This window comes from Drosophila tropicalis, unplaced genomic scaffold (genome assembly GCF_018151085.1).
Source record: "Drosophila tropicalis isolate 14030-0801.00 unplaced genomic scaffold, ASM1815108v1 contig_527, whole genome shotgun sequence".
Lineage (NCBI taxonomy): Eukaryota > Metazoa > Arthropoda > Insecta > Diptera > Drosophilidae > Drosophila > Drosophila tropicalis.
Window position 1 is genome coordinate 3180951 of NW_027172999.1, and position 246679 is coordinate 3427629.

The following is a 246679-nucleotide window of genomic DNA, read 5'->3' on the forward strand; positions in this document are numbered from 1 at the left end:
TCGAAAAATGGAAAACACTATTGCGTTTGTTGTACCAAAGGCAGTAAGATGGCGCGTTGTTAAAAGTTGCCATGATGATGTCGGACACTTTGGTCTTGATAAAACCATGGAGAGAATTCAAAAACGATTTTGGTTTCCAAAGATGAGGAAGTACGTGAAGGTCTATATCTCTACATGCATCCAATGCTGCTACCATAAGTCTAAAGGAGGAAAGCCTGAAGGTCGCATGCATTACAACGATGTTGAACCGGTCCCTTTTCGTCGACTTCACGTGGATCATTTGGGTCCTTTTGTTCGAAGCAAACGAGGAAATAGTCATATACTTGTTTTTCATTCTTTCGTGAAGCTAATTTATAATATTCAATTTAAATTCATTGCCTTACTAATTCTTAATAAATCGCTATACTCATCGCGAAGTTTGCGTTAAATTTACAAACACTTATATAAATTTATAATCAAAACTTTAACAAACGCAAATATAATTTTGTTGTTGCGCTGCTTAGTTTTTGATTTCGTTCTATCTTTTGCTCCCACCCGCGCTCTCAATTTACAGTTCATAGTTTGCTTTTGTTTGTGTGGTGTTTGTGCTCTCTATTCTTTTGTTTTCTCTTTTGATCGCGCTCGCGGCCGTTAACTTCGCGCTTGTGACAAGTTTTTGTTGTTGTGTGTTTTAATACAGATAAGTACAAATGTTCTCTCTTTTTGTTTTCTCTTTCTAATTTGCATATTGCAGTTAGCTTTTGCCTTGGTTTGTATACGTCTCTCTTTACATACATACATATACAGTTTTCTTTTTATTTACATATTGATTTATAATTTGTTTTTGTATAAATCAATTATTGCATAATGTCTGTCTGTTGCAAATATAATTGCAATAATCCCAGCAAGACCAGTGAAGACTTTCTTTACTGTTGGCTGTGTGACAATGTAATGCACTTTAAATGTGCTGGACACACAGTCAAGGTGCGGGACAGTATTGCACAGGGTGGCGGCCTTAAATGGGGCTGTGATTCGTGTCGTGGTTTTATGAAACGGACTGGGGAAGCGTTTAAAACCCTGTCGGCTGGCGTTCATAAGCTCCAAGAGGAGCTTTTGGCGATGGAGGTTCAATTCAGAAGTTCTAAACTTTTGATTGAATTTCCGACGCGCAAGAGGACCAGGTTTCAGTGCGCGTCCCTCAGTCCGTCGGCACTTTCGTCTCTACCAGTTCCGGCTTTCGACATTGACCCTATGTCACCAAATGTACAGCAGCTGATGTCGTTTAGGAGTCCGGCTTTGGCAGGTGTGGAGTCTCTTCCCATTTCCCCTGGAGACAGTATCCCACCTACTAACACGATATCGGTTGTAGTTTCCGAACCGTCCGGGCAAACATCCGTTTCCAGGAATATTGCCAATAAAGTAGTTACAAGAGGAGCTAGTAAAGTGCTGGCTGCTTCAGCTGCTGCCGCGTCTGCTGTAGCCGCTACAGCTGTGCCTAGTATTCCTAGTTCCCTTGTTGTAGTTCCACCCAAAAAGCAAATTTTTATTTCGAGGCTTGATCCCAATACTACTTCTGAAGAAGTCATAGCCTACATCCAGGGCAAAGTTCAAGCACCAAACATTGCGGTGGAAAATTTCCGTTTCTCATATACTCGGGACATTTCGTCCTTTAAAATAGGTGTCTCCCCAGATCTTTTTGGCCAAATATGTCATAAAGATTTTTGGCCGGAACACCTTGTTGTAAAAGAGTATACAATAAAAAAGAAGAATCGGCCTCCGATTAGTTTGCTACCTGCCTCTGTGAATAACGTTCCTTCCGGCTCGTCTGCACCTGTTGGCGAGTCAAAAAACTAATTTCGTCCCTAACTCTGGCCTATCAGAACGTACGGGGACTAAAGTCTAAACTGTCTAGACTCTATGTAGATAGTATAGCCTTTGACTTTCATATTCTTGCCTTTACTGAGACTTGGCTGAAGCCTGATATTGCTGATGCTTCAATTTTCCCCTCAAAATATTTAATATATAGACATTATCGGACTATCCGTTATGATGGTGACGTTTTGATCGCTGTTGACTCGGCGTTCTCGTCTCAAATTGTCCAGTCCTACAATCAGGAGATTGAATTTGTTTGTTTTAAAATTTCGTTTAATTCTTTTTCTGTCTATATTACTTGTTCGTATATTCCACCACAGTCCGACTTGGCAGTATACACTCACCATTTGGAAGCTATTCAACTTATATCCTCATATCTCTCTGACAAAGACTTGCTCGTTGTTCTGGGAGATTTTAATTTACCTGAGATTGCCTGGACCCTCTCATTTGATTCTTTATTACTGTTGCCCTCCTTGTCACATTGTTTCATAGATGGTCTGCTTGAGTTGTCCCTAACCCTTAGTTATCCCCGAAGACAACTTTCATCCAACTCTGGATATAACCATTGACCTTTCTTTTGGTGTTATGTCTCGACATAATAACTCGATGCCTCCAACCCGATGTTTTCGAAAAACAAACTTTACTAAACTTAAAAAACTTTTGTTAACTAATGATTGGACATATCTGTATACTTGCACGGATATGGACTCGGCCATTTCTACCTCTATAAAACTCTTGAGTCGTTCTTTGATGTTTGTGTCCCGCGTGTGACTCTAGGATGGTCTGATAGACCTGCTTGGTTCTCACGTGAGTTATGTAACCTGAAGAACGTAAAATCGAGATGTTATAAAAGATTTAAAAAATCCGGTAAAGCATCGGATTTTTCCCTATATGTAGTTGCTCGATCAAATTTTATGGTGCTGAATTCACAGTGCTATAAGGATTATCTTCAGCGATGTAAACTCAGGTTTTCTCGCGATCCTAAGCAATTTTATAAATTTGTAAATGTTAAACATAAGAAATCGGTGCACCCGTCTTACTTGTCTTTCGAAAACAATAAAGCTGACAATGATCAGGCAATTGCCGACATGTTTGCTGATTTTTTCAAAACAACTTATTGCTCTTCGATTTATCAAGCAAATCCTCCTTATCCTCATCACTTGCAATCGTCTAATTGCATTTTAGACCCTGTGTTTGATGAAAGTTCGGTTCTTAGCGTGCTCAGTTCCGTCAAACCAATATATGCACCTGGCCCTGATGGAATACCAGGCTGCGTATTAAGGTTTTGCGCGGAGGCCCTATGTAAGCCAATACTTAAGTCGTTTACACTGTCCGTCACATCTTCCGCCTTCCCGCCTATCTGGAAGAAATCATATATTATTCCTCTTCATAAAAAGGGGAAGAAGTCCGAAGCCTCCAATTATAAATTGTCTGCCATACCCAAAGCATTTGAGAAAATAATAACATCTCAATTGCAGCATTTCTGTAGTTCAATCATTTCGTCATCCCAACATGGGTTTAAAAAACGTAGATCGACAACTACTAACCTATTAGAATTTACATCTCACTCAATCAAAGGGTTTAAGACTGCCGTGCAAACTGACATCATTTATACTGACTTCAGCAAGGCCTTTGACTCCGTTAATCATACTCTGCTTCTATATAAATTAAACGCACTTGGCATCCCCAGCCTTTTGCTAGATTGGATTCTTCAATATCTTTCTAAGCGTACACAAAAGGTCCTTTTTAAGGCTTCATTTTCTAAGACCATCCAAGTGACCTCTGGAGTACCTCAGGGTAGTCATTTGGGTCCATTGCTATTCACTCTTTTTATAAATGTACGCGGATGATGTCAAGCTTTACCTCAGTTTTAAAGACATATCATCTTCTAGCCTACTTCAATCGGATCTTAATGATCTTCAGAGTTGGTGTGAAACCAACCTATTAAACCTTAACGGCTCTAAATGTAAAGTTATGTCTTTTTATAGATGCACTCCATACTTAGCAACTTATTATCTTAACGACACTGCCTTAGAGCGGTTAGATATTATCAATGACTTAGGTGTTCTTATGGACCATAAATTAACTTTTAATCCTCATATTTCTGCTACAGTTAGTAAAGCTATGAATGTTCTTGGGTTTGTGAAACGATGGTCAAAAGAGTTTGACGATCCGTACACAACCAAAATTCTGTATACTTCTTTAATCCGTCCTATTTTAGAGTACGGATCTTGCATATGGTCACCTCAATATGAGACGCACCAAAGTAAAATTGAATCTGTTCAAAAGCAATTTCTGCTTTTTGTTCTTCGCGGTCTAAATTGAAATCGCAATGTCAATTTGCCATCATACTCCAGTAGGCTTCTTTTAATCAATCTTCCTTCTTTAATTAATCGTAGAGTAATGCTTGGTGCTATCTTTATTCATAAACTTTTAATAGGTGAAATAGACTCTCCTGAGCTATTGAACCAGTTAAACCTATCTGTACCCCGTAGACCTACTAGAAATTTTATTCCTCTATCCTTAAAACACTGTAGCTCTAACTATTCTTTGCATGAACCTTTTCGAGTCCTATGTTCTGATTACAATCTTCTGTATCCCGTAATTAGATCAGAAGCCTCTCTTTCCCTTGTGAAAACTTCTATTTTAGCACATTTAGCTCGTAATTAGCTGTAGTTAATCATATTTTTAATTGTTTGTCCGTTTTATTTGTATTTGTCCACGCGATCGTGCCGTCCGATATGCGGCTGCGCCCCACGGTCGGTCGGGCGGGAGGTGGACAGCGCTCTGCTTGGGCTCGCGCGAAACAGGATATGTCCTGATGTCCTGGTGGTGTACGCGTCAACGTCCAGACAATATATAAAAAAAAAAAAGCCGTTAAAAGTTAAACGAAATTTCTAGTTACTTCGGCTTGCCAAATTTTATTATAACAGACCGTAGAACATCGTTTACGTCAAAAATATTTGAGGATTACTGTAAGCAAAGCCATATCCAACACGTTAAGAACGCTGTACGAACACCCCGTGCAAATGGTCAAGTGGAACGCGCTAATCAAATAATTCTGAATTATATACAAACGATGAACGAAAATCCAAAGGATTGGGATCTGACTCTTCATATGGACTGTCAACTCGCAGAAAAACAGCACCACTGGATTCAGTCCAATTGATCTTGTATTTAATTGCAACGCTATTGATGTCGTGTAAAACAACCTTACTGCAGCGATACACGCAGACCAGCATAAACCGTGTTCCAACGAAACCGTCACCGAAAATCGAAATCAAGACGCAGCCAATATCGCATCAGAAAGAGCTAAATGGAAGAAACTTTTTGATGCCAAACACGCTAACCCTTTTGTTTATTCCACAGGTAATCTTGTAGTAGTCGAGAACGAACCAGCTGCGACATGCGAATCACGTAAACTGGAACCACGATACCGAGGTCCTTATGAAGTCGTCAAAGTCCTTGGAAACGATCGTTATGTAATCAAAGATATCCCCGGCATACAGATTACAGGACGTAAATACTGTTCTGTATACTCCTCGGATAAGATGAAACCCTGGTGTTCAAACATTCCTGAATTGGATGTATCTGACGACGAAGATACTCGAATCGAGGGCAATCCGAATGCAGGATCGGCCGAGCTGTCACCAGACAGTTTATGAATATAATGATTCAGCCCTGGTGTTATCGATAAATGAAGAAGAAGAAGTTGGCGAAAAAAGCGTTGAGAAGAAAATGTGCGAACGAATAAGCTCCTACGATTGGTGGTAACGAACGGACATCACGAAAGAATCCAACGACATCGCTTTACAAACGTCTCTATATTGTTAAGTCTCAATTAGTTAATAAATTTATATTAGTTATCTACCTAATCGTACGAGTCTTGCATTTCTATTGGTCCCGAAAGTCGCTCCCCCGACTAAGCCTTCCTGATAGCTTCTCCATCTACAATCTTCTACTGGATAATGAGATTTACAATCGACCTTCTCTGAAGTGGGTTTTAGATGTGACACTATGTAACCTGCACACTTAATTTGTATAAGACAACTAACTATTAAAATCAAAAACCAAAACGTCACATTTGGCTGCCCTTTGGCAGAATGTTTAAGAATAAACATCGTGTTCATATGAAATGGCTTCACCAAACCAGATAGACCAAAGAAATATTCCAAACATAAAACAATGAAGCAAGTAAGTCGACTCGTCGACTTGGGTATACCATACACCAGGTGAAACAAATATTTCAAATTTCGAAAACCAAAACATTAAATTCTTTTTACATGCTTCATACTATGTGCTATCTCGCTCACTCTACAAACACACGAGCCCTCTAGCGCCGCCACTAGCCAACGGCCAATTCTGGCCTTGTGCACCGCTTAATAAAATACGTAAACTCCGGTGGCGGAAGGGGGCGTGGCAAAAAGTTTAAACAATTAATTTCTGCGCGCTAACTAAACGAGTATATTAACCAAATTTGATGTCTCTATCTACACTTTTTAAGAAAAACAGTTTAATGTGATTCCTGGGGCGTAAGGGGGCGTGTCAAAAAGTTTGAACAACGTATTTCTGCGCGCCAACTAAACGGAAAAATAGTTTTATGTGATTCCCGGGGGCGTAAGGGGGCGTGGCCAAAATTCCAATTAAATATATACATTTGCATACTACACGAGTATACATACCAAATTTGGTGGCTCTAGCTCTTATAGTCTCCGAGATCTGCGTGTTCATACAGACGGACGGACAGACGGACATGGCTAGATAGACTCGGCTGTTGATCCTGATCAAGAATATATATACTTTATAGGGTCGGAGAAGCTTCCTTCTGCCTGTTACATACATTTTGGCGACTTTAATATACCATTTCACCCTATGGGTGTATGGTATAAAAATAGCTGATACAGATTAGGCTCGAAAACCAAACAAAACATGCGTCCACATTCTGTGGAAAAGCACTTAAGGTTTTAACAACGGCGCAATATCAAGTCGCCAACGCTAAACATTAGAATAAGCATTTTTAAGAACAATTGTCGCCCCTTAGAGTCTAAGATTTTATTTATATACACAAGACGTTTGTTAATGGAATCAGTTCATATTTTGAATTCAACAGATGAAGATGGTGTTTTAGTTTGCAGTGCTGAAATCCTCTTCAAAATAAGTAGAATAAATCGACTGAAAGAATTTAGCAAACAAATCTGCAATATCTGAATCATTATTAGCAGTCTGGTCGTTAAGTCTGTAGGTGGAAGGTAGTAAATTAGAGCGTCTTTTGGAATTTACAAAGTTGTAAAATCTTTTGGGGTTCTTATAAAATTGAACCTTACAGTGAACGATATAATTATTGTAGCATTAAAGATTTAAAAGACAAAATTGAGATTTGGCTATACAATAATTTGCATAATCAAGTCGCGAACCAGTTTTTTTAAATCTTTTAAAATATCTCGATTTAATGTTACGAAGATTAGAGAGCCTACGTGTGAAGCAGACTGGCGAGCTGGAGACGGTAGAGACATTCACATAAGGAACGCATTTATCAATTAGAGAACTAAGAGCAGAGTAAAAAAACTTCACTGCACAATCTATATTGCAGCACTCAAATAGAAATGACCAATCAAAAGAGAAAATAAGGCTGTTAAGCAGATTGAAATTTGTTCTACGAAAACATCTACGACGAGAATTTGAGATGTTATTAAATGAATTAGTAACGGGATTGTAAGAAATAGTATCTTCAATGGTAGGGTGATAAGGATCTTCAGGCTTCACTAGGGGCTGTGTTTGTGATACAGCATTAACAGTGGGATCCGATACAAAAACAAGATTAAGGATTCTTTTAGAAGAGTTAAGAAAAGAATTCTACTGATATAGCGGACATTCAAGTAGGCTGTCAAGAAAAACATGTTGAGTTAAAGGAAGTAAGAAAAAAAGATTATCATCAACAAGCCAAGAAATACTAGGTAAGTTAAAATCACCTAAAACTATAAGAAAATCACGATCTTTAAAAAAAGTTCGCAAAGCATCAGCATGGTTCATGTAGATCATGATATCAGAAGCTGGAGGAATATATGATCCAAAGATACATATATGTATAAGCTAAAGTTAGAACATGTAACTTCGACGCAAATAAACTCAACACCTAAGGGGAGATCAATCGGCATAACACTTGAACACTGATTCGAGTTGACAGCAATGAGTACTCCACCGACACGACGACCAACACGATCAAGCCTATAAGAAATAAAGTTTTTTCGTATGTACGTACATATACATATGTACAAATACAATTTAATTTCACGCACACAAAATTAATTCCAGCCACTTCGATTGGCTTTCCGCATTTTAATATTTTGAAACCTACATAATTAAAGCAGGAAATCATGATATTCGTTAAACAATTTAAAAATGTATTAAATTCACAAAACATAAACCTCGGCAGAACAGCTGACTTCCGATCAGTGCTGACACTCAAGTCTCATCAGTGCTGACACTCAAGTCTCATCAGTGCTGACACTCAAGTCTCATCAGTGCTGACACTCAAGTCTCATCAGTGCTGACACTTGAGACAAGTCGTGACTCAGTCACGACTTTCCATTTCCATCATGATTTTCGTATTGTGCCCAAAAAATATTTCAATCAGTCAGTAAATTCGCAAAATATTTTCTAAAGAAAAATACAAATATTTTCATTTATACACTATTTTGTCTTGTCTCGGTGCATTTTAATTTTTGCCTCTCTGATCCATGAAATTGACCAAGTCCGTTTAATAAAAATTAATTCAGAGTTTTTTTTTCTTCTTCATTGAAAAGTTATCGGCACTCCCAATCCTACTGATCTCAATTTTTCCATATTTTTTAAAACTCTTATAAATTTCAACATATATTCACATTGTGTAAATTTTAATATCCAAATAATTACATATCCTTATAATTATTCATACAACTGCAAGGAAAATTATAAATTCTTCTATTTTCATTTATGCTATCTATGCTTATTCATTGTGTTCATTAAAAAGAGGACACACTTTTCCTTCTAACTCCGCTATCCTTAAATTATACAATTCACTTAATTCGTTTCGATCTCCCCTCTTGAGAGCTCTAATTCCACGAAGTTATTTGTTCCCATTCGATTCGTAATAGCTCAGTGAACCCTCTACGAAGTCTCTTTCCGATTTTGTTGCCGTGTGCGAGGCATTAACAGCGTTCGAGGCTCGCGAGGCCCAGGCTTTAGCTGACGATGTGTTACTCGTCTCCATTAAAATAGACTTGGACCAGCTTAAGTCACTTTGGGCAAAAGTCGAGGCAGAGTTTTCACGATGACATGAGGCCTTAACGGCTCAAAAGAACGAAGATAGTCCGAAGCACATAGCTACAATTAAAGCTAAAAATGAATATTGTTATATGGTATATGTGCGAGGCGGGACTTTGTTTGAAGAGCTAATCGGGCAGTTGTCCGCGAAAATGGCTCCCCCGCCAGTCTGGCTCTCCGTCGATTCCATCTATCAAAGCCACACAGTCCCCCCGTGCGAAGTCGAAATCTTCAACGGAGACAGTCTGGCTTGGCCTACATTCCGTGATTTGTTTACCGCGATTTTTATTCATAATCCAAGCCTAACACAAGTGGAGAAACTTTACCATTTAAGAAGCAAAACTCGCGGTAAAGCCAGAAACATTGTTTCTAGGTCACGCTTGATAATTGATTATGAGGCAAGCCAAGCAGCTTCTAAAGATCCTAGCTGTATCCCAAGAGTCTGGCAAAGCGTTGAGAGAACTGCAGACGTTAATTCAAGGTTGCTTAACCGGTCTTGAGCATTCCGGGGCTCGTACAGACAATTGGGATATCCTTCTCATAGCAATCAGTACGAGCAAAATGCCCAAATCCACGCTTCTGTTGTGGGAACAGTCCGTTCCAAATAGGACCGCCGCAGCTTCAAGTCCGCGCTTTGATTGATATGGGATCCGAAGCGTCCTTTATTTCCCCAAGAAGTTTGAATTGATGAATCCTCCAAGCTGCAAGGTAACAACTAGCATTCGCGGCATTGGGCAATGCGATGCTGGTAGCGGGGACAAAGTATGCCGCTTACAGATTTCTCCTTCTGACGAACCGCTGCGATAGTTCCAAGCAGTCGCCGTTGTGCTGCCTAGTGTAGCTGAAGCCCTCCCGTCCCGCGCCGTCCCGAATAAGGTGAAGCAGGTCCGCAATTTCAGCAAAGCGCTCCTGTGGGGATCGAGACGATATTCGGATGGGTTCTCTGTGGATCCGTTACTGGAAAATTCAGAAGGTCTCGGTCCACCTTTCCAGCAGTCCGAAGATGTCTCCAAGGACAGTGGGAGATTGTTCTCCAAATAAAAATCATAGTTTTAAACGAAGTTCCCGCGCGTTTTTAATTATCTACCAGCTCTCCAGACCAGAAGACTTTGGAACCCGCCAACTATTTGTATTATTATACGGATCCTTCCGCCCCTTCACGAACAGAACCAAACCCATTATCAGACCATTATTCAGGTCAAGTATGAAGATGCCAGAAAAATTAAGTAATCTTTGATCTGTAATTAAGTACTAATTTTATGTTAGCTACCTCCGTGTTTTATCTTCAGTAATTTAATATAATATTGGTATTGAAGTACCCCTGAAACTACGCCCCAAGCGAAATTGTAAAGTTTGTTTTTTTCCCAAAGAGATATGGTGTATGAATTAAATTAGGAAATGAATCCTGCCTTGGTCACTAGTTTGGAAGTTAATAAACTGTTCTTTTAAATAAACTCTCTTTAAAGGTCAAAGGCCATCTTCTTTATTTTTACACAGTGTTGTCACAGAATCCATTATCAAAAAAAAATACATCAACGCTCTCGTGGAAGACGGACGTGTTTTTTTTAAGCTCCCGCTTTTTAACTGATTTTATAATTTTTTTATTTTGTTTTATCGGCATCGCGATCGAAAATTATAATTATAATATTAAATCTAACGTGCACCATATCTCTCGTTTGCGTTTTTGTGTGTTTGTGTTAATAGTTTTTAACAACCTTAATTCTGTTAAAACCTTTGTTGGTTTTTTTTCTTTTCTTTCTCTCTTTCCCACCTATTTTTTTCTTTCTTGTAAATCACAAGCAACGCTCATTTGTTGTTGTCTTGCAATTTCTGTGAGTTCTTGTTGCAGGGTTTTTTGGTTTTTTTGATTTCTAGCTCCCGCGCTCGCGTTCTTTAACTTTTTTCGTTTTCGTTTCACTCGTCGCCGTTATTTGCGCTCTTACTGCAGTCTGTTGTGTGTCTGTAATTTAGACTCTATAGTGCTCTCTTTATCTTTTAACCCTTGTGCACTCTCAATATCTCGCTTTCTTATTATTTCTGGACCTCAGAGTGAGTTATATATTTTAATACCAATACATATCTCAATTTTATTTGTTTGGTTACTAATTCATCCAATTAACTCATAATGCCTGTCTGTTCGGTTAAAAATTGTTTGCAGCCCGCCTCACCCCTGAATAGTAGAGTGCGCCGGCTTTACATGCAGGGTAAAGGATCTTTTAGATCTAAAAAAAGGTCTCAAATGGGGATGTGAGTCATGCCGTATCGTGGAAGATGAAATGGAACTTTTCATGCGGCAAACAAAGGTTAACCTGATGAGTCTGTCCGCCAGTTTTTTTAAACTCTCGCAAGAGTTTAAAGCTGTCGAGTCACAGTTTAGTAGTTTAACGCTACTGACTGAGTCTCGAAACAGAACAGACTTCTGATTTGTCCTTGTGTTTGCCGGTCTCCACATCTATATCGGTTCCGACCCCCTCTCAACCAATGCCAACTCTAATTCCGCAGACGATGTCTGTAGTGTTCGAGAATCTACACCGATGGATTTTGCCGATAGGGATTCTAGTAATAGTAGTGCCGGAGTGCCACTTGTTGCAACTGATGCTACAATTAATGCGGTAGCTGATGCAATACCTGCAATGCCGAAACCATTGGTGGGAGTGCCACCTAAAAAACACATTTTTGTTTCGAGACTTCTCCCTGATGCTACATCGGATGATGTCATGGCCCACATTCGGGCTAAACAGAATGTCTCTAATATATCAATAGAAAAGTTCAAATTTTCATATTCTAGAGAAATTTCATCTTTTAAAATCAGTGTTCCTATTGAGTTCTTTGACTGTATCTGCAGTTCTAGCTTCTGGCCGAAAAGCTCAATTGTGAAGGAGTTTACATCCAGAAAAAGGAAGACACGGGGCCAAACAAGGATTCCATCACCATCTATTCCTCTTTCTTCCTCATCTATTCCCCCTCCTTCCTTATCTTTTCCTTCCTTATCTATTCCTTCTTCTACTCTATCAAAAAACAAACAACTTCCTTCTCTGTCGGCTATCAGAATGTCAGAGGCCTTAATATTAAACTTACTAAACTCTTTGTAGATAGTCTGGCTTATGATTTTGACCTAATTGCCTTTACTGAGACTTGGTTAAAACCTGACGTTTTTGACGCCACAGTTCTACCCTCTAAATTAAATATTTTTAGACGTGATCGTACTGATCGTAGGGGTGGTGGAGTTCTTATTGCTGTAGATTCCGCCCTATCATCGGGTCTGATAACAATACCTGTCTCAAGTACTATCGAATTTAAATGCCTTAAGGTATCTTTTACTCGTTTTTCCATTTTTGTTACCAGTTCTTACATTCCGCCCCAATCGGAATGGCCAACATATTTACTACACTTAGATTCTATTAAATTTATACTTGAACTACTTTCTGATTGTCCTTGGGGACTTTAACATGCCCACTATGACTTGGTCAACAGTTAATGGAAGCAAAACGTTGCTGCCCTCTGGGTGTCACGATTTTATTGATGGTCTGCTTGAGCTTTCGTTGGCCCAGCTGAATTCGATTTCTAATACGTCTGGCAGATTTTTGGATCTGATTTTTACTTCTGATCCTAGCTTTTGTAAAGTATCTAGAACTAGTCCAATGGTGTTACCAGAGGATAGTTATCATCCAACTTTAGAGTTATCTATTGAGTTTCCCAGCCGCGAGCCCATCTCCGAGTGTGATCCTATGGTACGCACCCGTGTTTTCGGAAGACTGACTTTGTCGCACTAAACAATGCCTTTCTTAATACCGATTGGACTAATTTATACACTTGTACGGATATAAATTCCGCCATTTCTTTATTTTATACCACTGTTGACTCGATCTTTAATGACTGTGTACCCTTAGTGTCTCTTGTGGTGACGCAAAAATTACCATGGTTTACGCGGGGGCTGTCAAAACTGAAGAATCTTAAGTCTAGGTATTACAAAAAATATAAAGTCACGGGTCTATCATCGGATCTGTCTCATTACTTGGTTGCTAAATCGAATTTTATTGTTTCTAATTCTAAATGCTATAATAATTACTTACAACGTTGCAAGTTGCAATTCTCCGAAAATCCTAAAGAGTTCTATAGTTTCGTGAAATCAAAGCGAAATTCTATCTTGTTCGTACTGAGCGTTGTACGACTACGTCTATTGAAAAAAAGAAAAAAAAAAAAAACACATAAGAAATAGAAATGTATTTTGGCCGTTTCAAAATCGCCCCACTTTTCCTCCAAGATTTGGATATATTCTATCGAAAGGTGAATGGAATAAAGTAATGTTGAAGTCAGAGTTTATTAGTTTTGTATCGAATTGCATCTTACAAAGGATAATCAAGGTATAGAATGGGCAATTTTTCTAGACACGGCCTAATTCTTTCTAAAGATCCCATAAAATAGCGTGGGTAGTGAGACAACATACGCGCATAAAGCTATTGGTTAATATTTTGCTCAATTAAAATTTTCAAATTTGCTGGCTTAAATTTTGTTAGTCTTTGAGAAAATTAGTATCCAAATAGGTGAGAAATGGGAGTATAAAAACTTTAAAACAAATCAAATCTGGATGGGTACCAATTTACAGGTTTACAGATTTTTGCAGACTTTTGAGTCTCCCATGCTTTCATTCGTTGCCGCTGCAGGACGGACGTGTTTTCTTCTGTTGTGGGAACAGTCCGTTCCAAATAGGACCGCCGCAGCTTCAAGTCCGCGCTTTGATTGATATGGGATCCGAAGCGTCCTTTATTTCCCCAAGTTTGAATTGATGAATCCTCCAAGCTGCAAGGTAACAACTAGCATTCGCGGCATTGGGCAATGCGATGCTGGTAGCGGGGACAAAGTATGCCGCTTACAGATTTCTCCTTCTGACGAACCGCTGCGATAGTTCCAAGCAGTCGCCGTTGTGCTGCCTAGTGTAGCTGAAGCCCTCCCGTCCCGCGCCGTCCCGAATAAGGTGAAGCAGGTCCGCAATTTCAGCAAAGCGCTCCTGTGGGGATCGATTCGATATTCGAATGGAACCGATGGAACAGAGAACCTGTGGATCCGTTACTGGAAAATTCAGAATGTCTCGGTCCACCTTTCCAGCAGTCCGAAGATGTTCTCCAAATAAAAATCATAGTTTTAAACGAAGTTCCCGCGCGTTTTTAATTATCTACCAGCTCTCCAGACCAGAAGACTTTGGAACCCGCCAACTATTTGTATTATTATACGGATCCTTCCGCCCCTTCACGAACAGAACCAAACCCATTATCAGACCATTATTCAGGTCAAATATTAAGATGAGCTTTTATAGCCAGAAAAATTAAGTAATCTTTGACCTGTAATTAAGTACTAATTTTATGTTAGCTACCTCCGTGTTTTATCTTCAGTAATTTAATATAATATTGGTAATGAAGTACCCCTGAAACTACGCCCCAAGCGAAATTGTAAAGTTTGTTTTTTTCCCAAAGAGATATGGTGTATGAATTAAATTAGGAAATGAATCCTGCCTTGGTCACTAGTTTGGAAGTTAATAAACTGTTCTTTTAAATAAACTCTCTTTAAAGGTCAAAGGCCATCTTCTTTATTTTTACACAGTGTTGTCACAGAATCCATTATCAAAAACAAAAATACATCAACGCTCTCGTGGAAGACGGACGTGTTTTTTTTAAGCTCCCGCTTTTTAACTGATTTTATAATTTTTTTATTTTATAATTATAATATTAAATCTAACTTGCACCATATCACTCGTTTGCGTTTTTGTGTGTTTGTGTTAATAGTTTTTAACAACCTTAATTCTGTTAAAACCTTTGTTGGTTTTTTTTCTTTTCTTTCTCTCTTTCCCACCTTTTTTTCTTTCTTGTAAATCACAAGCAACGCTCATTTGTTGTTGTCTTGCAATTTCTGTGAGTTCTTGTTGCAGGGTTTTTTGGTTTTTTTGATTTCTAGCTCCCGCACTCGCGTTCTTTAACTTTTTTCGTTTTCGTTTCACTCGTCGCCGTTATTTGCGCTCTTACTGCAGTCTGTTGTGTGTTTGTAATTTAGACTTTATAGTGCTCTCTTTATCTTTTAACCCTTGTGCACTTTCAATATCTCGCTTTCTTATTATTTCTGGACCTCAGAACGAGTTATATATTTTAATACTAATACATATCTCATTTTTATTTGTTTGGTTACTAATTCATCCAATTAACTCATAATGCCTCTCTGTTCGGTTAAAAATTGTTTGCAGCCCGCCTCACCCCTGAATAGTTAAGTGCGCCGGCTTTACATGCAGGGTAAAGGATCTTTTAGATCTAAAAAAGGGTCTCAAATGGGGATGTGATTCATGCCGTATCGTGGAAGATGAAATGGAACTTTTCATGCGGCAAACAAAGGATAACCTGATGAGTCTGTCCGCCAGTTTTTTTAAACTCTCGCAAGAGTTTAAAGCTGTCGAGTCACAGTTTAGTAGTTTAACGCTACTGACTGAGTCTCGACACAGAAAAGACTTCTGATTTGTCGTTGTGTTTGCCGGTCTCCACATCTATATCGGTTCCGACCCCCTCTCAACCAATGCCAACTCTAATTCCGCAGACGATGTCTGTAGTGTCCGTTTTGTCTGGGCAAGAATCTACACCGATGGATTTTGCCGATAGAGATTCTAGTGATAGTAGTGCCGGAGTGCCACTTGTTGCAACTGATGCTACAATTAATGCGGTAGCTGATGCAATACCTGCAATGCCGAAACCATTGGTGGGGTGCCACCTAAAAAACACATTTTTGTTTCGAGACTTCTCCCTGATGCTACATCGGATGATGTCATGGCCCACATTCGGGCTAAACAGAATGTCTCCAATATATCAATAGAAAAGTTCAAATTTTCATATTCTAGAGAAATTTTATCTTTTAAAATCATATTGAGTTCTTTGACTGTATCTGCAGTTCTAGCTTCTGGCCAAAAAGCTTAATTGTGAAGGAGTTTACATCCACAAAAAGGAAGACACGGGGCCAAACAAGGATTCCTTCATCATCTATTCCTCTTTCTTCCTCATCTATTCCCCCTCCTTCCTTATCTATTCCTTCCTTATCTATTCCTTCTTCTACTCTATCAAAAAACAAACAACTTCCTTCTCTGTCGGCTATCAGAATGTCAGAGGCCTTAATACTAAACTTACTAAACTCTTTGTAGATAGTCTGGCTTATGATTTTGACCTAATTGCCTTTACTGAGACTTGGTTAAAACCTGACGTTTTTGACGCCACAGTTCTACCCTCTAAATTAAATATTTTTAGACGTGATCGTAGGGGTGGTGGAGTTCTTATTGCTGTAGATTCCGCCCTATCTTCGGGTCTGATAACAATACCTGTCTCAAGTACTATCGAATTTATATGCCTTAAGGTATCTTTTACTCGTTTTTCCATTTTTGTTACCAGTTCTTACATTCCGCCCCAATCGGAATGGCCAACATATTTACTACACTTAGATTCTATTAAATTTATACTTGAACTACTTTCTGATTGTCCTTGGGGAGTTTAACATGCCCACTATGACTTGGTCAACAGTTAATGGAAGCAAAACGTTGCTGCCCTCTGGGTGTCACGATTTTATTGATGGTCTGCTTGAGCTTTCGTTGGCCCAGCTGAATTCGATTTCTAATACGTCTGGCAGATTTTTGGATCTGATTTTTACTTGTGATCCTAGCTTTTGTGAAGTATCTAGAACTAGTCCAATGGTGTTACCAGAGGATAGTTATCACCCAACTTTAAAGTTATCTATTGAGTTTCCCAGCCGCGAGCCCATCTCCGAGTGTGATCCTATGGTACGCACCCGTGTTTTCGGAAGACTGACTTTGTCGCACTAAACAATGCCTTTCTTAATACCGATTGGACTAATTTATACACTTGTACGGATATAAATTCCGCCATTTCTTTATTTTATACCTGTGTTGACTCGATCTTTAATGACTGTGTACCCTTAGTGTCTCCTGTGGTGACGCAAAAATTACCATGGTTTACGCGGGGGCTGTCAAAACTGAAGAATCTTAAGTCTAGGTATTACAAAAAATATAAAGTCACGGGTCTATCATCGGATCTGTCTCGTTACTTGGTTGCTAAATCGAATTTTATTGTTTCTAATTCTAAATGCTATGTAAGTAATTACTTACAACGTTGCAAGTTGCAATTCTCCGAAAATCCTAAAGAGTTCTATAGTTTCGTGAAATCAAAACGAAGTTCTATCTCCCTTCCATCGTTTGCAGTTTTTAATAATGATTCGGCCTCTCCTGATCAATCTATTTCTAATTTATTTGCTAACTTCTTCTCGACTACGTACATATCTACTAAGTACAACTCTAGTCAGATATATCCATATCCTATAACGAAATCCAACTGTATTCTTAATCCTATTATAACGCAAAGTTCGGTAGCTAAGGAACTAATGACGATAAAGCCGGTATAATCACCGGGCCCAGACGGTATTCCCGCTTGTGTCCTGAGCTTCTGTGCGGAGTCACTGTGCTCGCCTTTACTTAAGCTTTTTAAGTTGTCCGTTACACTGTCCGAGTTTCCAACTATATGGAAGGATTCGTTAATTTTACCTCTTCACAAATGTGGCAATAATTCCGACGTCGCTAATTACAGAGGAATTTCTAAATTGTCAGCGATACCCAAACTGTTTGAGAAAATTATGACGTCTCAAATACAGCATTTATGTAAATCTATTTTTTAGCCATACAAGCATGGGTTTGTCAAGAATAGGTCTACCACAACTAACCTTTTACAGTTTACATCTTTTGTAATCCAAGGTTTTGAGAAACAAAAGCAAACTGATGTTATATATACGGATTTCAGTAAGGCTTTCGATTCGGTAAACCATGCCTTACTATTACATAAGCTGAATTTAGTTGGCTTTCCGGATGCTCTGCTTGCTTGGATTTCACAATATCTAAGCAATAGGAGGCAGAGGGTTCTTTTTTAGGTCCTCTCTTTCTAAGATCATTTGTGTTGAATCAGGAGTCCCACAGGGCAGTCACCTTGGCCCATTATTATTTACCATTTTTATTAATGATCTCCCCACCGTTCTTTTAAATTCCAGAGTTCTTATGTATGCCGATGATGTAAAAATCGCTAATCGCATCGTAGACTCTCTCTCATGTCATACCTTGCAAGCTGACCTGAATGGTTTTCAGGGGTGGTGTAGGACTAACTTGTTATCTCTAAACTGTTCTAAGTGCAAAGTTGTGTCTTTTTATCGAGGTTCTCCCCAATTAACGAGTTACTTTATTAATAATTTCCCGTTAGAAAAAATTAATAATACTTCCTTGGTTGTAAAAGATTTAGGGGATCTTAATAGACCACAAACTCAGTTTTAATCAGTATATATCGACTACTGTTAGTAGGACTAAGAGTGTTCTTGGCTTTGTAAAGCGCTGGTCGAAGGAGTTTAAGGATCCATATACTACCAAAATACTTTAAACTTCATTAGTCCGCCCCATATTGGAGTATGGATCTTGTGTTTGGTCTCCTCAATATGAGTTTTATCAAAACAAATTAGAACCTGTACAAAAACAGTTTTTACTCTTTGCCTTTCGTGATTTGCGCTGGGATACAACTGTACAACTTCCATTTCATTCTAGTCGACTTCAGTTAATTAACCTTCCTTCTTTAACTAATCGTAGAACAATGCTTGGTGTAACTTTTCTTTACAAAGCCAAATTAACATTTCTGTTCCATCTAGAAGGACCCGCAATTTCACACCGCTTATACTTCCCACTTGTACAACTAACTTTTCTCTGCATGAACCTTTTCGTATACTATGTAGTGACTACAACAGACTTTGGCACGTTATCGGTTCCGAAACATCGCTTCCGGGTATAAAAATTGCGATCTTGTCCTTCCTCGCTCGTAATTAGTTGTAATCATCTTTATTTTAACCTATCCTGTTTTCTTTTTATATGTAACCTATTATCTCATTACATTTAATATTTTCTATTTCTTTAGTTTAATTTATGTTTATATATGTAATACGCCTATGCCCTTAGGTCGGAGTGGGTAGAAGTTGTAACATTAACTTTACTTAGGGTCATTCGTAACAGGCCCGGGTCTGGTGTCAAATGGGCCACTTGTTCGTACTGAGCGTGTACGACTACGTCTATTGAAAAGAACAAAAAACACATAAGAAATTGAAATGTATTTTGGCCGTTTCAAAATCGCCCAACTTTTCCTCCAAGATTTGGATATATTCTATCGAAAGGTGAATGGAATAAAGTAATGTTGAAGTCAGAGTTTATTAGTTTTGTATCGAATTGCATCTTACAAAGGATAATCAAGGTATAGAATGGGCAATTTTTCTAGACACGGCCTAATTCTTTCTAAAGATCCCATAAAATAGCGTGGGTAGTGAGACAACATACGCGCATGAAGCTATTGGTTAATATTTTGCTCAATTAAAATTTTCAAATTTGCTGGCTTAAATTTTGTTAGTCTTTGAGAAAATTAGTATCCAAATAGGTGAGAAATGGGAGTATAAAAACTTTAAAACAAATCAAATCTGGATGGGTACCAATTTACAGGTTTACAGATTTTTGCAGACTTTTGAGTCTCCCATGCTTTCATTCGTTGCCGCTGCAGGACGGACGTGTTTTCTTTCTGTTGTGGGAACAGTCCGTTCCAAATAGGACCGCCGCAGCTTCAAGTCCGCGCTTTGATTGATATGGGATCCGAAGCGTCCTTTATTTCCCCAAGAAGTTTGAATTGATGAATCCTCCAAGCTGCAAGGTAACAACTAGCATTCGCGGCATTGGGCAATGCGATGCTGGTAGCGGGGACAAAGTATGCCGCTTACAGATTTCTCCTTCTGACGAACCGCTGCGATAGTTCCAAGCAGTCGCCGTTGTGCTGCCTAGTGTAGCTGAAGCCCTCCCGTCCCGCGCCGTCCCGAATAAGGTGAAGCAGGTCCGCAATTTCAGCAAAGCGCTCCTGTGGGGATCGATTCGATATTCGAATGGAACCGATGGAACAGAGAACCTGTGGATCCGTTACTGGAAAATTCAGAATGTCTCGGTCCACCTTTCCAGCAGTCCGAAGATGTTCTCCAAATAAAAATCATAGTTTTAAACGAAGTTCCCGCGCGTTTTTAATTATCTACCAGCTCTCCAGACCAGAAGACTTTGGAACCCGCCAACTATTTGTATTATTATACGGATCCTTCCGCCCCTTCACGAACAGAACCAAACCCATTATCAGACCATTATTCAGGTCAAATATTAAGATGAGCTTTTATAGCCAGAAAAATTAAGTAATCTTTGACCTGTAATTAAGTACTAATTTTATGTTAGCTACCTCCGTGTTTTATCTTCAGTAATTTAATATAATATTGGTAATGAAGTACCCCTGAAACTACGCCCCAAGCGAAATTGTAAAGTTTGTTTTTTTTCCCAAAGAGATATGGTGTATGAATTAAATTAGGAAATGAATCCTGCCTTGGTCACTAGTTTGGAAGTTAATAAACTGTTCTTTTAAATAAACTCTCTTTAAAGGTCAAAGGCCATCTTCTTTATTTTTACACAGTGTTGTCACAGAATCCATTATCAAAAACAAAAATACATCAACGCTCTCGTGGAAGACGGACGTGTTTTTTTTAAGCTCCCGCTTTTTAACTGATTTTATAATTTTTTTATTTTGTTTTATCGGCATCGCGATCGAAAATTATAATTATAATATTAAATCTAACTTGCACCATATCACTCGTTTGCGTTTTTGTGTGTTTGTGTTAATAGTTTTTAACAACCTTAATTCTGTTAAAACCTTTGTTGGTTTTTTTTCTTTTCTTTCTCTCTTTCCCACCTTTTTTTTCTTTCTTGTAAATCACAAGCAACGCTCATTTGTTGTTGTCTTGCAATTTCTGTGAGTTCTTGTTGCAGGGTTTTTTGGTTTTTTTGATTTCTAGCTCCCGCGCTCGCGTTCTTTAACTTTTTTCGTTTTCGTTTCACTCGTCGCCGTTATTTGCGCTCTTACTGCAGTCTGTTGTGTGTCTGTAATTTAGACTCTATAGTGCTCTCTTTATCTTTTAACCCTTGTGCACTCTCAATATCTCGCTTTCTTATTATTTCTGGACCTCAGAGTGAGTTATATATTTTAATACCAATACATATCTCAATTTTATTTGTTTGGTTACTAATTCATCCAATTAACTCATAATGCCTGTCTGTTCGGTTAAAAATTGTTTGCAGCCCGCCTCACCCCTGAATAGTAGAGTGCGCCGGCTTTACATGCAGGGTAAAGGATCTTTTAGATCTAAAAAAAGGTCTCAAATGGGGATGTGAGTCATGCCGTATCGTGGAAGATGAAATGGAACTTTTCATGCGGCAAACAAAGGTTAACCTGATGAGTCTGTCCGCCAGTTTTTTTAAACTCTCGCAAGAGTTTAAAGCTGTCGAGTCACAGTTTAGTAGTTTAACGCTACTGACTGAGTCTCGAAAGCGTAAGAAGGCAGAAGAACAGACTTCTGATTTGTCCTTGTGTTTGCCGGTCTCCACATCTATATCGGTTCCGACCCCCTCTCAACCAATGCCAACTCTAATTCCGCAGACGATGTCTGTAGTGTTCGAGAATCTACACCGATGGATTTTGCCGATAGGGATTCTAGTAATAGTAGTGCCGGAGTGCCACTTGTTGCAACTGATGCTACAATTAATGCGGTAGCTGATGCAATACCTGCAATGCCGAAACCATTGGTGGGAGTGCCACCTAAAAAACACATTTTTGTTTCGAGACTTCTCCCTGATGCTACATCGGATGATGTCATGGCCCACATTCGGGCTAAACAGAATGTCTCTAATATATCAATAGAAAAGTTCAAATTTTCATATTCTAGAGAAATTTCATCTTTTAAAATCGGTGTTCCTATTGAGTTCTTTGACTGTATCTGCAGTTCTAGCTTCTGGCCGAAAAGCTCAATTGTGAAGGAGTTTACATCCAGAAAAAGGAAGACACGGGGCCAAACAAGGATTCCATCACCATCTATTCCTCTTTCTTCCTCATCTATTCCCCCTCCTTCCTTATCTTTTCCTTCCTTATCTATTCCTTCTTCTACTCTATCAAAAAACAAACAACTTCCTTCTCTGTCGGCTATCAGAATGTCAGAGGCCTTAATATTAAACTTACTAAACTCTTTGTAGATAGTCTGGCTTATGATTTTGACCTAATTGCCTTTACTGAGACTTGGTTAAAACCTGACGTTTTTGACGCCACAGTTCTACCCTCTAAATTAAATATTTTTAGACGTGATCGTACTGATCGTAGGGGTGGTGGAGTTCTTATTGCTGTAGATTCCGCCCTATCATCGGGTCTGATAACAATACCTGTCTCAAGTACTATCGAATTTAAATGCCTTAAGGTATCTTTTACTCGTTTTTCCATTTTTGTTACCAGTTCTTACATTCCGCCCCAATCGGAATGGCCAACATATTTACTACACTTAGATTCTATTAAATTTATACTTGAACTACTTTCTGATTGTCCTTGGGGACTTTAACATGCCCACTATGACTTGGTCAACAGTTAATGGAAGCAAAACGTTGCTGCCCTCTGGGTGTCACGATTTTATTGATGGTCTGCTTGAGCTTTCGTTGGCCCAGCTGAATTCGATTTCTAATACGTCTGGCAGATTTTTGGATCTGATTTTTACTTCTGATCCTAGCTTTTGTAAAGTATCTAGAACTAGTCCAATGGTGTTACCAGAGGATAGTTATCATCCAACTTTAGAGTTATCTATTGAGTTTCCCAGCCGCGAGCCCATCTCCGAGTGTGATCCTATGGTACGCACCCGTGTTTTCGGAAGACTGACTTTGTCGCACTAAACAATGCCTTTCTTAATACCGATTGGACTAATTTATACACTTGTACGGATATAAATTCCGCCATTTCTTTATTTTATACCACTGTTGACTCGATCTTTAATGACTGTGTACCCTTAGTGTCTCTTGTGGTGACGCAAAAATTACCATGGTTTACGCGGGGGCTGTCAAAACTGAAGAATCTTAAGTCTAGGTATTACAAAAAATATAAAGTCACGGGTCTATCATCGGATCTGTCTCATTACTTGGTTGCTAAATCGAATTTTATTGTTTCTAATTCTAAATGCTATAATAATTACTTACAACGTTGCAAGTTGCAATTCTCCGAAAATCCTAATGAGTTCTATAGTTTCGTGAAATCAAAGCGAAATTCTATCTTGTTCGTACTGAGCGTTGTACGACTACGTCTATTGAAAAAAAAAAAAAAAAAAAAAACACATAAGAAATAGAAATGTATTTTGGCCGTTTCAAAATCGCCCCACTTTTCCTCCAAGATTTGGATATATTCTATCGAAAGGTGAATGGAATAAAGTAATGTTGAAGTCAGAGTTTATTAGTTTTGTATCGAATTGCATCTTACAAAGGATAATCAAGGTATAGAATGGGCAATTTTTCTAGACACGGCCTAATTCTTTCTAAAGATCCCATAAAATAGCGTGGGTAGTGAGACAACATACGCGCATAAAGCTATTGGTTAATATTTTGCTCAATTAAAATTTTCAAATTTGCTGGCTTAAATTTTGTTAGTCTTTGAGAAAATTAGTATCCAAATAGGTGAGAAATGGGAGTATAAAAACTTTAAAACAAATCAAATCTGGATGGGTACCAATTTACAGGTTTACAGATTTTTGCAGACTTTTGAGTCTCCCATGCTTTCATTCGTTGCCGCTGCAGGACGGACGTGTTTTCTTCTGTTGTGGGAACAGTCCGTTCCAAATAGGACCGCCGCAGCTTCAAGTCCGCGCTTTGATTGATATGGGATCCGAAGCGTCCTTTATTTCCCCAAGAAGTTTGAATTGATGAATCCTCCAAGCTGCAAGGTAACAACTAGCATTCGCGGCATTGGGCAATGCGATGCTGGTAGCGGGGACAAAGTATGCCGCTTACAGATTTCTCCTTCTGACGAACCGCTGCGATAGTTCCAAGCAGTCGCCGTTGTGCTGCCTAGTGTAGCTGAAGCCCTCCCGTCCCGCGCCGTCCCGAATAAGGTGAAGCAGGTCCGCAATTTCAGCAAAGCGCTCCTGTGGGGATCGATTCGATATTCGAATGGAACCGATGGAACAGAGAACCTGTGGATCCGTTACTGGAAAATTCAGAATGTCTCGGTCCACCTTTCCAGCAGTCCGAAGATGTTCTCCAAATAAAAATCATAGTTTTAAACGAAGTTCCCGCGCGTTTTTAATTATCTACCAGCTCTCCAGACCAGAAGACTTTGGAACCCGCCAACTATTTGTATTATTATACGGATCCTTCCGCCCCTTCACGAACAGAACCAAACCCATTATCAGACCATTATTCAGGTCAAATATTAAGATGAGCTTTTATAGCCAGAAAAATTAAGTAATCTTTGACCTGTAATTAAGTACTAATTTTATGTTAGCTACCTCCGTGTTTTATCTTCAGTAATTTAATATAATATTGGTAATGAAGTACCCCTGAAACTACGCCCCAAGCGAAATTGTAAAGTTTGTTTTTTTCCCAAAGAGATATGGTGTATGAATTAAATTAGGAAATGAATCCTGCCTTGGTCACTAGTTTGGAAGTTAATAAACTGTTCTTTTAAATAAACTCTCTTTAAAGGTCAAAGGCCATCTTCTTTATTTTTACACAGTGTTGTCACAGAATCCATTATCAAAAACAAAAATACATCAACGCTCTCGTGGAAGACGGACGTGTTTTTTTTAAGCTCCCGCTTTTTAACTGATTTTATAATTTTTTTATTTTGTTTTATCGGCATCGCGATCGAAAATTATAATTATAATATTAAATCTAACTTGCACCATATCACTCGTTTGCGTTTTTGTGTGTTTGTGTTAATAGTTTTTAACAACCTTAATTCTGTTAAAACCTTTGTTGGTTTTTTTTCTTTTCTTTCTCTCTTTCCCACCTTTTTTTTCTTTCTTGTAAATCACAAGCAACGCTCATTTGTTGTTGTCTTGCAATTTCTGTGAGTTCTTGTTGCAGGGTTTTTTGGTTTTTTTGATTTCTAGCTCCCGCACTCGCGTTCTTTAACTTTTTTCGTTTTCGTTTCACTCGTCGCCGTTATTTGCGCTCTTACTGCAGTCTGTTGTGTGTTTGTAATTTAGACTTTATAGTGCTCTCTTTATCTTTTAACCCTTGTGCACTTTCAATATCTCGCTTTCTTATTATTTCTGGACCTCAGAACGAGTTATATATTTTAATACTAATACATATCTCATTTTTATTTGTTTGGTTACTAATTCATCCAATTAACTCATAATGCCTCTCTGTTCGGTTAAAAATTGTTTGCAGCCCGCCTCACCCCTGAATAGTTAAGTGCGCCGGCTTTACATGCAGGGTAAAGGATCTTTTAGATCTAAAAAAGGGTCTCAAATGGGGATGTGATTCATGCCGTATCGTGGAAGATGAAATGGAACTTTTCATGCGGCAAACAAAGGATAACCTGATGAGTCTGTCCGCCAGTTTTTTTAAACTCTCGCAAGAGTTTAAAGCTGTCGAGTCACAGTTTAGTAGTTTAACGCTACTGACTGAGTCTCGACACAGAAAAGACTTCTGATTTGTCGTTGTGTTTGCCGGTCTCCACATCTATATCGGTTCCGACCCCCTCTCAACCAATGCCAACTCTAATTCCGCAGACGATGTCTGTAGTGTCCGTTTTGTCTGGGCAAGAATCTACACCGATGGATTTTGCCGATAGAGATTCTAGTGATAGTAGTGCCGGAGTGCCACTTGTTGCAACTGATGCTACAATTAATGCGGTAGCTGATGCAATACCTGCAATGCCGAAACCATTGGTGGGGTGCCACCTAAAAAACACATTTTTGTTTCGAGACTTCTCCCTGATGCTACATCGGATGATGTCATGGCCCACATTCGGGCTAAACAGAATGTCTCCAATATATCAATAGAAAAGTTCAAATTTTCATATTCTAGAGAAATTTTATCTTTTAAAATCATATTGAGTTCTTTGACTGTATCTGCAGTTCTAGCTTCTGGCCAAAAAGCTTAATTGTGAAGGAGTTTACATCCACAAAAAGGAAGACACGGGGCCAAACAAGGATTCCTTCATCATCTATTCCTCTTTCTTCCTCATCTATTCCCCCTCCTTCCTTATCTATTCCTTCCTTATCTATTCCTTCTTCTACTCTATCAAAAAACAAACAACTTCCTTCTCTGTCGGCTATCAGAATGTCAGAGGCCTTAATACTAAACTTACTAAACTCTTTGTAGATAGTCTGGCTTATGATTTTGACCTAATTGCCTTTACTGAGACTTGGTTAAAACCTGACGTTTTTGACGCCACAGTTCTACCCTCTAAATTAAATATTTTTAGACGTGATCGTACTGATCGTAGGGGTGGTGGAGTTCTTATTGCTGTAGATTCCGCCCTATCTTCGGGTCTGATAACAATACCTGTCTCAAGTACTATCGAATTTATATGCCTTAAGGTATCTTTTACTCGTTTTTCCATTTTTGTTACCAGTTCTTACATTCCGCCCCAATCGGAATGGCCAACATATTTACTACACTTAGATTCTATTAAATTTATACTTGAACTACTTTCTGATTGTCCTTGGGGAGTTTAACATGCCCACTATGACTTGGTCAACAGTTAATGGAAGCAAAACGTTGCTGCCCTCTGGGTGTCACGATTTTATTGATGGTCTGCTTGAGCTTTCGTTGGCCCAGCTGAATTCGATTTGTAATACGTCTGGCAGATTTTTGGATCTGATTTTTACTTGTGATCCTAGCTTTTGTGAAGTATCTAGAACTAGTCCAATGGTGTTACCAGAGGATAGTTATCACCCAACTTTAAAGTTATCTATTGAGTTTCCCAGCCGCGAGCCCATCTCCGAGTGTGATCCTATGGTACGCACCCGTGTTTTCGGAAGACTGACTTTGTCGCACTAAACAATGCCTTTCTTAATACCGATTGGACTAATTTATACACTTGTACGGATATAAATTCCGCCATTTCTTTATTTTATACCTGTGTTGACTCGATCTTTAATGACTGTGTACCCTTAGTGTCTCCTGTGGTGACGCAAAAATTACCATGGTTTACGCGGGGGCTGTCAAAACTGAAGAATCTTAAGTCTAGGTATTACAAAAAATATAAAGTCACGGGTCTATCATCGGATCTGTCTCGTTACTTGGTTGCTAAATCGAATTTTATTGTTTCTAATTCTAAATGCTATGTAAGTAATTACTTACAACGTTGCAAGTTGCAATTCTCCGAAAATCCTAAAGAGTTCTATAGTTTCGTGAAATCAAAACGAAGTTCTATCTCCCTTCCATCGTTTGCAGTTTTTAATAATGATTCGGCCTCTCCTGATCAATCTATTTCTAATTTATTTGCTAACTTCTTCTCGACTACGTACATATCTACTAAGTACAACTCTAGTCAGATATATCCATATCCTATAACGAAATCCAACTGTATTCTTAATCCTATTATAACGCAAAGTTCGGTAGCTAAGGAACTAATGACGATAAAGCCGGTATAATCACCGGGCCCAGACGGTATTCCCGCTTGTGTCCTGAGCTTCTGTGCGGAGTCACTGTGCTCGCCTTTACTTAAGCTTTTTAAGTTGTCCGTTACACTGTCCGAGTTTCCAACTATATGGAAGGATTCGTTAATTTTACCTCTTCACAAATGTGGCAATAATTCCGACGTCGCTAATTACAGAGGAATTTCTAAATTGTCAGCGATACCCAAACTGTTTGAGAAAATTATGACGTCTCAAATACAGCATTTATGTAAATCTATTTTTTAGCCATACAAGCATGGGTTTGTCAAGAATAGGTCTACCACAACTAACCTTTTACAGTTTACATCTTTTGTAATCCAAGGTTTTGAGAAACAAAAGCAAACTGATGTTATATATACGGATTTCAGTAAGGCTTTCGATTCGGTAAACCATGCCTTACTATTACATAAGCTGAATTTAGTTGGCTTTCCGGATGCTCTGCTTGCTTGGATTTCACAATATCTAAGCAATAGGAGGCAGAGGGTTCTTTTTAGGTCCTCTCTTTCTAAGATCATTTGTGTTGAATCAGGAGTCCCACAGGGCAGTCACCTTGGCCCATTATTATTTACCATTTTTATTAATGATCTCCCCACCGTTCTTTTAAATTCCAGAGTTCTTATGTATGCCGATGATGTAAAAATCGCTAATCGCATCGTAGACTCTCTCTCATGTCATACCTTGCAAGCTGACCTGAATGGTTTTCAGGGGTGGTGTAGGACTAACTTGTTATCTCTAAACTGTTCTAAGTGCAAAGTTGTGTCTTTTTATCGAGGTTCTCCCCAATTAACGAGTTACTTTATTAATAATTTCCCGTTAGAAAAAATTAATAATACTTCCTTGGTTGTAAAAGATTTAGGGGATCTTAATAGACCACAAACTCAGTTTTAATCAGTATATATCGACTACTGTTAGTAGGACTAAGAGTGTTCTTGGCTTTGTAAAGCGCTGGTCGAAGGAGTTTAAGGATCCATATACTACCAAAATACTTTAAACTTCATTAGTCCGCCCCATATTGGAGTATGGATCTTGTGTTTGGTCTCCTCAATATGAGTTTTATCAAAACAAATTAGAACCTGTACAAAAACAGTTTTTACTCTTTGCCTTTCGTGATTTGCGCTGGGATACAACTGTACAACTTCCATTTCATTCTAGTCGACTTCAGTTAATTAACCTTCCTTCTTTAACTAATCGTAGAACAATGCTTGGTGTAACTTTTCTTTACAAAGCCAAATTAACATTTCTGTTCCATCTAGAAGGACCCGCAATTTCACACCGCTTATACTTCCCACTTGTACAACTAACTTTTCTCTGCATGAACCTTTTCGTATACTATGTAGTGACTACAACAGACTTTGGCACGTTATCGGTTCCGAAACATCGCTTCCGGGTATAAAAATTGCGATCTTGTCCTTCCTCGCTCGTAATTAGTTGTAATCATCTTTATTTTAACCTATCCTGTTTTCTTTTTATATGTAACCTATTATCTCATTACATTTAATATTTTCTATTTCTTTAGTTTAATTTATGTTTATATATGTAATACGCCTATGCCCTTAGGTCGGAGTGGGTAGAAGTTGTAACATTAACTTTACTTAGGGTCATTCGTAACAGGCCCGGGTCTGGTGTCAAATGGGCCACTTGTTCGTACTGAGCGTGTACGACTACGTCTATTGAAAAGAACAAAAAACACATAAGAAATTGAAATGTATTTTGGCCGTTTCAAAATCGCCCAACTTTTCCTCCAAGATTTGGATATATTCTATCGAAAGGTGAATGGAATAAAGTAATGTTGAAGTCAGAGTTTATTAGTTTTGTATCGAATTGCATCTTACAAAGGATAATCAAGGTATAGAATGGGCAATTTTTCTAGACACGGCCTAATTCTTTCTAAAGATCCCATAAAATAGCGTGGGTAGTGAGACAACATACGCGCATGAAGCTATTGGTTAATATTTTGCTCAATTAAAATTTTCAAATTTGCTGGCGTAAATTTGGTTAGTCTTTGAGAAAATTAGTATCCAAATAGGTGAGAAATGGGAGTATAAAAACTTTAAAACAAATCAAATCTGGATGGGTACCAATTTACAGGTTTACAGATTTTTGCAGACTTTTGAGTCTCCCATGCTTTCATTCGTTGCCGCTGCAGGACGGACGTGTTTTTTTGCGATCATCAAATTTGATTGTTTTTTTCGCGGTTAAAAACTTTTCTGTCACTTCTAAACTCTTTATAGGTTTTGTTAAGTCTTTTTGTGTCCGAATTGGATTTTAGCGCTTACGTACACTTGTTTTGTAAATAAGTAAAATAAAATCTTAAAAAAATGTAACATAAATTAAAACAACAGCGGTGTTTTTGTTTTGTTTATTTCTTTTGCCATTGTGTTCTTTACATCTTACATCTTACTTACTTATTTCTGTCTGATTGAGCTCTTTTGTCTACCCGCGACTGAATGATAACTGTTATTGTTTTTGTGTTTTTATTATTCTTGATCAGCACGACGAGACGAGTTCAAATAGCCATGTCCGTCCGTCCGTCCGTCTGGATCAACGCAAACTCCTCCTAGACCTTAAGAGCTAAAGAACTTTTTGAATTTTTGCACGTAGGCTTGTATATACAGCAGGGGTTGTATATCTCGGACTCAGCCGGATCGGACCACTATATCATATAGCTCCCATACAAACCCCAAATTCACGAACAGTGACTTTTCTCAATATCTTCAACGTTATTTTCTGTGCTATTGTCGTGAAACTTAATATTATATTATTTAATTCGCCTATAAACTACTGTGCCAAAGTTGATCAAGATCGGGTGACTATATCATATAGCTCCCATAGGAACGATCGGTGGAAAACAGTGACTTTTGTAAATAACTTCATTACTTTTAACGCGATTGCTTTGAAATCAAACATTTGTTAGTTTAATATATCTGTTAATGACTGTGCCAAATTTGATCAAGATCGGGCGACTATATCATATAGCTCCTAAAGGAACGATCGGTGGAAAACAGAGACGTTGATCAATATCTTCGTTATTTCCTATGATTGTAGGCCATTCTTTCGCAAACATAAGCCTTTTTAGATAAAACGTTCTTCCACATTGATGGGTAATAGGTAAGGAAAGAGTTACCAAAAAAGTTGCAAGGGTATACAAACTTTGACGCGGTCGCGGTTAGCTTCGTCCCTCTGGTTTAAATTAGATATAATTTTTTATAAAATGAATGGCTGCTCTAAAAATGATGGCATAGTCTCCACTTATGAGGTTGACTCCCATCCCATTGTCTCTTCTTCTTTAATAGTTGTGTGGCAATGCAGTTCACGTTAAGTGTGCAGGTTACATAGTGTCACATCTAAAACCCACTTCTGAGAAGGTCGATTTTAAATCTCATTACCCAGTAGAAGATTGTAGATGGAGAAGCTGTCAGGAAGGCTTAGTCGGGGGAGTGCGAATTTCGGGACCAATGGAAATGCGAGACTCGTACGTTTAGGTAGATAACTAATATAAATTTATTAACTAATTGAGACTTAACAATATAGAGACGTTTGTAAAGCGATGTCGTTGGATTCTTTCGTGATGTCCGTTTGTTACCACCGATCGTAGGAGCTTATTCGTTCGCACATTTTCTTCTCAACGTTTTTTTCGCCATTTTCTTCTTCTTCATTTATCGATAACACCAGGGCTGAATCATTATATTCATAAACTGTCTGGTGACAGCTCGGCCAATCCTGCATTCGGATTGCCCTCGATTCGAGTATCTTCGTCGTCAGATACATCCACTTCTGGAATGTTTGAACACCAGGGTTTCATCTTATCCGAGGAGTATACAGAACAGTATTTACGTCCTGTAATCTGTATGCCGGGGATATCTTTGATTACATAACGATCGTTTCCAAGGACTTTGACGACTTCATAAGGACCTCGGTATCGTGGTTATTCCGTGAATAATTTTCAATAAATTTTCTAAAGAAACCTGTGAGACCAAGGAATCTTCTTACTTCTCTTACGTTTTTTGGTATTTTAAAGTTTTTAATTGCGCTTACTTTACATTCGCCAGATTTGATTCCTTCTTTATTGACTTTGTGACCCAAGAACGTAATTTGGGATTGCAGAAACTTGCATTTGTCCTACCGTAGGGTTAAGCTACTGTTTTGTAAGATCGATAAGATAAGATTAGATCGAGTCGTTTCTATTTGGCGTATGTTTCCGATAAAACATTTGTTTCCGTGAATAATTAGTTTATTGCCATCCCGACAAAGAATATTCTTACCCAATAAAACGTTTTCAGATATTAAGTCATTTTTCACTACAAGGATTTCGACTTCGTGACCTGTCTTGTCAACAACGATCTTCGCATTTAGTTTTTGGTTACAGAAGAATTTTCCTCCTTCAAATCCATTCAGTGTTATTACACATCGTTGCAAAAGGCCTACGTTTTCGGCGAATGATTTTCAAATCAGAGTACGTGTACTACCTGGATCGACGAATGCGTTTGTCTCGTTTCCGTTAACTGAAATAGTTAATTTATTTCAGTTAACGGTTGATGTTTGAGTCAATTTTATTTACTTTCGAAACTTTTTTAAATTTTTCCGGACAGTTGTTAGAGTCCTGATTAGTACGATTACAATGAGTACATCGAGGCTTATGCTGTGGATCAGGACAATTTGACGAATAATGTCCCAATTTTTGACAATTAAAGCATTTGATTGACGGCTCTATCTTTTCTTTGAGTGTTCGTTTTATTACGGATTGACTTGACTTCTGCGTATTACCGTTAAACTCACGTTTATTTTGAAAACTATGTGGATTATATTTGATTTCGTTATGAGCCGAATAGGCTCGTATATCTCATAAAAGTTCGTTACATGACGTGTAGTGGTTTGATATCTTGCGCTTAAGATCGTAATCGTGATCGTGAGTTACAATTGCTGAATCAGATAACTCACCCTTTTTACCAATGGCTAGCGTTTTATAAAAATAATCTTGTGTTGATTCCATTGTTTCCCGTTTGGTTTTCAGCATTTTTAAATGAACATCAGCTGCGTTGCTGATACATGAGAAGTCGTACAGAAATTTCAAAACAAATTCTGGCCATGTTTGAAATATTTCATCCGTTGCATCCACCCAGTAACGAGCTGCACCCTGCATTTTTTTTTTTTTTTTTGAACTGCAAAAATGACCCCTTTGTCGTCCCAGTTCTATGCGTTTTTCAGAGTTTCCACACGTTTAACAAACTAATGCGGATTCAATGATTTTACGGACGATGGATTATAATTTCGTTCATGCTCCGAAATGAATGCCCAAAATTATTATATTTTTCCTCGCAGTTGACGTTGTGTTGTTGTTGTCGTTGGGTTGCGAAATTCTGAGAGTTTTCCAAATACTGACCTACACTTGTGTTTGTTATCTTGCTGTGATGTAACAACGGTATTGCACTGCTGGATCGTAGCAATGTTACCATTTTGATGAGGCGGAGCGAAAGGTACGTGTTGGTGAGGCGTAACCATATAGCCGTGTTGCGATGTAACAATGTAATTGGGTTGGTGAGACTTAGCAAAGTAAGCGTGCTGCTGAGACGTAGCTGCATAACCGAGTTGTTGCGAAGTATTTACATGATCGTACTGCTGAGACGTAGCAGTGCTACCGAGTTGCCGAAACGCAGCAACATTGTCGTACTGCTGAGACGTAGTAGTGTTACCGAGTTGCCGAAACGTAGTAACATTGTCGTACTGCTGAGACGTAGCAGTGTTACCAAGTTGCCGAAACGTAGCAACATTGTCGTACTGTTGAGACGTAGCAGTGTTACCGAGTTGCCAAAACGTAGCAACATTGTCGTATTGCTGACAAGGGGAACTTCAGGTTATGCGAATCACCGAATTGGATGAATTTTGGATATGTTGTAGAATACCACGTCATTTGAAGCTGTTTGAAATATTTCGACGCACTATTCTATATTTTCCTGAAAAATCGCGTTTAAAGTTAAAGTACCCTTAGTGTCTCCTGTGGTGACGCAAAAATTACCATGGTTTACGCGGGGGCTGTCAAAACTGAAGAATCTTAAGTCTAGGTATTACAAAAAATATAAAGTCACGGGTCTATCATCGGATCTGTCTCGTTACTTGGTTGCTAAATCGAATTTTATTGTTACTAATTCTAAATGCTATAACAATTACTTACAACGTTGCAAGTTGCAATTCTCCAAAAATCCTAAAGAGTTCTATAGTTTCGTGAAATCAAAGCGAAATTCTATCTCCCTTCCATCGTTTGCAGTTTTTAATAATGATTCGGCCTCTTCTGATCAATCTATTTCTAATTTATTTGCTAACTTCTTCTCGACTACGTACATATCTACTAAGTACAACTCTAGTCAGATATATCCATATCCTATAACGAAATCCAACTGTATTCTTAATCCTATTATAACGCAAAGTTCGGTAGCTAAGGAACTAATGACGATTAAGCCGGTATAATCACCGGGCCCAGACGGTATTCCCGCTTGTGTCCTGAGCTTCTGTGCGGAGTCACTGTGCTCGCCTTTACTTAAGCTTTTTAAGTTGTCCGTTACACTGTCCGAGTTTCCAACTATATGGAAGGATTCGTTAATTTTACCTCTTCACAAATGTGGCAATAAATCCGACGTCGCTAATTACAGAGGAATTTCTAAATTGTCAGCGATACCCAAACTGTTTGAGAAAATTATGACGTCTCAAATACAGCATTTATGTAAATCTATTTTTTCGCCATACAAGCATGGGTTTGTCAAGAATAGGTCTACCACAACTAACCTTTTACAGTTTACATCTTTTGTAATCCAAGGTTTTAAGAAACAAAAGCAAACTGATGTTATATATACGGATTTCAGTAAGGCTTTCGATTCGGTAAACCATGCCTTACTATTACATAAGCTGAATTTAGTTGGCTTTCCGGATGCTCTGCTTGCTTGGATTTCACAATATCTAAGCAATAGGAGGCAGAGGGTTCTTTTTAGGTCCTCTCTTTCTAAGATCATTTGTGTTGAATCAGGAGTCCCACAGGGCAGTCACCTTGGCCCATTATTATTTACCATTTTTATTAATGATCTCCCCACCGTTCTTTTAAATTCCAGAGTTCTTATGTATGCCGATGATGTAAAAATCGCTAATCGCATCGTAGACTCTCTCTCATGTCATACCTTGCAAGCTGACCTGAATGGTTTTCAGGGGTGGTGTAGGACTAACTTGTTATCTCTAAACTGTTCTAAGTGCAAAGTTGTGTCTTTTTATCGAGGTTCTCCCCAATTACCGAGTTACTTTTTTAATAATTTCCCGTTAGAAAAAATTAATAATACTTCCTTGGTTGTAAAAGATTTAGGGGATCTTAATAGACCACAAACTCAGTTTTAATCAGTATATATCGACTACTGTTAGTAGGGCTAAGGGTGTTCTTGGCTTTGTAAAGCGCTGGTCGAAGGAGTTTAAGGATCCATATACTACCAAAATACTTTATACTTCATTAGTCCGCCCCATATTGGAGTATGGATCTTGTGTTTGGTCTCCTCAATATGAGTTTTATCAAAACAAATTAGAACCTGTACAAAAACAGTTTTTACTCTTTGCCTTTCGTGATTTGCGCTGGGATACAACTGTACAACTTCCATTTTATTCTAGTCGACTTCAGTTAATTAACCTTCCTTCTTTAACTAATCGTAGAACAATGCTTGGTGTAACTTTTCTTTACAAAGCCAAATTAACATTTCTGTTCCATCTAGAAGGACCCGCAATTTCACACCGCTTATACTTCCCACTTGTACAACTAACTTTTCCCTGCATGAACCTTTTCGTATACTATGTAGTGACTACAACAGACTTTGGCACGTTATCGGTTCCGAAACATCGCTTCCGGGTATAAAAATTGCGATCTTGTCCTTCCTCGCTCGTAATTAGTTGTAATCATCTTTATTTTAACCTATCCTGTTTTCTTTTTATATGTAACCTATTATCTCATTACATTTAATATTTTCTATTTCTTTAGTTTAATTTATGTTTATATATGTAATACGCCTATGCCCTTAGGTCGGAGTGGGTAGGGGTTGTAACATTAACTTTACTTAGGGTCATTCGTAACAGGCCCGGGCCTGGTGTCATATGGGCCACTTGTTCGTACTGATTGTTGTACGACTACGTCTCATGAAAAAAAACAAAAAACACATAAGAAATAGAAATGTATTTTTTCAAAATCGACACATTTTTTCTCCAAGATTTGAATAATACTTAGCTTCTATCGAAAGGTGAATGGAATAAAGTAATGTTGAAGTCAGAGTTTATTAGTTTTGTATCGAATTGCATCTTACAAAGGATAATCAAGGTATAGAATGGGCAATTTTTCTAGACACGGCCTAATTCTTTCTAAAGATCCCATAAAATAGCGTGGGTAGTGAGACAACATACGCGCATAAAGCTATTGGTTAATATTTTGCTCAATTAAAATTTTCAAATTTGCTGGCGTAAATTTTGTTAGTCTTTGAGAAAATTAGTATTCAAATAGGTGAGAAATGGGAGTATAAAAACTTTAAAACAAATGAAATCTGGATGGATTTGCCTATAAACTACTGTGCCAAAGTTAATCAAGATCGGGTGACTATATCATATAGCTCCCATAGGAACGATCGGTGGAAAACAGTGACTTTTGTAAATAACTTCGTTACTTTTAACGCGATTGCTTTGAAATCAAACATTTGTTAGTTTAATATATCTGTTAATGACTGTGCCAAATTTGATCAAGATCGGGCGACTATATCATATAGCTCCTAAAGGAACGATCGGTGGAAAACAGAGACGTTGATCAATATCTTCGTTATTTCCTATGATTGTAGGCCATTCTTTCGCAAATATAAGCCTTTTTAGATAAAACGTTCTTCCACATTGATGGCTAATAGGTAAGGAATGAGTTACCAAAAAAGTTGCAAGGGTATACAAACTTTGACGCGGTCGCGGTTAGCCCCGTCCCTCTGGTTTAAATTAGATATAATTTTTTATAAAATGAATGGCTGCTCTAAAAATGATGGCATAGTCTCCACTTATGAGGTTGACTCCCATCCCATTGTCTCTTCTTCTTTAATAGTTGTGTGGCAATGCAGTCCACGTTAATAGTGTCATTAGTAAGATAACTGTTGTTAAAGAAGCATGACGACCTACATGAGAGAAGTTTATCCTAACAAATGAATGTGATCCTTCTTATAGCCGACTTCCTATTCTGTTGTATAGTTAACCAAATTGGTTTACTAATATCGCCGATGCTTAATGTGTATTACTGTGTTGACTTCTTGCCTTTTTATATGGTGGAGACTTTGAAGACCAACTACTTCTATCTCTCGTCTTAAGCCAATGATGCTTTTGCTGGTATCTGAATTTTGAGTGGTTATTCGGTTTAAATGTTGTCGCTTTGTAAAGATTTTGCAATATCTGCCTTTTTTGTACTATAGACTCGGCCAATTTGTTACCGGAATCTATTTTGACACTATTTTTTAGATGATCATTATTTAATTTAACGTTTGCCATCCGAATATTTTCATTTTGTACTGGCTCTGTGATATATATATATTTCTTCCAAACATTTTACTTTACCTCCAAAGTGAGGTCCTGCCGGCGAGCATAAACTTATTTCTTTTTTACTTTCAAAAATTATTTCTTTTACCTCAGCTTTTATATTACCTCTAAGGTGAGGTCCTGCCGGGGGAGTCAAATGCTGACTTGCTTCTTGAGTTTTGTGGTTGAGTTTGTTTTGAATTGTCTTGTATTTATTCTCACTTTTACCTTTCTTCTTCATTCCCAACGCTTTTTTAAACCTGTGACATCTATTGTGGTTGCCACTACAGATTTATTACTTTTTGATTTGTTGCATCCCTAGGCGATCCAATCAAATTGAGTATTTTGACCAAGTAAGCCACCAATCTTTGTAACTCCTTCTTTTATGATTTGGGTATATCCGTTTACCCCCATTATTATATCAACCTTACCAGGTTTATTAAAGGTAGGATCAGCAAGTACGTAGGATTGTCATTTTGACATATCCACGCTTACCCTTTTCAATGGAAGAGCTTTCATTAGCTTTGACAACACAATTGCCTCAACCTTAAGAAATTCTTTCCATGGATTTCGCGTCTTTACATCTATTTTTACCTTATATTTTGATTTTTTGGCTTTTATTGACGGCACGCCACTTATTTCTGTATATTGTTTAATTTTAGGTAAATTTAGTATTTGAGCCGCCTCTTCAGACAAAATGGTACTCTGTGAACCACTATCAATAAGGGTTCTTATTGCTTATACCCTCCATCTACATTTTTTACTTGTATTAGAGCTGTAGCCAACAGTGTTGATTGTGCCGTTACACAAGTATTAACTCTCTCCTGTTTTTCTTTAAAATGGAGTAAGGTATGGTGTCCTTTACTACACAATGAACAAATGATTTCATTTGTGCATACTTTATTGCTTGAATGGTTCAAGCATCTTGTGCAAATCTGTACTTTTTTGGCCATTCCATAGGTGTCAAACCTTTAAATTTGTAGCACTTATGCGCCTTATGCCCTGCAACTTTGCAAGTCGGACAGTTATCTTCGAATACCGAACCCGAAGTTTTTTGTAACGGTTTTTTCTCTACTTCGCCCATGGCTGTTAGCGAACAATATCTTTGCTCCAAGTATTCCATGACATCAGATGGCAATTGTATCTGCCTTGTTTTTCCAATTTGACTCTCATATAATTGTAGAGTATCTCTGTCAAATTTCCTTAGTAGTATTTGTGCAAATATTATGTCCACTTTATCGGATAAATTTGTTTTAATTATAATTAAGTCCTTTAATGCGGATTTTAAATATTTAAACTTAAGAGCAAGACTTAAATCTTCTCTTTTTGAATTAATTCCGTAAATAATTCTACAAACAGGTCCCATTCTCTAGGTTCTTTAGAAAATGTGGGTACCTGTATTTTTGGAAACACCGGTAGTTCGCCTCTCACGGTAACATTCTCAACTTTAAAATTTTTCTGATCGTTTATCTTTTCTTCTAGCGCTACCAAGGTATTTTAAAGGTCGAACTCTTCTATGACCTCTTTAAACGTATCATTACCTATAAACTCAACTGTATAAGCTCGACACATCTGTACCTTCCTGAACAAGAATTTAATTTTTTTAATATACATTTCGCCTGTTCTATTGTCTAACGTACGTAAATCTCACCATGTCCAAATATTCCTGCAGCTGACGAACCTTTTCTTGCAATTTCTCCTGGCTAACATTAGCGTTCTCATTACTGAAGGTTGCGTTTCCTCGCGACTCCCCGTTGCTGTCCTCAGAATTGTCTAACATTGTTGCATCTGCTTCAATGTTTTCCGAATCAACAGTGCCCTGCCTGATTGCCTCTCCTTTGACTATTAATATGTCTATCATATCTAACCCTTCTTCATATTTTCCGTCTGTAAAATAGAGATGTTCGGTTACTCCCCGCTGTAGCATTTGGGTATTGTAACTAATCCATTTATTCTGTATGTCCCTTACTTCATTAAGAATTTTGCTAGTGAACTTACTAGCATCTATCTCTTCTATCTTCTTCAACCTTTTATGCAACTCGTACTGCTTCGCTAACAATTTTTCAGTTTTGGTAGGGAACATTTTATATGGTGTAAGTATGTACATATGTGACAATCAATTGATTTTTTTTTTTTTTGAATATGTATGTATTTACTTATACGGAAAATTTTTAATTTTTTGTATATTTTTATTTGTTGTTCTTGACCCTTCAACAGGCAACTTTCTTAAAAATATTGTTATATTTTTTTTTATTATTTCCCTAATCAATTTTGGTTATTTTTTTTCAATTCGATTTATTTTTCCTTTTTTTTTTAACTTTCCCTACTCGATCATCGCAGTGATCTTCCTACCTTATGTTTTGCATAGCTTTACAGGCTATGCTGCTATCGGGCAGATAAGGTTCCGCTCAATTTTACAATATTTGTATCTTAGAATATTTGTATGTATGTATATTTCTTATTTATAATCTGCAACTGCTTTTTTTTCCCCCGCATCAGCTGGTCGTCGCCGTTTGGCTCGCTGATGCTCCCTCGAAGGCGTAAAAGACGGCCTGCCTTTCACGCTCGTTGTCAGCTGCTGATGTCCTGGGCCTATGGGCTCAGGCGGTTCCGGTGCCGGTCATCGCAACAGATTGCCTTCTACACGTGTATGTTCTCCAGTCGCCTCTTCCTTGCAACTACTTGTTGCCTTGCAACTGCGTCGTTGATATGCTTCTTGTTGCCGACTTGCAACTGCCTCGTTGATCTGTTTCTTGTTGCCGACTCGCAACTGCCGCGTTGATCTGCTTCTTGTTGACTTGCAACTGCCTCGTTGATCTGCTTCTTGTTGACTTGCAACTGCCTCGTTGATCTGCTTCTTGTTGCCGACTTGCAAACGCCTATAGTGTATATATAGGCGAGGATAAATTTTTTTTTTTATACTTTCGATATTAGGGCTTCGAATACGCCATACACAAAAAACACTCCGCCGCCGAAATTAGTACAGTTGCTCCGCTAGCCAAACTGCCTTTAAATTCGAACGCACGCACTTTTTATTTATTAAGCAATAATATTTTGCTTTTATTTTATACTCTGTCTCTTACCACTGGTGGGGGAAAACAAGAGTTAATTTATTTTGGAACCTTTAGCTGATCTTAGCATTTATATTTGCATAAGACTTCAGACTTTAAGGAGCTGATTCACTCTCTGAGTCTCTTTCCACTGGTGGGGGAAAACTACAGAGTTCCTTTTTCTCGAAGGACCAAAATGAAGAGGATTTCAGCACGGCATACTAAAACACCATCTTCATCTGTTGAATTCAAACTATGAACTGATTCCATTAACAAACGTCTTGTGTATATAAATGAATTCTTAGACTCTAAGGGGCGACAATTGTTCTTAAAAATGCTTATTCTAATGTTTAGCGTTGGCGACTTGATATTGCGCCGTTGTTAAAACCGTAAGTGCTTTTCCGCTTTTCGAGCCTACTTGAAATATGAATCTGTATTAGCTATTTTTGTTTTATGTTTTGTATATTTCTTTGCTCCATCTGGTTTGGTGAAGCCATTTCAGATGAACACGATGTTTATTTTTAAACAGTACTACTGTTTCGGATCCCACACCCTATCCCTTTTCAATCCCACATTTAAATTGTGTGTTTTTTCCCAGTATTACTGAAGACTGCATTATCTCTAGCTTGTTATCTATGACGTCTTCCTTCGTACCCGGGACTGATAATATACCTAAGTGCATCCTTAAAATGTGTTCGATTTCCCTATCTAGGCCTTTATCTTTGTTATTCTTTATATCAAGTGAGACTTGTAGCTTTCCTGATATTTGGAAGGAGCCTTTTATTATTCTGCTTTTTAAAACGGGTAGCAAATCGGATGTTTCTAACTACCGTGGCTTTGCCAAACTTTCGGCAATACCTAAGCTGTTTGAGAAAATGATCCAGATCCACTATTTCTCCTTGTCAGCATGGCTTCATGAAAGGTTGTTCATCGCTTACCAACCTTTTAGAATTGACTACCCTTGTACACCAAGGCTTCCGTAAAAAGCGTCAAACTGATGTTATTTATACTGACTTCAGTAAGGCTTTCGATACGGTTGATCATTCTATGCCTTTCACGAAACTTAACATCATGGGTTTTTCCCCGAAACTATTGGGTTGGTTAAAGTCGTATCTTATTGGCAAAACCCAAAAGGTGTCTTTTCGTTCCTCGATGTCTAAAACTGTTCGAGTTACGTCAGGTGTACCCCAAGGCAGTCATCTGGGCCCACTGTTATTTACATTGTTTATAAATGATTTGCCTTTGGCCTTGGCTCATTCACGCGTGCTCATGTTTGCGGATGACGTCAAGATTTGTTATTCCTATAATGATCCTTCTTTCCAACAGTACTTGCAATCAGATCTCGATGCGTTCTGTGATTGGTGCCACGTTAATAAATTACACCTTAATGCCTCTAAGTGTTCTTTTATGACGTTCAGTCGTTTGTCTCCGCTCCTAGCTCATTACTCTATTAAGTCTGTTCTGTTAGATTGTGTTCCATCATTCAAAGACTTAGGCGTTATGTTTGACCCTAAACTTTCATTTAATGTTCATATTTCTTCAATTGTCAACAGAGCAAGCAGCCTTCCCGGCTTCATTAAACGTTGGGCCAAAGAATTTGATGATCCCTATGTAACAAAGGTGTTATACACTTCGTTAGTTCGCCCTACTCTAGAATATTGCTCGCCAGTGTGGAACCCGCAATATGATGTTCACCAGTGAGTATTGAATCGGTACAGAAGCAATTCCTTAAGTTTGCGCTACGCGGTCTAAATTGGGACCCGGATCTTCGCCTACCTTCTAATTCTGACAGACTTCTTCTTATTAATCTTCCTTCACTTTATAAGCGTAGGCTTGTTTTTGGCATTCTCTTTCTCCATAAACTAGTCAACATTGAAGTCAATTTTACTAATTTACTAGATACGCTATATTTTTGTGTTCCCTCACGTCGGACCAGAAACTTTTTTCCTATTCACCTTAGTAGATGTCTGACTAACTACTCTCTTCACGAACCTCTTCGTGTTCTTTGCCAATCTTTTAACAACCTTTCTCACCTTATCTGTCCTCATCTTTCTGTCACTTCTCTTCGCGCTATACTTTTTAATCATCCACAGCGAAACCAATGAAAATATTCTGGACTTGGATTGGCTGCAACTCATCCCTGGCCACATTGGCTGTGAATCGGGGCATAGCTGGCACCTTGTGCAAATAAAACACCTCCACCGGGTCGGGGATGTTTAGTTGTGTATAAAGCTAAGCTACCTTTTTCAATTTAATTATTATCTGTATTTTAGCTTAAGCTTTTTCGTCGACTGCTATGTTAGTTGACATATATAAATTAATAATAAATAAATAAATAAAATGAGTGTGCTTGCCGCGGCAAAAATTATTACATATGTATGTATGGATGTACAAATTATTTGGCATAAATAATTTATGCCGATGGACTAATGATCAGCCCGTGGAGTGTGCTTTACACTTTGTGTAAAGGTAAGTGGTACTTTATAAATTCGAGATTAGTAAACACTTTTACTTGCAGATTAGAAAACAGTTGTTTTTACATGTATGTATTCATGTGTTTTTTTTTTTTTTTTATAAATAGGGGGGAAAGCATTGAAAGCCGAAGTGTGGGACTTGGTATCGACCGTGGTTAGTGGTCACCGCACCGCACTAAAACCTACCCTATGCTCCGTATCCCTCTCGCGGAACCAACGCTGAAGTACTACTTCACGAGGGGGAGATGGCACGTATGCCTCGTCTAGAGTTTACCTAGAACTGAAGTTTTTGTTACGTCAGCGCAACGCAAGGATTGCATGATGACTGCTGCCATGTGGCTAACAGCTAGCCAATTGTTTTGCGAGCTAAGTAGGATATCCATAAAGTCGTTGACTATAAATGGCCTCCCAATGACTAGGCTTAGCTCTTCCCGTTCAGCAGAATATCTAGGACAGACAAACAGGACGTGTTCTGCGTCTTCTAGGGATCTGTCTCATGTTTAAACCTATGCAAGTAGGATTTAAAGCATCCATGTCCCGTCAGTTACTGTGTCAGATAGAAGTCAGTCTGGCCATGTTTGCGATTAAGCCATGGCCGAATGTCGGGGAGAAGGCGCCTTGTCCAGCTCCCATGGTTTGAGTCACGGCATCTGCGTTGCCAGTTAGTCAAAGTCGTCTCTCTTCTAACTGGCGGCGGATCTCTATTTTTAGCCTCGTTAGCCAAGAGGTCTAGTGGGGCCATATCAGACAGCACCAAGGCGGCATCTTCGGAGACTGTCCTAAACGCGCATATGGTCCTGAGTGCGCATGTTCGGTACGACGATCTGCAGTCCCGGCTGTAGGTGGGGGATGACATCGCTGGGGCCCATATGGCGGCGGCAAATAGGATGATGGACCTTACCACCGTCGAGATAAGCCATCTGCTCCGTTGCTTGGGGCCGCCGACGTTAGCCATAAGCCGAGTTATAGCTGACGTGGCCTTCGCAGTTTTATCTGCGGTATACTGCAGGTGGGCTTTGAATGTTAGCCTATGGTCCAAGGTATTTAATGGCAGGCTTTGATGTTATAGAGCATCCGGCGATTTCGATCCTGGCTGTTTCCACTTTTTTCCTGCTGCTTATGAGCACGACCTCGGTTTTGTGTGCGGCTATGGATAGTGAGTTTGCCTCCATCCATTCCAGAATCCTGAACACTGCTGCATTGGTGTTTTCTTCCGCTTGCTGGATATCCTTGGCCACAGTGACGATGGCGATGTCGTCCGCGAATCCCACTATGCGGGTGTCAGTTGGCATGTCCAATCGCAGGACAGTGTCATACATGACATTCCACAATGTTGTACTCCGCCTGTGATGGTGTGTTTCCGTGGACCAGCTGCTGTGTCGTAGAGTAGCACCCGATCCCGGAAATAGCTGCATATCAGGTTAATGATATACTCAGATATGTTTAATCGCTCTAGGGACGCGATAATGGAGTCCCAGCTGGCCGAATTAAAAGCATTCCGTACATCCAACGTTGATATAAGGCAGTATTTTTTGTTGCCGCCTTTCCAGCGTTGCCCTTCGATGGCTTTAGCGGCTATCTCTACCACCGAACTGATGGCGTTGATATTGCTGCGTTTCCTCCTGAATCCGAACTGCCAGTCCGATAGTCCATGACGTTGCTCCAGTTCCTCCTCCAGTCTGTTGCAAATGATGCGCTCAAAAAGTTTCCCAATCACATCAAGCATACACAGGGGTCTGTATGCTGATGGGTCATCTATATTATCACCTTTGGGAAGCAGGACCAACCTTTGTAGCTTCCACCTCGTAGGGAACTCCCGTTGCAGCATGCACGTGTTGAAAAGTTCAACAAACGTCGACGCGTGTTTGCAAACTAGCAGTTTGATTACAAGAGCCGGGACCCCGTCCGGGCCCGGGGCTTTATGTACGTTTATCCCCTTCCCTGCTTCCACGACTTCACTAACAACTGTGAATATCGGTGCACATGGTGTTCCGCTCGCTGCTAAGTTCCTCGTCGGCCTTGAAGGGAATAGCGTTGCTACAATGTGACCCAACTTGGTTGGATCCGTTGGCATTATGCGCCTGCCGAGTTTGCCCATAACCAATTTATAGGCAGTCCCATGTGGTTGCGCATCTGCACCTGAGCACAGCTTCTTCCAGCAGTCCGCTTTACTTCTCTTGATCTCCATATTTAGGTTGGCTCTTTACCGATTGTAGTCTGCCAGCAGCTCCGGAAATCCTTCCTGTTACTGCCAGCCACTACAAATAACGGGCAAGCTCTGCTGAGGGTGTTGTGCGCCGTATTGATCCGCTTATTTCGCTTGCAAAGTATGCACGCTGCCTTCTGGTCACATTGCTTTGAAGCGTGATCCTTGCTACCGCAGTTGAAGCATTGCTTGGATGCGTCGTGCTTGCTTCTGCACCGAGCTGCTGTGTGCCCAAAGTCCAGACACTTGTAGCACCGTCTCGGCTTAGTCTTCAGGCGTACTCGGCATATGCACATGCCTACTCGTATTTTGCCCGCCTGCAGCAGCTTGTTCGCCAGGTTCGGGTTTACCATCATTGTTGCGGTCTGTGTACCACTGTACGCTTTCCGCATCTTTGAGTAACATTCTGCCATCAAATCCTCGTCGATCAGTTCCAGGACGGCGAGCAGAAGATCGTCTGCAGTGTGGAATTCTGCGAGATCCTTTATTTCGGCCAGGGTCTTATCGCTGATCGCCTTGACATCAGCAGTGTCTCCAAGTGCCTGTTTCACTGCCTGCTGCAGTTTGACAGTTGCTTCGTCCGCTGGCTTGGTCAACTGTAGGAGTAGTTCCCCGGCTGCTGTGCTTGTACTGCTGGATTCCGGCGTCTGTGTGGACTGACTTCAGTACCATCGCGTAATTGGCTGGGTCTTTACACTTCACCATGATGACGTCCGGGCTCTTCTTTTTAATGGGTCTCTGCTTGCTTTTCTCCTTGTGCCATTTCCCTCAAGCGATGTTCGTTGCGTGTGTTGGTTCAGCTACTACTGGTCCTAGTGACACTGCTGTTGCTGCGGGGCTTCGGGTGCTTGGAATCCGCTCCTGGATTGGCGACTTCTTTTTCCTCCTCCTGTCATTCTTATTGGATGTCGGTGGCTCTTCCGTCCTGGTATCCTTCTTTTTCGTAACCTCTTTGGTGGTTTTGGCGACAGAATTGCGCGTTGCGCATGCAAGGCATGGTCCAGCCTTCACCGGATATTCCTGCATCTGTTAATTTACCTGTAGGTGAATGGATTTCATCTTAAGATGTGCCTCCTTCATACATTGGGTTGTGTTACGCGTCGGGGGAGCCTTTTTATTAACCGAGCCATCTATGATCTCGTCTAAGATATTGCCCAGTTCGGTCATTTTCCAAGGGTTGGCGTCTAAAGTTTTCACCTTGTGTGGCTTCTATTTTAAAGATGGCGTCCAACGTTATTAACATGGCGGCAGTAGAGTGGACCCCGCGCCTTGTATGGCTTTTATGTTAAAGATGGTGCCCAGCTTAATCAAAATGCCGGCTGTAGAGTGGACCCTGCTGTAGCATGTTCTGAAATATCATATTAATAATATTACAAACATATTGTGGCACTTTGTTACAATATTTATGTGCGCAACATTCAAGTGTATTGCCTCTTAAGTAACATGACCACCCATGAGTGCATGGTGCTGGACAATTTTTTTTTTTGTTTGTCGGCAATATATAACACGCGCGGCCGCTTTGGCCCAATATGCCAAATGATACATTCTCACTCTCCCGCTGCGGCAGCATATACTCTTATGTAAATATTTATACATTTATACATACATATGTTTGTACATATGTAAGCATACCGCTCCTCTGACGGCGTTACTGGCAGCGCAGCTACGCAGTCTTAGTTATAGTTAATAATTGTTATAGAATTAAGAATCATTGAATAAACTGAGCTCAAACGAAAAACACCAATTTGTGTCATGAATATTTTGAACCTTGGAAGATTTTAACACATGGCGACCGTGACAGAGGTCACGATATATTAAAAGTGACCTGAGGACAAACAAATAATCACATGGCAAACAAATAAAAACCTGGAGCTAGAGGCAAATCAACAAAAAAAGTGGGGACCCAAAAAAAATCTGCGTTGGAGGAGCGAAGGATGTTCTGAAAAAAAAAAAAACAACACCCAATGAGTAGTGAGTAGAGTGTGAGATGGCAAAAAGGAGTGGAGTGCAAAATAAAATAAAGAAAAGAATAGCACACGTTAAGTGGCTGATATATTCTTCAATCTCACAATCTCAAACTCACTCAATACAACATATACTCCTCCAAAGCAAAAGCCAATCCCCAAGGCAACCAGAAAGTGTCTCCTGGACTGTCCTGGACCACTGTATTCGCCGTATTGTGAATAGAGTTGTATTTATTATCAAACCTGGTGCGATGACCGGTACCGCCTGAGCCCATAGGCCCCGGACAACAGCAGCTGAACTTGAACCTGAACTTGACTACAAGTGTGAAAGGCAGGCCGCTTTTTACGCCATCGATGGAGCATAAGCGTGCCAACCGGCGACGACCAGCTGATGCTAGAGGCTAGTTGCAGAAAATAAATTAAGATCGAAAAATTAAAAAAAATAAAAATAAATAAAATTAAAAAAACAAATTTTTTTATATATAAGAGAACAAAATGTTAATTTAATATACATATATAATGAATGAAATGTAAACTCAAAATTGTAAAATTGAGCAGATAGGGTTCCATCTGCCCGATAGAAGTATGGCCTGTAAAGCTATACGAAAAATTAGGTAGGGTCAGGTAAAAGAAAATTTTTTTTCTTTTAATAAACAAATTTATTATTATTATTATTATTAAGAGATTTACGTGAAATTGTAAATTTCACGTAATTTGAGAAATTAAGCTATAGGGCAATGTTGGGCAATTATTTTGTTTAGCTTGTTGAAAGCTATAGCGAAGAGTATGACTGACAATGGTGAGCCCTGTGGACTCCCGTTTTCTAAAGGAAGTGTATTGGAGTACGTTTTGTTATTGAGGACAGTTATTTTTCTGTTGCATAAGAAGTTGCAAATGTACTTAGTGATTTTGGGACCAGTTTTCCATTCAACTAGTTCGTCTAAGATGGAGTGGACCCACTCTGTCGAAGGCCTTAGTGAAGTCTAATGAGATGATCGAGATGTGGTTACATTTTGATAAATAGGAAGTGATCTGGTAATCTAGCAGAGCTAGGGAATCAGACACTGATTTCCCCTTTCTAAAACCCATTTGACGACTGTCTAGTAGCTTGCAGTTGACCGCTAGCCACCACAGTCGTTTCGACACAATCTTATCGAGTAATTTGGATTGAGCGAGATGGGGCGGTAAGAATTGGTGGAGGTTTTTTCTGTGTTTGGCTTGAGGATAGGTATGACGGTACTGACTTTAAATTGATGGGGGATATGGGTATTAAGGATGCTGTTATAGAAGTTTAGAATTCTTTGCAGTAACATAGGGGGTAGGTTCTTAAGCATTTGGTAACTTATTCGATCTCTGCCTGGAGTTTTTCCTTTCACCTGATTAAGTGCCGCTAGCAGTTCAATCATGGTGATCTGTTTCTACGCTTTGGGCTATGGGAGATGAATCATATTAGTGTTAACGTTTGCCTTGTGTTGATTGAAAGTTGTGTGAAAATTGAAATTACGTGCTGAATTTGACCAAACGGAATGTATTGGCAATTTCGCTATTGTCTGTTATGTTTTGAGTGGAGTCGCTGGGGTTGGTGAGACAGTGAATTTCATGTCTGGTTTTTGCAACCACAGAATCGGTTTATATTTGGCCATATTTTGGAGGTGGAAGAGTTTGGATTTATTTCGGATGTGAAGTTTGATACTGACACTCGCTTTGCGATCTTTATTTCGGGTTTAAGTACGGCATTAGTTTTTTCGTAGGTAAGAATGTTTGTCGTATTAATGTTTCTTTTTAAGGTATTCCATGATGTGAGTTTTTGGTCTTTTAAGTTGCTGGAGTTTTCTGTCCCACCAAGGTACAGTTTTTCTCCTATGGTTTCTATGCGATTGGGGGATAGATTGGTTAGCCGCGTGAATAATTATTTTGATTAAGTTGGCTGTTTCTTTGTTTGGGGTTTGGGTGGAAAATCTCTCTGTAAGGGTTAGGAAAAGTGCCCAGTTGGCTTTATCCAGTTTAAATATGGGTTTAGCTATAGCATTATTGATATTGTAACGGTCGAAAAAGTTTATATGGATTGGATATTGGTCGCTGCCCGATAAGGAGTTGCATGTATACCAGTGAGTGATAGGATTGGTGAAGCGATAGTGAGGTCTATGTGTGTGAATGTGTGGTGAGTAGTAAAATGGGTTGGTGAGCCGTTATTTAGTAAGATTAGTGAGGTTTGATTAATAAATTTGAAAATAGTATTGCCTCTACTATTGTTGGTTCGGGACCCCCAGCTTCTATGCCAGCTATTAAAGTCCCCAGTTATTAATAAGGGTGTTTGTGTAGTGCCGTACAGATCTCTCAAATTTTGAATTTTGAATGTTTTAGTGGGAGGTATATATGATGAGACAATAGTAAACTTGATATTGGAATGAATTGTCACTGCGATGGAGTCAAAACCGGATGTGTTAAGGTTTGCGTTATGTTGTATGGAGTTATGAACCAGGAGATCTACGCCTCTATGTCCGTTTATAGCAGTGTTTCTGTGATATAGGGTATAGTAAATGGGAATGGGAATGTTAAGGGTAGAGTTTTTTTTTTTTTTTTACGTTTAATATGTATATTTGTTGAATCTACTCTTAAATTAGAGCCTAACAACAAGTTTGAGATATTTTTCTTAATCTAGTACTTAAGATAAATCCTGGGGATATTGCAGGCGGCCCGAATCACTTGTTATTGGGTTGGTCTGTCATTTCTTTTAAGACGAGTTCTATTATTAGTTCGCGTAAGGGAATTGGCAAGAACATTTGGGTGTGCATCCAGTTTCGCAGAATACTTTAGTTGTTGACTACCTATTTCAGATTTTACGCTTGGTATATTTAGATCATTTTGAATGTTGTCGTTCCGTATATACCACGGGGCCCCCGTGATTGATCTTAAAATCTTCGACTGCGCTCTTTGTAAAATATCGACATTGCTGGTACTTGCATTTCCCCATAGTACGGCTCCGTAAGTCCAGATGGGTTTCAGTACGGAGTTGTATAGAAGGACTTTATACTCCAGACGTAGAGGGGACCGAGCATTGATGATCCAATGTAGGCTACTCGCTTTCAGTTTAAGCTGTGACTTTTTTGCTTCGATGTGCTTGCGCCAAGTTAGTCTTCTGTCTAGGTGGATGCCAAGGTAAGTGACATCCACGGGTTGAGGAACTGGTACGTTGTTTAGCATTAGAGCTGGACAGTTTCTTTTGTTAAGCGTAAATGTAACATGTTTGCATTTCTGATCGTTGACCCGGATACGCCAGGTTGCTAGCCATTCCTCTACCACCTTGAGGTGTTCCTCTAAATTTGCAGAGGCTTGTATTGGGCATTTGGATCTGCTGAGGATTGCCGTGTCATCGGCAAAAGTGGACGTTGTAAGTCCTAAACTCGTTGGTAAGTCTGCAGTGTACAGTAGGTAGAGCAATGGGCCGAGTACACTGCCTTGCGGTACCGCAGCTTTGATTTCAAAATCAGCCGAGACGGAGCTATTACATCTTACAGCGAATTGCCTATTGTAAAGGTAAGATTCCATGAGTTTGTGGGTGTACTGTGGCAGTTTTTGCCGGATTTTGAACATCAGACCCTCCAGCCAAACTCTATCGAAAGCCTGGGCAACGTCGAGAAAGACAGCCGCACAGTATTCTTTTAGATCGAATGCTGTTCGTATTTCGGATGTTATGCGATTGACTTGTTCAATTGTACCATGCTTTTCGCGGAAGCCGAACTGATGTGAAGGGATTGTGTTCTTTGATGCCAGAAATGAGTTTAGTCGGATCTGCAGGACCTTTTCAAAAAGCTTCGAAAGACATGGCAGCAAACTAATTGGCCTATAGGATGATGGCTGGGTTTTGTCCTTTCCCACTTTAGGAATCATGATGATAGTGGACCTTTTCCATGTTCTTGGGAAGTAGCCAATTCTTATTACAGCGTTGAACAGTTTGCAGATGTATTGTATGGCAATGATAGGGAGTTCCATGATCATTTTCGGTGTGATTAGGTCATGGGCAGGGGCTTTTTTTGGCTTTATGTGGTTTTTAATAACTGCAGAGATCTCGTCCGATTGGAGTTCCGAGTACTCACTATCCGTTAGTGTGCTCGGAGGGGGAAGTACAGATGAGTTTGATGTTGGATTTGGCTGGAAAACCTTTTTAAGATGTGTGGCAAATACGGATGCCCTCTCTTCGTCACTGCGGGCCCATCCACCGGTTGGACTCCTTATCGGTGAAATTTTCTCTGTAGGAGCGCTTAAAGTTGGGTGGGCTTTCCACAGAGGATGTTTAGTGCTGGTTGGGCTGAGCTTTTCTATGTATTTTCTTTGAGCCCAGCTTTCCTCTTGTCTTAACGCCTTGGAGAGGTTGCGATTAGCATGCCTTAGGCGAAGTTTTGCTGCTGGTGAGCGAGTAATCTGCCATTCTCTTTTTAGACGTCGTTTTTCCGTTACCAATTGTTCTATCCGCCGGTTCGAAGGCCTGTCAACAGGTTTAGTGTAAGAAGAGGCAGGTGAAGTAGATACTCTTGCTGCAGCTGCCATCATAGACTCAAGTGAGAGACGCACATATCAATGTCCTCTGCAGCATCCAGTTTTGGCGAACAGTCAATGTGGGCACTCATGTACATTTTAAATTTTAGCCAATTTGTTTTGTTGTTTGTAAGCCTATATGGGCGATCAAGTACTTGAAGTCTTGTTAACAGTGTGAATAGCACTGGAGAGTGATCGGAAGTTAAATCTAGCAGTGTATCCGCGGTGATCCGATTACGTGGAATCCTCTTGGTTACTGCGAAATCAATCAAGTCAGGCACTTTCTGTGGATCTGTGGGCCAATAAGTAGGCCTACCCGGTAAGACGCAATCCATCTTATTGAGAGGGTTGACTATTGTGTTGTACAACTGCTTGCCTTTAGGATTTACCAGGAGAGATCCCCAGTGCGTATGTTTGGCGTTATAGTCCCCTGCTGCAATGAAGCGATCTCCGAGTGTGTTAAAGAAATCGGTAAATTCCTTTTCAGAGATTGAGAAGCGTGGTGGGCAGTACAGGGCAACCAATGTAGTGTTGCCGCAGCTGGTTTGGACGGTTATAGCAGTTGCTTGTAGGTGATGTGTTTCAAATCTGTTGAGGAACGAGTGTTTTATACGGTTTTTGATTAGGATACCAGTCCCGCCATGAGCTTTTCCGTCTGGATGGTTTGTTGCATAGAAGGTATATTTCGGTATTTGAAAATTATTTTTTGATGTTAAATGTGTTTCCGAAATCAGCAAAACGTCGATTTCACTTGAGTCTAGGAATAGTTGCAGTTCATTTTTGTGCTTGGAAATGCCGTTAGCATTCCAAAGACATAGAAGTAGGGAAGCCATTATTTATTCTCGATAAGCTTCTGGATAAGCAGGTTTTGATTCCGCATCAGTTCGTGGATACAGTTTTGCATGAACGTCATAAAAGTGATCATGTTTTGATTGAGTGAGATCAATAGGGCCTCTAAACCACTTGGAGTTTGCTGGCCAAGCTCTGGTTGCGGATTCTGTAGATGATGGAGTGACGGGGTCTCTTCCGTCTGTCCAGTTCGGAGCACACTAGCGAAGGATACACTAGGACTGTATGTAGCAGGCATGTTAGATGATCTAACAGCCTTGGCGAAGAATACCTCCGGTGTAGTTTTAAAGGCGTTGACGGTGATTTTTGTTCCAGCTGGGGGTTTGCGCCCGTTTAGGTGAGATTTAAGATCCTTGAAGACAGGACATCCTCTGTAGTTGGCCGTGTGGTTCCCTCCACAGTTACTGCATAGTCTAAGTACGACAACTGTTTCTACTAGCTTCGAAATCAGGGCGCTGCAGTTAGCTCCACGGATGTATAAAGGGGGTGGTCTAGCCGATTAAACTTTATCTACAGCGCCGGCTTGATCATCTCGCTGATCGGCAAGAATTTTAAAACGATTCCCGCTAAGGGGTGCTACTCGTTCATTTGGTTTGGTTATTTTTGGCGTGTTGCCACTTTTTTTCTTTTGCGGGCTTAGCTTCCGCTTAGTTATTTTAATATATCTATCCATTCCAGTTTGGACAGAAGTCGTTGGGTTTACTATTATGGCTGACTCAGGGCGACTTGTCGTTGACGGTTTGAGGCAGGTCAATACTTCGACAGACGTTGCAGTAGTTGCTGTCAACGAGCTGACGGTGCTGGTCGGTGCAATCGGTGACCCAGTTATCGTTATTGATGGAGAAGCACACTGCTCTCTCCACGGTAAGTTGCTTTTGATTGCTGAGTGGCTGGCACTTTCGGTGTTATTGCTTACGTTAACATTCAGTGGGGTCGGCGACACCACCGAAAAGTACGCGTTGTTGCGTTGGACCGAGAGTCGACGCACACGTTGTTGTTGTACAATTAGTTCTTGTAGCTGTTGCTGTTGGGGATCGAGAGAGCTTGGGCCCGAATTGCTGGACATGGCTTTTGTAAAAATTACGCACTTTGTTGTTGCAACTTAGTATTTATTGCTATTAGAGCAATCTTATTAGATTGCAATATGATTGTAAGTAGGCGTCTCTGGGGCGACTGAGAGCCCTACACAAATTTTTGCAAACGCGGTCTTTTTTTTTTACACTCAATTTTTGCGGAGTGCATTAAAAAACACGTCTGTACACGGCGGCAGTTGAAAGTTATAAAGAAAGTTATATAGAAAATAAAAAGCCATTACTATTGGAAGAATATGACACGAGATTTATCTCAATATATAAAAAAATTTAATAAGAGTCAAAAATTAAAAATAGACAAGCATACAAAAACTCCATTGACTAGAAAAAACAGACAAACAAATAATACTATAGCTATTTATTAACTGAATGTGATAGGATAGAGGTTTTAAGTAGGTATATTAAAAGAAAACTCTGAGCCGATTACCGGGAATAGAAGGTTGTAATCAGAGCAGAGGGCCCTAAAAGGTTCATGCATGGCATAATTAGAAGAACAACGACTAAGGGATAAAGGTATCAAAGGATGTCTACTCCGTCTACATGGTACCGACAGATTTACTTGAGCTAATAACTCAGGCGAGTCGATATCACCAATTAGGATCTTGTGCATAAAAATAACACTAATCATAACTCTACGGTTAGTTAGGGAAAGAAGGTTAATCAAAAGAAGTCTACTAGAATATGAAGGCAAATCGACATTGCGACACATATAAACTACACAATAAATATGTAACAAAAAGAGCCTTAAGCCATGCTAATGATCTTGCTAAGATCTAATGCATGCATCAATTATTGTAAAAGTGCGTTTCAAGAATTATCAAAACAAAAATTATTCACGATTTCCCAAATAAATATATACGTCAACTGATTAAAATGAGTAAATTAGATGATTATTTTAGGAAGATAGTAAATAGGAATCCCAGAATAGTTTCGCATTTAATTGAGGTTTTTAGAAGCGAGCAGAGCAATTCACCTCAACGCTCGATATGTTTAATACACATAAGGTTAGCTTACCTAAATATAACGGGAGAAGAGTTCCCATTTTGAGGTTGCACTAGGGTACAGATGAGTTTCATCCTCACAGTACCATATGCTGTTATTCATATGCAAAAACCCAACAACAACAATAAAAAAAAAAAAAAATTTTATCCAAGTTGCCAAATGCACATTAAGAAATATGAGCAAGATAGAAAGAAAACACCTTCAAAAGTACATTCCTTTCCTTAATTTCCTGATCACTCAGACGAAACAAATTACAAATACAAGGAAATTAGGTACTGGATAGCCAACAATTGTGAGTTTAACAAATATTTTGTATATCTGATGGAACAGTCCATAAAAGTAGCATATAGTAGACTATTGTCAAGAAAACGTAAACAAAAGGATGTGCCAGAACGGGTACATAATATCTTTGAAGCAGGAATAGAAACTATTGATATAGGAGATTCAGATGAAGAGGTAGATAGACAAAAATTAAAAAAACAATTGTTTAAGCATGGAATGGGAGGAATTACTTCTCCATATCCAAAATATAAAAGAAAATTTCAAAAAATCCTATAAATGCGTAATACAAAATTGAAATATCCAAAAAGAAACAATAAACAAGCACCCAAAAATTCTTGTTGATTCTTTCATAGAGAACATAGGTAAAACAAATTGATCAAAAATTTCCAATCTATTAATCAAGTTACGTGCAAACCTAACCTCTATAAAAACAAAATACAATCTCGGTATATTTGTACCTACAGTACTTAATTCCCCTCTGAGCATAGACACTTGTAAATAAGAAGCAGAGCAAGAAGGTGAAGAATCTGAAACAAGCGGGGAAGAAAAAGAAGAAAAAGATCTAAACGATCTAACAATTCCTGCGCTATTGAGACTATTTGATATAGAAGCATTGTCTGAACAAGACAACGACTCAGATTTAGAAATTAATACAAGTGTCATAAACACAACCGACTGAATGGCAGAATTAACTGCCCAAAGGGCATATATGAAGGACATTAACATGGCCGTTCCTGAATTCAACGGAACGAAAATGCAACCCCAAAGATTTATAACAGCTTTGAGGTTGGTAGATATGATGACAGGCGACTACGAAAGTATAGCAGTTGAGGTAATAAAATCAAAAATTATTCAAGCTGCGTGTTTAAGAATAAATCAGTTCATATTTTGAATTCAACGAATGAAGATTGGTTTATTCTTCTCCTCTGGAATCCCTATTCATTTTGGTCCTTCGAGCCGGATGGATCACTGCGTATATCGATGAAGGTGTGCCAGCGGTACCTGCTCTTAAGAAAAGCACAGACGATGCTATAGAAGCAATGATTGAAAATTGCGAGCAAAATAGAATTAAAACTATACTTGACTCGGCAATTTAAAAACCATAGACGAAGCTATAGGAAAGTTCTTAAAAAAAAGTAGAAGAAACAGTGGTAATTATAATAACAAATATAATTATCGTGGTAGAGGCAATGGTCGTGGTTATTACAAAAGTTAGTACTCTTAATAGACACAGGAGCGGAAATGACTATCGTAAAAGAAAATTCCGACAATTTTCATAGTATCCAAACCAATAAAATCATCAATATACAAGGAATTAGTCAAGAAGTAACTTAATCCATAGGGTTTACTTCTGTTGAAATACAATCTTCAAAATATATAATCCCACACGACTTTCACATCGTTAATTCCCAATTCGCTATTCGTTGTGATGGAATACTAGGAATCGATTTCATCAGAAAATACAACTGTCGATTAGATTTCAATCCGTCCGAAGACTGGTTAATAATTAGACCAAACAACCTTAAATATCCGATATATGTGCCAATATCGTACAGTTCTGGTAACAATTCAATAGTTTTGCCAGCAAGATCCCAAGTTGTCCAAAAAATTTAAATAAGCTCACAAGAAGACAGTGTATTGATTCCAAATCAAGAAATTCAACAAGGTATTTATTTAGCAAATACCATAACCAACTCCCAAAACGCAGTCATAAGATTGCTAAATACTAAAAATATAGATCAAATAGTAAACATATCAAATTTAAAATATAAACCGGTTTCCCGCTACGAAATAATCGAAGCAAATAAAGGACAGAGTGAAAACGCAAAACTAACTACGCTATCAAAAAAATTTTCCGCCACAGCCAACTTACAAAGTTATGCAAGAAATATAGTGATGTATTCGGACTAGAAACCGAATCAATAACAACGAATAACTTTTATAAACAAAAAGTAAGACTGATGGATGATAAACCAACTTACATTAAAAATTATAGAAATCCTCACTGTCAGAAAGACGAAATACAGAGACAAGTCCAAAACCTTATAAACGACGAAATAGTCGAGCCCTCCGTATCTCCATACAATAGCCCACTTTTATTAGTACCGAAAAAATCGTAACCAAATTCCGAAAATAAAAAATGGAGATTAGTAATTGACTATCGTCAAATTAATAAACAATTGTTTTCCGATAAATTTCCACTACCTAGAATTGATGGCATTTTAGATCAACTAGGTTGAGCAAAGTATTTTTGCCTTGACCTAATGTCACGCTTTCATCAAATTGAACTCGAAGAAGAGTCACAAGACATAACATCCTTTTCAACATGTAATGGCTCATATCGCTTCACGCGATTACCATTCGGTTTAAAAATAGCGCCAAACTCGTTCCAGAGAATGATGACTTTAGCGTTCACTGGCCTTGAACCTTCGCAAGCATTCCTTTACATGGATGACTTAATAGTCATAGGTTGTTTCGAAAAACATATACTCAATAATCTAACAGATTTTTTTGAGAAGTGTAGGCAACATAACCTAAAGTTACATCCTGAAAAATGCTCATTTTTTATGCATGAAGTCACCGTTTTGGGACATAAATGCACAGATAAAGGAATCTTGCCTGATGACACAAAGTATGATGTTATTCAAAATTATCCAGTCCCTCATGATGCGCACAGCGCTAGAAGATTCATTGCATTTTGCAATTATTACCGAAGATTCGAAATTCGAATGGACAAGAGATTGCCAAAACGCGTTCGAGTATTTAAAATCAGCATTAATGAATCCAACTCTATTGCAGTACCCAGATTTTAGAAAAGAATTTTGCATAATCACAGACGCAAGTAAATATGCATGTGGAGCAGTCCTAAAGCAAAATAAAAATGTAGACGTTCATTACGGACATGGGAACAGAATATAGAAACTCAATAATTGAAGATTAATGCAAAAACTTGCAAATTAAAAATATAACTTCAACTGCACATCATCACCAGACTGTAGGCACTGTGAAGCCAAGCCACCGAATACTAAATTAATTTTTACAAAACTGACTGAGACGTATGGATACGATACTTCGAATATTGTTTCAATACAATACCCTCTATGGCACATGATTATTGTCCATATGAGTTTATATTTGGTAAAACTTCAATTTACAAAACATTTTAACAATATAGATAAGATAAAACCACTTTATAACATAGAAGATTATGCTAAGGAATAAAAATTTAGATTAGAACAGGCCTATAAAAGAGCCAGAATTATGTTAGAACATGTTGTTTGTGTAGTGCCGTACAGGTTTCTCAAATTTTGAATTTTGAATGTTTTAGTGGGAGGTATATATGATGAGACAATAGTAAACTTGATATTGGAATGAATTGTCACTGCGATGGAGTCAAAACCGGATGTGTTAAGGTTTGCGTTATGTTGTATGGAGTTATGAACCAGGAGATCTACGCCTCTATGTCCGTTTATAGCAGTGTTTCTGTGATATAGGGTATAGTTAATGGGAATGGGAATGTTAAGGGTAGAGTTTTTTTTTTTTTTACGTTTAATATGTATATTTGTTGAATCTACTCTTAAATTAGAGCCTAACAACAAGTTTGAGATATTTTCTTAATCTAGTACTTAAGATAAATCCTGGGGATATTGCAGGCGGCCCGAATCACTTGTTATTGGGTTGGTCTGTCATTTCTTTTAAGACGAGTTCTATTATTAGTTCGCGTAAGGGAATTGGCAAGAACATTTGGGTGTGCATCCAGTTTCGCAGAATACTTTAGTTGTTGACTACCTATTTCAGATTTTACGCTTGGTATATTTAGATCATTTTGAATGTTGTCGTTCCGTATATACCACGGGGCCCCCGTGATTGATCTTAAAATCTTCGACTGCGCTCTTTGTAAAATATCGACATTGCTGGTACTTGCATTTCCCCATAGTACGGCTCCGTAAGTCCAGATGGGTTTCAGTACGGAGTTGTATAGAAGGACTTTATACTCCAGACGTAGAGGGGACCGAGCATTGATGATCCAATGTAGGCTACTCGCTTTCAGTTTAAGCTGTGACTTTTTTGCTTCGATGTGCTTGCGCCAAGTTAGTATTCTGTCTAGGTGGATGCCAAGGTAAGTGACATCCACGGGTTGAGGAACTGGTACGTTGTTTAGCATTAGAGCTGGACAGTTTGTTTTGTTAAGCGTAAATGTAACATGTTTGCATTTCTGATCGTTGACCTGGATACGCCAGGTTGCTAGCCATTCCTCTACCACCTTGAGGTGTTCCTCTAAATTTGCAGAGGCTTGTATTGGGCATTTGGATCTGCTGAGGATTGCCGTGTCATCGGCAAAAGTGGACGTTGTAAGTCCTAAACTCGTTGGTAAGTCTGCAGTGTACAGTAGGTAGAGCAATGGGCCGAGTACACTGCCTTGCGGTACCGCAGCTTTGATTTCAAAATCAGCCGAGACGGAGCTATTACATCTTACAGCGAATTGCCTATTGTAAAGGTAAGATTCCATGAGTTTGTGGGTGTACTGTGGCAGTTTTTGCCGGATTTTGAACATCAGACCCTCCAGCCGCACAGTATTCTTTTAGATCGAATGCTGTTCGTATTTCGGATGTTATGCGATTGACTTGTTCAATTGTACCATGCTTTTCGCGGAAGCCGAACTGATGTGAAGGGATTGTGTTCTTTGATGCCAGAAATGAGTTTAGTCGGATCTGCAGGACCTTTTCAAAAAGCTTCGAAAGACATGGCAGCAAACTAATTGGCCTATAGGATGATGGCTGGGTTTTGTCCTTTCCCACTTTAGGAATCATGATGATAGTGGACCTTTTCCATGTTCTTGGGAAGTAGCCAATTCTTATTACAGCGTTGAACAGTTTGCAGATGTATTGTATGGCAATGATAGGGAGTTCCATGATCATTTTCGGTGTGATTAGGTCATGGGCAGGGGCTTTTTTGGCTTTATGTGGTTTTTAATAACTGCAGAGATCTCGTCCGATTGGAGTTCCGAGTACTCACTATCCGTTAGTGTGCTCGGAGGGGGAAGTACAGATGAGTTTGATGTTGGATTTGGCTGGAAAACCTTTTTAAGATGTGTGGCAAATACGGATGCCCTCTCTTCGTCACTGCGGGCCCATCCACCGGTTGGACTCCTTATCGGTGAAATTTTCTCTGTAGGAGCGCTTAAAGTTGGGTGGGCTTTCCACAGAGAATGTTTAGTGGTGGTTGGGCTGAGCTTTTCTATGTATTTTCTTTGAGCCCAGCTTTCCTCTTGTCTTAACGCCTTGGAGAGGTTGCGATTAGCATGCCTTAGTCGAAGTTTTGCTGCTGGTGAGCGAGTAATCTGCCATTCTCTTTTTAGACGTCGTTTTTCCGTTACCAATTGTTCTATCCGCCGGTTCGTAGGCCTGTCAACAGGTTTAGTGTAAGAAGAGGCAGGTGAAGTAGATACTCTTGCTGCAGCTGCCATCATAGACTCAAGTGAGAGACGCACATATCAATGTCCTCTGCAGCATCCAGTTTTGGCGAACAGTCAATGTGGGCACTCATGTACATTTTAAATTTTAGCCAATTTGTTTTGTTGTTTGTAAGCCTATATGGGCGATCAAGTACTTGAAGTCTTGTTAACAGTGTGAATAGCACTGGAGAGTGATCGGAAGTTAAATCTAGCAGTGTATCCGCGGTGATCCGATTACGTGGAATCCTCTTGGTTACTGCGAAATCAATCAAGTCAGGCACTTTCTGTGGATCTGTGGGCCAATAAGTAGGCCTACCCGGTAAGACGCAATCCATCTTATTGAGAGGGTTGACTATTGTGTTGTACAACTGCTTGCCTTTAGGATTTACCAGGAGAGATCCCCAGTGCGTATGTTTGGCGTTATAGTCCCCTGCTGCAATGAAGCGATCTCCGAGTGTGTTAAAGAAATCGGTAAATTCCTTTTCAGAGATTGAGAAGCGTGGTGGGCAGTACAGGGCAACCAATGTAGTGTTGCCGCAGCTGGTTTGGACGGTTATAGCAGTTGCTTGTAGGTGATGTGTTTCAAATCTGTTGAGGAACGAGTGTTTTATACGGTTTTTGATTAGGATACCAGTCCCGCCATGAGCTTTTCCGTCTGGATGGTTTGTTGCATAGAAGGTATATTTCGGTATTTGAAAATTATTTTTTGATGTTAAATGTGTTTCCGAAATCAGCAAAACGTCGATTTCACTTGAGTCTAGGAATAGTTGCAGTTCATTTTTGTGCTTGGAAATGCCGTTAGCATTCCAAAGACATAGAAGTAGGGAAGCCATTATTTATTCTCGATAAGCTTCTGGATAAGCAGGTTTTGATTCCGCATCAGTTCGTGGATACAGTTTTGCATGAACGTCATAAAAGTGATCATGTTTTGATTGAGTGAGATCAATAGGGCCTCTAAACCACTTGGAGTTTGCTGGCCAAGCTCTGGTTGCGGATTCTGTAGATGATGGAGTGACGGGGTCTCTTCCGTCTGTCCAGTTCGGAGCACACTAGCGAAGGATACACTAGGACTGTATGTAGCAGGCATGTTAGATGATCTAACAGCCTTGGCGAAGAATACCTCCGGTGTAGTTTTAAAGGCGTTGACGGTGATTTTTGTTCCAGCTGGGGGTTTGCGCCCGTTTAGGTGAGATTTAAGATCCTTGAAGACAGGACATCCTCTGTAGTTGGCCGTGTGGTTCCCTCCACAGTTACTGCATAGTCTAAGTACGACAACTGTTTCTACTAGCTTCGAAATCAGGGCGCTGCAGTTAGCTCCACGGATGTATAAAGGGGGTGGTCTAGCCGATTAAACTTTATCTACAGCGCCGGCTTGATCATCTCGCTGATCGGCAAGAATTTTAAAACGATTCCCGCTAAGGGGTGCTACTCGTTCATTTGGTTTGGTTATTTTTGGCGTGTTGCCACTTTTTTTCTTTTGCGGGCTTAGCTTCCGCTTAGTTATTTTAATATATCTATCCATTCCAGTTTGGACAGAAGTCGTTGGGTTTACTATTATGGCTGACTCAGGGCGACTTGTCGTTGACGGTTTGAGGCAGGTCAATACTTCGACAGACGTTGCAGTAGTTGCTGTCAACGAGCTGACGGTGCTGGTCGGTGCAATCGGTGACCCAGTTATCGTTATTGATGGAGAAGCACACTGCTCTCTCCACGGTAAGTTGCTTTTGATTGCTGAGTGGCTGGCACTTTCGGTGTTATTGCTTACGTTAACATTCAGTGGGGTCGGCGACACCACCGAAAAGTACGCGTTGTTGCGTTGGACCGAGAGTCGACGCACACGTTGTTGTTGTACAATTAGTTCTTGTAGCTGTTGCTGTTGGGGATCGAGAGAGCTTGGGCCCGAATTGCTGGACATGGCTTTTGTAAAAATTACGCACTTTGTTGTTGCAACTTAGTATTTATTGCTATTAGAGCAATCTTATTAGATTGCAATATGATTGTAAGTAGGCGTCTCTGGGGCGACTGAGAGCCCTACACAAATTTTTGCAAACGCGGTCTTTTTTTTTTTACACTCAATTTTTGCGGAGTGCATTAAAAAACACGTCTGTACACGGCGGCAGTTGAAAGTTATAAAGAAAGTTATATAGAAAATAAAAAGCCATTACTATTGGAAGAATATGACACGAGATTTATCTCAATATATAAAAAAATTTAATAAGAGTCAAAAATTAAAAATAGACAAGCATACAAAGACTCCATTGACTAGAAAAAACAGACAAACAAATAATACTATAGCTATTTATTAACTGAATGTGATAGGATAGAGGTTTTAAGTAGGTATATTAAAAGAAAACTCTGAGCCGATTACCGGGAATAGAAGGTTGTAATCAGAGCAGAGGGCCCTAAAAGGTTCATGCATGGCATAATTAGAAGAACAACGACTAAGGGATAAAGGTATCAAAGGATGTCTACTCCGTCTACATGGTACCGACAGATTTACTTGAGCTAATAACTCAGGCGAGTCGATATCACCAATTAGGATCTTGTGCATAAAAATAACACTAATCATAATTCTACGGTTAGTTAGGGAAAGAAGGTTAATCAAAAGAAGTCTACTAGAATATGAAGGCAAATCGACATTGCGACACATATAAACTACACAATAAATATGTAACAAAAAGAGCCTTAAGCCATGCTAATGATCTTGCTAAGATCTAATGCATGCATCAATTATTGTAAAAGTGCGTTTCAAGAATTATCAAAACAAAAATTATTCACGATTTCCCAAATAAATATATACGTCAACTGATTAAAATGAGTAAATTAGATGATTATTTTAGGAAGATAGTAAATAGGAATCCCAGAATAGTTTCGCATTTAATTGAGGTTTTTAGAAGCGAGCAGAGCAATTCACCTCAACGCTCGATATGTTTAATACACATAAGATTAGCTTACCTAAATATAACGGGAGAAGAGTTCCCAGTTTGAGGTTGCACTAGGGTACAGATGAGTTTCATCCTCACAGTACCATATGCTGTTATTCATATGCAAAAACCCAACAACAACAATAAAAAAAAAAAAATTTTTATCCAAGTTGCCAAATGCACATTAAGAAATATGAGCAAGATAGAAAGAAAACACCTTCAAAAGTACATTCCTTTCCTTAATTTCCTGATCACTCAGACGAAACAAATTACAAATACAAGGAAATTAGGTACTGGATAGCCAACAATTGTGAGTTTAACAAATATTTTGTATATCTGATGGAACAGTCCATAAAAGTAGCATATAGTAGACAATTGTCAAGAAAACGTAAACAAAAGGATGTGCCAGAACGGGTACATAATATCTTTGAAGCAGGAATAGAAACTATTGATATAGGAGATTCAGATGAAGAGGTAGATAGACAAAAATTAAAAAAACAATTGTTTAAGCATGGAATGGGAGGAATTACTTCTCCATATCCAAAATATAAAAGAAAATTTCAAAAAATCCTATAAATGCGTAATACAAAATTGAAATATCCAAAAAGAAACAATAAACAAGCACCCAAAAATTCTTGTTGATTCTTTCATAGAGAACATAGGTAAAACAAATTGATCAAAAATTTCCAATCTATTAATCAAGTTACGTGCAAACCTAACCTCTATAAAAACAAAATACAATCTCGGTATATTTGTACCTACAGTACTTAATTCCCCTCTGAGCATAGACACTTGTAAAAAAGAAGCAGAGCAAGAAGGTGAAGAATCTGAAACAAGCGGGGAAGAAAAAGAAGAAAAAGATCTAAACGATCTAACAATTCCTGCGCTATTGAGACTATTTGATATAGAAGCATTGTCTGAACAAGACAACGACTCAGATTTAGAAATTAATACAAGTGTCATAAACACAACCGACTGAATGGCAGAATTAACTGCCCAAAGGGCATATATGAAGGACATTAACATGGCCGTTCCTGAATTCAACGGAACGAAAATGCAACCCCAAAGATTTATAACAGCTTTGAGGTTGGTAGATATGATGACAGGCGACTACGAAAGTATAGCAGTTGAGGTAATAAAATCAAAAATTATTCAAGCTGCGTGTTTAAGAATAAATCAGTTCATATTTTGAATTCAACGAATGAAGATTGGGTTATTCTTCTCCTCTGGAATCCCTATTCATTTTGGTCCTTCGAGCCGGATGGATCACTGCGTATATCGATGAAGGTGTGCCAGCGGTACCTGCTCTTAAGAAAAGCACAGACGATGCTATAGAAGCAATGATTGAAAATTGCGAGCAAAATAGAATTAAAACTATACTTGACTCGGCAATTTAAAAACCATGGACGAAGCTATAGGAAAGTTCTTAAAAAAAGTAGAAGAAACAGTGGTAATTATAATAACAAATATAATTATCGTGGTAGAGGCAATGGTCGTGGTTATTACAAAAGTTAGTACTCTTAATAGACACAGGAGCGGAAATGACTATCGTAAAAGAAAATTCCGACAATTTTCATAGTATCCAAACCAATAAAATCATCAATATACAAGGAATTAGTCAAGAAGTAACTTAATCCATAGGGTTTACTTCTGTTGAAATACAATCTTCAAAATATATAATCCCACACGACTTTCACATCGTTAATTCCCAATTCGCTATTCGTTGTGATGGAATACTAGGAATCGATTTCATCAGAAAATACAACTGTCGATTAGATTTCAATCCGTCCGAAGACTGGTTAATAATTAGACCAAACAACCTTAAATATCCGATATATGTGCCAATATCGTACAGTTCTGGTAACAATTCAATAGTTTTGCCAGCAAGATCCCAAGTTGTCCAAAAAATTTAAATAAGCTCACAAGAAGACAGTGTATTGATTCCAAATCAAGAAATTCAACAAGGTATTTATTTAGCAAATACCATAACCAACTCCCAAAACGCAGTCATAAGATTGCTAAATACTAAAAATATAGATCAAATAGTAAACATATCAAATTTAAAATATAAACCGGTTTCCCGCTACGAAATAATCGAAGCAAATAAAGGACAGAGTGAAAACGCAAAACTAACTACGCTATCAAAAAATTTTCCGCCACAGCCAACTTACAAAGTTATGCAAGAAATATAGTGATGTATTCGGACTAGAAACCGAATCAATAACAACGAATAACTTTTATAAACAAAAAGTAAGACTGATGGATGATAAACCAACTTACATTAAAAATTATAGAAATCCTCACTGTCAGAAAGACGAAATACAGAGACAAGTCCAAAACCTTATAAACGACGAAATAGTCGAGCACTCCGTATCTCCATACAATAGCCCACTTTTATTAGTACCGAAAAAATCGTAACCAAATTCCGAAAAAAAAAAATGGAGATTAGTAATTGACTATCGTCAAATTAATAAACAATTGTTTTCCGATAAATTTCCACTACCTAGAATTGATGGCATTTTAGATCAACTAGGTTGAGCAAAGTATTTTTGCCTTGACCTAATGTCACGCTTTCATCAAATTGAACTCGAAGAAGAGTCACAAGACATAACATCCTTTTCAACATGTAATGGCTCATATCGCTTCACGCGATTACCATTCGGTTTAAAAATAGCGCCAAATTCGTTCCAGAGAATGATGACTATAGCGTTCACTGGCCTTGAACCTTCGCAAGCATTCCTTTACATGGATGACTTAATAGTCATAGGTTGTTCCGAAAAACATATACTCAATAATCTAACAGATTTTTTTGAGAAGTGTAGGCAACATAACCTAAAGTTACATCCTGAAAAATGCTCATTTTTTATGCATGAAGTCACCGTTTTGGGACATAAATGCACAGATAAAGGAATCTTGCCTGATGACACAAAGTATGATGTTATTCAAAATTATCCAGTCCCTCATGATGCGCACAGCGCTAGAAGATTCATTGCATTTTGCAATTATTACCGAAGATTCGAAATTCGAATGGACAAGAGATTGCCAAAACGCGTTCGAGTATTTAAAATCAGCATTAATGAATCCAACTCTATTGCAGTACCCAGATTTTAGCAAAGAATTTTGCATAATCACAGACGCAAGTAAATATGCATGTGGAGCAGTCCTAAAGCAAAATAAAAATGTAGACGTTTATTACGGACATGGGAACAGAATATAGAAACTCAATAATTGAAGATTAATGCAAAAACTTGCAAATTAAAAATATAACTTCAACTGCACATCATCACCAGACTGTAGGCACTGTGAAGCGAAGCCACCGAATACTAAATTAATTTTTACAAAACTGACTGAGACGTATGGATACGATACTTCGAATATTGTTTCAATACAATACATGGCACATGATTATTGTCCATATGAGTTTATATTTGGTAAAACTTCAATTTACAAAACATTTTAACAATATAGATAAGATAAAACCACTTTATAACATAGAAGATTATGCTAAGGAATAAAAATTTAGATTAGAACAGGCCTATAAAAGAGCCAGAATTATGTTAGAACATGTTGTTTGTGTAGTGCCGTACAGGTTTCTCAAATTTTGAATTTTGAATGTTTTAGTGGGAGGTATATATGATGAGACAATAGTAAACTTGATATTGGAATGAATTGTCACTGCGATGGAGTCAAAACCGGATGTGTTAAGGTTTGCGTTATGTTGTATGGAGTTATGAACCAGGAGATCTACGCCTCTATGTCCGTTTATAGCAGTGTTTCTGTGATATAGGGTATAGTAAATGGGAATGGGAATGTTAAGGGTAGAGTTTTTTTTTTTTTTACGTTTAATATGTATATTTGTTGAATCTACTCTTAAATTAGAGCCTAACAACAAGTTTGAGATATTTTTCTTAATCTAGTACTTAAGATAAATCCTGGGGATATTGCAGGCGGCCCGAATCACTTGTTATTGGGTTGGTCTGTCATTTCTTTTAAGACGAGTTCTATTATTAGTTCGCGTAAGGGAATTGGCAAGAACATTTGGGTGTGCATCCAGTTTCGCAGAATACTTTAGTTGTTGACTACCTATTTCAGATTTTACGCATGGTATATTTAGATCATTTTGAATGTTGTCGTTCCGTATATACCACGGGGCCCCCGTGATTGATCTTAAAATCTTCGACTGCGCTCTTTGTAAAATATCGACATTGCTGGTACTTGCATTTCCCCATAGTACGGCTCCGTAAGTCCAGATGGGTTTCAGTACGGAGTTGTATAGAAGGACTTTATACTCCAGACGTAGAGGGGACCGAGCATTGATGATCCAATGTAGGCTACTCGCTTTCAGTTTAAGCTGTGACTTTTTTGCTTCGATGTGCTTGCGCCAAGTTAGTCTTCTGTCTAGGTGGATGCCAAGGTAAGTGACATCCACGGGTTGAGGAACTGGTACGTTGTTTAGCATTAGAGCTGGACAGTTTCTTTTGTTAAGCGTAAATGTAACATGTTTGCATTTCTGATCGTTGACCCGGATACGCCAGGTTGCTAGCCATTCCTCTACCACCTTGAGGTGTTCCTCTAAATTTGCAGAGGCTTGTATTGGGCATTTGGATCTGCTGAGGATTGCCGTGTCATCGGCAAAAGTGGACGTTGTAAGTCCTAAACTCGTTGGTAAGTCTGCAGTGTACAGTAGGTAGAGCAATGGGCCGAGTACACTGCCTTGCGGTACCGCAGCTTTGATTTCAAAATCAGCCGAGACGGAGCTATTACATCTTACAGCGAATTGCCTATTGTAAAGGTAAGATTCCATGAGTTTGTGGGTGTACTGTGGCAGTTTTTGCCGGATTTTGAACATCAGACCCTCCAGCCAAACTCTATCGAAAGCCTGGGCAACGTCGAGAAAGACAGCCGCACAGTATTCTTTTAGATCGAATGCTGTTCGTATTTCGGATGTTATGCGATTGACTTGTTCAATTGTACCATGCTTTTCGCGGAAGCCGAACTGATGTGAAGGGATTGTGTTCTTTGATGCCAGAAATGAGTTTAGTCGGATCTGCAGGACCTTTTCAAAAAGCTTCGAAAGACATGGCAGCAAACTAATTGGCCTATAGGATGATGGCTGGGTTTTGTCCTTTCCCACTTTAGGAATCATGATGATAGTGGACCTTTTCCATGTTCTTGGGAAGTAGCCAATTCTTATTACAGCGTTGAACAGTTTGCAGATGTATTGTATGGCAATGATAGGGAGTTCCATGATCATTTTCGGTGTGATTAGGTCATGGGCAGGGGCTTTTTTTGGCTTTATGTGGTTTTTAATAACTGCAGAGATCTCGTCCGATTGGAGTTCCGAGTACTCACTATCCGTTAGTGTGCTCGGAGGGGGAAGTACAGATGAGTTTGATGTTGGATTTGGCTGGAAAACCTTTTTAAGATGTGTGGCAAATACGGATGCCCTCTCTTCGTCACTGCGGGCCCATCCACCGGTTGGACTCCTTATCGGTGAAATTTTCTCTGTAGGAGCGCTTAAAGTTGGGTGGGCTTTCCACAGAGGATGTTTAGTGCTGGTTGGGCTGAGCTTTTCTATGTATTTTCTTTGAGCCCAGCTTTCCTCTTGTCTTAACGCCTTGGAGAGGTTGCGATTAGCATGCCTTAGGCGAAGTTTTGCTGCTGGTGAGCGAGTAATCTGCCATTCTCTTTTTAGACGTCGTTTTTCCGTTACCAATTGTTCTATCCGCCGGTTCGAAGGCCTGTCAACAGGTTTAGTGTAAGAAGAGGCAGGTGAAGTAGATACTCTTGCTGCAGCTGCCATCATAGACTCAAGTGAGAGACGCACATATCAATGTCCTCTGCAGCATCCAGTTTTGGCGAACAGTCAATGTGGGCACTCATGTACATTTTAAATTTTAGCCAATTTGTTTTGTTGTTTGTAAGCCTATATGGGCGATCAAGTACTTGAAGTCTTGTTAACAGTGTGAATAGCACTGGAGAGTGATCGGAAGTTAAATCTAGCAGTGTATCCGCGGTGATCCGGTTACGTGGAATCCTCTTGGTTACTGCGAAATCAATCAAGTCAGGCACTTTCTGTGGATCTGTGGGCCAATAAGTAGGCCTACCCGGTAAGACGCAATCCATCTTATTGAGAGGGTTGACTATTGTGTTGTACAACTGCTTGCCTTTAGGATTTACCAGGAGAGATCCCCAGTGCGTATGTTTGGCGTTATAGTCCCCTGCTGCAATGAAGCGATCTCCGAGTGTGTTAAAGAAATCGGTAAATTCCTTTTCAGAGATTGAGAAGCGTGGTGGGCAGTACAGGGCAACCAATGTAGTGTTGCCGCAGCTGGTTTGGACGGTTATAGCAGTTGCTTGTAGGTGATGTGTTTCAAATCTGTTGAGGAACGAGTGTTTTATACGGTTTTTGATTAGGATACCAGTCCCGCCATGAGCTTTTCCGTCTGGATAGTTTGTTGCATAGAAGGTATATTTCGGTATTTGAAAATTATTTTTTGATGTTAAATGTGTTTCCGAAATCAGCAAAACGTCGATTTCACTTGAGTCTAGGAATAGTTGCAGTTAATTTTTGTGCTTGGAAATGCCGTTAGCATTCCAAAGACATAGAAGTAGGGAAGCCATTATTTATTCTCGATAAGCTTCTGGATAAGCAGGTTTTGATTCCGCATCAGTTCGTGGATACAGTTTTGCATGAACGTCATAAAAGTGATCATGTTTTGATTGAGTGAGATCAATAGGGCCTCTAAACCACTTGGAGTTTGCTGGCCAAGCTCTGGTTGCGGATTCTGTAGATGATGGAGTGACGGGGTCTCTTCCGTCTGTCCAGTTCGGAGCACACTAGCGAAGGATACACTAGGACTGTATGTAGCAGGCATGTTAGATGATCTAACAGCCTTGGCGAAGAATACCTCCGGGGTAGTTTTAAAGGCGTTGACGGTGATTTTTGTTCCAGCTGGGGGTTTGCGCCCGTTTAGGTGAGATTTAAGATCCTAGAAGACAGGACATCCTCTGTAGTTGGCCGTGTGGTTCCCACCACAGTTACTGCATAGTCTAAGTACGACAACTGTTTCTACTAGCTTCGAAATCAGGGCGCTGCAGTTAGCTCCACGGATGTATAAAGGGGGTGGTCTAGCCGATTAAACTTTATCTACAGCGCCGGCTTGATCATCTCGCTGATCGGCAAGAATTTTAAAACGATTCCCGCTAAGGGGTGCTACTCGTTCATTTGGTTTGGTTATTTTTGGCGTGTTGTTACTTTTTTTCTTTTGCGGGCTTAGCTTCCGCTTAGTTATTTTAATATATCTATCCATTCCAGTTTGGACAGAAGTCGTTGGGTTTACTATTATGGCTGACTCAGGGCGACTTGTCGTTGACGGTTTGAGGCAGGTCAATACTTCGACAGACGTTACAGTAGTTGCTGTCAACGAGCTGACGGTGCTGGTCGGTGCAATCGGTGACCCAGTTATCGTTATTGATGGAGAAGCACACTGCTCTCTCCACGGTAAGTTGCTTTTGATTGCTGAGTGGCTGGCACTTTCGGTGTTATTGCTTACGTTAACATTCAGTGGGGTCGGCGACCCCACCGAAAAGTACGCGTTGTTGCGTTGGACCGAGAGTCGACGCACACGTTGTTGTTGTACAATTAGTTCTTGTAGCTGTTGCTGTTGGGGATCGAGAGAGCTTGGGCCCGAATTGCTGGACATGGCTTTTGTAAAAATTACGCACTTTGTTGTTGCAACTTAGTATTTATTGCTATTAGAGCAATCTTATTAGATTGCAATATGATTGTAAGTAGGCGTCTCTGGGGCGACTGAGAGCCCTACACAAATTTTTGCAAACGCGGTCTTTTTTTTTACACTCAATTTTTGCGGAGTGCATTAAAAAACACGTCTGTACACGGCGGCAGTTGAAAGTTATAAAGAAAGTTATATAGAAAATAAAAAGCCATTACTATTGGAAGAATATGACACGAGATTTATCTCAATATATAAAAAAATTTAATAAGAGTCAAAAATTAAAAATAGACAAGCATACAAAAACTCCATTGACTAGAAAAAACAGACAAACAAATAATACTATAGCTATTTATTAACTGAATGTGATAGAATAGAGGTTTTAAGTAGGTATATTAAAAGAAAACTCTGAGCCGATTACCGGGAATAGAAGGTTGTAATCAGAGCAGAGGGCCCTAAAAGGTTCATGCATGGCATAATTAGAAGAACAACGACTAAGGGATAAAGGTATCAAAGGATGTCTACTCTGTCTACATGATACCGACAGATTTACTTGAGCTAATAACTCAGGCGAGTCGATATCACCAATTAACATCTTGTGCATAAAAATAACACTAATCATAATTCTACGGTTAGTTAGGGAAAGAAGGTTAATCAAAAGAAGTCTACTAGAATATGAAGGCAAATCGACATTGCGATCCCAGCTTAAGCCACGAAGAGCAAATAGCAAGAACTGCTTTTGAACGGATTCAAGTCTAATCTGGTGCGACTCATATTGAGGTGACCAAATGCAAGATCCATACTCTAAAATAGGACGGACCAGTGAAGTAAAAAGAACTTTAGTTGTATAGGGGTCGTCAAATTCTTTTGACCATCTTTTAATGAAACCCAGAACACTCATGGCCTTTGCGACCGTGGTGGAAATATGGGTGTTAAAATTTAACTTATGGTCCATAAGTACGCCCAAATCATTCATATTATTTAGACGTTCTAAAGGACTATTGTTTTGAAAATAATTGACCAGTTGAGAAGAGTTACGAAAAAAAGTCATTACCTTACATTTGGTAGTGGTAAGATTTAATAGATTAAACTGGCACCAGGATTGAAAGATTTTAAGATCAGCTTGTAGCCGACTGAATGAATCTGTATCATTATAAGTGAGACAAAGCTTGACATCGTCAGCATACATAAGCACGCGCGAATGAACAATGACTGATGGAAGATCGTTAATGAATAATGTGAAAAGCAGAGGGCCAAGATGACTACTTTGAGGTACACCAGAAGTCACAGAAATGGAATTTGAAGAAGAAAACTTAAAAAGTACATTCTGTTTTCTATTTGTTAAATATTCTCGAACCCAAGAAAAGAAAAGAGGCGGAAATCCAATGTCGTTCAGTTTAGAAAGTAATAGAGTATGATTAACAGAATCAAAGGCTTTGCTGAAGTCAGTGTATATGACATCAGTTTGTTTAGCATTTTTGTACCCCTTGATAATTATAGGGGTAAATTATAAAAGGTTAGTGGTTGTAGACCTACGTTTCACAAACCCATGTTGGGATGGCACAATAAAAGAGCTGCAAAAATGTTGCAATTGAGAAGTTATAATTTTCTTAAAAGCTTTCGGAATAGCGGACAATTTTAAGATACCCCTGTAGTTAGAGGCTTCGGACTTTTTGCCATTTTTATGCAGAGGAATGATATACGACTCTTTCCAAATAGATGGAAAAGAGGAAGATTCGACAGACAATAGTAACAATTTTAAAATGGGTTTACATAATGCGTTGGCACAGAACCTGAGTACACATCCAGGTAGACCATCTGGCCCCGGAGAATAATTCGGTTTAATTAGTTTAAGTTAAGTTAGGTTGGTTTCGATAGGGTAATTGTGGATACGAGCGGTCCAATCCCAAAGTCAGAACAAGGAAATGAATACGCAGTAACTTTAATCTGTGATCTAACAAAATACCTTGTAATAATACCAATGAAATGGATACGATACTTCGAATATTGTTTCAATACAATACCCTCTATGGCACATGATTATTGTCCATATGGGTTTATTTTTGGTAAAACTTCAATTTACAAAACATTTGATACAATGAATTACAGATACAATGAATAAGAAACAATTAGTGCATAAAGATGGGTTAAAAATTGTTATCAGTTAACATATATATATATATATCCAAAAAAAATAATACCACTAAATTTTCAATATTTAATGACACTATATACATATAAAAAAAAAAAACAATGTTTACCATATATACTTTTAAACAAATATTCAAACATTCAAATAATTCAAAAAAAAACAATACATACATAAATTTCTATATAATAAAAACTAGAAAATAACTCCACGTAGTTATTTTTAAGTATTTTAGTATTTTTCTAGCATGTTCTGAAATATCATATTAATAATATTACAAACATATTGTGGCACTTTGTGACAATATTTATGTGCGCAACATTCAAGTGTATTTCCTCTTAAGTAACATGACCACCCATGAGTGCATGGGTGGTCATGTCCATACTCTTATGGAAACATTTATACAAATGTTTATACATAAGCATACCGCTCCTCAGCCGGCAATACTGGCAGCGCAGCTACGCGGCCTTAGCTATAGTTAACAATTGTTATAGAATTAAGGATTATTCAATAAACTGAGCTCAAACTAAAAGAATATTTCGAACCTTGGAAGATTCTATATACATGGCGACCGTGACAGTGGTCACTAAAGAGTTAAAGCAGTGACCTGGACAAAATACAAGGCGATATAGTACAGAAGAGGAAATCGAAAAAAAAAGATTCAGCTGCATTGGAGGAGACTTGGAAAAACCAAAAAAGCAAATGAATATTTTGTGTGAGTAGAAAGTGAGATGGCAAAGAGGAGTAAAATGCAAAATAAAATAACCACGACCAGCTGATGCTAGTGGCTAGTTGCAGAAAATAAATTAAGATCGAAAATATAAAAAAAAAAAAATTAAAATATTAAAAAAAAAATAAAAATTTATATATAAAAGAACAAAATGTTAATTTAATTTACATATATAATGAATGAAATGTAAATTCAAAATTGTAAAATTGAGCAGATAGGGTTCCATCTGACCGATAGAAGTATGGTCTGTAAAGATATACGAAAAATTAGGTAGGGTCAGATAAAAGAAAATTTTTTTTCTTTTAATAAACAAATTTTCTTTGAAATTCAGTTCACAGTACCATCTGTATGCTGTTATTCAAATGCAGCAGGCACACTTTGCTTCTACCTAATAGATGAAGCCCAGCAACAATAAAAAAAAAAATTAATTTTCTATCCAAGTTGCCAAATACATATTAAACAATGATTCAGATGAGGAGGTAGATAGATAAAAAAACAAAGAGAAGATCTTTAAGCAAGGAATGGGAAGAAATTTTTCTACATATTTAAAGCATAAAGAAAAGAAATATGGGTCGAGCCAATTACCTTGACATAGTGTAGACTTTAACATTATGACAGATTGGGAACACATCCTTAATGAAGCTCGTGATATTAAACAGAATATCCACAAATCTATCAAGTGCCTCACCCAGATTAGGAATACATCAGAGGGCATCATAGAAAAGCACACATAAATTATAAAAACCCTTTTAGAAAAAAATCAGGCTTCTTTTACAGACCCATTACAACGGCCTTTCCAATTACCATCAAACAGCAACTCTAGCCTTCTACAATGATTGCAAAGAAAAATCAGTATTAGCATTGAAGCGACGACAGATAACACTCAAAGAAGTTTCTAATTTAAGCTCCAGTATAAGTTTACTTAGTACAGAAGGTAAAATGACGCAAACGGTGGTAGAATTCATAAACGCAGCCACAAGGCTTCTACCATACTTTGATGGTGACATCAAAAATCTACCGGGTTTCCTTGGAGCGCTTCGCGTACTTAACACCATAAAAGAAACGCACGAAGCAGTAGCTATCGAAATCACAAAATCAAAATTAAAAGGTCAAGCGTACCCTAAGTTCTGAAACAACGATTGATAAAGTAATACGAAAACTATCAACAATCTTTAAGGGTGAATCAGTAGATCTTTTAACAGCAAAAATTAAAAATCTGCAGAGAAACGCCAATAACTGTGTTTCATACACAAAAGAGATTACTGAATTGACCGACGCCCCTTTAGGCCCATATATTTCGGATGGTCTTCCAAACGAACAAGCCATAAAATACACTACCAAAGTGGCAGTAAATGCTGTGGTAAGCCATACCAAAAGTCAAAGAGTCCAGATACTAATGGAATTAGGAAGCTTTGGTTCAGCTAATGAAGCCATCGCTAGATTCACCACCCTTTCGGTAGAGTCAGGCTCCACAGACAACTTCCAAAATAATACCATTTTTTATGCCCAGCATAACGACCGCGGTAGACGCCGCTATAACAACAATGGTAACTGGAGAAACAACACAAATTGCAACAATACCAATATCCACAGAGCCCCACGAGGCAGAAATTATTCACGCCACCGAAGAGGCGGCCTTATAGGCGGATATAATAACAACAGACAGAACCCAAATAACCAACAGAATGGTTATAACAACACCAATGTCTGAGTAGCACAAAACGCTTCGGGAAACTCCCAAGCACCTTTACTTCTATTGGCATACAAACTTCAAAATACTTAATCCCACAAGACTTTCAAATCGTGAATTCCCATTTCGCCATTCCACATCATTAGAAAATACAACTGTCAATTAGATTGCAATCCGTCCGAAGACTGGTTAATAATTAGATCCAAAAATCTAAAATATCCGATATATGTATCAATATCGTACAGTTCTGGTAACAATTAAATAGTTTTGCCAGCAAGATCCCAAATTCTCCGAAAAGTTGCGATAAATTCACAAGAAGATAGTGTATTGATTCCAAATCAAGAAATTCAGAGTGGTATTTACATTGCAAATACCATAACAAACTCCCAAAACGCAGTCATAAGATTGCTAAATACAACAAAAATAGATCAAACCATAAACCTAGAAAATTTAAAATGTGAAACACTTTCAAGCTATGAAGTAGTTGAAACAGACCCAGAACGGAGAGAAAAACCAGTACTAACAACACTATCTAAAAATTTTCCGCCACATTTTCACAGCCAACTTACCAAGTTATGCAAGAAATATAGTGATGTATTCGGACTAGAAACCGAATCAATAACAACGAATAATTTTTATAAACAAAAAGTAAGACTGATGGATGATAAACCAACCTACATTAAAAATTATGGAAATCCTCATAGTCAGAAGAATGAAATTCAAAGACAAGTCGAAAAATTAATAGACGACAAAATAGTCGATTAGTAATTGACTATCGTCAGATTAATACAAAACTGTTGTCCGATAAATTTCCACTTAATAGAATTGACATCTTGGATCAACTAGGTAGAGCAAAGTATTTTTCATGCCTTGACTTAATGTCAGATTTTCATCAAATTGAAGTCGAAGAAGAGTCACGAGACATTACATCCTTTTCAACATGTAATGGCTCATATCGCTTTACGCGATTACCATTCGGTTTAAAAATAGCGCCAAATTCGTTCCAGAGAATGATGACTATAGCGTTTACTGGCCTTGAACCTTCGTGATGCGGACAGCGCTAGAAGATTCATTGCATTTTGCAATTATTACCGAAGATTCATAAAAAATTTCGCTGACTATTTCCCTTAAATAACAAGATTATGTAAGAAAAATGTAAAATTTTAATAGACAAAATATTGTCAAAATGCGTTCGAACATCTAAAATCAGCATTAACGAATGCCACTCTGTTGCAGTACCCAGATTTTAGCAAAGAATCACAGAGCATTAACTTATTTGTTTTCAATAACAAATCCAAGTTCCAAGCTAACCAGAATGCGACTTGAACTCGAGGAATATAATTTTACGGTAGAGTACATAAAGGGAAAAAATAATTTCGTAGCCGACGCGCTATAGAGAATAACAATACAGGACTTACAAAATATACAAACCAGTAACAATATTCTGAGAGTCACTACCAAAAATCAGAGTAAACAGTCAAATTCCTCTTAATGCTTCTAGGCCCAATGTATATGATGTCATTGTAAATGACGAAGTACAAAAAGTAGTGACCTTGCGAATAACTGATTCTTTAAGCACATTCAAACATGGCAAGAAAGTTATAGCAAGAATTGACATTTGCGATATGTATACCAATGGAATTCTCGATTTCGGTCAATTTTTTCAAAGGCTCGAAAAAGAAGCCGGTATACTCAATATCAACCAAGTCAAAGTGGCACCGAGCGAAAAGATCTTTGAAACTATTTCAATAGAATCTTTCAAAAATATGGGCAATAAAATTTTACAATTTTTAAGAGTAGCGGTTCTCAAGCCGGTTACCCTATTATCAAATAATGATAAAGAAAAAGAAGCAATACTGTTTACGTTCCACGATGACCCCATAAAAGGAGGCCACACTAGAATATTAAGAACTATGGCCAAAATAAAAAGGCATTACTATTGGAAGAATATGACACGAGATATATCTATATAAAAAAATTTAATAAGAGTCAAAAATTAAAAATAGACAAGCATACAAAAACTCCATTGACTATTATCGAAACGCCACAACTGGCTTTCCTAGCGGACGTTGACGATACTATGCGCAGTACGTTCAAGTGGTCCCTACGACAAAGCCTGTTACGCGCGAGCCCAAGCAGATAACTGCCCACCAGACTGACCGAGGGGTGCAGCCGTATATCGCACGGCACGAATCGCGTCGACAAATATATATATATATATAAAAATTTAATAAGAGTCAAAAATTAAAAATAGACAAGCATACAAAAACTCCATTGACTATAATCGAAACGCCACAACTGGCTTTCCTAGCGGACGTTGACGATACTATGCGCAGTACGTTCAAGTGGCCCCTACGACACCAGGACAAAGCCTGTTACGCGCGAGCCCAAGCAGATAACTGCCCACCAGACTGACCGAGGGGTGCAGCCGTATATCGCACGGCACGAATCGCGTCGACAAATACACAATAGAAAAAACAGACAAACAAATAATACTATAGATATTTATTAACTAAATGTGATAGGATAGAGGTTTTAAGTAGGTATGTTAATAGAAAACTCTGAGCCGATTACCGGGAATAGAAGGTTGTAATCAGAGCAGAGGGCCCTAAAAGGTTCATGCATGGCATAATTAGAAGAACAACGACTAAGGGATAAAGGTATCAAAGGATGTCTACTCCGTCTACATGGTACCGACAGATTTACCTGAGCTAATAACTCAGGCGAGTCGATATCACCAATTAGGATCTTGTGCATAAAAATAACACTAATCATAATTCTACGGTTAGTTAGGGAAAGAAGATTAATCAAAAGAAGTCTACTAGAATATGAAGGCAAATCGACATTGCGATCCCAGCTTAAGCCACGAAGAGCAAATAGCAAGAACTGCTTTTGAACGGATTCAAGTCTAATCTGGTGCGACTCATATTGAGGTGACCAAATGCAAGATCCATACTCTAAAATAGGACGGACCAGTGAAGTAAAAAGAACTTTAGTTGTATAGGGGTCGTCAAATTCTTTTGACCATCTTTTAATGAAACCCAGAACACTCATGGCCTTTGCGACCGTGGTGGAAATATGGGTGTTAAAATTTAACTTATGGTCCATAAGTACGCCCAAATCATTCATATTATTTAGACGTTCTAAAGGACTATTGTTTTGAAAATAATTGACCAGTTGAGAAGAGTTACGAAAAAAAGTCATTACCTTACATTTGGTAGTGTTAAGATTTAATAGATTAAACTGGCACCAGGATTGAAAGATTTTAAGATCAGCTTGTAGCCGACTGAATGAATCTGTATCATTATAAATGAGACAAAGCTTGACATCGTCAGCATACATAAGCACGCGCGAATGAACAATGACTGATGGAAGATCGTTAATGAATAATGTGAAAAGCAGATTGCCAAGATGACTACCTTGAGGTACACCAGAAGTCACGGGAATGGAATTGGAAAAAGAAGGCTTAAAAAGTACCTTCTGTTTTCTATTTGTTAAATATTCTCGAACCCAAGAAAGGAAGACAGGTGGAAACCCAATGTCGTTCAGTTTAGAAAAAAATAGAGTATGATTAACAGAATCAAAGACTTTCCGTGTATATGACATCAGTTTGTTTAGCATTTTTGAACCCCTTGATAATTATAGAGGTAAATTCTAAAAGATTAGTGGTTGTAGATCTACGTTTCAAAAACCCATGTTGGGATGGCGAAATAATAGAGCTGCAAAAATGTTGCAATTAAGAAGTTATAATTTTCTCAAAAGCTTTCGGAATAGCGGACAATTTTGAGATACCCCTATAGTTAGAGGCTTCGGACTTTTTGCCATTTTTATGCAGAGGAATGATATACGATCCTTCCAAATAGATGGAAAAGAGGAAGATTCGACAGACAATAGTAACAATTTTAAAATGGGTTTACATAATGCTTTGGCACAGAACCTGAGTACACATCCAGGTAGACCATCTGGCCCCGGAGAATAATTAGGTTTAATTAGTTTAAGTTAAGTTAGGTTGGTTTCGATAGGGTAATTGTGGATACGAGCGGTCCAATCCCAAAGTCAGAACAAGGAAATGAATACGCAGTAACTTTAATCTGTGATCTAACTAAAATACCTTGTAATAATACCAATGAAAGACAAAAGTGCAAAAACAGTAGGAAAAGCTATATCTGAAGATTTTATTCTGCGGTACGGTCCAATGAAGACGTTCATTACGGACATGGGAACAGAATATAGAAACTCAATAATTGAAGATTTATGCAAAAATTTGCAAATTAAAAACATAACTTCTACTGCACATCATCACCAAACTGTAGCCACTGTGGAGCGAAGCCACCGAACACTTAACGAGTTTTTACGATCATACATTTCAGTTCACAGAACTGACTGGGATGTATGGATAAGATACTTCGCATACTGTTTCAATACAACACCCTCTATGGCACATGATTATTGTCCATATGAGTTGGTATTTGGTAAAACTTCAAATTTACCTAAACAGTTAAATGGTATAGATATGATAAACCCACTTTGTAACATAGAAGATTATGCTTAATTATTTAGGCCCATATACCATAGAAGAAATAAAAGATAGGGATAACATTTTAATTTAAGATACAAAGAATAGGAAACAATTAGTGCATAAAGATAGGTTAAAAGTTTTTATCAGTTAACATATAAATATATATCCAAAAAAAAAAAATATCACTAAATTTTCAACATATAATGACACTATGTATATAAAAAAAAAAAAAACAAAATTTATCATACAGGGGTGGTCAAAAGTATTTACACAATGAACTTTTTTTTGCAATTTTTATTTTCTAAGTTATTTTGTTGTTGTTGTAAGTAAATTACAACAAGAAAACATTATAAGCTTTGAAGCTTGAGCATGTTCTGAAGTATCATATTAATAATATTACAAACATATTGTGTCACTTTGTTACAATATTTATGTGCGCAACATTCAAGTGTATTGCTTCTTAAGTAGCATGACAACCCATGAGTGCTTGGTGCTGGACAATTGCTTAGTCGGCAAATATAACACGCGCGGCCGCTTTGGCCCAATATGCAAAATGATACATCCTCTCTCTCCCGCTGCGGCGGCATATACACATACATACTCTTATGTAAACATTTATACATGCATACATTCATATGTTTGCACATAAGCATACCGCTCCTCTACTGGCGTTACTGGCAGCGCAAGATTGGAAGATTTTAACACACTGCACCTTTTATGGCCTCTATATAAAGGTTGGCGTCCAACGTTATCAAAATGGCGGCTGTAGAATGGACCCTGCACCTTGTATGGCTTCTGTATTATAGATGGTGGCTAGCTAAATCAAAATGCCGGCTGTATAGAGGACCCTGCAGCTTGTACGTGTGTAAAAAATTTTGTAGCGGTTGCTTAATTTTTGCGCCTTGTAGGACTTCCATGAGTTCCAAAATTTGCTTGACACCGGTCCACTTAACGGCCGATAGCTTTCTTAATTTTACACATTTCAACTTAAAATTTTTACACAATATTCTTGAAACATATAGCTATCCGAAAATGGAAAAAAAAAGAATTTTTTGGTCACACAAGGTAGAAATGCCAATTCAATTCCAATTTTGGACTTTCTGAGATTGCTAATGAGATCAAAGACTTTATAACCCGTCTAGCGAGAATAGATCAGAATCGCTCAAATCAGATTGCCCGGCTCAGGTTGTGTTAAATGGTTCTTCCATCTGTCCATTAAGATTTGTAAAAGTTTTAAAGAGTTTATGTTTAAGAATAAACATCGTGTTCATCTGAAATGGCTTCACCAAATCAGATTGAACAAAGAAATATACAAAAACATACAAGAAAAATAAGTCATAAAGATTCCTATGACAATTATTGCTTAATTCCAAAAACAAAAATAGCTGATACAAATTCATATTTCAAGTATGGCTCAAAAACCAAACAAAGCATGCATCCACACTCTGTAGAAAACACTTAAGATTGTAACAGCGGCGCGGTATCAAGTAACCGACGCTGAGCATGAAATATAAACTATTTTCAACCCCCTAAAAACGTGGGTCATTAGAATAAGATATTTTTAAGAACAATTGTCGCCTCCTAGAGTCTAAGAATTCTTTTATATACACATACGTTTGTTAATAAAATCAGTTCGTATTTTGAATTCAAGAGATGAAGATCGTTTTTTTAGTTTGCGGTGCTGAAATCCTCTTCATTTTGGTCCTTCGAGAAAAAAGGAACTCTGTAGTTTTCCCCCACCAGTGGTAAGAGACTCAGAGAGTGAATCAGCTCCTTAAGAGTTTGAGATCTAATGCAAGTGTAAATGCTTAGACCAGCTAAAGGTAGCAAAATAAATAACTCTGGTTTTCCCCCACCAGTGGTAAGAGACAGAGTATAAAATAAAAGCAAAATATTATTGCTTAATAAATTGAAAGTGCGTGCGTTCGAAGTTAAAGGCAGTTTGGCTAGCGGAGCAACTGTAGTAATTTCGGCGGCGGAGTGGTTTTGTGTGTGGCGTATTCGAAGCCCTAATATCGAAAGTTAAAAAAAAAACTTCCTCGCCTATATATACACTATAGGCGGTTACAAGTCGACTAGCAACAAGAAGCAGATTAACGAGGCGGTTGCAAGTCGGCAACAAGTAGCAGATGATCGGCGCATTTGCAAGGCAACAGGATAGTTGCAAAGAAGAGGCTACTGAAGAACAAGGAAATCTGGTGCACTGACCGGCACCGGTACCGCCTGAGCCCATAGGCCCAGGACAACAGCAGCAGATCAACAGCGAGAGGGGCAAACCGCCACTTTCGCCTGCGAGGGAGCGTCAGTGCAGCCAACCGGCGACGACCAGCTGACGCAGAGGATGATACGAGGCATACAACAAAAGACAATGAGACAATCAACACCTTTACGGATAATAATCAGCAACCGAGATTGAAGTGAACCGATAGCGCTACAAAGAGCGCCCAACAAAAATTAATAATAAAACTGTGCGCTGCGTCGCATAATTTTATAATGCACTGCGATGCATATTTTTTTATATAAATTATAAAACAAACTATGTACAATTGTGCGGCATTAAAGCTGTTCAATTAGAGTGTGGCCTGAAAACCACACGCAAAACTAGGCAGGGATATATGTAAAAAAAAAAAGTAATATACATTCATATATTCTAAAAGACAAAAATGTTCACTAATAAGGCTGCAAAAGTGTTGGAGAAGCAGGCAGAGTTACATGCCAGGTTAAGGCTGTTAGAAGCACTAGATCCTAGAAGCATAACTGGCAAAGTTGTAGAGGAAGTAAAAGAGATAAGGAATCAATGGATACCTAATAACAAAAAATTGATCCAGTCTGCTCCAAATTGCGAGCATGATTATTTCAGAAATAAAATACATGAAGAAGCTTTAACGATAGTTGCCAAAATTATAGCCATAGGAGAGTCAGAAAAACCAGGCACTAGTAAGTCGGTGTGCGTTGAAGCGGAGGCAAACATGTCAGAGATAGTTGATGATAGCATAGGAGAGTCGCGCGGGAATGCGACCTCCAGTAATGAAAACCCTAAGGTTAACCAGGAGATATTTATGGAAAGAATCCAACAGCAGATTTACACACTTTAGACAATTCAACAGGCAATGAGACATGCATAGTGTATGTTAATAAGATCAATTATTTATGGGAGAAAGTTCAGGCGTGCCAGGTACTGACAAGTAATGCGAGATTTAAGAATACTATGGATGATTTAGAATTCGATGTCCGGAATTCGCTATCAGCGTTAGAAATGAAAATGAACAATAAGGAAAATTGTAAGAGTGAGAATGTTACCGTGAGGGGCGAATTACCGGTGTTGCCCAAGATTCAGGTACCCACATTTGCTGGAGAGGCTAGAGAATTGGACCTGTTTGTGGAGTTATTTACAGAATTAATTGAAAAAAGAGAAGATTTAAGTCTTGCTCTTAAATTTAATTATTTAAAATCCGCGTTAAAAGGCGAAGCAAGGAGCATGGTAGCTCATCTATTGTCAGGTTCAGCTGACAATTATAGTGCCGCTTGGGAACTATTAACCAAGCGGTATGAAAATAATCGCAGGGTATTTTCCGAGCAGTTAAATCGGATCGTTGATTTACCGATGATCAACAATGAATCCGCAAAAAGTGTAAAAGGAGTGATTGACATAATTAATGAGTCAATACACTTAATTAAAATTAAAGCAAATTTGTCCTATGAAGTTGATGCAATACTCGCTCAACATATACTTCGGAAATTTGACAGAGAGACTCTACAACTATATGAGAGTCAGATCAGAAAAACCAGGCAGATACAGTTGCTGTCTGATGTCATGGAATACTTAGAGCAAAGATATTGCTCGCTAAGTGCCATGAGGAAGGAAGATAAAAAACCATTACAAAAAACGTCGGCTGCGGGTTTTAAAGATAGTTGTCCGATCTGCAAAGGTCCTTGGCATAGCGCACTTATATGCTATAAATTTAAAACGCTAACACCTAAAGAAAGGGTGGAAATAGCCAAAAAAGTGCAATTGTGTACACGATGCTTGAAGCATTCAAGCAACAAGAAATGCACTAATGAAATGGTCTGCTCATTGTGCAGCAAGGGACACCATACCCTTCTTCATTTTGGGGAAAAACAGGCAAAGGTAAATACTTGTGTTACGGCACAACAAAAATTGTTGGCCACAGCCCTAATTCAAGTTAAAAAAATAAATGGAGAATTTGAAACGTTAAGAGCCTTGATTGATAGTGGTTCTCAGAGCACTATTTTATCTGAAGAAGCAGCTCAAATGTTAAAATTACCCAAGATCAAAAAACAAACGGAAATAAGTGGGGTATCTTCAACAAAACCTAGAACTTCAAAATATAAGGTAAATATTGAAATGAAGACGAGTGATTCTCAAATAGAACTCCTTAAGGTTGAGGCAATTGTATTGCCGCAATAAATGAAAGCTCTTCCATTAAAAATAGCAAACGTTGATATGTCAAAATGGCAAACTTACGTGCTAGCTGACCCCAACTTTAATAAACCTGGGAGGGTAGATTTGATAATAGGGGTAGACGTATATACCCACATCTTAAAAAGTGGAGTGGCCAAGATTAATAGCCTGCTAGGGCAAAATACTCAATTTGGCTGGATCGTGTCGGGATGTACGAAGTCAAAAGGAGATGAGTCCATAGTAGCTACAACAATAGACATCACAGATATGGACCGTTTTTGGGAAATGGAGGCAGATGAAAAAGATGATATAGAAGCTAATGAATGTGAAGAAAATTTTAGCAAGACAACAAAGATTAATGATTCTGGAAGGTATGTGGTAACGATCCCGTTGAAAAAGAAAAGGAGTTAGGTGAATCAAAGGCACAAGCAACTGCGCGATTTCTTAGCTTGGAGAAAAAATTTCAGAAAAATCCAAAACTTAAGGAAGAGTACAAAAAATTTATTAAAGAATATTTGGACTTGGTCGAAACTAAGGATGAAGGTACGTACTACCTGCCACATCAAGCAGTAGTAAAAGAAGCAAGTTTGACAACTAAACTAAGAGTTGTATTTGACGCTTCCGCGAAAACCACGAATAACAGAAGTCTCAATGACGTGATGTGGATCGGGCCGCGACTTCAAAAAGACATATTTGACATAATACTAAAATGGCGAAAATGGCAGTACGTAGCATCTGCAGATATTGAAAAAATGTATCGGCAGATAGACATTGATCAAGATGATCAAAAATATTTGCATATTTTGTGGAGAAATTCACCGCAGAAAAAATTAAGAAAATATAAATTGACAACGGTAACGTACGGTACTGCATCAGCACCTTATTTAGCTACAAGGGTACTTTCAGAGATAGCAAACAGGTGTCAGGATGAAGTGGTTAGTGAAATTATCCGAGATGAGTTCTACATGGATGACTTAATGACAGGAGGTAATTCTATACAAGAATCAAAATACAAAGTTCAGCAGGTTTCCAGAGAGCTGGAAAAGGCAGGAATGAATTTAAGAAAATGGATCTCGAATAGATCTGAAATTGTTGAAGAGGTTATTGATACAGGTGATAACAAAGTGTTAAAAATTGATGAAAACGAATCAATTAAAACCTTGGGGTTGCAGTGGGAGCCGTTTAAAGACGAATTTAAGTTTAAGGTACACTGCGACGAGAACAGAAAAGTTAATAAAAGAGTGGTGCTATCCACACTAGCCAAAATTTATGATCCACTAGGGTGGCTGGCACCAGTAACGGTAATAGGCAAGTTATTCATGCAAAAGTTGTGGCTAGCTGAGCAAAATTGGGATCAAGAATTGTCCGATAACGACACAACAGAATGGAAATCTTTCAAAGACAATTTGGTGTATCTGGAAGAAGTCAGATTACCCCGATGGATCAAGACACAGCCTAATATGGTGTTACAGATTCATGGTTTTGCTGACGCGTCGGAAAAGGCGTATGCAGCGGTGGTATATGCTAAAATTGGTGAAGCAATTACCTTAATAGCCAGTAAATACAAAGTTAACCCTATCAAAAATAGGAAAACTATTCCTAAATTGGAATTATGTGCAGCGCACTTGCTATCACAATTGCTACAAAGAGTCCAGCAATTTATTACTGTTCCAGCTGAAATGTATGCTTGGAGCGACTCCACTATCACACTGTGCTGGATAAGAAACGGTGCTAGTAAGGAAAAATTCGTAAGGCGTCGCATAGAGGATATCCTAAGAATCAAAGAGATAGCATGGAACCATGTTAAATATGAAGATAACCCTGCAGACATAGCTTCAAGGGGTATTGATCCGAATAAATTTAAAGATTGTGAATTGTGGTGGAATGGGCCGAAGTGGTTCAGTGAACCAAAAGACAAATGGCCTAAACAAAAAACAGATGATGACAAGGTTATGGTAAATTCCGTACTAATAAATTCAGAGAGTAGTATTATGCAGGAGCTAATCGGAAAGTACTCCTGTATGAATAAGCTGGTCAGAATTACGGCATATGTATTTAGATTTATTGGCGCTAAAAAAAGAGATAAGGCGTACCCATCATATCTAACCGTCAATGAGCTTAAGAATGCTAAAAATGTTATAATTAAACACCAACAAACATGTCAATTTAGCAGAGAGATTTCATGTCTTACGCAGAACAAGCAAATTGATATGAAAAGCAAAATCTTGAGCTTAAATCCATTTTTGGATAACGAAGGAATATTGCGCGTGGGGGGAAGATTGCAAAATGCCAACATATGTTTTGATACTAAACATCCAATTATTTTAGATAAATCAAATCTAATAATGTTGTTGATTAAAGATGCTCATAAGGAAACATTACACGGAGGAATTAACCTTATGAGAAGCCAAAATCAAAGGAAATTTTGGATTTTCGGTTTAAGAAACGCTCTTAAAAAATGCGTCACTAGTGCCAGATATCGCCAAGTAACTGCGGAGCAAATTATGGGTAACCTACCCAAAAGTAGGGTAACGGTGTCAAAATCAATCCCCATTTCATGACACTGGGATTGATTTTGCCGGCCCATATCATATAAGATGTTCAAAAAATCGGGGACAAAAAACATTCAAAGGGTACATAGCAGTATTTGTGTGTTTGTCAACTAAGGCAATTCATTTGGAAGTTGTAAGTGACTTGACAACGAATGCCTTCCTAGCAGCATTTCGAAGATTTGTGGCAAGACGGGGTAAATGCGCGAACATATATTCTGATAACGGTACAAATTTTGTGGGAGCGGCTAGGAAGCTGCATGAAGAATTCAAAAAAGCAGTTCAAGATAATGTCCAGGTTGCCACTGTTCTAGAGCGAGAACAGATTAGCTGGCATTTTAGCCCCCGGCAGGACCTCACTTCGGAGGTATATGGGAAGCCGGGGTCAAATCCGTTAAGTATTATCTGAAAAGAGTCATAGGAGACAGTAACCTGACATATGAGGAACTGGCAACATTGTTGTGAAAAATAGAAGCCGTGCTTAATTCACGTCCGTTATATACGACGGGTGAAGATATGGACAACAACGAGGTGTTAACTCCCGGTCATTTCTTAATTGGAAGACCGACATTAGAAGCAGCCGAGTCCATGTCGGAAGAAAAAATTGGAAATTTAGACAGATGGAAATTAATTCAAAAAATGAAAAAAGATTTCTGGGCGAAATGGAAAGACGAATATCTATATACGCTCCAGCAAAGAAATAAGTGGCGACGAACCACAGAGAATTTAGAGAATGGACAGGTCGTGCTGATCAAAGATGAAAATTGTCACCCAGCCAGGTGGCCTCTGGGCAAGATTGAGGAAATTCATAAGCAGGGACGATAAAGTAAGAGTGGTCAAAATCAAATTGCAAGGTGGGTCAATTACAAGGCCTATAAATAAAATCTGTCCACTTGTTGGGGTAAAATCATCCGAAGAAGTTGAGGAGAATCGATATCGGAAAAGTAACAGATTCGGTCATCTATCCAAAGCAGGAACCGTAATGATGTTAGCAATGTTAATGCTGCTTTGTCAACTTTCGAATGCAGCAAGCATTAAAGATAGTCGATCAAAAATTACGGTAAAAGAACTAAACGCAACAGCCGCGTTGTACTTAGATCCAATGGGTGAGGTGGAAGTAGTAGCGTCCTCATGGCATCTAGTAGTGTACTATGACATGTCGGCATATTTTGAAATGCTTAATAAAGGCGACAGGTTGGTTCCTAAATTGAGGGATTTATGTCAAAAGTTATATAATTTTGAAGACCAGTGTCATTTCGTATTAGACAACATGGTAAAACGAATAAAGGAAATCGAAGAAAATAATATTTTGTTTATGAGTCAAAATAAGCCAAGAAGCAAGCGAGCACCGTTTGAATTCATGGGTTCATTGTACCACATATTATTCGGCATCATGGATGCAGATGACAGAGTACAGATGGAAGAAAACATGAGAAATTTACTGACAAATCAGCAAAATTTGAAACACCTAGAAGAAAGGCAGACATCGATAGTGGACTCCACGGCAAACATTCTTAAGACAACAATAGACGAAATAAATGTAAACTTTCGCAACATGAACAACCGGATTGAAAATATGACAGAAGTACTAAAGAAAGCTATTACGTATATAGAGAATCCATGTAATTCTTCATGATTGTAAGGCAACTGAGTTCCGTGATTGATGAATGTGAAAAAATTCAGACAGAAATTATAAATCTTTTAATAGACATTAACCATGGTAGGTTGAACCCTAACATTTTAAAACCAAGCCAGATGAAGTTGGAAATAACAAAAATTAAGGACAAGTTGTCCGAAACATTAGTATTACCAGGTAAAAGAACAGGTACTGAATTAAAAGATGTATACACTCTGTTGACGGCAAAAGGTATTTTTATTGACAGAAAACTAATTATAAATGCAAAAATACCACTTTTTGGTAGGCATCCGTCTTTTCTCTATAAAGTTATTCCACTGCCTGTACGATTAAACAATAACCAAATGGTAATGGTCCGCATAGACAGCCAGTACTTAATTTATAATTTTGAAATAGATTCGTATCATTTAATGTCCGAATCAGCATTGCAGAAATGTCAGAACTGGCAGTCGCATAGAAGAACATGTGAAGGAAGTTGGCCATGGAGTAGTGCCAATGATAATGTCTGTGAACTGACAGCTCTTAAACAAAGTACCAAATCTAACTGCATATACACAACGATTATAGAAACAAGGTCTTACTGGGAAGAATTAGATAGTAGCAGGAGTTGGTTATTTAAGGTTCCACCTAAAACTAACGCTAGAGTCCAATGCGGTAACGAACAGCAAGAGATAATGGCTATACCAGAGCAAGGAATTTTGAGCCTTAGATCAGGCTGCACAGCTAGGACAGAAGATAAAGTTATAGTGGCTCATCATAGCATACAGTCAGAGTCGTATATAGCTATTAAAACGCCGCACGTGGGCGGTATCAGTAACATGGCAAATATAATTTGGAACCCAGTAGAAGCAAATATAGTAAACCATTCAGCAGAATTGGAGAAAGTAGGAAACCAGTTACAGGCATTAAAGGAACATCATAATGAATTACTAGGATTAAACTTACATCATGTAACCGGTCATGTTTCCTTAATATTAGTTATCTTAGTAATTTTAATATTAATAATAATTTGTATAAGACAACTTAAGATTAGACGGAAATTCCTAAACGTCGCATTTGGCGGCCCTTCGCAGAATGTTTAAGAATAAACATCGTGTTCATCTGAAATGGCTTCACCAAATCAGATTGAACAAAGAAATATACAAAAACATACAAGAAAAATAAGTCATAAAGATTCCTATGACAATTATTGCTTAATTCCAAAAACAAAAATAGCTGATACAAATTCATATTTCAAGTATGGCTCAAAAACCAAACAAAGCATGCATCCACACTCTGTAGAAAACACTTAAGATTGTAACAGCGGCGCGGTATCAAGTAACCGACGCTGAGCATGAAATATAAACTATTTTCAACCCCCTAAAAACGTGGGTCATTAGAATAAGATATTTTTAAGAACAATTGTCGCCTCCTAGAGTCTAAGAATTCTTTTATATACACATACCATTGTTAATAAAATCAGTTCGTATTTTGAATTCAAGAGATGAAGATCGTTTTTTTAGTTTGCGGTGCTGAAATCCTCTTCAGTTTATTTGCGGCGTCTGGAATGGTTTCTGGGTACCCGGGAGGAATTACTTTTTTCCTTGCCTTTACATAATTTATTTTGCCTGGACATTCCACTAACAATAAGATGATGAGATAAGTACAATAAGTACACTTTACAAGTTACTTATCTGGACAATCTATGGTTTTGTGGTTTCCTGTGTAGTTCATACAATATGGTTTTACACCACAATAGGACAATGTTTTTGTTTTTGTTTTAAGTCGAATGTGAAAGATAAGAATTGTAACTTTCGCGATGCGCTCGTACGTGCGCAAAGTTTGGTAGATCACACCAGCTTGAATTGTACTGGCGTGGATGTTTCTCGTTTGTTGGATGTGTCTAGAGTTGTATATATCGACTTTAACGGTTGTTTTTTAGCCATTCGGGATTGTTGCACTGGTTGAACTGGTACTGGGAATGTTTATTACCTTCCAATTATTTTGCACCCACAGTTTTCTGAAAAACTACAACTAGCTCACAAACCAAACCATTGCTGAGTTTATACCCAGTGAACAACACCGATTTGGCACTCTTGATAAAAAAAGAACGATTGTTGCAATTTTTACGTAATGTAGTCAAAATGTTCCTACCAGAACTAAAGTTTGTCAAAACGAATTTTTTAACAAATTTATTTGAATTTATTTCCTTTTTTTTTTTTTTTTTTTTTGCTACTTGTCGTCGATCGGACTGCGAGAGATAGTCGTTTGTGGATTGTGAAATGAATAAGACTATTTTGGCACTGTAAAAGCATAGATAAGGTGCATGGGCTGTGGGAATCGGGTATTGTGCACTGTCCCAAAAGCAGATTTTGCGTAGTGGAAATCGGCTATAAAAATTGTCGATAGAATCGATATTTTCATCGATCGTTTTCCAGATCTAAATTATAAGGCTATTAAAGGTCTGTCACTTATCAGATCTTCTCCGAATTTATATCAAAAAAATTGAGATCAGAAAAAGATCTAAGCGTAAGTGATTGCACATCAATTCAACAATTATTGTTTAAAATCTTATTCATAATATATTTTGACACCTGATATACATATGTACATATTTATGTGGATTGTCGGCTGAGACTATCTATCGACACGGCTTTCACAACAAGAAAGACAACCTAGCGACGTAGTAATAAGGCAAAAGTCTAAATGTCTACCCAAACTACGGTTACGGTCCCTCTGGTCGGATGGACTGTGTAGCCAAAAGTGACTGTACAAGACCATTGACGACAATTGTCCCTCTGATCGCCGGGGCGACTTAGCGTTTCAAAAATCTATTTTTTTATGATAGCTTTTGGCAAGTATTATATACAGTAAAGGAAAAAAAGTCAACATACACCTCCAATTTTGGCATAATTCGGCTTTTTGCTTTAAAAATTAAAAATGTAAGTATGCCATAATTAAGAGGACCGAAAGTTAACTCTATGCGAGAAAAAAACATTTCAAAAAATTTATATACATACATACATATGTATATGTACATATGTATGCTCCCAATGTGCGAAAAAGTGCGAGATAAAATCGTAAGCCATAAAGCTAAGGAAAACTCGGCTTTAAAATACGGTCCCTTCTTTAAGAAGAATAGCGTATGTACATATGTAAGGTGGCAATAACACATGCACCGACGACTGCATCCGTCTTAGAAATATTGGATATTTATTTTTATGAAAGTTTCCTCGTTGACTGCGGAAATAGCTAGATTTAGTAGATCTCCACTGACCCACCGTGGATGTATGTATAATTTGACATAATAGATTATTGGGTTACTTCAAGTTTTATACTTTTTGTATTTTCCCGTTTCCCCACCCTTTTATCATGCTTGCAGCCTCTTCGGACCAAGTTATTTTATCGCTGAGGCGCTTGCTACCATGTAGGGCTGGTTCAAAACATGAAAACGTGTATACTCTCGATAATAGTATCATCGTTGTCTTTCACTCATTTGTGTCGACAAATTTTGGTCTTCTGTAGGTAGTGTAACATTTTGCTTGACGGAAATAACGAGATATGTAAATAATTTGGGTCTATATAGTCCCTCGAAAAGGCAGTCCAGAAATTAATTAAATGAATTTCCTACGCTCAATTTAAATGAAGTAAGTTGTCTCGCCGACTTAGGTATACCATACAAATATTTTAATTTTATTAAACAAATGCATTTTCACATGCTTGTTACAAGCATATCTTAGTATCTCGCTCACTCGCGCATACGAGCACCCTAGCGCCCTCGCCAGCCAATGGCCAACTCCGGCCTTATGGAAAAACGTTTATATGCATAACTATTTTTTGTCTGATTTTGATCAAATTTGATTGCACAAGATAGAAAAACACGGGAGATAATCGAGTTTTTTTCAAATTTCGGGGGCGAAAAGGGGCGTGGCAAAATCTTTACACACATAATGTGCGCATTTACTAACCAATATACATACATACCAAATATGGTGTCTCTAGCTAGAGCGTTAATTTTAGTGTTGAAGTAATGGTGTGGCCTCGCAATTGTAGAGTGGTTAATAAAGCCCGCTCATAAGAAAACTTGGTTGTTTTTGAAATAGCGCTATGCGACACTCTGCTCATTTTTTGTTATTCCCAAAATGACCTCAAGCGTATTCATTTGAAAAATTCATTCAAAATAAGTTGGATCACTGAAACAGAAAAGAAAGGAAATATTTCGAAAATGGACGACAACATAACTACATACACTTTATACATTATTTAAATACTTATAGATGCATCATATTTTTTCTATATTAATACTTCTAAAGTAATTTATAGTAGTTGTTAAAAATAAGGCAGACAAAAAAAAATAAAGGTATTAGGCAGCAAGCACTGTTGCCGGCAGAGCTGGGACTAGAGTATAGTATAGTGGTCTGATCCTGATGATTTTCATACTTTATCGCATTCGGGTTATAAGTAGCTCAAGTTTTATCCCAATAGCTCTTAAGATGGCTAGTGAAACGCATACGCACCGACAGACGGGCGGGTGGACAAAGCTATATCAACTCAGCTTCTCATACTGATCAATGGGGTCGGAAACGTCTCCTTCTGTGCGTTACAAACATCTGACCAATTTTATAATATCCCCTGCAAGGGTATAGAAAATAGTAAATAATTTTAAAGCTAGTAAATTTGAACGGTATTTTATGATCCCTACTTAACATAGGTTTTATTCACTTTGTTATTGCTCGCCAACAATATAATATGAAACCCTCAATATTATGTTCACTAACGTAGTGTTGAGTCGATACAGAAGCAATTTCATGGTATTGTTCCTCTATATTTCCTTTATATGTTCCTTCACGTCGGACCAGAAGTTTTTTTCCTATTCACCTTAGTAGATGTCTTACTAATTACTCCCTACACGATCTTTTTCGTGTTCTTTGTCAATCTCTTAACAACCTTTTGCACCTTATGTCTCCTCATATTTCTCACATAATCGCATTGCTCGCAGCTCTTTTCTCTAACCACATTGGCTGTGACACGAGGCATGGCTGGCTCCTTGTGCATATAAAACTCCTCCAACGAGTTGGTGATGTTTGGTTGCGTATACGGTTTAAGCTTACGTTATTACAATTAATGCTTATCTGTTTTTTAGCTTTAGCTTTCTTCGTCGCCTGGCTGGTAGACAATCCATAATATTTTTCAACATATGTATATAATATCTAACCAGAGGGCCGGGGCTAGCTTAGACCGCGTCAAAGTTTGTATACCCTTGCAACTTTTTTGGTATAGTCACCCGATCTTAATCAATTTGGCACAGTAGTTTATAGGCGTAATAAACTGTATTGTTTGATCTGCCCAGTTGCAGATGGTACAAAACTCCAATGCTCAATAGCATGTGGAGTGGAGTGAGGAAAAAATAAGTCTTTTCCTCTTCGAATTCCAGAAAGAAGTCATTTTTATATTTCGTTTTCATGATTGAGAAGCTCTTCATGAGCCATGTAACAGAAGCTTTTAGAACATGTTAATGTAAATACAGTGGTAGAAATTCCGATAATCTTAAACAAATAATATAAGAAATTTTAATATATACAAATCTATGTTAACAATGACGTCTCCTCCAACATACTCCCCCATTGAAGGATAAAGTATGACTCCTTCAATTTACATAAACGTCATCTCTTAACGGCAATGGAGCAAGTTTGCAGATTGGGCGACGAATAATTCCTTTCTTGGTGCGAACATCGGCTACTCTAACCCTTCCATCTGCACCAAGTATGGCTTCGACAACACGACCAGTAATCCAGCATTGCGGTGGAAGATTGTCTTCATGGATGAGAACTAATTGATCCTTTGCTATGTTGTTTTCGGGATGCAACCACTTAGAGCGTTCTTGTAATTGATGTACATAGTGGCGCTTCCAGAGTTCCCAGAAGCGTTGCTTGAGATAGGTCACCCTTTGCCAACGAGATAGATAAGAAAGTTTTGAGTCATTGACTACCGGTTCAGGGATCGCTTGCAGTGAACATCCGATCAATAAGTGTGCTGGCGTCAGAGCCTCCCCGTCATTGGGATCATCGCTGTGAATGGATATTGGACGGGAAATCAATATCGCCTCCACTTCAATTGCAATCGATTGAAGCTCTTCATACGTCAAATGAGAAGAGGTCAAATTTTTGATGAGCAGAGTCTTCATTGACTTTACTGCGGCTTCCCATAAGCCTCCAAAATGAGGAGCACGCGGTGGAATGAAATTGAATTCACAGCCGGCATTTCGGCTAAATTCCTCCAGATTTTTTGCATTGAGTTCTGAACAGAATTGCCGTTTGAAGCCTTCAATGGTATTGTCACAATAAATCCTTTTGGGTATGCCACGTCGTCCGATGAATCGCTTCAAACAGAGAATAAAATTATTAGCAGATAGATCAGAGATTAGTTCTGTATGAATAGCTTTTGAAGAAAAGCAAACAAATACGGCCAAATATGTTTTGTAAGGAACTTTGCTTCGAATGCGGTACGACGTAAGAAATGGTCCACATAGCTCCACTCCGCATATCAGAAACGGGCGTTCGGCCAGGAGACGGTCAGCTGGGAGGTTACCCATGATTTGTCGCATTAATACAGGTTTGTAATGATAGCAATGTGTGCAACTTCTAACAACCTTTCGGACCAGTTCGCGAGCATTTACAATCCATACTGTTAGGCGCAGAATCGCTATCAGAACCTTAGCTCCCGCGTGAAGGTTTCGCAAGTGAAGATCTTTAATATATTTATAAGTGAAATTATGAGTCTTTGGAAGCAATAACGGCATTTTAGCGTCCAATGGTATGTCAGCCATTGCAAGACGGCCTCCAACACGGATAAGTCGAATATTTTGAGAACCTATCTGTTCATTTGAGATGAATGGACTTAACTTTTGAAGCTCCGGCTTCAGACTTCGTCCTGCTTGTAAGTCTTTTAGTTCTTTCGCAAACACATCACTCTGAATGGAAGAGATTATGTACAGTGAAACCTCGATATAACGAATCTGAGGGGGATCGCAAAATTATTCGTTATATCTATTGATTCGCTATAGGTACTGAAATGTAAGACCTTAGTCCTTTCAAGGGACTTAACAAAAAATTCGTTATATTGGGTTTTTCGTTATAACGAAGTTCGTTATATCGAGGTTTCACTGTATATGATTAAAAGCCAATTTAAATTCTTCTACTGAAATGCTTCTTGTAGCATTTATCGTATTATTGCGGTTAATAGGAACTCGGTTGAAAACTCGTAAAACGTATGCTAAGACTCTCACAATCATACGAAACGATGATAGTCTACTAATGATCTGCTCAACTATGCTCTTTTCTTTATAACTAGTGCTACATTTCAATACAAGGGTGTTTGCAATTCTAGTTCTTTGGGCTCGAAATCTGTCTTTCTTTCAGATTTCGGCCAATGCATGAAGTGTTAAGAACTTTGGTCCATGAAACCAAATTGTCTGCATTAAAACGCGCGCTGCACAGCCACGTGAAACAATGTTGGCTGGATTATCCTTTCCCGGCACGTGACTCCAAATGATATCCTGCGATTGAGTTTGTATGGTTGATACGCGATTGGCAATAAAGCATTTTAGAGTTGATGGGTGCATTTTAATCCAACGAAGAACGACAGTTGAATCTGTCCAAAAATATGTTTTGCTGACAAGACAATTTAATTTGTGTTTGATTTTAGTCCATGTTTGGCAGAGTAAAACGGAAGCACAAAGCTCTAAACGAGGTATGCTTTGCGATTGAGTGGGCGCAACTCTCGATCTCGAAATGATCAATGAAGTTACATATTTTCCGTTGTCCAAGACCCTTGCGTATATGCAACATCCATACGCTTGATTTGAGGCATCCGAAAATCCATGGATTTCACACTTATTTTTTGGTGATGTGTTAACAAATCGATTCACGCGAACCATGTCAAGATTAGATAAATCAGCTTCAAGTTGTTGCCATCTAGTCCGTAAAATCTCTGGCAACGGGTCGTCCCAGTCCAAGCGCTCGATCCACAAGTCTTGGATCAAGATTTTGTAGCGTACTACGACTGGAGCTAATAATCCTAGCAGATCATAGAGCCTGGCCTTGATCGATACTATTCTTCGCTTTGTTGGTATTGCAGTTAATGGAAGATCAAATCGAAATAATATAAGATCTTCAGTTGGCAGCCACGACATGCCAAGAGCCTTGGTGACATCACTATTGTCAATATTGAGATTATATTCATAATCTGTTGGTGCCCCACTAAAATTCCACTTTGTCAATTCTAAGCCTGCCTTGGAGAGCAATTTGGTAACTTCATTCGTCTTAGCATTAAGTTCTTCGAGTGAGTCAGCTCCATAAAGTAGATCGTCGACGTACATATCCTCAGCTAATACAGCAGCTCCAATTGGAAACAACTCCTTATACGTCTCTGAGGACCTGATTGCGAGAAATGGAGCGCACGACATCCCATAGGTAACAGTATTCAATTGAAATAATTGAATAGGTTCTTCCGGTGACTTTCTCCACAAGATTTGTTGGAAACTTCTATCCTCAGGTGCGACGAGAAATTGTCTGTACATTTTTGTTATGTCAGCTGGAATAGCATGACGATACAAACGAAACGAGAGTAATGTTAGGATTAGATCTTGTTGAATAGTAGGACCAACCATGAGAATATCATTTAATGATTTATTTGATGATGATTTAGACGAAGCGTCAAATACTACGCGAAGTTTAGTTGATGAGCTCTGCGGTCTAAGAACACAATGGTGAGGAATAATGTAATGATTTCCCGATTGCAAATTATCTAACGAAGCTACCTCCATATGATTCAACTTAAGATATTCATCTAAAAAATCGATGTACATTTCCTTTAATTGGTGCTGAGATGCAAGCCGTCTTTCGAGTTGAAGAAAACGTCTTTTTGCACAGGACAACGAGTCTCCAAGTTGTTCAGGAGATTCCTTGAAAGGCAACCGAACCTGTATGCGCCCTGAATCCAGGAATTGTGTGTGCACCTGAAAGTGAGTTTCACATGCTTGTTCTTCTGAGGTTAACGAAATATCTTTATTTTGAAATCCATGTATTTCATCCATTTTCCAAAACCTTTCTAATAATATGTTAAGGTCCTGCTGTTGCGTTAAATTACAAGTGTATTGTTGAGTTGATTGAGGTTCAGCAATCTTACCCCCGACGATCCATCCTAATGCAGTTTCCACTAGATGAGGAAGACCAATTCCTAAACTAATTTTACCAGTTTTAAGTAGATCAAAAAACTCCTTTACGCTAAGCAATAGATCTACTTTTCCGGGCTTATAAAAGAATGGGTCGGCTAACTCAATTTCTTTGGGAATGGCCCAATTTGACACATCTAATCTCTTTTCAGGCTGAGGTAGAGATATAGATTTAGTCACGATAAACTCCATATTCCATTCATCTGGAGATATTCTTGAACGAATTTTGGTAGATACGGAATGTTTCATATGTGTACGTAATTCACCGATTCCAGCAATCTCATAATGATCGTAACGAAACGGAAGCTGAAGCCTTTTGGCTAATTCTTCAGTTATAAAGGTAAGCTCAGAGCACGAATCAAGTAATGCTCTTGCTAGCTGAAACTCACCAAGTTTGTCTTGAATAAGAACTATTGCTGTTGGAAGTAATCCTCGCCGAGCGTGGCGAGTCAACATTGATGTTGCAAATGTTTTATTTTCGTCATGTGTATTATGAATGATTTGTTGCGATTGATGATGAATAGAAGGTCCGTCTGGTTGATAATTTCCCTGGACATTTGAATCCTTATGCATGTTTGTGTGATGTAAACCTCCACAATGACGACATCTATTCAATGAAGGACACTTTGAGGCTGGATGACCCTTATTGAGGCAATTCAAACAAAGTGACGCTGTTTTAACAATCTTAAATCGCTCAATAAAAGGTAGCGACTTAAAAACTGGACAGAATGCTAACCTATGCTCAGTTGACTGACATTGAAGGCATCTACTTTGGGCTGCAACAAATACTTTTAAAGTACTATGAATTTTGTCTCTGACGGGTCTTTCCTCTTGTCGGTTTCGCAGATACCCTTCCAAATACTGACAGTGTCGACTGAGAATTTGATAACAGTCGGCCCAGTCTGGCAATTTATCGTATTCTTGAACCCGATCGTATGCTTGTTTGGATTCAAGATCAATTTTTGACATAACAATGTGAATAAGTACTGCGTTTAATACATCAGCTTCAGACCCAAGAGACAACAATAATCCGCGTAAAGCTGAAACCGTATACAAAATTGTTAAATAAACTTGAAATATGTTCTACGAAAATAAGAACTTTCTTGTCATATCGCTCGTTGAGGCGCTCTAGGGCCTTCGGATAATTTTCGTCTGATACTTGAAATGGCGAGACTACGCTTAGAGCTTGGCCAGATAGACAACTTATTAGATAGTTAAATTTGTCAACATTGGACAATGAGTTGTCATCATGTACCATATTTGTAAATGAAGTAATAAATTTTTTGAATTCCACATATTTGCCGTCGAATTTTGGTAATTTGAGGGATGGAAGCCGATTATGATGTCCCCCATGATAAGTCGATGAATTAAAGAAACTAAGTTCTTCTGGTTTTTCCTTTTTACTTGCGCCAATGCGCCGTAATATGATTGCCCTTGTTTCGATAAAAAGATTTTCTATCTCTGCCCGATTCGCGTCTGCTGGATCTAGCTTCTCAATATTGGTTAGAACTTGTAATGCTTGTTTAAAATGCGACTCAATAATTTGAGACTGACAATCTAATATAATAGGGTCATTTTCAAGATCGATTCTAGCTCTTAAACTTTGAATATTAGATTGCAGTTGATTCCGTTGTTGTCTGAGAGGTAGAAGCTGCGTTTCATTTTGTGGAGACATTTTGGGCCTTTAACGAAAGAAATATAGCAAGTTAGAAATGAATTAAACGTGAGCTAAACGAGTTCTAGTTTTAATAAAAACACTCAAATGCATTAAGTTTCACTCAAGAGCTTAATAAGTGAGCTTTAATATGTAGATCGTTTCTCTATATGACAGTTTGAGTACTTACTCCGTTGTGCTTAATACCTAATAGCACGTGTTAAAGCTTACGAGTGTTTTACATGTGAGTGTAAAGCATGAGAAAGCTTTACGACCGCTAATGAGTGGCAATTGAGTCAAAATTTGAGTGGAAATTGATAATGTAATTTTACACACTCCAATTGACTTAGGTTATGATAGGGCTCCACGTAAATGTCCACGATGATGTCTTGCAAATGCCAATGATGAAGAAGTCCGATGACGACTATCCAAGATGATTATGTAACGATGAAGAAGTCCAATGATGAATGTGATGATGATGTACGCTGAAAAGTCCAATGATGACTGTCCAAGATGATGTAACGATGAATGCAATATAATGAACGAATAAACGACTTTATATAGTTTTTAAGTTTTTATGTTGGGACTTGCGAAGTGCAAGGTCCTGTCACGGTCGCCAATGTTTGATCTGCCCAGTTGCAGATGGTACAAAAGTCCAATGCTCAATAGCATGTGGAGTGGAGTGAGGAAATAATAAGTCTTCTCTTCGAATTCCAGAAAGAAGTCATTTTTATATTTCGTTTTCATGAGTGAGAAGCTCTTCATGAGCCATGTAACAGAAGCTTTTAGAACATGTTAATGTAAATACAGTGGTAGAAATTCCGATAATCTTACACAAATAATATAAGAAATTTTAATATATACAAATCTAAGTTAACAATGACGTCTCCTCCAACATGTATAATATTAAGTTTCACGACAATATCACAGAAAATAACGAAGGTATTGAGAAAAAGTCACTGTTCGTGACTTTGGGGTTTGTATGGGAGCTATATGATATAGTGATCCGATCCGACTGTATCCGAGATATACAACCCCTGCAGTATATACAAGCCTACGTGCAATTTCAGCTCTGTAGCTCTTACGGTCTAGGAGGAGTTTGCGTAGATCCAGACGGACGGACGGACGGACATGGCTCGTCGTGCTGATCAAGAATATACATATATACTTTGTATGGTCGGAGATGCTTCGTTCTATGCGTTGCATACTTCAGACGAAAATTAATATACCCTTTTTGCAAGGGTATAGAAAAACTAGATGCCACTAAACTTTGAGATATTTGATATTCGAACATAGTTGGTTGGTTTTGGTAGTGTTGTCATTATGTATCTGTCGAATAGTGTTGGTTAAGTGACTAATATGTCAAAGCCTACTAGTTAGTTCCAATGGATTGACAGGTGCGTCAGATGTAGCTATGGTTGAGCATCTAAGCAACCTTAGCAACTAATGTTGAGAGCTGTCTTCAGGTCAGGTCCTATATAAAGGGGGTCCTCGGGCTAGAGAGCTCAGTTAACAAACCCTCCGGGAACTAGGAACTAAAAGTGCAAAGTACAAGCAGTAAAAGAACATGAGTGAGTTAAATAATACTGCCGACGCTCCGACATCAGAAGTGGGATCCAGCTCGCTACCTAAGACACCAGACATTTCATGGCGAGTGTTAAAGAAATGCAAAACAAAAATTTAATTGAACTTGTAAAAACATTGAAATCAGCGCCATCTGAAACAAGTTACAACACCCTAGTGCTGCCGAAACTTAACGCAGATATTGTTGGTGCCGACGCATCCGTGTGGTGTGTCACAGTGAATCTAATTTTGGCTGAAAATAACATACGAGGCAGTAAATTGGTGATGGCTTTGAGTGCACCGCTGGAGGGCAGTCCATCGCAGTGGCTTTCGCTAATATATTATCCCGAAATAAATTGGACTGATTTCAAGGAACTTCTCGTTCAGCGCTTTACCAGTGTAGAAACACCGCGGCTATGTTTTTGACAATCTTGTCAACTGGCCCGTCTTACGGAGATTGTCTCTCGAATTATGCTAGTTGCATGGTGACGTCACTCACCACTAAATGGCGTTGTTTACCCGAGAACATTGACTCTGGAGCGACAACAGATAAGTGCTAAGTTAGATAGTAAAATAATTAACAATGTGGTTTTATTGAAAGATTTTGCCAATGATAGATATTAACAAATGTGGTAGTGGTCCGATCCCGCTGAATCCGAGATATACAACCCCTGCAGTATATTCAAGCCTACGTGCAAAATTTTAGCTCTGTAGCTCTTACGGTCTAGGAGGAGTTCGCGTTGATGCAGACAGACGGACGGACATGGCTATTTGAACTATACTTTGTATGGTCGAAGATGCTTCGTTCTATGCGTTGCACACTTTTGACCAAAATTAATATACCCTTTTAGCAAGGGTATACAAAAAAAAAAAAAAAAAAAAAACCAAGACGAAAAGATAAATAATGTAAAGATTATTCATAAATAATGTAAATGAATTATTATTAGTATGATTATGACTATTATTAGTACAGAAATGGTACTAAATTTGGAAAGGGTTGATTTATAATGATTTAAATATTGTGTAAATTAAGAATGAATTGATGTTAAATTTACGTCTGAAGATTGAGGTAATAATTGGCTATTTCAATAACACTTCGATAAGTTTATTGACGGCCGTGTCGGATAGTGTTCGTTAAGTGACTAATAAGTCGAAGCCTACTAGTTGGTTCCAATGGATTGAAAGTTGCGTCAGTTGTAGCCCTGGTTGAGGTCAGGTCCTATATAAAGGGGGGCCTCGGGCTAGAGAGCTCAGTTGACAAACCCTCCGGGAACTAGCCGCACAGCTCGAGAATATAAGTGAAATAGTGAAAGTGCAAAGTACAAGCAGTAAAAGAACATGAGTGAGTTAAATAATACTGTCGACGCTCCGACATATTAATAAATTTGCCAAAATATTTTACTTTTTTATAAAGCTCATTATTTGAGACATAGAAAAAAACTTAAAAATTTGTTTTTTATTGAGTTACCATGAGTATATAATGTTAGGTATAAGTACTTACTGTACAAATCAGGTAAGTTTACAGATTACAAATTAAATTGGCTATAAAAATTGTTGAGTTTTCTCTTTGGAATCTTCCAAAGTTATTGCCTATAGGCAACATTGGTCCTGAATGGTATAGAAAATTTAAAAATGTTTCTGCTTTGCTAGATATGCAACCCAAAGGCTTAACACAGTTGCAAATTTAAAAAATTTTCCGATTTAATTGGGATGAAAATGTAAAGGATACCGAAACTCAAAAGACTTTGGAAGACTTTCTTGAATAATCTTTACAAGATGCTATTACCAAAGGTGAAAGTCTCGAAGGCGCACTGTTGAATTTAAGTCAATTGGAATGTAGTAAGAACGAAACCTGTACTAAACCGGTGCAGCAAATTATCGAAGAAGTAAATCAAGATACTCTGAGATGGAGAAAGAATACCTCGACTCTAAAGCAATTAGCTGTTTGGAAGGATTAGAAAAATCTGGAGAAACAAAGGAACCAATTTCGTATTCAGAAATAAACGCATATGCCTTGCAAAGTAATGGAGTCGAACTCAAATGCAGTGTCAGTGTAAAAATACCTGTTTGATTTCATGGCTTGGTCATCAAAAGTCGAATCAGATTTGAAAAAATTAAAGCAAATTTTCATCTGAATGACAACCTAAAACAACCCCCAAAAGGCTCAGATGACTACGACAAGTTATATAAAGTACGACCGCTGCTTTCAAAAATAAAAGCAGTTTGCAACGAATTGGAGCAAGAGGAGTATCAAAGCATTGACGAGCAAATGATTTCATTTAAAGATCAACATATCATAAAACAATATCTTCCTAAAAAAAACCACACAAGTAGAACTTTAAAATGTTTTCAAGAGCTGGTCTTATGTATGATTTCTGCCTTTTTATTGGTAAAAGAACTAGTGATTCTTTTGGGCTTGGAATATCATCGGATATAGTTCTTCATTTGGCATCAAATGTGCCGCAAGCTCAAAACTATAAACTCGTCTTTGATAACTGGTTCACTTCCGTAAGTCTTATGATTACATTAAAAGAAAAAGGTATCCTCGCAGCGGGAACTATTCGCCCAAAACGCCTTAAGAATTGTGTGTTTAAGACTGAAAAGCAACTTACGAAAGAAGGTCGAGGATCCTATGATTTGAAAGTAGAAACCTCGCTAAATTTAATTGCTTGCCGCTGGTATGACAACAAAAGTGTCCAATTAATTTCAAATTATATTGGCGACCAACCTGTTACAGAATGCTCCCGCTGGCGCCGGAAGGAGAAAAAAAATGTAGAAGTTCCTCGTCCTGCTATTGTGGAATGCTACAATAAGCAGATATGCGGTGTTGATCTTTCAGATATGCTATTAGAATATTATAAAAAAAAAAAATATTCTTCCAAAAAGTGGTATATGCGCATTGTATTTTGGTGTATAAATATAACGGTGGTAAATAGTTGGCTTCTGTATCGTAGAGATTTGAACTGCGCCAAAGATAACACCAGTCAATTGCCTTTAATACAATTTCCACTGGATATTGCAAATGAACTTCTTCGATCTAGTATGCAAATTCAATCTCGAAAAAGGGGTCGTCCAGCACAACTTGTGTTCAATAATGACTCCGCGATTCATCTCCACCACCGTAGAATTGTTTTGTGTCATACCACACGTAAGTTTAAGTAATAAATATAAAATATTAAATAATATTATAGCAGAAGACCAAAGAGTCTCAGAAAAAATGTCTCGAGTTTCAACGTATTAAAATATTAAAAATAAAAAAATTAAATAAATAAAATATTAATTCATCAATAACGTATACGTATTATTTTAAACATCTACTACTCAGGACCAATGCTGCCTATAGGCAACATTTCGGTGAGGACGAACCAGGATACGTAGGACTAAAATATACAGAGTTTGCCACTTGTTTTGAACCGTGTAGTGGTGCTGGTCCTTCGGCATCATTACCAGGTGGATCGGAAGTCGCGGGTTGTAGTGATAGGAAAGGTCCACCGTTTAAGTAGCGCCTTAAACATATGCGTGACCAGTTTCGGAAGCGACTCTACAGTGCGCTCGTGCTGTGCTTGGGTAGTACCAAGACGGAAAAATGTTGGCGCCAACTCCTTGCAGTTTCAGTGCATCCAGCTCAGCAGAGCAACAACAACAGCAGCTCTCATAAACAGGAGAGGACAAGTATACCAATAACAAAATACAAATATCAAAGATGCTAACTTCGGCTAAGGTGAAGTTTAAATACCCTTACATGTTGAAAATTCGTTTTTTGGAACTCAATTCAACTTCGCAATTTTTTCTTCTTCTTCCCTCATTCCCTTAGCAAAGCAACGCACACATACAAATATAGTTTATGTACCATTACGTGTGTGTGTGTAGGACACACACACACATTAGTAAATTAGTAAATTTCATGGGGATACTCCAATTGTTATGAAAATGTTTCTTCTAGAGCTATATGATACGGTGGTCCGATCCTGATAATTTTCATACTTGATCTGCTCCAAAATTTCAGCCCAATAGCTCTTAACATGGCTGAATAAAACGCATACGCACGGACGGACAGACGGACATGGCTATATCGACTCAGCTTCTCATGCTGATCAAGAATATATATATGTCGCAGGATCGTTTAGTTCTATCTGCTAGTCTGCCATATTGATTCAGAAACTTTAAGAGTGAAGTGAATTCCAACCGACGCAGTGCACTGCATTGGTAGAATTTATAAAAACAGCAACCACGCTTTTACCATACTTTAATGGTGACATCAGAAATCAACCAGGCTTTCTTGGAGCGCTTCGCGTACTTAACACTATAAAAGAAACACACGAAGCCATCGAAATTATAAATCTAAACTAAAAGGTCTAGTCTAAAATTAAAAACGTTCAAAAAAATCCCAATAACTGTGTTTCATACACAAAAGAGATTACTGAAGATTACCAAAGCCATCGCAAGATTAATCACTCTTTCGGTAGAGGCTCCACATACAATTTTCAAAATAATAACATTGTTTTATGCCCAGCATAATGACCGCGGTTGACGCCGCTATAACAACAATAGCAACTTGATAAACAATTCAAACTGGAACAAACAACAATACCCACAGAGCCCAACGAGAGAGGCTCCAAAGAGGCGGTCGTGGAGGTGTATATCATAATAACAGACAGAACTCAAATAACCAAAATACCAATACCAGAGGCGTTCGAGCCCTAACAGGGATGGAAAAACACAATATCCTTCAGAATATTTAATAAAACAAAAACACACCCTAGAAGTCAAAATATTTACAATAACTCGTGTTCTTAGCTGTTTCATACCATGTAAAATCAGGTGTAGCCACCTCACAAGTACACTACTCGTAGACACAGGAGCAGACATATCAATTGTTAAGGCCTCACAGGTTCTCAACACGCTCATAGACACTACAAAAAAAAAAAAAATAATGGAATAGGACATGGGTTTACAGACACTCTAGGACACGTTGATTACAATTAAATTCGCGTAAGGTATTGATTTTATTAAAAAATACAACTGCATCAGAAATTTTTACACTAACATCATCAACGCTCTCGAAAAAGACGGACGTGTTTTTTTTAAGCTCCCGCGTTTTTAACTGATTTTATAATTTTTTATTGTGTTTCATCGGCATCGCGATCGAAAATTATATTATATTATTTAATCTAACTTGCACCGTATTACTTGTCTGCGTTTTTGTGTGTTTGTGTTAATAATTTTTAACAATTTTAAATCTGTTTATAACCTTTGTTGGTTTCTTTTCTTCCTCTCTCTCCCATCTTAATCTCATTTTTTCTTTTTCTTTCTTGCAAATCACAAGCAACGCTCATTTGTTGTTGTCTTGCAATTTCTTTGAGTTCTTGTTGCAGTTTTTTTGTTATTGTGATTTCTAGCTTCCGCGCTCGCGATCTTTAACATGTTTTTTTTCTCTCTCGTTTTCATTTCACTCGTCGCCGTTATTTGCGCTTATACTGCAGTCTATTGTGTGTCTGTAATTTAGACTCTATATCATTTAGTCAGTGCTCTCTTTCTCTTTTAACCCTTGTGCACCCACAATATCTCTCTTTCTTATTATTTCTAAACCTCAAAGTGAGTTATATATTTTAATACCAAAACATTTCTAATTTTTATTTGTTTGATTACTAATTCTTCTCATTACCTCATAATGCCTGTCTGTTAGGCTTAAAATTGTTTGCAGCCCGCCCCACCCCTGAAGAGTTTTATGTACTGTTGGATGTGTAACACTACAGTACATGTTAAGTGCGCCGGCTTTACATGCAGGGTAAAGGATCATTTAGATCAAAAAAAGGGTCTCAAATGGGGATGTGAGTCATGCCGTATCGTGGAAGATGAAATGGAACTTTTCATGCGGCAAACAAAGGATACCCTGATGAGTCTGTCCGCCAGTTTTCTTAAACTCTCGCAAGAGTTTAAAGCTGTCGAGTCACAGTTTAGTAGTTTAACGCTACTGACTGAGTCTCGAAAGCGTAAGAAGGCGGGAGAACAGACTTCTGATTTGTTCTTGCGTTTGCCGGTCTCCACATCTATATCGGTTCCGACCCCTTCTCAACCAATGCAAACTGCGATTCCGCAGACGATGTCTGTAGTGTCCGTTTTGTCTTGGCAAGAATATAGACCCATAGATTTTTCCGACAGGGATTCTAGTGATAGTAGTGCCGGAGTGCCACTTGTTGCAACTGATGCTACAATTAATGCGGTAGCTGATGCAATACCTGCAATGCCGAAACCATTGGTGGGAGTGCCACCTGATAAACACATTTCTGTTTCGAGATGATGTCATGGCCCACATTCGGGCTAAACTGAATGTCTCCAATATATCCATAGAAAACTTTAAATTTTCATATTTATCTTTTAAAATCAGTGTTCCAATTGAGTTCTTTGACTGTATCTGCAGTTCTAGCTTCTGGCCGAAAAGCTTAATTGTGAAGGAATTTACATCCAGAAAAAGGAAGACACGGGGCCAAACAAGAATTTCTTCACCAGGGGTGGTGGAGTTCTTATTGCTGTAGATTCCGCCCTATCATCGGGTTTGATAACAATACCTGTCTTAACTAGTATCGAATTTATATGCGTTAAGGTATCTTTTACTCGTTTTTCCATTTTTGTTATATGTTCTTACATTCCGCCCCAATCGGAATGGCCAACATATTTACTACACTTAGATTCTATTAAATTTATACTTGATCTACTTTCTGACAGAGACTTATTAATTGTCCTTGGGGACTTTAACCTGCCCACTATGACTTGGTCAACAGTTAATGGTAGCAAAACGTAGCTGACCTCTGGGTGTAAGGATTTTATTGATGGTCTGCTGGAGCTTTCGTTGGCCCAGCTGAATTCGATTTCTAATACGTCTGGCCGATTTCTTGATCTGATTTTTACCTCTGATCCAAGTTTTTGTAAAGTATCTAGAACTAGTCCAATGATGTTACCAGAGGATAGTTATCTATTGAGTTTCCCAGCCGCGAGCCCATCTCCGAGTGTGATCCTATGGTACGCATGCCTTTCTTAATACCGATTGGACTAATTTATACAATTGTACGGATATGAATTCCGCAATTTCTTTATTTTATACCAGTGTTGACTCAATCTTTAATGACTGTGTACCCCTAGTCTCTCCTGTGGTGACGCAAAAATCACCATGGTTTACACGGGGGGCTGTCAAAACTGAAGAATCTTAAGTCTAGGTATTACAAAAAATATAAAGTCACGGGTCTATCATCGGATCTGTCTCGTTACTTGGTTGCTAAATCGAATTTTATTGTTTCTAATTCTAAATGCTGTAATAATTACTTGCAACGTTGCAAGTTGCAATTCTCCGAAAATCCCAAAGAGTTCTATAGTTTCGTTAACTCAAAGCGAAATTATATCTCCCTTCCATCGTTTGCAGTTTCGGCCTCTTCTGATCAATCTATTCTTGTCGACTACGTACATATCCACTAAGTACACCTCAAGTCAGATGTTGCTCCAAATTAACATTTCTGTTCCATCTAGAAGGACCCGCAATTTCACACCGCTTATACTTCCCACTTGTACAACTAACTTTTCTCTGCATGAACCTTTTCGTATACTATGTAGTGACTACAACAGACGTTGTACGTCTGTAACGTTGGCACGTTATCGGTTCCGAAACATCGCTTCGGGTATAAAAACTGCGATCTTGTCCTTCCTCGCTCGTAATTAGTTGTAATCATCTTTTTTTTTAACCTATCCTGTTTTCTTTTTATATGTAACCTTTTATCTTATTACATATAATATTTTCTATTTCTTTAGTTTAATTTATGTTTATATATGAAATACGCCTATGCCCTTAGGTCGGAGTGGGTAGAGGTTGTAACATTAACTTTATTTATGGTCATTTGTAACAGACCCGGGCCTGGTGTCATATGGGCCACTTGTTCGTACTGAGCGTTGTACGACTACGTCTATTAAAAAAAAAAAAAAAAAAAAAAAAACAACATAAGAAATAGAAATGTATTTTGGCCGTTTCAAAATCGCCCCACTTTTCCTCCAAGATTTGGATATATTCTATCGAAAGGTGAATGGAATAAAGTAATGTTGAAGTCAGAGTTTACTAGTTTTGTATCGAATTGCATCTTACAAAGGATAATCAAGGTATAGAATGGGCAATTTTTCTAGACACGGCCTTATTCATTCTAAAGATCCCATAAAATACCGTGGGTAGTAATACAACATACGCGCATAAAGCTATTGGTTAATATTTTGTTTAATTAAAATTTTCAAATTTGCTGGCGTAAATTTTGTTAGTCTTTGAGAAAATTAGTATCCAAATAGGTGAGAAATGGGAGTATAAAAACTTTAAAACAAATCAAATCTGCATGGGTACCAATTTACAGGTTTACAGATTTTTGCAGACTTTTGAGTCTCCCATGCTTTCATTCGTTGCCGCTGCAGGACGGACGTGTTTTTTTGCGATCATCAAATTTTATTGTTTTTCTCGCGATTAAAAATTTTTCTGTCACTTCTACTCTTTATAGGTTTTGTTAAGTCTTTTTGTGTCCGAATTGGATTTTCGCGCTTACGTACACTTGTTTTTGTGAATAAGTAAAATAAAATCTTTAAAAAATGAGCTCTTTTGTCTACCCGCGACTGAATGATAGCTGTTATTGTTTTTGTGTTTTTATTATTCTTAATCAGCACGACGAGACGAGTTCAAATAGCCATGTCCGTCCGTCCGTCCGTCTGGATCAACGCAAACTCCTCTTAGACCGTAAGAGCTAAAGAACTTTTTGAATTATTGCACGTAGGCTTGTATATACAGCAGGGGTTGTATATCTCGGACTCAGCCGGATCGGACCACTCACGAACAGTGACTTTTCTCAATAACTTTAACGTTATTTTCTGTGCTATTGTCGTGAAGCTTAATATTATATTATTTAATTTGCCTATAAACTACTGTGCCAAATTTGATCAAGATCGGGTGACTATATCATATACCTCCCATAGGAACGATCGGTGGAAAACAGTGACTTTTGTAAATAACTTCGTTACTTTTAACGCGACTGCTTTGAAATCAAACATTTGTTAGTTTAATATATCTGTTAATGACTGTGTCAAATTTGATCAAGATCGGGCGACTATATCATATAGCTCCCTTAGGAACGATCTGTCGAAAAAAAGTGACTTTTGTAAATTACTTCGTTACTTTTAACGCGATTGCTTTCAAATTAAACATTTCTTAATTTAATATATTTGTTAATGACTGTGACGAATTTGATAAAGATCGGGTGACTATATCATATAGCTCAGGAGCTAGAAACATTGTCAGTGACAATATCTTCATTGCCAATACAGCAGCAAATAGTGAACAAAGCTAAAGCCCTTTTGGATCCGAAAATTTAATCAGAAAATCTAAATGATTATAGCCCAATAATATCCAGCAGCAATATTTCCAATAATAATAATAACAAAAAAATCGGAAAAATTTAACATCATTTGTAAAAGAAAAACTAAATGAATTATACAAAAAATATATATGTATATAATATAAAAAGACATATTTGCGCTAGAAACAGATAAAATACTTACAAATAATTTCTATAAACAAAAATTTAGACTTAATGATGTTAATGATGTTGATCCTACGTATGTTAAAAATTAAAAAATTATAGATTCCCACACACACATGAAATTGACAAATTATTGAGAGATGAGAGATGACGTCATAAAACCTTTAGCATCCAAATACAACAGTCCCATACTGTTAGTACCAAAGAAATCTCTTCCTGGGACAAATGATAATCGGTTAGAAGCTTCAATAAAAAATTAATTGCAGACAAGATATTTTTCTTGTCTTGACCTTCCTTCTGGTTTTCACCAAATTGAATTGGATAAAAACTGTTAACGTCAAGAATGTCTCGACCACGCGTCACATTAACGCCCGGAATTTTTACCGATACAAAAATAGAACATTTAGCACGAACTGATTTTAAACTTATTTATTAGAAACTGAGTATAGATTATGATGGTGAATCTTGAGTACAACAAATTCTAAAGATCACCGATATATATTAAGCCTTAAGGCCAATGGCCTCGAGCGTCGTTTTGTGCTAATTACACTGTGATAGTCGAAAAAAAAGACATGTCAAAATTCGATGGTTTCACCCTATTTCGGGTCCTGCGAATCGAACTGCATCATTAGTTTTTTAAGTTATCACGATGGTTTCATACAAAATTTTTTGCGGAAGTTTTTCATCAAAGTTGCCATTTTTTCGAAAAGGATGTTTTTTTCATTTGCTTCTAACTTCTAAAATATTCATTTTTTTTACAAACTTTCTTTAGCAAAGTTTCTTAGAATTGAAAGAGCTACAAATGTTGGGAAGTTATCTAGCCTCTAAATCCGTCCGTTCCCGAGCATTGGGACAAAATGTAAAAAAAATCGAATCTTGACCAAATTTTTTTTATGTTTTCTTTCTCGTATTTTGCTAAAATTGATATTATTCCATTTGAAGCTTGATAATTATATGGGAACTTATTTTGCTCAATGACAGCAGAAGAGACACCAGACCTATCTAATTTACGATTTATAATATAATCACATAATCAAATTGAATTTTTTTTAGATGTCAACAAAATTAAACTAACTGTAGTTTTTTAGTGTTTCAAAAATATTCATACAGTCGGTATAATAACTGCATATAAATTGTTTGACAACAATAGTAGTTGTCAAGGGCGTAGCCTGGATTGAGCACGGGGGAGGGGGAGGGGTGCATTTAAATCAATTTACTTAAAGTACTCAAGTACTTACTTTACTTGATAATGCATTATAAAAGTTATGTTAAGAGAAAAAAAATGTTACCCCTTACAAACTTAAATACTGGTTACGCCCTTGATATTAGAAATATTTATTTCCCATGATATTCTACTGATATCGGTGGGCACTTATGAGAGCAAATATTACTCCCACAAATAAGTCTCCCACAAGTTTTGCCGGATTTTGCTACGTGTGTGGAAAATTTACGAGCCCACAATGCAATAACAATTTGCAAAATTGGTCGAAAAGGTTGCGCCCAAAAATGGGTTTCGGCATTCCAATGATTTAGATAGATTCACAATGGCATCATACGGATAACTGCTACGCATGCCAGAATAAACTGCACAGTACCTCATTCGGAGTATATTACAATTACAAAGATGTCAAAGCCCAACAGAAAGATATAATTCGCCAACATTTGTCACCGAACCTGAAGAGTTACTTTCAACGTATGATCCATCCCAAATCGATAAAACTTGTCAACATCTCTAGATATCCCAAGCTCGATTATATACGAAGGTAAGACAACTAAAATTGTCACAAAGGCAAGCGAATTCTTTAGCACATCATTTACGATCTGTTAACATTTTGTCTAAGGATGTAAAAGTGTACGGGTATAGGAAGAGACTTTTTGACTTTTTCGAAATAAACGGCAATAATACGTTTGCATTCTGCGAAAATATCATTGGGTTAATGGAACATATGAATTGCACGTACAAACTAAAGGAGTGGCGATTGGTTTTCGATTCAATGAAACTAATTTTGGATTGTGTTCAGTTCAATGGAAAATATGTACTGACCTAAAAGTTGTTGCTCTACTCACTGGCTTGCAAGCGGGTTATACGAAAAAGATGTGCTTCATTTGTTATTGGGATACCAGATTATACCGACGGTATAAATATTTTTCAAAAACTAAAAAACTACAGTTAGTTTAATTTTGTTGACATCTAAAAAAATTCAATTTGATTATGTGGTTATATTATAAATCGTAAATTAGATAGGTCTGGTCAAGATTCGATTTTTTTTACATTATGTTCCAATGCTCGGGAACGGACGCACTTAGATGCTAGATAATTTCCCAACAATTCTAAGAAACTTTGCTAAAGAAAGTTTGTAAAAAAAATGAATATTTTAGAAGTTAGAAGCAAATGAAAAAAACATCCTTTTCGAAAAAATGGCAACTTTGATGAAAAACTTCCGCAAAAAATTTTGTATGAAACCATCGTGATAACTTAAAAAACTAATGATGCAGTTCGATTCGCAGGACCCGAAATAGGGTGAAACCATCGAATTTTGCCATGACTTTTTTTTTTTTTGAAAAAAAACTATCACATACTAAATCTAAAAGGAAAACGATCAGGGCTACCCAAATTCAGGGCTCGGCTACAACATACCGCCTCTACAACAAATACCCTTGGGACTTAACGTCTTTTCCACAGATAAAGCTCATATCGATTTAAAAGATTACCATGAATGTGCTATTGCATTCCAGCATCTGAAAACTGCACTTATTAATCCTCCAGTATCCAGATTTCAATAGAGAATTTTGCATCGCAACCGATACTAGTAAATTCGCTTGTGGAGCAATGCTCAATCAAGAATATGACAATCAACAGTTACCAATATCATTTACATACCGCACGTTTACCAAGTGCGAGAACAACAAATCAACAATTGAACAAGAACTAATAGAATCTTATATATGAAAAAAGTCGGGTATTCCTCCCTGACGCCATAACTCCAGAACGCACAAACCGATTCCGTTCACACTGTGGAGTTAGGTTCAAGCATGGTTTTTGTCTACTTTTTATGTCGATATCATACGCGCGAACTTATAGCTATCTGTGAACTAAATAGGAAGGGTTAGATAAGTATATTAATAGCAGATTCTGAGCATATTAAAGGGAAATAAAGGTTGTAATCAGAGCAGAGGACACTAAAAGGTTCATTCATGTTAGAAGAACATCGTCTAAGGGTTAAAGGTATAATAGGATGTCTACTCCGTCGACATGGTACCGACAGATTTACCTGAGCTAATAACACAATCGAGTCAATATCACCAATTAAAAGCTTGTGCATAAAAATAGCACCAAACATAATTCTACGGTTAGTTAGGGAAAAAAGCTTAATCAAAAGAAGTCTAATAAAATACGAAGGCAAATCGACATTGCGATCCCAGCTTAAGACACGAAGAGCAAAAAGCAAGAACTGCTTTTGAACGGACTCAAGTCTATTCTGGTGCGACTCATATTGAGGTGACCAAATACAAGATCCATACTTTAAATTAAAATTTGGTTGTATATCGATCATCAAATTCTTTTGACCATCTTTTGAAGAAACCTCGAACACTCATAGCCTTTTCGACCGTGTTGGAAATATGAGTGTTCAAATTTAACTTATGGTCCATAAGTACGCCCAAATCATTCATATTATTTAGACGTTCTAAAGGACTATTATTTAGAAAATAAGTAACTAGTTAAGGAGTTACGAAAAAACTCATTACCTTACATTTGGTAGTGTTAATACTTAATAGATTAAACTGGCACCACGATTGAAAGTTTTTAAGATCAGCTTGTAACCGACTACATGAATCTATATAAAGATGTAAGTAAGACAAAGCTTGACATCGTCAGCATAGATAAGCACACGCGAATGAACAATGACTGATGGAAGATCGTTAATGAATAAAGTGAAAAGTAGAGGGCCAGGATGACTACCTTGACGTACAACAGATGTCCCAGGAATGGAATTTAAAAGAATAAGACCTAAAAAGTACCTTCTGTTTTCTATTTGTTAAATATTCTCGAACCCAAGAAGGTGGAAACCCAATGTCGCTCAGTTTAGAAAGTAATAAAGTATGATTAACAGAATCAAAGGCTTTGCTGAATTCAGTGTATATGACTTCAGGTAAATTCTAAAAGGTTAGTAGTTGTAGATCTACGTTCCACAACCTTATATTGGCTGCAAAAATGGTGCAATTGAGAAATTATAATTTCTCAACAATTTTGACTCTTTCCAAATAAATGGAAAAGAGAAAGGTTCGACAGACAATAAAAACAATTTTAAAATGGGTTTACATAATGCGTTTGCACAGAACCCCTGAGTACACACCCAGGTAGACCATCCGGAGAATAAACGGGTTTAACTAGTTTAAGTTCGCTAAGAAGAGAACTTTCATCAATCATTGGATTGAAAATGCAATTAGCCTATTTTAAATGTTAAGGATACGGACTTGCTCGATATTCCATTAAGGAATAAGTTGTTTTAAAACTCGCAAACATATCGGCAAATTCCTGATCAGTGCTCGCTTTTTTATTTTGAAAGGACAAGAGAGTGCACAGAGGTCTTATGTTTAGAATTAACAAAGTTCCAAACTCGTTTAGGGTCAGAAGAAAATTGAAGCTTACACCGCTGAAGATAATTCTTATAGCATTGTGTATTAAGCATCATGAATTTTGACCGAGCGACTGTATACAGAGCGTAATAAGATGAACGATGTGTTTTTTGAAACTTCTTATAATATCGAGTCTTCATATTGTTCAAATTGGATAACTCTCGAGAGAACCAGGGAGCTTTGTTAAGCCGCACATGCCTACCAAATATCAAAGAGGTGAATTCAGAGTATCATAAAAAAAGCCAACAGTTGAGTTCATATCGGTAGTAGTTAGAGGTAACTCATTTGAACCAAGTAGTGGTAAAGGCAATGGCAGATAAATTTTTAAATTCAATGTAGGATGAAATTTGTCTCACAATAAGAAGAATCAAATACAAAAATGAGATCTTACGATTTTCAAGTAGAATTTAAGACAGGGTTGACTTGGCATAAAGATAAGCCTAGAAGGCCATTAATAAAGTCACCAGCGGATGCTGATGTGGTAGGAATGGTGTTAGATGTTGTTTTTGGCAGGCGAATCGGTTGCCGATTTGTCTTGTTTACAGTATACAGTATCCTAAACTATTATATGTTTCGTCCAAAAATCTTCTCGACATATACATATACATATGTCGGAGAATGAATCAAAGCCTACTATGTTGTTTTATCAGGTGTCAATGAATCAAAGCCTACTATGGTGCTTTGAGAATTGTCAAGTGTCAGCGCATTGTGTAGTTTACAACACTGCCGTGCAACGTTTGCAGACTGACACCTGACTAATAAGTCAAAGCCTACTAGTTAGTTCCAATGTATTGACAGGTGCGTCAGTTGTAGCCCTAGTTGAGCATCTAAGCAACCTTAGCAACTAATGCTGAGAGCTGTCTTCAAGTCAGGTCCTATATAAAGGGGGGGCCTCGGGCTAGAGAACTTAGTGTACAACCTACCCGGGAACTAGCCGTAGTGCAAAGTACAAAAAAAAACAGTAAAAAGACAATGAGTGATTTAAATAAAACAGGCTACGCCCCGACATCAGAAGTGGGATTGTCTCCACCGCAATTTAATCCTGACGACCGCTTGTGCATGATTTTGGAAGCGCAACACCGTAGTTTAATCGATGTGATCAGTGCAGTTAAAAGTGGACGACTGGGGCAAGGTCGTACAAAATCAGTTGTCTTGCCAAAGTTTGACCCTGACTCTTTGGGATCAAGTGCTGCTGCATGGTGCTCGACTGTGGACCTAATACTGGCGGAGAATTCGTTGGAGGGCAGCGCACTTCTCATGGCCCTAAGCAAATCGCTGGAAGGGAGTGCGTCCAATTGGCTATCCCAAATTTCTTTTGCTGGTATGACGTGGAACCAATTCAAGGAATTGTTTCTGCAGCACTTTGAAGGCACTGAAACCCCTGCTGCCACAATTTTCAACATTCTCAATGGCCGTCCAAACGAAGGAGAGTGCTTGTCATTGTACGGAAGCCGACTACTCACGTCACTGCTGTCAAAATGTCAGTAATTTTAGCACACACTGCTCAGGTTGAGCCGAAGCTGCAACGAACAATTTTTACAACCAATACCAAGACGCGCAACGAGATGCTAAATGAGTTAAAAGCCTTTGCTGTTGGTAAAAGGAAAGACCATTCTGTTCCAGTAGACGCTAAAAACAAGCGAATGCGACTACAACTACAAGCTGCCGTGAAATGTCATTTTTGCGGAAAAAATGGACACAAAATGGCGTATTGCCGTTTAAGAAGACAAGGAAACCAGAGATTTTGTCAGCACACTGCCTGTCCACCAGAGATGAAGAGAAGACCAGATATATGTTTCAAATGCGGAGTTGCTGGACACATGAAGTCTGCTTGCCCTGAAGGATCATCATCATTGATACCGAAAAGAACTGAAGAAAGACGTGTAAACTTGTGCCAAGTTAAAGAACCCATTGGTACCCTAACCCAATCCGTTGAGTCGTACCCATTTTACTTTGATTCCGGAGCTGAATGTTCTCTTGTAAAGGAAGCATTATCACATAAGCTTTCGGGAAAACGAATTAACAATTTAGTCCTCTTGAAGGGCATTGGGGACCATACAGTAACTAGTACTTTGCTAATTTTGTCAAATGTTAAAATAACTAATTATTTCCTTGAAGTTCTGTTTCATGTTGTTCTAAGCGATAGCTTAAATTTCGACATTATAATAGGTCGTGAAATTCTTTATCATAATTTTAAGGTCATATTATCATGTAATAAGGTCGAATTTCTGAAAACAATATCTGCATGTGCTTTGGCTGTGTCTGATACCTCTTGAAATCCTCTTCAAATTATTAGTGTGCTAACCAATAAGCCAGTTTTGTCAATTTTTGACCCTCAACATGGTATTGAACTGCAGACATATGCAAGTGCTATTGGGTATGGAGCTATCTTGTTGCACAAAATTAAAAATAAGACTTATGTAGTGGAGTACTTTAGCAAGACCACAAGTTTATATGAATCCAAATACCATTCGTATTAGTTAGAAACATTACATGGTAGAAAGATTGTAGTTTTCACTGACTGTAATTCATTAAAAGCATCCAGGACAAAAATTGAGTTATTGCCAAGAATTTATCGTTGGTGGGCATACCTTCAGTCTTTCGACTTTGACATACAATACCGAGAGGGTAAACGGATGGCTCACGTTGATTTCTTATCTAGAAATCCATTACCTCCGAGAAACTCGAAAGAATTCTTGAAAGTTGTTGAAAAACGAATAAAGCTTACTGAAATATCTCAAGATTGAATTTGAGTGGAACAAAATAGAGATCAAGATATAAAAGAGATAATTTCTAAGTTAAAAGAAAACGATTTACCGTTAGAAATATGTAAGACCTCTGACCTACCAGTACGAGTCTTGTGTTTTATTGTCCAACGAAACGGAAAAAGTCATTAGACAAAGTTTATGATTTCTACTGGTTTAAGGGCAACCATGGCATACTCTTCATGTAGATATCACAGGTAAACTTAGTGGGAAAAGCGACCGTAAGGAATATGTAATTGTAGTCACAGACGCATTTACTAAGTACGTATATTTACATCATACATTTACATTAAGTGCCGAGAGTTGTGCCAAATCGTGTTGTGGCTGATCATGGCAAAAGCTTTACCGAGCTGTGATTCGTCGAGTTCTGTTCATCACAAAAGATTCAGCTTCACTTAATAGCAATATTAGCAAGCCGTGCTAACGGACAAGTTGAGAGGGTGATGATTACTCTCAAGAATTTGCTAACAGCTGTAGAAACAAGCTCAAGGTGTTGGCAAGAAGCACCGGGTGATGTTCAATTGGCAATTAATTGTACAGTTAATAGAGTAACAAAGGAAAGTCCCTTATAATTATTTATTGGAAAAGTTGCGTGACCCTTGGGCTTGATTCCGATCAGCAAGTCGGAACTGAAGTTAACCTTGAAGAAACTAGGTCGAGAGCTTTAGCAAATATGAAAGTTGCGGGTGAATATGAAAAGGCAAGATTCGATAAGAACAAAGCTAAAATGCAGAAATTTAGTGTGGGAGATTTTGTATGAAAGACAGATTCAGATAGTTGAAGTTTTGGAGAACGACAGGTATTTGTTAAAAAATGCAAAGAGACATCAGACAATATAAATATTCACATGAGAGCATAAAAAAATTGCCAGATGGACAGATTCCAAGCGAGTTTGAAGTCGATGAGAGTCTGTCTAGAGAAACCGTTGAGAGAGACGGTATTGAAGCTGTTGAAATAGACAGTATGGAAACCGTTGAAAAAAACGGTATGGAAGCTGTTGAAATAGACAGTATGGAAACCGTTGAAAGAAGCTGTTGAAATAGACAGTATGGAAACCGTTGAAGAGACGGTACTTAAGGTTTTGAAACTGACATTATGAATGAAGTGTGTATTGAGATATACGATTATCGATCGCTGCGTGATGGTATCTGGTTCAAGAGAAGTTGTCGTATGTTGAGCTGAATATTTTATCAAATGTTAATTACACGAGAACAAGTGAATGTCATAATGGTTATCCGTCTAGAAGAGACGATGGTTATCCGTCTAGGAGAGACGATGGTTATCCGTCTAGGAGAGACGATGGAACTCCGTAAGATAGACGATAAATTAAGTTTGGAAAATTTGAAAAGGAAAAAAAGGAAACTGTTGAAAGACACAGTAATGAAGTAGTTAATAAGAAAACTGTTGAAATAAGTGAAACTATTAGAGAAAGGCTGACTTAAGAACTTAAAAAATTTGTCATAATGCAAGCACAAGTACAAAACGAATGTTTTGATCATGACGCATAACATTATGGAAACAGAAGATAATTTAAATATTCTATTCGAAAAGTTGAAGCTAAAATTTTGTAGTAAAGCATTATTGTGGATTACACGAGGACGTGTAAAGGTCAGGATGGCCGTGTCGGATAGAAGCTGAGAGTGAACCGTCCAAGTGAGACGATGGTGAGCCGTACAAGTGAGACGAAGGTTATCCGTCCAAGTGAGACGAAGGTTATCCGTCCAAGTGAGACGATGATTGTTTCTTTTTTAATTAAATTTGGAATTTTAGTTAAAGAAAATGTAAAATCGACAATTTGGCAAAATATTATGTAATGAAAACAAGCATCATGTTTTATTTTTGTAACCTGCATAGGTGAAGTTATTGAATGGAATTGAAAGAAATATGTTTTCAAATGTTTTAATTAAGAATAAATGTTAAAAGTTTGTGCAAAGAAATGTTGAACTGAATATTTTATCAGATGGTTATCCGTCTAAGAGAGACGATGATTATGATATTCGTCTAAAAGAGACGATGAATTAAGTTTGAAATCTATTACAAAGACATTTTTGAAGTTAATGTTTGGCATATTACACGAGGACGTGTAACTTGTCAGAATGGCCGTGTCGGAGAATGAATCAAAGCCTACTATGTTGTTTTATCAGGTGTCAATGAATCAAAGCCTACTATGGTGCTTTGAGAATTGTCAGCTGTCAGCGCATTGTGTAGTTTACAACACTGCCGTGCAGCGTTTGCAGACTGACACCTGACTAATAAGTCAAAGCCTACTAGTTAGTTCCAATGTATTGACAGGTGCGTCAGTTGTAGCCCTGGTTTAGCATCTAAGCAACCTTAGCAACTAATGCTGAGAGCTGTCTTCAGGTCAGGTCCTATATAAAGGGGGGGCCTCGGGCTAGAGAGCTCAGTGTACAACCTCCCCGGGAACTAGCCGTACAGTTCAAAATAAAAGTAAAGAAGTGAAAGTAGTGCAAAGTACAAAAAAACAGTAAAAAGACAATGAGTGATTTAAATATAACAGGCTACGCCCCGACACATACATATACTTTTACAACCACTCAATGTCACAGCATTGACAGTATCGAAACATGTATGTATATGCAGTCAAACTTTTAGTGAAAAGCGATCATCGTCCACTATTATACCTATTTTCTATGAGACATCCATCTTCAAAATCAGGTAGCTTTAGAACTATATAAGCTTCTAGAAATTGACCACGTCATTTTCACAGCAAATCACCATCAAACTTTACGAATCATCGAAAGAAATTATAAAAGATACAATGAATATCTTAAAATGTATGTATATTTCTTCAGATAAAACGGATTGGGATACATGTCTTAAATATTATACTTTTTGGTTGTATGTTTTTGCCGGCTCGAGATCAAATTTTTGGGTGAATAAAAACAAAATAAAAAAACAGTTTGTTCTTATATTATAAGATGGGAAAATTTCCATCGCCTATAGTTTTATGATATCCAATAAGATAGATCCAGTCTGCAACATTGAAGCTTACGACAAAGAAGTTAAATATAGATTACAGTGTGCACATAAAAGATCTCAAATATTAGCAGAAAAACACAAGGTAGTTAATCAAAATATCTTTAAGAAGAAAGTAAATACTACTGAAATATCTATAGGAAATCTAGTACTTGTAAGGAATGAATCAGGACATAAAAATGATAAAAATTATAAGAAGAAAAAAAAAAACAAACAGACTAAAAGTTAATTTAAATAGAGTTACAAAATACAATTCCGCATAAAACGAAAAAAAAAAATGTTTTTTTTATAATATATAATATATAAATATATGTATATAAATTCATGCGAAATATAAAATAATTACACTTAAAAGCATAATGTTTGTTAAATGAATAAATTTATTTTATCCATAAATTCATTCCCAAAAAAAAACGAGAGGTGTAACATACAGTTGTGTTCACGAATATAGCAGTGCAGTACACGCTAACAAAGATTCATACATCTTTCACATATTCCTTTTTAAAGATTCAGTTTTCTAACTTTGGTTATGTTAAATGGTATATAGGCATAGGAAAACTGAACAATTTCCTATAATTGTCGTTTTGTTTTTATCTCCACAAATTTGGCTCTTCAAAAAAAATAGCAGTGTACATGTATGTAAAGGTACATAAGTATTAAATTTAAATTATTAGATAATTATGTTCTACTACTGTTTGCGACAACTAAAGCTAAAATGTTCACAATAGTAGGAAGAGGAACGCATTGCTGTGCTGAGAAGACGTAGTGGTAGTAGTCCAAAACCTTGGAAAACAGCAATATAAATTTTAGCAGGATGTTCTGCAAAAATGGTGTCTGCTGCCCTAGGCTACTAAAAAAAGGCGAAAAACGTGGCATAAAAAGTGTAAATATGGCTTTAAATTACTGGCACATTGTTATATAAAGCAGATTGAAACAGTTTCCATCTTCTAATTTATTTATTTATTTATTTGTACAATGTTAGCTTATAGATAAATCTATAGCTACAGGGGGGGACAGCCATAGCTGCTAAGGCCTTCGGCTGGTACATGTTTAGATATTCATTCTTTTAATATAATTCATTTAATTTTCTTAGTCTAGAATATATGTATTATTTTGTATGCTAGCTTATCTTATAAGAGGTTCATAATATTGGTTAGATTGAGGTATTTTATAATTTCTTTTAGATCTTCAGGGGTTGGGTTGGATAGGAGTGCGATAAGGTTTTGGTTTGGGATATGGTTTCGAAAGCTTTGAAACACCGTGCATGTGTTCAAGATATGTTCTATATTCATAATAGAATTTGTGTTGCAGAATTTACAGTGGATTATTTTGAAGGAATCGGTGTTCGTGTGTTAGTCTCGTATGTCCTAGTCGTAGCCTTATAAGTTTTATTTGGGTTTTTCTAGGTATTTGGCAAATTTCTAGTTTTTTAAGATAGTCATCAACATTGTATTTGTTATGTGTGTTTATCTCTTGATACCAGCATGATGTCTGTTGAATTAGTAGTGAATTTAGATTGGAGAAGTGGTTTTTAATGTATCTGTTTATGTCTGTTTTGTTATAATTGGGATGCGTAATGAGGGGTGATATAGTCGCCGTTTTTGCTGCTTCGTCAGCAAATTCGTAGCCCTTTATATCAACATGGCTAGGGACCCATAGGAGCATGATTTTAGGCTGTTGTTTGATTAGTGTTTTTCGAATTATGTCTGGGTAATATGTGTTGTTGTTAATATTTTGAATAGCTTCAATTGCTGACAACGAATCAGAACAGATGCATACTTTGCCTTTTATCTTGGTGGCTATTATGGTTGCTTCGAATATGGCAATGATTTCTGCCGAAAATACCGATGAGTATAGTGGCAGAATCCCCAATTTAAGAGTCTCGTTTTCTGTCGTTATTGAATACCCTGTAATACAGTTTTTCAGAGAACCGTCGGTGTATATAAATGTGTTATCGTTAAGCTTAAGCTTAATTTCTGCAAATTGTTTAGTGTAAATTTCATTGCTCGTGTGCCCTTTCTTAAAAACGTTCAAGTATAGGTCTATTGTATTCGTGTTAATGAACCACGGAGGGTCTGACTTTCGAGTTTTTCCTATTGGGGTTGGTGTAATACCCAAATTGAAGCAAGAATTTATGCATTTTTGTAAGGTGGAATCTCTGTACCCCTTCCTATTATTTTTATTTATTTTATTTATTATTTCTTTAAGTGGGGTGTCGTACGAATTAAGGATTGGGTTAATCACTTTGGTCAATAGCTGTTGCGTTCTGTTTTCAATAGTTGGGAAGTTTGCTTCAAAATATAGATTATTTATTGGCGTCGAGCGGAAAGCGCCCAGAGCGACTCGCAATGCTGTGTTTAGTGCGGTCTTTATTGGCTTGATTGTTGTCTTGGGGGCCCGACCATAGATCGGGAGGCCATAATCTATTTTTGAGAGGCATATGCTTTTAACTATTTGTACTAATGTGTATGTGTGGCAGTTAAATTTTGGGCTCGAGAGACATTTTAGAATATTAAGGGATTTATTTAACGACTTTTGCAAATTTTTTATGTGGGAGTGCCATTTGTACTTGGCACTAAAGGAGAGTCCTAGCAATTTTAGTTCCTTGACGTTTTCTATGGTGGCTGATTGGGACGACACTTGAGGGTGGCAATTCTGTTTTCTACAAATATGTAGGTGTTTACATTTTGTGAGAGACAGCGATGCGCCCGAAGTTTGGCACCAATTGTCAATGTTTTCAAATAGACTGTCTAGTTTTATTGTACTTTGTTTTTCTTTATTGAGATCAACTAATATATTGTAGTCGTCTGCGTATGCAGTGAAGTTAATATTTTTGTGCCTTGCTATTAACTCAGAGAGACTATTAAACGCTGTTAGAAACAGTATAACCGATAGTGGTGATCCTTGTGGAATACCGTTCCGAAGAGGCTTGCAATTTGAGTAATTTTTATTGACGCACACTCTGATTTGCCTATTGGCCATGAAGTTTTTAATGAATTTTATTATTGTAGGGCCGCATTGCCATTTTTTTAGTTGATTAATAATGGTGTGGACTCCGACTTTATCAAACGCTTTGGCAAAATCTAACGAGACAAGTGATATGTGTCTTTTTGCTGAAAGGGATCTACTGATCAGAGCGTCTACAAGGAGTAGACAATCGGCAGTTGATCTTCCTTTTTGGAAGCCTAGTTGATGGCTGTTAAGTAGTTTGTTCGTTGTGACAAACCACCATAGCCGCTTTGAAATTATCTTGTCTAAAACTTTTGCGATACATGAGTTTAGGGATATGGGTCTGTATGCTTCTATTGTAGTTTTGTCTTGTCCTGGCTTTAAAACTGGTATTATTGTGCTGATTTTATAAATCTGTGGGATATGTGTTTCTAGGATGGGTTTGAATAGAGTGACGATTCTAGTTTTAAGTGGTGTTGATACATGTTGCATCATGCTGTAATTGATTTTGTCGAAACCTGGTGTATGTCCTTTAAGGCTGTTAAGTGCTGATGCGAATTCTAAGAAGCCTATCTCTTGTTCCATGAATTTGGCAGAGTTGTGTGGTGGGCTACAGGTGTGGGTGGTATTTGTTTTCTGTTTTGCTTCTACAAATGCAGAGGTGAATAGTTGGTCCTCTGATTGTCTAGACCAGTGGTTCGCAAAGGATGTTGCTATTTCTCCTGCGTCCGAATACGATGTATTTGTGGTCGTGTCCTGCATGCAGTGGATTTGGGAAGATTTGTGGAGTCCGTTAAGTCTTCTTATTTTATTCCATATTGTTTCGGTGGTAGATCTAGGGGAAATGTCAGATGTAAATTCTTGTACACTTCGAGCTTTGCTCTCTCTAATTAATCTGCGAAGTTGAGCATTAAGTTTTTTATATCTGATGATATTCTCTGTAGTCATGTCTCGATTAAGGGCTTTCCATGCTAGTATTTTTTTCCCCTACTGTTAGCTATTTCCTTGTTCCACCAAGGTACGTTATATTGACGTTTGGGTGGTTTACAGAGGGGGATACTTTTGTATGCGCTTTGTAGGATAATGTTGTTGATGTTACTGGCTTCCTTATTAACATTTGGGGGTATTGTTGTTATATTATTAAGCTCGTCAGTCAGTCTTTCGAATTTATCCCAATTTGCTTGTTTTGTGTGTGGGTTTTGTATTGACCGTTCGAGAACATTTTTATGGTGATAGGGAAGTGATCACTTCCTTCGAGAGTGTCGCTGATGCTGAAGTCGCAGTTTATTTTAAGTTCTGCTGAGCAGAATGCAAGGTCTATGTGCGTGAATGTGTTGTGAGTAGAGAATTGTGTGGGTTGACCATTGTTTAGGATGATGTTGTTGTGGTCGTGAATAAATTTGGCTAAAATTTTACCTCTGCGATTGCTGGAAGGTGAGCCCCAGTAACTGTTCCAACTGTTAAAGTCTCCTGTATAAAGGGTTGGAGCGCTTGTACATATTTGGGAATGCTGTTTCAAGGTCTACCAAAGAAAATTTTTGATTAGGGGGTATATAGGCGGCAACAATATAAAACTTTTTTGCTGAGTGAATTTCGACTGTGATGGCATCAAATGATTGGCCGACGGAAATCAGTTTGTGTTGAATTGACTTATGCACAATATAGCCACGCCGCCCTTTGCTGTGGAGCAGGTAGTGTGGTGCATTGAAAAATTAGTTGGAGTTGGAACTTGACTTAAGTTAGTTAGGTGGGTTTCTTGTAAAGAAATTATCTTCGGCTTGAACCGATTTATGAGGATTAAGAGCTCGTTGTAATTGTTTGAAAACCCATTGAGGTTCCATTGCAAAATTGTTAGTGTAGTGTTAGTGTAGATGTAGTGCTAGTTTAGATTTAGATCTTAAATTTTGTTGTTAGATTTTATGAGAGTTTTCAAAGAATTTGGAGACGGGTTAGTGTTCTTAGACTTAGCCATGCTTCTTGTTATGATACGTTTCGATCTATTAGATATATTATGTGGGAGTATGCTAGGGTTCTTAGACTTGCTGCTTGTACTTGGTTGGTCGGCTAGGGTGTCGGTTGACATGTCTTCGGGTTCCGATTCGTACTGAACTGCTTTTCGCTTAGTGCTTTCTGGGATTGTTAGGGTGGCGCTTCTGGGTCAAACATGATCTAATGCTGACAGTAATGGATGTCACTTGTCGGCGTAGACTCATATAACAATAGCTAAACGTTTGTATTTTCATAAAACACCACATGAATCTTTCAACTGCAAAGTGGGTAATATTCTCGGGCAGACGGCCGCAAAGTAGTCTTGTTTAGTGTTGCGGGTCTAAACAGTGTACGTCGGCCAGAATATACAGAATTTACCACCGAAACCACACACAAACAGCGGTTAGGCAATGGGGAATGATTTGGGCTTGTTTCTCATAGATTGGATTTGGTCCACTTCATAAGATTGATTGGAATATGGACCGAAATGTCTACATGAACGTCATGAAGAAGGTTATGCTCTCCTATATCATATGGAACATGTCTATACTATGGACATATCACCGTTCCAACGACCCAAAACATAGGTGCAATCTCGAAAAAGTGGTTTTTAATTCGAAAGAATCGATGTAATGCCAGGGCCAGCTTAGTCGCTGGATTGGTAACCCATTGAAAATGTATGGGGTAACATTCAGAGAATTGTCACAAAACAAATCCGTCCAATACAGCTTAAGACTGGGAAGTTATCAGCAGCAGATCCCAGTTTAGCTTTGCTGGATTCGATGCTGGGCAGGTCCTATGCGAATATTGCCTACAAGTGGTTCACAACTAAGAATTAAGTCCTAAGAACCAAAGGTGACCGGAATTTGAAGTTTCAAAAAATTTCTAAACGACAGATTTTAATTCTTAGTTGTCACTGCTATTTTTATGAAATGTCCTGCCAGCAATATCAACGCATTCCCGAATGTTCCCAATTGACTTCGCACTTTTAAATCATGTTCAATGTTTATTAACGTTTCATTGTAAGTGGCTTCTGTCAATTCCATGGTCATGTCGGAATGGGCCGAAGCAGGAAATTTTATCCGCACCCGAGAGCTAGACAAATTTTGCAACCCGAAGCCAACCCGCCCGCCCGAAAAATTTGTAATAAAAAATTAAATTTTCTTTTACTTCTGCGAAACAGTACTTACATTAAATATATTTTGCCCGATGACGAAAAAACTCTCGCTTGTCGTAGAGCTCACAGGGATACATAAAATATGTTTGGCCACCACTTGTAACAATTTCAAGTTAGTTGCCAGCAAAGTCCAAAAGTCTTAAATTCCCATATTTGAAGAAGTAGTTGTGGCATATTATTTTTCTATCTCTAAATCGATCGCATTCTTTTCAATTTTCACTCTATTCGGTTGATTTGTATCGAAATACTCTTGGAATTCATAGCTCGAATATGGCAAAGAGTTTTCAATTTTCGAGTCGTCACCTGTCACTTGCGACTTCATAAATTTCAAGCATCATGCTTTTGACAGTTTCCAAAATATCATTACACCCTTGCAAAAGAGGTATATTAATTTTGGTCAGAAGTGTGCAACGCATAGAACGAAGCATCTCCGACCATACAAAGTATATATATTCTTGATCAGCACGACGAGACGAGTTCAAATAGCCATGTCCGTCCGTCCGTCCGTCTGGATAAACGCAAACTCCTCCTAGACCGTAAGAGCTACAGAGCTGAAATTTTGCACGTAGGCTTGTATATACTGCAGGGGTTGTATATCTCGGATTCAGCCAGATCGGACCACTATATCATACAGCTCACATACAAACCCCAAAGTCACGAACAGTGACTTTTCTCAATAACTTCGTTATTTTCTGCGCTATTATCGTGAAACTTAATATTAGAGAGATTATTACGCCTATAAACTACTGTGCCAAATTTGATCATCTAGCTCAAATTAAAACGATCGGTCGAAAACAGTGACTTTTGTAAATAACTTCGTTACTTTTAACGCGATTGCATTTAAATTAAACATTTGTTAGTTTAATATATCTGTTAATGACTGTGTCAAATTTGATCAAGATCGGGCGACTATATCATATAGCTCCCATAGGAACGATCGGTCGAAAACAGTGACTTTTGTAAATTACTTCGTTACTTTTAACGCGATTGCTTTCAAATTAAACATTTCTTAATTTAATATATCTGTTAATGACTGTGTCAAATTTGATCAAGATCGGGCGACTATATCATATAGCTCCCATAGGAACGATCGGTCGAAAACAGTGACTTTTGTAAATTACTTCGTTACTTTTAACGCGATTGCTTTCAAATTAAACATTTCTTAATTTAATATATTTGTTAATAACTGTGCCGAATTAGATAAAGATCGGGTGACTATATCATATAGCTCCCATAGGAACGATCTGTGGAAAACAGTGACTATGATCAATATCTTCGTTATTTCCTATGATTGTAGGCCATTCTTTCGCAAACATAAGGCTTTTTAGATAAAACGTTCTTCCACATTGATGGCTAATAGGTAAGGAAAGATTTACCAAAAAGTTGCAAGGGTATACAAACTTTGACGCGGTCGAAGTTAGCCCCGGCTCTCTGGTTTTTTTTTCATCATGCAAAAAACTTAGTTCTTTGAATGGAGGGTTTAAAAATAACCCAACCAAATGCACTGAAGTTGGCTAAAAACGAATTTCCAAAGAACTTAAAGTTTTTTGTTTTAGTTGTTCTATAACATTGGAATCAAATATTTCTACTTTAAAGGTAAGATTCAATGAGTTTGTGGGTGTACTGTGGCAGTTTTTGCCGGACTTTGAACATCAGACCCTCCAGCCAAACTCTATCGAAAGCCTGGGCAACGTCGAGAAGGACAGCCGCACAGTATTCTTTTAGTTCGAATGCTGTTCGAATTTCGGATGTTATGCCACTGACTTGTCAAATTGTACCATGTTTTTCGCGGAAGCCGAACTGATGTGAAGGGATTGTGTTCTCCGATGCCAGAAATGAGTTTAGTCGGATCTGCAGGACCTTTTCAAAAAGCTTCGACATGTCAGCAAACTAATGGGCCTATAGGATGATGGCTGGGTTTTGTCCTTTCCCACTTTAGGAATCATGATGATAGTGGACCTTTTCCATGTTCTTGGGAAGTAGCCAATTCTTATTATAGCCATCCACCGGTTGGACTCCTTATCGGTGAAATTGTCTCTGTAGGAGCGCTTAAAGTTGGGTGGGCTTTCCACAGAGGATGTTTAGTGCTGGTTGGGCTGAGCTTTTCTATGTATTTCCTTTGAGCCCAGCTTTCCTCTTGTCTTAACGCCTTGGAGAGGTTGTGATTATCATGCTTTAGGCGAAGTTCTGCTGCTGGTGAGCGAGTAATCTGCCATTCTCTTCTCAGACGTCGTTTTTCTGTTACTAATTGTTCTATCCGCCGGTTCGTAGGCCTGTCAACAGGTTTAGTGTAAGAAGAGGCAGGTGGAATAGATACTCTTGCTGCTGCTCCCATCATAGACTCAAGTGCACAGACGCATATATCAATGTCCTCTGCAGCATCCAGTTTCGGCGAATAGTCAATGTGGGCACTCATGTATATTTTAAATTTAAGACAATTTGTTTTGTTGTTTGTAAGCCTATATGGGCGATCAAGTACTTGAGGTCATGTTAATAGTGTGAATAGCACTGGAGAGTGATCAGAGGTTAAATCTAGCAGTGTATCCGCAGTGATCCGATTACGCGGAATCCATTTGGTTATTGCGAAATCAATCAAGTCAGGCACTTTCTGTGGATCTGTGGGCCAATAAGTAGGCCTACCCGGTGAGACGCAATCCATCTAATTGAGTGGGTTGACTATTGTGTTGTACAACTGCTTGCCTTTAGGATTCACCAGGCGAGACTCCCAGTGCGTTTGTTTGGCGTTATAGTCCCCTGCTGCAATGAAGCGATCTCCGAGTGTGTTAAAGATATCGGTAAATTCATTTTCAGAGATTGAGAAGCGTGGTGGGCAGAGTACAGGGCAGCTAATGTAGTGTTGCCGCAGCTGGTCAGTTATAGCAGTTGCATGTAGGTGCTGTGTTTCAAATCTGTTGAGGAACGAGTGTTTTATACGGTTTTTGATTAGGATACCAGTCCCGCCATGAGGTTTTCCGTCTGGATGGTTTGTTGCATAGAAGGTATATTTTGGTATTTGAAAACTATTTTTTGATGTTAAATGTGTTTCCGAAATCAGCAAAAAGTCGATTTCACTTGAGTCTAGGAATAGTTCCAGTTCATTTTTGTGCTTGGAGGTGCCGTTAGCATTCCAAAGACATAGACATAGGGAAGTTATTATTTATTCTCGATAAGCTTCTGGATAAGCAGGTTTTGATTCCGCATCAGTTCGTGCATACAGTTTTGCATGAACGTCATAAAAGCGGTCATGTTTTGATTCAGTGAGATCAATAGGGCCTCTAAGCCACTTGGAGTTTGCTGGCCAAGCTCTGGTGCGCTCGGTTGCGGATTCTGTAGATGGTAGAGTGACGGGATCTCGTTCGGGGGGCTCCGTCTGTCCAGTTCGGAGCACACTAGCGAAGGATACACTAGGACTGTATGTAGCAGGCATGTTAGATGATCTAACAGTCTTGGAATACCTCAGTCGAAGAATACCTCCGGTGTAGTTTTAGAGGCGTTGACGGTGATTTTGGTCCAGCTGGGGGTTTCGCCCGTTTAGGTGTGATTTAAGATATCTTGAAGACAGGACATCCTCTGTAGTTGGCCGTGTGGTTCCCTCCACAGTTACTGCATAGTCTTAGTGCGACGTTGTTTCTGTCCTTGGTGCAAAAGCCATCCTTATAATGTTCGCCGCAGCCAACACACACTGACCTGAGATTGCAATTGTTAGAGGTGTGGTTGTATTCCTGGCAGTTTTTACACTGCGGTGGTTGGTGTCTCTTATGGGGCTCCTCTACGGTGATTCTTCTGTGCAATAGGAGCTGTAGTTTGTAGATTGGGTGCACTTCATTTGGCTTCGACCGCGTTGCATCTGGTTGGAGCTCGATTTTAAAAAGCGGCTGTGCGACTTTGTTCCTGTTGATGATGTTGACAACGGATTTGACCGCAAACCCTTTTTCGACCAACGCGTCTGCTATTTCTTGAGTAGGGGCTATTCGTTCATTTGGTTTGGTTATTTTCGGCGTATTGCCACTTTTTTTTCTTTTGCGGGCTTAGCCTCCGCTTAGTTATTTTAATATATCTATCCATTCCAGTTTGGACAGAAGTCGTTGGGTTTACTATTTTGGCTGACTTTTGGCGACTTATCGTTGACGGCTTGCGGCCGGTCAATACTACGTTGCAGTAGTTGCTGTCAACGAGCTGACGGTGCTGGTCGGGGCAATCGGTGACCCAGTTATCGATATTGATGGAGAAGCACACTGCTCTCTCCACGGTAAATTGCTGTTGTTTGCTGAGTGGCTTGCACTTTCTATGTTATTGCTTACGGTAGCATTCAGCGAGATCGGCGACACCACCGAAAAGTATGCGTTGTTGCGTTGGACCGAGAGTCGACGCTCACGTTGTTGTTGTACAATTAGTTCTTGTAGCTGTTGCTGGTGGGGATCGAGAGAGCTTGGGCCCGAATTGGTGGACATGGCTTTTCCAAAGAAAAAAGAAAATTACGCACTTTGTTGTTGCAACTTAGTATTTATTCCTATTAGAACAAACTAATAGCAATATGATTGTGAATAGGCGTCTCTGAGGCGACTGAGAGCCCTACACTAATTTTTGCAAACGCGGTGTTTTTTTTTACACTCAATTTTTGCGGAGTGCTTTAAAAAACACCTCTGTACACGGCGGCAGTTAAATTGATAATGTCTCGACTTTGACATACATGTCTACAGCGAATTGCTGAAATAGCCGACGGCACTCCAGACGTGATGTCGTATCCGTCTTTCCCTTGGCAAAAAATGATTGGATATTTTTTGTGTATGTGCAAACCTATATATATAGTTTATTAATAAGATAATGGTACAGTACAATTTTGGATTTCTAGTAGTAGTAGAAGTAGTAGTCCCTCGTAGTTGTAGTAATAGTTGTAGAAGTAATAGTCCCTCGTAGCTGAAGTAATAGAAGTAGAAGTAGTAGTCCCTCGTAGCTGTAGTAATAGTCATAGAAGTAGTAGTCCCTCGTAGCTGTAGAAAGAGTTGTAGTAGTAGAAGTCCCTCGTAGTTGTAGCAGGGAGTCCGATATTGTTCCGAAGTAATTAGTGGAACGACTGAGAAGTACAGCTGTTAACAGACCTTTTAACAGTGCGACGATAACAGCTTCTTAGAGATGGGTCACATACATAACAGATATTGTAACGCATAGTACAAACGATGTGTCTCATTTACACGATGCATGATATAATTTCTTCGCTGAACGACAATGTCTCGTGATGTAGTTGGATCGCCAACAATATTTGCAGCAACATCATCAACGAATGCATTGAATCTTCCCACATGTTCACCTGTTGGAATACGATCAACTTTTATGACAAATTTTTGCGTATCCGATGGCATTCGTTTCAATGTTGTTTTAAACATATTAACCACAGCGTAATTAGCGTAAAAAAATGCTTGCAGCTGTTCAATAATTCCTCTCTTAAACAGTTGTGATCCCTGTATATTGCACAGTACATTCATCTGATCCACCATTGACGAAATAAAATATATTTGCAGAAATTGATGCGGTTCATCTGGTGTTGGCACCATTGAACCATGCAAATGATATATTTGTCTTTATATCTGTTATGGCAAACAATTAAGATAGAATAATTAATTCATTTATTTTTGAAGAGTAGGTGTGACTTCTGATCGTGCGATGGTGTCGTGTGTGGTGTATGTGTAGTTGTTATGTGTTGCAATTGATTGTGTTGGTGTGATTGATTGGTGTGAGTAATTGGTGTGAGTGATTGGTGTAAGTGGTTGGGTGTGTGTGATTTGTTTTGGGGCCCATCGAAATTTCGGGATTTTGTATGTAATTCTTGTGGTCTCATTGTTTGACGACGTTTTACGATACCAATTAAAACTAATGTAATATTTTCTTAATCTAAGTATGAAGAAAAATTTAATTTCCCGTGAAATGATACATGTTTCATAAAAATCCGGCAAAAATGAGCAAAATTTCCCACACATCCTCCATTTCTTTCTTTGCACGTATGTATAAAAAATTTTGCATACCTAATTTTTTTTTAAGTATGGGCGATGAAATCAATCTATTTTTTGTCGAATTTTTATAAAACATGTATCATGCAGTAGACGTAATGTTGTCTATTTTTAAATATTTGCACAAATAATATTTATTGAATTTTTGTATTCTTCCCATGTCCGTAATTAACGTCTTTATTGGAGCGTACTTAAGAAAAGAATTCAAATATAGCTTTTGCAATTGTTGTTGCTCTTTTGTTTCGAACTGGAATTGCTACTAAGTATTTTGTCAAGTAACAAATTAAAGTGACTGCGTCTTGATTACCATGTTCAGATTTTGGTAGTGGTCCAATGGTTAAGGGTGTTTTGATGTGCTTTGTCGTTATTGACTTAGGCATATTGCACATTTATTAACGTAGTCGCTGTTTTTTAAGAATTGCTGGATTGTGCTTGCCGTTACACGATTGCCACCGTCCTTATTGGCGTCAGTCATTTCACAATTGGCTGTACTTTCATTGTTGTTTTCTATCGAAGAATTGTCGTAGTATAACGTATGCGTGTATGAAGAAGGTGGTAAAGCCTTAATAATGGCAGCAGTTAGAGATGTGTTATTTCCGTAGCTTCAAATCCCAAGTTTTTCACACACTAACTTTAATTCTGGCAAATTTATGTTGACAATGTTAATTTTATCATTAGGGATTGTTTGTAGGGGGGCAGAACTAAATTCTGTTTGGGGCAGATAAATGAATTTTCTCCCTTTCTGGTTTTCTTGTGGAAAAAAAGTAGGCACGCAGAACTTTTCTTTTGACTTCTATATTCACTCACAGGTTTAGTACAATTAATTTTAGCTTAAACTAAGAGAGGGGAATCAAGCCCCGCTTGGGGCGAAGTGTGGGGAGTTCTTTTCGTGGGGAGAGCGATGGGCATCATCGGGAGAGCGGCGCGAGGTGAAAGCTCCCGCCTTGGGCATAAACATTCTCCCCCCTTGCAGGAGTGCAAGACCCAGGCTGTCTAATGGCACGCTCCGGACAGGGTCCAGCCGAAGACTGTGCGCATCGCAGTTGGCCGGCCGCCAACCCCTGGTAGACTCCCCTCGAGCATGACCTCCGTCATCACGTCCGCGCCCAGGACCAAAGACACCGACGACGGTCGGTAGAATGTTTCATCCGCCAGGACGATGCCCTCGAACTTTTTGGAGATTTACGGGTCTACCGTAGAGCTTGTAGCACAAGCCATCGACCACCTTCAGGATCGCCTCCAATCGCCATCCTTCACTGATCGGGGACCGGATCACTGCTGCCACCGCTTTTTCCGCCCCAATATTGACGGCTGTCAATTTAAAGACCGTGGCCAGCGACGTCGCCATCGACGATACCGCCGAACAAGGGTCCACGAGGGCCTTCACGTCGAAGGTTTTCCCTCCCGTCTCGAGACGTACCATCGCCGTTGGCATCAGATGTGGATTGCGGTGCTGCAGCAGTGTGGCCAGTGTCAATTTCGTGGAAGTGGAGTTGCGTGTGGTGGTCCTCCTTACATATTCGGCACCTATCCCCGCTCAAACAGCTTCCTTCTTGATGGGCCAGGCAGTTGGCGCAGTACTTATTCGCAAGCACTGCCCTCATCCTCTTCTGCACATTCAGCCGCAGAAGGCGACGGCATCGCTGGATTCCGCGACAGACTCGGCAACGGAAGGACTCAGTTCCTCGCGAACATCTGCGCTCCTCCTTCGATGGCTGTACTGAACGTGGTCTCGGAGCCATGGAAACGGTATCAGGAAGCTGTAGGACTATAGAATACACATATTACCACTGGCAGCTCGGACGTTCTTATTTGGGATGAAGGACCAAGTGCTGGACGCTACTGTAACTTGACGTAATGAGATTAAATTCTTTCTTCTGGAGGAAGAAAGATCAGCTCTGCGACTGGACGCTTTACAATACCGCGAGCGGTAAGCAGATCGACGACGCAGACGTTGCCGTCACTGCCAGGGTACGTTTGGTGGATTCGCCTGAGACGCCATTCATTAAATGGAAGATTGTCGTCCTTAAGTACCACAAGGTCGCCTACTTCAGGATTTTTACAAGGGAATCGCCACTTATTTCGTTTGTGTAGTTCCTTCAGATATTCCTCTTTCCATCGGGTGCAGAAATGCTGACTCACAGCCTTCAGACGTTGCCACCGGTTAATGATAGACGGAACCTGGTCCTTGATTTCAGCTTCCGTGACGGGTAGCAATGGACCGCCCACTATGAAATGGCCTGGGGTCAAACCTAAAGAGTCGGTGGGGTCTTCAGACATAGGAGAAATCGGCCGCGAGTTCAAAGAAGCCTCTACCTTAGCAAGCAGAGTAGAGAACTCTTCAAAGGTATACTTTTGGTTGGAGGTAACCTTGTACAACAGAGTTTTAAAACTCATAACTCCAGCTTCCCACAACCCTCCCATGTGTGGTGCCCCGGGAGGGATGAAATGCCAGGACAGATTCTGATGGCTGTAGTGGGATAAGATTTTCTGCTGGGTAGACCTTAGAAAATCTTTTTGAAGCACTCTGGATGCAATTACGAAGTTTTTACCGTTGTCCGACTGCACTTGCTGGGGACACCCTCGCCTCGATACAAATCGAGCGAATGCTGCCAGAAATGTTTCGGTACTTAAATCCGAAGTTGCCCTAAGGTGAATGGCTTTGGTGGAAAAACAAACAAAGACACACACATATCCCTTTGATATGCGACAAGCGCGGCCGGTGAAACTCTTGAGGTCGAAAGGACCTGCGAAATCTTGGAATCCAGTATCTCTGTCGGATGAGACGGACTACCAGTTGACTGCCCCCATGGAGGGAGATCTGATGCGTGAAAAGCACCAACAGCCGGGACAATGGACTTATGACTGGCAACAGAATGGGGTTACGCTCATCGTAACTGAGGGCCGCTGCTTGTTGCACGCGCCCACATGCTCGGACCACACCTGATGCGTCAATGAACGGATTTAAATTGATCATGGTGGGCTGTGCCACCACAAATCCTTGTTTACAAGTTCCTGCGCACTCAGGCCGCGGCTAGGAAGATCTGCTGGGTTGTCCTCTGAACCGACGTGATTCCATAGGGCGCTATTTCTTGCCGTCACAATTTTGACTACCCGATTTGCGACAAACTTTGTCCATGTGCAGGGTGGCTGGTTTAACCAAGACAGTACGACGGTGGAATCTGACCAATAAAATGCTTCTGCATTATCAACTGGAAGTTGCGGAAGAACTGCAGCTGCTAGTTCAGCTAAAAGCGTGGCTCCGCATAATTCAAGTCGGGAAAATGAAACCGTTTTAACCGGGGCTACTCTGGATTTCGCTGCAAGAAGGCAGCACGATATGCCTTGCTAACGCGCACGCAATTTGCGGCACCATAAGGCCGCTGTGACGCATCGCAAAAACAATGGAATTGAATGTCGGATCATGGAGAACCCACCGCGGAATCCGGATCTGGTCAAGGAAGGAGTAGCTCTTTGTAAAATCCTGCCACCTGTGATGGAGTTCACTGGGCAATGGATCATCCCACCCTAGCTCTTGTAGCCAAAGCTCTTGCATAAACACCTTGGCTTGAATTACAAAGGGAGCCAGCCAGCCAGCGGGATGGAATAACTTGGCGATCTGCCCGAGGACTTCTCGCTTAGTACAAGCTGACTTGATATCTTGGGGTGATATGACAAAAAAAAAACTCATCCGTAGTCGCTTTCCATCGGATTCCCAGTGTTTTTGCTGTGCTAGTCCCTTCGATTTCCTCGATATCAGCGTTCAGCCAATGACACTTTGGAATGCAACTGAGCACGCTCTTCACATTCGATGTCCACTTGCGCAAAGGAAAGCCAGCTGAACCAAGAGCGTCTTGAAGTTTATTGACCATTGCCGTTGCTTCATTGTGAGCCCCTGCCAGGACATCATCGACATACATATAGAACTTGATAATATCGCTAGCCAAGGGAAATTTGGATTGTACATCACTTACGTGTTGCTGAAGTACTCGCATGGCTAAGAACGGAGCACAGTTAATGCCAAACGTGACGGTATTAAGCTCGTAATCACCAAGTTGCCCCTTTTTGTTTCGAAACAGTATCCTCTGAAGTGGCGTATGGATTGGATCGACCATAATTTGGCGGTACATTTTGGTGATGTCGGCATCGAAAACTACTCAAAAAAAACATTTGAGAATCTGAGTAGTGCCATCGGACTGAAGTACCGGACAAGGGTAAAGTATGTCATTGAGACTTACTCCGTTTGTGGACTTGCTAGAGGCGTTAAAGACTACCCGTAATTTTGTTGTGGTGCTGTCGGGCTTGAAAACTGCATGGTGTGGCAAATAAAAATTGTTATTACTGCCGTCAAATGGCACCTGACGCATATGGCCCAAATCCAAATATTCTTGGATGACGGCGTCATACTCAGTTTTTGCCGGAATATTTTTTAGGAGACGGCCTTCGTTTTTAAAGAACTGAGCCAATGCCCCTGGTCTGGAGTGAACAAGGTTGATGTTGGTTGGATCTCGAAACGGAAGTGAGACCGTATATCTCCCCGAAACATCTCTTCTTGTGGTCTTATGGAAATTGACCTCGCAAACAGAATCAGAATCTTTTACCTGTTTGACCGGTAGATCCTTCACCTCCCAAAACCTTGTGAGAAGAGTTTCAAGTGCTTCCTCTCTGCTAACAGCGACCCTCGTGGTGAACGCGGCACACGAACTAACGGGGACCCCTTGGCCTGAGATTACCCAACCGAATTTCGTCTTGAGCGATTAAAGACACGCACACTTCGGTCGGGATGTCGGAAAGGGTCACCGCTGGTATGACATCAATGCCAAGAAGTAGATCGATCTTCGCCATTAATTTAAAGGAGGGGTCGGCTAGAGGAATATTGGGCATTCCTTCCAGTGTGGCTTGGGCTATCGTACATGACGGCAAATCATCAGCAACTTGAGACAAGACAAAAGCTTCTATCTCTATCTGGACTGGTGGTCCATGCGATGACCGAATGCTTATGTGACAGACCTTCAAGGTTCTATTTACCTTTCCGTTAATGCCTGTCTTTCGGATATAAAATTGGCTTCCGAAGCCGGGTCTAATAACGCCCTCTTGCGAAACAATTCAGGCAAGGGGACTTTTTCTTTATGTATGCCCCCCTCTCTGGCACCGGCATCTGAAGGAAGCGGGTACATCGACGCACCGGGTGATTCTCCTTCATACAGAGATCACAGGATTTTGCTTTGATGGTCACATGGCTTCAAATGTATTAGCCTTTCGGGTGGCTGAAAGCGGATTTCGGGAAGTTTTCAATGTGGGAAGCGAAATAGCCATTGCAGTTGTATTTTCAACCGCTTCGAGCGTACGGAACCGCTCGGTGAGGAAATCGTCCATCGTTTGCCATTCTGGAATGGCAGTCTTATCTCCAAGAGATTGTTCCCACAGTGAAAGGGTGATGATCTTGTAATGCCTTTCCGGACTCATGGAAATTTGGCTGTTTACGATAAGTCGCTTATTTTCGAAACTCTGTTTGAGTGCGTTCCATGCCGTTTCAAAACCATCATTTGTAAGCGGGAATTTTGCTGCAATGAGATTGGCTTCACCCCTCGTTTTCGCTAGGAGATGGTACAGCTTTTCAACGGGGGAAATTCGCGAATCGCTATGTAGCTCTTACGGTCTAGGAGAAGTTGGCGTTGATTCAGACGGACGGACGGACCGACATGGCTCTATGAACTGGTCTCGTCGTGCTGATCAAGGATGTATATACTTTATATGGTCGGAGATGCTTCGTTGTATGCGTTGCTTACTTCTGACCAAAATGAATATGCCCTTTTTGCAAGGGTATAAAAATATATAATTAAGAGTTTTTATGGATTCATCTATTATTGAAAATATATTAATACAATTTCGAAAACAAAGAGAAAGATAATTTGTCTGACCAGACAGGAACTAAAAACAATTTTCCCAATATACAATAATAATATAACAATAATAGTTATAATAACTCCATAATATTACGTTATTTTCTAAAAAGGAGAGGTGTAGTATATTCATACCAAAAATCATTTAGTACAAAGAGCTCAACTTGTAACACTTTGTTGAAAGTATAAGCAATTAAATATATACGCAATAAAATATAATTGTGCATTTGAATATGTTTATATCTATACATTGATGTATGCACATAAACAAATTCACATAAATATACAGCTAAGCATGATCATATATGTATGCGTATTTGTATATGCACATACATATATTCACATAAGCAATGTATGCACAAGGGTAACATGAGCTAGAGCCAGGCCAGCGTGTGAACGCTGACCAAGCACTTTGATGCAAGCGCTCCAACAATATGTATGTATCTACTGACACTCTCCCATTCTTTTGTGGCTGCCGCATAAGTCGCAGCATAAAAATATATGTAACCATATGTCAGGGCTCATTCGCCGCTCTAACGACATAAATCTTCTTATGGATCCTTCACGAGATTCTCCAAGGGATGTAGCCTCTTTAGCAAATGTAAGTTTTAGAATTAGTCGAGTATTAGCAAGCGTGTGTAGGATATCGAGAAATACAATTCACAATACTTTTCCTCCGGACTTTTATACCTTTCGATTGGCTCTAGTGTGTCTAGCTGCCATTTACATCAAATCATCAAATCAATCAAAACTTAAGCTCCCGCGTGAAGTTATCGGAAGTGAATTGATCTCTAAAATATTTTTAAGTGAAATGATGAGTCTTTGGAAGCAACAAAGACATCCTAGCTAACGGCTAAGTCATATATTTTGGGTACCTATCTGTTCATTTGATATGAATGGAGTTAATTTTCTAACTTCGGCTTCAGACTTCGTCCTGCTTTTAAGTCCTCTAGTTTTTTAGCACATCGCTCTGATTAGAAGAGGTTATAAAATTAAAAGCCAATTTAAGCTCCTCTACTGATTTCAGTAGATATTTTGGTTAATAGAAAAACAGGGGAACTTCGAGAATCACTTATGTAGATGGCCGTAAACAAGTCACGGAACGTAGGCCTTTTTAGGTAACCTCCCGTAAACACTTCTGTGTCAATGGGTGGCAGTCGACAGCCTTGTTCTGTTGGTGCAGAGGTAGACCCATGACGGTTCGGAGGAGTAGGAGCAGACGCTTCGTGGATAATCTCGCTTAATCGAACCGTGCATCGCTCGTAAACTTGATACCATTTGTCATATTTAGCTTGGATGGCTAAATTTTCAGAGCTACCGTCTTTACTATCTGGGAGTGCCTCACATTTCTCATATTCCTGCTCGACACTCTCCCACAACGCTCGAACTCGAACTCACGACGGACTTGGAGCGTAAAAACGCTGACCTCGGACAGTGAAGTGACTTGGGTGTCGACTTCAAATTGAATCAGTTTATCGCCGATCGAGGTAAACTTTTGCAAAGCCATGGTGGAAGCAACTAAAGTGTTTTTGGATTCGGACCGAGTCACTCTTGGGCCAGTTACCAAAATCTATGGACGTGGTACCAGTGGCTTGTCCTTTTTTTTGGCCTGCTCGACGTAGCTCTGAGGTGGATTGCTGAGAAGTCGAACTTAATGGGCGAACGGGAGAGTTAATGGACTAGAAAGGGTCGGAAACGCTTGTAACGTAGGAGTAGTAGGGCTGATACTCCTCTGACGCGGACCTGGAGCAACAATTGAAGCTTTGCGCGTGGTCGCAGTGGTCTTAGCCTCTTTATCGTCTTTTGGCGGGCTCGTGCTCATAACCCCACAGAAAGGCGGTTATAAAGTAGTGAGCTGGTTTGGCACGGCTTAAAAATTTGCGAAAACCACAAACTGGAACGATTGGGAAAACTGGAACACTACCAAACCACTCAAGGAACGCCTTGAAATTGATTAAAAAACCCACAAAACGGGTTGGTACGGTTGGGATAACTTGGAACGCTGCCAAAGTCCCTAGGAACGGCTTGGAACGCCTTGAAATTGAAACGTAAAACCCAAAGATACCACTTGGGACAATTTGGAATTGGAATATAACCCCAAAAATACGACTTGGAACGCTTGGACCACTTTGGTATTGGAATATAATCCCAAAGATACGACTTGAAACGCTTGGAACACTTTGGAATAGGAATATAACCCCAAAGAAACGACTTGGAACGCTTGGAACACTTTGGAATTGAAATATAACCCCAAAGAAACGACTTGGAACGCGTGGGACACTTTGGAATTGGAATTTAACCCCATAGATACTTTTTTTGAATATGAATTCGGGGGTAAGTTTTGTGTGTCCGAATCGTATTCTTTGAAATTTGGTGATGTCTGTTCGTTTAACGTTGTTGTCTATTTTTATTTGTGAGTCTCTTATCGAGGTTTGATTCGTATTAGTCGTCTTGTAGTGGTCTGATGGATTCCTCCAAACTTTGCTTTTGTTTTTTTTAAGGACTATATCCTTTATGTACTTTGTTGTGTCTTTGTGGTTATTGTTTTGCTCAACTATATATGGGACACTGTAAGCCATCTTTGTGGCTCTGTCCGCTGTTTCATTGCCCTGAATGCCAGTGTGACCCGGTATCCATATCATATTTTGGGGTATTGGTGAGTTACTATGTCTCGTATATGAGAGATGTACGGATTTTGGTTGTTGACCTGGGTTACTGCTTGTATTGCTGACAGTGAGTCTGAACAAATTGCAAAATGCTGTTTTTCTCTTAGTGCATATTTACAGGCAGCCAGTATAGCTGCTGCCTCTGCTGAGCAAAGCCATTTTAACTATGTATGACTCAGTTGTGATGCTGTATGAGACTCTTTGTATTAATTTTGATCTATCCGTGCATATCTCTCTTTGAGGCTAAGGAGCATTTTGCGATATATTATGGGGGGTGTAGATGACTTAGTCGTATAGTGAAGTGAGATATTAACTGACTCTTTACTGAGGGACCATGGGGGTTTTAATAATTTTCTACTTCTTATTGGGGTAAACAATAGATCATTGTGTTTGCAGAAGTTTAAAGTGTTATGCAGAATCGATGGTATTCTGGGTGTTTTTTGTTTTTGTTTAACACTTCTTGGAGAGGTGTGTTTGATACGAGCATTAAAGTTTTGTACAGTTTTGCTGTTGCTAGCGAAAATCTCGACTCGATTGGCATAAGGTCAACTTCATAAAGAAGATTGTTAGTTGGAGTAGACCGAAATGCTCCAAAAGTTTTCCTCAATGCATCATGGTAAATGGATTTAAGTTTTATTCTGTAGGAAGGGGGGCAATCGCCGTACAAATGTAAACAAAAGTCAATTTTTGACATGATCAAAGCTTTAATTGTATTTATTAGTGATCTAATGTCACAACTATATTTTTGGGATATTTATACTTAGCTTAAATATTACCACAAGTGTGAGTATTTTAACGTAAGAATACACTCACAAAGTGGCAAATGTTTTTTCTTAAAGATGTCAAAAAATGTTAAAGACGTTGAACAATTGTCACTATTTTAATTATATTCTAAACAAAACATTTTATACTGTCAATTATTTACATCCATTTACATTATAATAGTAGATTTTTTTTCAACCATGTACTTTTGCTATACTCCAATGTAATGTTATAGTACTTTCACAATATTCAATTTTAATGTGCTTTTAGGAATTTTAATCATGTCAACTCCCAGGTTTACATATCCTTCCACTCGTAAAGACATGACTATTGAGGATGATTTTCATGGTACTAAAGTAAAGGACATGTATCGTTGGCTTGAGAATCCGGACTCTTTTGAAACTCAGCAATATATTATTGCTCAAAATAACATAAGCAGACCATATATCGAAAATTGTGAAGAATGGAAGAAAGTAATTAGGAAGCTGACAAAGTTGTGGAACTATCCAAAGTATGGATGTCCTATGAAGTACGGAAATTATTACTACTACTTTATGAATACTGGCCTTCAAAACCAAAGCGTTATGTATCAGCAAAAAACTTTGAGTGGCGAAAGTAGAGTGTTTCTCGATCCCAACGAACTTTCAATTGATGGCACAATCGCATTATCCCAGAAATCATTTTCTGACGATGGTAAATATATGGCATATGGCCTTAGTGAAAGCGGATCTGATTGGATTAAAATCCGGATTAGGAAAACCGAAACTGTTGACGATTTCGACGAAGAGCTCGACAAGGTCAAATTTTCCGAAATATCCTGGACAAAGGACAACAAAGGATTTTTTTATGGGGTAAATATTCGACATTAATACTTGCCCCAATTAATTTTTTTTTTTTTAACCAGAGATACCCCAGTCAATGTGGAAAAACTGATGGTTCTGAGACCAAGCAAAATGAAAATCAGAAATTGTATTATCACAGAGTAAACGAATCTCAGGATAAAGATACTCTAGTTATAGAATTCCCTGAAGAACCGACGTGGAGAATGTAAGAAAATAGTTGCTGTTAAATGCTTAAATTTTTATACCGTTTGTAACGATCAGAAGGAGACATTGTCGACCCCATGTCTATTCTTGATCAGCATGAGAACCCGAGTCGATATAGCCATGTCCGTCCGTCGGTGCGTATGCGTTTTACTCAGCCATCTTAAGAGCTATTGGAATGAAGATTGAGCTTCTTATAACCCGGGTAAAATAAAGTATGAAAATCATCAGGATCGGTCTACTATATCATATAGTTCTAAAGGAAACATAAGTGAAAAAATTGGAGTATCCCTATGATATTAATTAAATATGATAGTATTGAATTTAAAACCTCAGATCCCAAAATTTTAATCTAATAGGATAAATAGATCACAAGTTACAGTCAACATAAATCGGTTCTGCTCCCTCCGCTGCCTGCTATCTACTACGTCGTTCGCCATCAACAGAGCATACACACACAGACGCAACGCTACATAAACTGTATATGTATGCGTGCCGCGCTTTGCCTATGGAATGAGGGAACAAATGAAACAAATTTTGAACATGTAAAAATATTATTCCCAAGGACCGCAAGGGTATTTAAACTTCGGCATAGGCGAAGTTAGCTTTTTTGATTATTTGAGTCTGTATTTGTTTTTCATATACCCTTGCAGAGGGAATTATGTAACTGGTTAGATATTTTCCATTGGTTAGATATTTTCCATTATATTTAAATTTGGACTTTGAGGGTTGCCAGTTTAGCGTTGAAACATCCAGATCCTTCAAAATCGTTATCATCCGTGCTTTTTGGCATGGTGCGTTGTCCTACTGGAAAATAAACGACTGCCCGATAAGCCGATCTTCGGAAGGAAAGGCATTTTCATTGAGGGTGGTCAGGTATTGCCTTTGGTTCATCTAAGATGAGATGGAAAGTCCCCCAGCCGATTATATGCCACACATCCCCAGAACATTACAAAGCCTCCACCGGGGCTCACTTTTTAGAAAATGGGCAGTCCCTTTTGTCTTTGCTGGATTGGCAGCTTTGCAAATATTTTTTTTTGTTGAAGAATTATACTCAAAAGAGCTCTCATCTGTCCACAAAACACTTCTCCAGAACTCTTTTGGTTGCAAATATTTTTTTTGTTGAAGAATTATACGCAAAAGAGCTCTCATCTGTCCACAAAACACTTCTCCAGAACTCTTTTGGTTTGTTCATATGGTCCTTTGCAAAGGCTTACCTTTTTAACTTGTTAACCTTTGAAATGAAAGAAACGTCGTTGGCTACAAATGTACCGAACTCTCATTCTTTCAATCGCCGACTGACTGTCCTTTCGATGGCTATTGGCTGTCAAATTTAGCAAATCGGCTGCTTTTTGAGGCTTCAGCAGGAAGCTTGAGGACTCGGTCTTCAGTTGGGGTAGTTTTCCGTTTCGCGCCTGAGCTTTTTAAGTTTTTCAACGAGTTGTACTTTTTGTCTTTGTTTATTTGGTAGTAATGTCCACTAATTTTTTTCCGGCGTGAAATTTAGCTGCCGATCTAACCTCCAAACCTCACTCAGCCGTTTCACCCATAGTTTACAATATGTCTTAATAAATTTGTATTCCTTCAAGATATTTATTTAATTTAAATTCAAACGACTTTTGGTAGAAACGTTCTCAAAAATGAAATCACATGTTCAAAATGATTTCGTCAAAATAGTAGTTTGTATGAATTTTTATCAGCAGAAAAAGAATGCAAAAAGTAAACAAGGAAAAATTTGACATGCAGTAAGCTATTACTAAGCTATTATTAAGGCTCGTTTAGAATTTGCCAATAGATATCGATTCTGGGATAAGGCATGTCGCAAAATCATCATTAGCGACGAAATAAATTTAATTTAGATGGCCCAGACAATTGCAAAAAATATTGGAGAGACACGCGCCAAGAACGACTATCTTGTTACAAGCTAGGTTTTGGTGGCGGCACCTTGATGGTATGGTCCGCGTTTTGCTATATAGGAAAACTCCTATGTGCTTCATATCTATTCGAATGAATGCCAATATGTATGTAGAGCTTCTACACGGTGTTTTGATAGACTTCGCTGGAAATATTTATGGCGATAATTGCACTTATCAATTTATACAATTTATTGAAGTGGCCCCCATTGAGTCCGGACTTTAATCCCATTGAGAATCTTTGGGTCATTCTGTCGGCTTGCGTTTTTAAAAATGGAAGACAGTTTGCGACTGTAGGACACCTTAAATTGGCTATAGAAGGCGAATGGGCTAATATTGACGCATCTGTTATACAGTCGTTGGTCAATTTTAGGCCAAATCGTCTCAACTTAGTCTTAAATAATAAGGGAAAAAGCATTGATTACACAGTCCGACATTTTTGAGGCCATAAAAAAGTGTTTTAAGTTCAATAGGTCTCCTATAGTAATTGGGGGGTGCTGATCACGGCCCTGTACTTAGTTCCATCACGTCAGGATTTCGAAAAAATACGTTAAAATTATTCCAAATGACCTCATTTACAATATATGTAATGTTTATTATATTTATTATGTTTATTAACACCAAACCTAACCTGAGTAACCACCTAACCAGGTTACAGTATGTACATTGGTTTTGTAAAAGACAACTGAGAACAACTTTGATTGAGCTTCGCGACAACTTTCGACTGAAAACTGACGACTGACGACTCTCGCTCCAATTCGCTCTCTCTCTGTTCTTGTACACGCTCTCTCTATTATCAAAGACGGGCATAACCATTCTGATCTGGACAACACCCCTTCACATTCGGCCCTCCTGATCATCATCAACTGTCCCAGATGACTCCGGATCGTCATTGTCAATAACATACCTCCACAGCTTCATATTATCGGCGCTTGTGCTCGTCTGATTTGGTCCTTTCACTTGGGCTGCTTTGCGTACATCATAGCGGCCGTTTCTCTTTATCTTGGTTACCTCATAAGGGCCAAGAAAACAATTGGCCAACTTCCGGCCTGCGACAAATTGGTTTCGCTTGATTGCGACGAAATCACCCAACAAAATTGCGTTTGTAAGTCATCTGTGCTTCTAGAATATTCTTCTTGGCTTCGTCAGCATTAAAGTTATTGATGAATCCTTCGTTGATTAGACATAATACGTGACCTCCTGCTTGTTCACACATTTTTGTTCCAAAAATAACCCCGGATGGCGAAACTTCTGTAGATGCGTGGGCGGTGAACTTTTCAACAAAGTCGAATCCAATTAAGGCATTGCACTCAACTGCGTCATCAGGCACAATAATCCATTTCTGAGCTGTATGCAGATCGTCAACAACAACATCGGCCACAAAGGCGCCTGTCGGCTTTGTTTTTTTTTTGCCTAAACCAGTCAACGTAGATTCGTTTCTATGCACTTCGATGTTTCGCAATGCTTTCCGAAAAGATCGACACATCCGATCCTGTGTCTACAAGCAAGTCAAGCGAAACACCATTTACTGACATCTTTTTAACTCGTCGACGATTAACTATATTGCGGTCTTTAAAATCTCCACGAGTATCTTTTTTATCGTTTCCACAATTAAGAGGGCGATTCCTAGCAAAATGTAAATTCTGATTTTTTGGCGGCAATAACTGTGCTTTCTCTGGTGACGCTGGCGCCAAAGATACTGCGTTTCGCGATTTTCTCGGCGTTTTCTGAGACTTCAACTTGTAAGGCAGTGTGCGTTCTGTCATTTGGTAGTTTGTCTGCTTGCTACGGGTTCAACTTTTTTTTACATTTTTCTTCTATTAGGCAACGATTTTTCCAGAACTGTGCGAAAGCACAAATGTAAATCCTAATCCACTTCAAAACTGGACGAGCATGAGGACACAATTGTAACTCCTAATCCAACTCAGAACGGGACGAGCCCCCAAATGTAAAGTTTTTTATATTGATTATGTTTATTAACTAAAGTATTAGACGATTCTAAGTGGTTAGGTTACAGTACATTGGTTTTGTGAAATACAACTGAGAACAACTTTAATTGAGCTTCGCGACAACTTTCGACTGACAATTGACGACTTTCAACTCTCAACTGCAACTGACTACCGACGACTCTCGCTCCAATTCGCTCTCTTAATGTTCTTGTAGACGCTCTCTCAATTACCAGGGACGGGCATAACCATTGTGATCTGGACAACACCTCTTCACAATTATGCTAGACACTTCACAGTCAAAACAGATCACAGAGCTCTCATCTATTTATTTTCGATGGTGAACCCCAGTTCCAAACTGACGCGAATGAGACTTGAATTAGAGAAATATAATTTCACAGTAGAGTATCTAAAAGGTAAAGACAATTACATAGATGATGCCCTATCTAGAATTACAAACAAATAAATAATAAATTCTGAAAGCCACCAAATGTAGCTAAGTCAAAATGGCATTACGGTCCAATGCAGACGTTCATTATTGTTCACAGAAAAAAAAAAATGAAATAATTGAAATTTTATAAAACCCTTGCAACTTTTTTGGTAACTCTTTCCGTACCTATTAGTTATCATTGTGGAAGAACGTTTTATTTAAAAAGGCTTATATTTGCGAAAGAATGGCCTATAATCATAGGAAATAACGAAGATATTGATCATAGTCACTGTTTTCGACCGATCGTTCCTATGGGAGCTATATGATATAGTCGCCCGATCTTGATCAAATTTGATACAGGCGCAATAAACTGTATAATATTGAGTTTCACAATAGCACAGAAAATAACGAAGTTATTGAAAAGTTAGCTATATGATATAGTGGTCCGATCCGGCTGAATCCGAGACATACAACCCCTGAAGTTTGTATATACAAGCCTACGTACAAAATTTCAGCTCTGTAGCTCTTACGGTCTAGAAGGTGTTGGCGTTGATCCAGAAAAATAATGTCTACAAATCAGGATGATCCTGGAAAAACATGACACGTAAAGAAATACATTAATAAATGTGAAACATGCCTAAAGTCAAACACGACGAAGCACATCAAAACACCCTTAATCATTACCCAAACGCCCATGCATCCTTTTGCTATGCGAATACTTTACTCTAAAGTACGGTTCAATATATATGAGTAGATAAAAATGATTGGGATGTATGGTTACAATATTTTGTAAACTGTTTTAACACAACTCCATCAGTAACACGAAAATACTGAAATATGAACTCGTATTTGGTAAACAAAATGACTTACCAATCCATTTTAATAGCATATAGCATTTAAAATAGAACTTTTATACAACGTATGCTAAAGAAGTTAAGTTTAGATTAATAATAGAGCTAGAATAATGTTTATTTATTTATTTACGTAAACTAACACAGCAGTGTTTTATTTACATAAGGTGCTATCTATGCCCCGATTCACAGCCAATGTGGTCAGGGATGAGTTGCAGCCAATCCAAGTCCAGAATATTTTCATTGGTTTCGCTGTAGATGATTAAAAAGTATAGCGCGAAGAGAAGTGACAGAAAGGCCGAGGAGAGATAAGGTGAGAAAGGTTATTAAAAGATTGGCAAAGAACACGAAAAGGTTCGTGAAGAGAGTAGTTAGTCAGACATCTACTAAGGTGAATAGGAAAAAAGTTTCTGGTCCGACGTGAGGTAACACAAAAATATAGCGTATCTAGTAAATTGTTAGAAATGACTTCGCCATTGACTAGTTTATGGAGAAAGAGAATGCCAAAAACGAGCCTACGAACTTATGGAATTGCTTCACTGGCGATCAATATTCTAGAGTAGGGCGAACTAACGAAGTGTATAACACCTGTGTTACATAGGGATCATCAAATTCTTTTTATAAAACCTTTGTTACATAGGGATCATTAAATTCATTGGACCAACGTTTAATGAAGCCAAGAAGGCTCTATTGACAATTGAAGAAATATGAACATAAAGTGAAAGTTTAGGGCCAAACATAACGCCTAAGTCTTTGAATGATGGTACACAATCCAACAGAACAGACTTAATAGAGTAATGAGCTAGGAGCGGAGACAAACGACTGAAAGTCATAAAAGAACACTTAGAGGCATTAAGGTGTAATTTATTAGCGTGGCACCAATCACAGAACGCATCGAGATCTGATTGCAAGTGCTGTTGGAAAGAAGGATCATTATAGGAATAACAAATCTTGACATCATCCGCAAACATTAGCACGCGTGAATGAGCCAAGGCCAAAGGCCAATCATTTATAAACATAGCTCGCAAATAACTGTCGACCGTTTCTCGTTGTCTGTAAATAAGTGTCTTTTCCCGACATTCTACGAAAAGACTCAGCGAGCAACCGATTTTTCGGTTCTTAAATGAGCTCGCTCGCGCTCGGAGCGAAAGCGTTTTTTTCTGTACTGTTTTGTTCTGGTTGTTCCAAGACCGTTTCGTCGTGTTCAATCAAGCAAAAAGTCTTTTGCGTATGTATTGGTATACATTCACACGCATAGGCAAGCAAATCGTTAAGCGTCTGTGCAGACGAATACATTTATTAATTGCGATTGTGAATTGAGTGTGTAAAGTTGTGAAAAATTTGTTGTGCAAAATGGGAAGAGAGTTGAATAAAGTGCACCAATTCTTTAAATTTAATTTGGAAGAGAAAAAGTCAATTTGTAATGTTTGCGGTATTAAATTGTCCGGCAATCACTCAACAAACTTACGACGGCATTTAACAACGAAACATATGGACATTTTCAACGAGTGGAACTATTCTGAAGATTCAAAATCAACCAAAAGTGAAGAGAAACGAAGAATATCCTATCCAACAAGCGAAGAAGCAATTGTTTCTTCTTTGATTAAAATAGTAACCACGGACGGAAAACCGTTTATATTTCTAGACAGTGAAGGGTTTAAAGAAATAATGGATCCAATATATAATGCACTTGGCATGAACCCTGTAACGTCTCGAAATATTATGAACTTTGTATCAGTCAAAGAGCAGCTTGTCAAAGAAAACATAAGGGCTCTCGTGAAGGGAAAGCTTGTGTCGCTGAAAATAGATGTTGCCACCAGAATGGATAAAGCCATTCTAGGAATAAATCTGCAAATGGTCCACGCAAGCCTGACTAAAACCGAGATCATTGTAAAGACTTTAGGCATGATTGAGCTCGGGGAATCTCACACTGGAATATACATAAAGAAGAAAATTCTGGAAATCTTGGATGATTATGGAATATCATTAGATCAAATCTACAGGTTAAAATTTGACTACATACAATTTCGATATATGTATGTCACTTTTTAAAGAATTTTCATATTAATGCACACAGCATTACATCGGATAATGGGCGAAACATGATAAAAGCCGTCCAAGTGTTAAATGAAGCCACAGAGGAATCCCTTTTTCAAGACGACAAAGAAAGTGAGAATGTTCTGAATGAACTGGACACTATTGAACTTGCTAATATACACCTTGTGAGATGTGCAGCACACACTCTGCAACTCTGCGTATTCGATGTGAACAAGACAAAGGAGATCGCCGATAAAATAAGTTCCTGTCGCACATTATGCAAATCGCTGCGCACCGAAACATATAGGTAAGTAATAATTAGTTTTTTTATATATGTACATATGTATACATACTATGTATTTATAAAATCTATGCAGACGTATCCTAATTGAAAACAAAAGAAACATACCATCGCTCGACGTTGTTACAAGGTGGAATTCGACCTATTTAATGCTAAAAAAATTAGTGGACCTAAAGGATTTCTTGGCCACGCAGTCTTGTATTTGTGTAGATGCCGATTGGGATTGGATGGATACGTACATTGACGCTTTCAGTGACATACCAGGCAACCCTAAAGCTACAAGACAAAAATTTAGTTTATAGTGAATTCTTCGTAGTATGGATGGAACTAAAATTTAAATGCGAGAATAGCCACAATTTGATTAAAAAAGAACTATCGGCACAGATCAAAATAAGGGAAAGTAAATTATTAGAAAATGAAGCTTTGTTGGCAGCCATTTACTTGGATCCTCGGGTTAATTGCATGTTGACGAGCTATCAGAAATCGTTAGCAAAGGTTAATTTAAAAAAAATAGCTTTTCGCATATTTGAGTTGAAACAAGTAAGCTGTATGTCGTAGAATGTTTGAAATTGGGGTCCTGTTTTGTTTATGTTGTAATTTTGAGAAACTATGTTTATAATTAAAACCGTCTTCGTCAAAAACTAATACTTGTACTAAACTAAAATCCAAAAAACATTTCATACTTATCATTAATTTATTATTTAAGGCACAAACACAAAATGCTCCAGAGCTCGAAAGTCCGGGAATTTCGAAAGTGCGGGAAGAGATGTTTGAATCCTCATTTTCATCAATTTTATCGACAGCATCCTCATCTGAAGAGAAGTCGCTATTCTCGGCATTTTTTGACGATTTTCAGACAGTGTCAGAAAACAAAAAAGACCCTGTTTCTGCATAACTTGTCAAAATTTATGCTGACATCGAAAATTTTGACGTTACATATGGTCGATTGCCATTAAATTCAAATATATTCGAATTTTTTAACGACTTGCAGCTTAAGTTTCCTCATCTAAGTGCACTAGTTGTGTTGGCTACACCTGCAACGCAAGTTTCGGTCGAACGGGCATTCTCAGCCCTACACTTTATATTAAGTGAACGAAGAAGTTCGATTAGCGCAGAAAATCTGAACGCCTTACTTGTCATTAAGCTGAACACATAATGTATGAAAAATATTACTAAAAATATAAGTATGAATAGTTTAAACTCTTTTGTTAACTAACTATAGCTCTAAATGGAATATGAAATCAAAATGAAATAAAATATGGTTTTCTAAAAAAAAATATGAAAAAAAGACCAAAAAATTTTAAAATAAATTTAAGTTAAAAATTTAAATTGAAAAAATCAAAAAATTATGTTTATTTTTCACAACAACAAAAATAAATGTGAAGACCGTTTGCGTTGAGTTTTTCGGTCAATCGGTCTTTTGTTGACTCACATCGTGCGAGCGTTTCTCGTTTCGCTCTTTATGCACTACTCATTGAAAGACCGATATACAAAGCGCTCAACGAAAAGAGCTCAACAGAAAATATAAATCAAGACAGCAAAAGTCTCTTGTTCAGAGCGAGAGCGAGAGAGTATGAACTTTTTCGGTTGTGTTCGCAACGAGAACGCAAGAAGAAAAACGGTCGACAGTTATTTGCGAGCTATGTTTATAAACAATGTAAATAATAGTGGGCCCAGATGACTGCCTTGGAGTGCTTTGCATCGCTAGACATTGAATTGCTCAACGAGGGAACAGAACATACATTCAGGATTGCTGGAGTTGGGTCCATTGTTGACCTGACTTTCGTGAGCGAATCTACCGCCAGAACAGCCAACTAGAGAATTAGCAACAAATATACCGCAAGTGACCATGAAGCCTTAGTCTATTATGTTGGTGGCCCCATTCAAGACCACCCTAGTCAGCCCACTCTAGAAGAAGCCTATAAGACGGAGAGTCTGGACGTATACAATTTCTGCAGCGTGCTAAGTCGAGAAAGCACATTCAGGACACGCAGGACTTCATTATGAACGGGCGTGCGAGGCAAGCATGACAACTAGGAAGCAGTACAAACACCACCATGCCCCAGTGTGCTGGTGGAATGATGAATTCACCTCGCGCATGTCACCGCGGAGGATGTACCATCGGGCTAGAGGGTTAGCGGACTTCCTCTGCCTGCAACTTGCATACAAGCAGCGGAGAAAGGAGCTGAAGAATAGGATCAGATGCAGTAAGCGTGAATGCTTTCTGTCGTTTGGGTATACTACCGAACAGGACCGGTGGGGTAAAGCGCACCAGATTATTGTAAGGCACCTGCATGCGAACAGAACGCTGCCCCTAACAGGCATAATTCTTGTGCGGAATATAGTCGATGTTCTATTTCCCAGCATCTTTGAGATCGCCAATCAGACGCAGCAATCAAACGAGCATTTCCAGATGTTCGACAAATGTTCAGCTTCAGAGTTAGATCAAACCGTAAGCAGACTTCAGATGAACAAAGCCCCAGGACCGGACCGCATGCCGAATGAAGCAATAAAGCTGGCGGCAGAACTTCACCCAGCCACATTCTGCAAGATGTATAGCACTTGATGCACGAGGCCATTTTTCCTAAAAGATGGAGAATTCAGGATCTTGTGCTACTCACGAAACCAGGCAAACCACCCGGAGAGACGTCTTCATACAGGTGACATTGGATATAAAAAATACGTTTAATTCCGCTAGGGGGATAATAGACGGCTTACTGGGTTTTGGAGCCGCTCAATTTCTAATCAAGTGTGTACGTAGTTACTTCACAGAGAGGCGAATCCGGCTTGTCAGCAGCCGCAAAATTCGGAGCAAGTCAACCGGAACGCAGTTCGTAATGGCATGGATGCCTTGTTAGATGGCAGAGACGCAATACGCACTAGTAGTTCCGGAGAAGTTAGCACTCTGCTTCCATCTACACCGAATAAAATTTGTTCCTTTATGTTATGTTTTCTGTGTGTTAAAGTGTTAAAATTGAATAAAATGAAGCAAGTAAGTCGACTCGTCGACTTGGGTATACCATACACCAGGTGAAACAAATATTTCAAATTTCGAAAACCAAATGTATGTCTATTAAATTGTTTTTACATGTTTCATGGTATGTGCTATCTCGCTCACTCTACGAACACACGAACACTCTAGCGCCGCTACTAGCCAACGGCCAATTCTGGCCTTGTGGACCGCTTAGTAAAATATGTTCAAACGCATATTTTGCATGTTTCTAGTCCGATTTCAATAAAATTTGGTAGTTTTGTAGAAATAGATAAGATTAATTAGTCTGCCGAATTTGAATGCGATAGTCAAAAAAATACAGGAGGAAATCGGTTTTTTCTTAATTATGGAGGCGGAAGTAGGCGTGGCCAAATATGAAAATATATATACTCTGCGCGCATACTAAGCCAGTATACATACTAAATTTGGTGACTAGCTTTGTTTGTTTTTGATAAAATCAGTTTTGTTTAATTTGCGGGGGCGGAAGTGGGCGTGGCAAAATTTTTAAATAGCCAGTTTCTGCGCGTCTATTAAACTAGTCTGCATACCAAATTTGATGTCTCTAGCTATTATACTTTTTAAGAAAAACAGTTTTATGTGATTCCTGGGGGCGTGGCAAAAAGTTTAAACAATTAATTTCTGCGCGCTAACTAAACGGGTATACAAACTAAATTTGATGTCTCTAGCTGTTATATTTTTTAAGAAAAATAGTTTTATGTGATTCCTGGGGGCGTAAGGGGGCGTGGCCGAAATTCCAATTAACTCTATATATGTGCATAATACACGAGTATACATACCAAATTTGGTGGCTCTAGCTCTTATAGTCTCCGAGATCTGCGTGTTCATACGGACGGACGGACGGACGGTCGGACGGACAGACGGACATGGCTAGATCGACTCGGCTGTTGATCCTGATCAAGAATATATATACTTTATAGGGTCGGAGAAGCTTCCTTCTGCCTGTTACATACATTTTAGCGACTTTAATATACCATTTCACCCTATGGGTGTATGGTATAAAAATAAAAAAAAGCATAAGCAATATGGCACAAGCGTAACATGAGCCAAGCGCCACAAATTATATGTATGTATCTACTGACACTCTCCCTCTATTTTGTAGCTGTCGCGGACAACAAAACTGTATATGTCAAACAAAAGAAAAATTTTGAGAATAAATTCAATCTTAAAACTGCAAAAAAAAAACACTGTCGTGTCCGTCTACATATTTGTAATAAAACTGGAACCCGATCGGGTTTTATGTCGGGACCGGCTGTCATGTCTTATACAATATTGAAATATCCATTATTTGTTGTTCCTAGTTTTCAGCGTTGATGAATATCATGCATCTCATTTGCAATAAATGATCAGGAATGTCATATACTACAATTTAAATACATCAATTCAAATTTAATCGTGATACTGTTCGCGCGGGAGGTGTAGCAATATATCAAAACCTTAATGATACACAAGACATTGTAACGCCAAGTATTGATGTGGTGAACAATGTTCAGGACGTCCTTCTCCGACGTACAACAGTTGCGGATCTTTCTGCAGCTGTGTGTGTAATGCAAAACGGCATCATAGTGGACATTGCAGTCATCTACATTTCACCGAAGCAAATTATATAAGATATTCAACTATTCATTCACAGAGTACTTGTAGACTAAAAATATCAAAGAAGTTAAATTCGGCTATGCCGAAGTTTATATACCCTTGCAGTCCTTGACAATAATAATTTCACATGTTCAAAATTTGTTTTCTGCAACTCAATTCATTAATATACAAACAAAACAATTTTACTCTTCATACTATGTACAATTTGTTCTTCTTCTTCCCTCATTCCCTAAGCAAAGCAACGCACGCATACACATACAGTTTATGTAGCGTTGCGTCTGTGTGTGTATGCATGTGCTCTGTTGATTTGATGATGACGTAGTAGGCAGCAAGCAGAGCTGCCGGCAGCGATTGAACCGATTTATATAGACTGTAACTTGTGTTCTATTTATCCGATCAGGGTCAAATTTTGGGATCTGAGATTTTATATCAAATTCTATTATATTGGTAAATTTCATGGGGATACTCCAATTTTTGCAAAAATTTTTGTTCCAGAGTTATATGATATAGTAGTCCGATCCCAAAGATTTTCATACTTTATCTCACCCGGGTAAAAAAAAGCTCCCAAAAAAAATTTCATCCCGATAGCTCTTAAGATGGCTGAGTAAAACGCGTACGCACCGACGGACAGACGGACAGACGGACATGGCTATATCGACTTAGCTTCTCATGCTGATCAAGAATATATATACTTTATGGGGTCGGAAACGTCTCCTTCTGTGCGTTACAAACATCTGACCAATTTTATAATACCCTCTGCAAGGGTATAAAAAGGTTCCCGACTTCAACGACATAATAAAAGATGCAATAACTGCCTCTAATTTTAGCAGTTGATTTTAATGTCAAATTTTGCCATTCAAAATTTAGAGCCAATTTAATTTAAAAATCAGTAACGATCCGGCAATGTCAACTACAAAATTCTATACCACTATTGATGCAGTTTTTTCGAGATACTAGGAGAAAATAGAATCTGAAGCATTCGTATCTTTTTTTAATTACCATTATCGACCTCTGTCTGACATAAACAGAACACTTGCTTAAAAAACACCGTTCTTAACATGTGTCCGTAAACGCATTTTCTCTTTTTTAACTCACACACACACACGATGAAGAAAATGAAGAAAAACAATGTTCACTTGGTTCTTCCTGGTCTTTTAGACTTGGTCCTGTATGGAAGGTCCTGTCACGGTCGCCATGGGTTTTAAGATTGATTTTATTTCCAAAATTATTATTTCGCCTATTTATTATTATTTCTTCATAGGTTTACAAATATATTTTTATGCTGTCGCGGCAGCTACAAAAAAAGGCTAGCTTATGTTACGCTTGTGAAGATGTGCTTATGTTTTTTTTTTTTATATTCATTTATTTATTTATTTAGTAAGCAACAATTTAAAACAGAATTGAAAGTTTAGGGGCTAACAAAAAAAGATAGGGTAGAGAATAAAGAATAACAAGCACGATGGGATATGAAAAAAAGGTGGGTAACATAAGAAAGAAAGAAGTGGGGGAAACACTGCCTTGGCAATTGGCGGCCGGGATACCACGGTACTTCCTCGAGTGAATTGCTTTGCAAGATAGCTGCTACCTTTGCCACTCCAGATCTAGCCCTGTCACACTCGGCTGAACGCAGCTCGCGGATTGTTGACGCGGCGAAACTGCTCAACGCCTCCCACATGCTCTTACTCGCCGTCATCAGCTTCACAAGAAGGAGACATAACTGACCTTAAGTCAACCGTCCGCCGGTGCAAATGATCTTTACACTGTTATCTTTGGAGTTACTGGGATGAAACTTAACTTGTTATATAAAAAAGATAGGTAAAGAATTTGGAGTATCGCAATAATTTACTAACATGATCGTTTTTTATATACAAACAACAAATCCAAACACTCAACCATTGATAATTGCATTGCATGCTATAATCAGATGAAAATTTAAATATTGAAATTGGTTGTCTACAAATTATTTAAGAAAACAACGGGCACATAGACGATTTCGACTTTATGATCTTTTATATAAATACCGCAATGGATCAGATCAAAACAAAAGATACGGCAACCAAAATTTTTATTCAGGGTAATTTTGTATCGACGTATCAGAATATGATAAAACTTTGTGCTTCTGTTCTAAAGCGATCCGTTGGTCATCCTCTGTTTTAGCCAATCTAAAACCAATCATCAGCATCAGTGTTTGTTAAAAAAATCACTACAGCACTACGACCTAGTAATCCTTTTGCTTAATTGAAGTTAAAAAAAAGTCCTGTAAATTGTGTAAGAAGTCTGATACACACACTTTTTGTGCAAATTTGTTTCTGCTATGCAAAAAAATGTTTTACAATGTACAATGTATCTCACTGACAATTTATTAAATTTCGGTCAGTTACATTTAATCGATTCAGCATTTGAATAAAAACTATCCGTTTGCGCCTGCATATTTTTCGTGCTCTTCAGCGCATGTTCATGCTGTTTTAATGAATAAAGTTAGCCTAAAGTTAGGCTAAAAATATAAAACAAAGAATATCCCAAATAAAAAAACTATATTGTCCAAATTATGTCCTATATCTACTTTACAAATTTTTAAAGACATGCAAAAATTAATATTACATTTAATCTCCGCGCATAACTATTAGACAAGTATGCATACTCTTGGGTGCATAGTTTGGGTATTTACTTTATTCAAAAAAAGGGGTTGAAGGGGTTTTTCCTTTTTATTTACATTGTGATTTATAAATTAGTTTTTGAGAAATCAATTGTATTAAATAATGTCGGTCTGCTGCAAATATAATTGCAATAATCCCAGCAAGACCAGTGAAGACTATATTTACTGTTCGCTATGTGACAATGTAATGCACTTTAAATGTGCTGGTTACGCAGTCAAGGTGTGGGGCTGTGATTTGTGTCTTGGCTTGTAGCTAGAGATGCAAGGTTTTATGAAACGGACTGGGGATGCATTTAAAACCCTGTCAGCTGGCGTTCATAAGCTCCAATTAGAGCTTTTGGCGATTAAGGTTTAATTCAGAAGTTCTAAACTTTTGAATCTCCGACGCGAAAGAGGGCCAGGTTTCAGGGCGCGTCCTTCAGTCCGTCGGCACATTCGTCTCTACCAGTTCCGGCTTACGACATTGACCCTATTTCACCAAATGTACAGCAGCTGATATCGTTTAGGAGTCCGGCTTTGACAGGTGTGGAGTCTCTTCCCATTTCCCCTGGAGACAGTATCCCACCTACTAACACGATATCGGTTGTAGTTTCCGAACCGTCCGGGCAAACATCCGTTTCCAGGAATATTGCCAATAAAGTAGTTACAAGAGGAGCTATTAAAGTGCTGGCTGCTTCAGCTGCTGCTGCGTCTGCTGTTGCAGCTACTGCTGTACCTGGCACATTTAGTTCCCTTGTTGTAGTTGAATCCTTAACTATCAGAACGAACAGGGACTAAAGTCTAAAGTCTATAGACTATACATATGTGCTCGAGACTTCTTGCCTTAATTGAAACTAGAGACATGATCGGACTAACCGTAATGGTGGACCGCCACCACCGTTTTGACTGTTAATTCAGCATTTTCGTCCGAAATTGTCAGGTCTTCAAATCGGGAGATTAAATTTGTGTTAATTTCTTTAAATTCTTTTTCTGCCTATATATCCTGTTCGTATATTCCACCACAGTCCGACTTGGCAGTATACATTCACAATGTGGAATAGAGGTGGAGAACTATCGATAGTGGGCACCATCGATAGTGGACGATAGTAAATTTTAAACCATCGATAGTGGTCGATAGTGCCATCGATAGTATAACGCAAAAAAAACAAATTTATTTTCAACATATATATGAAAATTGAGCTTTAATTTAGCCAATAGTTACGATTGAGAAATAGCAGAATGTTTACATATTTTTCTTTGAGTCGGGTTCGCCTCTCCGAAACAATTTGGCCCGCCTTGCTGAAGACCCTTTCAGACTCTACGGATGTAGCGGGAACGCAGAGGTACTTTCCGAAAAAGTTTTTGATGGAGGGAAAATCAGTTTTATTAATCTGGAAAAAAATTAGTATATTTAATTATATAGAACTTATAATATGTTTTTAGGCATGCCTTTATCCATAGCAAAGGGTCCGTATCTTGGGTGGCAATTGCTCTCTCCAGATATTGATTTTTCGTTATAATAGCATCCACTCGTGAATTTGCAGCTTTGTTTGTCGGACGCTCATCCAAAAAATCAAACAACGAGTTCTCGGAACTTGTATCCGGGGCGACATTCAAATTAGTTAATGATTCTTTGACGGGGAAATTTGCCAACTCATTTTCTAAAAATGTTGATGCGTGTTCAGCGTTCGAACTGTATTGAAAACCATTTTTTTTTAATCGTGGATCCAAAAGCGTAGCCATCCTGCAGATTGTCCTCTGCTCATAAATGGATAGGCGCTTCTTAATTGATTCCATTAATATTTTTTGCATAGCTTTTCCTTGCAAGGTTTGAATCAGAAGTAAAGCATTGCCAATTTTTCGGGAAAGTCCATATGCCGTGGGTATAATAAGCGAAATGGTTACGTACTTTCCTCCTGAAATTTTTTCGCTTGCTTGCTGAAAGAAAGCTAATAATATTTCTATATCTTTAAGAACAAGTATTTCTTCAGCAGTAAATGGCTGCGGTGCACTTCTTGTTGACAATAATACATTGGAAATACTTTAATACTTTTCCATCTGGTGGGTGTCTCTTGCAGCAAGGTATACACTGAACCTTTTTGAGCTACTTTAAATTTTTCGTTAGCTATCGTGCTTTGCTTGAAAAACCGGACAATTGATTTGCACTTCGTAAATAAATTTTGAAGCTCTCCGTCATTAACTTTCAATGCATCTTGCACAACCAGATTTACAGTATGCGCAAAGCAAGGCAGATTGCGTATCTGTAAGATCTCACATGCTTTGACCATGGAGCTGGCATTGTCCGTCACAATGCAAACAATTTTGTTGAGGATCTTCCAATCGACGAATATTTCTTTCAATGTGTCTGCAATGTTTTGCGAACAGTGGTTTGTTGGGCTTAATAGTTTTCTTGTTGCCAAGGATGCTGTTTTTAATTCGTAATTACATATATACGAAATGACCGGTCACGGTCAAAAAACTATCATTGGCACATGACGTCCACAAGTCGCATGTTATCGCTATATCCGACACATTTTCAAGAATCTCTGATAACTTTTGTTTTTTCAATAGACGTAGTCGTAAAACGCTCAGTACGAACAAGTGGCCCATATGACACCAGGTTCGGGCCTGTTACGAATGACCTTAAGTAAAGTTAATGTTACAACCTCTACCCACTCCGACCTAAGGGCATAGGCGTATTTCATATATAAACATAAATTAAACTAAAGAAATAGAAAATATTAAATGTAATGTGATAATAGGTTACATATAAAAAGAAAACAGGATAGGTTAAAATAAAGATGATTACAACTAATTACGAGCGAGGAAGGACAAGATCGCAGTTTTATACCCGGAAGCGATGTTTCGGAACCGATAACGTGCCAACGTTACAGACGTACAACGTCTGTTGTAGTCACTACATAGTATACGAAAAGGTTCATGCAGAGAAAAGTTAGTTGTACAAGTGGGAAGTATAAGCGGTGTGAAATTGCGGGTCCTTCTAGATGGAACAGAAATGTTAATTTGGCTCAACAGCTCAGAAGAGTCAATCTCACCATTCAAAAGTTTGTAAAGAAAAGTTACACCAAGCATTGTTCTACGATTAGTTAAAGAAGGAAGGTTAATTAACTGAAGTCGACTAGAATAAGATTAAAGTTGTACAGTTGGATCCCAGCGCAAATCACGAAAGGCAAAGAGTATAAACTGTTTTTGTACAGATTCTAATTTGTTTTGATAAAACTCATATTGAGGAGACCAAACAATAGATCCATATTCTAATATGGGGCGGACTAAAGAAGTAAAAACTATTTTGGTAGTATATGGATCCTTGAATTCCTTCGACCAGCGCTTTATAAAGCCAAGAACACTTTTAGCCCTACTAACAGTAGTCGATATATGCTGATTAATACTAAGTTTGTGGTCGATTAAGATCTCTAAATCTTTTGCAACCAAGGAAGTATTATTATTTTTTTCTAACGGGAAATTATTTAAAAAGTAACTCGTTAATTGGGGAGAACCTCGATAAAAAGACATAACTTTGCACTTAGAACAGTTTAGAGATAACAAGTTAGTCCTACACCATCCCTGAAAAGCATTCAGGTCAGCTTGCAAGGTATGAGAGAGAGTCTACAATGCGATTAGCGATTTTTACATCATCGGCATACATAAGAACTCTGGAATTTAAAAGAACGGTGGGGAGATCATTAATAAAAATGGTAAATAACAATGGGCCAAGGTGACTGCCCTGTGGGACTCCTGATTCAACACAAATGATTTTAGAAAGAGAGGACCTAAAAAGAACCCTCTGCCTCCTATTGCTTAGATATTGTGAAATCCAAGCAAGCAGAGCATCCGGAAAGCTAACTAAATTCAGCTTATGTAATAGTAAGGCATGGTTTACCGAATCGAAAGCCTTACTGAAATCCGTATATATAACATCAGTTTGCTTTTGTTTCTTAAAACCTTGGATTACAAAAGATGTAAACTGTAAGAGGTTAGTTGTGGTAGACCTATTCTTGACAAACCCATGCTGGTATGGCGAAAAAATAGATTTACATAAATGCTGTATTTGAGACGTCATAATTTTTTTCAAACAGTTTAGGTATCGCTGACAATTTAGAAATTCCTCTGTAATTAGTGACGTCGGATTTATTGCCACATTTGTGAAGAGGTAAAATAACGAATCCTTCCATATAGTTGGAAACTCGGACAGTGTAACGGACAACTCAAAAAGCTTAAGTAAAGGCGAGCACAATGACTCCGCACAGAACCTAGAGTTGTACTTAGTAGATATGTACGTAGTCGAGAAGAAGTTCGCAAATAAATTAGAAATAGATTGATCAGAAGAGGCCGAATCATTATTAAAAACTGCAAACGATGGAAGGGAGATAGAATTTCGCTTTGAGTTCACGAAACTATAGAACTCTTTAGGATTTTCGGAGAATTGCAACTTGCAACGCTGTAAGTAATTATTAAAGCATTTAGAATTAGAAACAATAAAATTCGATTTAGCAACCAAGTAACGAGACAGATCCGATGATAGACCCGTGACTTTATATTTTTTGTAATACCTAGACTTAAGATTCTTCAGTTTTGACAGCCCCCGCGTAAACCATGGTAATTTTTGCGTCACCACAGGAGACACTAAGGGTACACAGTCGTTAAAGATCGAGTCAACAGTGGTATAAAATAAAGAAATGGCGGAATTCATATCCGTACAAGTGTATAAATTAGTCCAATCGGTATTAAGAAAGGCATTGTTTAGTGCGACAAAGTCAGTCTTCCGAAAACATTGGGTGCGAACCATAGGATCACACTCGGAGATGGACTCGCGGCTGGGAAACTCAATAGATAACTCTAAAGTTGGATGATAACTATCCTCTGGTAACACCATTGGACTAGTTCTAGATACTTCACAAAAGCTAGGATCAGAAGTAAAAATCAGATCCAGAAATCTGCCAGACGTATTAGAAATCGAATTCAGCTGGGCCAACGAAAGCTCAAGCAGACCATTAATAAAATCATGACACCCAGAGGGCAGCAACGTTTTGCTACCATTAACTGTTGACCAAGTCATAGTGGGCAGGTTAAAGTCCCCAAGGTCAATTAATAAGTCTCTGTCAGAAAGTAGATCAAGTATAAATTTAATAGAATCTAAGTGTAGTAAATATGTTGGCCATTCCGATTGGGGCGGAATGTAAGAACAGGTAAAAAAAATGGAAAAACGAGTAAAAGATACCTTAACGCATATAAATTCGATAGTACTTGAGTACATGATAGGGCGGAATCTACAGCAATAAGAACTCCACCACCCCTGGTGAAGAAATTCTTGTTTGGCCCCGTGTCTTCTTTTTTCTGGATGTAAATTCCTTCACAATTAAGCTTTTCGGCCAGAAGCTAGAACTGCAGATACAGTCAAAGAACTCAATTGGAACACTGATTTTAAAAGATGAATATGAAAATTTAAACTTTTCTATTGATATATTGGAGACATTCAGTTTAGCCCGAATGTGGGCCTGACATCATCCGATGTAGCATCAGGGAGAAGTCTCGAAACAATAATGTGTTTTTTAGGTGGCACTCCCACCAATGGTTTCGGCATTGCAGGTATTGCATCAGCTACCGCATTAATTGTAGCATCAGTTGCAACAAGTGGCACTCCGGCACTGACATCACTAGAATCCCTATCGGCAAAATCCTTCGGTGTAGATTCTTGCCCAGACAAAACGGACACTACAGACATCGTCTGCGGAATTAGAGTTGGCATTGGTTGAGAGGGGGTCGGAACCGATATCGATGTGGAGACCGGCAAACACAAGGACATATCAGAAGTCTGTTCTCCTGCCTTCTTATGCTTTCGAGACTCAGTCAGTAGCGTTAAACTACTAAACTGTGACTCGACAGCTTTAAACTCTTGCGAGAGTTTAAGAAAACTGGAGGACAGACTCATCAGGTTATCCTTTCTTTGCCGCATGAAAAGTTCCATTTCATCTTCCACGATACGGCATGACTCACATCCCCATTTGATACGCTTTTTTTTGATCTAAATGATCCTTTACCCTGCATGTAAAGCCGGCGCACTTAACATTACTGTAGTTTTACACAACCAACAGTAAATAAAACTATTCAGGGGTGGGGCGGGCTGCAAACAATTTTTAACCGAACCGACAGGCATTATGAGGTTATAAGATGAATTAGTAACCAAACAAATAAAAATGAGATATGTATTGGTATTAAAATATATAACTCACTCTGAGGTCCAGAAATACATAATAAGAAAGCGAAATATTGAGGGTGCACAAGGGTTAAAAGATAAAGAGAGCACTATAGAGTCTAAATTACAGACACACAACAGACTGCAGTATGAGCGCAAATAACGGCGACGAGTGAAACGAAAACGAGAGAAAAAAAAAAATTAAGGAGCGCGAGCGCGGGAGCTAGAAATCACAAAAACAAAAACACTGCAAGAACTCACAGAAATTGCAAGACAACAAAGAAAGAAAGAAACAAAGAAAATAAGTTGGGAAAGAGAGAAAGAAAAGAAAAAAAACCAACAAAGGTTTTAACAGAATTTAGGTTGTTAAAAATTATTAACACAAACACACAAAAACGCAAACGAGTGATAGGGTGCAAGTTAGATTTAATATTATAATTATAATTTTCGATCGCGATGCCGATAAAACAAAATAAAAAAATTATAAAATCAGTTAAAACGCGGGAGTTTAAAAAAAACACGTCCGTCTTCCACGAGAGCGTTGATGTATGTACTTGCCTGAAGTGTTCTTGAAGAAGTTCAACATAAGCACATCTCGCAAGTGTGTTTTACTTGGCAATCTGTATCTAGTATCCAAAATATTACTGTACTTTACAAAGCCTTCGTTTTCTACAATATTGTACGGCTGCACGTCTTTGGCAATCATCTCTGTTAAAGCTTTGTCAATGTCGACCGTTCGTTTAGAATTTGTATCGTACATGACAGCTCTTTTAAAGTACGACGCTACAGAATTCATGCTCGAACTGCTACTGCTTGCAGTGTTGCTCCTCTCATCCCGTACAACTGGTGTGCTCGAATCTGGCTTTTTTACCTCCAATCCAGAATGAAACCTCTTCAAGTGATCGTGTAGGTTTGTCGTGTTGCCGAAAGTCTTATATTCTTTTCCGCAGTGCAAACATTTTGCAAACTTCTTGTCCTCGGATCTCTTATAATACTTCCAGACATTGGAAATTTTATTTTTTTTTATACCCTTGCAGAGGGTATTATAAAATTGGTCAGATGTTTGTAACTCACAGAAGGAGACGTTTCCGACCCCATAAAGTATATATATTCTTGATCAGCATGAGAAGCTAAGTCGATATAGCCATGTCCGTCTGTCCGTCGGTGCGTACGCGTTTTACTCAGCCATCTTAAGAGCTATCGGGATGAAATTTTTTTTGGGAGCTTTTTTTTACCCGGGTGAGATAAAGTATGAAAATCTTTGGGATCGGACTACTATATCATATAACTCTGGAACAAAAATTTTTGCAAAAATTGGAGTATCCCCATGAAATTTACCAATATAATAGAATTTGATATAAAATCTCAGATCCCAAAATTTGACCCTGATCGGATAAATAGAACACAAGTTACAGTCTATATAAATCGGTTCAATCGCTGCCGGCAGCTCTGCTTGCTGCCTACTACGTCATCATCAAATCAACAGAGCACATGCATACACACACAGACGCAACGCTACATAAACTGTATGTGTATGCGTGCGTTGCTTTGCTTAGGGAATGAGGGAAGAAGAAGAACAAATTGTACATAGTATGAAGAGTAAAATTGTTTTGTTTGTATATTAATGAATTGAGTTGCAGAAAACAAATTTTGAACATGTGAAATTATTATTGTCAAGGACTGCAAGGGTATATAAACTTCGGCATAGCCGAATTTAACTTCTTTGATATTTTTATTTTTAATACCAGTTTTTTCACAACTCTTGTCAGTGCTGGAACAGTCGCAGTCCGCCTTGTCCCGTCTGTCATCGCTTGAACCCCGCGGCCCGCGGGACCGCGAGCCAGTGCTGCCAGATGATAAATTTTTAAATACATGGCCAACCGCCAAAATCCATGTATTTTTACATGTATTTTTTTTTTTACTAAGATAATTTTTTTAAATCAAAAACTATGCTTTTCTTATATGTATTGATTGAAATATAGCATTTATTTAAGATTTATGAATATTTGTCGACGATAGTTGTTAATTTTTACTTCATTTTATAAATATTAGAAGTAAAATATTTTATATGCTCTTTCGATGGCTTAGAGCTCAGCTTTAAGCCTTCTTTAGTGAAAAGTAAGCCCGTTAACGATTCGGTACAAAGCGCGTTTCGTTTGTTATTTTTTATATTATTTATGTCCGAAAACAGCCTCTCAACGTTTGCACTACTGTGAGGTAGTGTTAATTAATTTTGTGCAAATTCAGCCAATAATGGGAACACTTGTGAATTATCGCCATTTTTTATCTTTAATATATGGTGCCAAAATTCAATTACTGAAATATCGTCTTCCTTGTTAAAGGGCAGTTTTGTGTTTCTTAAAAACCTCCATTCCCGGTCCAGTTTGGTGATTCTGCTTGAGGAAAGCCCTATATAAAAAAAAAAAAAATAATAATTAAAAAAATAAAAGAAAACTTTTAACATTATACCTTTTGTTCATCTTCGAATGGAAATCGTCTTTTTATTTGGTTTAATCCTTCAATATAAAAAGATAAACTTGATTTTCTGAAGTTAGTTATATCGTCAGGATCTATATTTTCGCCTTTCGTTTTGATCAATGCAGTAGCGTTGCCTCCCAAATAAATATTTTCTAGCGCCAATTGAACCTTTCCATCTTCATAGTCCATTTTTAGTATGATTTCCTCGTCCATATTATGTATAAATTCCGGTTTTATAAAACATTCTAAAATTGTTATATATGTTGAATAGACTTTTTCATAAAGTAAGTGAAGCTTGGGACTTTCTGACTGCATTTCCAAGTTCAAGTCACTAAAAATAGGCAGTACAAAACTTAGGAATTCTAGATATAATTCTGTTGTTGGTTGAAGACTCATATCCAGAAGCGATTCAGCTGAGCGTATCTTGTCATTTAAAACGGCGCATTGAAAAAATAGTTTTAAAGCAGGTAACTGCTCCAAAAGTCTTTGTACAACTTGTGGTAAGGACAGCCACCGTGTTTGTGCAGGATGCAACAGCTTATGCGGTTTGACATTCACGAAACATTGGAATTCTTTATAATCTGCTATGCGTTTTGGGCTATTTTGAATATATGTATAAACATGCCGAGCAAAGTCTTCTACACTGCGGGGTAATTCTTTACACGCATATGAAGCGCATAGGTGAAACGAATGGCATATACACTTCATAAGAAACATATTTGGCACGTCTTGTTTAAGCAATTTGCTCAACGAATGGTGCTGTCCAAACATAGAATTAGTTCCATCTGCAGCGAATCCAATCATGTTTTCCTTGTAAGGTATGTTCCTTTCCTCGAAATATTTTTTGGTAATATTATGTAAAGTAGTGGCAGTGGTATCAGTCACACTGATCAAACCAAAAAAACTATCTTGGACCTTAAAATTAACTGCAGTTCTTGCAATCATAGCGAAATGTTTTGTTGTTGATCTGTCGGTGCTTTCATCCACAATAAGTGAAAATTAATTTTTTTGTAGCCGCGCTACAACTTGGTCTTCGGAAACTTTTCCAGTAATATGCGTTATTATAGCATGAGCTTTGGTCCGTCCAAACGTCAATCCAGGAGCAATTTTGGAATCGCTGGCAACAGTTTGAATTAGATGTTTTAAATCATCGGCTAAAGTAAAGAGAAGATTATTTTTGGCCAAAAATAAAGCCATTTGTATTTCTCCGCCTTTAACTTTATCTTGAAAAATTTTGTTTGCCGTTTCTGGCAACATTGATGTTAATGTTGGTTGATGTATACCTGCAAATCCAATGAAACTTATCACAACCTGAATAAATGTTAAGAAGTTAACACGCAACCTACATTCAGTTAAGTTAATTTAGAGAGGTTAGGGGACATCACATAAGTACCTACATATGTACATGTAAACATTGAAAAAACAGTTATGACATCAAACACAATAAACAACAAAAATGCACGCAATACATACTTTTGATATTGTTCTTATGTTTAGAACAAAGTAAGTGGTTGTCCAAAACCCTCTTACCGATACCGCACTTTAAATCAACATTGCAAACCTTACAATGGAAGAAGAAGCACCATTTCCCGCTTTTTTGTAACCAAGCGGCATATTTGTCAATTTTTTCCCACGAAAGCGAATATTTTGCTTCGTATAACTTTCTTTTTTTGTTAAAAGGTGCGTTTCGCTTTTCCTCTTCGCTGTCACTGCTTGAAGAGACTTCCACGATAATTTTATTAAAAATTTACGCGAAAATCGTCACCAATATAAATGATGCCTGACTTTGGAAATTCAAATACTGATAAGTATCAGTGTTAATTTATCGAAAATCTCAAGCACAGCTGGTGAAGGCGTTACCATATTTTATGCTTATTGTATTTTTTTTTTAATAAATAAATGTTTTCGAAATTCCAAATTAAAAATATAAAATTTGTAATATTTTGCAATTTCTATACAAAAATACATGAATTTTGAGGACGTTTACAAGTTTTACAAGATAAAGGCCTGAAATACATGTATTCATGTAAAAATACATGCATCTGGCAGCACTGCCGGGACCAGAAGTAAAACAAATTTATCAGCGATGTGAGACGCCCACTATCGATGGCACCATCGATAGTGGATGGGCCACTATCGAAAGTATCTGCTACTATCGATTGTGGTTCGATAGTGCCCAACCATCGATTGTGCTGATAGTGCCATCGATAGTTCTCCACCTCTAATGTGGAAGCCATTCAACTTGTTTCGTCATTTCTTACTGACAAAGACTTTTTCATTGTTTTGGGAGATTTTAATATACCTGAGATTGCCTGGCTGGTTTTTTATTACTGTTGCTCTCCTCGTCACATTGTTTCATAGATGGTCTGCGTGAGTTGTCCCTAACTCAAATAAATCATGTCCGGAATAGTCGCGACAGATCACTAGATGTGGTATTTGTGTTGGATTCTTCCAACTGCGATGTTTCCAGGACTGATCCCTTAGTTATCCCTAAAGACAACTTTCATCCAACTCTGGATGTAACCTTCGACCTTCCTTTTGGGGTAATGTCTCAATATAATAACTCGATGCCTCCAACCCGATGTTTTCGCAAGACAAACTTCACTAAACTTAAAAAACTTTTGTTAATAAATAATTGCACGGTTATGGACTCTGCCATTTCTGCCTTCTATACCACTCTTGAGTCGTTCTTCGATGTTTGTGCCCCGCGTGTGACCCAAGAATGGTCTGATTGGTCATACCTGTATACTTGCACGTATATAGACTCTGCCATTTCTGTCTTCTATAAAACTCTTGAGTCGATCTTGTATGTTTGTGTCCCGCGTGTGACCCAAGGATCGTCTGATAGACCTTCTTGGTTCTCACGTGAGTTATGTAACTTGAAGAACGTAAAATCAAGATGCTATAAAAGATTTTAAAAATCCGATAAAGCATCGGATTTTTCCCTTTATGTAGATGCTCGATCAAATTTTATGGTGCTGCATTCACAATGCTAAGCTAGGATTATCTTTAGCGATGTAAACTTAGGTTTCCTCGTGATCCTAAGCAATTTTATAACTTTGTCAATGTAAAACGTAAAAAATCAGTGCACTCGTCTTACTTTTATTTCGAAAACAATAAAGCTGACTGATCAGGCCATTGCCGATAATTTATTCGTCTTCGATTGATCAAGCGAGTTCTCCTTATCATTATCACTTGAAATCGTTTGATGAAAGTTCGGTTCTTAGCGTTATCAGTTCCGTCAAACCAGTATATGCACCTGTCCCTGATGGAATACCCGGCTGCGTGTTGAGGTTTTGTGCAGAGGCTCTTTGTAAGCCAATACTTAAGTTGTTTACAGTGCCCGTCTCATTTTCCGCTTTCCCATCTATTTGGAAGGAATTCCAAATTGTCTGCCATTTGAGAAAATAACAACATAAGTCTAAAAAACGTGTCTCTTTTAATCACACTTATTTATATGAGTTGAACGCACTTGGCATATTACCTTTTGCTAGGTTTGATTCTTCAATATCTTTCTAAGCGAACACAAAAGGTCATCTTTAAGTCTTCAGACCATCCAAGTGCCCTCTGTAGTATTTCAGGGTAGTCCATTACTATTCACTCTTTTTATACCCTTGCAAAAGGGGTATATTCATTCTGGTCAGCAGTAAGCAACGCATAGAAAGAAGCGTTTCCGACTAAATAAAGTATATATATTCTTGATCAGCACGACGAGACGAGTTCAACGAGGATCAACGTAAACTCCTAGACCGTAAGAGCTACAGAGCTGAAGTTGCATGTAGGCAATATGTAGCTCCCATGCAAACCCCAAAGTCACGAACAGTGACTTTGCTCAATAACTTCGTTATTTTCCGTGCTATTGTCGTGAAACAATATTATACAGTTTATTACGCCTATAAACTACTGTGCCAAATTTGATCAAGATCGGGTGACTATATCATATAGCTCCCATAGGAACGATCGGTCGAAAACAGTGACGTTTGTGAATAACTTCGTTACTTTTAACACGATTGTTTTCAAATTAAACATTTGTTAGTTTAATATATCTGTTAATGACTGTGGCGAATTTAATCAAGATCGGGCGACTATATCATATAGCTCCCATAGGAACGATCGGTCGAAAACAGTGACTATGATCAATATCTTTGTTGTTTCCTATGATTGTAGGCCATTCTTTCGCAAACATAAGCCTTTTTAAATAAAACGTTCTTTCACATTGATAACTAATAGGTACGGAAATAGTTACCAAAAAAGTTGCAAGGGTATACAAACTTTGACGCGGTCGAAGTTAGCCCCGGCCCTCTGGTTTTTTTTAACGTGTTATTCTTGATAGCCTACTTGAGAGCCTACTTATTTATTTAATAACATCAGTCAGTTTCTCGTCGTAGATGTTTTCGTAAAACAAATTTCAATCGTCTTAACAACCTTATATCCCCTTTTGATTGGTCATTTTTATTTGAGTGCTGTGTTATAGATTGTGCAGTGAATTTTTTCTATGTAGTCTGCTCTTAATTCTCTAATCGATAAATGCGTTCCTTATGTGAATGTCTCTACCGGTCTGGCTCACACGTAGTCTATCTAATCTCCGTAACATTAAATCGAGATATTTCAAGGTTCAAAAAAACTGGTTCGCAATTAGACTATGCAAATTAATGTGTAGTGAAATTTCAATATCTTAAATACTCAATGCTACAATGAGTAGCATCATCTATCAAAACCCCAAAAGGTTTTTCTTATCTACTACCTTCCACCTGCAGACTTAATTGCCATACAGCTAACAATGATTCAGATATTGCAGATCTGTTTGTAGCTTGACTTGTAGCTTTTCTGATGTTTGGAAGGAGTCTTTTATTATTCCGCTTTTTAAAAAGGGCAACAAATCGGATATTTCTAACTACCGTGGCATTGCCAAACTTTCCTGTTTGAGAAAATTATTACGTCTTAAGGCTTTTGATATGGTCATTTAATGCTTCTTACGAAACTTAACATTATGAGCTTTTCTGAACTATTGATTTGGTTAAAATCGTATCTTATTGGCAGAACCCAAAAGGTGCCTTTTCGTTTCTCATTGTTACATTCAAATTACCTCAGGTGTCCCTCAAGGCAGTCATCTAATTTTTGCGAATAACGTCAAAATTTGTTATTCATATAATGATCCTTCTTTCCAACAGTATGTACTTGCAATCAGGTTTTATACACTTCGTTATTTCGCCCTACTCTAGAATATTGATCGCCAGTGTGGAACCCTCAATGTGATGTTTACCAGAGTAGTATTGAAACCATTCAGAAGCAATTCCTTAAGTTCGCGTTACGCGGTCCTACCTTCTTATTCTGACAGACTTCTTATTAATCTTCCTTCGCTTTACAACCGTAGGCTCGTAATTTTCATTCTCTTTCTCCATAAACTAGTCAACATTGAAGTCAATTCTACTAATTTACTAGATACTCTATATTTTTGTGTCCCCTCACGTCGGACCAGAAACTTTTTTTCCTATTCACCTTAGCAGATGACTGATTAACTACTCTCTTCACGAACCTTTTCGTGTTCTTTGCCAATCTTTTCATAACCTTTCTCAACTTATCTCTCCTCATCTTTCTGTCTGTCTCTTCGTACTATACTTTTTAATAATTTAAAACGAAACTGCTGATTATATTTCGGACTTTGCAGTGCTTGCAACTCAATTCTGACCACATTGGCTGTGAATCGGGGCATAGCTGGCACCTTGTGCAAATAAAACACCTCCACCGGGTCGGGGATGGCTAAGCTTACTTTCTTCAATTAATTATTAACTGTTTTTTAGATTAAGCTTTTTCATCGACTGCTGAGTTAGTTGACGTAAAATAAATAAATGAATAAATAATAGTTTTTAGTCCCTAAGAGAGATTGTGTATTGCCAATATGTTGAAAAAACCAGGGGGCTGGGGCTAACTTCGACCTCGTCAATGTTTGTATACCCTTGCAACTTTTTTGGTAACTCTTTCCTTACCTATTAGCCATCAATGTGGAAGAACGTTTTATCTTAAAAGTGTTATGCTTGCGAAAGAATGCCCTACAATCATAGGAAACAACGAAGATATTGATCATAGTCACTGTTTTCCACCGATCGTTCCTATGGGAGCTATATGATATAGTCACCCGATCTTGATCAAATTTGGCACAGTAGTTTATAGGCGTAATAAACTCTCTAATATTAAGATTCACGACAATAGCACAGAAAATGGCGTTTGTATGGGAGCTATATGAGATATACAACCCCTGCAGTATATACAAGCCTACGTGCAAAATTTCAGCTCTGTAGCTCTTACGGTCTAGGAGGACTTTGCGTTGATCCAGACGGACCGACGGACGGACGGACATGGCTATTTCTCGTCTCGTCTCGTCGCGCTGCTCAAGAATATATATACTTTGTATGGTCGGAGATGCTTCGTTCTATGCGTTGCACACTTCTGACCAAAATTAATATACCCTTTTTGCAAGAGTATAAAAAATTTCCGAGCCACCAGAAAATCGGTTGTTTTGCGTAGTTTTAAAATGTTTGTTTATTCTCGTTTGTTTGTAATAAAAGTAAAAAATATATAAAGAAATGTATATAGTCATACCATTATAAAACATTTCTTGTTAAAAAAACAACTGACCTGATAACATCTTTTTTCAGCCAGTCTGTAGTATCTGATTGTGGCAATTATTTAATTATGGCTATTGTAAAGGACTGCCGTGATAACATTGTATACTACGCTGATCTAAAACCAGGCGTAGGGATAACATCAAAACTAACTGCCAAAAAAATTGTTGATAAATTTGAATCCGATTACAACGTAAGTATCTGTATCTAAGTATAAAAGGCATAGCTAGCAAATAACAGTTGACCGTTATTTTTTTTTTCGTTACGGTCTGCTCACGAACAAAACCGAAAAAACCGAACACAATCGATGATCGCACAGGGAGAGTCATTAAAAGATCGATTGACTGAAAAACTCAATGCAATCTGTCTTTTCCTAGTTTCGATAGATTTTATTAAGGAAGTAAAAACTCAAGCTTCATGGCCAATTGGAAATTTTTTGTTACTCATTCCTTATGTATAGCCCTCAAAGCGTAAAAACATTTTATCTAGTCTAATGCACGGCCTACAATCTTAGCATGCCCAATAACGAAGTTGTCGATCAAAGTCACTGTTTTCGACCGATCATTCCTATGGGAGCTATATGTTATAGTTACCCGATCCTGATTAATTTGGCAAATTCGTTTATAGGTAAACGAAAATAAAAAAAATATTAAAAAAAAAACACTGTTCGTGTTTGCCGTTTGTATGGGAGCTATATAATATAGCCTGCATGCAAATTTTAACTCTGTAGATCTTACGGTCTAGGAGGAGTTTGAGTTAATCCAGACGGACGGACGGACGAACAGACGGACATGGCTATATGAACTCGTCTCGTCCTGCTGAACAAACGAAGAAAGTTTTTTGTTACTCTTTCCCTAGTTATAGCCGTCAAAGTGGAAAAACGTTTTATCTAAAGAGTCTTATGTTTGTGGCAAAACAACCTACAATCTTAACATAGAAAATAACTGTGTAAGTTATTGATCAAAGTCACTGTTCACGCCACCGGATGACCAGCAGAGGAGGACCTTTTCCCAAAACGGAATACGGTCACACTGAGGAGAGTGACGAGGAGTTCTTCTGTAAATCGCCATGGTTTATCTATCACGAGATTTTGCTCTGAATACCCGCACCTTGCTTTCACTTGCCATTAGAATCCCGTTTAGTTTTAATCGAACTTTTTCGTGTCTGAGATTGTTCTGCAAATAAAAATGATAGTTTTAAACGAAGTTCCCGCGCGTTTTTAATTATCTACCAGCTCTCCAGACCAGAAGAAATTGGCACCCGCCAACTATTTGTATTATTAAGTTATTTATATCCCATTTCATACTAATACAAGTGTGAGGTTTCCCGCTCTTCTATAGCGACCTACACACTGTTGTATACCTGTATGTAAGTTAATATATTCCACCTTTCCCTCTGACGGCAGTTGTGACGTCACCGGTGTAGCGGCGGGTTGAGTTGTATATCAAATGTTTATGGTGGAGGACTTGACTTCGTCCTCTTGCTGAACGGTTGGCCTTGTGGCTCAACGGTGTATTAATAAGGCAAATATTTAACGGCAGTGTGCCGGAGTAAATGTTAATTGATTAATATCTTTATTAGTCAATCGGGCTTGTGGTCAGCAAAGCCGACTCAGCATATTCCCGACAAGAACTCAACGCTTGCGACATAACTAAAACGGCTGACCGTTGCTTCGGCCAATATTGTTTTGGTTACGTTGCATTTGTATCTCGCGGGTTGCTCGAATTCATTGCGAGAGCTGTTCGTTGACTTGGCTGTTAACTAGTCCCCCCTTAAGTTTGTTGCCGTCCTCGGTGACACTTAGTTCATTTACCACAGCCTGCAGTTTGAGGGAGTATCTTCTCCGGTACCAGTACTGGTAGATTATGCCAATGCAGCCAATGGTGAGGCTGAGGGTTACACCGACTATGAACCAAACTCGCGGGACCCCTCCGGAAACCACGTCGTCTCTTAGTTGTCGAATTACGTGCAAATTATGCTCATTCATTCTTTGTAGCAATGGTAGGCTAAGAACTTGGTCGTGTCCTGTAATATTCAGCAATGGTGATGCCGCGATGCCTGGATTTTTCTTCACAACACCGTTGTAGTTAATGTATGTGGTATCGTTTATGGTCGCGACGCGTTCGAATGTGACGAGATGTGTACCTCCAACTGTCATCAGTGGGCCGTCATCTATTCTTATTCCTGCTGATATCTCATTGACGATGATTATGCCTTCGTCGACTATGGTAATCGGTTCCAGGTGGCTTGGCTGTGTGTGGCATGATGCTAAACCTCCAGAGTGTAATCTGCTGGCGCAAGTGTCATGAGCCGACTTCTTGCAGAACGTCGCATAGTTGGTTGTAGCGCACTCTGTTACTGCTAGAACTCCATCGTTGCATTCAGCTACTACGTTATCATGTATTTGCAGAATAGTGTTATTGTGGGCAACAGGAAATATCATAACCTTCTTACAAATAGTCTTAACATTAGGATAATTAATTATTATGTGGATTACGCTATCTGATTGAAATATTTTTATTTTTGACACTGCCATTAAACTTAATATTGGGACTTCTGTGAGCTGTTTGGTAAAATGGATTTCAAATCTTCGTGGTCGAGAATTGCTGGGTTTATGATATTAGATTTGGCAAGCGTTATAGTGAGCATAAGGTTTTGGATTTCGGTTGATAACATTCTATTAGGCGCAAGTAAGGTTTCATACAAATGAGGAGAGTCTACAATCTCGCCTTTCTTTTCTTTAATTATTTTATTTACTGTATCAGTTAATAGGTTAATTTGTTTTTGCGCTTCAGTGATTACTATTACTTGTCTGCTGTTTGATTCTATGAGCTCGGCTTCGGTAATCTTAATCCTTTTTAAGTCTGATGCATCGGGTGTGCCTGCGACGACTTTTAACGCTGTTCCTAAGAAGTCTAAACCTTTGGCCATTCTATGGTGTACCGTTAGGCTAGAAAAAATACTCTGGATATGATCGATATCTACATCTAACAATTTTCGCATATGTGACTGAGGGAAAAGTTCTGACAATTTTATTGTATTATCTATCATGCTCGCGAAGTTGGATAAATTTGTAGAGTGTCTTACGTAATTATGTTGTTCCCATACGAAAACGTTGCCGTCCAACACAGGAATATAGCTTGCGTGCGAGAAATCGGTGAGAAGTGCGCGAATTGTGGCCAAGAGTATTAGGGTTACTCCGACGAACCTGAATGAAACGATTATACTCAATTGTAGTAGCTATCTGTAATAATCTTATGTGGTATGACCTATGTTTACCTCACATTGTGCTTATGGACCACCCTCCCCTTAACAAATACAGACGTTCCCAGGTCTGCTTGTATGGCGCCCTCCGTGCACAAGGGGGATAGTTTGTTACCTAGTCTTCTGTTATTTTTGAGGTAAACTTTCGCACCTACATCAAACACCCTGTTTTGTCTGTTTGGGTTGCATCTGGCTAATTGGTCTTGTTGGGCTTTTATTAAACGATTTTTGATTTCTTGCTTAGCTTCGTCTGGTATAGAGTGGATTACATCGAGTGGCTTTTGTCCTGTTACTGAGTGTATAGTTTTATTATATTCTATTGTTGCTCTCATGATAGCTTGAACTGTATCGCTAATTTTTTTGTCCAATTTTAAACACCTGGCAATTTCTGTTAATGTGCTGTGGAAGCGCTCCACTTGCCCATTGGAACAGCTATATAGTGGGGGGGCGTCCACCACGTCAATGATAAACTAATTCTTCAACAATGAAGCGATCGTTTCGGAGTTAAACGATGGTTCATTATCGCAATAAATAGTTTTTGTGTCCGGAAAGGTATTAATTATCAGTAAAATGGGGTTGACAATATCGGTTATTGATCGAGAAGCTAAAGGCTGGACAACGGTGAATTTGGAAAATTTATCAATACAAGTTAGGAAAAGCTTCTGATCGGTAGAAAATATGTCAATGTGTAACATTTCTCCAGCAAATGAGGGAATCGGCGTCTCCCCGAGTTCTTGTTTTTTGGGGTGCCTGTTGTACTTGGCAATAGCGCAGACCTTACAATTCAGCACAACCTCGTTGGCCAGTTTAGTCATTTTTGGGAAGTTGTAGTCTCGAAGTATTTGTTTTACATTTTCTTGTGCCGCTCCATGCGCACGATTATGTTCGGTGTTGACTATTTCTACCTGTTCGTCTTTGTTATTGATATCCGACACCATCCTTTTGCAATGCCAGAACTTGGTTGTCGGGAACAGTGCAACTAGCTCATGTTGGAAAGCAGCTAGAGTTGGGAGGTCGCAATAAAACGCGTTTACGACGTCGGGGTTTAGAGCAAGTTTTAAAGTTTTTATAAGATCGGTCTTATCTATAAATTGAATTAAGTGACGGGTCTTTTTGCCAAACAAAATAAATTTTCTATGCAGTGAATAACGTGATTCCTCCAAAGTTATTTGATTTCTGTAGCAATTCAATGTGTTATCGGCAGTTTCTATAGTGTATGTAAGGGATATCTCACATATCTCTCATATCTGCGCTCCGTCTTGGAGAGCGTTAAGCTCTTGCCTAGATTAGGCATCTGCGACAAAATTTTCCTTCCCTGGCTTGTAGTGCAACTGGGCGTTATATTGTTCGATAAACGCCTTCCACCTCTTGATTTTCGCATTCGTGTTTTTCTCAGACACTGCGAATGTAAGCGGTTGATGATCTGTAAATATATGCAACTCTTTCGTACCCTACAGATAGTTCTGTAGTTTGCCGCGAACCCACACAATCGCTAACAACTCTCTTTCGTTGGTAGCATAATGAGTTTCGCACATTTTTAGTGTTCGGGAGATCATGGTGATTGGTCTCCCACTTTGAGACAACACTGCTCCAATGCCAATCGCAGACGCGTCCGTAGTCAAGTCATAAGGTTTTTTTGAAGTCAGGGTACATAAGCATAACGTCTTCCGATGCTAGTATGTTTCTCAAACGGTTAAAAGCGTCGCGCTGAGATTCGTCGAGCTCGGCTGCTACTTTTCTAGACATGTGTTTGCTTACAGTGCCATTTTCGCCTTTTAGTATATTGGTCAAAGGTCTTGCTGTGGATGCAAAATCTTTGATAAAGACCTTATAGTAGCTGGCTAGGCCTAGAAAAGATCTCAGAGAATACAAATTTTTTGGCTCAGGGTACTCTTGGATCGCTTTGACCTTTTCTGGGTATGTCTTTGCTCCCTCGCTAGTAACAATAAAGCCTAAGTACTCGACACTTTCTTTGAAAAACCTTGTCTTTTCCTTAGAGACTCTCATGTTAGCATCACAAAGTTGCTGTCAATATGGCGGACGTGATCCGCGACATTTTCAGAGAAGATGATTACGTCATCAACATAGACGTAACATATCTTGCCAATTTGCTCTCGCAAGACATTGTCGATTGCTCTTTGAAAAATGCTACCCGCATTTTTTAAACCAAAAGGCAGTCGACAGAACTCGTATTTTCCGCCATTTACTGAGAAGAACGTCTTTTCGCGATCGCCCTTCGCCAGGTAAATCTGGTGGTACCCGGATTTAAGATCGAATGTTGTGAAAAACTTAGCTTTTCCGAGATTAGCTAAAATTAGTTGGATACTTGGCATCGGATAACGGTCGGCGATGGTTTTCTCATTTAACTTCCTAAAGTCAATGACAAGCCGCTTATTACCTCTGGTTTCTATCCCCTTCTTATCAACAACCCAACCCGGGCTGTTATACGCAGATCTTGATGGCCTTATGATGCCATCTTTTAACAGCTGTGCAACTTCGCTGTTTACAAAATCCGACATGCCTACTGGGTACGGATAGAGCTTTGAATATACCTCCTTATTGTCTACAGTTCGGATTCTAGCAACGACTGAAGTATTATAAGGCAGCGCCTCGTTAGGGGTCGCGAATGCACTAATTCTTTTTAGTATCATTTTCTTAAATTCGGCTCTTACAGAATCTGGGACTATGATATCATCGACACGTGTAAAGTTCACATTATCGCACGGATGGTGTTTGAGTACCTCCGAAGTATTACCGTAGTTTATGGTGTTTTCCCTTAGGTCCATAGTTACCCCCGCCTGCGTGAGCAGATCGAAGCCTATTATGGCGTCAAAGGTGTCAAGGGTATCTAATAAGAAAAACGTGGCAACTTTTCCAAAAATTACCATTGGAGTTCACAGTAAATGGGGCTCCTTTACGGGTTTAACGTAATTTTTTGCCGCCCCAGTGTCGACAAGAATCTTTAATGTTCTGCAAGGGTATTCTCGGCTATCTCTTCGTACTTATTATCGTCTTGGCTAGGTGCTTTTTGGGTAACATTGTTAACTTTTTGGCGCCTATTGCCCGATGTACGCTCCGAATTATTATACCTCTTTTGAGCCCCGTCTTGTGTAGAATGGCCCGGCTAGCTCAGTCGGTAGAGCATGAGACTCTTAATCTCAGGGTCGTGGGTTCGTGCCCCACGTTGGGCGCCAGTTAATATATTCCACCTTTCCCTCTGACGGCAGTTGTGACGTCACCGGTTTAGCGGCGGGTTGAGTTGTATATCAAATGTTTTTGGTGGAGGACTTGACTTCGTCCTCTTGCTTAACGGTTGGCCTTGTGGCTCAACGGTGTATTAATAAGGCAAATATTTAACGGCAGTGTGCCGGAGTAAATGTTAATTGATTACTATCTTTATTAGTCAATCGGGCTTGTGGTCAGCAAAGCCGACTCAGCATATTCCCGACAAGAACTCAACGCTTGCGACATAACTAAAACGGCTGTCCGTTGCTTCGGCCAATATTATTTTGGTTACGTTGCATTTGTATCTCGCGGGTTGCTCGAATTCATTGCGAGGGCCGTTCGTTGACTTGGCTGTTAACTTGTACATACCTGACCTCTCCGAAAGGTTACATGGTATTTCCCGATCCTTTTTGTGTTTATGAAGTGCATTTTTTTCCATTCTTCGAAATTCTGATTGTCCAAAAATCCAATTGCATAGCATTACATATGTATGTATATACACATGAACGCATACATGTAAACCACTCACCTTTACTTAAAGTGTAAAGCACACTCTACGAGCTGAGCATTAGTCCATCGGCTTAAATTATTTATGCAAAATAATTTGTACATCCACACATTCACATGTAATAATTTTTGCCGCGGCAAGCACACTCATATGTACGTATCTACGTACGTACAAACATACATATGTACAAATACAATTTAATTTCACCCACACAAAATTGGTTGCAGCCACTTCGATTGGCTTTCCGCAATTTAATAATTTGAAACCTACATAATTAAAGCATTTAATTCAAATTTTTTTTAAACAATCGACTTTTTATGCACAAAATTTTTTTTCGCCGAAATGAATTTTTCATTTTTAGCATAAAACGTTCCCCCATGCACAATAAAAAATTATATAAACAAGGAAATACACAAAACTAATGAAATTTGTTTACTTTTATGGTTTTTTCCAAAAAAAGATCTTTAAGAGAAACAGCCACGACTTAAAAACTATTCAATATTTTTCCACGAAATTATGCGCAAATATTGTTAATAAAGTGTACTATCAAAAATAAAAACATTCGGCTAATGAAATAATTGCTACATATTTAAAAAAAATTCCAACTCAGTCACGACTTTCCATTTCTTTCATCGTGATTTTCGTATTGTGCCTAAAAAAAATATTTCAGCCAGTATTTGATTTGCAAAATAAAAATAATTTTATTTGTACAATATTTTGTCTTCTCTTGCTGCTTTATTATTTTTGCCTACTGATCTCAATTTTTCCATACTTTTTAAATACATTTATTAATTTCAGCCTATTTCCACATTGTATAAATTTGAATATCCATGTGATTATACATATATCCTTATAATTATTCACACAATTGCGAGGAAAATTATAAATCCTTATAATTTCATATATGCTATCTATGCTTATTTATTGTGTTCACTAAAAAGAGGAGACACTTCCTTCTCACTCCTCTATCCTTAAATTATACAGTCCACTTACAGCTTCGTTTCGATCTCCTCTCTTGAGAGCTCTAATTCCACGAAGTTATTTGTTCCCATTCGATTCGTAATAGCTCAGAGAACACTCTACAATGTCTCTTTCCGATTTTGTTGCCGTGTGCGAGGCCTTAACGGCGTTCGAAGCTCGCGAAGCCCAGGCATTAGCTGACGATGTGCCACTCGTCTCCATTAAAATACGCTTAGACCAGCTTAAGTCACTTTGGGCAAAAGTCGAGGCAGGCCTTGACGGCTCAAAAGAACGAAAATAGTCCGGGGCAGAAAGCTACAATCAAAGCTAAACATGAATATTATGTTTAGTAATATGTGCGAGACGGGACTTTGTTTGGAGAGCGAATCGAGTAGTTGGCCGCGAAAATGGCTCCCCCACCTGTCACGTTTTACGTCGATTCCACCCATCAAAGCCACACAGTCCCTCCGTGCGAAGTCGAAATCTTCAACGGAGACAGCCTTGCTTGGCCTACATTCCGTGACTTCTTTACCGCGATTTTTATTCATAATCCTTTACCATTTAAGTTGCAAAACACGCGGTGAAGCCAGAGCCATTGTTTCTAGGTCACCATTGACCAGTCCACGTGGGATAACCTCAATACGCGGTACGAAAATAATCGATTATTGATTATGATCCAAGCCAAGCAGCTTCTACAGATCCCAGCTGTATCCCAAGAGGTTGAGAGAACTGCAGACGTCAATTCAAGGTTGCTTAACCGGTCTTGAGCGTTCCGGGGCTCGTACAGACAATTGGGATATCCTACTCATAGCAATCTGTACAAGCAAAATGCCCAAATCCACCCATCTGTTGTGGAAACAGTCCGTTCCAAAAATGACAGCCGTCTCATCCTAGGACGACCTGAATCGATTCCTAACTGATCGCCGCCGTGTACTAGAGGCTACAGATGTCCTTCAACAAAGCTCTAGCGGTCAGACCTTTCCATCCGTAAGCCGAAAACCTACGGCAAGAGCTCAGGCCTTTCCCGCTCAAGTGCAAGAGAGCTCAGCACCTGATGCTTGTATAGTTCCGAATCCTGCGTCCTCGGATTCTTCCAGCAGCTCTCATGTAAACGTGGGAAGTTACTTTGCCTCCACTCGCAATACAGGTCTCCTGGGTACTGCGAGTGTAACCATGCATCATCGTAGCAAGCAGTTTCAAATACGCGCTTTGATTGATATGGGATCTGAAGCGTCTTTATTTCCCAAAGAATGTTTGAATTGATTAATCCTCCAAACTACAAAGTATCAACTAGCATTCGCGGCATTGGGCAATGCGGTGCTGGTAGCGGGGACAAAGTGTGCCGCTAACAGATTTCTCCCTCTGATGAACCGCTGCAACTGTTCCAAGCAGTAGCCGTTGTGCAGCCCAGTGTAGCGAATAAGGTTAAGCAGGATTCGCTTGACCTTCCGCTCGCTGATCGGCAATTTCACCAAAGTGCTCCTGTGGATTTGGTCCTTGTAGTCGAGCTCCTTCCCATTATCCTTGGGGAACGAATTATCAAGAATGTTGGGGATTGAGACGATGTTCGGATGGGTTCTCTGTGGATCCGTTACTGGAAAATCCAGAAGCTCTCGGTCCACCTTCTACAGCAGTCCGAAGATGTCTCCAAGGACAGTAGCACCAACCGATTTCAAGTGTCTTGTCGATCCAGAACGCTTCCATTCCCCATCCTTCGACATGTCCAGCGAGGCAATTGCAACTTGTTGCAAGTGGGGCGGTATGTTCACACCACCGGGTGAACAGCAGAGAGTGAGGGGTAGGATTTTTTCCCAAAACGGAATGCGGTCATACTGAGGAGAGTGCCGAGGAGTTCTGTAAATCGCCATGGTTAATCTATCACGAGATTTTGCTCCGAATTCCCGCACCTTTTTATACCCTTGCAGAGGGTATTATAAAATTGAAAAAGTATATATAAAGTACAGGAAAAGACTTATTTATTTTCTTACAAAAAGTGAAATATGACAACATTGTTTTTACTTTCATTACAGTATATACCTCCTTATTGTCTACAGTTCGGATTCTAGCAACGACTGAAGTATTATAAGGCAGCGCCTCGTTAGGGGTCGCGAATGCACTAATTCTTTTTAGTATCATTTTCTTAAATTCGGCTCTTACAGAATCTGGGACTATGATATCATCGACACGTGTAAAGTTCACATTATCGCACGGATGGTGTTTGAGTACCTCCGAAGTATTACCGTAGTTTATGGTGTTTTCCCTTAGGTCCATAGTTACCCCCGCCTGCGTGAGCAGATCGAAGCCTATTATGGCGTCAAAGGTGTCAAGGGTATCTAATAAGAAAAACGTGGCAACTTTTCCAAAAATTACCATTGGAGTTCACAGTAAATGGGGCTCCTTTACGGGTTTAACGTAATTTTTTGCCGCCCCAGTGTCGACAAGAATCTTTAATGTTCTGCAAGCCAACCGACGCTCGACGAACGGCAGTTGGGAACATCCCCTAAAACATTCAACAAATCGTTGCTTTCAGATCCGTCACTCTCGTCATCTATTTCTGTAAGGGTATTCTCGGCTATCTCTTCGTACTTATTATCGTCTTGGCTAGGTGCTTTTTGGGTAACATTGTTAACTTTTTGGCGCCTATTGCCCGATGTACGCTCCGAATTATTATACCTCTTTTGAGCCCCGTCTTGTGTAGAATGGCCCGGCTAGCTCAGTCGGTAGAGCATGAGACTCTTAATCTCAGGGTCGTGGGTTCGTGCCCCACGTTGGGCGCCAGTTAATATATTCCACCTTTCCCTCTGACGGCAGTTGTGACGTCACCGGTTTAGCGGCGGGTTGAGTTGTATATCAAATGTTTTTGGTGGAGGACTTGACTTCGTCCTCTTGCTTAACGGTTGGCCTTGTGGCTCAACGGTGTATTAATAAGGCAAATATTTAACGGCAGTGTGCCGGAGTAAATGTTAATTGATTAATATCTTTATTAGTCAATCGGGCTTGTGGTCAGCAAAGCCGACTCAGCATATTCCCGACAAGAACTCAACGCTTGCGACATAACTAAAACGGCTGACCGTTGCTTCGGCCAATATTATTTTGGTTACGTTGCATTTGTATCTCGCGGGTTGCTCGAATTCATTGCGAGGGCCGTTCGTTGACTTGGCTGTTAACTTGTACATACCTGACCTCTCCGAAAGGTTACATGGTATTTCCCGATCCTTTTTGTGTTTATGAAGTGCATTTTTTTCCATTCTTCGAAATTCTGATTGTCCAAAAATCCAATTGCATAGCATTACATACATATGTATGTATATACACATGAACGCATACATGTAAACCACTCACCTTTACTTAAAGTGTAAAGCACACTCTACGAGCTGAGCATTAGTCCATCGGCTTAAATTATTTATGCAAAATAATTTGTACATCCATACATTCACATGTAATAATTTTTGCCGCGGCAAGCACACTCATATGTACGTATCTACGTACGTACAAACATACATATGTACAAATACAATTTAATTTCACCCACACAAAATTGGTTGCAGCCACTTCGATTGGCTTTCCGCAATTTAATAATTTGAAACCTACATAATTAAAGCATTTAATTCAAATTTTTTTTAAACAATCGACTTTTTATGCACAAAAATTTTTTTTCGCCGAAATGAATTTTTCATTTTTAGCATAAAACGTTCCCCCCATGCACAATAAAAAATTATATAAACAAGGAAATACACAAAACTAATGAAATTTGTTTACTTTTATGGTTTTTTCCAAAAAAAGATCTTTAAGAGAAACAGCCACGACTTAAAAACTATTCAATATTTTTCCACGAAATTATGCGCAAATATTGTTAATAAAGTGTACTATCAAAAATAAAAACATTCGGCTAATGAAATAATTGCTACATATTTAAAAAAAATTCCAACTCAGTCACGACTTTCCATTTCTTTCATCGTGATTTTCGTATTGTGCCTAAAAAAAATATTTCAGCCAGTATTTGATTTGCAAAATAAAAATAATTTTATTTGTACAATATTTTGTCTTCTCTTGCTGCTTTATTATTTTTGCCTACTGATCTCAATTTTTCCATACTTTTTAAATACATTTATTAATTTCAGCCTATTTCCACATTGCACTATGGGCGATTAGTTGATTTTGGCGGCATAAAGTCCACACATAGAGCTAGGCGCTTAATTTTTTTTTTTTAAGTGTTACTAATATTTTAGTTTAATTTCGGATTTTTTTTTAGTCAATTTGACCACGCCTTTATTTTGCGCCCCTTTATAACCCCGGCACCTGTACAAAAATTTAAATTTTTATTATAAAACAAAGCATAAAAATAGAAAAAATAATATTTTACCATGTTTTAACAATATTCCAAACTCAAAAAATCAAAAAGTTAATAATCTTCTTCATCCAAAACAAAAGAATTCTCATGTTTGTCATCGCTTTCGTTGTCTGATTCGGTGTCTTCATCATTTCCAAAATTGTATGAACTCAGCTCTGATGTTGGACACTCTAAAAGGTTTATAACTTCTATTGGAAGCGGTTTCTTTTTCAAATTTTGCAGCCTCTTATTTATATAGTAGCTTGATATTAATGGATCAGATGAGTCCATGGCTCTATTAAAAACGTCAGCCATATTACTTAATCTAGAATTTTTTCTGGCATGAGAACGTCGGTCCATTTTATAATGTTTGTTACGAGCTTCTGATGCATTTTCACCCAAACATCCAACTGGAACTATACACAAATTTATAATGTCTGCTCCGTGAACTAATATTTTATGTACAGTTGGAGACATTGGGTACCACGGATATGTTTTCATATATAGATTAAAAGTGTATTTACAAAATTGTCGGTACTTTTTTGGGCTGATCGAGAATTCACACGATATTGCTATTAATATATAGTAAAAATTATTCAAAATGACCTCATCAAACAATGTTATGGATGCAAACAGTTTTGTATTTCCAAAGATTCGTCTCGCCGTGTTACCATCATTGCTGTTACCACTTCCGTTCTGTTTTGGGATGCTAATATGCAAACCCATTACCTTCCATACTGTTTGCTGAATTTCCTTCTTTCTTATCATCATTTTATTTTTATCATCGCCTTTGATATGCCAGGTCTTTATATCCATACGGTACGATATATTCAAGACGAATTCCATAAATCGAATCCATGCATGTAATGGACTTACGCCGTATTTTAAAGAGCCAGGCTGAGGTTGAAAGGTTTCAGAATTAAAATCTGTGATTTCGATAAGTTTTTTGGGATTTACGGCACAGATTGGGCAACATTGATTGGATTTTGTACCAGTTATGACGTTTAATACCTTTCCATCAATTAATGACATATATGTTTTAAAATCCACAGAAATATTTTTAGGTTGCCATTTGAACTTTTCCAATTTCGCTACTTGCATATCTAAATTTTCTTTTTCGCATAAGATTTTTGTGGAGCTCTCTTTCGCGTATTCAATTTTTAAAGGCCTGCAAAACCTTATTGACTGTGGGCTTCTATTTAACCATATTACGCGATTTAAAGAATCAATTAGACGTATTGGTATGACAGTGGATACGAACAACGATTGATCTAAGAAATCAGGTTGATCTGAATCAAATTTTTGTTTATATGAACTTTGACCCGTCGATCCATCAAACCCATAGCTAATAATAAGGGTGCAGTCCGTTACATTTTCCATTTTCTCTAAAACATCATTTTGTAAGGTCAATATTCGTTCAGCTGTGTGGTTTAGCAAATCCTGCAGAGAAACCTTTGCCACAGTTTCGGAAATACTAATTCCTGACGGTCTGCATTGCAATTTTGTAGATCTTATTAAGTCGTACCCGGGACATATATTGCAGCCGTGCGCCTTGTTGAGTTGTGTAAAACTGATATATTGCTGCTTTGTTAAATTATTCTCCAATAAAAAAGCTAATGCTTCAATATTAGAAATGCGATCTGGTCCCGCTTGATTTGTTATTTCGGGATTTACAACATTTTCCTCAGTCATTACATTTCGCAATACGCCAACCAATTTATTTTCATTACTTTTACGGGCAGACGCAGAGGCGGCATGCAAAAGTAATGCAGTAGAGCAGTCATTTTGAACGGCAACTTCTGATGCCATTTGCCTTCGTAGTCTAGGCCCGGCCTTGGCATACCCTACTTTTGGACGACCCATCTTCGATGGTGATGGCTTAGCAGTATCCTCCACTTCAATTTTTATTTCCATACATTTTGCAAACCATTCTGTATGAATTGACTTGAATCGCTCAAGATTTCGATTGTATTTGCGCAAGTATCGTTTTATATAATATTCAAAATTAGTCACTTTTGCCTTAATTTGCTGTATGTTTGATTTGTTCAAATTATCTTCATTTATTTCTTCCATTATGTACGCTACGACAGCATCAGCATTGCGATTGTTGTTGTTCCAAATATCAACAAGCGTGTTGTTGTTGAACGTAAAGGAAACTTCAAGTGCAATTTTTTTTAAAAGGAACAAAAATGAGCAAAAAAAATGATTACTACAATAAACTAGACACATCCGTTAGTAACTTGCCATTTTTAGTTGCATGTTTTGATATGCAATTTTCAAGAAATACTCCACGGAACACAATTAAAATTGTTAGATTTTCGCTAAAAATACAATCAACAATAACACTGGACATTAAAAACACCACGAACATTTATACACATTTAGCGTAAATAAAAGATTCTAAATACCTTGAGCTTTGCTATCCATATTAAACTTATTTATTTAAACGAAACCAACAATAATTTAAGCACTTTCAACAGCATGAAATTTTTCGCGCCAATTTATATAATTGCGAGCTTCAACAGATCAGGTGGTTTGAAGGGCTGCCACAAAAAGAGAGTTGCCACCCCATAAAAAAAAAAAATTGTTTTTCAGCTAACTGAAGTGTTTACTATTAATAAAAAATAACATTTTTCTTAATATTTCACCATAAATTTTATGACTTTATGCCGCCCATTATGAAAAATCGCCCAAAGTGCATTGTATAAATTTGAATATCCATGTGATTATACATATATCCTTATAATTATTCACACAATTGCGAGGAAAATTATAAATCCTTATAATTTCATATATGCTATCTATGCTTATTTATTGTGTTCACTAAAAAGAGGAGACACTTCCTTCTCACTCCTCTATCCTTAAATTATACAGTCCACTTACAGCTTCGTTTCGATCTCCTCTCTTGAGAGCTCTAATTCCACGAAGTTATTTGTTCCCAGCTGACGATGTGCCACTCGTCTCCATTAAAATACGCTTAGACCAGCTTAAGTCACTTTGGGCAAAAGTCGAGGCAGGCCTTGACGGCTCAAAAGAACGAAAATAGTCCGGGGCACAAAGCTACAATCAAAGCTAAACATGAATATTATGTTTAGTAATATGTGCGAGACGGGACTTTGTTTGGAGAGCGAATCGAGTAATTGGCCGCGAAAATGGCTCCCCCACCTGTCACGTTTTACGTCGATTCCACCCATCAAAGCCACACAGTCCCTCCGTGCGAAGTCGAAATCTTCAACGGAGACAGCCTTGCTTGGCCTACATTCCGTGACTTCTTTACCGCGATTTTTATTCATAATCCTTTACCATTTAAGTTGCAAAACACGCGGTGAAGCCAGAGCCATTGTTTCTAGGTCACCATTGACCAGTCCACGTGGGATAACCTCAATACGCGGTACGAAAATAATCGATTATTGATTATGATCCAAGCCAAGCAGCTTCTACAGATCCCAGCTGTATCCCAAGAGGTTGAGAGAACTGCAGACGTCAATTCAAGGTTGCTTAACCGGTCTTGAGCGTTCCGGGGCTCGTACAGACAATTGGGATATCCTACTCATAGCAATCTGTACAAGCAAAATGCCCAAATCCACCCATCTGTTGTGGAAACAGTCCGTTCCAAAAATGACAGCCGTCTCATCCTAGGACGACCTGAATCGATTCCTAACTGATCGCCGCCGTGTACTAGAGGCTACAGATGTCCTTCAACAAAGCTCTAGCGGTCAGACCTTTCCATCCGTAAGCCGAAAACCTACGGCAAGAGCTCAGGCCTTTCCCGCTCAAGTGCAAGAGAGCTCAGCACCTGATGCTTGTATAGTTCCGAATCCTGCGTCCTCGGATTCTTCCAGCATGTAAACGTGGGAAGTTACTTTGCCTCCACTCGCAATACAGGTCTCCTGGGTACTGCGAGTGTAACCATGCATCATCGTGGCAAGCAGTTTCAAATACGCGCTTTGATTGATATGGGATCTGAAGCGTCTTTATTTCCCAAAGAATGTTTGAATTGATTAATCCTCCAAACTACAAAGTATCAACTAGCATTCGCGGCATTGGGCAATGCGATGCTGGTAGCGGGGACAAAGTGTGCCGCTAACAGATTTCTCCCTCTGATGAACCGCTGCAACTGTTCCAAGCAGTAGCCGTTGTGCAGCCCAGTGTAGCGAATAAGGTTAAGCAGGATTCGCTTGACCTTCCGCTCGCTGATCGGCAATTTCACCAAAGTGCTCCTGTGGATTTGGTCCTTGTAGTCGAGCTCCTTCCCATTATCCTTGGGGAACGAATTATCAAGAATGTTGGGGATTGAGACGATGTTCGGATGGGTTCTCTGTGGATTCGTTACTGGAAAATCCAGAAGCTCTCGGTCCACCTTCTACAGCAGTCCGAAGATGTCTCCAAGGACAGTAGCACCAACCGATTTCAAGTGTCTTGTCGATCCAGAACGCTTCCATTCCCCATCCTTCGACATGTCCAGCGAGGCAATTGCAACTTGTTGCAAGTGGGGCGGTATGTTCACACCACCGGGTGAACAGCAGAGAGTGAGGGGTAGGATTTTTTCCCAAAACGGAATGCGGTCATACTGAGGAGAGTGCCGAGGAGTTCTGTAAATCGCCATGGTTAATCTATCACGAGATTTTGCTCCGAATTCCCGCACCTTTTTATACCCTTGCAGAGGGTATTATAAAATTGAAAAAGTATATATAAAGTACAGGAAAAGACTTATTTATTTTCTTACAAAAAGTGAAATATGACAACATTGTTTTTACTTTCATTACAGTATATTACAAATGAAGGAACAATAATTTATTTTCGTACAAATAAAGATGCTCCAAACTATCGCGTCATAAGTATCGACTTGGAAAACTCAGATGAGGAAAACTGGAAAACTATAGTCAAGGTAAGATTCAATTCGTTGCATAGATCTACTTTTAAAAACTAAAGAGCATTTCATAAATCTCTAAAATGAATTAATCGAAAGTGCTTGTGGGTTTTAAAGCCAAAAAGCATTTTCAAAATTTTATTTAAATGATATTAATAATTATTAATTAAATTAAAGAGCGCGAGCGCAAGAGCTAGAAATCACAAAAACAAAAACACTGCAACAAGAACTCACAGAAATTGCAAGACAACAACAAATGAGCGTTGCTTGTGATTTACAAGAAAAAAAAAAAAAAGGTGGGAAAGAGAGAAAGAAAAAAAAAAACAACAAAGGTTTTAACAGAATTAAGGTTGTTAAAAATTATTAACACAAACACACAAAAACGCAAACGAGTGATATGGTGCAAGTTAGATTAAATATTATAATTATAATTTTCGATCGCGATGCCGATAAAACAAAAAAAAAAAAATTATAAAATCAGTTAAAACGCGGGAGCTTAAAAAAACACGTCCGTCTTCCTCGAGAGCGTTGATGATTAGTTTGAATTGTTTATACCACAAATTTTCGTAAGACTGTTCAATGGCATAGCATTCGCTCGGTGCTGTTCCAAAAATATACAAACGCCCAACTTTGTCCGCTTTCACAATGCATTCACCTTTTTGGATTATTCGTGCGTACTTTTGTCCAAATTCAACGATGTATCCATGTTCAACTGCTTTGCTCACCGAAATGAAATTACCTCTCATTTTGGGTACATACAATACATCCTTCAATGTAAGTATACGTAATTCGCTATTCAGCGTTACCCCGCCGTTTTCTTCAGCCTGAAGGAAGCTATTACACTGTGATAGTTTTTTTCAAAAAAAAAAAAAAAGACATGGCAAAATTCGATGGTTTCACCCTATTTCGGGTCCTGCGAATCGAACTGCATCATTAGTTTTTTAAGTTATCACGATGGTTTCATACAAAATTTTTTGCGGAAGTTTTTCATCAAAGTTGCCATTTTTTCGTAAAGGATGTTTTTTTCATTTGCTTCTAACTTCTAAAATATTCATTTTTTTTACAAACTTTCTTTAGCAAAGTTTCTTAGAATTGAAAGAGCTACAAATGTTGGGAAGTTATCTAGCCTCTAAATCCGTCCGTTCCCGAGCATTGGGACAAAATGTAAAAAAAATCGAATCTTGACCAAATTTTTTTTATGTTTTCTTTCTCGTATTTTGCTAAAATTGATATTATTCCATTTGAAGCTTGATAATTATATGGGAACTTATTTTGCTCAATGACAGCAGAAGAGACACCAGACCTATCTAATTTACGATTTATAATATAATCACATAATCAAATTGAATTTTTTTTAGATGTCAACAAAATTAAACTAACTGTAGTTTTTTAGTGTTTCAAAAATATTCATACAGTCGGTATAATAACTGCATATAAATTGTTTGACAACAATAGTAGTTGTCAAGGGCGTAGCCTGGATTGAGCCTGGATTGAGCACGGGGGAGGGGGGAGGGGTGCATTTAAATCAATTTACTTAAAGTACTCAAGTACTTACTTTACTTGATAATGCATTATAAAAGTTATGTTAAGAGGAAAAAAATGTTACCCCTTATAAACTTAAATACTGGTTACGCCCTTGATATTAGAAATATTTATTTCCTATGATATTCTACTGATATCGGTGGGTACTTATAAGCATAGATGTTAATCGTAATTTTGACTTGCGAACAAGTCTCCGACAAGTTTTGCCGGATTTTGCTACGTGTGTGGAAAATTTACGAGCCCACAATGCAATAACAATTTGCAAAATTGGTCAAAAAGGTTGCGCCCAAAAATGGGTTTCGGCATTCCAATGATTTAGATAGATTCACAATCATACGGATAACTGCTACGCATGCCAGAATAAACTCGCAAAACTAAAGAAGAGTTTTATGGTCTATAATAGTGTTCAATCTGCACAGTACCTCATTCGGAGTATATTACAATTACAAAGATGTCAAAGCCCAACAGAAAGATATAATTCGCCAACATTTGTCACCGAACCTGAAGAGTTACTTTCAACGTATGATCCATCCCAAATCGATAAAACTTGTCAACATCTCTAGATATCCCAAGCTCAATTATTTACGATGGTACGACAACTAAAATTGTCACAAAGGCAAGCGAACTCTTTAGCACATCATTTACGATCTGTTAACATTTTGGCTAAGGATGTAAAAGTGTACGGGTATAGGAAGAGACTTTTTGACTTTTTCGAAATAAACGGCAATAATACGTTTGGATACTGCAAAAATATCGTTGGGTTAATGGAACATATGAATTGCACGTACAAACTAAAGGAGTGGCGATTGGTTTTCGAAAAGTTGTTGCTCTACTCACTGGCTTACAAGCGGGTTATACGAAAAACATGTGCTTCATTTGTCATTGGGATACCACATTATACCGACTGTATGAATATTTTTGAAACACTAAAAAACTACAGTTAGTTTAATTTTGTTGACATCTAAAAAAAATTCAATTTGATTATGTGATTATATTATAAATCGTAAATTAGATAGGTCTGGTGTCTCTTCTGCTGTCATTGAGCAAAATAAGTTCTCATATAATTATCAAGCTTCAAATGGAATAATATCAATTTTAGCAAAATGCGAGAAAGAAAACATAAAAAAAAATTTGGTCAAGATTCGATTTTTTTTACATTTTGTCCCAATGCTCGGGAACGGACGGATTTAGAGGCTAGATAACTTCCCAACATTTGTAGCTCTTTCAATTCTAAGAAACTTTGCTAAAGAAAGTTTTCAAAGAAAACGAATATTTTAGAAGTTAGAAGCAAATGGAAAAACATCCTTTTCGAAAAAATGGCAACTTTGATGAAAAACTTCCGCAAAAAATTTTGTATGAAACCATCGTGATAACTTAAAAAACGAATGATGCAGTTCGATTCGCAGGACCCGAAATAGGGTGAAACCATCGAATTTTGCCATGTCTTTTTTTCGACTATCACAGTGTAATCTGTTTTATACATGTCAGAGAGTCCTCCAGAATGCATTCGCTCAGCTCCATCGTTTTCTTATTTTATATTATCAATACTTTATTTTACGTTTTTGGTTTACTGACATTTATTTTCACTTATGTTTTGTTTGAGACTGTTTAAACAGTTCCACTGGGATTAATTTCCTGAGCTTTCTAGCCCAATGCCCGTCCTTATTTAGGACCCGATAACAGTTCTCAACATTTGTTCCTAAATATATTTTTGAGGCAAAGATGCTAATCATCCTGCAAACTCAACAATTCATGCTACATTCTTATTGTCATTCTGTAGCCGCTGCAAAGTTAAAAGCCAGGACTACACCTCACCTGTCAATGAATTGGAACAAGCAGTAGGCCTTGACAAACATTTTTGAAACCTTACTTCCTTCTTAACACCAATTAAAAGAACGCTGACCTATCCGAATAAATCAAAAAATTCCAGTAAATAAAAAATATTGTTGGGTGCTGTCATAAGGACAGCGATGCCATATTTATGGACTTACCGCCAGATTGGAATGATTAAATATATCCAGAACAATAACCCCATTTCAGTGGCGTTGTAACGGGGGGGTTTTGGGGATAAAAGTTTGGGCGCAAATCTAACCTATAACTCACAAACTCTGTCGTACTCTGTTGCGAAGTAAATATGTATATTTAGGGTAGAGCACCTTGTTTATTAAAATATATAGTGACAAGTTTTAGTCGACGATTTAACAACTTTCCGACTTCAACTTTTTGACAACTTTCGGACTTCAACTTTTTGACAACTTTCCGACTTCAACTTTTTCTCTTCACCACACGTGTGATGCCACCTCGATCGCTGATTACATCGACATTGTCAATTATTCAAATTATCCTCCCTGTAAAATTGGTTAAAAAAGGAGTTGAAAATGTCAATGACCAAGTTGCCACCGATAAAAACATGGTATTGTTTCTGAAACTGTCGAAGTAATAATCGATCAATGGCCAAAAACTCATTCGAAAAACTCATCATTCATCGACGCATTAAATCTTTGCAACGAAGGGCTTTTTCCCAACGTTTCAAAATTTTTAAGGGTGAGTTTTTCAACTTTGAGGGGTTTAAAAAATTGGATAAGTTCAACTGGAGAAGATAGGCTGAACGGATTTGCTCTAATGAGTATTAACAGAGATATTGATATCACGGTAGAAGAAGTTATCGACAGATTAGCTCAAAAACAGAGAAAAATCGAATTGTGATTTCGTACATTTATGTTTTTTCAACATTTTTTTAGGCTACAGAATTCTTAATAAATTGATCAAAAAATAATTGATCAGAAAATAAAAGTTTTGGGAGGTGTGAATATATGTTGTATTGTTTAATGGTATTTTAAATCATTTACCTATTATAATGATTATGAAATGAATTTAAATTTAATAAACATACATTTGGTCTTCGAAATGTAACATATTTGTTTCACCTGGTGCATGGTTTCCCAAAGTCGGCAATACGACTTACTTACTTCATTTCTAATGTTCTTCAGAAATCGTACTGTAGTGAGCAGGACTACGATTCAATTATGTGAAAAACTTAATTTTTTTCAAAAAACTCTGCGAACGGTGTAAAAAAAGCAACAGAGATAAGAAGCTTTTGGAGTGCAACAATACAGCCTGGCTCAACGACGATTTGGAGAAGAAGAAAAATTTGGACCAGTGCGAAAACCTAAAGAAATTGAAGATTGCCACACTAACCATTAATGCACAAAATTATCACATCTTATTGAAAACAACTCTTGAAAATGATCTTATGAGAGCAACATTAATAAGCCTTAATAAATGTGGTAAACGGAGTGTATCGGATATAGTTTCAATGGTAGATGTAGATCCCCACGCATAAAAGAAATAGTACAGACCAACAACTTTCAATTAAATATACTCCAGAAGAAGCTTTGGCGCTTTATACAAGCTATTGCAATCGGGCACAAAAACGCGAAAAGGCTATATTTTTCAAAAGTATGATTTATTGGATTCAGCAATGATTTATCGGATTTGTATTAGAACCAAAATAAGTTGGACTGAAGTGCCTTTTGCAAGAAATGCTGGATTACACAGTTACGAAAATTCCAGAAGCGCATCTTAAAGTGTTTAGCCAAATCTCAGATTGTGGCAAAAAATATAAGTCTTTTATCCTGATTTCTAAATAGGTTTGCGATGGGATACGTTTTCGGGAGCGACCACTTGCGTTATGGTGAATACTCTTTTAAAGCAATACAAACTTAGATAAAGCAACGTGAAACGTCTTTTGTTCTTTAAAAATTATCAAAAAAACAACCTGCGAAAAGGGTACTGTTTCTTTATAGCCGACGTTGACGAAACAAAGCGCAATACGTTCAAGTGGCCCCTACGACACCAGGACAAAGCCTGTTACGCGCGAGCCCAAGCAGATAACTGCACACTTTCCACCCGACCGACCGCACAAATCGCGTGAATAATACTATAGCTATCTATTAACTAATTGTGATAGGATCGATGCTTTAAGTATGTTAATAGAAGACTCTCTTTTTATGCATAGCATAGTTAAAAGAACAACGACTAAGGGTTAAAGGTATAATCTACTCCATCTACATGGTACCGACAGATTAACCTGAGCCAATAACTCAGGAGTTAAGATTTAACTTATGGACCATAAGAACGCCCAAATCATTCACATTATTTAGACGTTCTAAATGACTATTGTTTAAGAAATAAGTAAAGGAGAGATACAAAAAAAAGTCATTACCTTACATTTGGTAGTGTTAGAATTTAATAGATTAAACTGGCACCAGGACTGAAAGTTTAAAAGATCAGCTTGAAGCCGACTAAATGACGTCAGCATACATAAGCACACGCGAATGAACAATGACTGATGGAAGATCGTTATTGAAAAATGTGAAAAGCAGAGGGCCAAGATGACTACCTTGAGGTACACCAGATTTCACAGGAATGGAATTGGAAAAAGAAGGCTTAAAAAGTACCATCTGTTTTCTATTTGTTAAATATTCTCGAACCCAAGAAAGGAAAAGAGGCGGAAACCCAATGTCGTTCAGTTTAGAAAGTAATCAAGTATGATTAATAGAATCAAAGGCTTTGCTGAAGTCAGTGTATATGACATCAGTTTGTTTAGCATTTTTGAACCCCTTGATAATTATAGAGGTAAATTATAAAAGGTTAGTGGTTGTAGACCTAAGTTTCACAAACCCATATTGGGATGGCGAAATAATAGAGCTGCAAAAATGTTGCAATTGAGAAGTTATAATTTTCTCAAAAGCTTTCGGAATAGCGGAAAATTTTAAAATACCCCTGTAGTTAGAGGCTTCAGACTTGTTGCCATTTTTATGCAGAGGAATGATATACGACTCCTTCCAAATAGATGGAAAAGAGAAAGATTCGACAGACAATTGAAACAATTTTAAAATGGGTTTACATAATGTGTTTGCACAGAACCTGAGTACACATACAGGAAGACCATCTGGCCCCGGAGAATAAACGGGTTTAACTAGTTTAAGTTCGCTAAGAAAAGATGAATAAGTTTTTTTGAAAAAACTCGCAAACATATCGGCAATTGCCTGATCAGTGCTCGCCTTTTTGAAAAGACAAACAAGATGGGTGCACAGAGGTCTTACCTTTAGAATTAACAAAATTATAAAATTGTTTAGGGTCAGAAGAGAACCGAAGCTTACACCGCTGAAGATAATTCTTATAGCATTGTGTATTTAGCATCTTGAATTTTGACCTAGCGACTGTATACAGAGCGTAATCTGATGAACCACGTGTTTTTTGAAACTTCTTATAATATCGAGTCTTCACAATTTTTCAAATTGGATAACTCTCGAGAGAACCAGGGAGGTTTGTTAAGCCGCTCCAGCCTACCAAGAGGCACACAAATATCAAAGAGTGAATCCAGAGTATCTTAGAAATAACGAACAGCTGAGTTCATATCTCTACAATTGTACAGATAAGACTAATCGGTAGTAGTAATGTTTTCATTAAGGCTGGCAAAGTCAGTCTTACGAAAGCACCTAGTTAGAGGTAACTTATTCGAACCAAGTAATGGTGAAAGCAAGGGCAGTTCAATTTTTAAATTTAATGTAGGATGAAATTTGTCTTCGGGAAGAACAAATGGTTTGATCCTAGAAACATCACAATAAGAAGAATACAATACAAAAATAAGGTCTAACGATTTTCCATCAGAATTTAAGACAGGATTGACTTGGGATAAAGATACGCCTAGAAGGCCATCAATAGAGTCATGTGACATAGAGGGCAGCAACATGGTAGATTCCTCTGTTGGTGACCATGCTAAAGCAGGTAAATTAAAATCACCTACAACAATGAGCATGTCTTGACTGGATACTAATGAGAAGATAAACTGAATTGCCTCTAAATGATTTAAATATACCACCATGTCTGACAATGGTGGCATATAGGAACAGGTAATAAAAGCATTAAAAGATTTAATATTTTTTTTAACACCGACAAACTCAATCTGCTGGATATTAGAAAATTAAATTATTTTAGATGATAAAGCAGCACCAACAGCTTTCAGAACGCCACCACTTATGCGAGATATCCGGTCACGTCTACATATAAAAAAGTCTATGGAAAAAACCAATGCATCAGCAATATCAGGTTTTAGCCACGTCTCTGTAAAAGCTAGAATGTTATGCTCAAAAGAAAGACTATCTACATAGAGATTAGGAAGTTTAGATTTCAGTCCTCTAACATTCTGGTAACCTAGGTTAAGGGACGAAACTAGTTTTTTGACACACCAGCAGATGCTGATGTGAGAGGAATAGTATTAGTTGTTGTTGTTGGCAGGCGAATCGGTTGCCGATTTTTCTTCTTTACAGTATATTCCTTAACTAATATATGTTTCGGCCAAAAATCTAATCGACATATAATGTCGAACATATTGGCAGAAACACTAATTTTAAAGGACGAAATGTCCCTAAAATAAGAAAATTTAAACTTTTCCACCGCAATATTCGCGACGTTAACTTTCTACCGAATCTACATCATCAGATGTGACAACAGGGTCTATGCCAACCAGAGGAGGCGGTCCCGAGGCGTCAGTCGCAGCAGAAACGTTGGAGAAGTCACCCACTGCAGCAGTCAACTTGTTCACGGGGCCCTCGGTACTTTTAGAACTATGGGCAATTTCCTTTGGAATGGGTAATTGCCCGGACTCATCGGACACTACAATCGGCATCGTTTTTAAAAGATCATTCCCAGGTGATATCGGTAACTCCTCACTAGTCGCATTCACAACCGGGCTCTTAAGCGATATCAATTGGGTCGGTGCATGAGACCGGTCGGGAACGATAAGAGACGCTGGCGGATCTACAGATACAGAAACATCCCAAGGACAGTACCCTTAAAGTGACAAAACTATCTCTAGTCCACCTCATGAATGAGCGCATCTCATTCTCGACCTCCCGGCAAGCATCACATTCATAGTTTCAACCACCTTTAGTAATAGAATCCTTGATTCTGCCTGTGTAACCTGAAGTTGTTCTGGAGCTATATAATATAGTAGTCCGATCCTGATAATTTTCATACTTGATCTGCTCCAGATAATAAAAGGCACAGAAAAAAAATTTCAGCCCGATAGCTTAAGAGATGAGTAAAACACATACGCACGGACGGACAGACGGACATGGCCATATCGACTCAGCTTCTCATGCTGATCAAGAATATATATACTTTATGGTCGGAAACGTCTCCTTCTGTGCGTTATAAACATCTGACCAATTTTATAATACCCTTTGCAAGGGTATAATTAATTAAAAATATTATTTTTCAATGCTAATGAAATGACCAATGCCATTATAAAAGTAGTGCATTAGGAACGACTCTGGTATCACTAGGGTGAGTTCACAATATATACTTAATTAAATACAATGTTTATTGTCAATTTATTTTTGCCGGCGACTTTTCGTCTTCTTTTGCTGACAACTTTTCGACGACCACTTCTTTATCTTGTTCCGCATCAATTAGCTGCTATAACCAGGGACCGTAAATAATGATTTTTTTTTTTTTAAATCGAAAAATCATTTACTTATAGAGGACTTAGAAAAGAATAGATTACACCAAAATATTTAATTCGATACCATCTATGCATTTTTGGAAAGATTTTTAAAAATTCAATTTTTTTCAATTTTCTTCAAAAAAGATCATTAATTTTGAGTAATTTAATAAGAATTATCCATAAAAATCTTTTTTGATAAAAAAAAAATAAAAATCAAAAATAATGATTAAAAATTATTTTCATTTTTTTCGCTCAAAATAAAACTCACTTTTGAAAAACGGCTTCCATGTTAAATATTTTCAAAATATTTTTGCACATCCTTAAAAAGGAGTTCAAGGACTACCACTCCATAAAATTTTTTTTTTTTGCATTAGTATTAATAATAATTTTATCATTGTTTTCATTTTTCCTCCTTTTTGAGGATGTGCAAAAATATTTTGAAAATATTGGGAGTTATATGATATAGTCACCCGATCTTGATCAAATTTGGCACAGTAATTTATAGGCGTAATAAACTGAATAATATTAAGTTTCACGACAATACGACGACACAGAAAATAACGAAGTTATTGAGAAAAGTCACTGTTCGTGACTTTGGGGTTTGTATGGGAGCTATATGATATAGTGGTCCGATCTAGCTGAATCCGAGATATACAACCCCTGTAGTATGTACAAGCCTACGTGCAAAATTCAGCTCTGTAGCTCTTACGGTCTAGGAGGACTTTGCGTTGATCCAGACGGACGGACGGACGGACATGGCTATTTGAACTCGTCTCGTCGTGCTCATCAAGAATATATATACTTTGTATGGTCGGAGATGCTTCGTTTTATTCGTTGCACACTTCTGACCAAAAGTAATATACCCTTTTTGCAAGGGTATAAAAATATCAAAGAAGCTAACATCGGCTATGCCGAAGTTTATATATCCTTGTAGTCCTTGGCAAAACTAATTTTCCCTGTTCAAAATTTGTTTTCTGCAACTCAATTCATCAATATACAAATAAAACAATTTTACTCTTCATACCACAATGTGTTCTTTTTTCTTCCCTCATTCTCTAAGCAATGCAACGCACGCATACACATACAGTTCATGTAGCATTGCGTCTGTGTGTGTATGCATGTGCTCTAATGATTTGATGATGACGTAGTAGGCAGCAAGCAGCGCTGCCGGCAGAGCTGGGAGCAGAGCCGAGATTATTATATTGACTGTAACTTGTGTTATATTTTTCCAATCAGATTCAAATTTTGGGAACTGAGTTTTTATTATCCTATACTATCATCGTAGTAAATTTTTATGAAAATGTTTCCTCTAGAGCTATATGATCCTGACAATTTTCATACTTTATCTGACCCGGGTAATAAAAAGCCCCTAAAGAATATTTGTATCGCGATAGCTCCTAAGATGGCTGCGTAAAACGCATACGTACCGACGGACGGACAGACGGACATGGCTATATCAACTCAGCATCTCATGTTGATCAAGAATATATATACTTTACAAGCATCTTACCAATTTTTTAATACCCTCTCCAAGGGTATAAAAATAAAAATTGTATAGTTAGGCAAAAGACGAGATCGCAAATTAAACAAAAATAGGAAAGAGCGGGAGAGCGCGTCAAATTGAACACATGCTACAACAATTTGTACGCTAAAGCTAAACAAGTGTAAAAGAGATAAGCAAAACAACAACAACGCCGATGCAAGTATTGTTGTAGGTTTTAATTTATGTACAAATATTGAAACAAAAGCGACTGCAAGAATTCGCGAGATGAAAATCAAATTCGGATGCTGAAATTTTAACTAAACCGATAATGATTTTAAAATACAGTTTATGTAGATATCATCAACGCTCTCGAGGAAGACGGACGTGTTTTTTTAAGCTCCCGCGTTTTAACTGATTTTATAATTTTTTTTATTTTGTTTTATCGGCATCGCGATCGAAAATTATAGTTATAATATTTAATCTAATTTGCACCATATCACTCGTTTGCGTTTTTGTGTGTTTGTGTTAATAATTTTTAACAACCTTAATTCTGTTAAAACCTTTGTTGGTTTTTTTTCTTTTCTTTCTCTCTTTCCCACTTTTTATACCCTTGCAAAAAGGGTATATTAATTTTGGTCAGAAGTGTGCAACGCATAGAACGAAGCATCTCCGATCGTACAAAGTATATATATTCTTGATCAGCACGGCGAGACGAGTTCAACTAGCCATGTCCGTCCGTCCGTCTGGATCAACGCAAACTCCTCCTAGACCGTAAGAGCTACAGAGCTGAAATTTCGCACCTAGGCTTGTATATACTGCAGGCGTTGTATATCTCGGATTCAGCCGGATCGGACCACTATATCATATAGCTCCCATACCCCAAACCCCAAAGTCACGAACAGTGACTTTTCTCAATAACTTTGTTATTTTCTATGTTATTATCGTGAAACTTAATATTAGAAAGTTTATTACGCTTATAAACGACTGCGTTAAATTTGATCAAGATCGGATGACTATATTATATAGCTCCCATAGGAACGATCGGTCGAAAACAGTGACTTTTGTAAATAACTTCGTTACTTTTTCCGCGATTGCTTTCAAATTAAACATTTGCTAGTTTAGTATATCTGTTAATTACTGTGCCAAGTTTGATCAAGATCGGGTGACTATATCATATAGCTCCCATAGGAACGATCGGTCGAAAACAGTGACTTTTGTAAATAACTTCGTTACTTTTAACGTGATTGCTTTCAAATTAAACATTTCTTAATTTAATATATCTGTTAATGACTGTGCCAAATTTGATCAAGATCGGGCGACTATATCATATAGCTCCAATAAAAACGATCGGTCGATAACAGTGACTTTTGTAAATAACTGCGTTACTTTTAACGCGATTGCTTTCAAATTAAAAATTTCTTAGTTTAATATATCTGTTAATGGCTGTGCCAAGTTTAATCAAGATCGGGTGACTATATCATATAGCTCCAATAGGAACGATCGGGCGAAAACGGTGACTTTTGTAAATAACTTCGTTACTTTTACCGTGATTGTTTTCAAATTAAACATTTCTTAATTTAATATATCTGTTAATGACTGTGTCGAATTTGATAAAGATCGGGTGACTATATCATATAGCTCCCATAGGAACGATCGGTGGAAAACAGTGACTTTGATCAATATCTTCGTTATTTCCTATGATTGTAGGCCATTCTTTCTTCCACATTGATGGCTAATAGGTAAGGAAAGAGTTACCAAAAAATGTGCAAGGGTATACAAACTTTGACGCGGTCGAAGTTAGCCCCGGCCCTCTGGTTTTCTTTGTTTCTTTTTTTCTTTGTTGTCTTGCAATTTCTGTGAGTTCTTGTTGCAGTGTTTTTGTTTTTGTGATTTCTAGCTCCTGCGCTCGCGCTCTTAAATTTTTTTTTCTCTCGTTTTCGTTTCACTCGTCGCCTTTATTTGCGCTCATACTGCAGTCTGTTGTGTGTCTGTAATTTAGACTCTATAGTGCTCTCTTTATCTTTTAACCCTTGTGCACCCTCAATATTTCGCTTTCTTATTATTTCTGGACCTCAGAGTGAGTTATATATTTTAATACCAATACATATCTCATTTTTATTTGTTTGGTTACTAATTCATCTTATAACCTCATAATGCCTGTCGGTTCGGTTAAAAATTGTTTGCAGCCCGCCCCACCCCTGAATAGTTTTATTTACTGTTGGTTGTGTAAAACTACAGTAATGTTAAGTGCGCCGGCTTTACATGCAGGGTAAAGGATCATTTAGATCAAAAAAAGGGTATCAAATGGGGATGTGAGTCATGCCGGATCGAGTAAGATGAAATGGAACTTTTCATGCGGCAAACAAAAGATAACCTGTTGAGTCTGTCCGCCAGTTTTCTTAAACTCTCGCAAGAGTTTAAAGCTGTCGAGTCTCAGTTTAGTAGTTTAACGCTACTGACTGAGTCTCGAAAGCTTAAGAAGGCAGGAGAACAGACTTCTGATTTGTCCTTGTGTTTGCCGGTCTCCACATCTATATCGGTTCCGACCCCCTCTCAACCAATGCAAACTCCAATTCCGCAGACGATGTCTGTAGTGTCCGTTTTGTCTGGGCAAGAATCTACACCGATGGATTTTGCCGATAGGGATTCTAGTGATAGTAGTGCCGGAGTGCCACTTGTTGCTACTGATGCTACAATTAATGCGGTAGCTGATGCAATACCTGCAATGCCGAAACCATTGGTGGGAGTGCCACCTAAAACACACATTTTTGTTTCGAGACTTCTCTCTGATGCTACATCGGATGATGTCATGGCCCACTTTCGGGCTAAACTGAATGTCTCCAATATATCAATAGAAAAGTTTAAATTTTCATATTAATCTTTTAAAATCAGTGTTCCAATTGAGCTCTTTGACTGTATCTGCAGTTCTAGCTTCTGGCAGAAAAGCTTAATTGTGAAGGAGTTTACATCCAGAAAAAGGAAGACACGGAGCCAAACAAGAATTTCTTCACCAGGGGTGGTGGAGTTCTTATTGCTGTAGATTCCGCCCTATCATCGGGTTTGATAACAATACCTGTCTCAAGTAGTATCGAATTTATATGCGTTAAAGTATCTTTTACTTTTTTTTTCCATTAAGGTAAAAAACTTGTTCTTACATTCCGCCCTAATCGGAATGGCCAACCTATTTACTACACTTAGATTCTATTAAATTTATACTTGAACTACTTTCTGACAGAGACTTATCAATTGTCCTTGGGGACTTTAACCTGCCCACTATGACTTGGTCAACAGTTAATGGTAGCAAAACGTTGCTGCCCTCTGGGTGTCATGATTTTATTAATGGTCTGCTTGAGCTTTCGTTGGCCCAGCTGAATTCGATTTCTAATACGTCTGGCAGATTTCTGGATCTGTTTTTTACTTCTGATCCTAGCTTTTGTGAAGTATTGAATGGTGTTACCAGAGGATAGTTATCATCCAACTTTAGAGTTATCTATTGAGTTTCCCAGCCGCGAGCCCATCTCCGGGTGTGATCCTACGGTACGCACCCGATGTTTTCGGAAGACTGACTTTGTCGCACTAAACAATGCCTTTCTTAATACCGATTGGACTAATTTATACACTTGTACCGATTTGAATTCCGCCATTTCTTTATTTTATACCACTGTTGACTCGATCTTTAATGACTGTGTACCCCTAGTGTCTCCTGTGGTGCCGCAAAAATCACCATGGCTTACGCGGGGGCTGTCAAAACTGAAGAATCTTAAGTCTAGGTATTACAGAAAATATAAAGTCATGGGTCTATCATCGGATCTGTCTCGTTACTTGGTTGCTAAATCGAATTTTAGTGTTTCTAATTCTAAATGCTATAATAATTACTTACAACGTTGCAAGTTGCAATTCTCCGAAAATCCTAAAGAGTTCTATAGTTTCGTTAACTCAAAGCGAAATTCTATCTCCCTATTCTAATCTATTTCTAAATTATTTGCTAACTTCTTCTCGACTACGTACATATCTACTGAGTACTCTAGTCAGATATATCCATATCCTATAACGAAATCCAACTGTATTCTTAATCCTATTATAACCAGTTCGGTAGCTAAGGAACTAATGACGATTAAGCCGGTATAATCACGGGGCCCAGACGGTATTCCCGCTTGTGTCCTGAGGTGCTGTGCGGAGTCATTGTGCTCGCCTTTACTTAAGCTTTTTGAGTTGTCCGCATTGCAAAAATCATAGCGTTTAAACCAATAAAGCGATTTCAAAAATTTAAAAAGCATATGATAAAGAATACCTTAAGCTTCAAAATGAATGTTTGTCAAAAGTGCTGGGTGTTCGTGGTGCTGTAATGTTCAAGGTCAAATTCAGAAAATATTTCCAAGCATGTTTTTCCTTTAAAAATGGATCGAAACCCTGGTTTTTTCAATCACAAATGGAATTTTTCATTGTTTTAGACGACTATGTAACATTTTTTAATGTTTTAATTTGATGTTTTAACATAATTACAAAAAGAAAAAAAAATTTTTTTTAAATTTGTTTTAGGTTAATTTTGAAAATTTGCTATTGATGGCTGATTTTCTTCAAAATAGTTTTCAATATTTACATCAGTATCTAATAAACTCAACATTTTGGGACTATACCACTCTCCAAGTGGTAAACGCTGATATTCTATTAAATCTTTTCCGTGAGCCAAAATCCTATGTACCGTTGGGGTAATTTTTTTTGCGGATACAATTCAGTCAAAAGATGAGCAGTCTTTGAAGTATATTCGGCAAATTTTTCACCATTTACCATTTCCTTGCAATTTATAACTTTCAAGATAACAGCCAACCTTTTAATGATCTCTTGACTAACACCTGTTATAAAAGATGCCACTTCATCATTTTCAAAAAATCTCCTTGAAGTATTTCCATCATTCGTGTTTCGGTATTACCCTTTTTGTATTAATTAGGTAAACAACTTAACATTTACATCCAATTAGGTAAAGTGAAATAAAAACGACCAACCCACAAATAGGACAAACTTTTCATCAACTTTAATAACAAGTCTTGTCAATAATAAGTCTTGTCATTTTTTCCAAAGCAGGTAATTGGCAATTTATCATTGTAGAAAGGCATATATGTAAGGTAGTATTTGCAAAACAGCATTACGCAATGTTATCATTTAAATACAAAGAAGCTACAGGCCAATACGCATGCGCTCTTCTTCTTCCTTATACCTGCAGCGCATTTTTTAGGCGAGGTTGCCTTAGTTTTATGGCTTACGCATCGCTGTCGCAGGTCTCCGCATATTGGGACTATATACATCTGATAGGTAAATATTTCACCTACCTAGTGTATGTAGTCCGGTATTGATACTCATTGAGTCTTGCTAGTTTTATTCCATCAAAGTTCAAAAAATGCCATTATTTAGTACATTTTTTAAACGCTTCTAGTTCAATAACTATTTAAGTAATTATTAAAATTTATAAAACATGCTATTAATAAAGAACATACTTTTCAGATAAAACCAAAAAATCCAAGATCGATTGTTGAAATCGCCCAATATTCAGTTTTAAAGTTGCGATTTTTTTTTTTTTAAATTATCATTTATTCCTTTTCACTGAAAATGTCTCAACTTTGGGCGCCTCTAGCACCCATGAATCTCAACCGATTTCAAAAATTTTTCGGATTCATAATCTCTGAAGTATTAACAACCTATTTCCGATCGCATATATCATTTTTGCCAAACGCGATCATGAAAAAAACGTATTTTTACAACGCTATCCGAGCAGAGGCCCAACTGTGCGACGTCACTAACTACAGAGGAATTTCTAAATTGTCAGCGATACCTAAACTGTTTGAAAAAAATTATGACGTCTCAAATACAGCATTTATGTAAATCTATTTTTTCGCCATACCAGCATGGGTTTGTCAAGAGTAGGTCTACCACAACTAACCTTTTACAGTTTACATCTTTTGTAATCCAAGGTTTTAAGAAACAACAGCAAACTGATGTTATATATACGGATTTCAGTAAGGCTTTCGATTCGGTAAACCATGCCTTACTATTACATAAGCTGAATTTAGTTGGCTTTCCGGATGCTCTGCTTGCTTGGATTTCACAACATCTGAGCAATAGGAGGCAGAGGGTTCTTTTTAGGTCCTCTCTTTCTAAGATCATTTGTGTTGAATCAGGGAGTCCCACAGGGCAGTCACCTTGGCCCATTATTATTTACCATTTTTATTAATGATCTCCCCACCGTTCTTTTAAATTCCAGAGTTCTTATGTATGCCGATGATGTAAAAATCGCTAATCGCATCGTAGACTCTCTCTCATGTCATACCTTGCAAGCTGACCTGAATGCTTTTCAGGGGTGGTGTAGGACTAACTTGTTATCTCTAAACTGTTCTAAGTGCAAATTTATGTCTTTGTATAGAGGTTCTCCCCAACTAACGAGTTACTTTTTAAATAATTTCCCGTTAGAAAAAATTAATAATACATCCTTGGTTGTAAAAGATTTAGGGGATCTTAATAGACCACAAACTCAGTTTTAATCAGTATATACTACTGTTAGTAGGGCTAGTTCTTGGCTTTGTAAAGCGCTGGTGGAAGGAGTTCAAGGATCCATATACTACCAAAAAAACTTTATACTTCATTAGTCCGCCCCATATTAGAATATGGATCTTGTGTTTGCTCTCCTCAATATGAGTTTTATCAAAACAAATTAGAATCTGTACAAAAACAGTTTTTACTCTTTGCCTTTCGTGATTTGCGCTGGGATCCAACTGTACAACTTCCATCTTATTCTAGTCGACTTCAGTTAATTAACCTTGGTGTAACTTTTCTTTACAAACTTTTGAATGGTGAGATTGACTCTTCGAGCTGTTGAACCAAATTAACATTTCTGTTCCATCTAGAAGGACCCGCAATTTCACACCGCTTATACTTCCCACTTGCACAACTAATTTTTCTCTGCATGAACCTTTCCGTATACTATGTAGTGACTACAACAGACTTTGGCACGTTATCGGTTCCGAAACATCGCTTCCGGGTATAAAAACTGCGATTTTGTCCTTCCTCGCTCGTAATTAGTTGTAATCATCTTTATCTTAACCTATCCTGTTTTCTTTTTTATATGTAACCTATTATCTCATTACATTTAATATTTTCTATTTCTTTAGTTTAATTTATGTTTATATATGAAATACGCCTATGCCCTTAGGTCGGAGTGGGTAGAGGTTGTAACATTAACTTTACTTAGGGTCATTCGTAACAGGCCCGGGCCTCGTGTCATATGGCCACTTGTTCGTACTGAGCGTTGTACGACTATGTTTAAAAAAAAAAAAAGTTAGAAAATAGTTTTAAATTGCCAGAAAAAAATAAATTTTGATAAGCGCAAAAAAAACACGTCCGTCCTCTGCAACGAGTGAGTTTTTTTTAATAATTGTAATAAGCTTACTAATATTAAATTTCGACAATGGGTCTGAAAATAACCAAGGTTTTAAGAAAAGTCACTGTTCGTGACATTGCCGTTTGTATTTGAATCCGAGATATAAAACCCCTGCAGTATATACAAGCCATTTGTATACCCTTTTCGCAAGGGTATACAAATTTAAATATCATTGCAAATTAAATAACTTACATTCACAGCTGCTTTTTGAGCGCTACAATTGAAGCAGAGATGCCAACTTAGTACGTTTTTTCGAAGCCAGAATCTGTGATTTTTTTTCTACTTCCAGCAGGTTGGCAGGTTCGCTTATGGTTGTTTAAGGCAAAAGCGCCCTCTGCCTAATTCTTTCAATGGCGTTTTCGTAAATTAATAAATAAATATAACCAGAGGGCCGGGGCTAACTTCGACCGCGTCAAAGTTTGTATACCCTTGCAACTTTTTTGGAAGAACGTTTTATCTAAAAAGGCTTATGTTTGCGAAAGAATGGCCTACAATCATAGGAAATAACGAAGATATTGATAAAAGTCACTGTTTTCGACCGATCGTTTTTATTGGAGCTATATGATATAGTCGCCCGATCTTGATCAAATTCGGCACACTCATTAACAGATATATTAAATTAAGAAATTTTTAATTTGAAAGCAATCGCGTTACAAGTAACGCAGTTATTTACAAAAGTCACTGTTATCGACCGATCGTTCCTATGGGAGCTATATGATATAGTCACCCGATCTTCATCAAATTTGGCACAGTAGTTTATAGGCATAATAAACTCTCTAATATTAAGTTTCACTATAATAGCACAAAAAATAACGAAGTTGTTGAGAAAAGTCCTGTTCGTGACTTTGGGATTTGTATGGGAGCTATATGATATAGTGGTCCGATCCAGCTGAATCCGAGATATACAACCCCTGTAGTATATACAAGCGTATATACGTCCAAAATTTCAGCTTTGTAGATCTTACGGTCTAGGAGGAGTTTGCGTTGATCCAGACGAACGGACGGACATGGCTATTTGAACTCGTCTCGTCGTGCTGATCAAGAATATATATACTTTGTATGGTCGGAGATGCTTCGTTCTATACGTTCTGACACTTCTGACCAAAATTAATATACACTTTTTGCAAGGGTATAAAAACAACAATTTTTAACGATCGCTTAAATGAAGATCTATGCAAAAATAATCAATGTTTATTTCAACAATGTTTTATAAGTAGTCGCTAAAACAATCACAGAAGCAATGTTTTATTTCAAATCAAAGTCGCAAATAGTGCAATATTATCTAAATGTTGCATGAAAAGGTGCGAGATTGTAAAACTGTCAAAGGATATTTCTCTGACACCCCACATTTGCTTTTGGGTTAGTTTTAGGTTGCTATCGATTTACGTGACACCCCTGATGTATATATTTTTTTTTGTTTGCAGGAACATGAAAAAGATGTTTTGGATTGGGCCAAGTGCGTTCATGAAAACAAATTGCTTTTGTGTTATATAAGAGACGTAAAGGTAAGAATTATAAAAACTACAATATGTAAATGTTCATTATGAATATTTTTTAGAGCATCTTGCAAGCTAACTTACTTCAAACGGGGGAGGTATTTTGCACATTTGACTTGGATATTGGAACCATTGTTGGAACTTCTGGGGAAAAAAAACATTCTGATTTTTTTTACAACTTTGCATCGTTTCTGAATCCCGGAACAATTTACCATTACGATTTTAATAACCCTGATCATCAGCCAGAGGTATTTCGAGAAATTAAAATAAACTTAAATGGATTTAATCGAGAAGACTATAAAGTTGAACAGATATTTTATCCCAGTAAAGATGGTACTAAAATTCCTATGTTTATAATTCGTAAAAAAAAGAGATGCTACGCCACGACCCTGCCTGCTTTATGGGTATGGGGGCTTCAATATTAGTGTGCTACCCGCTTTTGGTATCACAGGGTAAATATAAAAAAACTATTTGCACTGTCTGATCAAATTCTATCTGATTAAAATTTTAGACTAATGTTTGTTGATATGTTTGATGGAGTATTGGCTTACCCGAACTTACGCGGTGGAGGCGAATATGGGGAAAAAATGGCACAATGCTGGACGATTGTTGAACAAACAAAATGTGTTTGATGATTTTCAGGCTGCTGCTGAATATTTAATTGCTAATAAATATACCACTAAAGACCGACTGGCTATACAAGGAGGCTCTAACGGTGGTCTTCTGGTTGGTTCATGCATTAACCAGAGGCCGAATTTGTTTGGAGCAGCTGTAGCCCAAGTTGGGTGAGTAAGAATGATAATACATTTTCATAATATTTTATTTTACACTCTTATGGAACATCGTTTTCACGATCTCACTGTCGTTTAGTTATTGGTCCAAGAAAAACAATCCCCTCAATGTATCAAAAGTTTCACACTGTAACTTTAACGGTCAAGAATAAGTTCCGATTGATTTAAACGAACGGGCAATACGAGATTAATAAATGTATTTGTATATGAACAAAAAGGAAAATTTTAAAGATAAATGAATTCAAAAACAAAGAGTATCAATCAGAGTTGTGCCTTTAAGCATTCACATTACTTTTTCATTAGTATTGAAAAAAAACAATGCTATACAATTTTTTTTCCTTTGTCCTAAAACATTGAAAAATGAAGTAAGTCGACTCGCCGACCTGGGTATACCATACACAAGGTGAAACAAATATTTCAAATTTCGAAAACAAAATGTATGTCTATTGAATTGTTTTTACATGCTTCATACTATGTGCTATCTCGCCGCAAACGGCCAATTCTGGCCTTGTGGACTGCTTAGTAAAATACGCATATTTTGCATATTTCTAGTCAATAAAATTCAATAAAATTTGGTAGTTTGGTAGAAATAGTTCAGATTAATTAATCTGCCGAGTTTGAATGCGATAGTCAAAAAACTACAGGAGGAAATAGTTTTTTTTTCTAAATTATGGAGGCGGAAGTGGGCGTGGCAAAATATATAAATATATAAACTCTGCGCGAGTTAAGCCAGTGTACAAACTAAATTTGATGACTTTAGCTTTGTTAGTTTTTGATAAAATCAGTTTTGTTTAATTTTCGGGGGCGGAAGTGGGCGTGGCAAAATGTTTGAAGAGCCAATATCTGCGCGTCTACTAAGCTAGTCTGCATACTAAATTTAATGTCGGTAGCTGTCATAGTTTTTAAGGAAATCCGTTTTATGTAAACTCCGGGGGTGGAAGGGGTCGTGGCAAAAAGTTTGAACAATTAGTTTCTGCGCGCTAACTAAACGAGTATATAAACCAAATTTGATGTCTCTAATGTTATACTTTTAAAAAAAAATTGTTTTATGTAATTCCTGGGGGCGTAAGTGGGCGTGGCCGAAATTTGGTGGCTCTAGCTCTTATGGACTCCGAGACGGAGACAGACATGGCTAGATACCCTTGCAAAAACTGTATATTAACTTTGGTCAGAAGTGTGCAACACATAGAACGAAGCATCTCCGACCATACAAAGTATATATATTCTTGATCAGCACGATGAGACGAGTTCAAATAGCCATGTCCGTCCGTCCGTCGGTCCGTCTGGATCAACGCAAACTCCTCCAGACCGTAAGAGCTACAGAGCTAAAATTTGCACATAGGCTTGTATATACTGCAGAGATTGTATATCTCGGATTCAGCCGGATCGGACCACTATATCATATAGCTCCCATACAAATCCCAAAGTCACGAACAGTGATATTCTCAATAACTTCGTTATTTTCTGTGCTATTGTCGTGAAACTTAATATTATGCAGTTTATAACTTCGTTACTTTTAACGCGATTGCTTTGAAATTATACATTTGTTAGTTTAATGTATCTGTTAATGACTATGCCGAATTTGATAAAGATCGCGTGACTACATCATATAGCTCCCATAGGAACGATCGGTGGAAAACAGTGACTTTGATATTGATCAAAGAGTTTAAGAAAACTGGTGGACAGACTCAACAGGTTATCCTTTGTTTGCCGCATGAAAAGTTCCGTTTCATCTTCCACGATCCGGCATGACTCACATCCACACTTGAGACCCTTTTTTTGATCTAAATGATCCTTTACCCTGCATGTAAAAGCGGCGCACTTACAATGTACTGTAGTTTTACACAACCAACAGTAAATAAAACTTTTCAGAGGGTGGGGCGGGCTTCAAACAATTTTTAACCGAACCGACAGGCATTATGAGGTTATAAGATGAATTAGTAACCAAACAAATAAAAATGAGATATGTATTGGTATTAAAATATATAACTCACTCTGAGGTCCAGAAATAATAAGAAAGCGAAATATTGAGGGTGCACAAGGGTTAAAAGATAAAGAGAGCACTATAGAGTCTAAATTACAGACACACAACAGACTGCAGTATGAGCGCAAATAACGGCGACGAGTGAAACGAAAACGAGAAAAAAAAAAATTAAAGAGCGCGAGCGCGGGAGCTAGAAATCACAAAAACAAAAACACTGCAACAAGAACTCACAGAAATTGCAAGACAACAAAGAAAGAAAGAAACAAAGGAAAAAAGGTGGCAAAGAGAGAAAGAAAGGAAAAAAAACCAACAAAGGTTTTAACAGAATTAAGGTTGTTAAAAATTATTAACACAAACACACAAAAACGCAAACGAGTGATATAGTGCAAGTTAGATTAAATCTTATAATTAAAATTTTCGATCGCGATGCCGACAAAACAAAATAAAAAAAATTATAAAACCAGTTAAAACGCGGGAGCTTAAAAAACACGTCCGTCTTCCTCGAGAGCGTTGATGATATCTACATAAATTTAAAATTTCAGCATCCGAATTTGATTTTCATCTCGCGAATTCTTGCAGTCGCTTTTGTTTAAATATATCTACATAAATTAAAACCTACAACAATACTTGCATCGGCGTTGTTGTTGTTTTGCTTATCTCTTTTACACTTGTTTAGCTTTAGCGTACAAATTGTTGTAGCATGTGTTCAATTTGACGCTCTCTCCCGCTCTTTCCTATTTTTGTTTGATTTCCGATCTCGTCTTTTGCCTAACTATACAATTTTTATTTTTATACCCTTGGAGAGGGTATTAAAAAAATTTGAATCTGATCGGATAAATATAACAAAAGTTACAGTCAATATAATAATCTCGGCTCTGCTCCGAGCTCTGCCGGCAGCGCTGCTTGCTGCCTACTACGTCATCATCAAATCATTAGAGCACATGCATACACACACAGACGCAATGCTACATGAACTGTATGTGTATGCGTGCGTTGCATTGCTTAGAGAATGAGGGAAGAAAAAGAACACATTGTAGTATGAAGAGTAAAATTGTTTTATTTGTATATTGATGAATTGAGTTGCAGAAAACACATTTATTATATGTTATATTTATCCGATCAGATTCAAATTTTGGGAACTGAGTTTTTATTATCCTATACTATCATCGTAGTAAATTTTACTGAAAATGTTTCCTCTAGAGCTATATGATCCTGACAATTTTCATACTTTATCTGACCCGGGTAATAAAAAGCCCCTAAAGAAAATTTGTATCGCGATAGCTCCTAAGATGGCTGCGTAAAACGCATACGCACCGACGGACGGACAGACGGACATGGCTATATCAACTCAGCTTCTCATGTTGATCAAGAATATATATACTTTACAAACATCTTACCAATTTTTTAAAACCCTCTCCAAGGGTATAAAAATAAAAATTGTATAGTTAGGCAAAAGACGAGATCGCAAATCAAACAAAAATAGGAAAGAGCGGGAGAGCGGGAGAGCGCATCAAATTGAACACATGCTACAACAATTTGTACGCTAAAGCTAAACAAGTGTAAAAGAGATAAGCAAAACAACAACAACGCCGATGCAAGTATTGTTGTAGGTTTTAATTTATGTACATATATTTAAACAAAAGCGACTGCAAGAATTCGCGAGATGAAAATCAAATTCGGATGCTGAAATTTTAACTAAACCGATAATGATTTTAAAATACAGTTTATGTAGATATCATCAACGCTCTCGAGGAAGACGGACGTGTTTTTTTAAGCTCCCGCGTTTTTTGTTTGAGTGTTTGTTTTGAGTGAGTTATATATTTTAATACCAATACATATCTCATTTTTATTTGTTTGGTTACTAATTCATCCAATTAACTCATAATGCCTGTCTGTTCGATTAAAAATTGTTTGCAGCCCGCCCCACCCCTGAATAGTTTTATTTATTGTTGGTTGTGTAAAACTACAGTAATGTTAAGTGCGCCGGCTTTACATGCAGGGTAAAGGATCATTTAGATCAAAAAAAAAGGGTATCAAATGGGGATGTGAGTCATGCCGGATCGTGGAAGATGAAATGGAACTTTTCATGCGGCAAACAAAATATAACCTGTTGAGTCTGTCCGCCAGTTTTCTTAAACTCTCGCAAGAGTTTAAAGCTGTCGAGTCTCAGTTTAGTAGTTTAACGCTACTGACAGTCTCGAAAGCGTAAGAAGGCAGGAGAACAGACTTCTGATATGTCCTTGTGTTTGCCGGTCTCCACATCGATATCGGTTCCGACCCCCTCTCAACCAATGCCAACTCTAATTCCGCAGACGATGTCTGTAGTGTCCGTTTTGTCTGGGCAAGAATCTACACCGATGGATTTTGCCGATAGGGATTCTAGTGATAGTAGTGCCGGAGTGCCACTTGTTGCAACTGACGCTACAATTAATGCGGTAGGTGATGCAATACCTGCAATGCCGAAACCATTGGTGGGAGTGCCACCTAAAACACACATTTTTGTTTCGAGACTTCTCCCTGATGCTACATCGGATGATGTCATGGCCCACATTCGGGCTAAACTGAATGTCTCCAATATATCAATAGAAAAGTTTAAATTTTCATATTCATCTTTTAAAATCAGTGTTCCAATTGAGCTCTTTGACTGTATCTGCAGTTCTAGCTTCTGGCAGAAAAGCTTAATTGTGAAGGAGTTTACATCCAGAAAAAAGAAGACACGGGGCCAAACAAGGATTCCTTCACCATCTATTCCTCTTTCTTCTTCATCTATTCCCACTCCTTCCTTTTCTATTCCTTCTTCTACTCTATCGAAAAACTAACAACTTCCTTCTCTGTCGGCTATCAGAATGTCAGAGGCCTTAATACTAAACTTACTAAACTCTTTGTAGATAGTCTGTCTTTTGATTTTGACCTAATTGTCTTGACTGAGACTTGGTTAAAACCTGACGTTTTTGACGCCACAGTTTCAATATTTTTATTTCAATATTTTTAGACGTGATCGTACTGATCGTAGGGGTGGTGGAGTTCTTATTGCTGTAGATTCCTCCCTATCATCGGGTCTGATAACAATACCTGTCTCAAATAGTATCGAATTTATATGCGTTAAGGTATCTTTTACTCGTTTTTCCATTTTTGTTACCTGTTCTTACATTCCGCCCCAATCGGAATGGCCAACCTACTTACTACACTTAGAATCTATTAAATATAAATTAAATAGTATAAACTTGAACTACTTTCTGACAGAGACTTATTAATTGTCCTTGGGGAATTTAACCTGCCCACTATGATTTGGTCAACACTTAATGGTAGCGAAACGTTGCTGCCCTCTGGGTGTCACGATTTTATTGATGGTCTGCTTGAGCTTTCGTTGGCCCAGCTGAATTCGATTTCTAATACGTCTGGCAGATTTCTGGATCTGATTTAGTCTGGTCCAATGGTGTTACCAGAGGATAGTTATCATCCAACTTTAAAGTTATCTATTGAGTTTGCCAGCCGCGATCCTATCTCCGGAAGACTGACTTTGTCGCACTAAACAATGCCTTTCCTAATACCGATTGGACTAATTTATACACTTGTACGGATATGAATTCCGTAATTTCTTTATTTTATCCCACTGTTGACTCAATCTTTAATGACTGTGTACCCCTAGTGTCTCCTGTGGTGACACAAAAATCACCATCTTTTACGCGGGGGCTGTCAAAACTGAAGAATCTTAAGTCTAGGTATTACAGAAAATATAAAGTCATGGGTCTATCATCGGATCTGTCTCGTTACTTGGTTGCTAAATCGAATTTTAGTGTTTCTAATTCTAAATGCTATAATAATTACTTACAACGTTGCAAGTTGCAATTCTCCGAAAATCCCAAAGAGTTCTATATTTTCGTTAACTCAAAGCGAAATTCTATCTCTCTTCCATCGTTTGCAGTTTTTAATAATGTTTCGGCCTCTTCTGATCAATCTATTTCTAATTTATTTGCTAACTTCTTGTCGACTACGTACATTTCCACTAAGTACAGCTCCAATTAGATATATCCATATCCTATTTTAGCGAAAAGTTTGGTAGATAAGGAACTAATGACGATTAAGTCGGGCCCAGACGGTATTCCTGCTTGTGTCCTGAGGTTCTGTGCGGAGTCATTGTGCTAGCATTTACTTAAGTTTTTCGAGTTGTCCGTTACACTGTCCGAACAATATGGAAGGATACGTTTATTTTACCTCTTCACAAATGTGACAATAAATAAATTGTCAGCGATACCTAAACTGTTTGAGAAAATTATGACGTCTCAAATACAGCATTTATGTAAATCTAGAATAGGTCTACCAAAACTAACCTTTTACAGTTTACATCCTTTGTTATCCAAGGTTTTAAGAATCAAAAGCAAACTGATTTTATATATACGGATTTCAGTAAGGCTTTCGATTCGGTAAACCATGGCTTACTATTACATAAGCTGAATTTAGTTGTCTTTCCGGATGCTCTGCTTGCTTGGATTTCGCAATATCTAAGCAATAGGAGGCAGAGGGTTCTTTGTAGGTCCTCTCTTTCTAAGATAATTTCTGTTGAATCGGGCAGTCACCTTGGCCCATTACTATTCACCATTTTTATACCCTTATAGAGAGGGTATTAAAAAATTGGTGTTTGTAACGCACAATAGGAGGCGTTTTCTACCCCATAAAGTATATATATTCTTGATCACCATGCGTATGCGTTTTACTCAGCCATCTTAAGAGCTATCAGGCCGAAATTTTTTCTGTGCTTTTTATTGTCTGGAGCAGATCAAGTATGAGAATTATCAGGATCGGACTACTATATCATATAGCTCCAAAACAAACATTTTCATAAAAATTGGAGTATCGCTATGAAATTTACATATGTGATAATATTGGTTATAAAACCCCAGATCCCAAAATCTGATCGGATAAATATAACACAAGTTACACACACAGACGCAACGCTACATGAACTGTATATGTATGTGTGCGTTGCTTTGCTTAGGGAATGAGGGAAGAAGAAAAACAAATTGTAGTAAAAAGAGTAAAATTGTTTTGTTTGTAAATTGATGAATTGAGTTGCAGAAAACAAATTTTGAACATGTAAAATATTATTCCCAAGGACTGCAAGGGTATAAAAACTTCGGCATAGCCGATGTTAGCATTTTTGATATTTATTAAATTCCAGAGTTCTTATGTATGCCGATGATGTAAAAATTGCTAATCGCATCGTAGACTCTCACTCATGTCATACCTTGCAAGAAGTTATTTACAAAAGTCACTGTTTTTCGACCGATCGTTCCTATGGGAGCTATATGATATAGTCACCCGATCTTGATCAAATTTGGCACAGTAATTTATAGGCGTAATAAACTGTATAGTATTAAGTTTCACGACAATACGACGACACATAAAATAACGAAGTTATTGAGAAAAGTCACTGTTTTCGACCGATCGTTTTTATTGGAGCTATATGATATAGTCGCCCGTTCTTGATCAAATTCGGCACACTCATTAACAGATATATTAAATTAAGAAATTTTTAATTTGAAAGCAATCGCGTTACAAGTAACGCAGTTATTTACAAAAGTCACTGTTATCGACCGATCGTTCCTATGGGAGCTATATGATATAGTCATCCGATCTTGATCAAATTTGGCACAGTCATTAACAGATATATTAAACTAAGAAATTTTCAATTTGAAAGCAATCGCGTTAAAAGTAACGCAGTTATTTACAAAAGTCACTGTTTTCGACCGATCGTTCCTATTATAAGAATAATAAACTCTCTAATATTAAGTTTCACTATAATAGCACAGAAAATAACGAAGTTATTGAGAAAAGTCACTGTTCGTGACTTTGGAATTAGTATGGGAGCTATATGATATAGTGGTCCGATCCAGCTGAATCCGAGATATACAACCCCTGTAGTATATACAAGCGTATATACGTGCAAAATTTCAGCTCTGTAGCTCTTAGGGTCTAGGAGGACTTTGCGTTGATCCAGACGGACGGACGGACGGACATGTCTATTTGAACTCGTCTCGTCGTGCTGATCAAGAATATATATACTTTGTATGGCCGGAGATGCTTCGTTTTATTCGTTGCACATTTCTGACCAAAAGTAATATACCCTTTTTGCAAGGGTATACAAATATCAAAGAAGCTAACATCGGCTATGCCGAAGTTTATATATGCTTGTAGTCCTTGGCAAAAATAATTTTCCATGTTCAAAATTTGTTTTCTGCAACTCAATTCATCAATATACAAACAAAACAATTTTACTCTTCATACTAGAATGTGTTCTTTTTTCTTCCCTCATTCCCTAAGCAATGCAACGCACGCATACACATACAGTTCATGTAGCATTGCGTGTATGTGTGTATGCATGTGCTCTATTGATTTGATGATGACGTAGTAGGCAGCAAGCAGCGCTGTGGGCAGAGCTGGGAGCAGAGCCGAAATTATTATATTGACTGTAACTTGTGTTATATTTATCCGATCAGATTCAAATTTTGGGATGTGGGGTTTTATATCCAATATTATCACATATGTAAAAGCGATATCCAATTTTTATGTTTGTTCTGGAGCTATATGATATAGTAGTCCGATCCTGATAATTTTCATACTTGATCTGCTCCAGATAATAAAAGGCACAGAAAAAAAATTTCAGCCCGAGAGCTTAAGAGCTGAGTAAAACGCATACGCACGGACGGACATACGGACATGGCCACATCGACTCAGCTTCTCATGCTGATCAAGAATATATATACTTTATGGTCGGAAACGTCTCCTTCTGTGCGTTATAAACATCTGACCAATTTTATAATACCCTTTGGAAGGGTATAATTAATTAACAATATTATTTTTCAATGCTAGTGAAATGACCAATGCCATTATAAAAGTAGTGCATTAGGAACGACTCTGGTATCACTAGGGTGAGTTCACAATATATACTTAATTAAATACAATGTTTATTGTCAACTTATTTTTGCCGGCGACTTTTCGTCTTCTTTCGCTGACAACTTTTCGACGACCACTTCTTTATCTTGTTCCGCATCAATTAGCTGCTATAACCAGGGACCGTAAATAATGTTTTTTTTTTTTTTAAATCGAAAAATCATTTACTTATAGAGGACTTAGAAAAGAATAGATTACACCAAAATATTTAATTCGATACCATCTATGCATTTTTGGAAAGATTTTTAAAAATTCAATTTTTTCAATTTTCTTCAAAAAAGATCATTAATTTTGAGTAATTTAATAAGAATTATCCATAAAAATCTTTTTTGATAAAAAAAAATTAAAATCAAAAGTAATGATTAAAAATTATTTTCATTTTTTTCGCTCAAAATAAAACTTTGAAAAACGGCCTCCATATTAAATATTTTCAAAATATTTATGCACATCCTTAAAAAGGAGTTCAAGGACTACCACTCCATAAAATTTTTTTTTTGCATTAGTATTAATAATAATTTTATCATTGTTTTCATTTTTCCTCGTTTTTAAGGATGTGCAAAAATATTTTGAAAATATTGGGAGTTATATGATATAGTCACCCGATCTTGATCAAATTTGGCACAGTAATTTATAGGCGTAATAAACTGTATAATATTAAGTTTCACGACAATACGACGACACAGAAAATAACGAAGTTATTGAGAAAAGTCACTGTTCGTGACTTTGGGGTTTGTATGGGAGCTATATGATATAGTGGTCCGATCTAGCTGAATCCGAGATATACAACCCCTGTAGTATGTACAAGCCTACGTGCAAAATTCAGCTCTGTAGCTCTTACGGTCTAGGAGGACTTTGCGTTGATCCAGACGGACGGACGGACGGACATGGCTATTTGAACTCGTCTCGTCGTGCTCATCAAGAATATATATACTTTGTATGGTCGGAGATGCTTCGTTTTATTCGTTGCACACTTCTGACCAAAAGTAATATACCCTTTTTGCAAGGGTATAAAAATATCAAAGAAGCTAACATCGGCTATGCCGAAGTTTATATATCCTTGTAGTCCTGAGCTGAGTAAAACGCATGCGGACGGACGCCGTACGGTCAAAGATAATCACTCGACCTGCAACGAACTATGTCTGCCGAATCGCTACCAAATCTCCAACTTTATATATCTTATCAATCTTGCATTTTGAATCATGTTGGTTCTTGTTTGGCAGAAATAATCGTAATGATAGATCGGTTTACACGTTCGATCTGACCGTTGACTCTTGCGGCGCCCGTTGTTTTCCGAACATGGTGGATTCCGTTCGACTTGATTTATTCCTTTAGCTATAAACGCAGGTTTGTTGTCACTGATAATTCGAACTGCGCACAGTGGGGCATTTTACATTGCAAAATTCATAGCTTCTAAACCGATAGAGCGATTTAAGCTTCAAAATCAATGTTTGTCAAGAGTGCTGGGTGTCCGTTGTGATGTAATATTTTTAAGCATGTTTTTCCTCTAAAATTTGAAAGAAAACTTTTTTTTTCTCATTCCAAATTAATTTTTTTTATTATTTTAAACGACAATATAACGTTTTTACACCATACACCCATAGGGTGAAATGGTATATTAAAGTCGCCAAAATGTATGTAACATGCAGAAGGAAGCTTTTCCGATATATATAAATATATTCTTGATCAGCACGACGCAACGAGTTCAAATAGCCATGTCCGTCCGTCTGGATCAACGCAAACTCCTCCTTGACAATTAGAGCTACAGAGCTGACATTTTGCACGTATATACTGCAGGGCTTGTATATCTCGGACTTAGCCGGATCGGACCACTGTATCATATAGCTTTCACACAAACGCCAAGGTCACGAGCAGTGACTTTTCCAATAAGTTCGTTATTTTCCAGAGCTATTGTCGTGAAACTTAATAGTAGAGAGCAACGACTGTGACAAATTTGATCAAGATCGGGTGACTATATCATATAGCTCCCATAGGAACGATCGGCATTCGTCTTTTTAAATAAAACTTTTTTTGTGGTTTACGTCTATAAGTAAGGAAGAAGAAACGAAAAACTTGCAAGTGTATACAAACGTGAACGCGGTCGAAATTAACCCTGGCCCTCTGTTTGTATTATGCATTTGACGAAGTTATTAATAATACGGGCCACGTTTGATTTTAAATGCGGCGTCCAATAAGACTGCTGAATTGCGTGCATCGTCTTTTGCAACACATAGTGACCAACATTGTGGGCTTCAACAATGATTTTTTTTTCCATTTGTTTCGAGACAACCAAAAGTTCATTACAGCCAACCGTTTTGTATTAAATACCGCCCTTTAATTTAAAATCTTCGCAACAATTCATTCAGAGCCTTTGACATTGTATCCTCCTGCTGCCCTTTTTTTAATCGTGCCGTCGTTTCCGATCGTATAATCATATTCCTTTGTGGATAGCGAATGAGACAATCCACAGAAGTTAATATCATGCAAGTAAACAATCCATCGCGCCATATCTCTAGGACCATCCTTCTTGTTTATTGTCTGACAATAGTGCCGGTTCAAACGATTCAAGACAGTCGGGTATAGTCAGAAATCGAAACTACATCTTCAGCAGGTAGTTCGATTGATTGCGTGTCCCAAATTCTTTCGGCAGGCGAAACCGGGTGGCGGAGTTGATTGAAATGACGTTTAAAAATACGGCGATCATGTAAGCATGAAATGGGGCCTGTCTGGCCCACAAGTTCGCTTAGTTACGGACCCATACCGGAGCACCAATAGGAAACTGCTTATCATTTGTTGGTTGGACCTTTCCGTATGTTATTTCCTTGGGTTGAATTTTGTCGAAATATGGCTTAAGCTCTCAGTTACATAGTAGTTCTGCAGGGGTATGGTTTGTCGTGGTGTGAGGGGTAGTGTTTTGGCTAAAAAGATCGCGCCAGTGCCAAATCTATGTTAAGATTTCTGTCGAACGTGAATGCAGTGCCATTGGCTGACACTATTTCGTCCGGTAATCCGTGCGTTGCAAAAAGCTGTCTCAAGAATTTAATAGCAGCAGCAGATGATGTATATTTCACTACAGAGACTTCCAGCCATTTTGAAAATAAATCCACAACTAGGCAGAAGGTATTCCCAAGAAAAATATGAGTAGAGCTGATCTGAACAATCAACTTTTCCATTGGGCCATCCCCTTAACACCCAGTTCAGAACTTTTGATAAATGCGCGTCTTTCTTAGTCTGTAATGCTAGAGTTTCAGCGCTGACAAGTGGTGTTCCAGCCCATTCAATCATTAACACTTCTTCTGTAGTGTTGCCTTCCCCTTGTTGTGGTAATGGGCATAAGCTTAAGAAGTCGGCGTTGCCAATTTTTAAACCAGGTCTGTGCTCATCGAAGTATCTGTGTGGAAATTACATTTGGAGTTGCCTTAGCCGTTGTAAATATTCCGAGCAATGGGCAATGATCTGTGACGAGAGTAAACGAACAGCCATATAAATAATTGTGCAATTTTTTAAAGCCTGATATAAGCCCAACGGCTTCTCTGTCGATTTGCGAGTAGTTTTTTTCTGTCTTGGAGAGAGTTCTAGAATAAAAGGCAATAAGCTTCTCTGATCCATCCGGAAGTTTGTGGCTCAGAACCGCTCCGATTCCGTACGGAGATGCATCGCAGGTTAAAAATACTCGTAATTTGACATCGAAGTGCATTAGCACATTTTGTGAAGTTACAAAATTTCTTGGTGCTTATGGGCCCACAAGCATGGCGAAAATTGTAGTCTGGTTACTTTGAAATCACCTTTGTCTCATCTACCACTAGTTGTTGGTACGCCTGAGCCAAGTCGATTTTCGCAAATATGGATCCTCCTTCAACTGATGCAAATAATGAATTCATTGCAGGAATTTGATGGCATGTTGCTTAATCACTCTATTAATTGTCAACTTTTAGTCGTCACATATGCGAATAGTACCATCCTTTTTATTTACTGGCACTGTAGGAGTCGCCCAGTCGGAGTATTCAATGAGAACTAGGATTCCTTGGGAAATAAGACGGTCTAATTATTCTTCATACAATTCTTGAATTGCGAATGGAATGCGTCTCGGTGGCAGTCGGACTGGTTTTGCATTAGTATTGATTTGTAATGACACATGTGGTTCCAGAAAACGGCCTAATTCAGACGTAAACAGATCCTTATATTTCGACAGAGTTGCCTCGATGCTAAGTTCAGCGTTAATGGCATGTATTCCTTCTAAGCTAATGCCTAAGGGCATAAACCAGTTGCGTCCAAGTAAATTCGATCCTCCGCTTGATGTAACAACCAGTGGGAGATTCGGAATGTATTTATTATCCTACTGGGCAGATGTATCCACGATGCCAATAACTGGTATTCGGTTTTTTTGGTAGTCCGTAAACTCTAGAGAACAATCTTGGATATTCCGTCTGTCCATTGGCCAGACGTTACGAAACGTAGCTTCGTCTATCATAGTGATCGCAAACCCCGAATCCACTTTGAATTGGCAACCATCGCATGGCTGGTGGTGCTGATTGGGTCAGATTGGACGGATCGCATTGGTCTGGACTTCGTGTATCGACTCAGTGCTCACATCAGTATTTCGCATAACCCAAGCGCTGTGAGCAGCGGCCTCACTAAATATGGCGCGTTCCATCGCGCGTAAAACTGTCAAATCTGCCTCTGCTAGCAGACTCTTCTGAAAACCTTCATCCTTCATTCCACATACAAAGCGATCGCTCAACATGCGATCCAGCGCACCGCCAAATTTGCAGTCGACAGCGAGAGTCCTAAGTGCAGCCATGTAGTTCGCAACCGATTCATCTATTAGTTGGTCTCGTTAATGAAATTGGTAGTAGACCGCAATTTCCGATTGACATGGAGACAAATGTTGGTTGAGTAATTCCAATATTTCCGATAAACTCAAATCACTAACCTGAGTAGGGGATGCCAATGACGTTAGAAGCTCGAACAGTGGAGCGCCGGCCAACGTAAGCAATGCAGCCTTCTTCCGTGCTTCCTCCGTAACGTCATTGGCCAGAAGATACAGCTCGAAACGCTGCTTGTAACTTGTCCACTTGTTTGGGTGATTTAAGTCAAATGGTTCCAACTGACCCACTCCTGACATTAACACTGATTTATTTGTTAATTTGCGTTCTGTAGCAATATCCACCTTGGCAGGCTTTTCCTCAGCTGAGTTAAAATCAGACATTAGTCGTTGAGTTCGATCGTATGTATGCAAACACCAATTCATAATTGCAGTAGTCGTAGTGCGTCTGTCTGCAAATGCGGGTGTTGGAAAAATACCGTATCTGTATTCCAATTTACTATACACACGATAAATATACATATATATAAGTTTGACGAATTATCCCATCCTCGTCAGCAATTTTGTGTATGTGCAAACCTATGTATATATATGTATAGTGTTTAATTATATTATAATGGTACAGTACAAATATAAAAGAATATGTAGTGTAGACCTTGTAGTATTAATTAGCTCCTCTCTAGTTGTAGCAGTAGTAATAGTCCGTCGTAGTTGTAGCTGTAGTAGTAGTCGCTCGTAGTCTTAGCAGTAGTTATAGTCCCTCCTAGTTGTACCAATGGTAATAGTCCCTCGTTGTTGTAGCAGTAGTAATAGTCCCTCGTAGTCGTAGCAGTAGTAATAGTTCCTAGTAGTTGTAGCAGTAGTAATAGTCCTTCGTAGTCGTTGGGAAGTGGGACGATGTTGTCTCGAAGTAATTAGTAGAACGACTGCTAGTACAACTGTTAACAACCCTTTTAACAGTGCAACGATAACAGCTTCGTAGAGAGGAGTCACATACATAACAATTATGTAGTTTATAGTTTAAGCATAGTTATATAGTTTAAGTTTTTGATTATATAGTTGAAATACAACCAACATTCTAAAAGCAAAGTCTTTCCGCAGAAGATCAATCTCTAATCAGGCAACAATTGAATATCCCTTGATAAACTTGCGAAGAAACCCAGTTAAGCCCAGGAATGCTTTAACTGCCTTTATATTCTTTGGTACTTGAAACTTGTTGACATCTTTGGTCTTCTCTTGTCCTGGCTTAATTTGTACATCGTTGATCGTATAGCTCAAAAAATCAACGGAGTTTTTTCCAGCACGTCACCATTTAACAACGGTTGAATAACATTTGTCATATATCGGATAAATACTGCAGATGAATTACAGAATTTAAAAGAAGTCTTGTTGAACTCGAATTTTTTTTTTTTTTCTTTAATCTTTACGGCCTGCAGTTTCTCTAGGACATCGTCAATTATCGGGACCGGAAACCCATCCGTCAACACCACAGTTCAGATTTCGAAAATCTACGCAGATTCGAAAGCTGCCGTCTTTCTTTTTCACCATAACGACTCGACTGGCAAAATTGGCTGAAGTTTGACGCACGATTTCAGCATATACATAGCCATTCTCGACTTGTTCCTTTACTGCTGCAGCTTCAATAGCCAGTAGACCACTTGCGAAACGGCAAGATACTACATCTGGGTATGTAGTATACAGATTGGTATACTACCTGCATCAGTCGATTCTGCTACTAGCCCTGCAGCAATCTGGGTTCTCTCTTCAAAGGTTTCCATAAAGTCATAGCCGAGTACAACATCATACGGCACATCTTCGTTTGCGACAACAACAAACAACTTTTCCGCCTATACCAATCAGGTTCTTGATAGCTTTCTCCAGATATTTAATTCTATCCTGTACAGCTCTTCTGGACACCAAAGACACATGCGCTACTGCGTCAACCAAAACGTCAATTTTGCAACCTTTTATGTCCACTTCCACTTGCAACCTTTTAAGTCCACTTTCTTCCTTTATGCAATGTTTGCAATCTCCATACGCCTCGAAATATACACTGCACCACCATTCGCAATCCTTGTACAGTTTCTTGAGATATGACCCTCTCCATTGCACTGTAGACGGAAAGCCAGATTTTTTGGCATAAAGTCCAATTTTGAAGATAGAGAGTTGAAACTTGGTACAGGTGATACTAATATCATACATAGTAAGCCTTTAAAATTTGATCCGGATCCGACCACGCCCACTCAGACCGCCCATATAAGTAATCTTGCTAATGAGCTATTTTTCAATTTTAATTATGTGCTTCTCTTAGTATACTACAAAATTTGTTTTAAAAAACATATTAATAACAAAAAACATACATAACAATATTATTTAAATATATTCATTATTTGAATTCTTAAGCATTTAAATATATGTACTATAATTTGAGTCTGACTCCTCATCGTTTCCTCATAGTCCACATTTGGAATGACCCTTTTTCTTTGGAATGTAAGTGGTTTGTAGGGATTCCTATTGACTGAAGATGTTATTAATAGCCAATCGGAATGAGGTCGTGAATAATAGCAGCTTTTTTATTTATCAAATCTTTTTGTTGATCGTCTATATTTTTGCTGCCGATATGATGAACAACAATCCAATCATAAATTGATTCTTTTTTATTTGTGTTGTTGCGCCATATATCAAGCAACTGTGCATTGCTGAATTCAAAAGTGGCTACAATATGTGTTATGTGCAAAGAGGGATGCAAGAAGACGCAAATAAGATTATTACCTCGAACAAGTACGTACTTTTATTTATGACTTCACATATTTACTTTTTGGCCGGGAGTGGACGGATATTAGTTCTACTCCATAATTCACGTGGACTCGGGTCTAGTTTTTAAGAAAAACATATACTACAACATAAGACACATGTACAACATTGAACACATACTTCACAATTCTAAACTGAAATTTATATTAAGCATACCTGGCTCTGTATTTTCCATAGGTAATTATGTTATTAATGTTTACTTTCTCTCAAATAAGTCACCTTAAACTTTAGCAAATTTATAAAGCTTGCAAATGTAAACAAAGATCTGAGCACATGCTTGTCTTTGGGACCCTGGTTCTCATACAGGGCTGCAACAACTAATCTATACTTCATCAATATATTGTGCTTAGAGTGTCTAGTTTCTAAATAAATAACAAAAGGCACCATATCGTTCCATGATTTTTTAGACTTTATGCCCAAAAAATCGGGCTTTCCGTCCACAGTACATTGCAGCGAGAACATTTTGTTGTCACATTGCATTCGCAATTCTCGCTTTGTCGCGACATTTCGGCGCCCGCGCGCTCTTTCTTGGTGTTTTCTTGCCGAAGTACTTAATCGACTCTCCTTTAATTTTACAACTGTTCTCGGGAATTTTCCAACAAAAGCAGCATACAACTGTAAATGATTTTTAGCAACTTTTCAAAACCATTTTACAACTTAAGCACTGATTGTTTTTTATGTTTACCGATACGACGAGGACGAGCCCCCAAATGTAATGGATTTATTTATCTATATAAACAAATAAAAAGTTGTTATAGATAAAAATGAAGCAAGTAAGTCGACTCGTCGACTTGGGTATACCATACACCAGGTGAAACAAATATTTCAAATTTCGAAAACCAAATGCATGTCTATTAAATTGTTTTTACATGTTTTATAGTATGTGCTATCTCGCTCACTCTACGAACACACGAGCACTCTAGCGCCGCCACTAGCCAACGGCCAATTCTGGCCTTGTGGACCGCTTAGTAAAATACGTTCATATGCATATTTTGCATGTTTCTAGTCCGATTTCAATAAAATTTGGTAGCTTGATAGAAATAGATAAGAATAATTAGTCTGCCGAATTTGATAGCGATAGTCGAAAAAATACAGGAGGAAATAGTTTTTTTCTAAATTATGGAGGCGGAAGTGGGCGTGGCAAAATGTGAAAATATATAAATTCTCCGCGCATACTATGCCAGTATACATACTAAATTTGGTGACTTTAGCTTTGTTAGTTTTTGATAAAATCAGTTTTGTTTAATTTGCGGGGGCGGAAGTGGGCGTGGCAAAATGTTTAAATAGCCAATATCTGCGCGTCTATTAAGCTTAATAGACGAAACGGCAAGATACTAGCTGTCTACATACCAAATTTAATGTCGGTAGCTATCATAGTTTTTAAGGAAATCAGTTTTATGTAAATTCTGGGGGCGGAAGGGGGCGTGGCAAAAAGTTTAAACAATTAGTTTCTGCGCGCTAACTAAACGAGCATATAAACCAAATTTGATGTCTCTAGCTATTATACTTTTTAAGAAAAACAGTTTTGTGTGATTCCTGGGGGTGTAAGGGGGCGTGGCAAAAAGTTTGAACAGTTAATTTCTGCGCACTAACAAATCGGGTATACAAACTAAATTTGATGTCTCTAGCTGTTATACTTTTTTAAGAAAAATAGTTTTATGTGATTCCTGGGGGCGTAAGGGGGCGTGGCCGGAATTCCAATTAACTCTATATATGTACATAATACACGAGTATACATACCAAATTTGGTGGCTCTAGCTCTTATAGTCTCCGAGATCTGCGTGTTCATACGGACGGACGGACGGACGGACATGGCTAGATCGACTCGGCTGTTCATCCTGATCAAGAATATATATACTTTATAGGGTCGCAGAAGCTTCCTTCTGCCTGTTACATACATTTTGGCGACTTTAATATACCATTTCACCCTATGGGTGTATGGTATAACTACGTCCGTCACGCCAAAAAGCAGAGGCGGCATCCATCGCCGATCATGATTTGGTTATTATGTGCAATAACGCCGACATTTTTATACCCTCGCAAAAAGGGTATATTAATTTTTGTCAGAAGTGTGCAACGCATAGAAGGAAGCATTTCCGAGTATATATATTCTTGATCAGCACGACGAGACGAGTTCAAATAGCCATGTCCGTCCGTCCGTCCAACGCAAACTCCTCCTAGACCGTAAGAGCTACAAAGAAGCTGAAATTTTGCATGTAGGCTTGTATATACTGCAGGGGTTGTATATCTCGGATTCAGCCGGATCAGACCACTATATCATATAGCTCCCATATTAACGTCAGTCACGAACAGTGACTTTTTTCGTTATTTTCTGAGATATTGTCTTGAAATTAGTGAGTTTATTTATGTTTTATACGACTGTGCCAAATTTGATCAAGATCGGATGACTATGTCATATAGCTCCCATACACAGGAAAACAGTGACTCGGTTTAATAACTTCGTTTTTTCCTATGTAAGCCGTTACAAACTTTGACGCGGCCGCCCCTTGGTTTTTGTTACTCTTCGCCTTCCGTCAAACTAAAACGTTTTATAGAACAGCCTACAACTTAAGGTTTAATTTACATTCTAAAACGAACATAGGCAAAAAGCGAGGTCTGATCGATTCTTTAAATTTCCGAAGAGAACAGAAGGCTGCGACTCGCTACTTTAAAGAAAATAAAAAAAAATTTAAAGAAGCTAACTTCGGCTATGCCGAAGTTTATATACCCTTACAGTCCTTGACAACAATAATTTAACAAGTTGTAAATTTGTTTTCTGCAACTCAATTCATCAATATACAAGCAAAACAATTTTACTCTTTATACTACAATTTTTTTTTCTTCTTCCATCATTCCCTAAGCAAAGCACCGCACGCATACACATACAGTTCATGTAGCGTTGCGTCTGTGTGTGTATGCATGTGCTCTGTTGATGACGAATGACGTAGTTTTATATCCCATACTATCACATCAGCAAATTTCATGGGGATACTCCAATTTTTATGAAATTTTGTTGAAAATGTTTCTTCTAGAGCTATATGATATTGTTCGGAAACCAACTGCCTAGTTCGACTGTTTAAGGCGGGACCGTCTATTTGATTTATTGTTCAATATATTTGCAATTTGTATAAAGTTACAATCGGTCAGTTCAATGGTCTTCTCTAAACCTAAGCTACCATACCAACCATACGGTACCAGTGAACTCGATAACAATTTGATGGTAATATGACACTGCAATTCGATAATTATCTTACTGCACTAACAATATGGAATACAAATCAAATTTCTTATATGCTAACAATAAAAATGCATTTAACTATTAGTTCAGCACATAGGATGGGCCGCTAATTTGGTGATAGGGCGTTTGTAAGATCCATGGGCAGTAGTTACAGTAACTACCCGAATCAATCCATCGTTTCCAGGATGGACCGCAGAGACTCGTCCCAATATCCATTTGGTGGGTGGAAGATGTGGCTCCTTGAGCACCACAAGAGTTCCAATACAAAGGTTATTCTCTTTTGATGACCATTTGGTTCGGTCTTGCAATGATGTGAGGTATTCCATATACCAGCGCTTTATTGATACCATCTCTCCACACGGTTGAATGTCATGTCCAAATAACAGGGCTCAGGTAGCGCAGTGTAAGGTGACCCAACAAGAAAATGAGCAGGTGTGAGAGGGTCCAGAGAGCTGTCACCGTTTGCGCACAGTGGTCTTGAGTTTAATACAGCTTCTATTTGCGCTAACACAGACAACTCCTCAAAGGTCAGTGCGTTAGCGCCGATAACCCGACGGAGATGTAGTTTCACGGATTGCATTCCAGATTCCCATATGCTGCCAACGTGTGGTGCCGACGGCGGTATGAAATGCCATGTGAGGCCTTCACTCGCGACAAAACTAGCAAGTTCCTTATCCTTTATGTGATCGATGGCCAAACGTCTCATCTCGTTAGCGCACGTCTACTTCCGTGAAAGGTGGTACCATTGTCCGAGTAGAGATCAGTGGGTCTTGTTCGGCGAGAAATAAATCGTTTAAATGCTGCAATGAAAGCGTTGGTTGTTAAGTCACTAACGACCTTCAAGTGTATTGCCTTTGTTGCGAGACAGACAAATATGGCAAACCAAGCCTTTCCAATACGAGCTGTTCGACCCTTATTCTCCTTGATTGCAATTGGTGATTGCAAAATGTATTTGATGAATGTGCCGAATTAATAACAAGCTGATCGGTGACTCCTTGGGCAGTAGACATTGTAGTGTAGGGATGATCGTTCGATTCGGCCTCCAACTCGTACAATTCCTCTCTCGTCAAGGAATGGGCTGTACCGGATCAATCGAGATTTAATTGATAACGGCTCTTGTTTATTAAGCTTTTCATAGTCCTTGGAAAAGCTCTTGCGTTGTACGTGTTGCAGAAGTAGACATCGTGCTGATTGTAACTCAACAGATGTAAGGAATGTTTTATCGGAGAGTGTTCCTTTGCATCTAAGTCGCTCAATGAATCGGTAACAGTAGCTGGTTACCCGTAAGAGATGGCTCCAGGACGATAACTTGTTGATTAATAACTCGTGAATGCATTCCATGAAGCACAGTAATTGGCTGGCGTCGTTCCTCAGTCGCCATGTCAGTAATGCTTTGGCCTTTGTTTGTGTGGTCTGGGGTTTGGAATCAAAAGGGGCAACTCTATGACAAACATAGGTATTCCAACGACGGGGTGGCGATGATAACCAGTGCAAGACTATCTCCGAGTCAGTCCAGCAATGTAAGCTGGAAATGGGTATAGTTAGAGATTCTGTTACAAGTTTACGTAATCGGCTAAGTTGAAGAGCGGCGTTGAGTTCAAGACGGGGAATAGAGATAGGCTTAAGCGGGGCTACTCGGGTTTTGGCATCCACCAACCGACTCCGGTAACCATTCGTTGTAAGAACGCGACTATAAATAAATGACAGCGCCATAGGCTTTTGAAAGACTTTTGAAAGATCCGATAATGGCGCCCGTTTGCTAGGGGCCTGTTTGTTTGCAATCATCGGTATATTAACTAATAACTCATCTCGACCAGGATTCCAAGGAATGCCCAATATTATAACGTTGTCCTCGATCGACGCATGTCCATGTAAACAATCTTCTTTTTGGTATCGACTTCAAGAAACTCCAGCTGTTCGAACTCCATTTTCTCAACTTGAAATTTCCTTCATCTAATAAAAAATCAGTTGATCTTTTAATTTCATAAGTTCGCCAACTGAATTGCATCCAGTTGGAATGTCATCCACGTACGCATCGCGCGCTAGAACTCGCGCGGCTAGTGGATATTTCTCTTCATAGTCTATGGCCAATTGTTTCAAAACCCGTATAGCCAAGAAGGGTGAAGGCGCCAATCCGTAGGTGACAGTACGCAATCGATAATGCTGCATAGGGTCCATTGAGGAACTGCGCCAGATGATCCGTTGATAGTTTTTATGATGGGGAGCAACCTCTATTTTGAGGAACATCTTTTCTATATCCGAACAGCAAACATAACGATGTTGTCTGAATCGAAGGCAACCACCAAATAGATCTCGTTGAATGGGAGGCCCAATGTGAAGACGCTCATTGAGTGACACTCCGCTACTATCTTTTCCAGATCCATCAAACACCACTCGGCATTTGGTAGTGGTGCTTTCCGGTTTCAAGACGACGTGATGCGGCAAATAGAAACAACCGTCGGGCTGCTCGTCGATCTGCTGTGTGTTGAGTATTTCCATATGACCGCTCTTCAGATACTCGTCCATGAAAGCGATATACTCTCTCTTGAAACTTGGGTCGCGACCAAACTTGCGTTCTAGTGACTGCAATCAGCTAACAGCTTGTGGAAGGGTTTCGCCAATTGGTGGCATCGGGGCTTTGAATGGGTATTCTACTACATACGTGCGAGATTGGGAACGGGTGTGAGTGGTGATAAAGTGTTGTTCAGTCGGATCAAATATCTCCAATGTCGATGTTTTCGATGGAATGCTATCCATCTCCATGAAGGATCGCACCTGCGAGTCGAGGTCCAAGTGAACATGATGAGTGATTGCCAGTGGTTGGTTTTCCCCGAATGTACTATATGGACCTGCAAGAGTTCAATCAAAAATTGTATTTAGTGCGATAGGAACGTTGTTGCCAAAAGATTTTTGCTCTCCAGTACAGAATTTCCAGAGCTGATCTGATCCAAAAAGTACATCTACGGCACCAACTGTGCCGAAAGACGGATCAGCTAAGGGTAACTTCAAAATTTCCTTCCATTGCGTTGAGCTCATGTCCACGTTTTGAGCTGGAAGAGCTGATGTAAGGGTGCTGAGGAAGTACGAGTCCTCTGTGTCTTCTGTGTCACGAGTGTGACGTGAAACTCTCTTGCTGTGCTTTGGAACTGCTATTTGCTGCTCGATTGCAACGTATCACCTCGGGAGAGCAGAAATTTGATAAAACTGTCGATCGTTACAGTGTAATCCTCAGATTCACTGCGCTCTGCCCCTGCTTGCCGAGTGTTGTTGTCTACCTTTGCCAGTAGCACCTGAATTAACCAGGGATCTCGATTCTCACATTCTAATGCTCTTAGTCCGCTAATTACTTCGTCGGCTCCGTCAGCCAGCTTGCGAATCGGGACAGAGTTGATTACAGATGCCCTTGGGAGATTTAGAAAACTGTCAATGAAGGAACGAATGATTACATGTCTCTTATTGTAACGTTGGACCAGCCTGTCCCAAGCCTCACTATAGTTATCGTTGGTCACGAAAACGCGTGTGTCGTAACTTGCCCCTGCTTGGGTTTTCTCGATGAATGTAATTGATTTATTCTTCAATATATTTGCAATTTGTATAAAGTTACAACCGGTCAATTCAAAGGTCTTATCTAAACCTAAGCTTTTACCCGATATCGATTACATATCGATACAAGCGAACTCGATAACAATTTCATGGTAATTATACACTGCAACTCGATAATTATCTTACTGCACTAACAATATGGAATACAAATCAAATTTCTTATATGCTAACAATAATAATGCATTTCGTTCAGAAACAGATATAGTGGTAAAAATTTAAACAATTAAAAAAAAGAAACTGTTTTTTTTTAAATAATGCCGAATATATTTAATTAAATCTAATCTATTAAATCCATGTGAATTCGTTTGTAAAAAAAAAAAACAAAAATCTTGATTAAATTTATTTATAAATCTCGCCGTTTCATTACAAATTCAACCAGAAGTTTAAGCGGTATATTAAAATCATTTAAGTCGTTTCTACGATCCGATGAAGTAAACATATTCTTGATCAGCAAATTCGATTTAGCCAAACCCGTACGTGTCCGTTTGTAAGAACCTTTATATCTCAAAGACTACATATATGAAGTATATAGTATGGACAGGTATTAAAATATATATTTTATTTAAATCAAACTGTTCAATTTAGCCGAATCGAGGTCAATGTACCAACAAAGGCAACACACAAAAAGGTGAACAGGTTGCAGAGTTTGATTATATTGAAATGAAATTATATTTTGATTTGTTTTATTTAAATTAAACAGTTGTTTCACTTGTATAATATAGCAAAGTGAGTGCGACGACCTTCTTGCTTTTTCTTCTTTAATATACTAATTTGCTTTGTTATATTGACAGGGTTATGGATATGCTACGCTTTCACAAATTTACGATTGGGCATGCCTGGTGCTCAGATTATGGTAATCCATCCCAAAAAACACACTTCGAAAATCTGTATAAGCTATCCCCACTACATAATGTGCATACACCAGAAAGTTTTGAAATGGAGTATCCGGCTACACTGGTTTTAACAGCTGATCACGACGATCGTGTCAGTCCCTTACATTCATTAAAATTTATCGCTGCATTGCATGATGCAGTTCGTGACTCAAAATTCCAAACCAATCCGCTCTTACTTCGTGTTTATCAAAAAGCGGGTCATGGAGCCGGTAAACCCACATCAAAAAGAATTGAAGAGGCAGCAGACATTCTTACATTTTTATTAAAAAGTCTAAATGTTGACACTGTTAATCTATAATACAATTTTTCATATAGTTTATTATTAAATATATTTGTAATAATGACTTACTTTTATAAACAAAGTCATGTTCACATATTTAGGAAATTAGATGTTAAAATTATTGATCTGTCAGAAAATATAGCATCAGTTGGAAATTTGTTGTTTGCTTTTGTATTTATTAACACCATTTATTATTTATTCCCGTCGGATTAAAGAATTGACTAATTGAATAGCGTTCTAAAAAGATGTATAATAATAATGTTCCATATAATAGTTAATTTGAAATTGTTTCGCTTAACAATAATGTTCTTAATGGAATGCGAAAGTAAGAAGAGTAGATTTAGAAGATTTCTAAAGAAACCAAGTTAGAAGATTTCTGACGAAATCCTAAGAGTTGTAAATTTGCGCCTGTCTCAGCATTTTGTAAAAAAAATGCAGTTTTTCGTGTTCTCTTTTCCTCCTGTAGTGTGAACAAAAGCGATGACCAAAAAATTGTGAAAAAGTATCATAAGGTTTTCCAGTTACAATAATTTTCAGCCAACGTTCAGTTTTACGAACAAAATAAGTAAATGAGACATCTATCCTTTGCCTTGCTTTCACTTGTGGTTATATATGTGGGCCCACGTTGTCCCTCGCAAATAAAGTAAAAATTTATACGGCAATAGTGGTACCAACATTCACATATGCCCTTCCTATTTGTGGCTCTGCAGCCACATATACTGTAAAAAAGGTCCAAACCATGTAGAACAAAGCGCCTCGTCGCATTACAGGAGCAGAATAGTACGTTCGAAACTCAATTCTCCACCATGACGTGGGCCTACCCACGATAGCTGAACTCCGAATCCCTAAGCCAATGGTTTGGCCGTCAACATCTTTAGCATCTGCATATTTTGGACAGACGACCAACACCGATTGCTCGATAACATTGACTCAATTTATAAAGCTCATATTCGTTGTAAAAGATATCTGAAGCTAAGACAACACCAATAAAACATAAACAACAACAAAAATAATATTATTAATGGATTTTTGTTAAAAATTTGGAATTTACAGCCAGTCAAAGTCACAGTATCGACAGTAAAGAAACATGTATGTATATGCAGTCAAATTTTTAGTAAAAAGCGATCTTCGTCCACTATTATACCTACTTTCCATGAGACATCCATCTTCAAAATTAAAAAGTAAAAAGTGGAATATTTAAAATTTTTTTTGAAATTAATTTATTTAGGTCCAAGGAGATTTGTTCTATCTACTTTTTAAATATGATATCTCGTGAATGACCGCCTCTGGCCTTGACCGCAAAATGTGCCCTTTTTTCGGCATTTCGCATCACTTTGCCCAATGTTTCGGCCGATATGGCAGCAATTTCTTGTCGGATATTGTCTTTCAGAGCAGCCAGGGTCCTTGGTTTACCAGTGTATCAGAAGGCTGTAATGTAATTTTCATATAGCAACGGTGTAGTGTTCTTATGATAAGGCCTTCACTGTATGGTGCGGTTTACCATAGAAGCATATTCAATTTATCCATAAGTACACACACGCGCAGTGTAGGCCATTAACATATTCATTTTTTTTTCTCGCGATTAAATACTTTTCCATAATTCTTAAATTCATTATCGTATCACCTGGGAATGATCTCTTAAAAACGATGCCTATTGTAGTGTCCGGGCAATTACCCATTCCAATGGATATTGCCGATAGTTCTAAAAGTATCGAGGGACCCGTAAACAAGTTGACTGCTGCAGTGGGTGACTTGTCCAACGTTACTGCCGCGGCTGACGCTTCGGGACCGCGGCCTCTCGTTGGCATACCACCAAAGAAACATATATTTGTTTCTAGGCTAGACCCTGTTGTCACATCTGATGATGTAATAGCCTATATTCGGAAGAAAGTTAACGTCTCGAATATTGCGGTGGAAAATTTTAAAATTTCTTATTCTCGGGACATTTTGTCCTTTAAAATTAGTATTTCTGCCAATATCTTTGACACTATATGTCGAGAAGACTTCTGGCCGAAACATATAATAGTTAAGGAATATACTGTAAAGAAGAAAAATCGGCTACCGATTCGCATGCCAACAACAACAAATAATACTATTCCTGCCTGCATCTGCTGGTGTGTCAAACAACTAGTTTCGTCCCTTAACCTAGGTTACCAGAACGTTAGAGGACTGAATACTAAACTTCCTAATCTCTATGTAGATAGTCTTTCTTTTGAACATAACATTCTAGCTTTTGCAGAGACGTGGCTAAAACCTGATATTGCTGATGCATCGGTTTTTTCCACAATCTTTTCTATATTCATTTCTATATTCATTTCTATATTCGTTTTGTATATTCTATTGATGCTGCTTTATCATCTGAAATGATTCAATTTTCAAGTTCCTAGGAGATTGAGTTTGTCGGTGTGAAAGTAAATTTTAAATCTTTTAATGCTTTTATTACCTGTTCCTATATTCCACCATTGTCAGACATGGTGGTATTTAGATGCAATTCAGTTTATCTCCTCTTTAGTTTCCAGTCAAGACATTGTCATAGTTGTAGGTGATTTTAACTTACACGCTTTAGCATGGTCACCTACAGATGAATGTACCTTGTTGTCACATGACTTTATTGATGGCCTTCTTGGCTTATCTTTATCCCCAAAGTCTTAAATTCTAATGGAAAATCGTTAGATCTTATTTTTGTATTGGATTCTTCTTATTGTAATGTGTCTAGAATTGAACCATTTGTTCTTCCCGAAGACAAATTTCATTTTACATTAAATTTAAAAATTGATCTGCCTTTGCTTTCACCATTACTTGGTTCAAATGATTTACCTCTAACTAGGTGCTTTCGTAAGACTGATTTTGCCAGCCTTAATGAAAACATTATTACTACCGATTGGTCTTATCTGTACAATTGTAGAGATATGAACTCAGCTGTTCGTTTTTTCTATGATACTCTGAATTCCTTCTTTGATATTTGTGCGCCTCTTGGTAGGCTGGAGCGGTTTAACAAACCTCCCTGGTTCTCTCAAAAGTTATCCAATTTGAAAAATGTGAAGACTCGATTTTATAAGAAGTTTCAAAAAACACGTGGTTTATCAGATTACGCTCTGTATACAGTCGCTCGGTCAAAATTCATGATGCTTAATACACAATGCTATAAGAATTATCTTCGGTTTTCTTCGGACCCTAAACAATTTTATAATTTTGTTAATTCTAAACGTAAGACCTCTGTGCACCCATCTTATTTGTTTTTTAAATGTAATAAAGCGAGCACTGTTCAGGCAATTGCCGATATGTTTTCGAGTTTTTTCAAAACAAACTATTCCTAACCGGAATATCTACCAAGTCCGTATCCTTATCAATTAAAAAAGGCTAATTGCATTTTCAATCCAGTGATTGATGAAAGTTCTCTTCTTAGCGAACTTAAACCAGTTAAACCCGTTTGTTCTCCGGGCCAGATGGTCTTCCTGTATGTGTACTCAGGTTCTGTGCAAACACATTATGTAAACCCATTTTAAAATTGTTTCTATTGTCTGTCGAATCTTCCTCTATTTCATCTATTTGGAAAGAGTCGTATATCATTCCTCTGCATAAAAATGGCAAAAAGTCCGAACCCTCTAACTATAGGGGTATCTCAAAATTGTCCGCTATTCCGAAAGCTTTTGAGAAAATTATAACTTCTCAATTGCAACATTTTTGCAGCTCTATTATTTCGCCATCCCAACATGGTTTTGTGAAACGTAGATCTACAACCACTAACCTTTTAGAATTTACATCAGTAATTATCAAGGGGTTTAAAAATGGTAAACAAACTGATGTAATATATACTGACAAAGCAAAGCCTTTGATTCCGTTAATCATACCCTATTACTTTCTAAGCTGAGCGACATTGGGTTTCCACCCCTTTTCCTTTCTTGGGTTCGTGAATATTTAACAAATAGAAAACAGAAGGTACTTTTTAAGTCTTCTTTTTCCGCTTCCATTCCTGTGACTTCTGGTGTACCTCAAGGTAGTCATCTTGGCCCTCTGCTCTTCACACTATTCATTAACGATCTTCCATCAGTCATTGTTCATTCGCGTGTGCTTATGTATGCTGACGATGTCAAGCTTTGTCTTACTCATAAAAATACAGATTCATTTAGTCGGCTACAAGCTGATCTTAAAAACTTTCAATCCTGGTGCCAGTTTAATCTACTAAATCTTAACACTACCAAATGTAAGGTAATGACTTTTTTTCGTAACTCTTCTCAACTGGTCACTTTTTTTCTAAACAATAGTCCTTTAGAACGTCTAAATTATATGAATGATTTGTGCGTACTAATGGACCATAAATTAAATTTTAACACCCATATCTCCACCACGGTCGCAAAGGCCATAAGTGTTCTGGGTTTCATTAAAAGATGGTCAAAAGAATTTGACGACCCCTATACAACTAAAGTTCTTTTTACTTCACTGGTCCGTCCTATTTTAGTGTATGGATCTTGCATTTGGTCACCTCAATATGAGTCGCACCAGATTAGACTTGAATCCGTTCAAAAGCAGTTCTTGCTATTTGGTCTTCGTGGCTTAAGCTGGGATCGCAATGTCAATTTGCCTTCATATTCTAGTAGACTTCTCTTGATTAACCTTCCGTCCCTAACTAACCGTAGAATTATGCTTGGTGTCATTTTTATGCACAAGCTCCAAATTGGTGATATCGACTCGCCTGAGTTATTAGCTCAGGTAAATCTGTCGGTACCATGTAGACGGAGTAGACATCCTTTGATACCTTTATCCCTTAGTCGTTGTTCTTCTAACTATGCCATGCATGAACCTTTTAGGGTCCTTTGCTCTGATTACAACCTTCTATTCTCTGTAATCAGCTCAGAGTTTTCTATTAATATGCTTAAAACATCTATCCTATCCCATTTAGTTAATAGATAGCTATAGTATTATTTGTTTGTCTGTTTTTTCTATTGTGTATTTGTCCACGCGATTCGTGCCCTGCGTTATACGGCTGCACCCCTCGGTCGGTCGGGTGGGAGGTGGGCAGTTATCTGCTTGAGCTCGCGCGTAAAAAAAAAAAAAAAAAAAAAAATGAAGTAATCCAAAAACTGTCAACAATCTTTAAGGGTGAATCAGTAGATCTCTTAACAGCAAAAGTTAAAAACTTGCAAAGAAATCCCAATAACTGTGTTTCATACACAAAAGAGATTACTAAATTGACTGAAAAATCCCAATAACTGTGTTTCATACACAAAAGATATTACTGAATTGACCGACGCCCTTAAAGGCCCATATATTTCGGATGGTCTTCCAAACGACCAAGCCATAAAATACACAACCAAAGTTGCGGTAAATGTTGGTAAGCCATACTACAATACCCATACCAGAGGCGTTCGAGCCCTAACAGGGATGAAAAACCTCAATACCCCTCAGAATTCTTAATAAAAGAAAAACACACCCTTGAAGTCATAATAACACTTTGATGTAGAATTAAATTCGCGTAAGGCATAAATTTTATAAATTCAGCAATTGAATAATGTTAGGGCTCGAACGCCTCTGGTATTGGTATTTTGGTTATTTGAGTTCTGTCTGTTATTATGATATCCACCTCCACGACCGCCTCTTTGGTGGCGTGAATAATTTCTGCCTCGTTGGCCTCTGTGGGTATTGTTGTTGTTCCAGTTTGAATTGTTTCGATGATAACTTTCCAACACCCAGTGTAGGTATCCTTGGTATTGATTTTATTTAAAAATACAACTTCTTGACTATCAAACTGACGCAGATTGGTTAATATTGAGACCAGACGACTGGCATGAACAAATAATTGTGCCGAAATGATGTAAGCAAGAACACGGGTTCAGTACCTGCAAGTTCAGAAGTGATTCTACTTATCCAAATAGAAAACAATGCATCAAAAATTTGTATATCAACTCAAGCGCTAGAAACAGTTGTCTTCATTGCCAATACAGCAGCAAATAGTGAACAAACTTATGTAAGGTTCATTAATACAAACGATAATGTCGTTACCCTTTTAAATCCGAAAATTAGATCAGAAAATCACAATGATTATAACCTAATAATATCCAGCAGCAAAATTTCCAATGATAATAATAACGAGAAACTTGAAAAACTTTCAAAACTTCCCATCATTTGTAAAAGAAAAACTAAATGAATTATGCAAAAAATATATAGACATATTTGCACTAAAATCAGATAAAATATCTACAAATAATTTCTATAAACAAAAATTTACGTATATTCAAAATAAAAAAATTCCACACACACATAAAATAGAAACTTCCAAACATATAGACAAATTAATTAGAGATGACGTAATAGAACCTTCAGCATCCGAATACAACAGTCCAATACTGCTAGTACCAAAGAAATCTCTTCCGGGGACAAATGATAAAAGATGGCGTTTAGTGGTGGATTTCAGAAGCTTATATAAAAAATTAATTGCAGACAAATTTCCCTTGCCAAGAATAGATAATATTCTTGATCAATTAGGCGGAGAAAAATATTTTTCTTGTCTTGACCTTATATCAGATTTTCACCAAATTGAATTAGATGAAGACTCTAGAGATTTAACGTCCTTTTCCACAGATAAAGGCTCATATCGATTTAAAAGATTACCATACGGTATAAAAATAGCACCGAATTCATTCCAACGAATGATGACCTTAGCTTTCTCCTCACTACAACCATCTTAAGCCTTTTTATACATGCATGATTTAGTTGTATTAGGCTGTTCTGAAAAACATATGTTCCAAAATTTGACTGATGTTTTCGACATATGCCGAAAATATTATTTAAAACTACATCCCGACAAATGTACATTTTTCAGTCATGAAGTAACATAATTAGGTCACAAGTGTACAGACAAATGTATTCTTCCCGACGATAGCAAGTTCAAAGTTATCCAAGACTATCCAACTCCAAAAGATCCAAATGAAGTAAAGAGATTTGTTGCATTTTGTAACTATTATGTACCAAACTTTTCTCGATACGGACGCGTATTGACAAATTTATGTAAAAAGAATGTCGAATTCATTTGGAGTGATGAATGTGATTTTGCATTTCAGCATCCAAAAGCAGCACTAATTAATCCACCAATACTACAGTAGCAATGCTCAATCAAGAATAAGACAATCAACAATTACCGATAGCATTTGCATCCCGCTGTTGAGGATCTAAAAGGAAAAGAAAACTACGCAGCCGATGCATTGTCTCGTATAAATTTTAATGATATGAAATCAATCCAGCTTCAGGCTCAAAATATACTTCGAGTAACCACACAATTACAAAGTAATGAACAAAGCAAGCACCCAGTCTTGACTGGGAATTTTTACGAAATTCGATAAAATAAAAATAATTCTGGGAAAGAAAATAATTTACACGTTTGACCATGCTATTAATGAAAGAATCGATTTAGATCAATTTCTTTCACAGCTTGAAAAAAGTAGCTGATAGCTTTGGTCTGATAAGGTAAAAATTGTCGATAGACGACAATTTATTTAATAGCTGCAGCATTACAGACTTCAAAGTCATAATCGCCGTTTTCCGATATTAATCTTCCGGAGAACAGGCGAAAGGCAAGGTTTGACTTGAAGTGATTTATTGGGGCCGCAAGCCCGGTATTTATAGGGAAGCATTTACATTGGTCTTATGGCTAGTGTCCTTAATGGTACTTAAAGCTCAACATTATGCTTAAGTTGTAATCACTTATAATCTATCCCTAAAAGTATGTGGCCTAATGCTATCCCTAAGAGTATACTACACAAAATTCCCGTCGGAACGTCTTGGTCGTTGTCTGGACAGATGACTGGTATTACCAACACTACCAGACGATATAAATTTGGCATATAATCGACGTACAGTGTTGTCTCCAGGCGATGTTTTCACTTTATTTTTATTTTTCCACGCACGTTTAGTTAACACAATTGAGGAGTTATTTTGAATGTACAGCTAAACAATTCCAGGATGGACTCTGACAAACATTACTTCACTGTAGAGACATATTGTTTCTCTCAATTTTTATTTTTGCTTAGTTTGTTTACGCACTCGCTGGTGTGGTTTGCTTGACACCCTTGTGTTTTATTTGCATAATTTGCCAAATTAATTTTTTTTCCGTGATTAATGTTTGGTGCATTTTTATTTTAATGTTTCTGTTTTTTTCTCTGTCGTCATTACTTCTGCAGTTGCTCCCCGCATCGCCCCCATCATACCATCAGTGCTAGTGGCTTTGTTGTTGTCTCTGCTTTGTGCTTGTGCTCAGCTTCTCTCCCGCGTAATCACTTTTGTAAGGCCGCCTCTCAAAGCTCGGCTTATAACTGTTCTTGCACTCTCTGTTGTGCTGTGCACTCTAGCTGTCTCCTTGTTTTATTTGTAATTATTGATTTTCTATCGATAATTATCTTAGTGCTGTGTTTTTTCTTATATATTTTTGCCTTGTGTTTCTTTTGACTTTTCAATGGCTTGTTGTCCACCTAATTGCAAGCATTCTGATCGTTTTGATGACCAGTATAGAGCAATATCTTGTTGGCTCTGCGATAATCTTATTCACTTAAAATGTGCTGGCCTCAATGGCCGCGACTACGACAAATTTTCTGGTTTGTCTGTGTCTAAGCCTGAGCTTGGCTTAATGCGCTGGATTTGCCCATCTTGTGCCAGCCAGCAACTTGATTTTAGACGTATGTACAGTGTTAAAGTTTCTTTCTTTTAACAAACTGGCCAAAAAGCTGTCTAATGAGTATGAATCTAGCGTACATTTATTGTCGCAACTCAAGTTCGTTCCACCTTCTGAGAAGTTGCCCAAGAAATGTACCCTTGAGTTGCCTCATAAGCAGTCGCCAGCTCTCTCTATTACTTCGTCTCCCATTTTACTTTCGCCTACACCATCTTCTTGTCCCTCTTTATGCTCTTCTTTTCAAGTGGAAGTACCCATTACAAGTCCTGGTGTACCTCAATCTATCCCTCACGGGAACTCTGATCAATCACAGGATTTGCGCCCAATAAGTGCTCCCCTCCGTTGCCTGTCTAATTTCCTAATTCATCTTCTGCTTCAAAAATCTAATAATTTCTAGTCTTTGCATTCATTATCAAAATGTAAGAGGACTTCTTACCAAGCTCTCGAAACTGTTCTGTGACAGCCAAACCTTTTCGGCTGACATATTAGCTTTTTCTGAAACTTGGCTCAACTCCTCTGTTTTGAATAACGAAATTTTTCGTAATAACTTTATTTCTTATAGGCTTGATCGTGTTGGTCGTCGATAGAGTACTCATTGCTGTCAACTCAAATCTGTGTTCCATTGATCTGCCCTTAGGTGTTGAGTTTACTTGCGTCGTTACATGTTCCAACATTAGCTTATATATTTCTTGTTCATATATTCCTCCAGCTTCTGATATCATGTATTACATGAACCATGCTGATGATTTGCAAACTATTTTGGGTCGTCTTAAAGATTGTGATTTCCTTATATGTAGTATTAGGTGATTTTAACTTGGCTAATGTTTCTTGGCTGGTTGATGATAATCTCTCTTTTTTAATTCCTTCATCTCAACATGTTTTTCTTGATGGCCTACTTGAATGTCCGCTATATCAGTTGAATTCCTTCCTTAACTCTTTTAAAAAGAATCCCCGATCTTGTTTTTGTCTACGATCCCACTATTAGTTCCGTATCTCAAACACACCCCCTTGTAAAGCCTGAAGATCCTTATCACCCTCATTGAAGTTACTATTTCTTACAATTCCGTTACTAATTAATTTAATACCATCTCAGTTTTTTGTCGAAGATCTTTTCGTAAAACAAATTTCAGTCTTCTTAACAACCTTGTTTCCTCTTTTAGCGTACGTTGACGATACTATGCGCAGTACGTTCATGTGGCCCCCTACGACACCAGGACAAAGCCTGTTACGCGCGACCCCAAGCAGATAACTGCCCACCTCCCACCCGACCGACCGAGGGGTGCAGGCACGGCACGAATCGCGTGGACAAATACACAATAGAAAAAACAGACAAACAAATAATACTATAGCTATCTATTAACTAAATGGGATAGGATAGATGTTTTAAGTATATTAATAGAAAACTCTGAGCCGATTACAGAGAATGGAAGGTTGTAATCAGAGCAAAGGACCCTAAAAGGTTCATGCATGGCATAGTTAGAAGAACAACGACTAAGGGATAAAGGTATCAAGGGATGTCTACTCCGTCTACATGGTACCGACAGATTTACCTGAGCTAATAACTCAGGCGAGGACGGAAGGTTAATCAAGAGAAGTCTACTAGAATATGAAGGCAAATTGACATTGCGATCCCAGCTTAAGCCACGAAGACCAAATAGCAAGAACTGCTTTTGAACGGATTCAAGTCTAATCTGGTGCGACTCATATTGAGGTGACCAAATGCAAGATCCATACAATAAAAAAGGACGGACCAGTGAAGTAAAAAGAACTTTAGTTGTATAGGGGTCGTCAAATTCTTTTGACCATCTTTTAATGAAACCCAGAACACTCATGGCCTTTGCGACCGTGGTTGAAATATGGGTGTTAAAATTTAATTTATGGTCCATTAGTACGCACAAATCATTCATATAATTTAGACGTTCTAAAGGACTATTGTTTAGAAAATAAGTGACCAGTTGAGAAGGGTTACGAAAAAAAGTCATTACCTTACATTTGGTAGTGTTAAGATTTAATAGATTAAACTGGCACCAGGATTGAAACTTTTTAAGATGAGCTTGTAGCCGACTAAATGAATCTGTATCTTTATAAGTGAGACAAAGCTTGACATCGTCAGCATACATAAGCACGCGCGAATGAACAATGACAGATGAAAGATCGTTAATGAATAATGTGAAAAGCAGAGGGCCAAGATGACTACTTTGAGGTACATCAGAAGTCACAGAAATGGAATTTGAAGAAGAAGACTTAAAAAGTACCTTCTGCTTTCTATTTGTTAAATATTCTCGAACCCAAGAAAGGAAAAGAAGTGGAAACCCAATGTCGTTCAGTTTAGAAAGTAATATAGTATGATTAACAGAATCAAAGTCTTTGCTGAAGTCCGTGTATATGACATCAGTTTGTTTAGCATTTTTGAACCCCTTGATAATTACACAGGTAAATTCTAAAAGGTTAGTGGTTGTAAATCTACGTTTCACAAACCCATGTTGGGATGGCGAAATAAAAGAGCTACAAAAATGTTGCAATTGAGAAGTTATAATTTTCTCAAAAACTTTCGGAATAGCAAAA

At 38.1% G+C, this 246679-nt stretch overlaps 2 protein-coding genes and 2 non-coding genes across 4 annotated transcripts; 3 read left to right on the plus strand and 1 right to left on the minus strand.

The window, feature by feature from the left end:
* The first annotated feature begins 90970 nt into the window (after positions 1 to 90970).
* Positions 90971 to 235607, plus strand: LOC137574942 (prolyl endopeptidase-like). The gene is given in 11 exon segments (XM_068287372.1): positions 90971 to 91051; positions 142650 to 143230; positions 143284 to 143426; positions 173490 to 173649; positions 190512 to 190631; positions 210005 to 210085; positions 210139 to 210438; positions 210440 to 210528; positions 210588 to 210660; positions 210662 to 210861; positions 235071 to 235607. Coding segments are annotated over 10 exon segments (2136 nt in total). The 5' UTR covers positions 90971 to 91051; positions 142650 to 142660; the 3' UTR covers positions 235471 to 235607.
* LOC137574956 (uncharacterized) lies at positions 134912 to 135445 on the minus strand. The gene has a single exon (XM_068287380.1). It carries the CDS (start codon positions 135443 to 135445, stop codon positions 134912 to 134914), a length of 534 nt encoding a protein of 177 aa, XP_068143481.1.
* On the plus strand, positions 179839 to 179911 carry TRNAK-CUU (transfer RNA lysine (anticodon CUU)). The gene has a single exon. It is a non-coding gene; the product is annotated as a tRNA-Lys (tRNA).
* TRNAK-CUU (transfer RNA lysine (anticodon CUU)) lies at positions 184116 to 184188 on the plus strand. Its single transcript has one exon. It is a non-coding gene; the product is annotated as a tRNA-Lys (tRNA).
* Positions 235608 to 246679: the final 11072 nt, after the last annotated feature.

Excerpts from the sequence above, each read along its gene's own strand:
- LOC137574956 (XM_068287380.1), bottom strand. The coding sequence starts at position 135,445 with ATGAGTTTTAAAACTCTGTTGTACAAGGTTACCTCCAACCAAAAGTAT.